This window comes from Myotis myotis, unplaced genomic scaffold (genome assembly GCF_014108235.1).
Source record: "Myotis myotis isolate mMyoMyo1 unplaced genomic scaffold, mMyoMyo1.p scaffold_m19_p_8, whole genome shotgun sequence".
In the NCBI taxonomy this organism is placed as follows: domain Eukaryota; kingdom Metazoa; phylum Chordata; class Mammalia; order Chiroptera; family Vespertilionidae; genus Myotis; species Myotis myotis.
Genome location: NW_023416390.1, coordinates 36976060 through 37230694, shown reverse-complemented (window position 1 = coordinate 37230694; position 254635 = coordinate 36976060). Strand labels below are relative to the sequence as shown.

The window sequence follows — 254635 nt, the reverse complement described above, 5'->3', positions numbered from 1 at the left end:
CAGATTGCGTTTTTCTGTTTCTTTATAAATGAATTTTGTCCCCAAATGAAAGAGCATATTCATTTTCAGGTTGCGTGCAGTGAAATATAAGCTGCATCTGGGATCACTTTTTTCATGCGCTCAGTGGAGGACTAAGCCTTTCATAGAATTAAGTATGGAAAACTGACTAAAAAAACTGCTTGGACGAGATTTGTGTGTTTGTTTGTTTCAAAAAAACAATTTTAGATAATAACTGTTTAGAAAATTCTGCATTATATCTACAGAACAGAATATGTGCAAAACTACACAACTTTCCTCTGTAAAAACTAATGGAATATATGCTGCAATTACATAAATTAATCCATCTATAGGAACTAAAAGAAATTAAGACTGAAGAAAATGCCCTAACCGGATTGGCTCAGTGGATAGAGCATTGGCCTGCGGACCCAAGGGTCCCGGGTTCGATTCCGGTCAAGGGCATGTACCTTGGTTGCGGGCACATCCCCAGTGGGGGGTGTGCAGGAGGCAGCTGATCAATGTTTCTAACTCTCTAACCCTCTCCCTTCCTCTCTGTGAAAAATCAATAAAATATATTTACAAAAAAAAAAAAAAAAGACTGAAGAAAATAAGACAGAGGATTTAATAAAAAATAAAAAGGTCTTTAAATAGAAAATAGTTGTTTGCCAAAACTTGAGGAAATTTTCCATCTTAGGCTAGACCTTCATTTGATTTTTTTTTAAACAACCCCAATAAATTTAACTTAAAAAATAAAAAGACAGTCCTAACCTGTTTGGCTCAATGATAGAGCATTGGCCTGTGGACTCAGGGGTCCCAGGTTCAATTCCGGTCAAGGGCATGTACCTTGGCTGCGGGCACATACCCAGTGGGGAATGTGCAGGAGGCAGCTAGTCGATGTTTCTCTCTCATCGATGTTTCTAACTCTCTATCCCTCTCCCTTCCTCTCTGTAAAGAATCAATAAAATATATTTTTAAAAAAATAAAAAAACAAAACACCCACACACAAAAACAATGAGATGGAAGTTTAGGAAGACTTTTATGTACCCTTTATTCTCTATCAAATGCAATGTTCCCAATAATTTTCAGATACTAATCATATGCTTTCATCCCTCTACCTGAAGGTCAGAGTCTTTGTCCCCAAAGTCCTGCACCCCAAAGCTCTTCCTTGGATATTGTGTGCAGATAACAGAGACTATTGTTGAAACAGAATGGGGTGTTTCTGACCCTTTTTATTGCTCTCCTTTGGTGGGGAAGGGGAGAGATAAAGTGTGTGATGAAATTCAGTTACGAAGAGTCACTCTCCAGGTCTCTTTTCAGATCACTGGAGAAACTTCCCTACTTCTCTTGCCCAAAGTCCTTGAAACAAAATGCTGCGCAAGTTGTGTGTTTTGTTGTTCACATGGAAAAGGAAGAGCAGAGGAAGCACTTAGGTGAGAGTGACAAATTAACATATCAAATCCTTCCCGTCAGACGGCGTGAATGCAGTAGATGCCCGCAGTGTCCCGTCATTTTCTTGTTACACTGTGTGTTCTCCTGTGTGGTTGTGGAGGTCCTCACTTTTTAGTGAAGTGCTCTCGAAGGTTACACATGCAGGAGTGAGCATTCATTTTATTCTTAAATTTATATGTATTTATGTTTGGATATGATATTCATGTTCAGTAAGTATGATATCACTAGATGGCTTAAAGGTTGAAATTGGGGATGGTGTTATTTTTCTAACGTATTTAATATTAAATTAAAAAAAATTAAAAGAATTTTTATTCAGAATTGATTCCACTAATAATTATGTCTCAATTTTAAGAAATTGTTTTGAATATTTTAAGAGAAAAAATATTTGAAAATATATGAGGAATAATTTTTCAATTTTTGAACATTTTTAACTCACATTTTTTATAGAAATATATCGATATTTGAACACTTTGAAAACAATGACATTTACTTCTTAATTCTTTAAATCATTCGGGATGAGTATGTCAAAACAGTGATAAAAATAGATAGGATAAAAATAAGAAAAATTAGAGTGTTGCTTTATAAGTACTTCCCTCAGGAAAGATGAAAATTGGGGGGAAAAGCATAGAAAATTTGCAAAAGGCAGTCTATTTACATTTTTAAAAGCTAGAAACAAAGCAAAAGTTTCTTTTGAGCAGGACCCACATAGAAATCATAAATAGGACATTATAAATTTTTATTTAATGATTAATTATTGATCAAAACAAAATAAGCAAGAAAATTATTCTCATCAAACCTACAACTTGAATAGATGATGGGAATTCCTGAAACTTCATTTTCTTTACTAAAGACTTAACTACTAGTTGAAATTATAAGAATGTGTATTAGCCTCCCTTTGTACTGGTTTCTCAAATGTTAGGGATAGACCTTCCTTCCTCTTCTGTTCTCTGTAAGCTCACCCTTCTTCTCAGGCTTTGGTCTCCAGAGCCCATGAAGCGACATGGACCAGGTTACTAATGCACCTTCCTAATTCCATGGTCCATTCTCAGTCCTCATTTTACCTGACTTAGCTGCAGTCCAAGATATAGTTGATGAATCACTCCTTCCCTTTAATACACATTTTTATTTCTCCTAGGACAGCATACTTTTTATTTTATCTCACCGTTATTCCTTCTCAGTCTCTTTTGCTAGTTTCCCTTTTCTCTCTGTCTTCTCAATGTTGGAGCTCCCCAGGGCTCAGTCCAAAACCATTGCCTCTTATATCTTTACTCATTCCTTGGGTGATTTCATTTATTCTCATACTTTTAAACAAATTTATATTTCCTCCCCAGCTGTTCTCCTGAACTTTATATTCAGATATTCGAATCCTTAATTGACATTTCTCTGGGTCATAGAAGACATTACAACTTTGGCTTCTTTCTCTTGGCCCACTTGTTCTGGGGGAAACCAGCTGCTGTGCTTTGGGACACTTGGCAACCCTACGGAGAGGCCCCATGGCAAAGACCTGAGGCCTCTTGCCAGCAACTGTGTGGGTCAGGCGTCTTGGAAATGAACCCCCTGACTCCAGGAGAGCCTGGTGATGCCCACAGCCCCAGCTGACTTCTCCACTGTAACTTCAGGAAGGAGAGACCCTTGGATTTAGTAGGTTATACAATGTGAAAAGAACATAGTCCCTTTCAAATGGTTAACAATCAAATTTTAAAAATACAAATAGTTCTGGGTTGAAGCAAAAGTGAGGCTCTTGCTGTTGCCATTTCTTCTCCTTACACTTACTTTGCAATTGGCTTCTCATCCCACCAATTTCTCCCTTCCCTTTGAACTTATGTACCTCCTTCCCTCCCTCCCTTTATCCCTCCCTTCCATTCTCCCTTCCGTCCTCCCCGACCCCTTCTTGTCTCTGCAGGCTTCCTTTAGATTCTAGCACAGCTTCCTCCACTCTCTCTCAGTGGTACTTGGTAAAAGAGAAGCATATAATTTCAGTGTGCACATCTTTACTTCTTCAGCCTACTGCAAATTGACTTTTGACTTCATTAATCTACTGAAATGGTTCATGCTAAGGAGACTTCATAAAAACCACATAAAATTAGTATTTAGGGTTGTTGTTTTTTTACTTCCTACATAAATATCTTTAATTTTATACTAAAATTAAATCACCCATATAATGCATGATGATTTGCTGAGTAGCTCACTGTGTATTAGCCAAAAGGAAATTTGAACCTGTCAGTCAAATTGCATTGTGTAAGAAATAATATGTTTTTAAAAATCAACATGCAAAATGTAAATCTTTGGTCATCTTTATTCTCACTTTTGGAATGGTAAATAAAAGTTTTACATCCAGAACCTAAATTAGTAGGTTGTTCCTTATTTTATTGATAAAATCATTCAGCCCCAAACATGTTACTTTTTTAGATAAATTATTAAATTTTACTTCAGAACAGGGTGTAGATGTACTTCCAAAATTCATATTCTATAAAATATATGATTACTTGCTTATGTGGGGGAGAAACAAACTTCCCTTTAAACTCAAGGTTCTTTTCTGGTCTAATCAAGTAATATGACACAGATTAGCAACAGAAATTAACCAATTTAAGGCATACATATGTATGGGAATCTCACATACATAAGAGAATCAGAGACCCCCCCCCCCCCATTCAGGAGAGGTTCAAAGACAGAAAGAAAACATGGGTATACAACCATTCTGAACTAGGAATGATATTAGGTGCCCTGGGGCCTTCAAGGATCCTTGCAAAGTGATATGAGCAGATATACTAGTAGCTTTGTAGGTGCTATTCCTTAGATGTACACTAGATGGCAACAGAGAAGAGTATTTGGGCAGGAAGGAAATGGGGAGGAGTCAAAGGTTCTTTCTGAGTCTTTTTTCTTGATAAATAGCTTAAAATCAATATTCCAAAAATTGGCGTCAGGGTGGCAGAATTTTGATGTCTTCATAAGGAATTGCGAATTGTCTGTGATACCAGTATTTTTTAGATTGGTAAATTTATTAACCAATTAATTTCTAGAAATATACTTTCTCATAGTACAATTTTTTTAATGTTCCACAGAGCACAATTGCTAATAGTCACAAATGTCAAAGCATAAGTAAACCTATGTTCAGTAACCCTAATCCTCACCCCAACTCTCATTATATTAACACACAATAAACTTTTAAAAAACCCACAGTTTTCCACACCAAGCCATTCCGCTGCTGGTCCTCTGTGGACTAACACTCTTTCTGCCTCATCTTTTCCTCAAGGTTTGTGTAGGCACCTCCCGGCACTGTGGAGTCACCTCCTGAGTGTCTGCTGAAGTAAATTGAACCATCTCAGCAACATGGTGCCACCTGAAGCAGGCAAAAGTGTCTCTGGCTCGCTTCCTGGCAAGGCTAAGCTATTGGAGGCATTCACTGGACACCAACACCACAGACTCAAGACACAAGCACCACGTGGGTCAGAGAAGAAACTCCGGCGCTCCTGCAAAGAGTATCTGACACCTTAGGAGACCGAATCACGTGCTGAACCAATGTAGCTATCTGAATATCATTACTTTTCTTTTCATTGCTCATAAATTACTCTTTAAAAGCTGTTCTAGCCCTAGCTGGTTAGGCTCAGTGGATAGAGCCCACAGACTGAAGGGTCCTGGGTTCAATTCTGGTCAAGGGCACATATCTCAGTTGCAGGCTCGATCTCTAGCTCCAGTCCGGGCATATGCAGTAGGCAATCCATCGATGCAAAGTTTCTTTCTCTCCCTCCCTTCCACTCTCTCTAAAAATCTATGAAATATATCCTCTGGTGAGGAATAACAACAACAACAGCAACTATTCTAAACTGTATCTAAGAATCAATAATCTTGGTCTTTTAGTTTCCAGAATTCACCAGCTGAAGGTTCCTCCTTTGAAAGTGTAACATTTGTAATAGTGTGAGTTTCTCAAATCACCTACAGGGACACAATTTCATTTACATAATATTTATGATTTCTAGAACGCCATGAATCCAGACCCTGAGCTCATTTTAAATGCTAAGAACACCATTACTATTTCATTCAATCATTAGTACATTTAAAACTAACAAAATGAATTTTTCTACCTCCTCACATTACATTTCTTCATGGTTTTTCTAAGCTTAAACTATATAATTTTTTCCCTTTAATCTTCACTGATTTTAGAAAGAGGGAGGGAGGAGAGAGAGAAACATTGATGTGACAGAGAAACATTGGTTGGTTGTCTCACCATAAGCACCCTGACTGGGGATCGAAATTGCAACCTTTTTTGGGTAAAGGAGAGTGCTCTAACCCAGCGGTCGCCAACCGGTGGTCTGTGAGGCCCAAAAGGTTGGCAACCACTGCTCTAACCAACCAGGCCACATGGCCAGGTTCTATACATCCTATCTAATAAAAGACAAAAAGGGTAATTAACCATACCTTTGCTATGCTCCCCATTGGCTAATCAGGGTGATATGCAAATTAACCACCAACAAAGATGGCTAATTTGCATATGTAGGCACCAAGCGACAGAGCGAAGCCCACTGGCCCTGGGCAGGTGCAGCAAGCAAAGGCCGGTGTGGCAAGCAAAGCCCACAAAGAGCTAAGCCCCTTGTCCGCCGTGCCGGCCCTGCCCCCTGGGCCCGCTTGGCCAGTGCAGAGCTAAGTGCTGAGCCTGCCGTGCCAGCTCCACCCCCGGGGACCGCACAGCGGGTGCAGAGCTAAGCGCGGAACTTGCCGGGCAGGCCCCGCCCCTCATGCCCATGCGGCCGGCGCAGAGCTAAGCGCTGAGCCCACCGCACCGGCTCTGCCCCCAGGGCCCCAGCGGCCAGCGCAGATCAGAGCCCGCTGCGCCGGCTCCTCCCAGGCGAAGAGCGAAGGCCTGGGTTCCGGGCACCGGAGGAAAACGTGCCAGCAGCCAGTGGAAGGGGCCCCCAAGGGGCCCCAGACTGTGAGAAGGCACAGGCCGGGCTGAGGGACCCACCCGAGTGCACAAATTTTTGTGCACCAGGCCTCTAGTCTATCTAATAAAGAGGTAGTATGCTAGTTGGTTGGGATGCCATCACAGTAACGACCGATCAGCAGGCTGCGTGTGCAATGGGTGTGCTGGGACTTGCAGTGTTGGGGACGCGATGATGGCTGCCGCTTGCCCAGGGCTGGCCCAGGGCTCCAGCAAGCCACCGATGGCCGCTGCCACTTGCCCAGTGCCGGCCCCAGGCAAGTGGGGATGGGGCAGGGGAGGTGGAGCCCGTCAGAGGGCGGCCTGTACTCCCCACAGGGCAGCGGCAGCTGTGAGCACTTCTGATGGCCACTGCCGCTTGCCCAGGGCCAGTCCAGGGCTCCAGCAAGTCGCTGATGGCCACTGCCGCTTTGAGGTCCCGAGGCTCAGGCAAACTACAGTGGCTGCGATGGCCGAGGCTCAGGAAGCCTCGCAGCCGGCAGTGGCAGCAGCAGAGGCATGATGGTGTCGCCTTCCCCTGATCGCAGAGTCGCCTCCCACAGAGGGAGGCCAGACTGTGGCTTAGGCCCGCTCCCCACAGTGACATCCCCTGAGGGCTCCGGGACTGTGAGAAGGGGCAGGCTGGGCTGAGGGACCTCCCTCCAGTGCACGAGTTTCATGCACTGGGCCTGTAGTTTATATCCTATCTAATAATAGACAAACATGGTAATTGATTGTACCATCACTACGCCTCCCATTAGCTAATCAGCGCGATATGCAAATTAACTGCCAACAAAGATGGCGGCTAATATGCATACTGCAGACAGGGTGGGACAGCATCATCCCCCCTGCCCGCCACCATCTGGGCCTGCTATCTGCAACCCTGGGCAGCGGGCGTCCCGTGTGTGCCCCAACCAGGGGTGGCTGGGCGGTGCAGCAGCGATCGGCTGGCCCGCCTAGCCACCATTCAGGTGTCCCGTGTGCAACCCAGCCCAGGGCGGCCGGGCGGGGCAGCGAAGGCTTGAAGGTGGCTCTGGCTAGAGCGAAGGCCTGGGTCCCGGGTGCTGGAGGAAAACTGGTGCCGGGAGCCAGGGGAAGGTAAAGCCTATTGCATGAATCTTTCGTGCAACAGGCCTCTAGTCCTATCTAATAATAGACAAACATAGTAATTAACCGTATCTTTGTTACCCTTCCCATTGGCTAATCAGGGTGATATGCAAATTAACTGCCAACTAAGATGGCGGTTAACCGCCAACAAAGATGGTGGCTAATTTGCATACTGCAGGCAGGATGGGACAGCACCATCCTGCCTGCCCCACCGCCATCCGGGCCTGCTATCTGTGACCCGGGTGGTGGGCGACCCAACCCAGGGCTGGCAGGCATGACTGCAGCGATCCACCAGCACTCACGCCCCCAACCGGCTCTCCCGCCGGGAGATCGGAGCTGGTGGGGCGACTGCAATGGTCTGCCAGCACTCACGCCCCCAACCGTCTCTCCTGCCGGGAGATCGGGGCTGGCGGGGCGACCGCAGCAGTCCGCCAGCAGTCAAGCCCCCAACCGGCTCTCCTGCCGGGAGATGGGGCCTGGTGGGGTGACCACAGCGGTCTGCCAGCAGTCACGCCCCCAACCGGCCCTCCCACGGGAGATCCGGCACTGGCGGGTGCCACCGCAGCGGTCCGCCAGCACTCACGCCCACAACCGGCTCATGCCAGTGATCACCATCGGAAAGCCGGGCAGCAGGTAAGGTGACACCCCCTGGCCGGCTGCCTGCGGCCCGTGATCCCCATGGCGATAGGAGAGAGAGAGAGCCAGGGTGCAGGCCAGCCGGAAAACCCAGGCCGCCTTTGCCGTGCACGAACTAGGCAGCTGGGATAGGGGCGTGGGGATGCTGTGAGCAGGACGGGAACTTCAGGCAGCCGAGAGCAAGTTGGTCCTATGCAGCCAGGAGAGGGGCACCTGGCCACTGGGAATAGGGTGGGAACTTCCCGGGGTGGGTGTCAGTCAGCCAAGTGTGGGGCTGGAACTTCTGCCGCGTTGCTATGTTGCCATGGTGGAAGTTCCAGCCCTGTAGCTGTTTGCTCATTCACTTAATCGTTCGTTCATTCACACACTCATTATTCACTCACTCATTCATTCACTCACTCACTCAGCAAACCCTCTCAGGTCCCTGGCACCAGGGCAGGCACTGAAGTTGAAGAAGGATAAGACAGAGCTATGTCCTCAAGATATTAGTAATTCAGTAGGCGAAGCAGGCACATGAACGAGGCAGTTGTACATGCAGATGCACTGTACTGGGTTCAGTGAGGGCTGTAACTAAGGCCGACTTTGTTCTCCTGATAAAATGGGGCCTTGGGAGCCAGGCTGCCCCAAGCCTGTAAGCCTGTGCCTAGGCCAGGAGTGGCCAGGGTCCCAGAACATAACAGAGGGTGCAGGTTGGGCTGTGGGGTCTGGCCCCACCCCTAACCCCCACCCCCGAGTGCACAAATTTTTGTGCACCGGGTTACTAGCCTACGCTAATAAAAGAGAGTGCGGGTGCTGGCAGAGGTTCTCACTTGTGGCCGCTTGCGTGCACACCGGCACCAAAAGGCCTGTGTCCCCGGGACAGGCATCCTCAGGAGCCAGGCCGCCCTGAGCCTGTAGGCCCGCGCCCAGGCCCGGAGCGGCCAGGGTCCCGGAACATGACCGAGGGTGCACGTTGGGCTGAGGGGACTCCACACCCCGGTGCACAAATTTCGTGCACCAGGCCCCTAGTCCTATCTAATAAAAGAGTAGTATGGAAATTAACCGTCACTTCGTCACAAAGATGGCAGCGCCCATAGCCACAAGATGGTGGCGCCCAGTCCCCTCAGCCCTGTCGCTAAAGTGTCAAGCCCTGTTACCACTCCGGTAGGCCGATTGCGGCAGTGTCTGGGCCTGTGGACCTGGCTGGGGGCCGCGGGGGCTGGCAGGAAGGCATGACCCAGATGGGGGCCGCGGGGCTGAGCAGCGAGGCACAACCCACCCACTCCCACGGGCCAATGCAGCCTTGCCGCTCTGCTGCCGCCACCACTGCCACTGCAGTGTCCGGGCCTGTCAGCCCCTCCATGAGGCTGAATGCTGCATTCAGGGGGCACACGCAAGTGGGTGGGGACTTGACTCTGGGTCTCCTGGCGAAGGGGGGCTTGATGCTATGTTCCCGTTTGTGCTGGCCAGCAGGTGGACATCCCCTGAGGGGTCCCAGACTGCGAGAGGGCACAGGCCAGCACAGCCCATAGGCAGCACCCAGTAGGGCCTGCTTGGCCATCGCCGTGGTGTGGAGCAGGCAGGCCCCGCAGAGAGCAGAGAACCATGGGGAGTGGGCCCAAGCTGTCAGTAGGACATCCCCTGAGGGCTCCCGGATTGGAGAGGGTGCAGGTCGGGCTGAGGGACCGCCCCCTGCACAAATTTTGTGCACCGGGCCTCTAGTCTATTATATAAAAAGCCTGTGGTCATGATGCCATCACACTGTAATGACTGATCAGCAGGAGGCTGCATGTGCCGGGTGGGCGGGGCTGCGTGGGTGGTGAGGCGCACACAGGTTGGCGGAGACTTGACTCTGAAGGACTTGACGGGAGGCGTGGGTGGGTTTCTGGATCCCTCCAGGACGGCAGCCGAGTTTCTGGGTCCCGCCTCCCGTGGTGGCGGCAGTGTCCACGGGACTCTTTCTGGGTTCCGCTGAGCCGCAGGACTCTGGGTCCTGGGTCTCACGCAATTTCATGTGCTGGGCCCCTAGTGTTTTTATATAGCTAAAACAAATTATCTTTTTTTTAAGAGTGGATTCATTAAAACAGAGGGCAGTGAAACAAAAAGGGCTTGGTGTAGAAGAAGCAATGGGAGAGCCTGGGATAGGACTGCTTTGGCTTACTGAGAAATAAAAGTTGCAGTGATGAAACTTAGCTGAGATAGGGCTGCCTTCAGACCTTGGGTCCCCACCTGTCACCTCAGTCCTCCCACTGCTCACCTCACACCTCAGAACCCGGCAGCGCTGCTCCCAGGCTCCTACTCACCTCAGATCTGCCAGCTGCCTGCCTCATATCCACAACACCCCCCCTGGCTCAGGTTGGGCCACCTGCCTTCTCGTGTCCATACCTCCGCTCCCCTCAGGTTAAACCCGCCTCTCCCCGAAATCCTCACTGTGTCACACACATCATGGCTGGTCTTTCTGCTTCTGGGGCACATCACTTCCTGTTTGCAAGGTCACTTGCCTAACTTCCCCAGCACTAGCCTCAAATCTGGACCCTGGCTTTCACTCCAACCTAGCCCCGCCTCCCCATTCAGGAAAGGGCCCTGCTGGTAGACTTTTATCTGTGACCTGCTCCTTCATGACCTAATGCCACATACTATATAACTAGTGACCCAGTGCACGAAATAGTGCAAAACCCAGGGCCCCGAACCCTGGGGCTCCTCAATGGATTGCCCCAAAGAGGTAGGCCAGAGCCGTGGGCTCCTCCATGCTGCATGGAGCCGAGGGCCCCCCAGGCCTCTTCCTCTGCTTCCTCCTCTTCTTCCTCACATTCTCCACCTTCTCGTCATCTTCCACTATGATAAATGGCCTCTTCCTTCCCCTGTTGACCGGTTAACACCTGGTACTCCCATCCCCCTATGCTACAGGTATCTAAGGCCCCTCCACCAAAGCCCCTCAGCTCCATAACCTGAATGTCGATCTCCAGGCTTCCCTTGCCACCTCCTCAGGAGAGAATGCTTCCAGGCTTTCCGTGGGAGGGGCGCCTCCCCATACCCAGACTCGAAATCAGGATCCAGTAGGAACACCTGGCACCCAGGGTGAAGTTCACAAGCACTGCCCCCTCTTCCAGAATGACATAGGGGGTTGGCGGGGGCAGAGTGGGGCCCAGTCCCACCCCCCTCATGTCAGCCAGCACCTGTGCCACCTCCATTTCCTCCCAGGGCCTCAGGCACTGCTCCGGTGGAGGCAGGCCAGTTGCAAGAGCACTGGTGGTGGCGGAGGTGGCGGCGGCAGCGGCGTGTTGTCTTGAAAGGGCTCCAACTGCTCAGGCAGCAGGCCTTGGCAGGAGTCCCCTCATCCGGGCAGTCCATGGTGATTGCACTCAGAGCACTGCGCTTGCCCCTTCCCCCTCAGCCAAGCCAGGCCGCTGCAGCCTGTCACACCTGAAGAGGAGCCACCTCTCTGAATGCGACCAGCTCCACTCACAGCTCTGCTCTGTGTTCCCTCCCACGGAGCCTGTCCTATTCCCTCCACACCAAGTGCACAGGTCCGGCCCCTCCCTGACTTCAAGGGCCTATTCTGCCTCGTCATTGGCTGCCAGCTGCAGGGGCGGCACTTGCGTTCTCAAGACCACTGTCCCCACACACACACACACTCCCAGGCCTCGCCATGCAGAGTGGCCGCTGGGCCTCGCGTACCCGCTGCGCATGCAGCCTCCTTGTGACGGCATGAGGGCATCATGGTGTGAGGGCATGACGACCACCTAGGCCAGTGGTCGGCAAACTGCGGCCCCTTGAGTATGGTTCTTCCACAAAATACCACATGTGGGTGTGCACTCACAGTGTGATTGAAACTTCGTGGCCACACTCAAGGGGCCAAAGAGCTGCATGTGGCTCGCAAGCTGCAGTTTGCCGACCACTGACATAGGCTATTGTATAGACTAGAAGCCCGATGCATGAAATTTGTGCAAGGGTAGGTCTTCCTCCCCCCGGCTGCCAGCTTTGCGGCCCTGGCTTCGCAGCCCCAGCCCTGCCTCCCACCCACACCCTCTTTGGCCTGGTGCTACCAGCGTCCATTACCACACATCCCTGGTTCCGCGGAGCCCCCCAATCGATCGCCCTGCAGAGGGTGGCCTGGGCCTTCCCCTGCGGCGATAATGAGACAATAGTGGGGCCCCCCAACCAATCGCATCACACCCGCCTTGGCTGGCCTGGCGCCAGTGTCTGTCATAGTGTGGCCGACCAAACGGTTGTTGTGCTCTTTGGCCGTTCGGTTGATTTGCATATTGTGCTTTTATTATTATAAACTAGAGGCCTGTTGCACAAAGAGATTTGTGCAATAGGCCTTCCCTTCCCCTGGCCACCGGCACCAGTTTTCCTCCGGCACCTGGGACCCAGGCCTTCGCTCTGGGCAGAGCCTTCAGTCTTCACTCTGCCACTTCGTGCCTATGTATGCAAATTAACTGCCATCTTTGTTGGGTTAATTTGCATACTCTCCTGGTTGGCTGATGAGTGTAGCAGAGGGATGGTCAATTTACATATTTGTCTATTATGAGGTAAGATGCACATTTCTTCTAATGATCTGAGGAGACAGAAAATTTACCTATAGATTTATGTCTATAACTGCACCTCTTCTGTTCCATTAATGTGTCTCTTTGAAAGTAGTGAACTCCCAAATCCTGTCCAGAAGAGGTGATCACAAAAAGTGGTCCCACTGGAACACAGAGGACTCTCCCCAGGAAAACAGCCCTGAGGGAGTGCGGACTTGAAAATAGCCTGGAGAAAGTGCTCACGGAACTCCAGTGGCTGAAGTGCGCCCTTAGGCCAGGCAGGCACCCCCTCCACCTCTCACGCACTGCCTACACCAGGATGGAGAAATGCAGCCAGGTCTCGCCTCCCTGTTTCTGTGGGTGCCAGCTGCCCATTAGCTGCTGGGCTAGAATCAGGATAAACAATTCGTCTCAAGGTCTCTACTGGCCCTTCTGTCCCTGGGCCTCTTTCCTCATACTCTCTTGCTCATCAAATCTGGACTAAAGCAGGGATGGGAAATTCAGCTGCAGGTCTTTCTCCTTTTGTCAGGCAACTGCTTTAACTGCACAAGGCGGCTAGAGCTAGGATGCAGAATTCTGCTCAAGGTCTTTCCTGGCCAGTTGCCCAAGAACCACTGTGCTCTTCACGCCCTGCCTGAAGCAGGGAGGGAGAATTTGCCCACAGGTCTTTCCTTGCCCGTTTACCCACGACCCCATCCAAAGCTGTGTGGAGCCCTGGCCAGTTTGGCTCAGTGGATAGAGTGTCGGCCTGTGAACTGAAGGGTCCTGGGTTCGATTCTGGTCAAGGGCACATGCCCAGGTTGTAGGCTCGATCCTCAGTAGGGGGTGTGCAGGAGGAAGCTGATCAATGATTCTCTCTCATCATTGATGTTTCTATCTCTCTCTCCCTCTTCCTTCCTCTCTGAAATCAATAAACATATATATATATATATATATTTTTTTTTTAAAAAGCTGTGTTGTGCCCACATAGCTCAGTGGTTAGACCAGGGGTGGGCAAACTTTTTGACTGGAGGGCCACAATGGGTTCTTAAACTGGACCAGAGGGCTGGAACAAAAGCATGGATGGAGTGTTTGTGTGAACTAATATAAATCCAAAGTAAATATCATTACATAAAAGGGTACGGTCTTTTTTTTTTTTTTTTTAGTTTTATTCATTTCAAATGGGCCGGATCCAGCCCGGGGGCCGTAGTTTGCCCACGGCTGGGTTAGACCATCGGCCTGAAGGTCTAATCAGGGGCACGGGCCTGGGTTGCAGGTTTGATCCCTGAACCCGGTCTTGGCACATGCAGGAGGCAACCAATCTATGTGTTTCTCTCACATGGATGTTTCCCTCTCTCTCACTCCTCCCCCTCCCCCACAAGAGAGAAATTGAGAACGTATCCTCAGGTGAGGATTAACAAGGTCAACAAAAACCTGTGAGGAGAGGAGATAAATAATTTGTCTCCAGTTCCCTCCTTGCCCCTTAGCCCAGCACCTGCTCTGCCCCTTACATACTGGCTCAAGTCAATGGATATTTGCCCCAGATCTGTGTTCTCCAGACAACTCTCTTCTCCTCTGGTTGGAATCAGGATAGAAAATCCGCCTCCAGCTCTCTCCTCATCGCTTACTCCAGGGCCCCTGTGCAGCTCACATAGCAGACAACAGATATGTGGATGCTAAGAAAAAAGATACCTACTATGAAGGGCTCCTGGTGGATAATTGGGCTCAGATTTTTTAAAAAACAGAGCCTCATGTTCATTTCTACACGGGGACTTCTCATACAAACCTCAGTTCAGGGAGTGGCCTGCCAACTTCCACACTGAACTGACTGATAAAGACCTCTAGACCAAGCAAAGAAGAAATGGCAGGACTGGACTGGAGCACATGGATTAGAGCATATATTTTCACTCAACATTCTTCTACGAGAGAAAGTACCGTCTCCCTTCCTCCTCACTCTCTCTCTCATTTTTATTTTTTGGATTCCTAGAAATTTTTTGTTCTTCAGTGTGTTCAAATCCATTGTAATCCATTGTAACTTTGATATTTAAATTCCTCAAAGTGGGAGCCCCTCAGTGCCTCCATCAGTCTTTATGCACCTTGTTTTCTGGTATGTTAACTCTCCTTGTACCTTCTCTCACCCAAATCTTCATCAGTTCTTTCTCCAAAGAGACTAGTTGTTCCTTCTACTGGGAAATTACATTCGGAACCAAGAATTGTCCAGTTCTCTGGAATGGGGGAGAAATCATTCTACTTATATGTATTCTTCATTTGTCATTTCCTTGCCAGCCTTCTTTTCTGATGCTTTGTAGTATCCAAGGAAAAGTCACATGCCAGGCCTTTCTGAATGTCATGTTTTTAATAAGGCTGTTATACTATTTGGGTATGCAGTTAGCCCAAGAGTATTGTGGGACAGGGCTGGGGCTAGTAAATACAGCTTTAAACAAATTATATGTGTTTGTTGTTTATTTCACCGTATTTCTGTGGGTTGGGACCTGGGTGTCTCTGGTTCAGGGTTTCTTCAGAGGCCGCAGCCCAGCTGTGTGCCCGCCTGAGGTCACTTCTGAAGGCTCACTGTTCCCTTCAGAACTCACCGTGTGGTTGCTGGAAGCTCGGTCCCTCACCACGTGGGACTCGGACTTGACAGGCTGCTTGAACGTCCCAGTGACAAGACAGCTTGCCATCCCAGAGGCAGTGCCACAGGGAACCCAGGACAGAAGTCTCGGCTTTTTAACTTCAGAAGTGGCATCCATCACTTTGCCACATTCCATTCATCAGGCGTGAATCACGGGACGGCCCACACGTAAGGGAGGGTCACACAGGACCTGGGCAGCAGGAGGTGGTCACCTCTGAGATGACTGATTGCCACACGTTTTAAAAGAAGCTTGTTCATTTCCAAGAAAATAACTTTCTGGCATAGTAATTCAGATTGCATGGAATTTATAGTCGAGATTTTTTAAATGTTCAGTTTGTATTTTTTGTTTTGTTTGTTTTTAATCCTCACCTGAGGATATGTTAGAGAGAGAGAGAGAGAAGGAGAGAGAAAGAGAGAGAGAGAGAGAGAGAGAGAGAGAGAGAGAGAGAGAGAGAGAGAAACATCAATCGGTTGCCTCCCATACGTGCCCCAACTGGGATGGAACCCACAACCTTTTGGTGTATGGGATGATGCTCCAACCAACTGAGCCACCCAGCCAGGGCCAATTGGTTTTCATAATAATGATCTGTATCCTTATTAATTTTAAGAATTTTTAATGAATTATATTTTCTATGTACACAATCACATCAGTGAGAAATGCTGTGTTTCTTTTCAAATCCTCATGCATTTTTTCTTACCTATGACACCATTAATAAACATGCATTAACTAATTTACCATTAAAATGATGTTTGCTGCAGGAATTCACATACATTCTATCAAGTTACAAAAGTTCCCTTTTCTTCCCACAGTTTGCTAAAAGTTTTTACAATAAATGGAGTTTTCTTAATGTCAGTGCCTTTTCCGCGTCTATTGACATGATGGATTTTCTCCTTTGTGCTGTTAAACCACCTTCTATCCCTGGAAACACCCCTCTGGGACATGATGCATTACCTTTGTATATAATTTGGCCAATTTCTTGTTTAGAATTTTTTTATTGCTATCATCAGAGGGAAAGGACTGCAGTTTTCCTTTATTTAAAAGCCTTTGTCAAGTTTTGATTTCAAAGTTATGCCAGACTCAAGTTGTTTGAAATAATATAATTAACAGTAGAAATCACTGAACTAGAAAATTGATATGCCAGAGGTTAAAAAGAAGTTCTTATAATTATTATTTCTTCCTTTCTTCTTTTTCTGGGTCTATTTCCTGTTCTTTTTCTAGATTCTTGAGACGAAAACGTAGATTATTGCTTTTCAGTCTTCTCACCTAATGCATTTACCTAAGGCCGTGGTCGGCAAACCGGGGCTCGCCAGCCACATGCGGCTCTTTGGCCCCTTGAGTGTGGCTCTTCCACAAAATACCACGCGTGGGTGCGCACATACAGTGCGATTGAAACTTCATGGCCCATGCACAGAAGTCAGTATTTTGTGGAAGAGCCGGTATTTTGTGGAAGAGCCACAGTCAAGGGGCTAAAGAGCCGCATGTGGCTCGCGAGCCGCGGTTTGCCGAGCCGCAGTTTGCCGACCACTGACCTAAGGAATAAATTTCCCTGTAAGCAATCATTTAGCTGCATCCCACGAGTTTTGATATGTCTTGTGTAATTCCTCTGAAGTAGTTACCATGACAAAGCTTAATAGGATTATTTAAAAACATTTAAGTTGTGATGCTAATTTGTCCATGGTCAGGGCTTAGGAGTGTTGAAAGGGCACAGGAGCTACCCTGGGTTGGCCAAACCTGGGACAATTTAAGCAAAAAAGAATAACTGTATTGGACTATAACCCTAGGATAAACATCCATGAGTCCATATTGATATAAAAATTTTTGAACAAATAAGTAAATGGGAGAGAAGGGACGGCCTGTTCCAACAAAACAATTCCAATTAAATATAAAAGGGGGTGAGGAAGGGTGGAGAGGGTAAAGGGGTCAAATGCATGGTGATGGATGGAGATGGGACTGTGGGAGTGAGCACACAGTGCAATATTTAGGTGATGTGTTTAGAATTGTACCCTGACACTTGACACGAAACAATGTCATCCCAATAAGTTTAACTTAAAAATAACTGTTAAAAGAAGAGAGTCATAGAAAATCAACATGCCACAGTAATTATTCTTGCAGGAAGAGCTCTGTACGGATGCTAAACGTCAGGAGAAATGGTATTTGCATCACCACCAGGGGAAATAGTAGTTATAGTGGAGCCCAAAGGTAGTCAAGGTCAACATCACTGTCAGGGAGATGGACTGACCTTCGGTAGCCCTAACGTTATGACCTGAGAAGGACGAACATCAAGTCTAGGTTCTTGGGAGGGGAAGCACAGCACCCATCTAATCTTGAGAAAACATCACACAAACCCAGGTAACAAACATTCTTCAAGGTGCCTGACCCGTACCCCCCAAAGCATCCAAGTCGTAAGGCCCGGAAAGGACCGGAGGGTCCCAGATGGCACGGACTGAGGAGACGGGCCTGGGCAGTGTGGGACCCGGTTGGATCCTGGACAGAGAGCGGGACAGAGAGAGGGTGTCAGTGAGAACCTGGTGAAGCTGAATAAAGACTGTGGCTGAGTTGAGAGCATTAAGCAGTGTTAGCTCTTCAGCTTTGATACGCTGGTGACACGAGATGCCAGAAGTGGGGGTGCTGGTGACGGGAGACGTTGGCACTGAGGTTCCTGGTGAAAAGCTGTGAGAACCTCTCCTCTCTTTGGCTTATCTGATGTAAATCTAAAATCACTTCAGCCGAAACCGGTTTGGCTCAGTGGATAGAGCGTCGGCCTGCGGACTGAAAGGTCCCAGGTTCGATTCCGGTCAAGGGCATGTACCTGGGTTGCGGGCATATCCCCAGTGGGAGATGTGCAGGAGGCAGCTGATCGATGTTTCTCTCTCATCGATGTTTCTAACTCTCTATCTCTCTCCCTTCCTCTCTGTAAAAAATCAATAAAATATATTAAAAAAAAAAATTCTTTAAAAAAAAAAAATTATTTTAAAATCACTTCAGCAGAACACGGTGGCCGATCCCAAGGCGGCTCCTTGGAGCTGGCGGCGAGCAGTGCCCGGCAGGGCAGAACAGGGGCAGGCACCATGGATGCCTTCAAGGTGGTGCCGGAGGGACCAGCCCCTTGGGGCTTTCGGCTGCAAGGGGCAAGGACTTCAATGTGCCCCTCTCCATCTCCCTTTGCCTCATGCCTGGAGGCAAAGCTGCACAGCCTGGGGTAGCTGTTGGCGACTGGGTGCCGAGTATCGATGGCTAGAAGGCTGGAGGCCTTACGCACATGGAAGCCCAAAAACTGTGGGGAGCGCCTCAGCCTGGGTCTCGGCAGGGCCCAGCCGGCTCAGAGCAAACGTCCGAAGGCCCTGGCCCCTGCCTCGGACCCCCGGGTACACCTTTGCAACCAGCACTTCCCTCAACAAGACAGCGTGGCCCTCCTGGGCGCCCCGGCTGGCTGACAGCCCCCCACAGCAGAATGGACAGCCGACCCGACTGCTGGTCCTAGACGCCAGCAAGCAGCAGCTGATGGAAGACACGAAGACTGGCGGCCACGGCCCGGAACAGGCCAATCCCGTTCCTTCCACATCCTTGCCCACCTCACGGGCACCAAGTTCATGCAAGACCCGGATGAGGAGCACCTGAAGAAGTCAAGGGAAAAGTGTGTCCTGGAGCTGCAGAGCCCATGCTACACCCGCCTCCAGGACTGGCACCCCCAGCGCTCTGCCCACGTGCTCCCCGTGCAGTCTAGTCTGGCGCTGGCTGGCCAGCTGGCCTCTCTGCCTCTCTCTCTCTTTCTCCTGCCCAGGGCACCTCTGGTGCCTCCAGCTTTTGCCTGCCTGGCCCACCTCTTGTCTGCTCCTGTCCTGAGCCTCCTGCTGGCCTGGCCCTGGCTGCCCGCCTGGCACAGGCCCGGCTTCATCTGCCACTGCCTTCCCTCTTGGCCCTCTGGTACTACTGCCTACCAGGTCTGTGCTGACTCGGGCATGGAAATAAACACCCAGTCCTCCTTTCAAAAAACAAAACAAAAAAAATAATAAAATCACTTCAAATAGCGAGTTTACAAAGTATCACAATATAATGGAACATGGGTTATAAAATACCAAAATGTTCACAAAATTTTTTTAAAAATAGCTTAAGTAGTAGGAATTAAATAATACATCGTCTCAAATACATGTCACACTTTCACAAACTGGGGAATTCAGGAAAATCTGTTTGGCTCTACAGACTATTTCAGGCACCTCCTGAGCTAGAACACACTGGTGGTGGGTCCTGCTGCGCCCTCCACACCCCTTTACAATCTGAACCCGGAACTGAGACCAGGGGGGTCCTCACATTCCAGACCAGGGACGCGGGGGAGCCCTGGAGGAGGCGTCACTGGGCCTCCGGGCTTTGGCTTGGTTGTTGCTTTTCGGATCCGTCAGGAGAGCCCGTGGATGCCCGGGCCCACGCACAGCCTCCTTGGCCCACAGACAGGCTGAAGGGCTGCTCCCAGAATCTCGTCTTCAGCGTCACATTCGGAGACCAAGACATTGTGCACACCGGACTCAAATGAAGAGGAGGAAACAAGGGCTCGTTGCTGAGAAGCTGGGCCGGGAGACTCCGCAGAATTCCGGGGAGGATTTCACAGAGAGCTGTCCACCCCGGCTCGCGGAGCCAGGCTCGGGGAATCACCTACCCAAAACAGCTCTCAGTGTCCAAAAACTTAGAGTTTCCGTGACAAAAAACACACAAAATAATCGGCTCAACCAGGCACCTGTTACATTTCAGCTCACTAGGTTCTTTGAGAATGAAAGGAATTTAAAAACATGAACAGCAGTTTATTAGTGTTTGTGTCTTACCCTCTCTGCGTGCATATAACATGTCAGAATAAACACTAAAAGGAAGGTTCATCTATTTTTTAACACAGGTGTCTGTGGTTTCGACACTCGCTGTGGGGACGTGAAGCAGGGCAGCTTCACGGGAGTCTCTCTCTCTCTCTCTGAAAGAACTTCAACCCAAACATTGGTTTCTGCCACTAAATGTAAACCGTTCTGCTCCTTCGGACGGAAGCTGCAGTCATTGACTTGACCGAGACCTTAGGTGCGTATTTACAAGTCAGTGTGCAGAGGCGCAGGCCAGCGATAAAAGAGACGAACAACAGGTGGCAGCTGTCTGAACAGTCAGATGTCAAGCTGTGAAGGCCTTGGCGCCCACCGGTGTGACTCAGTGGCTGAGCATCGACCTGTGAACCAGGAGGTCATGGCTTCGATTCCTGGTCAGGGCACATGCCCGGGTTGTGGGCTCGATCCCCACAATGATTCTCTCCCATCATTGATGTTTCTATCTCTCCCTTTCCCTTCCTCTCTGAAATCAATAATATATATATATATTTAAAAAGACCTTGGTGACAAGCAGGTTACAGCAGCTATGAGAAAATTAAGATGAAATGAGCAAAGGGAGACGATGCCTGTGCTCTGCTGCCGGCAGGAACGCGGCACCTCGGGGAGGGAGGGTCGCTTTTTGAGCCAATGACTCTGCCTCGGCCACGAAGCCCGTCCAGCCTGCAGCACTCGCCTGGGGGCCCTCGGCACGGGAGCCCCGCCTGTGGTCTGGGGTCAGACAGATGAGGGATGCAGCTCCTCAGAGGCCCGGGTCAGTGAGCCCCCAGGGGGGCCCGTGGACGAGACTAGTGACACATCAGAACGGGACCCCGGGCTTTAACAATAGTCCTGCATCCTGCAGCGGTCCTTGCAGCCAGACACACACGCCAGGCCCAGGACCTAAAGCCAGGGGCCCGCTGCCTCCTCATCACCCTGTCCCTTTAAATCAAGCAAACCATATTTTTGTTACTCTGTTTTTAAAAAATCTTCAGGTGGGCAGAAGATAATAGTCAATGCCTCAACAACTTATCCCAACTTATTCCTCTCGGGTTAAAGCACGGCCACCCCCTCTGGCCCCTCCTCCCCGCTGGCGTCCCCACAGGGACTAATAGAGCAACTGGCACTGTGCACAGAGCCTTAAAAATATCTCCACCAGCTGAGCTGAATTCCACCTGTAGGACGCGCCACCAGATAAGTCAATAGCCTGGAATACAAGAAGAGGACTGAGTACAAATTCACTGCAGAGTTAAAAATAGGGGCGAGAAATTGGAATCAGTCTAAATACCCAATCACGTGAGGTGAACCCTAAGACGTGCACACGTCAGACACGGTGCAGGTTTGAGTGTCTAGGTCTGGGAAGAGTTAAGAGTAGCAGGGCAGACAGGCCGAGTTGCTGGGAAATAAGATGGAAACAACGTGTCTTTTCTCCTGGGCGGGGAGGGTGGCGAATGGAAGGAGAGAGACCCAGAGAGAAATGAGGACGCCCACATTTGGTGGCTGAATGTCAAGATGAGCTGTGGATACGTTCTCCTTATGCTTCTTAGCATATTCTAAAACTCACATAGTATAGTCCCATTCCCAAAGGCATCATTTTGTTCAGGGATTCCCCAGCTCTCAGGTTATTCTTATCACAAGAAAATAACGCATATACCCGTTTAAACAAGTTTGTGCCAATACGTGTACAATGAAAGTCTCCTGCCCCCCACCCGCCCCGACTCCTGGCCTCCACTCCCCGGAGGTGACTGCCGTCCAAAGTTTTAGGAAGTCGGTCACAGAATTCTCGATGCAAATGTACAAATAGCTATGTGCTATACATTCCAGACCTGCTCCTCAGCCAGGCTCCTCACCTGTCACCCGGGAAGGACCCGGAGGCTCCCCCTGTAAACCAGGGCTGGGCTCAGGGTGAGCCTGTGGGTGACAGTGGCCAGTGCAGGCCCGGGAAGGGCTCGCCCGAGCACACAGCACACAAGAGCATGACTGCGCAGAAAACAGACATCCTGCCAGGCCCCGTGGTGGCCACTGGGCAGGGACGTGGGTGCAGAAGTCCCACCCGTCTGTGCAGCTGGCGAGAGCCGCCTCCGCGGCCTCTGTGGTGGCCTCGTGGGCTCTGCAGGCTGTGCCCAGCCCCTGTGCTCCCCTCCCAGAGGGTCCTCAGGGGCTAAAGGTCCGGAGCGTTGCCCCGAGGGGGATGGGAGCTCCACTCTAAGATGCTGCAGGTCGCCATCCTTTCCCAGAGAGGGCAGAGGAGATGGTGGGGACCACACCGTAGCCCCCTCCATGGTGGGCTGGCCGGCCCACAGGTGGAGGGAAGAGGGGACAGGGTGCTCCCGGGGCTCCCAGGGGACACTGCAGCCCAGCCAAGCTCCAGGAGGTCACCCCTAAGCTCTCTAAAACACACAAAGGGCCCGCGGGTGTGGCTCAGTGGTTGAGTAGTGACCTATGAACCAGGAGGTCACGGTTTGATTCCTGGTCAGAGCACATGCCCAGGTTGCCGGCTCAATCCCCGTGGGGGGTGTGCAGGAGGCAGCCGATGGATGATTCTCTCTCATCATTGATGTTTCTCTCTCTCTCTCCCTCTCCCCTCCGCTCTGAAATCAATAAGAATATATTTATAAAACAACAACAACAAACGCACAAAGGTGCAAGGGAGGCGGGCACCGCCTGGGGGGCCACATGCTCCTGCTCACTCCTGCTACTGCCCTGGGGGGGCCCTGCTCTGCCACAGGATCTGAGGGGACACATGGGTACTGTCATCACACGCCACAGGCTCCCATGGCTGCCTGGAGCTGAGAGACCTGCACCCGCCAGCCCGACACCCCGTATCTGGGCACAGCCCCACCCCAGTTCCTGTGAACAGGTGAGGGCCTCCTCCCCATGGGACAGTCAGCCAGTCACACCGGGACCAGACGGGAGGGACGGGGAGGGACTGAAGGCGGTGATAGCAGAAGTCCAGTCACACGCTGGCTCCTGCCACAGAGGGTTGCAGCCCAAGGCCCACAGTAGTGACCCCCTGCCCCGGGAGCGGCATTCCAGTGGGACAAGTTCTGGGCTGGGGTCTGAGAAAGGGACAGGGATGGCCAAGCAGGACCTCGCCGAGCATGTCGGGAAGACCTGAGCAGGGCCCAGGTCCCTGCAGGAAACCACAGACTTCCTGCAGTAGCGGCACCTCCAGGGCAGACAGTCTGTTCATGACACCCCTGCCGCCCACCCCCACCCCCCGCCCACTGTCCAAGGCGCTGTTCTTTGAGACTCCGTTTTCGCTGGTTTCTCTGAATTGTGTCAGCAAGAACCAGAGTGCTTCACCCAGGGAGGCTCTGACGGTGACAGGGGCGGCCAGCGCACTGTGCAGGGCAATGTGCTCGGGGAGGTACCATGATGGAGCTGAGAAGCCGCAGCCTCCTGCACACAGACCACAGGTCCCCAGGAGACAGGCCACGGAAACCCGGGGCCCCGCCGGGGAGCCCCTGAGCACAGCATGGGGAGGAGGGGGAGCCTGGCCCACAGCCTCAGGGGCCACTCGGGCCTCCCCACACCTGAAGGCCAGTTAGCGTCCTGGGTCCCCTGTGGGGGGGGTTAATGCCCAGGGGCTGTGGAGGTGCCGGTTCTCTGGTTTAAAGGGGAACCAGCGGATCTTGAGGGGACCTGAGCACAGAGCAGCTTCCTGGTCTCCCACCAGCACCTGCTGGCGAGGTGGATCCCAGCCATCCTTGCTCAGAAAGCTGCCGGCCACCCACAGGGCCACACGCTCCTCAAGGCTGCTCCCCACAGAGCACCCTCCAACCTCGAGGTGTGGGAACATGTGTTAGGGACCCTTCTAAACAAAACAGTCATTGTCTGTATCACCTCGTTTACAAATACATTAGCACGCGATTGCCTGCCCCTCCCAGATGCCAAGGTGCGGGGGGGTCCGGTCCCCAGGGAAGGCAGCAACCCTGGGCTGTGGGCCAGCCCGCAGAGACCAGCGCCAACGCCCTCCTCAGGATGCGGGCTGTGCGTCTGCAGGTGCGGGAGAAGCGCTGTGCTGGCTTCTGCGTCTTGTTTGCCAGATGGGTGGGGATCTACCCACGTTCTGTGCGTCTCCATCTCCTGGACGAGCCCCCGGTGGCCTCCATCCCTGGTCCAGACCACACTGCCCCCACCCTGATGGCGGGATTGGCAGGTGTGCGCCCTGTCCCAGGATTCTGTGCTGCACATGCGGCTGCAGCGACTGTCGGGGCACTGTCTCCCCTGAACATCAGGACCACGTCCGAGGGGACCAGGAAGACACCGAGGTAGGAGGGCCGGGTGCGCCGTGTGTGGGTGGCAGGAGGCGGGCACGTGGCAGACAGAGGACAGGAGCCGGTCAGGATCCCAGGTGCGACCCTGGGAGCCTGGGTAGAGGAGGTGAGGGGTCCAGTTTTCAGCTCTGCAGACACTCGACCTTGGCTGCCTTATTCGATTTGGGGGGTTGGAGGGAGAAGTCTATTCAGAGTGTGACAGGCTAGGTTTCTTTGGTGCCGGTGGTGCTCCTGATCCGTTCGCGGGAATTGGGAAGCTCGGGGGACATGCACAGTTAAAACGTCGACTGTGGGGCCAAAGGCGTTCTCCCAGACTCCCTCTTTAGCTCTGGTTTTCAGGTTCTACAAGTAGCACACACTCAGCATAACACTTCACAATAGGCTAAAAAGATAAGAAAACAGCTACTTGCAGTTGCGCTGCCTTCCCAGAAGCATAACCAATGTATTCTTTGCAGACCATCCCTTCAGACAACCCTCCGCTACATACTACCATCAAGGGGGTCGGACACCAGCTGCTTTTTTAAAAACCTCAACCTATGAGGCTTCTTGGGATTCGCCATCGAGAGAAGGCGTTCTTGCCCAACCGGTGTGGCTCAGTGGTTCGAACCAAGAGTTCGAGGTTCGATTCCCATGGGGCACATGTCCGGGCTGTGGGCTCGAGCCCCAGAAGGAGGCAGCCGACCAATGATGTTTCCCTCATCACTGATGTTTCTATCTCTCTATACCTCTCCCTTCCTCTCTCTAAAGCATCAATAAAAACCTATTTTTAAAAGAGAGAGAGAGAGAGAGAGAGAGAGAGAGAGAGAGAGAGAGAGAGAGGGGGCGCTCTTGTCCCTGCTGGCAATCTGGCAGAGACGGTCGCCGAGCTGCCCTCGGGCTCCCGGCGAGGAGCTGAGGACGCGTGCCCACCAGTGAGTGCGTGCGGGAGCCAGATGGTCTCCAGGGGCCGTGGCCAGACTGAAGGCAGGTCGCCTTTCCGGCACCGAGCTGACGCCAAGACCAGCCACCAAACTCATATAAGAGGAAGTGCCCGGAGGCACCGAGGCACGCGCCGGGGACGGGACGGAGACGGCACGAGCGCGCCCGCTGCCCAGGAGGTCGGAGGTCTCCGGTTTGGGTGAGAAGCGACTGAAACGTAAGCTCTGTCTGAGGGGAATTCCACTTTGCTTATAGCTTTTCCCTCTCGGGTTTGTGATGCGAATGCTCCGGCGGAGAAGCCGCTGGTGCTCACCTGTCCACGGCTCACCTGCCTTCAGGTGTCTCCTCGCTGTGCCCTCCTGGCTCTCCGGGTCCCTGACCTGTGGTTTCTCGCCCGAGAAGGTCTGGGGCTGCTCAGGGGCTGAGCCAGGAGCAGCTGGTCTCGGCTTCGTTTCCACTCGGTTTCAATGAACCCATTTCCCTAGGGGCGCGGGAGGGGGGCGCGGTTCCTGCCCAGACTCTTGAGTGGGCCCGAGAGACCCCCCCCCCCCCCACCCCCCCGCCTGCCACCGCAGAGCAAAGCCCACGGGCAGCACCATCTCAGCCGGTTTCCTTCCTTTAATTCGCCGGCAGCTTCATTCAGCACAGATGTGTGTGCTCAGCGCCTCCTGGGAAAGAGCAGGTCTGGGAGGGCCTGGGAGGAGGGGGGCCCACACCTGGCCACGCGCCTGCGTCCAGGGCTGACCATCACACGGCCACCGCACACCGGCCTGACATCACCCAGCGTGGGCTGAGCCGGTCTGAACCTTCCCGTGCCTCCCTCAGAGGGTGACGGCCCCAGCTGGGAAACGGCCGCCGCGCTTCCCATTGGCCAGCAGGCAGCGGTAAAGGGCAGGCCCGAGAGCAGCAGGGAAGGCGCCCTGTCTGCCCCCTGAGCCCTGAGGTCGGAGCTCACGCCCAGGGCAGGGCTCAGGCAGCTGCAGACAGCAGGCACCCCCTTCCCTCGGACAACCAGGGCCTCCCTCCCGTCACCTCCTCCAGGAGCACGGGGTGGGTGCCCACAAGGCCTGGGGCCAGGCTGGGCAGGTGCACAACGGGCAGGTGACGGGGACAGCCTGCCCACGGGCTCCCGATGCGGCGTTCACGGGTGCGCTCTCTGCAGAGCAGCTGTCAGAGCAGTTCCTGCGGTACAGACGGTCTTGCAGGTTCCGGGTTTGTGTTCTGAGACCACTGACGTCCTCATCTCAGGTCATTTCAGTGCAAAAGAACGGGGGGGACGTCAACGTCAGTCGGCCTCGCTTGGCCATGTTCTATCAAATGTACAACTGAGGGGCCAGCGTGCCAGGCACAGGCCGACGTGTGGGGCCGAGTCTGCATCCTTGTTGTTCACCTGCTGGCTCTCCTGGCTCCCCTGCGCTCTCAGAACACAGCACAAAACTGCTGAGTCTTGTAAATGGTCCCTCTTCCAGGAAATGAGTAAAAGCTACACTTCAAAGCACCCAGGACGGGTGGTCTCCGACGCAGAGGAGCTGAAGGTGTTCTGGGAGAAGAAAATCCAGCATCACGCACGGCAGCTGCAGAGAGAGGGCGAGCGGATCCGCAGGAGCGCCCTGGACAGGTAGGTGGGGGGCGGCGCTGGGTGGTCTACAGCAGAGCAGACCCCGTGGGCTCAGGCACTCAGCCCCCTGCCTCCCAGCAACAGCATTGCACTCCCAGATCTCATGTCATACATTACCTCAGCTTCTAATCACAACACTGGACAAGGGGAGAGAGGAACACCTCACCGTGCCATCACCCATCCCTCCATCTCACACTCCATCACCCATCCCTCCATCCCCCACTCCATCACCCATCCCTCCATCCCCGACTCCATCCCACACTCCGTCACCCCATCCCCCCATCCCTACACTCCATCACCCATCCTTCCATCCCACACTCCGTCACCCATCCCTCCATCTCACACTCCATCACCCATCCCTCCATCCCCGACTCCATCACCCATCCCTCCATCCCCCACTCCATCACCCATCCTTCCATCCCACACTCCGTCACCCCATCCTTCCATCCCACACTCCGTCACCCCATCCCTCCATCCCACACTCCATCACCCATCCCTCCATCCCCCACTCCATCACCCCATCCCTCCATCCCCGACTCCATCTCCCATTCCTCCATCCCACACTCCATCACCCCATCCTTCCATCCCACACTCCATCACCCCTTCCATCCATCCCACACTCCATCACCCATCCCTCCCTCCCACCCCACTCCATCACCCATCCTTCCATCCCACACTCCGTCACCCCATCCCTCCATCCACACTCCATCACCCCATCCTCCATCTCACACTCCATCACCCATCCCTCCATCCCCGACTCCATCACCCCATCCCTCCATCCACATCCATCCCCCATCCTCCTCCCCCACTCCAATCACCCCATCCCTCCATCCCCCCCACTCCATCACCCACCCCTCCATCCACACTCCATCACACCCATCCCTCCATCCCACACTCCATCACCCCATCCCTCCATCCCCCACTCCATCACCCCATCCCTCCATCCCCACTCCATCACCCATCCCTCCATCCCCCACTCCATCACCCATCTCTCCATCCCACACTCCATCACCCCATCCCTCCATCCCCACACTCCATCACCCCATCCCTCCATCCCACACTCATCCACCCCATCCCTCCATCCCACACTCCATCACCCATCCCTCCATCTCCACCCACTCCATCACCCATCCCTCCATCCCACACTCCATCACCCCATCCCTCCATCCCCCACACTCCATCACCCCATCCCTCCATCCCACACTCCATCACCCCATCCCTCCATCCCACACTCCATCACCCCATCCCTCCATCCCACACTCCATCACCCCATCCCTCCATCCCACACTCCATCACCCCATCCCTCCATCCCACACTCCATCACCCCATCCCTCCATCCCCCACTCCATCACCCATCCCTCCATCCCACACTCCATCACCCCATCCCTCCATCCCACACTCCATCACCCCATCCCTCCATCCCACACTCCATCACCCATCCCTCCATCCCACACTCCATCACCCCATCCCTCCATCCCACACTCCATCACCCATCCCTCCATCCCACACTCCATCACCCCATCCCTCCATCCCACACTCCATCACCCCATCCCTCCATCCCACCACTCCATCACCCCATCCCTCCATCCCCACACTCCATCACCCATCCCTCCATCCCACACTCCATCACCCCATCCCTCCATCCCACACTCCATCACCCATCCCTCCTCCCCATCCCACACTCCATCACCCCATCCCTCCATCCCACACTCCATCACCCCATCCCTCCATCCCACACTCCATCACCCCATCCCTCCATCCCACACTCCATCACCCCATCCCTCCATCCCACACTCCCTCACCCCATCCCTCCATCCCACACTCCATCACCCCATCCCTCCATCCCCACTCCATCACCCCATCCCTCCATCCCCACTCCATCACCCCATCCCTCCATCCCCCACTCCATCACCCCATCCCTCCATCCCCCACTCCATCACCCATCCCTCCATCCACACTCCATCACCCCATCCCTCCATCCCCACACTCCATCACCCCATCCCTCCATCCCACACTCCATCACCCCATCCCTCCATCCCACACTCCATCACCCCATCTCCATCCCACACTCCATCACTCCATCACCCCATCCTTCCATCCCACACTCCATCACCCATCCCTCCATCCCACACTCCATCACCCCCATCCCTCAATCCCACCACTCCATCACCCATCCCTCCATCCCACACTCCATCACCCCATCCCTCCATCCCACACTCCATCACCCCATCCCTCCATCCCACACTCCATCACCCCATCCCTCCATCCCACACTCCATCACCCCATCCCTCCATCCCACACTCCATCACCCATCCCTCCATCCCCACACTCCATCACCCCATCCCTCCATCCCACACTCCATCACCCCATCCCTCCATCCCCACACTCCATCACCCCATCCCTCCATCCTCCACATCCTCCATCACCCCATCACCTCATCCCTCATCCCACACTCCGATCACCCCATCCCATCCATCCACCACTCCATCACCCCATCCCTTCCATCCCAACTCCATCACCCCATCCCTCCATCCCACAACCCCTCCCCCCATCCCTCCATCCCACACTCCATCACCCCATCCCTCCATCCACACTCCATCACCCCATCCCTCCATCCTCCACACTCCGTCACCCATCCCTCCATCCCACACTCCATCACCCCATCCCTCCATCCACACTCCATACCCCATCCCTCCATCCCACACTCCATCCCCCCATCCCTTCCATCCCACACTCCATCACCCCATCCCTCCATCCCACACTCCATCACCCCATCCCTCCATCCCACACTCCATCACCCCATCCCTCCATCCCACACTCCATCACCATCCCTCCATCCCCCACTCCATCACCCATCCCTCCATCCCACACTCCATCACCCCATCCCTCCATCCCACACTCCATCACCCCATCCCTCCATCCTCCACACTCCATCACCCCATCCCTCCATCCCACACTCCATCACCCATCCCTCCATCCCCCACACTCCAGCACCCCATCCTTTTATTCCACACTTCATCACCCCATCCCTTATACTCTCACACTCCATCACCCCATCCCTCCATCCTCCACACTCCATCACCCCATCCCTCCATCCCACACTCCATCACCCATCCCTCCATCCCCCACACTCCAGCACCCCATCCTTTTATTCCACACTTCATCACCCCATCCCTTATACTCTCACACTCCATCACCCCATCCCTTATATTCTCACACTCCTGAGCATGTGTGGAACTTGTTATGGAGGCATGTCCTGCTTTATCTGATATTCTTACAATTGCTCCCCCTGAGTGTGTTCGTTCTACTCCTTCCCACACATTTGCAGGACTGTAGATCCAAAGCAATCCCTCTCTTTCTGCAGCCAAGTCCCGCGACCTTGCTGCTGAGGGGGGCCTCACAGGCAGAGCCAGGGTGTCTGATCGCAGGGACAGCTAAGAGGGCAGATTAGCACATAATTCACACCTAGACCAGGCCTCCAATGGCCAGGATACCAAAGTGGCCACAGCCTCTTCCTCAAATAGCACCAGTGCTGCCCTTGGAGCAGGTTGGGAAGGAGGATCCTGGTGGCGCCGGGACAGAGCTGGACTGACCTTCCAGCTGCCAGAGGTCTGGCTGCTGCACTGGCCCACCCTCCCCCGCCTGTGGTCCCCTGGCTGTGGGGTGGGCTCTGCCACTCAGGACATCTGCCCTGGTTAGGCATAGGTGGGGGCCGTGGTGCCTCCCCTCCACATGGCGTGGCCCCCACCCCAGCTCTCAGAGGGTCCTCACCCTGACGCTCCTCCCAGCTGCAGGTCTCAGGGCCTTGTCCCCGGCCTCTTCTGCCATCAGGCCCTGGAAACTTTGGGTCTTCTGCCCAAGGGTGCAGGCCCAGGAGTGGGCGCTGGGTCCAACAGTGAGGGTGCATCAGCACCAGCCGGTATGTCACCAAGGTCCTGGGCTAATGGGGATGGGACTGTGGGCGGGACGTCTGTGCCTCTTGGGAAAGATGTGGCTAGTTATCAGGACCACAGACCGCAGCCAGGACACGCCCTGTCCCCTGGACCACAGCAGCCCCTGAGACGTCCTCACAGGCACCCAGCGGCTCCCAGGAGCCAGTCAGCAGCCAGGGCCTGGTGCAGGGGCAGGAGCGTGACAGTCGTGTGTGGGGCCATCACTTGCGGGCCCGTCACACATGGGCACTGCTGTCCTGGTCTAACCACCTGCTGCTCGGAGGTGCCTTCCTCATTGAGGCCCTTGGGTGCCGGGACAAGGGTCTGAGTGCATGCCCTTTCCCCAGAGTTCAGCAGGAGCCAAGCGCCCATCTCTCCACCCACTAAAGCCAAACCACACCCTACCTCGGGCGAAGGCACCAGGTGGTCATTGTCTGTGGGCCGACACCCAGGGCTGGGGGAGCCTGGCCCCCTGAACCTGGACGTCCCCGCAGCCGGGTCACCCTGTGCTCTGTGCTGTGGTGGCCACAGTGTGTGCCTCCGGAGGTGGCCGGGCTGGGACAGGTGGGTGCAATGCGAGGGCGCTGGGGAGGGAGGCGGGTGGGAGCAGGCCCATCCTCATCCGCCATGAACCAGGCCTCACCAAGCAGAGAGTCCAGGATGTGGCTCAGCCTCTCTGGGACTCGGAAGTTTCCAGAAGCTACTTCCTGGGGCAAAGTGCTTTCCCTCTGGGCCTAGGGTCCGAGACAGACCCTCCGTGACAGGCATGGCCCTGACCTTGAAGTGGCCGCCCGAGGTTGCAGGGTTCTCTGCGACCTCACACGGTCACAGCTGCCGGCTGGGTGGGGACACAGCCCAGGTGCTGTGTCGACAGACGAAGCCTGGCTGTCAGGGTCCTGGGAAGGTGACTCACAGTGAAATTCCGCATCCCAGGCTCCGTGGAGAATGGGCTCAGAAGCTGGAGTTGAGGCACAGGGCGCTGCAGGCTCCCCTGGAGGCCGCCCCGCGGGCCTCCGGAGACAAGACGGCAGCCTGAGTCCTGCGTGGAACGGAGGCACACAGCCAGTCACGTGAGTTCCCCCGAGAAGGGACCCCCGTGAGGGGCTGTGTGTGGGCACCGCCGCAGAGCCACGGCACACAACCAAGCTTCACGGGCGCGCCCTGCTCCGCTCGGCTGCCATTGGTTTTGCCTTTGAAGCACATAGAAGGTGCCCAATAAAACCTACAATAATTGGAACAAGGGTTTGTGCAAAATTTCCTCTGTCTTTAAAATCCACACATCTTAAAAGCCGACCAACATGTTGTCAACTTGCAACAGCCGTAGAAAGAAACTCAGCCACCCCACCAGGCTTTCTGACTCCGAGGCTGCAAATTTTATTTCCCCTTCGGTCAAAACATGCCCATAGATCTCAGCCCCACGATCATGGCCGATGGGAGGTCATATAAGGCTCTGCTTTTCCAGAATCCCCCATGTGCACAGGTGGGAAAGCTCAGGTTTGCAGAGCACGCGTCCCTGAGGCCATGCGGCCCGGAGGTCAGGATTCCGTCCCCGCTGGACGGGCAGGAGGCAGGGCGCCCAGCGGAGGCCGGGCGCCACAGGACCTGGCCCCTCTCATCTCCCGACAGGGACCCAGGCTCCAGCAGCGACCACCCTCACGTGGTCACCCAAACCCCAGAGCCTGTGCTCTCACTGGCCCAGACCCAGCTGTGGTCCTGGGTCCGCTCTGAAGATGCGGAAGCTCTGGCCTGGGGCTGGAGTCCAGCTGTGGCTCCCTCTGGTCTCCCGTCGTCTCTCCAGGGTTAGCTGCTTGTTGGTTTGGGTTCTGTTTTGTGTGACCCTCCATCAGGTTGACAAAGGGCAGGGAAGGCGCACGGCTTTGCCTGCCCTGGGGACTCTCCAGGGAGTTACTCAGAGAAAAGGCTCTGAGAGCAGCCGCCAGGGACCTTCTGTGCCCAACAGATTCCTCGGAGGACATTTCCAGAGCTGACCTCACAGTTGAAAGTTTAGAAAAAACAAGTGGCCCTGGCCGGTTGCTCAGTGGTTAGAGCACCGGCCCACAGCCCGAAAGGTGGCAGGTTCCATTCCCAGTCAAGGGCACATACCTCGGTTGCAGGTTTGATCCCCTATCCTGGACAGGGCACATGTGAGAGCCAACTAGTCCATGTTTCTTTCTCTCTCTCTCTCTCTCTCTCTCTCTCTCTCTCTCTCTCCCACTCCTCCCCCCCTTTCACTCTCTCTCTAAGGATCAATGGAAAAAATATCCTCGGGTGAGGATTAAAAAAAGAAAGAACGAGTGGAGAAAGTTAGGAGGCAGACCTACCAGCATGCTCCTCAGTCATCACCGGGCCATCTGTCACATTCGTGACTCAGGAGATTCCCTGGACACACAGCCTGGGGACCTGGCGATCCCTGGACATAGCCTGGAATAGGAGCCGCTCACGGACACTGGTGAAGGCCCGGGCTGCTGGCGGTGGTTTTATGTGAGGATACACTTAGATCATCGGTGCTGTCAACACCAATGAACAGAGGCGTAGACGAGCCCCTCTTGGCCGGAAGGGCACAGTCACGTCCCCGTGAGGCTGTGCAGAACCCTCAGGAACAGCCACCCCCTCCTTGCCATCTGTTACCACCCCAGTGACCCATCACACCCCAATAACGGCAGGAGCCCAAACCCAGGAGCGCAGACAACTGACCAGCCTTGTCTTCTGTGTCACTGAGCTTGTCCTCGGGCAAAGCTGAGCCAGACTCAGAGGCTGGGGGGCACTAGGTGAGGAGGGACGGGGAAGAAAGAGAGGATGGGAGGTGAGCGGGCGGGCCTGGGCGCGAGGTGAGCGGGACTCCATCCTAAGGGACCCCGTGGGGGCTCAGCTGGGAGCTCCCTCCTCGCTTGGGCCCTTTGTGACTCGCCACGGGCTGGGTTGTGGAGGGTGTCTCTGAAACCTAGCTCCAGGGGCTGAGTTCTGCAGAACACATATGCTTTCTCTTAGGGAGGAGGAAAGAGAGAGAGAGAGAGAGAGAGAGAGAGAGAGAGAGAGAGAGAGAGAGAGAGACCTGAGGACGGGCTCAGCCACACAGCTTGGAGAAAAGGGAATCATTTACAGAACATTTCCCCCCCGAACTGCAGGACACACACTTTTTAAGCAAACAACGAACATTTCCCAAGACTAAAAACATTTCAAAAAGGAAGGTGCTCAAATGGCCAATGAGCCCATGAAAGGATTTTGCTGTCATTAGTCATTAAGGAAATTAATGCAGACACGGCACATGCCCGAGTTGCGGGCTCCGTCTCCATGGAGTGTGTGTGTGTGTGTGTGTGTGTGTGTGTGTGTGTGTTGCGGGATTGGGGGGGGGGGGTTGCGGGGCAGCTGATCAATGATTCTCTCTCATCATTGATGTTTCTATCTCTCCTTTCCTCTCTGAAATAAATAAAAATTATTTTTTAAAAATGGAATTGCCGAAACCGGTTTGGCTCAGTGGATAGAGCGTTGGCCTGCGGACTGAAAGGTCCCAGGTTCGATCCCGGTCAAGGGCATGTACCTGGGTTGCGGGCACTTCCCCATTGGGGGATGTGCAAGAGGCAGCTGATCGATGTTTCTCTCTCATTGATGTTTCTAACTCTATATATCTCTCTCTTCCTCTCTGTAAAAAATCAATAAAATATATTAAAAAAATAAAAAATAAAAAAAAATAAAAATGGAATTAAGCAACAAGAGCCGCCCTGTTGTCAGGGCGGTGGCGACATGCCGAGTGTCTGACACAGAGCAGCCTCTGTGTGTTTACTAAAGAACCTTTCAAATGCAACACATTTGAAAATAACACAGCTTCTCTTGATTAAGCTACGATGGTGTCCTGGCTGGATCAGGCTCCTTTCAAAACTCAGCAGACATGAGCGAAATGAGGAGCCTCAGCTGCCATCAACGCCCCGGAGATCCCCGGGTAGAGGAGAGAGGATCCGGGTCTGGGGGCAGGACAGTGAGCAGGAGGCGAAGCTCAGTCAAGGGCCAGGGGGGCGAAGTCCCAGCCATGGGGACCGGCGGCCCAAAGTCACTGTCTGGTTGCCGTCCCAGACCCTGGGGAGAGCCAAGAGGTGGACAGGAGCCCCGCCCCCCACGTGGGGCACCCCAGGCCCTGACTATCTGGAATGGGAGCCACGGTCCGTCCCCCCATCATCTCAGCTGTGTGCCTGGAGGGTGAGACCAGTGTCCAAGGGTCGAGCAGCCCGAAAGGACAGAGACCTGGACGGGGCACCTGCTTCCAGCCCGGGAGGGGGGCACGGACGTCATACAGCGGTGAAGGGGGCAGGTCTGCCCTCCGCCCAGCCCACCTGGATACCAACGTGCGCCGTGGGACCAGGGCGCCACCTGGCGGCCCCGCGAGCACGAAGCCCGAGGCCGGGCCCAGAAGCCGCCGGAGTCGGTGCACTTGGGGGCCTTTGCCCTCCCAGGAGTCGCTGACGGCGCGCCGGGAGCTGCGCCTCCATCGCCTGGCCCTTCCCGGGCTCGCAGCGCCCTCCGCGGGTGGTCGGCGGGGCTGGCAGGGTGTGTGCTGAGGGCAGGTGGGCCGGGGCCCCACACATCCCGCCCGCGAGACCCTCCAGGAGGGAATGTGCTCACAGAAGGGCGAAGGCGGCGGAGCAGAGAGAACAGGGGCCCCACCGCTGCTCCTACTGAAAGCAGCGTCGCCAAGACCCCCGACACCTCGTGCGCCGGCCCTTGGCCTCTCGGGCCCTCGTGGGGCAGGAGGTCCCAGCTGGGCCTCAGACAGTCGTCCTCCTGGACTCGAGGTTGGGCAGCAGTAGAGCCTGGCACTGACCCGGGGCCCCGCTTGCCTGTCGGCCTGGGCCACCCCTCCCGCAGAGCCACCCCAGGGGCCCACCCCTACACACCCCGAGAGGAAATGAGCCTGCCGCTGGAGCCGTCACACACACACACACAGACACACACACACAGACACACACAGACACACACACAGACACACACACACAGAGACACACACACACAGACACACACACAGACACACACACAGACACACACACACACAGAGACACACACACAGACACACACACACAGACACACACACACAGACACACACACACAGACACACACACAGACACACACACACACAGACACACACACAGACACACACAGACACACACACACACAGACACACACAGACACACACACAGACACAACACACACAGACACACACACAGACACACACAGACACAGACACACACAGACACACACACACACAGACAACACACACAGACACACACAGACACACACAGACACACACACAGACACACACACAGACACACACACACAGACACACACACACACACAGACACACACACACAGACACACACACAGACACACACACAGACACACACACACAGAGACACACACAGAGACACACACACAGAGACACACACACACAGACACACACACAGACACACACACAGATACACACACACACACAGAGAGACACACACACAGACACACACACACAGACACACACACACACACACAGAGAGACACACACACAGACACACACACAGACACACACAGACACACACACACAGACACACACACACAGACACACACACAGACACACACACAGACACACACACACACAGACACACACACAGACACACACACACAGAGAGACACACACAGACACACACACACAGACACACACACACACACACACAGAGACACACACACACACACACACACACACACACACACACACACACTGCCCCGCTCCTTTCCCAGGCCCCAGGCCAGGACTAACACCTCGCACCCGCACCCGCACCCGGGCAGGCTCCGAGGGAGGGTCTGCTCCACCTGGGCGGCCCCATCCCCGAGGCTACGGCAGGAAGGTGAGCCACACGGTGAATAGGCAGTCTTGTGGCAGCCTCTAATCCAGTGGTTCTCAACCTTCCTAATGCCGCGACCCTTTAATACGGTTCCTCATGTTGTGGTGACCCCCAATTTCATTGTTACAAATTGAACATAATCAAAGCATAGCGATTAATCACAAAACAATATGTAATTATATATGTGTTTTCCGATGGTCTTAGGCGACCCTGTGAAAGGGTCGTTCGACCTCCAAAGGGGTCGCGACCCACAGGTTGAGAACCGCTGCTCTAATCCCTCCATCTGCCTCTGCTCTCTATTTCTACAATAAGCGTGTGTCCTTTTCATGAGTTTCTTGTGTTTAAAGGACACACAATGCGGTCCTTTTGTCCCGCCCTCCGCCACCCACCCCCGCTGCCAGACAGGTGGGTCCTGGCTGTCATGGGCCGGTAGGTTGCAGCCGGTTGGTCACAGCAGGGCAGACCCACGGTTGGTTGAATGAATATGTGATGTAGACAATTATTTTAGCTTCTAAAGACCCCACGCAAAACCCACGCTGCCATATAGGGGCCCTAAGTCCCTGGACAATGCAGAGAGGACGCCCCAGTGCCTCCACTCCCGGGAGCTGAATTTTTTGTGGCACTTTCATGATCAGTTGGCGCCACCAGCAGTACCAAGTGTGAGGTTCCCCACCCAGGGAGCAGCAGCCCGTTCGGACTCCAGCCACCCCAGTGCCTGGGAAAGGACACAGCACAGCCACTGTCCCGCCCAGGCCGCCAAGGGCAGCGGGGGCAGGGACCTGCCTCGACCACTGAGGGACTCAGGGATCTGCACCGGCCCACCCTGACCCAGCCCCTTTCTGATGTGAGCTGTGGAATTTCCTAGAACTTTCTAGACGGCAACACCAGATCACCCTTACTGACTGTGGGAGTGCGGTCAACAGGTTGTCCCTTGACTTCAACTAAGAGAAAAGCAACAGAGAAGCTTTCTGGGGGGGTGGTTACACAAGGTGGGTTCCCAGCACCCGCTGAGGGGCCTCCGGCAAGGGCCCCTCGTACTTGCAGGACTCCGGCCACGACAGGGGTGTGCTCTCAGCCAGGTCAAGCTCCCTCCCCCCTCTCCTCCCCCCCCCCCCCCCCCGCCCTTGGGTCTTCTGGAAGTCTGCCCTGCAGACAGGTCAGGGGGCCCCCCATTGGAGGAGAGGAGGGTGCAGCTGCTCATGTCTGCCGTGGCCACTCCCTGGGGTGCAAGACATTGGGTTCTCTTCCCTCCACTAGGAAGTTTACTGAAAAGCAGCAAACTGTTCACATGTTAGTCCGCCCCACTTTGACTGAACTAACAATAATTGCATCTAAAATGCGTCTGCCTTCAGTCCTCTTTGAGACCTTTTAGACATTCAATATCTCATATTTAATAAGGCCCAGCCTGGTCATTCAGGCTGCGCAGGGGCTCACGTACGGCTCAGGTCAGGTGTGGATTCAGGCCTGGATTCAGGTGCAGGCTCTGGTGCTGGCTCAGGCGTGGGCTCTGCTGTGGCTGTCCTGGGCTTCAGTCCCAGGCTGCCCTCTGCGCTGTAAGGAGTGTCCCTGCGCCTGAAGAGTCATGGTTATGCAGGTGGGTACAGATCAGAATAGCTGATGTGCCTAAGGATGGGTCCGCCACAGATCCAATGGGCATATCGCATGCACTCTCATTTTTATTAGTGAATTTTAATTCTAGTAAATTAGTTATTAATGAATTAAACAAAATTTCATTATTCATTAAGACGAATGTTAGAGATACTGATAACGAGTCCGGTTGGTTGGGTTTTAACTAAGCCAGCCGATTAGACAGTTTAACAGCAGTAACTACCACCCCGCTCCCCCAATGAAGGGCTGCGATGCGGCCGGCGGCCACACGGGGGCGCCGCAGGACAGCACGGGCGGCCGGCCGGCGGGGGGAGGCGGGGCTGGAGGAGGGGCGAATGGGGGTCGGGGAAGGGCCGTCTCCGCCCATTCGACTTGCGGGTGGCGAGACCTGAAATCCCCGCTCCTTCTCCTCAACCCTCACCCCATTCCGGGGGCCTTCGGGTGGGCGGCAGGGCGGGGTGGGGGCAGACTGGCCTCGAGGGGGCCCCCTAATCCGAGGAGCCCTCAGGCTGGTGATCCCCCCACAAGCTGTTCCAGGTGTTAACCCTTCTAGGGCGTCCTGACAGGGCAGGGTCCCTACGCAGGGGGGTGCAATGACTGTAGGGCGGACGGGGCTCCGACCTGCCACCTGTCCCCCACGGGGTTCGACCTGGCCCCGGGGCAGGAGCGTGGCAATTGGGCCGTGCGTGCGTGCACAGCAAAGGCGAGCGGACACGAGCTCTGTGCCTGAGGCCCAGTCCCATCACGCCCTGGGGAAGCGCCAGGGGCCCCTGGCCACCGCTCTCCCACTTCACCACCTTCTCTTAGGCGCTGGCTGTCATCCGCCCAAGTGTGCTGTATGGTCTTCTCTTTTTGACTTTTATTTTAACGGAGTGTAACACACACAAGTGAACACACAGGGGCAGCTGGGGGTCACACCGGGGAATGATCACACGTGGACATCACACGTGGACATCATGGGACCACTGCTTGAGTCACGTCAAGAGAGAGAACACAGAAGCAAGAGGTCCAGGGAGCAGCTGTGCGCACTGGGAGGCCCCAGCTCAGGGGGGCTGGCAGAATGGGGGCGGGGCTGGTGGGGAGCGGTGGGGGCTGGGGGGCCAGCAGCACTTGGCTTTGTGTCTGGGCAGCCCTGCGGAGGGAGAGACGCGGTGGGGGACCCGGGAGGGAGGTGGCACGCTCAGACACGTGTCTGGGAGCCATCAAGAAGTGCACAGGTACAGTGTCCAGAGGACGAAGAAGATCATGCACATCCAGACCCAGACCTCTTCGTAGGGGTCGAAACTCGGCCAGCACCAGCCGTCCTCCTCCTCCAAGAAGTCCTCCTCCCTGCGGGCCCGAGGCCTCCGGGCCCGGCGGCGCCTGTGCCTGTCGCAGTGCCCGCTCCTGTGGTGGCTGCTGCCCTGCAGGCCCCCGAGCTTTATGGGACTAAAGGCTGAGAAGGGGATGATAAGGGAACCCCTGCTCCCCGAGGAGGCGGGGCTGAGGGCAGGGTCATGGCCACACTCTGCCCCACCCTTGCACTGGTCGGTGATGATGAAAGGGAAGGTCAGGGAGCCGTTGAGGTCAGGGAGGGAGTCCGGGCCCTGGATGATGTTGGCCAAGGACAAGGGAAAGGTGATGGAGCCCTCGCCCTTCTCTGTGAGGCCCAAGACATAGGACACGGGCAGGGTGGCATCTCCAGTGGGTCCACTGTTGCTGCTGGGATCGGCGCCCGGGCCCTTGTCTTGGCCCAAAAGGGAGCCAAAGCCCTTGAAGATGAAGCCTTTGACCTGGAAGGACTTGATGCTCCTGAGCAGGTGGTCTCTGCCGTGGAGGATGGGGGCCTTGATGTTGACCAGGATGCTCATGCTGGTGGGCAAGGCCCTGAGACTGGCAGGCTGGTCGGTGGAGCCCCTGTCGATGATCATCAGCCCCTGGAGACCAGCCTCGCTGGGGGTGCCCTCTCCAGGGCCAACAGAGCCCTTGTCCCTGCCCATGCTCACCAGGGTGAAGGGCACGGTGATGATGTCCATGTCCTCGCTAAAGAAGTGGCTGCTCTCAGAGAGGGGGTCGGACACAGAGGGGAGGACGAAGCCCCAGGCGCAATTGGCCACAGGGCCGCTGCCCAGGGCTGGCATGGCCTGGACGGTGCTGGGGCTCCTGGTCTCGGGCCCCCAGGCGGGGTCTGGGGGCTTCTGGAAGAAGCAGACACCCAGGTCGCAGGCTTCACAGTGGTCCCCAAAGCAGACCTCGGGGCACTCGTCGGAGCTGATGCTCTCCTGGTAGCACTGCTGCAGGACGAACAGAACCAGCTTGTTGAGGAAGAGCCGCACGTTCAGCAGGCTCACCTGGCAGTCTCCCCGGGCGTCCGGCGGGCACAGCTGGCACGCCTGGGCCCAGATACGCATCTTCACCAGCCCCAGGTGGCGGTCCTTGTCCCATCGCACATGGAATAGGATGTGCACGTGGGCAGAGGACCAGCCCCACTGGCAGCGGTTGCACTGGAGCCTGGGGGGGGGGGGAGGGGAGGAAGAAGTGAGTGGAGGGGATGGGGACCTGCCCCTGCGCCCCACAGCCCTCAGCCCTGTTGGCCCAGAGAGGGTCCCAGCATGAGCTCCATGAACCTGAGCCCCTGTCTGTACAGGGACAGGATGCAGGTGCCTGGCCCCTGCCTGCAACCCACAGTCTGAAAAGCGAACACCTTTCATCAGATTTGCACCAAACACCTTTCTGTCAGATTGGCACCAAGCCTGGCCTGACCTATGAGGGGTCACCCTGCTGCTTTTCTGTCACTGTTCATCACCCTGAAGAAATGTTACCAAAAGCTAAAGACAGCCCTGTGGGTCCTGGTGAGGGCAGGAAAAGAAGGCATCTGCGGTGTCTGGGCAGTGGGTCCGTGGAGGGAGGAGCCCACCCTGGGAAGGAAGGTAAGGGGGAAGTAAAGTTGGGGGCTGTGTGGGTGGTGGGGGCAGTGCCGGAGGCAGAGAAGTGTGGGGAGAGGGGGAAGCAGAGGTTCTGGATGGCAGGGTGCACCCTGCACCCGTGTGACACTGGCTTTGAGCATGTGAGTAGGGGACCCGGCCCCACCCCCGGCATGGAAGAGAAGCAGCTGCTTGGCTCCCTGGATGGTGAAGGGGCCGGTGCCACAGGCCCGTGTGTCCCTGGGGCCAGGCAGGCGGGCCCTCGGGTCCCAGACAGGTGACCCCGGTGAGGCACATGCACGCAGGTGTGGGAACCTGCTCTCGTGTGAGGTCTCCCTGCATGTTTGCCTCGGGGCATCGGTGGAACTTTCCGTGATGGGGCATTGCTCTGCATCTGCGTCACAGTGGCCAGGGACGCCCGCACATGGAGCGTGAGCTGAGGAGCTGAGCGTCCTTTACGTAAATTAGTTAATGAGCACTTCACAGGCTGCAGGTGGCCGTGACCCTGTTGCAGGGCGCAGGTCTATATGTGTGGCCGCCCCACCACCTGCCTCCTTAAAGCGGTTCTTCACTTAGGCTGCGGGAGTAGCACGTGTTTAAAGGTGTTTCTTAGACCTGAGAAAGCCAGCATTCCACCACCCGCTGGGCCTGAGGGTCCCTAGGGGGCCCCCTCCCAGCCCACCTCAGGGTGCCTGGCTAGGTGGGACCCTGAAGGTCTGGGTCGTCCACTGGACTGACATAGCTGTCGTCATGACAATGAAGATGGAGGTTCGCGTAGTGATCCACGACCATCAGTGCTCCCACCCGCCCACAGCCCAGGCCGGGCACATGTGCTCCTTGTCTTGGGCTGCGCTGTTTCCGTGCACTCCTCAGCTTCCTGGTCCCTCCAGCCTGGATCATTGCGGAGCTGGGCGGTGACCATGGCCCTGCCCATCCCCTGCTCCTGTCAGTGCTGCCATGGAAACCAGGAGAGGCCTCGGGAAGCAGACAAAGCCCTCCTTGCCTGGGCGGCTGCGTCATCCCACAGGCCCGCATCTGGACGGGGCACCCACTGGGCTCCAGGGGTCCTCTACTGCCAGGCAGGGTCTGAGATTGCCACTGAAACAGACTGGGCAGGCATTGTCCCTCACGTTCCAGAAGGGAGAATGAGCACCCAGCCCACCCACCTATTGGGGGACTGGACCAGGCCAGACATATGCCCCTGTGTCCACCCCTCAGAAGCCAGGTCACGCCCAGCCTGGCTCAGGACTCAGGGCCAGCCTAGGGCCCGTGGCCCAGCCGCCTTCAGCCCCCTCCCCTCCCGGGAGCCGGCAGGAGACCCCTTCCCTCCACCAAACCTGGAAAGCCCCCTCAGCCGGTACTCGTAACTGCCACTGTCCAGATGCCCCGAGGACAGGTTCTCCTCAAGGACCAGCTCCCAGGTGTCCTCTGGCTTCCTCTTGGCCATCAGCTGGGCTAAGGTGCTGACCCACACGTCCATTCCGTCCATGCTGGCGCCGGCCCCGCAGTGCAGACTGCGGGCTGTGCCAGCTCGGCTCCCAGGAAGCACCCGCAGCCCCCCCTGCCCATCCAATAGCTGCCTTGACAACCATCCAGTCTCCATGGCAACCGGCTCGGCTCAGACACACAAGAGACAGGCCGTTTTCTTATCCTTTTGAATATTTTTCATGACGCAAGCAAGCAATACATTTTCATTTTTAGAAAAAAATAGAAACAAAAAGGAAAAACAACCCAATGTGATGAAATCGCCCATCCCCCATCGCCAGAGCTCATCTGTGCTGACGTCCATGCGTGCTCCCATGCATATGTACATGTAAATATTTGTATGTATTCCTCACAGATGGGAAAACATACTAAGCAGATCATGCTGTGCCTGGTGTTTCACGCACCCTGGACGGCGGCCCATGCTCACAGCCCGGCTCTGCCATAACCTGCCCTGCCCCCGCCTCTACACCGGCGGGTGGCTCTTTGTCATTACAGACAAAGCTGCCAAGAACTTTCTTGAATATGTATCATTGCCAATTTTTTCAAGCTTTTTATTGGCTGGAAATGTGCATCATTTACGTAAAAATGCCTAAAGCATAACTGCACAGCTTCAGGAACTTGTATAAAGTGTTGGTGAGCACCTAGGAGAAGCCAGCCCCCTGCCGCTGGGACCCCCTGGCATCCCCATCCCCCCTCTGTTGTCCCCAAGCACACCCTCTGTGCTTTCTGTGCATGCGTGTCTGGCCTTGCCCGCCTTTTCGGTTTTCGGTGTGAGCTTCAGGAGCATGGTGGTGTGTCAGGTACAATGAGGAAAAGTGAGTTGAGGTCAGGCAGAGCGGGGAGGGGCTGGAAGACGCAAATGAGAGGCAAAGTGCTCATTAACCTTTGGGGGCCCATGGCTGAGGACAAGGGCCATGTGGAGGCGGGGCTGACACACTCCTATTAAAGCCCCCTCGGTGCTGGAGGAGCTGCCAGGGCAGCCTTTCCCCCGGGCAGCAGGCCAGAGACGCAGAGCTCGCCAGCCAGCACGCCAGGGAGCAGGTTTCTTCTGTGGCTGTCGAGAGGTAGTCAGGTGGGACCAAAGCCATGAAACGCCCTCAGTGTTGGGGAGATAAAGGGTTTGACCAGGGGGACTGAGAGCCGACTTTGGTTCCCAACACCCACTGCAAGCTCAGCGGCCAGCAGGCCTCGTCCCCAGCACCCACGGCCCCCGTCTTCTGTGCAGTGGTGTGGAGGTGATGGCCGGCGCCCAGCAGCCACCTTAGACCATGAGTTCACCCTGTGGATGGAGGCCATGTGCTGAGGAAGCAGAAAGCAAGACCCTGGATCCTTGATGACAGTCGGAGTCACCGTACTTTCTCCAGGTTGCCTACCTCTGACTTAATGTACAAGAGAGAACCTTGGTATAAAAAAGAGAGGAATAAACTTCTAGCTCCCGTTTTTTAAGCACTGATTTCGGAGGGTTGGGGAGGCATTACCCAACCAAATCAGAGCAATGTTAACTGATACCCTACAGTCCTGGATTTCTGTACGCACATGCACAGACTTACACATTAATACACACACGCAGCACCTACATGCCTGCACACAAACACATATACACGTATACTCACAAACACACACATTTGGAGATTTAAACTGTGAATTCAGATTTAAACTACTCACAGCGTTCTAGAAGGTTTAGAAAATGAGGGGGATGAGAATCTCTTGTGACACCCTCCACCTCAACAAACAGGCAAGTGGCTATCTTTATTCTTGTGCATAGTAGATGGTGAAAGTATTTTGTTTAATTTTTTAAAAATTTGGTTCTTGCCTTGGCTGGTGTGGCTCAGTTGGTTAGGGCATCATCCCATGTACTTAAGGGTTGCCAGTTGGATCCCCGGTCGGGACACAAACAGAATGCAACCAATTGATGTTCTCTCTCACATCAATGTTTCTCTCTCTCTCTCTCTCTCTCTCTCTCTCTCAAAAGAAAAAATCAATAAGCATATCCTCAGGCGAGGATTTTTAAAAATTAAAATTAAATTTGGTTCTTGCTCATCTGGGTTGAAACTCAGGGGCCACCAAGATGCTGGCTTACCACTCTTCTCTCATGGACCCCAACCCCAAACTCATTGGAAACACCGCACTGTCACCATCAGAGGTCAGTTCAAAGGACCTGCCCCCAGAAAGACAAAAGAGACAGACAGATATTGTGGATGAAGCCATCTATTACTTCAAGGCCAGTGTCTTCTTCAAAAACTGTGAAATTAAGAATGAAGCTGATATGCCCTGGCTGGTTTGGCTCAGTGGATAGAGTGTCAGCCTGTGAACTGAAGGGTCCTAGGTTTGATTCCGGTCAAGGGCAGGTGCCCGAGTTGCGGGCTCGATCCCCAGTGCGGGGGATGGGGGGGGCGTGCAGGAGGCAGCTGATCAATGATTCTCTCCTGTCATTGATGTTTCTATCTCGCTCCCCTCTCCCTTACTCTCTGAAATCAATAAAAATTAAAAACAAAACAAAACAAAGAATGAAGCTAATAGAACCTTGGTATAAAAAACTCTCTACATTTCTGAGTATTTACAGAAACTCCAAAAGTGCAATTCCAAAAGCCAAGGTGAGCAAAAAATGTCTAGTCCCTGGGCATCAGTAATTTCCTGTTTCCTGTAGAACCTGGTTTTCCACTTAACAGGATGTAGGCCCGTCCTGCAAACACACAGGAAGATGAAGGGCAGAGGGCCGGTTGGCAGCAGCTGTGGCAAGAGGCTGGCCTGAGACTCAGTGAGGAAGTTTTTGATCCTCAGAACGATGAACCCAGCGAGTGGCCGAGTGGCTTTGTGAAGAGACAGTTAATGAACAAGAGTCCTTCGGGACCCGGACGGTGAAGGGAGCCAGGCAGACAATGTTCCCCTGGCCGTGGGCAGCATTTCACAGCAAACGCCTTGACTTCATAAAGTTTTATACAGAGGAGAGACGCGAACATGTCTTTATTTGAAAAGTTCACTATCAAGAATTTGGGGGGGAGGGAAGAATGAGTTGTCAGAGGATGATCTGAAATGTTCTGCGGTATTAAGCTGTTACTTAATAAGCAGTGATAAAGAATTTCTAACACTTACAAGTTGGTTCTTGAATTTTGCCGACAAATTAGGCAACCTCTCTTAACTTCTGGGAAATGCTTCAAAAACAGGATAGAACAGAAAGTTTTTATTTGCAAACATTATTAACCATTTCCTGTTCCGACCTCAGAAGTACCTGTGACTCTGCCGGCCAGTGGCAGGTCCCACCCTACCCGATGGGAACAGCTCGGGGACAGGGTCACTGACATCACCCCACCAGCTTCTTCAGAACCAGTTTCGGGATGATCCTCCTGCTTCCTGTGTTTCTCTGTGAATGGAAACTGCCTCCGGAGAGCTCGGGGGATCCCCTCTCCCCCACTTTCCATCTGTGCTGGCTCATGTTCCCCTCCGCCTGCTGCCACCGTGTGTGTGTGTGTGTGTGTGTGTGTGTGTGTGTGTGTGTGTGACCTTGGGGCTGGCGCCTTGGAAACTCTAAAGCACCTATGCCCAGAGCAGGAGGCTGGGAGTCCCGCGGGCACTTCTCCAGCCCCCAGGACCCTCCTGATAGAAAGAGGGGGTGCCACCCTGCAGAGAGCCTCGGGAGGGGGCCCTGCTTCCTGAGCTTTATCATTAGGCCCCGCAGATGGCAGCCCGCCACCGGATAAAGGGGTTATACCACAGGGACAGGAACATGCACACCGCAGCCCCAGCGCCCGCGGGGACCACTCCTGTGGTCAAGGCTGACAGTAACACTGACACCACACACCCCTGTGCCCACAGCACCATCACCAAAACTCAACAGAAAGGGCCAGGCAGCCGCTCAGCTCCCACCACCCCCAGCTCTGCTCTCCGGGGAGGAGCCCATGGGAGACACGTGCTCGTGGGTGAAGAGCTCGAGGCCGCGTGGCCCAGCCCGACAGCCACGCTCAGTCATCCATTCACATGCGTCACAGAAACACGCAGTCCCCGGGCGGAGGACAGGGAGGCGGGCGAGGGACCAGCAGGGGCCCGTGGTGATGGAACGGCACAGGGTGACGTGCACAGCAAACACACACACAAATTAAGTCCCTAAAACGGGCTCTGAGCAGATGAGTGGTTGTGCCCAGGCCAGCGTCCTGGCTGCGAGATGGACGGGGCTCGTACACAGGGACCATTGGGGAACCTGGGCCGAGTGCGCAGGGTCCACTCTGTCAGCTCTCACACTCTCCACAGCCCAAGACGACCGGAGAGCAGCACCCCCCTTCTCCGGGGGACACCACACAGAGCTGGGGTGTGGGCTGTCTGTACCTGACGACCCCGCCCGGACCTGCTTATTGGAGAGGGTGCGAGGTGAGGGAAAGAGGCGGGCCAGCCGGCTGTGACCCCAGATGCAACCCGCCACACCTGAGGGTGAAGCCAGGACACGGAGCAGGGAGGAGAGGGCCAGCAAGCCAGGGACACAGGACCGGGGAGATGGCGCCCCTGACCTTCCCACCTTTCTCCAACCAGGACCCCTGTCCTGTTCCTAAGGAGAAGGTGAGGGAGGCAGTGTGATGGGGACCACGTGTGTGCATGGGGTTTGCGTGTCTGGGGGGACAGGGTGCTGATAAGCGGTGGGGATGCATCACCCCAAGATGCCCAGGCCTCCTGCCCCTGTCCTGCCTGTGCCACACCCTCCCCAGTCATCCTGCTGGTCCTGCCCACCCCAGGCAGGTGGGGGCTCTTCTAGGTCCCCACCTCCTTTCACAGGAGGGTCCTCCCCCTCCTCCCTTGTACCCCCCCCTGCCAACCCAGAACCTCCCAGTGCCCAGTGCCCCATTCAACCTCCTGTCTATGTCCCCTCCAGCCCACTGTTCCTGAGGGAGGAGTTATAGGGGAGAGGGAGGGATAAATCAGGAGGAAGGACTGGGAGGGGAAGGGGTCAGCAGGAGGGAGCAGAATAAAGGGAGGGGACAAGAGGGAGGGGGAGGGGAAACAAAGCAGACCAGGGAGGCGGACAGGAGGGACTCAATCACCCTGGCTTTTGGCCCCCTGTGGGCACATGCCCAAGCTCTTGCAGATAAGCCACAGGAAGGAGGCTGCTGGGATGGTGAGGAGACCCCTCCCAGGGATCTGACAGCCTCTCACACCCAGAGCACAGTGCCCCCCCCCCCCCCCCCCAGTCCCCTCAGCCCCTGGGGACAAACTGCAATGCCCTGGACAGAGCCTGGCCGGAGCTGAAGCAGCTGGTTCCCTGCGTTGGATGCCTGGTGACCCTTAGCCTGACCCGGCCCCACCCCCAGCCCTCCATGGAGCCCCTCCCACCCCAGTGCCAGTCCTCTGGGCCCTGGGCCCTCCAGCCACCCACACGGGGAGTGGCCCTTTGTTCTAAACTGAAGCCGCCTGCTCACTCGCTCTGCCTGCAGACACCAGCGTCTTTGATGCTGTTTCCACCGTTTCTGTTCTTTAATGTTTTCCCTTCACAACTAACGCTGAGCGGTGCCCTGGGAGCCCAGCCGGCTGTGGCGCCAGCTGTCAGGCGGTTTCTGGGTTTCTGTCTGGTTATTTTAAGCTGGTGAGACCTACGCATTGCATCACTAATATCAGCAGTTTCTTTTCTCCTTGTTTTCCATTCATTATCATAAAAGGCTTAGAGCAAAACTATCTCACAAACATATGGCTGGGCAGCCAGGCCACAGCCCCCTGCCGACCGGAACCCCGTCTCCCACCTGAACGAGTCCCGAGGGGCCCTGCGGGGGTTGTGGCACGGGCAGGCCCGGAAGGCAGGTCTGCCTCAGAGGCTGAGCCCTGGACACTGTGCGCTGTCAGGAGGCTGCTGACAGTGGAAAGATCTGGAGATGGGGCCTCCCCAGCCTGCTTGGGGCCTTCTGAAACCCCAAGCTAGGCAGCCGACGGCCTTCAGTAGGGCCGGCAGCAAGGCCACCATGCAGGTGGGGAGGAAAAGGGGGAGGACATGGATAAGGGCCTCAGGGGGGCCTGACAGAAATGTCCCTGACCTAAGCCATGGGTCAGGCAGGCCCTCAGCTGCCCCTGCAGGGGGCCTGGCAGTCCGGGGAGGGACGTTGGCTCTCCGGGATCAGGAGGGCCAGACAGGACCTTGGCTGCCCACTGCCCACTGCCCAGAGGGGTGGCTGGGTGGGGCAGCAGAGGTCTGGCCAGGCCCTGGGCCTTGGCCCCCAGTAGTGGCAGAGTTGATGGGTTCAAACACAAGGCCACAGAGGAGGCAGAGTGGGCTGTGGGCAAGGGGTGGGGCCCACCTTCACTGCTACCTGGGGGACCTCTGCCCTGAGAGGGTGGCCCACCTTCCCATTGTCAGAAGGATGGCTGGGGAGGGAGGACAGTCACCCCCTATCATATGGAAAGGGAAAGAGGCAACCCCAGATAAAGAAACAAAATCTGCCCTCAATAGAGATCCCTGATGGGGAGAGGTACCCAGACACCCCCGCCCCCCACCTGTCTGTATTTCTTTCTCCCTGCCACCTCCTTCCCCTGTCCTCTACTCTCTCACATCCCCCATCTCTCTCTCTCTCTCCACCCCCTAACCCTCCTCCTACCCATGTGGAGGAGGAGGAAGAAGGGGCGGGGCGTGTGCCTTCAAGCCCAGGGAAACAGTTTCCTTTCTTCACGCACTTCTGCCGGAGCAGAGGAGAGGACGTTGTGGTCGGCAGGCGCTTGGGGCATGGGGACCCCGGGGGTGCCCTGGCCGCTCCTCTGGGCGGTGCTGCAGCTGGGTTGGCGGCCAGGCTGGCTCCTAGGTATGTGGATCACAGCTGGCTGGTGGGTCGGGGTGGGAACAGCCTCTGGCGCTGTCTCTGGCAGGTGGGGAGGAGACTGTGTGGCGGAGTGCTGTGTGGCTTTGGGCGAGGGAAGTGCCCTCTCTGGGCTCACCTGGTGGTGAGACCCCTGAGCGGGCAGGAGTATCCCAGGTCTTCCTCTGTGGCCAGTGGGATGGTGAGCCTGTGCCCCTTGCTGTAGAATGACCAGGCCGGGCTGGCCAGAGCCCAAACCTACGCCCAGCTGCCCAACTTGGGTTTTCCTGGGATGGACCAGCCTCGCGGGGCTGACTGGCTCTTGAGGTGACAGGCTGGGTGGCCCGGAGACTTACTCTGCTATATCCAAAGTAACTGTGCAAGTAAAGATCGTTCCCCCAACCCCACTCCGGGCCTGGGGTGCGCCGCCTGCGGCCTCTGGAGGAGAATCCCGGGTGTAGAGCCTGGGCACGACCCTCAGCGTCCACGGCAGGTTCTGGTGAGGGGGCCCCGGTATGAGCCGTGCACTGGACAGGCCCTGCAGGCCCAAGGTCGGGGAGCGGGGCTCCTCCTGGCTGTCCCCATCCTCAGCCAGCACTGCACAGGTGGGGACCGGGGAAGGTGGACCCCCACGTCCGGCCCAGGGCCTTTCCTCTGGACCTCGCTGGGATGGGGACCGAGGGGCCCTGGGAGGACCAAGATGGGGTGGGGGTTTCCGGACCTTGGAGTCCTGGGTCCAAGGGCTCTCGGTCACTCTGGCCCTCCAGGGTCTACTTGATGGTGATGGGGGCAGGCCTTTTCCTGGGCAGGGCCTCACTCTCCAGGAAGACCTCAGGGTCAGTGAAGACACTCAAAGTGGTCCCAGGGCCTGTGGCCGAAAGGCGCCTGGTGGAGGGCCTTGGGGGGAGTCCAGGCATGGGGGCAGAAGGCGTGTGCGCCACCTGGGAGGAGGACCTAGGGCAGTGATGGCGAACCTTTGACACGCGTGTCAGAGGTGACACGCAAACTCATTTTTTTGGTTGATTTTTCTATGTTAAATGGCATTTAAATATATAAAATAAATATCAAAAATATAAATCTTTGTTTTACTATGGTTGCAAAGATCAAAAAATTTCTATATGTGACACGGCACCAGAGTTAAGTTAGGGTTTTCCAAAATGCTGACACGCCGAGCTCAAAAGGTTGGCCATCACTGGGCTAGGGCGTCAAGGGGGCTGGGACCTCCCATGGCCCGATCCTCACCACGACCCCTTCCCAAAGCAGGGAAAGGTGAGCATAAGGCTCTGCAGCCAGACCCTCCAGCTTCAGATGTGTCAGCCTGGGCGAGATGTTCAAATGCAGAGAGCCTCAGTTTCCCCATGTGTGGCCCCGGCTCAGCACAGAGCACAGCACTGCCCTGTCACACGCCTGTGGTGTCCTCCTCCTGCTCTGGCCCAGAATCGGGCGCTCCAGGCCACGGGGACTTTCTCTCCCATGTCATCATCTTCCTTCCTAATTCATTCACTAGATTTATTGTTTAAGTCCTTCCCATGGAAGTCCCCTCCTGAGGTACATGTTTTTCTCGCATTTTACGAACTATCCCAAGCCCAGCAGTGGCCGCCCCCACCCACCCACCCCCGTGCGAGTGAAGGAGAGAAAACGAGAGGAAACGACAGCCTGGAGTCAAGCAAGAGCCCTCATCGACAGCTTCCTCACCTCCGCGAGTCACGTAACCTCAGAGCCACGGTGTTAACCTGCACTTTGGGGACAGCAGTGCCTGCCCTCTGAGGGCCATGGGGGTTAAATCAGATCACTTATAAACACCGTCTGGCACAGACCGTGGCACAGGTCATTAAGTCAGATTATTGTATTTATTTTTTTCAAATTACAGTTCTGAAAGATATTTAAAACAGACAGAATAGTTTCAGAAAACAGCAGTGAACACCCTGCACCCAGAGCTGCCAATTGATAACACTGGCACATTCGCCGTGTGTATCAGCGGCCGGGACCAACGCCACAGACCAGGCGGCTTCTCAACAGAAGTCCCTGGTCCCACAACTCAGAGGCTGGAAGCCGGCAGCCAGGTCTTGGCCGGCGGAGGGCCGAGAGGCCAGGCCTCTCCAGCTCCTGGTGGTGGCCGCCAATCCTTCTCGTCCTCTGGCTCGGACATCACCCCATCTCTGCCTCTGTCTTCACGTGGTCTCTCCTGTCTGCGTCTGTCCAGATGTCCCTCTTCTTGTAAGGTCAGGGTCTTGTGGGATGAGGGCCACCTCTGGACCTCATTGTGAACAAGTACAAGTAAGGCCACACTGAGGTGCTGGGTGTGGTCTCAGCGTGTCCATCTGGGCCCCGTCCCATCTGTGCATGTCACCGCGATTTGGGCTGGGCCATGGAGGTTGGTCGTTCGGATCGCCCCGCAGACCTCCCCTCCTCCCGGCTCGGTAGCTTCGCGAGTCCCGAGTTCAGATGTCCCCAAGTCCAGCGCTGACTGCTTGTTTGGCAGTGGCAGTCCTCAGCTCCCTCTGTCTCTGCAGGCCCTGGAGTTCTTTTTCTTTTAAAATCCAAATCTCCATTTTATTTCACACATGGGAAGCCTTAGAACTAGGAATATTTTGTTGAGGTATAATGGGCACAGTGTTGCATTACTTCCAGGTGCATAATGTAATGATTCCGTATTTGTCCACATTGCGAAGTCATGAGCCTGCTTAACAGCCCCCACCAAACATCGTTACAGAATTCTTTCTTCTTATCATGAAAACCTTTGACTCCACTCTCTTAGCTGCTTTCAAACGTGCAGTGGGATGCCTCAGTGTCCACGGGGATGGGTTCCAGTACGTCTGGGAATTCTGGAAAAGCCCCTTATATTGCACAGATGTACTACAGTCTCGTTAGTAAAGGTGTTTCCCACCAAGACGTGAGGTAGCAATCCTGAACTTGTGTGTACTGAGATTGAACAAGAAAGTAATATATTGTAAGCTCTGAGATCCAGGTTTCTGTCAACCCTGTGGTGTCGGGCAGGAATTGGGTCGGAACTTAAACTCGTGGTCCTTAGCCGGCTCTCACAGCAGCCATGCCTGCCTGCTCCCCTGGGACATCATCGCTCCCCTGGCCACTTAGGGTCACACCGCTATTCCTACTCCGCCGAAAGGAGTGTCCCTAAATCTTTTTTTGAAAATAATTTTTATTTTTAAATTATAGTTGACACACAATATTATATCAGTTGCAGGTGTATAACATAGTGATTAGGCATTTATATCATTTACTAAGTGATCACCCATTGTGTCCCTAAATCTTGAACATCCTCTCTTGTGTTCTCTCCTCTTCTCTCAGCCACCACCTGGAGCACCCTAACTGACTCACACCTAATACACACACAATCATATTTTCCTAACTAGTCTCAAGGTTTCCAGGGGCAGAAACAGGCGTCAGAGATGGGCAAACTGTTGAGTGTTGGGTGTCTGGGCCAGTGCCTGCTCTCATGGCAGGGGCAGCCCCGACTTGGCCCCAGAGGCGGGACCTTGCACCAGGTGTTGAAGATTTTCTGACATTTAAGGAGAGGTCAGACATTCCAATTTTTATGTGACATCTCGTACGTCTCATGTGCTAATTCTAGGCTGTTTTGTTTTTTAAAAATTCTTTGTGAGGGAAAAGATAAGCAACAACAACATATCTGTGGTCAAATGTATCTGCCACAACCATTTTGCAAGTTCTGGCCGTGAGAAGAGATGACATTTAAATAAATGACTATAGCTGGCCCTCGGGGTCCGGGGGTCTGTGTACTGAAACCCAAGGATGCGCAGGGCCCTTATATAAAACGATGTGGTGTTTGCATATAACATCGGCGGGTGCGCCCGCACATCCCTTGTTTTGCGTGGATTCAGCCAGTGCTCCACACAAATTAGCACGTGGAAAAATCAAATTTTGCATTTTGGGATGTTCTGGGATTTTTGGTTCTGTGTTTAACTTTTTACGGTAACTCTATCCTGATTTCCACAGTGGCTGCACCAGTTTACATTCCCACCAGCAGGGCTCGAGGGGCTCCTTTCTCCGCGTCCTCACCAGCACCCACTTGTTGATTCGCTGGAAACAGCCATTCTAAGAGCATGAGGTGATGGCTGGCGGTGGTTTTGACTTGCATTGCCCTGATGATTAATGAGGACGAGCATCTCTCCATCTGTCTGTTGGCCATCTGTATGTCCTCCTTGAAAAATGCCTGTTCAGGGGCTTTGTCCATTTTGTAATCAGATTGTTTATGGGGGTATTTTTGCTTTTGAGGTTTATGGGTTTTTTATATATTTTGTATATTAACCCCTTATCCAATATATGATTTACAAATATTTCAAATCTTTTTTCCACTCTGTAGGCTGTCTTTTCATTTTGTTTGATGGCTTCTTTGCTGTGCAGCAGCTCTGTAGTTTGCTGTCGTCCCACTCGTCTATTTTTGCTTTTGTTGGCAGCCCTGGCATTCTCGAAGGCTCCACCTGGGCGTGTCTGATGATTGGTCATGGAAGACCACAAATGTGTCCTTCTTAGGGCATCCGCCAGGGACCCCACCAGGGTCCCATTCTCTCTGGGCCCCCAGCAAAAGAGGGGAAGGCTCTTTTGCCTTCCCTGTGTGATGAATAAAGACGCACGGGGGCAGCTGAACGGGGACCCGCCTCGTCCAGTTCCGATTCCGTGAGAGGCACCACAAATGGCCAACAGACAAGTGACTCATTTGGTAACAAATTAAGGTCAGGGGTGGGGCAGATGAGATCCAAAACCGCAGAGAAACAGGGCTCCCCGCTCCACACAGAGCGAGGACAGGGTCCCGGGACCGGTCAGCAGTGCCCTCACCAGGGCGCCCTGGGAAAGCCTGCTGGAGGGGCCTGGGCAGGAGGGGAGGTGGCTCCGTGCACTGCGTGGCTCTCAGGGGAGCTTCTTGGGTGGCCCCGGCCGTGAGAGGGGGGCCTGCTTGGAGGCCCTGGCAAGTTGGACCCAGGTGGAGGCATGGATTTGGGAAAGGGGTGGGACAGTGACTTGGGATGGTGCCATCCAGACGGGCCTTCCTGGGCGTTTGTGAAGGGAGACACGGGCTGGCTCAGTGGACAGTGGCGGGGGACACACGAGCAGGGTGGGTGCTGTGTGCTGCAGTGTCACCAATGACTTCGCCAAGTCTTTGTCCACCTTGAACTGTCACTCCCATGGCGCTTCCTTTAAAGCAGCGGTTCTCAACCTGTGGGTCGCGACCCCTTTGGGATGGAACGACCCTTTCACAGGGGTCGCCTAAGACCATCGGAAAACACATATATAATTACATATTGTTTTTGTGATTAATCACTATGCTTTAATTATGTTCAATTTGTAACAATGAAAATACATCCTGCATATCAGATATTTACATTACGATTCATAACAGTAGCAAAATTACAGTTATGAAGTAGCAACAAAAATAATTTTATGGATGGGGGGTCACCACAACATGAGGAACTGGATTAAAGGGTCACGGCATTAGGAAGGTTGAGAACCACTGCTTTAAAGAGACTTGCTTCCCGGCACAACACAGAGAACGCTGCCTTTTGTCGCCACCACACCCCAGCAGTTACTCTTTAGATAACTGTCATGACTAATGTGCAACATTCAGACTTTGAATTTCTTGCTCATCTAACAGAGCTGAGCGGTTTGGGGTTAGCAGGGTGGCTCTGCTCCGTACATCTATTTAGAAACCCAAGCTGATGGGGCTTCCTTTCTTCACTTGGGCCTTCCACTCAGAGTCATCTTCATTGGTCGGCCAAGAGGAGAGAACCTGGGAGGGCCAGGGAAGAGCGATGGACCAGGTCCAAAGTGCCATTCACGCCGCATCCCACCGTGAGAACGTATGCGCTAATTGTGCATTCGTGTAGGAAAGGAGAATGCGGACTTTCCTGAGCAGCTGGAAACTTTTGCCCCACCAATGGGAGGAAATCAAACTACTGTTAATCTTAACCTCTCTGACACCAGATTGGTGTGCCCTTCCAGCCTTTCCTGGAACCGTTGCTGTTCTTTGCCACCACACTGCTTCTATCAGGTCATTTATTCAGCCTAATAGCTCCAAGTCACTTTCTTTCACACCAAAACTCTTCAAAGCAAAGCACAGTATTATCTCTTTCACTAAGTCTTTTCTCATTTTTTTCTCTCCCGAAAAAGAAACCAAAGGTAGGCAGTAAACGTATTCAACTTTAAATCATCTAAGATCAAATCATAATTAGTGTAGAAAAATGCCCAGTAATGAGAGAGACAGAGAGAGACTTGCTTCCCAAATAAATTTGTGAAGAAGATGGGCGTTAGTGCTGCCAATGGGAACGGGGCTGGCATGCAGGAGGGTAGGACACAATCAAGAATGAGGGAAGGGCTGTGTCCCCATCAGTGTTTGTGTCGCCCCCTAGAGGACCCCACCTGCCACAGCCATCCCCAGTCCAGAACTGATCTTCTCCAGGCCCCCTGGCCTCCCTGACACCCCATGCCCTCCCTCGAGCTGCCTTTCCACAAGGCCCAGAGGACCCCAGCCCCCTGAACAAGAATGTGCAGGCGGTCTGGGACGCCCACACAGGAGGGGGCTAGAGGCTCTCCGACACGATAATGAGCACACATGCTAGGTTATGCTCTCCCTCCGTCACATGCATTCACACTCTCGGCCACATGCTCCCACGGCTCATGTCCAGCTGGCACTTGACAGGATCATAGGGACAGTACCTGCAGCCCCAGAACTGGCCATGTGCCCCCCTTGACCATGCACTGATGGCCAGGAGAGGTGCCCGGGAAAGGCCGTGGTGGGAGGTACAGGCTGGCGGGGCCCTGGCCTCTCCACGCCAGTGTCCTCAGTGTAAACCGGTGGGAGGGGGAGAAGGGCCTCTGTGTCCCCGAGCAAGGCCACAGAAATGGAGGACACTGGGACATCTCAGGACCCACCTGGTCTCTGAATATCTGTGATTTTGACCCTTGTGAGGTGCCCAGTGGGGATGGGCAGACGGTGTCCTGGTCACACATGCCCTGAAGTGGCCCAGGTTGAAGGGGAGCTGGGTCCCAGCACCATCCCATCCTCCTCCGAGCCGCTGGGCAGGCTCCCTGGGCAGGCCTGGCACGGGACAGGGTGGGCCTGAAGCAGCCAGCCTGGGGCAAGGTCGTGGAGTGTGGGGAGCCACACCCATCAAGTGCAGGATGGAGCCGGGTAGAGCAGATGCACAGCCAGGGAAAGCAGACGTGTGGCCGTGAGCGTGACTGCATGTGAGGGAGGGTGAGCACAACCTAGCATGTGTGCTCATTCTCGCATCGGAGAGTCTCGCGCCCTCTCCTGTGTGGGCGGCCCCAGGCCGCCGGCACATCCTTGTTGGGGGAGAGAGGGGGTGGGGAGGGGAGCGTGGGCTGGAGCCCAGGGTGTGGGGGACTCTATTTCCGTCCATCTCAGGGGCGATGGCCCAGTTGAACTGCAGTCCCCAGAGCCTTGGAAGAGGACCTGGGGGGCCCCACACTACCCAGGTCAGCAGTGCCCATGTGGGGTCCGGCTCTGAGCTTGTCCTGAAATGGGGGAAAGGCTGGCCCCTGGGCCCACTGGAGCGGGGCTTCCCACGGCAGCCCCGGCAGCCCAGCCCAGCGCCCAGGCCACCCTCCCCACCCCCCAGCACAGTGCAGACGGCTCAGAGACCTGGGAGGCAGAGCTGGGGGCCTGAGTCAAGGAGGGAGGGGTGAAGGCCCTAAGCCACTACTTGGGAAAGAAATGGGGTGGGGGGCCTGGGGCTGGAGCCAGAGGCAGCCCAGCCCAGATCTCTGGATGCCATCAGTGGACAAGATCCCACCACGGGGTTCCCTGGTGAGAGGTGAGCACCTGTCCCCAGGAGGCGTGCAAGAAGCTACAAGGCTCTTGGCAGAGGGGACTCCAGCGTGGCTGGGCTTCCCAGGACCTTCCTGTCTGACGGGATGTGGGAAAGCGGGAGGGGGGTCTCAGTGGGCTGTCCCACAGGCCTTCCTCAAGGCCCGCTGGTTCTCTCTCCACCCCACAGAGACTCCCAACAGGCCCTGGAGTCCCCTCACCTTCCACCCGCCTCAGCTCACGGTGGCCGAGGGGGAGACCGCCACCTTCACCTGCAGCTTCTCCAACACGTCTGAGGGCTTCGTGCTCAACTGGTACCGCATGAGCCCCAGCAACCAGACGGACAAGCTGGCCGCCTTCCCTGAGGACAGCGGGCAGGAAGTCCGCAGGGACCAGCGCTTCCGCATGACCCAGCTGCCCAACGGACAGGACTTCAAAATGAGTGTCCTCACTGCCCGGCGCAATGACAGCGGCATCTACTTCTGTGGGGCCATCTACCTGCACCCCAAGATGCAGATCCAAGAGAGCCTCCGGGCAGAGCTCACGGTGACAGGTGCAGGGCGGGACCCCAGGGTGGGAGTGAGGATGCGGACAGGGCTGTCCCACACCCAGGGCCACAGTGACCAACGGCTTTGGGCCTCTGTGCTTGGAAGCACCTCAGACCCCATTTGTCCTGAGGGAGGGGCAGGTGGTAGGTGCGCCTCAGAGTGAGGTTGTGCAGGCCTGGGTGAGACTGGTCAGTGCGAGCCTAGGACTGAGTCCCCTCAGACTTGAAGGGGGCAGGGTAGGACCCGAAGTCCCTGTCCTGTGTCCCCACGCCTGAGTATCTGTCCTCTGTGTCTCCAGAGAGAGTCCCGGAACAGCCCACGGAGGGCCCCAGCCCCCCACCCAGGCCCGCAGGTCAGCTACAGGGCCTGGTCATCGGTGTCACAAGCGTCCTGGTGGGCGTCCTGCTGCTTCTGCTGCTGACCTGGGTCCTGGCCACTCGAGGTAAGGCCCCAGCCAGCCCCGCTCCCGTCCCGCCATGTGGAGCCCGAGGCACTGCCAAGGCCTCTCCTCGGAGACCCCGGCCATGCTCTCAGGAGGGGCCTGAGGGGAAGGCAGCTGCCCAGGTCACACAGGAGGCTAGGAGAGGCCCCCAGGCTGAGCCCCTGTGTAGCTGCCCAAGGCTGCCCTCAAGCCTCAGGCCACATCTCAGACCACAAGCCACTGTGACGGTGCTTCTAACAGCTGCTGGGGGCCTGTGGTGACAGCCACAGCCGCTCCGCCCCCCAGGATGGTGGTGGTCACGGGCAGCTGACCTCACTCAGTCACTGCTGTCCTGAACTGTGGCTCTGTGCCTCCTGCACGCCCGCCCTGGGTGTCAGAGGGGCTTCAGGAGTCACTGTGCCCCCCCCACCTCTTAGGGGGGCCTGGTGCCTGGACAGGAGGCACGGGGGGTCCTGGTTGGACACTGTCTTGGGCAGCCAGTAAGGTGCCTGCAGAGTGAGGAAAAAGGGGCCGGAAAAAGGGGCCACTTCCTAAAGGGGGCCCAGCCCAGGGTAGGTCAGCCCCTCCGAGGCCCTGCCCGCCAGAGGCTCCGGTCACGCTCTCCCAGGACAGGCACCATGTGTGGCAACAGCAGGAGTTCTCACTCGAGACGGACACTGCTCTTGACCCCTCTGACGGCTCCTCGCCGGCCATGGCCTTCAGACCCTGCGATAACTGGGTGGCCGCCCAGGGTGACAAGGGCAGCCACGGCCTCCATGCCCTCCTCCTGGGTGGTTAGGGACAGCGGCCATGCTGCCCTGCCATTCCAGGCCCTGCGGGGTTCATTTCTCCAGGGATCACATTTTTCCTCCTTCAGATATTTTTTTAAATATGTTTTTATTGATTTTTTTAGAGAGAGAGGAAGGGAGAGGGAGAGAAGATAGCAACATCGATGACAGAGAAACAGAGCTGCCTCCTGCATGCCCCCTGCTGGGGATTGAGCAAACAACCCAAGCATATGTTCTGATGGGGATGGAACCAGGGACCTCTGGGTTCATGGGTCAACGCTCATCCACTGAGCCGTGCCCACCAGGCCCCTTCAGATCATTTTGAGATGTGCTGTATGCACATCTGGGCGCTGGTCCCTGGTGGGGACGCACGTGGTGCTCCTGTGCACGTCGATCAGGGAGATGCTGCCATAGCACCGCTGACTATGTGTCTGCTGTGTGCTTTACGGCGCCAGCCCGCGACCCAAGGTGGGTTTGGTGCCCTGCAGTGGACACCAGGCTCGGCCAGGTTTGCGACCAGCAGGAGCACTAAGCCCGGAAGACAGGCGGTCCTATGTGGCCTCACACCCAGCAACTCACTTCCAGACGGACCCTCGGAGATGAGCAGGCACTCGGGTGGTTGCATGGGGGGGTGGGAGCAGGCAGGGAGGCAGCTTGGCCACCCAAGCCTGGAGGTTTGGGCTTTTCCCGTGGCCAGAGGTCTTCCCACCCCACCGCCTGCTGAGACCCAGCCTGCCTGGGCCTCCTGGACCTGACTCCCTGTGTTTCTCTGCAGGGGGCTGTGCCTGCCGGAGTGAGGACCAGCCTCCGGTGAGTTCCCTTCCCCTTCTGGTGACTCTGGTACATTTCAGGGAAGGGGTGCGAGGGACAGGCAACCCCAGGGGTGAGTGGCCTCAGGAGCAGCCACACCCATCCCCAACCATGTCACCTTGTTCGAACGTGGGCACCCGAGCCCAAGGACGGGCTGTGGGGCTCAGGCCCTGCCCCGCTGTGTATGTGTGCATACGCATGTGTGGGTCTGTGTTCACACTTGTGTGTACGTGTGTGTTCACCAGCCACTGAGAGAGCGCTGACTCCTCTCTCCCTCTCCCCTAAGAAGGAGGGCCCCTCTGTGGCATCTGTGGACTACGGGGAGCTGGACTTCCAGAGGCGGGAGAAGACCCCGGAGCCCCCCGCCCCCTGTGTGCCGGAACAGACCGAGTACGCCACCATCGTCTTCCCCGGCAGGCCCGGCTCTCCCCGCAGGGCCTCTGCCGACAGCCCGCAGGGGCCCCAGCCCCTGAGACTTGAAGACGGACACTGCTCTTGGCCGCTCTGACGGCTCCTCGCCGGCCCATGGCCTTCAGACCCTGCGATAACTGGGTGGCCGCCCAGGGCTGAGCCTAGTGGGGTCACACCCCTGCACCATGTCAGCCCTGCCTGGCTCTCCTCTGAAACCCTGAGGGACCTGGACGCAGGAGAGACCACTGTCCCTTCTGGGCGAGGAGAGGAGACTGGCCCAGGGCTCCAGACGCAGACCTGCTGTCCTGAACTGCGGCTCTGTGCCTCCTGCACACCCACCCTGGGTGTCAGAGGGGCTTCGGGAGTCACTGTGTCCCTCTTCCCCCTGCCTCTCAGGGGAGACTGGTGCCTGGACAAGAGGCACAGTGGGTCCTGGTTGGAGACTGTCTTGGGCGGCCAGTAAGGTGCCTCCAGAGCGAGGAAATCCAGCACACACCTCGAAGGACACAGAGGGACGTGCAAGAGCCTGGCTCTCCCCAGGCCTGGAGAAGAGACTTGGCCGCCCAGGTGGGCAGCACCCCGAGTGGCCTCCTCCATGGCGCCCATTTACGGTGCTATTTAAAGGTGCCTCGGAGGCTCCTGCTTGGGGTGCTGAGTGGGCACCCTCCAGCCAGACTACCACTCCTTACCCAGCACACACAGGGCATCAGCTGTCCTGCAGGATGGCCCGTGGGCACCCAGTGTGGGGGCTCAGAAGCAGGTGTCCTTCGTGGGCTCCACAAACACACTGAGCAGCCCTTTCCCTTTCTATTATATTATCTATACTAATAAAAGGGTAATATGCTAATTAGACCGGACATCTTCTGGACATCCTTCCAGACGTCCTTCCGGAAAAAAGCGGGGCCCAAGACAGAGGCAGTTGGGGGTGATCAGGCCAGCAGGCAGAATGGTTAGCAGCAATCAGGCAGGCAGGCAGGTGAGCAGTTAGGAGCCAGCAGTCCCGGATTGCGAGATGGTGCAGGCCGGGCTGAGGGTCCCCCCTCACCCCTGCAGGAATTTCTTGCACCGGGCCTCTAGTAATTAAATAATGACAGAAGCTCAAAGAAAGGCCCCCAGTTCTGTCCTAGTCACAAGGTCATGAGGGGAGGGGGAGACCCTGCTGGTTCCAGGCAGATGGAGGGCTCCGGCCTCGATGTCACTATTCAAGAAACACACAGCCCCCTGAGGCCCTCATCTCCACTCCTTTGGCTCCTCCCACACTCACACAGCCTCTGACTTTAGGGGGCTGCTGGACCCACCCCCCAGGAGCCCTTTCTGGGCTTCATGCCCCAGGGTCCTACGGCACCCTTCCCCCAGACCACCTCAATCTGGCACAGGACATCCCTGAGCGATTGTGCCTATATCTGCCCTGCTGCAGCCCTCATGAGTCCCCTACACCTTGGGGTCCCTCCTGGGCAGGGTCTGTGCTCCAGGCTGGGGCCAGGCCAGGCAGTGGGTGGGCTGCACCAGGCTACCAGCAAGCAGGCTCAGGGGTGCAGCCTGCAAAGAGAATGCCTGGTCCGTCCTCCAGAGGAGACAGGACATCCCCGTGCCAGTTCCCTGACTGCAATGACAGATACCCCCAACCTGTCCCCTCCCATGAGCCCCATCCAAGGCCCCGCCACTCCCCAACCCTCTGAGCTCACAGCCTGTGCCTGGCACCCTGGGGTCCTGTCCTGGGTGGGGCGGGAGGTGGAGCCACCCATCCAGGAAGACGCAAGGATGCCAGACCAGGCCACACGTTCGAGGAACACAGCCTGGGAAGTCTGCAGTGAGCATGAGCCTGAAAAACACAGTAGGTTCCATGGGAAAATACTACAACAACATGAAAATCCAGGCAAGGAGCAGATATAAAATTAACATCCCGAAATAGAGGGCTGTCACATATTCAAACACTGACCAGTGAGCAGAAAATGTGATAGTGTTCCGAGAACAGAGAAGGTAAAATGCCTGTGGCATAAATTTATCGAGAACGTGCAAACCTGCAGGAGAGCTGGGTGTGGGCCTGATTGACGGGAATACACACCCTGGTTAGGATGACAAGACATCACTGAGGCGTCAGCTCTTCCTGGGTTCATTTATAAATTTAATAGGATCCCAACAGAAACCCGCATGTCTGACCTGTAAAGTTCATGTGGAAAAATGAACGAGTAACAGCCAAGAAAGCCATGAAGAGAAAGTGAAAGACTAGCTTTGTCAGATCTAAACTCACCCAGTTAAAGCAGTGGGATTAGCTCATGAAGAGACAAGAGTGAATGGGACCAGGGCAGAAGGTAGACTTTTTGATGCATAGTGTAGGGACCACACTGCAAGCTGGAAACGCATGCAGGTAGACTCACCGTATGCCACTCACTTGCAGAAATCGCCCGGCAGCAGGGGCGTGAGTGTGAGAGAGAAACCCTACAAGACAAGAGAACACGTGATGAACTATTCCTCACACTGGCTCAGAATCAAGGCGCCAGGAAAGAGAAGACGGAGCACATTAGCATGGCAGAACTATCACAGGCCAACTGGAGAGGAGTGTGCAATGTCAGAGACCTAGAAATACAGCGAGAGCAGCTCACAGGTGCAACGGGAAGGTGAGCAGGAAGTGTGACCAGACAGTACATACATGCACACAACTTATGTACACATGCACGTAACACATATGTGCACACGGCACGCGGAGCATACACACATGCATGAGCATACACACCACATGCACACACATGCGCACACTGTATTATATGTACATTGCTTAAACAATGAAAGCATGTTCAATTTTGCTCATAATAAGTGCAGGTTACATTGCACCTGTCACCTGGCAAACTGAAAGCTGGGACCAGGCTGCTGGCGAGGACGCAGGAGGCTCTTCAGGCACGGCCCTGGCCATGGAAGCGCAAACTGGAGGAGCATCAGGTGACATCCAGTCGTTAGTGAAGCATTTGCCCATGGAACCCACCTGGAATACCTCCCGGGGCGACTGGCTGGCAAAAAAATATGAACCTCACTTGGGGTCACTGCGCTGGGTCTGGGGTCACAGACTACTGGGTGGGGGGCAGGAGGGCAGCGGAAGCAGCTGGGTCTGGCTGGGACACTGGGAGACCACGGCTCTTTGGGCCAATGACAGTGCGGGTCCGTGGGGGGCGCGTGCAGGAGGGAGCCAAAGGCAAGGCGCCCAGCTGGGGTCCTGGCAAAAGACCAGACAGACCGTTTGAGCATCCAAACAGCCAGAAGTAAAACTAAACACCTAATTGATTACCACATTTTGAAAGTGTTTAAGATTGCCTGAGATCATATTGATACAAAAGAAGACAAAAGCGCGCGCAGGAAGAGGGAGGAAGGGGCGGCCCCAGCAGCGGCGTCCTGGCCGCGGCGCGCAGATAAGTGGAAGCGGACACTCAGCACTTTGCGCGTCGCCTTCCCGTAAAGCGCCTGCCGCCCGCCGCCGCCGCCCGCCGCCTGCCGCCACTCACTTTTTCCATTCCTCGCTCTGCCCCAGCCTCGTGTGTCACGGCCGGGCTGGGGCACCTCGCCCACCCCCACCCACGCGCTCGGGCGGGTCTGTCCCTGCCTCTCCGCAGCGGCTTCGGTGGGGAGCCGGGCGTGGCCGGCCTCGGTCCCGCCCCAGGCCTGGGCTTCCTGAGTGAGGCCCGCGGATCCTGGCGGGCAGGGGGCCCAGAGCCGGAGGCGAGTGGCAGCCACGACACCCTGGGCCCCACCAGGCTCCGGGGCTGTGCCCCGCCCTGGAGCCCCACCCTGCAACCCCTCGGCCGGGAGGACACGCCCACCAGCCCCTGGGCGCTCCCAGTCCCAGGTCTGCAGCGCAGGGAGAGGGGCTGACACCTGGGCCTAGGAGTCCCGCGGGACAGAAAAGACAGGTTAGGCCTGTAGGACTCTGGCCAAGGTCTCCTGGAAGGAGGAAGGCACCGATCTCAAAGGGAGCTCCGCCTCCGGGTCATGCAGGCAGGGCTGCCCCAGCGTGGGGGGCGGGGGGGCGGCGGGGGGCGGGGGGTGGCACAGCCCTTGTGGGTCAGCGGTCCAGTGGGAATGGATCCATCCCCTTTGCAGGTAGATGAGGCTCCGAGTTTTGAAGACTTCAGGATGTGAGGAGTCCTCCTGAGGGTGATCAAGGCCAGCACAGAGTTCACCCCAATCACTGGAGCCCCCTAACTGGGTTCAATCGAACCCTTCCTGGGAGTCCTGTACCCTCTGACCTCAGTCAGGCTGCCCTACCTGCCTGCGGAACCCCGTGTTTGTGACTCCTGAGCCCACTGACTCACTGTGGACAGGGGTATAGGGCTCCCTTCAGCCTTCAGCTCCCACATCTTGGAGTCCCCTGAGCTCACCACATGTCAGGGGCACCTCCAAGGGCCACTGGAGCAGAAGAAAGAGTGGCCGAGCTGTCCACCCTCAGGCAGGAAGAGACTCTGGACAGAGGCGGCCACTTGTCCAGGATATGGCCCTGAAGCTTCATGTCTGCCATGGGGTGGCCGCTCAGTCCACCCCAGGAGCCACTTCCCAACCTCCCCCACCCTTTGGCTCCTCCCAGCCAGAGGTCCTGGCCAGGCACACAGATCCCCAGGACTCAGCTCCCGTTGGTTTTCAGGCAAAATGAAGCCAGCCTGGGGGTGCGGCCTGGATGGCGGGAGCTGCCTGGGGCTCAGGTTCCCTGGACCCCTGCCTTGGGCACAAAGTAATGGTTGGTTTTTTGTTATGTTTTTATCTCATTTGAATTCCAAAAATAAATTATTATATGGAATATTATTCAACTGTTAAAATAATTACTTTTTAAAGTTTGTACATCAATGCACAATAGCCAACAGTTGACAGCAGCCCCACTGTCCGTGGAGGGATGAAAGGTCCCTCCGCACAGCCCAGTATGATTGAGTCTGAAAAGGGAGCACAGTCTGACACCTGCTCCAACATGACAGGACCTTGAGGGCTGACGGTCAGTGCAAGAAGCCAGACACAGAAGGACAAACACTATGTGATTCCACTGATTTGAGGTTCCTGGAGGAGTCAGGTCCACAGAGACAGAGAGTAGACTGTGGGGGACTGGGGTGGGGAGAGGGGAGAATGAGTGTTTAATAGAGACAGGGGGTCAGTTTGGGAAGATGACAATGTCTGGGCTAGGAGGTCAGCCCCTGAGCCACAGGGACTGGTCAGGGCACCTGGACTAGATGCAGTGGTGGGATGACGCATGGACGGCCTGCAGTTCAGAAAGGGACTGATGTACAGAAGGGAACACAGGTGGGGGGGCGGGGGGAGAGGTCCCTGAGTCAGTCAAGGTTTTCCAGAGGAACAGAAACTGTAGGATGTGTGTATAGAGATTTATGTTAAGGAACTGGCTCATTGGCTCATGTGATTGTGGCAAGTCAGCAGCTGGACACCCAGGAAAGAGCTGATGTTGCAGCTTGAGACCAAAGGCTGTCAGGAGGCAGAAGTCCCTCTTCCTCAGGGGACCTGAGTCTCTTCTCCTAAGTCTCACATGATTGGATAAGGCCCACCACAACACGAAGGGTATTTGCTTTCCTCAAAGTCTGCTGATTTAAATGCTAATCTCATCATTTAAAAAAAAAAAAAAAAAGGAAAGAAAACCTTCACAGAAACATCTAGACTGGCATTTGACCAAATATCTGGGTACTGTGGCCTAGCCAAGTTGACACATAAAATTAACCACAGCATCTACAAGCCAAGATAAGAGTGGGAAGACAAGAATGAAACCCAGGCTGCCATCTATCCCCAAATCTGCAGGCTTATGGGGGCAGCTGGGCCTCCCCACAGCCAGAGCAGGGCCCTGTGGCTCCCTCCAGGGCCCAGAGGGCCAGCGGGGCGGTCGATTGCAGGGCCACAGACTGAAGGATGTGACATCTTGGTTTCTTCCAAGTTTTGGCAATTACGAACAAGCTGCTATAAACATCCGTGGGCAGGTTTCCACGTGAACATACGTCTTCAGTTTCTTTGGGTAAATGCCAAGGAGCACAGTGCTGGATCATATGGTAGGAGTCTGTTTAGTTTTATAAGAAACCACCAAACTGTCCCCCAAGTGGTGGCACCATTGTGCATTCCCGCCCAGCATGAGTGAGATTCCTGCTGCTCCCGGCATTTGATGCTGTCAGTGTTCCGGCAAAATGTTGGCCATTCTGATAGATGTGCAGTGGCATCTCACTGCTGTTCTATTTTGCATTTCCCAGGTGACATGCTGTGCAGCATCTTTTGCTATACTTACTTGTCAGAATATGCAAACAATTTTTAAAACTCAACACTATGAAAACAAGCCACCCAGCTGAAAACTAGGCAAAGACCTGGACATCTCACCAAAGAAGATACACAGATGGTAAAGCCACTGTGGAAGACAGTTTGGCAACTTCGTACAAAGTGAAACTATCAGATACGAGCCTTGCAGCAATTTTCCTACAGCCTGTGGCTTGTCTTTTCATTCTCTTAACGTGTTGTGTCAACTGTTCTCATCAAATTGCCCTTTCATGGATTGTGCTTTAGGTGTTGTGTTAGTATACTTTTTGAACTTTACTTCTTAAAATGTACCTAATTCCTTGGCTCTTCGATGGTTTCTCCTCCCAGGAGCAGCGCCCAGAGTGTCAGCCCCGAGCTCTCCCCAGGGACACACGACATGTGCTGGTCCATTCTTAGGGTTTGACAGGATTTGCTAGGAAAGCCACAGACACCTGGAGTGTTCCTAGTGTGCAGATTTTAAATTATGGATTCCATTTCTTTACCAAGATTCTCCAGATTTCCCCTTTCAGCTTGTGTCAGTTCTAATGTCATATTTTTCCAAAACGTGTCCATTTTATCTAAATTTTCAAATTTATTAGCATAAAGTTGCTTCTCAAGTCCCCTTGAAATCTTTGAGTGTCTGTAGGGTCCCGCGTGTCCTTTCTCATTCCTGGCATTGGTTATTTGTGGGCATTTTGAGAGAGAGAGAGAGAGAGAGAGAGAGAGAGAGAGAGAGAGAGAGAGAGAGATATCAGTTGCCTTCTGTACCTTCCCTGATGGGGATCAAACCCGAAACCCAGGTATGTGCCCTGACTGGGAATCGAACCAGCAACCTTTGGGTGCATGGGATAATGGTCAACCAACTAAGCCACTTCAGCTGGACTATTTTCTTCCTTTCTTCATGACCAGCCTTATCAGGGGTTTGTCGATTTTATTAGTTTTTTTCAAAACCCAGCCTTTGGCTTTCTTTGCTCTCTTGTGGGATTTTCCTATCCCACTGCTCTGCTCTTTATCATTTCTTCCTTCTGCTTTGTCTGGACCGAATTTGCTGGCCTTTTTCTCGAGAGAGCAGGACAGTCACCTTTCTTCCGTTCTAACACGTGCATTTCCCTCTAATCCTGGTTTCAGCATCATCCCACAGTTTTATGTAGTGTTTGCATGATTAATTTCAAAATCTCTTCTAACTTCCACTATGGCTTCTTTGAACTGTGAGTTATTTAGAATACTGTTTCTAAATTCTTGAACATATGAAGATGTTTAATTATCCTTTGTTTAATTTCTGGCTCAATTTCACTGTGGTTTTTCAAGTCTTTGAAGTCTGTAGGGATTTGATTTTGTATCTTGGTGTGTTTGGAAAGATGGCACCTCCTGCAGGTGTTTTGTGCCCTGTCTGCAGGTGTCAATATAGTTTGGCTTGTTAGGCAAGTTGGCCACACCTGCCCTGTCCCTACTGATCTTATTTTTGTCTGCTAGCTCTGTCAGTTACTGACTCGTGTCTAAAACTTGCTATTATAATTGTGGGTCTATTTTCCCCAATAGATCTGTCCATTTTTGTTTCACTTTTTGAGGCATAATATTGGGTACAAACAAACGTAATACTGCTAGAATGTTCTCTAGAGTCAAACGTTTGTAATTTTGAAACGTGTCCCTTTATATAACTAGTCATGGTTTGGCTGCAAGGTCCTTGCCTGATAGAAACACAGCGCCACCAGCTGTTCATCTGCGTGTTTCCTGGGCTGTTTTTTCTTTCAGGCGCCAACCTTTCTCTTTACATCTTCTGTCCGCTGTCAGGGGGATATTGCTGGGTTTGGGGTGGGGTTTACCATTGTTGTTTTGCTTTCAGCCATGACCATTTTGTCTGTTAATAGGAATGTGAGTCAATTTACATTAATGTAATTCTGATATGCTTGTATTTCGATTGGCTTCTTAATATTTTTTTTCTCTTTATCTTACCAGTTCGGTATGTATTTTCTCTCATTCCTTGCCTTTTTGAAATTGATCCCTTTCTATCTTATTTTCCCGTTTGTCACCTCTATTAATTTGGTGATTATCCAGTTTTGCTGTTCTTTCAGCATTTGCCCTAGAGACCCAGAACCCGGCCTTGGCCAACACGCATGGTGCATTCCCCTCTCCTTGGGCAGGACAAGGATCTCTTTTTTTTTTTATTTTTTTTTATTTATTGCTTAAAGTATTACAAAGGGTATTACATATGTGTCCATTTTATCCCCCCGCCCTAGACAGTCCCCTAGCCTCCCCTATCCCCCAGTGTCTTATGTCCATTGGTTATGCTTATATGCATGCATACAAGTCCTTTAGTTGATCTCTTACCCCGCTACCTCCTGCCCCCCAACCCTCCCCGGCCTTCCCGCTGCAGTTTGACAATCTGTTTGAGGCAGCTCTGCCTCTGTATCTATTATTGTTCAAAAGTTTATAATGGTCTCTATTATCCATGAATGAGTGAGATCATGTGGTATTTTTCCTTCATTGACTGGCTTATTTCACTTAGCATAATGCTCTCCAGTTCCATCCATGACGGTGCAAATGGTAAGAGTTCCTTCCAGGACAAGGATCTCTGAGCGCTTCCGTCCCATTTGCTGCCCACTCAGCTTAATGCTGCTCTGATTCCATATTTAAGTCTATACACATTGCAACCTCCTGAGGAATCACTGTCGGTTCACACAGTCAGGTTCATCCAGATTTATCAACTGTGTGCACTGCCGCGGCTGTCCCGTGACGTTCCATCTGGAGTCACCATCCCCCCCCCCCCCCCCCCCCCCCCGCTGAAACAACGAGCTTTCACGCTTTCTTTAGTGAGTCTGCTGGTGACAAACTAACGCTTTTTTACTGATGTGAGAACGTCCCTATTTTTCCTTCGTTCTTGAAGAATACTTCTTCTAGGCATAGAATTCTAGGTTGGTGGCTATTTCCTCTCAGCACTTTTGAAGGGACCACCCCATTGTTTCCCATTTTCCATGGTTTCTGGTGAGAAGTCAAATTCCAACTAAAAGTTGTCACAAACCGGGCACTTAAACAACAGGTGGGCGTTCTCTCCCAGTTCTGGAGGCCAGAATCCGACACCAAGGTGTGGCCAGGCGTGCTCCCAGAGGATGGTCCTTCCTGCAGCCTCAAATTCCGGGGCCCCAGGTGCTCCTCCCAGTCTCTGCCTCCATCTTCAGTGCCTTCCTCTGAGTGTCCTTTTCTGTCTAAGGACACTCCCATCTGACTTAGGACCTCATTCAGGGTGATCTCATCTCAACCCTTATCTTAATCACACCTGTAAAGAATTTATTTCCAAATAAGTCACAATCTGAGGTTCTGGGTGGACATGAATTTGGGAGGCATTACTCACCCAGTCCAGCACTGAATGGCAGGACATGGGCCACACACACCTGTAAGTTCTATAGCTCCAGACTGGCTGTCCCCCTGGGATGCACAGAAGGGGTGGTTGGCCTGAGTTGGGGTCCCTGGGTGAGTGCAGGCAGGCTCAGGCCACTGACAGGCCCTGGATCCAAGCTCCTGTCCTGCCGCTGCCTGGAGCCCAGAGGTGACTCCAGAAAGGTAGCCATGCTTATAGGGGACTGAGAATGAAGGTAAGTGATGAGGGGCCACCTTGCTCCCATGGGGACTGGCTGCCTGAGTTCCCTAGGCAGCATCCAAAGCTCCCTGGATGCCCCCACCTTTTGGGCAAGTTACCCAGCAGAGGCCTTGTAAAGAAATTATGTCCAGGCTGGGGGGCGGGCACAAAAGATAGATGACTGGAGTGTGACAGGAAAGCTAAAACACAGTCAATCTTTTTAAAAGAAGAAAAAGTCAGAAACACCAAAAGGAACATCATGGTTATGGCTTGGCATGGGGGCGGGGGGAGTGTCATATGGGATCATTTTTTTTTAAATTTTTATTGATTTGAGAGAAAGAGAGAGAGAGAGAGAGAGAGAGAGAGAGAGAGATTTGTTGTTCTACTTATTTATGCACTCATTGGTTAATTCTTGTATGTGCCAGGACCAGGGATCAAGCCCACACCTGTGGCATATGGGGACAATACTCTGGCCAACTGAGCTACCCTGCCAGGGCACATTTTTATTTTGTCTTTATAGTTTCCTACATATCCAAAATTTTCTACAGTTAACATATTTTTTGTTGTTGTTGTTAATCCTCACCCGAGGATATTTTTCCATTGATTTTTAGAGAGAGTGGAAGAGAGGGGAAGAGACAGAGAGAGAAACATTGATGTGAGAGAGACATATGGATTGGTTGCCTCCCACATATGCCCCGGGGTGGGGATTGAGCCTGCAACCGAGGTACGTGCCCTTAACCGGAATTGAATCTGGGACCCTTCAGTCCGCAGGCCGATGCTCTATCCACTGAGCCAAACAGTCTAGGACAAGCATATTTTATTTTTATAACCAAAAATGAAGAAGAAATAAAAAGGTGCTTCCATGAGGAAACAGGGGGCAGGTCCTGGGAGATGACCCTGCAGGCTACACTCCAATGGGAAATGCAGACACGCAGGGACATTTGCAGACCAGACAGCCCTGGGGGCTGCCCTACTGAGACCTGCTTTTCCTGCCCTCACCCTGCCCCCACCTCTGACGCCCCAGGGTTTGGAGAGTTTGGCCAGTGGGGTGGGGATAGGGAGCAGACGATGCAACAAGATTGGGGACTGGTGTCAGAGAAGTGAGCTAGAGAACTGGGTGCCCTCATCAGGGCTTTGGTAGGGAAAGAACTCAAGAGAAACGTCTCTGGACGTGAATGCACAACCCCTTTATTTCCCATCCAGAAACCAGAAAGCAGAGTGAGATTAAAGAGCCAAACACCAGGACAGTGCAGCACCTTGCTCGAGTCCAAGCATCCGAGTCACCCTTGCCCACGGCCCATCGCCTGCCCCTACAAGGCTGAGAGCCCACCTCCCTTGGCTTCCAGCTGTGAGCTCTTCTCAATGCCTGCTTATCTGACAGTATTAAAACTGAACTTCGCCGAAACCGGTTTGGCTCAGTGGATAGAGCGTCGGCCTGCGGACTGAAAGGTCCCAGGTTCGATTCCGGTCAAGGGCATGTGCATGGGTTGCGGGCACATCCCCAGTAGGAGGTGTGCAGGAGGCAGCTGGTCGATGTTTCTCTCTCATCGATGTTTCTGACTCTCTATCCCTCTCCCTTCCTCTCTGTAAAAAATCAATAAAATATATTTAAAAAAAAAAAAAAAAAAACTGAACTTCTGTGTCCTTATACAGGGTCCTTCATGAAGACCTACCCTCAGGGCTCTCCATGAAGAAGTCAAAGGTCAAAGGTGCTTCTTGCGGGATCACCCAGAGCTCCACCCAGGCCCTTGCCCTCCCCCTCCTCCTGGGTGCACCTGGCCAGGCCTGGTCAGAGGGCCCTTCAGGAGGGCCAGCACTGCTCCCGAGGCTTGCTCCCCAGGCCGGTTGGCTCGGGGCCCGGAAGCACATTCTCTAGGACCTCGCGCAGGGAGAACACGCAGAAGGAGATCTCCTCGTAGGACACCCTGGCTCCACTCTCATATAGACACGCGAAGGTCAGGGCGCCCTCAGGGGTGGGCCCGATGGATGCCAGGTCAGAGTAGCCGCTGGGGCCCTGGTAGATCACCCAAGGCTCCGTCCAGCTGTGGGGGTCCAGGGGGGACCTGTTCAGGTGGACACCCATGTGGAGCCGAGCCCTGCGTCCCGCTGGGTGGGAATACAGCAGCCACGTGGGGCTCTGAGGCAGGGCAGCAGGGAGCCTAGGGAGCTGCAGGGGCCAGGCGCTCCTGTCCTCACTGAGCTCAGGCCCTGGGCTAGGGTCCCCTGATCCCTCTGCCCCGTCCCCATGTCCCTTAGTCCCACCAACCCCCCCACCCCTTTGGGTGTCTCCAGCCCCCTCCTTCGGGGATTCATGGGCTCCAGGACAGAGATTTGGAGGAAAGGGAGTCTTCCTGGAGCCCACTGACCATCCCTCATCGCCAGGCCTATTAGAGGGTGGGGCTGGGAAGCCCAGGATGCTGCCCTGACAACCCCGGGCCGTCTCGGCTAGGGTGGGCACCAGCTCTCCCGGCAGGAAGGAGGTGCCCTCATCTGTGCTGAGGGCCTGCACACGGCTGCCCAGGGGGCTCCGGGCATTGCAGTAGAGGACACTGCCCGCCTGCCCTCCGTCCACCACAGCCAGCTGACACTCGCCCGAGCGCAGGTTCGACAGGAGGCCGCCATGGTGCCACGTCTGGCCATGGTCATCGCTGTAGAAGGTGAAGGCGTGCGGGCTGGTCCTGCAGATCTTGCCGAAGCACTCCCGCCGGTCCACGTGGTAGGTGTAGGCCGGCACCAGCAGGCGGCCCGAGCGCAGCTGGATGCCATGGCCTGGGCCCACGGCAAACGTGGCCCAGTCTGCAGACGGGAGGGGCTGCTGGTTACCTCAGGAGCGGACAGCCACAGCCGCAGCCGCAGGTGGTGGGGAGGATGGGTGCAGTGCCGGATCAGGGAGCAGTTTGTGAGGGAGCCACCCCTTGACCCGGCCTCTGCCCTCCACTCCTTCAAGCCACCGTGAGTCCTCTGGGGCTGGACAAGCCTCCTGAGAACATTAGCAGGAGTGGGAGCCCGGGCGGCCACTTGGCCAGGTTCTCGGCATGTGAGCAGGTGGCCACGGGGGAGGTGGAGTGTGTGCAGCTTCGGGACTGGGTAGCCCCTCCAGGCTGGGCCAGTCCCCGGGGTTGGGTCCACACCCACCCGGTAGCTCGTTGAGTAGCTCCAGGTCTCAGAGCCGCCCCCTGACAGGGTGGGGTGGCCCCTGAGGCAGTGGTAAGGTCACCCTGCCTGCAACCGCTGCTGAGGAGGCGGAGGAGGAAGTGGTTAAGCAGGGAGGCCTTGGGGGTTTGGGGGCTCAGATGAAGACACAGCTCAGGAAGACGAACAGACTGCTCCTTCTGGCCTGACCAACACCCGTTTGCGGACTCAGGGGTCGAGGATGGTACAGCCTCCATGGTCCTTAGGCTGCGGGGGGGGGGGGGGGGGGCGGGGGGGGGCCACAGCCAAGGGACCCCTAGCCCGCACCAGCCATGAGGATCCACCCCACCCCGTGCAGACCCGCCCCCAGGTGTCTACCGGCGCGCCCGGTGCCCACCTACCCCGCTCCGTGGCGCCCACCGCCTCCGCCGTGAGGTCCCGCGCGCTGCCCCACGTGCGCCCCGCGTCCCGGCTGGTCACGCAGCAGAGGCGCGCGGCGTTCCTGCCCGTGGCGATCTGCGCCAGCTCGGGGGTTTGGCCGCGTATGGCCACGAAGAAGAGGAAGACGGTGCCGGTGCGTGCATCGTGCACGGGGCAGGGGTTCATGGACCGGTGCTCCTCCAGGGCCGCGGTGCCCAGCACTTGGGCGGCGCCCCACTGCCGGGAAGGGGGAGGGGTGGGGGAGGGGGGCCGCCTCAGTTTCCCGTCCGCACGGGGCACCCCCCCCCCCCGCCCCGGCAAGGCCACTCACCCGCACGGAGCCCCCCGCCAGCGTGCCGCACCTCTGCACCAGGCGGTGGGCGTGCGCGTCGTTGGGGCTGAGCCGCTGCTCCGCGAAGGCCAGCAGGGTGGGCCCGGGGCTCACGGGCAGCAGCGCGGGCACGCGGTAGGTCAGGCCGCTCCTCTCGCTCTGGAAGAGCGCGGTCCGCGTGGGGACTCGGGGCGCCCCCATGCCCTGCGGGCCCAAGGCCAGCGGATCAGCGGTCAGGGTCAGGCACACTCCCCTCTCTCCGACTGATGGTGGAGAGGCTCTGTAGGTGCAGACGCGCGGAACCACGCCAGGCGCCTCCCTGTACCCACCTCCAACCGCCCCGGCCCAGGCTCCCTGCCCACCTCTTCTTCACGGCCACCGCACCCCCAAATTGGCCCCTTCCTGCTGTCAACAGAGCCCACAGAGGGAAAGCAGGGCGCCTGGCCCGAGCCCCTTCACCCTACACGCCTGTGCGCCTGGGGCAGGTCAGCACCACCTGCCCAGGAGGCCAGCCAGGTGGACAATCAGGACCCAACGCTTTGGACAAGGAGGGGTTTACTGTCCTCAAACAGGGGCCCCACCACCTCGGGGGCCAGCCTCACAAACACAGAGAAGCACAGAAACAGATACACCATCAAAAACGAACAACAACAACACAGGGAGAGACTCACACACGAAACAGACACATGCAGATGCACACACATCCCCACAGATACCCACAGATACACACTTGGGAGGCAAACACACAGTCACATTTCACACACGGGAGGAAGGCACCCTAGCTGCTGCCACCACTCTTCTCAGACCTGCAGGGTCACCAGATTCAGGAGGTTCTGGGGAGTAGCCCAGAGAGGTGGGGATCACCTGCTGACCAAGGTGGCCCCAGCAGGTCTGCAGAGAAGGGGCCTGGAGGGACATCTGGGGGGCAGGTGACCCGCCACCCTGTCCCTTGGGCTCCTGAGAGAGGCTGGGGGTCCTGGGAGGTCCAACAGAGCCATTGCCACCCACAGGGGCCCCCAATAGCTCCCTCACGTGCCTCAGAGACCTAGGAATGATGTAGGCCAGAGGAGCAGTGAGAGGGACCCCACGGTGGCCAGAGAGGCCACCATCCTACGGTCCTGCCCCTGCCCCTGCCCCATCCCAGCAGAGAGGAGCCACAGGAGATGGGGGCGGGGGGGGGGGGGGGCAGGGGGCGGGCAGCTCTAGTCTGTGCACTGAGGCCCAGTGTATTGAACTTGAAAGCAGGAAGCAGGTGTGGGTGTCACATGTCCCTCTGGGTTGAATGGACACAGCAGGACATTCTCTCCACTTGGCTCCCTCCCCAGGGCCTGGGACCACCCGAGCTGGTATCAGCATAGCAGGCAGCCCAGGCTCACGCCTGGCCTGAGGACAGAGCGGCAGAGGGAGGCTCCCGAGACCAGCTGGTACGTCTGCTTGCTGCACAGAGCAGGGCAGGCCTGCCCAGTACTTGGAGTGTCCTTGCCCCGACCAGAGCCCCAAAGTTCTGGGGAGGCCCCCATTGTAGGAGGAAGTACCATGTCTCCCAGGCAGCTGGCCCTTCCCAGTGTGGCCAGTTCAGCAGATTCTGGGGCTTTGACTTGACTAGATGGCTACATCTGAACATTAACTGGAACCAGAAACTTTTTAAAGTCTGGGTGCCCATCTACCCCCACAGGGGGGCCTTTCTCGGGGGCAGCACATTGCAGAAGGGAAGCTGAGGCCCAGGGCGGCCATGGGACCTCCAAGAGAACCTGGTCCCCTGACCCTGGATCCCGGGCAAGTTGTCGGGGCTTATTCTGCCTCCAAGAGGCTTACCCTAGACCTGCCTGCAGCCGGTCCTGTCTGGGCTCGCCCTGGAGCACTGGGCTAGGGCAGGTCATCCGGCCCACACCTCCCTTCTGAGTCAGCACCTCTCTTATCCTTTGGACCTATCCTGCTGGGCCACTCACCTGCTGAAATGCCGCACAGGAGGAGCCAAGGCTCTTTGCGTAGAAACCAGGCAGAGGGGCCCTGGCTCTGTCACCCCTGCGGGGGCTCCAGTCTAACCTGCTTGCCCTGTGCTCTGTCCGGACAATGACTCAGTTACACACCCCTCTGCCTGGTAGAGCAACACTCACAGGCCCACCTGGTCCTGGGGACTGGACACCCCGTCTGCATCCATCCCATCCTCTGAATCTACCTCTAGGCCCTTCAGTGTCACACCTGCCCCGTGAGCCAGGAAACTGCCCACTGGGGATCCGCGTGCCCATGGCCCTCAGCCCAAAGAGGGGCATCCAGGGAGGATGGAAGGAGCGGGGTCCCGGACCTGGGAGGCTGGGAAGCAGGGAAGGGACTCACCGGGCACCGCAGGGAAGCCGCACAGCGGGCTGTGGTGCGGCCACAGGACTGCCTGCCTGCCTTCGGACCCAGCGAGCTGAGTGGAGACAAGGGCCTACTGTGTGGGTGGGAGGCAGGAGGCGGGAGCTGGCCTGATCCAAGCGCTGCGTCAGAACCCAGGACCCTCCCGCCAGCTGTGGTGCAGCAGAGCAGCCAGGGGGTGCAGAAGGGCACTCAGGGTGGGGGCCAGGGTCAGGACGGGGCCACACAGGGCTCCTCTCTTCTGGCTGACCCGCTCCACCCTGGGGTGCTGGGGACTTGGGGTTGGGGGGTTACAGTTGCCCTCAGGCCTCCTGCAGAGATGCCTCAAACTACATAACACTCCGTGACCCTTCCCTTGGCCTCCAGGATGTAACCACTTGGGCCCTCGCTGGGCTCCAGCCCATGTCTGTTGCTCGGGGCCTGGCTCCCAGCAGGCAGGCCCGCATCCCACCTCTCCCACCCCCGCCCCAGTACCAGCCTCCTCCCAGGGCCTCCTCCTGCCAGCTGGCCCCATTCACCCTCACCACTCCCCCACTGCTATCTCCAAGGTGGCTTCATGGATGGCCACTGCATGGGTGACCGCTGCCCAGGTGACTGCTGCCTGGGCCAGAACTCAGGGAGAGTGCTATCAGGGTCCTGAGGGGCCAGCCTCCTCAGGGCCCCGCCCCCTCCTTTTCCTGCCCCTCCCTCCATTTGAGGGACAAATGGGCTCTGGGAAAATTAAGACATCCGGTGATGTCCACATGGAGATGACAACCCTGCTGTGTCCCTTCAGGTCCTCAGGGCCGGAGGGGATTTACAAGGCCACAAGGTGGAGAGGAGCGGGTGGGCCACCATCCTACTTGATGGCCGACAGCCCCTCACCACCCAGCACAGGCACGGCCCCAGGAAGACTGCCGCCCATTCTGTGAGGCTTCTGGGACGGGCACCTGTTACCTCTGCCCACTCCCGTGAGCCCCAGGGCCATCCCCCAGTCCCCGTAAGACAAGCACATGCCCTCTGGCCGCAGGCAGCCCCTCACCTGCCCCCAAAAGGAGGTTTAGGCAGAGGTTTGCTCTGAGCTCACTAGCTGCACAGGATGCCAACATATTCGGCCTTTTGGGTGGGTGGACTGGTCATTTCTGAGTTCTTATTACAGACCACAAGCACTTTACATGGTAATAAATACCCCAAAGTTTCCCTCCAAAAACCGTACCGGTTCATATTCCTGCCAACCCCAAAGGCACAAGCAAACACCATGGAATTTCTATGGTGACTCAGTGGTCTCGGTTCTGTGCCACTGAGGATGGAACGTGTCTGTGCCGAGGTGGAGGCTTCCCTCCCCCACCCCCATTACAACACAACCTACAACCTGCTCTGGGTTCAGAAGCAGCAGCTTCCCTCCTTATCCGGGGTTCACACTGGCCCAGGCTGGCCCGGTTTGGGTCTTGCTTCCTTTGGGTTTTGGCGGAGCCTGCCTGATGCTCGGGGCACTGGATTTTTTCTGAGTCTTTTCTCATTTGACTATTGTTTCTCATCCATGGCTCTTGCTGGCCTTCTGAGCCGCCTGTCATCCCCTTGCCGTTCGTCGAGCGTCTGGTTCCCTTTCTCTGCGTTCCCGAGGGATTCCTTCTGCCTTGTCCCTGGGTTAGGGAGAGGGGCCCCAGCTCACCCTGGCTCTGTAGTGTCCTGTTCTTCACCATCTCTGTTCAGTTTTTTGGAAGTCACTTTTTCCGTTTCCAAGTGTTGTCTTTTCTTTTCATATTCACTGCAATATGTCTTCGAATCTCACTAAAAACTCATTCTTTTTACTTTTTATTTTGAGAGGACGTTCATTAAAGCTGGGGACAGTGAAACAGGAGAGGGCTTAGGGTAGAAGCAGCAGCAGGAGAGAGACGAGGCGGGGCTGCTTTGGCTCTCTAGGAACTTTAGGGGAAACAAGCGAGCCCAGGCCGGCTGTCAGCTCACTGGAGAGTCAGAGACAAGGAGGCCTCGGGTTCAGGTTCAGGGTGAGCCCTGGATGAGCTGCCACTGCCCATTGCTCCCTGGCTGCACGTCGCATGGCACCCTTAGAGGTTAGGAGGTGCATGCCTGTGGGGGAAGAAGAGGAGGAAGGATGAGGCTTGGCATGCTCCAGGAAGAAAAGTTCACACCGGGTCCTGTGTTTTAAGGGTTTTAAAGGCTGGGAGTTTAGGAGAAGTCTTAGGGGAGGATCTCTATTATTATTATTATTATTATTATTATTATTATTAATTTGAAAGAGAGGAAGATAGAGAGAAAGAGAAAGAGAGAGAGAGAGAAACATAGATTTGTTGTTCCACTTATTTATGCCTCCACTGGTTGATTCTTGTATGTGCCCTGGCTGGGAACCGAACCCGAAACTTTGGCATATTGAGAAGACACTCTAACTAAATGAGCAACCCGGCCAGGGCATAGGAGAGGATTTCAACAGAATATTCATCAGATTTATGGTGATGTACCAAAATGAGATTAATTTCTTTTTTTTTTTTTTTTTAAATATATTTTATTGATTTTTTACAGAGAGGAAGGGAGAGGGATAGAGAGTTAGAAACATCGATGAGAGAGAAACATCGATCAGCTGCCTCCTGCACACTCCCCACTGGGGATGTGCCCGCAACCCAGGTACATGCCCTTGACCGGAATCGAACCTGGGACCTTTCAGTCCGCAGGCCGACGCTCTATCCACTGAGCCAAACCGGTTTCGGCGAGATTAATTTCTTTTTATTTTTTTATTTCAGAGAGGAGGGGAGAGGGAAAGAGAGATAGAAACATCAATGATGAGAGAGAATCATTGATCTGCTACCTCCTGCACAACCCCCACTGGGAAGCGAGCCTGCAACCTGGGCATCTAACCACAATCTCCTGGTTTATAGGTCAGTGTTCAACCACTGAACCACGCCAGGCCGGGCAAATTCATATCCTTGGGTGTGGTTGGTACGAACTGTACTAACTGGGTTTCTGTTATCTACCTCTCTGAGGAGTCATTTAAGCTGTATACCCTCTGATTACGAAGAAGGGTAAACCATTTACTCTTAGGTGTCGTTGGTTACGGAATATAGGATTTTGCGATTTACTAGCTGGCTAAACTGCTAGGTCATTTAAATATTTGTCTCAATTTTCCTCTCCTACTTCCCCTGGCTTACTGACCTGTCTTAACTGGACCAGGTTTTCCTAACGAGCTGAAGTCACCTGGTGGTAGTGCCGTGAGGAGTGTCCTCCTAACAAGCCATGGTACTAGGAAAGCTTGTTTTGTACCCTGCTCTGTGGCTGAAAAATCACTTTGGAAAAGTTTGCCCCTCCTGGGAGAAGACAAGGGCCACGTCCTCAGTTCCCAGTGTTCCAGGGAGCGGCTGCCTCCTGTTCTGATCATTTGGGGGGCTCCCCTTCTTTGAAATGCTGATTCACCTGAAAAGTGTGGACATACCTACACACAGGAGCACCCGCTGCAGGTGCCCAGCCCAGCTGCCAGGTCCTCTGAGCTGGAGGTCCTGAGGGGAAAGGAAGGGCCCCCAGCACCGGGCAGGCAGGCCAGGCTGAGCCTCCAGGCTGAGCTGTGAGAGCAGCTATTCCTCCAGCGCTCCGGGCACCACGTGTTTTGAAGGGCATAAGACACTGACTGTGTGCATCCCACTCTCACCGCTGGGCCCCCAAGCAGCCAGGAATCATGTCCTGCCAGGCAGGGCGCCCTCAGTCCCTCCCCACGAACAACAAACAGGCTCTCTTCCGGGACTGCGTCCAACATGAGCTCCCCCTGCAGGCGTTTTCCTCACTGGACACTGGGAGTGGGCAGCTGTAATCCCAGGAGCCCAGCTAGGAGCCTGAGGCCGTGCCCAGGGCCTCCCAGCGTGACAGCAGAGGGACGGGCATCAAACGGAGGGGCTATGCCTTCAGGAAGGGGATGTCCTTGGGGGGCTTTTCGGGGAACTGCAGGGTGTACAAGTGGGCCATGTACTGGAGCTCGGGCATGACCATCCGCTGACACATGCGCAGCGTCTCGTTGTCCAAGCCCTGCCTGAGGTTGTAGCCCAGGATGCTGGCCTCCCCGGACTGGAACGGCTGCAGCCTGCGGTCGGTGATCTGCGTCTTGTTCTTGGGCGCGCGGTCCTGCAGGCACAGGGCTTCCAGCTCACGCCGCCGCGCCCGAAGCCTCGCCACCTCGGAGCGCAGTCGCCGTGGGCCCAGCTCGGCGCGCACTGAGGCCCAGAAGGTGCGGTTGAAGTGCTGGTAGAGGTGCCAGTCCAGGGCGCACCAGCGCTTGGCGCGCTCCTGGCCCTCGGGCGTCAGGCGGGTGACGGTGCGCTGGCTGCGCGAGTTGAGCTTGAAGGAGACCACGTCGTCCAGCCGCCAGCGAAGCCGGCGCCGCAGCAGCACCATGGACTCGTCGAAGTGCTCGGCGATGAGCACCAGCTGGAAGCGCTGCTCCACCTCGGCCAGGCGCGCGCGGACGTAGCTCTCCTCCACCGGCGCGTTGGGGTCGAAGCCCAGGTCGAACCACATGTGGTTCCGGGCGTAAGCGTTGCTCAGGTTCTGGTTGTAGTAGGTGTGCGGGGCCGCCAGGAAGGCGTCCAGGCTCGGGGCGGCCCTGAAGGCGGGCGCGTCGCGTCTGTAGTAGGTGAAGGAGGACTCCAGCTGGAAGATGGGGTTTCTGAGGATGGAAAAGTATAGAGTGTCGTTGGGCATCACTTTCTGCACCTGTGAGGAGACAGAATGAGGGCTGGTGACGCCCCGGGCTTCTTCCAGAAGCTCAGGGGGCAGGTGTCCTCACCCCCCCCCCCCACACACACACACACACCACCCATCCCCCACTGCACACCTGATCCTGCCCACCACCTCTCCCACTGGCTTCCCTGCATCTCGTCCACGCTACCTTGCTCCCCTGACTGCCACTTTCCACGAGTGTCCAGAATGATCCTAAAACACTTGAACTTGGCCCTGCCCTTCCCCCAAACTCCCTCCACTTCCCCGCCTCTCTCCTGGAAGGGAAGTCAGGGAAGCCCCCAGGAGGAGGTGATCTCTAAGAATCTGAGACCCAAATGACCCACAAGAGGAGGTGTGAAGAGCATCACACTGAAGGGGATGATAGCACATGCAAAGGTCCTGGGGTGGGAAGACTGTGCGGGTTGGCAACAAGAGGAATCTGGAGAAGGAGGAGATGGCGGCAGGCTGTGAGGGCACCCTATCTGATTCCAAGAGCAGTTGCAGGCCACTAGAAGTGGAGGTTGGAGTGGCAGGGTCTTCCAATGGACAGCTACCAGCCCCCTCTAGCCACGTCCCTGTACACACCCCACAGTCTCTCCAGTGGCCAGGCCTGACCCCTCGCCGCATGGTCATGCCACAAAGTGCCTTCAAGGCCTGCGGCTGAGTCCTGCCCCTCCATCACGCCCCATCTCCCACCTGCAGAGGGCACGCCCCCAGCCACACCTCGGGCAGGTTAAACCTCAGGTGGTTGCACATGATGTTGAAGTGCCGCTGTGGGCCATCCTGCCCCATGCCCTCCACGTAGCGCGCCAGGAAGAGCCAGGGGTAGCCCAGGTGGAAGCGCGAGCCGACTGGCAGCGCCACCGACAGGTTGTGCCTCTCAGCAAAACGGAAGAGGATGTTGAGCACCGTGCTGCTGGCGGTCTTGTGCGTCTTGAGAAACATGATGTTGGTGACGGGCAGCCCCTCAGTCTGGCCCCGGAGTAGGCTGGGAGGACAGCATGCTGCCATCAGTGAGGGACACCGCCTCCCCTTCACCCCCAACCGGAAATCCCCACTGGGAGAGACCCCAACCTAGCAAACCTCCCAGCTGCATGACCCAGCGACCCCCAACCTGCTCCCCCAACTACATGACCTCAACCCAGCAGCCCCCCAATCCGCACTTCCCATAGTGGTGACATCCCAACCCTCCCAGCCTCATCTCTGTGGTCCCTCTAACCTAGAGACCCCCCCACCCTGCAGCCCCCAAGGACCCACTGGCACAAACATGATTCTCCCTAAGTGGCTGCATCATCTGCCCCTCATGTACTGCAGGCTGGACCCCTAGACGCTGGCACCCCTCTTGGGCCCCCAACTTCTTGTCTGGCACCTGGGGCACCTAACATGGTGCTGGCCCTGTGGTCTGAGCCATGTGTCTGGCATTTCTTGGCTGATCCGTCATATCAGGATGGGCCAACCTGACCGCAGGGCAAGAGTGGAGGCTGGTGCCCCCAGCGGTGGATTCCAGCCTGGAGCAGCAAGGCCCCAAAGCAGGGCCAGTAAGAGGGACCCAGGATGGGGGAGGAAGGCAGGGTCCAGAGGCCTGCACTGGCCCTGGGGACAGTGAGGAGGTGGGGGTAGCAAAGAGACCCAGGGACTTTGGCATTCCCCCATATCCCAAGGAGATCCAACCAACATTGGCGGTAAGGGCAGGAGGAGAAGGCCTGGGGCCACAAAACCCTCCCAGCAGCCAGGCTAAAGTGCTGGGCCTGTGTGGCCATTCCCATGGGCCCTGGGCTTCACAGAGGACATACCACTGGCAGGCAGGGAGCAGGGGTCTTGATCTCCCCGAACCTAGGCCCTTACCCTGCCTCCCACCACCTGGTCACCCTCTGCACACAGCAGCTCTTCCCAAGATACCCGCAGCCCAGGCCCAGGCCCCCCCCTCCCAGAGTCCTCCTCACTGCCCAGAGGACTCATTGGGAGGGCCTCAGTAAGCTAATGGGTCCCCAAAAGGAAGGGCCCACCCCATCTAGGAGATGTGACCTGCCCCGGTCACTGGCCAATGCTTGGAGATAGGCAGGCTGGGGCCCTGTACTTGTCTGGGAGGGAGCGTGCCCAGACCACAGAGCACCCAATGCAGCACTCACGGTGTGAGCATTTCCACATCCACATGCAGGAGGCCAACCAGCAGGAGCAGGAGCAGGGTCAGGAGGAGGAGGGTCCAGAAGCGCCTGTGGGCAGGGGAACCAGTGAGCCCCCCCGTCAGGGGCACAGGAGGGACCGATGCCACCCACCCCACCCACCTCAGCTCAGCATCATCCATGTAACAGCTCCTATTGAACCGAAGTGGCTATACCCTCTGCCCCTCATGTGCCACAGGCTGGGCCCTGTGCTGTGTGCCGGCCCGTGCAGGCCCTGGGTGGGTGGATCATCAGACTCTACTCCCCGCTGGCCCCCTGCCACACTACCCACTGCCCAAAGCCAGGGGAAGCCAAGAGGCAGAGCCCTTCTCTGGGAAGTGGGCAGGGATCTGACAGGTGGAGGTGAGAGCAGGTCAGGGGTCCCTGGAGACTGGCCTGACTGAGACCCCTGAACTCACACCCCAGGGACACATCCTGGGTGGGGGCCGAGAGGTAGTACATCCTGGCACTCCGCCCCCACAGAAGGGGAGGAGCCCCACGAAAGAGGACACTTAGAGGGCCCGCCTGGGTTCCAGGAACTCGGCAGGGGGTTCAGGCCATAGTCCCTGGGCTGGGACACCCGAGGGAGACACGGTGACCAGATCAGGGAAGGGACAGGCTGGGACGGGGCGCCCCATAGTGTAGGGCTGTCCCTCACTGTCGTGATTGGCACCACCTCTCAGGACCTCTGAGTTAAAGGGCACAGAGCCTTTGTCCAGAGAGGACATGTGCAAGGATTTGTCCTGGAGTCACCACGTACCCCTTGACACCTGACCTGCTCTACCCCATGGAGTCCCAGGGGGTCACTGATCCTCACTGGGCTCAGGAAGATCACATGTCTCGCCTGAGGCCGCTCGCTAGGGAAGAGGCTTGTGGCCCAGAGACACAGTAATCCGCAGGCCACACTGTCCCCGCCGCACAGCACCGGTGCCCTTCCACACGGCAGGTGGGGAAGCCTCCTGGGGCGCTGGAAGAGCCAAGGCACACCAGCAAAGCATGTCCAGTGGAAAGAACCCGGTCAGGACACAGCGGCACCATTGTGGGGAGGGACACGCTCAGGTGGATGCCAGAGACCCTGAGGGTTTGCCCAGGAAGGGAAATGTGCACCCTGCAGACACTTAACACTCTGCATGCACTGAGCGCACTGCACACCCTGCACACACTGTGGCCACTGCACACACAAAGCACACACAATACACACTGAGGACACTGCACACACAATGCACACACACTGAGGACACTGCACACGCAATGCACACACTGTGGCCACTGCACACACAAAGCACACACCATGCACACACTGTGGACACTGCACACACAAAGCACACACCATGCACACACTGAGGACACAGCACACACAAAGCACACACCATGCACACACTGTGGACACTGCACACACAAAGCACACACCATGCACACACTGTGGCCACTGCACACACAAAGCACACACCATGCACACACTGTGGCCACTGCACACACAAAGCACACACCATGCACACACTGTGGCCACTGCACACACAAAGCACACACCATGCACACACTGTGGACACTGCACACACAAAGCACACACCATGCACACACTGTGGACACTGCACACACAAAGCATACACCATGCACACACTGTGGACACTGCACACACAAAGCACACACCATGCACACACTGTGGCCACTGCACACACAAAGCACACACCATGCACACACTGAGGACACTGCACACACAAAGCACACACCATGCACACACTGTCGACACTGCACACACCAAGCACACACCATGCACACACTGTGGACACTGCACACACAAAGCACACACCATGCACACACTGTGGACACTGCACACACAAAGCACACACCATGCACACACTGTGGACACTGCACACACAAAGCACACACCATGCACACACTGTGGACACTGCACACACAAAGCACACACACTGTGGACACTGCACACACAATACACACACTGAGAACACAGCACACACAAAGCACACACCCTGCACACACTGAGGACACTGCACACACAAAGCACACACCATGCACACACTGTGGCCACTGCACACACAAAGCACACACACTGTGGACACTGCACACACAATACACACACTGAGGACACAGCACACACAAAGCACACACCCTGCACACACTGAGGACACTGCACACACAAAGCACACACCATGCACACACTGTGGACACTGCACACACAAAGCACACACCATGCACACACTGTGGACACTGCACACACAAAGCACACACCATGCACACACTGTGGCCACTGCACACACAAAGCACACACCATGCACACACTGTGGACACTGCACACACAAAGCACACACCATGCACACACTGTGGACACTGCACACACAAAGCACACACCATGCACACACTGTGGACACTGCACAAACAAAGCACACACCATGCACACACTGTGGCCACTGCACACACAAAGCACACACCATGCACACACTGTGGACACTGCACACACAAAGCACACACCATGCACACACTGTCGACACTGCACACACAAAGCACACACCATGCACACACTGTGGCCACTGCACACACAAAGCGCACACCATGCACACACTGTGGACACTGCACACACAAAGCACACACCATGCACACACTGAGGACACTGCACACACAAAGCACACACCATGCACACACTGTCGACACTGCACACACAAAGCACACACCATGCACACACTGTGGACACTGCACACACCATGCACACACCATGCACACATTGTGGCCACTGCACACACAAAGCACACACCATGCACACACTGTGGACACTGCACACACAAAGCACACACCATGCACACACTGTGGACACTGCACACACAAAGCACACACCATGCACACACTGTGGACACTGCACACACAAAGCACACACCATGCACACACTGTGGACACTGCACACACAAAGCACACACCATGCACACACTGATGCCACTGCACACACAAAGCACACACCATGCACACACTGTGGACACTGCACACACACGGACACTAGATAAGCTTTTCCCCCACTCACTTCACCCTTGTTCTTCAAGTAATTCTCTCCCGGATGCTCCCCCCGTCCTGTGACAGGTGGGAATAGCTGATCCTTAAGAAGTGATAGAACAGCCCAGCTGACGTGGCTCAGTGGTTGAGTGTCAACTTGTGAACCAGGAGGTCACAGTTCGATTCCCAGTCAGGACAAATGCCTGGGTTGCGGGCTCAATCCCCAATGTGGGGTGTGCAGGAGGCAGCCAATCAATGATTCTCTCTCATCATTGGTGTTTCTATCTCTCTTCCCTTCCTGTCAGAAATCAATAAAAATATTTTTTTAAAAATAAGTGATATAATATTATTATATTTAAAATAATTTTTCTTGAAATATTAATGTTTATTGCATGTAAATAGCTAATTATATTGTATCTACAACCTGGTAATAGATTTAGTTTGCATATTGTACGGTTAAGTGCAAAATAACTAACTAAATAAATAAATGTGGGGGGAAAAAAGTGATAGCCCTAGCTGGTTTGACTCAATGGATAGAGAGCATCGGCCTGTGGACTGAAGGGTCCCGGGTTCGATTCCAGTCAATGGTAGATGCCCAGGTTGAGGGCTCCATCCCCAGTAGGTGGCATGCAGGAGGCAGCCAATCAATGATTCTCATTATTGATGTTTCTATCTCTCCCTCTCCCTTCCTCTCTGAAATCAATTATATATATATATATATTTTTTTTTATTTTTATTTTTTTTTTTTAAATAAGTGATACAACAGCAGTGAGTGAGGCCCAAGGCCCAATAGGGAAGGATGTCCAAGTCAGCAGTGGCCTGTGGGCAGCAGCACAGGGACCCCATGAGATGCAGAAAGGGGAGTGACCAGGAGAAGCAGGTGGAAGACTTCGGAGAAGCGGGCCCCAGTGAGGTGCACGGATATGGGGGAACCAGTAGTCTACACCAGAGTGAAAAGGGACAAGTTTCCAAACCCCAAAGGATTGCCCTTCTAGAAGGCCATACTATGGTCACAGAGCCACGGGGTTACTGTGCTACAGTCCTTTCCACTGAACTCATGAGACCCTCCCAGGGAAGCGGTGTGCTGTCCCCTGACACCTGCTGGGTTGAACCCCTGCTGGGACGTCTGCCAGGCTGGTCTCCCTTATGATACTCTCCAGTCAACATTTTGTTCCACCATAAAACTCCCTCCCACAAATACTGCAGTTTACCGACTCCTTGCAGAGGCTTTAATAAGATTCTGCCCACGCTGACCATCTGTTGAAACTTACAATAACCTCTTTGGCCTTGAGGCAGCATGAATGTGTCTCAGTTCTTCGCAGCTGCCCAGTGAGAACCAGGAAGTCTGTAGAGAACTCCCCGTTTCTAAAGAGAGGCTCTTCTGGCTCTAGTCCCAATGCCCGCCGTGGGGTCAGTAGGGCCGTGGGGGTTGAAGTGACCTGGGAAGGCAGTGGCCACGGGGGGGACCGGTGGTCAGCCCAGAGAGGCCACCAACCCTCAGGGCCGAGTAGGGAGTCCCTCTCCTGCCTGTCCTGACACCACGAGTTGCTCACAGATGGTTAGTCTTTAACGAGAGCCCAGTGGTTGCACAAGGCTAAATGGATGAATTGCTTGGTATGTGAATTACATGTCAATAAAGCTGTTTAAAAAAGCAAAATTTTAACATTTTTTAAATGACTCCAGCTGCTAAAAAAATTTAAAGCCAATAATTGTGAGAAAAATAGTTGAAAAGCATAAACCATGTGACCATGCTTCCAAATGCCTTTAGCTGGAAGGGGCCACCTCAATCCCTGAGAACTTCACCCCTCAAACAAACACTTGTCTGTGGCACCCGCTTCCCTTTGGGGGTGGCCGCGTTGCTCAGGAGCCTCACACTTCCTGCATTTGGAACTGAGAACAGGATGTGGCATTGGTCCAGTTCCACTGGGGCCAGTGGGGAGAGCGTAAGGCCCCGCAGGCCCATGCCCACGCCCCACTGAGCCGAGGGCTGACCAGTGAGTGCCCCAGGTGAGGCCATTCCCAGATTGCTCAGGAAGAATTCCTGGCATCTGGTAACAACCAATAAAAGATATAAAATTGTGAGCAGTAAACAGTCAAGACAGCCAGCATATCAGCAAGATTCACAATGGTTTTATATCCAGGATTCCACACACCCCTGCAGGCCCATCTGGCCAGCTCGTGGGAAATGGACAAACAGTTGCCTCTGCGGAGTTACAAAAGGACATGGAACCAAATGTCTGCCATCGTTCAGTGGTCAGCCAATTTTAGCTGGAATCTAGAAAAACAACACCCAGCCTAATCTCTAATTTTGGAGGGTGCTCTTACAAATCACCCCCAAAATCCCGCACTACAGGTAGAAGAATCACACACATACACATACACACACACACACACTCACACATGCACACACACACACGCACGCACATATACACATACACACACATACACATACACACACACTCACACACACATACACACACACTCACACACCTACACACACTCACACATACACACTCACAAACATACACACACTCACACACACACACACACATACACACTCACAAACATACACACACACTCACACACACTCACACACACAAACATACACACACACACACACTCACACACACACTCACAAACATACACACACTCACACTCACACACACATACACACTCACACACACACTCACAAACACACACACTCACACACACACTCACAAACACACACACACACATACACACTCACACACACACAAACATACACACACTCACACACACATACACACACACTCACAAACATACACACACTCACATACACACACGCTCACACACATACACACACACACTCACAAACATACGCACACACACACACATACACACTCACAAACATACACACACTCACATACACACACACTCACACACACTCGCACACACATACACACATACACACACTCACATACACACACACTCACACACCTACACACACACACACACACAAACAAGCACTTGGCAGCAAAAGCTGCATCCTCAGGGGAACGGGCGGCCTAGACCCCTTCCCGACTCAGTGGGCTGAGGAAAGCACTGAGGAGCTAGGCTCCAGGACGCCCCCTCCACCGCGTGAGGCCAGGCACAGGTCTCCCGCAGGCCAGGGGCAGCTCCCAGTGCTGGGGACCTGGTCGGTGCAGAGTGGAGCCCAGGGCCACAAGTCCAGAGCACAGAGCCATCCATATAAAGGCCAAATCAAAAAGAAACAGGGCCCCCCGGCCAGCATGGCTAGGTGGTTGAGTGTCGACCTATGAACCAGGAGGTCACAGTTCAGTTCCCGGTAAGGGCACATGCCCAGGTTGCGGGGGATGCAGGAGGCAGCCAATCAATGATTCTCTCTCATCAGTGATATTTCTATTTCTCTGTCCCTCTCCCTTCCTCTCTGAAATCAATAAAAATATTTTTTTTAAAAGAAAGTGATGGGGTGCCAGACATCCAAACTGAACATCCCCCAAATCACAGAGGGGAGGAGTGTGGTCACCCTGCACCCGGAGACTTCATCTAGAAAAAGAAAAAAGGCCACGTTGTCGCCACCTGCAGGATGTGGCAGGGGAGACATATGGCCATAGATGCCTGTCCTGCCACACCCAACACCCACCTGCTATCCTCCCGTCAAGATGCCGCCCATTTCACTGCCACTGAATTGGGAATGACAGGGTGTCCTTTGACCTGTAGAATGTGCCCTAAGTGATGCTGTGCGATTCTGAGCTCAGCATGAATAATGCAGCATCTGCTTCTGCTGCCCTGAGACCCTGTTCAAGACAGCTACCCAAGGAAGTTGTTATACCACTGGAAAGCCATGTGGGGAAAACTGAGGCACCCCCGCCAAGAGCCAGTGAGCACAAAGCTGTCCAGGGCCTTCCAGCCCCTCAACTGTCGGGCTGAATGCAGCCACTGGGGGGGTGCCAAGTGTGGGTGCGGAGGGGCCACTGTCCCTGAGAAACACCATGCCCTCTCTTCCAGCGGCTGGGTCCCAGGGGCTTGTTAACAGATTGTTGGTACAAGGAGAGCCCAGTACAGCCCATGCACCATTACCCCACAGGACACCGATCCTTCTCCCAATCACTGCTTCACCCTCAAGAGCCTAGGATGGTGTTCTCTCAACTGTGGGCTGCGCGCCGGTTGCTAAGAAGTCAATTCAGTGGGTCTCACTATCAATGTATGGGGGTGCAGCCAGCACTTTTGCAGAACAGAGTAGAATAAAATGGAAGGGAGAGGAGTGGCAAGGAATAGAATAGAGTGGAATAGAGTAGAATAGAGTGGAATAGGATAGAGTAAAATAAAAATGGAAAACAGTAAAATATTATATGCCGGGAGCCGGTCCATGCTTGCTGTTTCAAGGGACCTGGCATATATGGCATACTGTTCTTAATATGTTTGCTCACCTTCTTGGCACTATGTGTTTTAACCAAGGTCTCTGAGAAAGGTTGTTTCCCCAGGTAGGGATTTTCCCCTGAAGTTAGGGAGGGAATAAAACCTCTTAACTAGTGCCAGGCGGGTAATTAATCACTTTAACTACGAACAATCATGCTTAAGCTACATAATCTTTACTCCCTGGAATGGAGATAAGAAACGCCCTAGCCTTTGTAATAGAGATTGATAGGATTGAATCAACTGGTATAAATACAGATGTAATAAGACAGCAAGACACAGAACTTAGAATACGGAACCGAGAGAGACAGAACCTAGGCACAGAACCTACAGAGAACGTTCTCTAGAGACAGAAGAACTTCGCTGGAGAGAACATGGCAAAAGTTCCTGGACAGAAACTGGCCTCAGAACCTAGAGACAGAACCTAGCGAGAGAACATGGCAAAAGATCCTGGACTGAACCTGACTACAGAAATTGGCAAGAGAACCTGACTAGAACCTGGTGACTGAACCTGGCTGGAGAACCTGGACAGAACCTGGCTGGAGAACCTAGCGAGGGAACATGGCTACAGAACCTGGCTGGAGAACCTGGAGAACCTAGCAAGAGAACATGGACACAGAACCTGGCTGGAGATCTGAAGCAGAACTTCGCTGGAGATCCAGACCAGAACTTGGCTGGAGATCCTGGCTGGAGATCCTGGCTAGGCTGCTGATCAACTGAACACTGTCTCCGTGTCCTTCCTTCTTCGCCGACTCCATCCACACCTTTGGGGACCCCTGGACCTGCTGGGGTTGGACCCCGGCAATTATAGAGTAGGATGAGATGGAACAGAATAAATATATTCTAGATGTAGAATCCATATATATAAAAAGCCAGGGGCCATCACAACCGAAACAACCAAATGGACGACCAAACAGGATGCAGGGGGGTTAGTGAGGGATGACCAAACAACTGAACAGCAGGCTGCATGGGGCGGCCAGGCTGACGGAGGGGGGCAGTTGGGGGCGACCAGGCCAGTGTAACCAGGCCAGCGGGGGGGGGGGGGGGCAGTTAGAGGTGACCAGGCTGGCAGGGGAGGGCAGTGAGAGATGATCAGGCTGGCAGTCAGAGGCAGTTAGGGGTGATCAGGCTGGCAGGGGGGGCAGTTAGGGGCAATCAGGCAGGCAGGCAGGTGAGCAGTTAGGAGCCAGCAGTCCAGGATTTTGAGAGGAATGTCTGACTGCCGGTTTAGGCCCAGTCCCGGAGATTGGGCCTAAACTGGCAGTCAGACATCCCCCGAGGAGTCCTGGATTGGAGCGGGTGCTTGCTGAGCTGAGGGGACCCTCCCCACCCCCCTGCATGAATTTCGTGCACCAGGCCTTTAGTATAAAATTATAAGCATAGAATAGATAAAAATAATTATAGGACAGAACAGGAAGTTTCAGGGCTGTGGGCCTGTAGTGGCCCCTCCTTCCGCCCCACAGGACACCCAGAAGCCCAGAGCTCCTGTTGCCTAGGTCCCCCAGGGAGGCAGCACCATCCCCACCAAAGTTCTGCTGCCTAATCAGCAAGTGGGGTCCTGTCAGGGTTGGTTGGAAGCCCCCCTACAGCTGGCCTCCCTCAACCTCAGTGCCCGAGACGCTACCTCCTCTGCTTATAAAGGGGAGCAGCCGCGTGTCACCAAGAGCTGCAGGGAGTTGCTCTCAGGAACTCAGGCCCTCAACGAGCCTCCTAAAATGCATGGAGCCCCCACAGGCCACACAGCCCCCACAAGCACAGCTCCTCAGGGCTCAGCACTCTTAGGGTTCTTTGCTCCCACAGAACTGAGTCCCAAACAAACAGAAATGCATGTCTTTAGAGGCCCAGGCAAATATCCCAAAGCCATCCAACAACTGCCATACAGCCAACGAGGCCACAGTCTTGGGCTGGGGTCCCCAGCAGCCATAAGAGCCTGGGGAGATGCCCCCCAAATCAGGGTCACCCAAAACCTTGAAGTCACTGAGGAGGGTTTGTGCCTAAGTCCATCACAGGCAAGGGGACTCACTGAGATGCCACAGCCCATCTGGCCAGAAAGTGTCAACTCTGCTCACAGCTCCACGGACTGCCCAGGGCCATGGGGTCGCCCCACTTGGCTGCCCTGCCCACGGTTGTCCTCTCTCTGACCCACAACAGACAAGCGAGCTGGGCCAAGCGAGAGAAGCCTACAAAAGTTCGCACCATTAAAGGGAAATAAACAGGCTCTGGGTGGCCCAGGCCAGGGTTGTGGGGACAGGGACTCGGTGGCTGCAGCCCCTTCCTCCAAGTGCTTTGACTGAACCCATGAGCCTGGGACACTCACAGCCACCAGACAGCCCATGCCCTGGGGCTCCCCAGACTGCCTTACCTGCCATGTGCACAGGATGCTGGGCAGCCAGAGAAACCCAGCTTGGCCCCAGCTAGAGTGACCCTGCCCCCAGCCTTCATGCCTCCTCCTCACAGAGTGGTGACAAGGCCCACAGGAAGAGAGACACTGGGACCTTCCCCCATCTCTGCTAGCCCCCAGGGCCTACAGGGAGGGATGGGCACAGGTGGAGAGGAGGGCATCAGAGGTGCTGGAATCCCGAAAAGCCTGTGGGATGAGGCAGAGAAGTAAAACGCAAAGCATCTGCAGACCAGGCCCGCCTCCCTCCAACCTGTGTGTGTGGGAGACTCTACCTCCTCAGCTTAAAAAGGGGAGCAGCCTCGTGTCACCTGGAGCTGGCAGGGACTCCCTCTCACACATTCAGGCCTCCAGCAAGCGTCCTAAAATGCAAATGCAGGTAACTGCCAATGCCATGAAGGAGGATGGAAGGTCACTACAAACTCAGGGGCCCAGCCACAGGAAGGTGACCCTAGACTGGGGCCAGGAGGTCCCAGGGCCCTAGCAGTCCCCCACCGAGGCCTTCAGCCCAAACCTCAAATCCTCATTTTCTCCTCAGCCCTGGGCTCTTGTCCCCCAGAGGCCCAGGCCTGGGGGTGAATTCAGGGGAGTGTTAGAGCCCCCAACCCCGTGACTTCCTTTATAAGACAAACACAGAATGACTCCTTTCCGCCAGGTTCTCAGCACATCCGAGGATAAAAGAAGTGCCCTATCTCCCCTGGAGGACCCAGTCCCCAAACCCCCGCCTTACCTCTGCATGCGGCCCAGCGGGGACAGCAGCATGCTGGTGGGTCCTAGGAGCTGGCACAGCAGGGCAGGTGGGTTCAGGCTCCCTGCTGGCTCCTGCCCCAGCCACAGGCTGCATGTGGCCCCTTGCAGAGTATGAATTTGATTCCCAGAGAAGCTCACTTGCCAGCTCAGGTGTGAGGCCACACCCTCCCCCCCACCCCAATGGGAGGGATTAATACTGGGCCAAAGGAAGAACCAGCCCTTCCCTGGGCACAGGTGTGAGCTGGTTTCTTCCTCAGCTTCTCCTCCAGGCTCCCCCCCCCAACCCCACCCCCACCCCCGGCCGCTGTCCACACCTGCTCTCCCTGCCCACCCCAGAACTCAGGAGGTGCAAATACTTGAGTGTGAAGCAAAGACAGTCAACATCTTTGAGGAGGAAAAGGAAAATATGAGACCAAGCTCAGAAGCTTTCCTCCCTATCCTTTTCTTCTGAAAAGTGTGCTTTACGCCAGGAGGAAATTTACTATTTCTTACATCTTGGGCTGAAAAAAACTTTTCTTTTTTTAAAAATATATTTTATTGATTTTTTACAGAGAGGAAGGGAGAGGGATAGTTAGAAACATTGATGAGAGAGAAACATCGATGAGAAAGAAACATCAATCAGTTGCCTCCTGCACACCCCTTATTGGGGATGTGCCCACAACCAAGGTACATGCCCTTGACCAGAATCAAACCTGGGACCTTCAGTCCACAGGCCGACACTCTATCCACTGAGCCAAACCGGTTAGGGCTGAAAAAATACTTTTCAATGAGGATACCATCATAGGAACTCAACAAAAATACTAGTAGATTTTACTGCATAAAAGCTCATTTCTGACTGTCAAGGGTGGGGGGGAAAAAAAGGACACATATGTAATACCCTTTGTAATACTTTAAGCAATAAAAAAAAAAAAAAAAAAGCTCATTTCTTTCTTCAGGAAATAAATGAATCTCATTCAAAAACAAACAACAGACAACAGACTGGGGAAATGTTTGCAGCCCTTGACCACATGCAAAGTCCATAAAAAAATTTTTTAAAAAAGCCCCATGGCCCATTGAGGGGCTTGGACAGGACAGACAGCCATGTGGAGGAGGCCAGGCTCTGGGGGAAGGGGGGAGGGCACCACACACCTGGTGGGACAGGCCACCACGGTGGGGCCTCCTTCTCCACCCTGGCATCCACACACACACAGAGCTCCGGGGCCGTGGCTCAGAGGGCAGGGGGTCTGCACCCCAGGACAGCCCTCGAGGGGAAGAGGATGAGGAGAAGCATGAGGCCCTGCCTCCATCCTCAGAGAGGAGCTGGAGCCAAGCACCCGGGCCTCACTTCTGAAATGGGTGGGAGTTGAAAGGAGAAAAAGCGTTTTCCACCAAGGAAAGACAGGCAGTGCGTGGACAGCACCTGCCCGGCCAGGAATCCACGCAGTACAAACCAAAGGACATCCCACTTGACCAGCAGGTTAGGGTACTGGTGTATTAGTCAGTGAGCCCCACACTCATGCTTCGTGACAAACCACCCAGAACCTCGGAGGCCCAGCGGCAGGCGTGGCTCCTCAAGCTCACGGTCTCTAGAGGTTCTGTTTCAGGCGGGGTTTGCCCTGGGCTGGAGCAGCCACCAGGACACGCTCTTTACATTGAGGATAGTGGGGAGGCCACGTGCTCATCTCATGCCCGGCAGCACCACAGTCCTCACATCTCACAGGCCAGCGAAGCCACACGGCCAAGCCCGAGGTCCCAGGGAAAGCCGTGAAGCCAGGGTCAGCAATGCTACAGGGCGCCTCTCAGGGGAGCGCCAAGTCCTAAGAAGCTGCTGGGTCAGGTGAGAGACAGGGAAGTGCTCACTGATGGGCAGGAGGGGGCCAGGCCCAGGGCAGTCAGTGGGTGGTGCTCCCCTCCTCCAGTCCCCGCCATGGTGCCCACCTCTGTCTCCTTCCCGAGGCAGGAGCCCCAGGGTGCAGGGCACAGGGTTTCCACGGCTTTCTCAGGGCCAGCCCTCCCTGGGCCCGATGTAGGCATCAGCCTAGCTCCTCGGGGAGCCCCAGTGGGGCAAAAGAGCCAGGGGAAACTGCCGTGGTTATGCTTCGAAATGCCATTCCTCTGATTCATTGGGGCTCACTCAGGGCACTGGGCTGGGGAAAAGGACAATCATTCTAACAGCCAGACAGACCCAGGGCAGCCAACTGTTCACCCGTTTACAACTGGGAAGGAGTTCCGGGGGGGGGGGGGGGGGGGGGGGGCGGGCACAAGTGCCACAGGTGGGAACATCTTGGGACCCAAATGCTGAGGCCCCATCTCCACCTGCTGGGGCCTCAGACTTTGTTGATGTTGTTACAATTGTGTACTTTCCTCCAAATTTGTTGTGTGTTTTTGTAACCCCAACCCTAACCCAACGCCTTGGTGTAGACAGTGACCACACGTCACAAGGTCAAATTCTCAGGACACTTGGTGAGGGAACCCCAGAGAAAGGGCAGCTGTGTGAACACCTGTGAGAAGCGCCCCAGGGCCCCATCCTGAGGGAACAGGGGAACCCCAGAACCACCAGCCCTCAGGTAGTGCAGGTCCTGGGGTGTTGGCACAGTTGGTGATGGGCTGGGCCCAGGGCGTGGAGCCTGTGGAGAGAGACCGCAGCTGCATGCCGGGTCAAGGGCGAGGCCTGGATGGAGGCCGCTGCCTCGCACCTGGTGTCCAAAGCCAAAGGCCCCCAGGAGGACCCTTGGGAGCAGCCAGCAGGGGAGAGATGGGGTTAGGGGCTCAGCCTCAGCTGCCGGAGGCTTGGAGGCTGGAGAGGAGGAGGCAGCAGCTAAGGACGCCGAGGCGGACGATTTGGGGGTCAGCTATCAGGTGGGTGAGGACCCAAGACTGACCACAGGGTCAGTGGGGGAAGGGGAGCTGGTGAAGGGTGATGGGGACCCAACCAGCAGCTGCTTGGTGCAGTAGGGGCTAGGGCTCCAGGAGAGGAACAGACTTCAAACCTGGCAGGCAGGGAGGGGAGCTGGGTGCCAGGGGTGGGTGGCAGGGACTTTGCCCTCCTCTGTCCTGAGCAAAGGGTGCCCCATGGAGACCAGGACTGGGAAGCAGCCACGTGCAGCCTGATTTGTACCAACGAGAACACACACCTCTCCTGGCCAGTCCATCTCCTGCTGCCTACCAAGGGAGACAGTGCACCCAGGAGGCCTGGCTCACTGACTCTGAAGTACCAGCAAGCTGCGTCCTTCACCTGAGCCCCCCTCCTCACTCACACCCCACAGAGTTGAGGCAGGGGATGGAGGACCAGGAGCCATGCCATCCCCTTCCCGTCCTGCTATCCCCATCAAGAGCCCACCTTGGACCCCCTGAACACCACGACCTCCCCTCCCACCCCAAACTGAGAGGTCTTGTTGGCTGTCAATGCCCCTCCTCTGACCGTCCAAGTCTGGAGGGGGGGAGGATAGGGAGAGGAGGGGACAGGAGGGGGCCCTTGGGTGGCCTGAGCCCCCTGAGACCCCTGCAGAGGTGGGTGGGCTTGGTGATAGAATGGAGGAGGAGCTTTCTGTGTAGCCAGCACAGAGGTACCATGTGAGGCTGATGTCTCCCTGTGCCTTCTGCCCTGGGGGGAGGGGGTCAACCCTGCATGTAGGGCGGAGACAGCCACTCACCTTCGATGCATCCGGACCTGGGTGTCATACAGAGGAGGGGTCTGGATGGAGGACAGCCGTGTTGCTCACCACAGGGGGTCCAGAGGGCCATGTGGACGCAGGCTCCAGGAGATGCTCAGGCCTGGCCTCCCTGGCCTCAGAAACCCTTGGTGGGTGCACAGCTCCACTTCCCTTGCCCAGAGCATCCGACTGTGGTGGGAGGCCCATCGTCCCTGCTTTCCTCCGCCTATACCAGCTGAGGTCATGGTGCGGGTACCAGCTTGGGCAGCTCTCCACCTCGACACTCCCTGCACCCTCCGCATTCCTCTCTCCATGAAGGTCCGGGGGCTGCCTTGCTCTTCCTTTAAAGGGAACGTTCTCTTTCCACCCAGCCACCCACACCTCAGGAGTCAATACCACTCCGATCCCTTGCAGGTGCTAGGGCCCAGGGACACTCCACTCCAGTTGGGTCCCAACTCCGACATCTAGGCAGGAAGAGTGAGCTGAGGCCAGAGGCCCAGAGCCCTTGGCTGCCACCCAGCTCAGACAAAGCCCATGACATGGATTTTTGAGGTCAGCCACCCAGGTGACCTGGGGAAGGAGAGGGAGGCCCCCTGTGACCTGTGGGTCCTGGCTGGAGCCCCTATGAGAGCAGGTCAGAGGTGCAGGAGCACAGAGAAACCACCATGAAGTCTGGGGGCAGGTGGCGCCCCTGCTGCAAGAGCCAGATCAGAGGACACAGGGTCACCTCCAAGCCCACTCTGCCACCTGCTTCCTGCACAGGGCTGCCTCCAGCCGCTCATGCTCACACCTCTGTGCCAGGTGTGTGGCCTGGATCCTGTGTGAATGGATGCCCTTTGGGGCAGACCCAAGGCGTGAGGGGAGGCCAGCCAGGCCACTGTTTCCTCCTCCCCCGGGTGGGGGTGGCCAGAGGCAAGGGGCTGGCAGGACCCACGGGTGGGAGGGGCTCCCACCCACAGAATCAGGAGTGCACCCTCTTTTCCAGGGGAGTGAGCACCAGGACTGCCAGCTGGCCACATGCCACAGAGGACCCCTCAGGCAGCAGCCCCTCTGGGCCCTGGCTTTGACCGGAGCACATGAACTGACCCCAAGGCCGAGTCAGGAGTAGGACCAGAGCCCAGCCCTCTGCCTCAGACCAGTAAGCTGGTCACCCTCAGACCCACTATGCCCCATCCCCCTCTCAGAGGGCTAATGGCTGCTGCAAACTCCGCCCAGAAACAGGGCACATCATCCGACTTCCAGTCACGTCCCACAGAACACCTATTTACACATGTCTGGACCAGGGCCAGTGGGGAGGGGAGCCAGGAGACAGGCCTTACAGGGCCCATCCAGGAAGTCCCCTTTTCATGCACCCCTACACCAGGAGCTGTTCCAGAAACTTCCATGACTCATTTGTTCCCACCACGTGTCCTTAAGGAAGAGCCTGTTCTCCCCTAGGCCCTTGAGCCCCCTAAGGCTGAGTGACCTCCAGCTGAGGATGGTGGATGGTGTACTGGGTGGGGGTGGGGGTGAAGCCAGTCCTCATGGGGGTCAGAGAGGAGATGGTGAGGTAGCCTGGGGCTGCGTCCACTGTGAGGTCTGTCACCTGTCAGTGGGCTTGAGGTCAGGGGTCAGGTACATTGCGCTGTGACCTGTCACCCCCCCCCATTCCATAGAGCAGCACCCTGGTGGCTGTCCCCAGGTGCCCTGCGGGCCACAAGACCCCAAATTCTTCCCGAGCCCTCTAGGCCCACAATCATGGGACACCCCGAGTCCTGAGCGAACAGGAAGCCTGTCCTCAGAGGCTGCTCCCTGCAGACCTGTGTGGGGCTGCCCATCCCCAGTCACATCCTGAGGTTGAGGGGCAGACTCCTTGCCCCCCACACTCCCCCACCCTGCTCCTGGGGCTGAGACCACTGACTCACCCTCTCCACCCCTCACCCTCTGGCTGGGGCTTCCTCACCAGTCCTGGGCCCCTCCAGGTGGATGCCTCTACGGGGGCCCTCTTACATAACCTCTTCTCACATTGCAGTTCAGAGGTTTTAAAGCAAAAATCATAAGCTTTTCCTTATCCAAACACAATGGCCCCCCCTCCACACTTCCGGCACATTCGAGATTATTGAGATTGTCATCAGCGGAAGCCCCACCTGGTGGGAGCAGCTTCCAGTTTCCGGAGGGGAGTTATCTCTCCACGCCCATAGGCTCAGGGTCCAGGTTCAAGGTTCGGGGCTCGAGGACTGGAAGGCAGGTTTTGCTGTGCAGACATTCCTGACTGCTCGGCATTCCTTCCCTGTGATGCTTTGTGTGCGGTGTGCCCTGGACGGTGCGCTCTGCTCTGATGGGCACTCCACCAGCTTTGGTGACATTCGGGGCCACAGGGAGCGAGTTCCCCGAGGGCACATGGGCCCAGGGGGTCTGCAGTGGCATCCAGCCGTTTAGTCAGACTTTCCAGTTGGTTCCAACAGGATTTTCTGGGTGTGTGAAAATGATAGTGGGGAGGGCACGCATTAAGAACATAGCCACAGTTGTTTCACAATTATTCACCCTACTAAGCATAGATAAGTTTCCTTACAGCCCTGGGGAAACTGGAGAATGAAACAAGGCTGTAAAAAGATAAGATGCCTCTGCCCCGCCGCTCAGATTCCTGGTCAAGGCACATGCCTGGGCCCAGGTTTCAGGCTTGATCCACAGGGGGCGGGGGGCGGGGGGGAGGTGCGTGCAGGAGGCAGCTGGCGCCCCCCCACCCCACCCGGATCTCTGAATCAGCTTGTCACCTGGTTTGTCCTGTTTTGTTTCTAAAGTGTACATGCACTTAGCCAAAAAAAAGTGCAAGGCATCCAAAAATTATAAAAAATAAATCTCCTACCCCGACAGCCAGGCGCCCTCCCCAAAGTGAGCCCAGCTACAGCCTCAACACACCGGAAGGTTCTGTGTGCAACCAGCTTACTCAAGCTGATGTTCTCTCTTGGGAGCAGGTGGCTGCCCCCTTCTCCCCCTTCTTGCTGTCCCTCTGTCTCGGGGTCTCAGAGGCACACGTCACCTCCTTTTCTAAAAGGCCAGCCCCCACCTGTCCAGCAACGGATGCCAGGTGCAGACAGTGCTCTGTGCTTGTTCTGGGGACAAGCCTGTGTGCGTGTAATATGTGTACGTTATGTGGGCCTGTGTGAACCATGTCTGTGTACACTGTGTCTGTGCATGTGTACAAGTATGTACTGCATACATGTATAGACCTGTGCACAAGTGGATTCTGTAGTGCAACCCCAGGAGTGAAATGCAGGGCACTTCACATTTTGACATTTTGGGGAGCAGCTTGTGTCCCAGGGAAATGGAGGATCCTCCAACACTTGTTCCCAGAACCCCTGGGCCACCTTTGCAAAGACTTCCTGCTACTCTAGCAGAAAATGCCTCAAAATTCTTAGCCTTTTAATATTTCATGCATTATTTGAATTCTCCAAAATAAACTTGCTTAGTCATAAAACTATTATTGAGAAATCACTGCAAACCTGAACTGACGGTGGGAAAACCACCTGAACCTCAGCCTCAGGGGCCCCATGAGGCAGGGCTCTAAGCCTCAGGTGGGACAGGGGTGGAGATGTGGACAGGACAGGGTCTAGGGAGGGGGCAGCCACTCTCAGAGGTAGCCAGGCCCGGTCTCTCTGGCAGCCCCCAGTATTCGATGCTTAGGGAACATGGCACACGGGCACTTCACCACGGGCTTTTAGGAGATTATTTCTCTAATAACAAAAGCAAGGAAAGTGTCCTGAATAATTCCGTTTTTACTGGGAGTTCACGACAGCCAGAAAGAGAAAACGTGCCCTACTTCCCAGGCTGTCTCCACAGCCCTAGCAGCTGTCCGGAGCCACCGGTCAGCAGAGACAGCCGCGTTAGGGTCACTGAAGAAACAGGAACACAGGAGGGCTGTGTGCAGTGAGGCTGTACTAGTACGTGTGCCTGCGGGGGCTTCATCGCGGCACAGCCCACCTGCGTGGACTCATCACAGTAGACTGCCAAGTGTGAGAAATGAACGCCTGAGCTCTGACAACTGTTGAGGGAAAGGATACATTCCCGGGCCCAGCAGTCACCCATTCCACGTCCCGGTAAAGCACCTGGTGAGCCAGGCTCTGGTGGTCAGAGCCCTGGTGGGACGGGTGCTCTGGGCTATTGACGGAGTTGATCACCGCTGGCCTGACCGAGTGGCTTGCACAGCCTGGGCTGGGGGTGGGGGAAGAAGGGGAAGCAGGACCATAATGCTCCTCCCAGGATTTCGGCTCTCAAGCAAGGCTGGTGCCACCTGGTCTATTTCTGAGTGGGCAGAACCGTTCATACACCGGCCCACCCAGGACATGCCGGCAGGAGACCCCACTCCCTACCTGTGCAGGGACATGAGGTGTCTCCTTATAGGCCAGGCAGCGTGGCCAGGGCAGCACATAGCCGCTCTCTCCTCTCTGCTCACACTATGTAACCTGCGGAGCCACCAGAGGAATCCTGCCCTAGAGTGAGTCCCAGCTCCTCGGAGCCAGCTCCCAACCCTCCAACCAGGGGGCTCTATGGGATGGAGGCCTGAGCCCACGCCCGCCCTGTGCACCCATCCCAATGAGCAAACCAGGACTGGACGAAGGCCACTCCTGCTGACCCCAATGCCTTGTCAGGCCCGGGTGGGCAACGTCTTGTAGGGGTTCAGGATGCCCTTGGGGTCCAGGAGGGTCTTGAGCTGCTGCATGAGCCGCAGGGCTTCAGGCGGTTTGCTGTAACCAAGGACGCTCTGCTTCTTGAAGCCGACACCATGCTCCGCGCTGACGCTGCCCCGCTGCCCCGCTGTCCACTCGTACACGTAGGGCTCCAGGTCACCCAGCAGCGACGGGCTGAAGGCCTCTGCTGTTACATTGAGGTGCAGGTTGCCATCCCCTGGAGGGACAGGGAACCATGGGTCAGGCTGGGCAGGGCCCCCAAGAGCCCTGTCCTCTCCACCTCTTAAGCCCCCTCCCAGAGAGCCCCTTCCCGCCCTCTGTCTGGTTCCAGCCCTTCAAGCCACCAGCCACTGACCTGCAGTGACAGAGCAGCCTCTTCAGGGGGCCCAGCTCCCTTGGCTTTTGCTCATTTCTCTCGCCAGTTCTCCCCGACCTGGTCTTCCCTCCATCAGCTCAACATCTTCCAAGGGCTCCCAACGGAGAGCCCTGGAATCTGATCACACTGATGGCTGTCACCAGATTCACATCTCCAACAATGCCCAGTATGACCCCATCCCCACCAGACACCTCCACGGACACCATGGGAGCCTGCCCCACCCCCAGGGTGCCCCCTCTGAGGCTGCCCAGCCAACACCCACCACAAACAAAGTCCTGGATCCCCACCTGCCTCCTCTCAGGTACACCTGGCCCCCTGTTGCTCTCAATGAGACCCTCTGGGCCCTGGCTTTCCAGAACTGACCGAACACATGCTGACTCTGGCCCTGGGGATAGCCGGGCTCGCCGTCTACATGCACCCTCTCGGGGTCCCACAGCAACGACAAGAGACATGAGAGTAACCCAGGCGCTGGCTGGGGCTGTGAGCTGGCTGGAGGGAGCCTAGGGTGTGCCTGCACCCAGTGGGGTCATGAGAGCAGATAGTGGAGTTACCACTGAGGAGGGGCCTGCAGGGAGTCTGGGGGGCAGGAATTGTGCTGGCCCTGGGAGACCTGGGAGGCAACACCCAGGAAGCATTGGATGTGACCAGCATGCCCTGGAGCCAGTGCAAACATACAGAGAAGAGGCCCCATGACCAAGACAGTGGTCAGGAAAGTAGAGGGGTTGAGCAGACAGTGGGCCAGGCCCAGTGAGGGTTGCTATCCATCCTGAGGGGCAGGGAGATTTGGAGGCCAGAGGAAGGGGCTCCCAGAGGCAGGAAAAAGCACAGCAAACCGAGGGCAACAGAGGAGGCAATGAGGGCAGGCATGTGGCCTCTGACCCAGTGACCTTGAGCTTCTTACACCCACTCCCTCCATGAGGGTGTTTCAAATGTAGGGTGCATAGCAGGGACCCCCTCCAACCAAAAATGGTCCTCACTGACACACTCAGGGCAAAGGCAACTGAAAATGCCACCACAGGCTTTCCTTGCTCAGGGAACTGTGTGTGGAGGAGACGCACCTCCACTGACACCTGGATATTCACAACCATCAACCAGCACAGAGTTTACAGCCCAAGTTCACACTACCTGGTGGTCCACAGACACTGAGCTCAGAAGGTGAATAATTGGGAGGTTCCAGGCTGGGCGGCCTAGATCTGCACCCACCCCCTGCACAAACTCCAACCCTGGCCTCAACATTTCCACAGGCAAAGAACTAAGACATACGAGCCCAGGCCACAAACTACAGCCCAGGCCACACAAAACAAAGCCACCAAGAACCAGGGCAGCAGAATCCGGCCACAGAGACTCGCCATCCAGCCATTTCCAGAAACAGAACGTAAATGTTTCATATGTTTAAAGAAATAAGAGATTGCCCTAGCTGGTTTGGCTCAGTGGCTAGCTAGAGTGTCGGCCTGCGACTGAAGGGTCCCAGGTTCGATTCCAGTCAAGGGCACATGCCCAGGTCGTGGGCTCGATCCCCAGTGTGGGGCATGCAGGAGGCAACTGATCGGTGGGTCTCTCTCATCATTGATGTTTCTATCTCTCGCTACCTCTCCCTTCCTCTCTGAAATCAATAAAAAAAATTTTTTTTAAAGAAATAAGAAATTAAAAAATACAAAACACTGCTGGCTGGTGTGGCTCAGTTGGTTGAGCATCATCTCATGCACCAAGAGGTCAAGGTTTGATTACTGGTCAGGACACATGCCTGGGTGGTGGGCTCAACCCCCCAGTGTGGGTGTGTGGAAGGTGGCCAATTGATATTTCTCTCTCACTGATGTTTCTATTTCTCTATCCCTCTCCCTTCCTTTCATTCTAAAAAAAAAAAAAAAAAAAATCAATAAAAACATATTAGAAAAAATAGTGTAATGGCTGAAGCATACGACTCAGTGAACAGGTTTAACAGGACACAGCACATAGCAAAGCAAGACTCGTGACCTGGAAGACGGCAAAATGCTCTGAATGTAGCAAGAACCGAGGCCCACATCACAGGAACTTGCGATCAGTGATGGGGCAGGAGACCTCGAGCACTGGGCTGCAGTTCTAGAAACAGAGCTGGGGAAGCAGGATGAGGGAGAACAGCGTTTGAAGACACAAGGGCAGACCCGGCAGGACACAGCTGTCACCCAGATGAACCAGAGGGACACAAGGTCATAGAAGCAGCAAGAAAGGAAAAACGGATTCCTTTCCATGGGACATGTGCCCTGGCGGCTAAATTCCCAGTGATACAGTTGGAAGACGGCAGAGTGACACCTCATGCTGCAGAGAGAAAAGAACTTGTCAAACCCAAATTGCTGAAATCCGTTTCAGAACAAAATCAATAGCTTTTCAGGCAAATAAAGTCTAAGATATTCTGTCACCTACGTCCCTAGTAGGAAATTCTAAAAGATGAGGCCCAGACGGGGGCTATGAAAGCAGACAGAGCAGGACTAGAGGTTTACCCAGGTCTGGACCAACACTGACCACACGAATACCAGCAACAGCATGACCACTTGGGCTGAAACACAGACTAGACTGAGATCTACTCCAGAAACAGTGTAGGAACAGGCGGGTGATAATCGGGCCGGCCTTTCACCTAGAGCAGGACATCATGCAAACGTGTCCCCGCTGTCCCCACCCCGACTCCCACCCCCGCACCAGGAAGGACAGAAATCATTGTCAGAAATGCTGGGCCCTGATCAGCCTGAGACGCAGGAGAGGAATTCACGTAACAGCTGGCGGTCCATTTCCCCAGGTCATTATTGACCTTCCCACGGTTGCTGCCTGAGAAGCTACATGTCCTCATCCTTCCTCTGTGACTTCTCTGATGAGATGCCTGTGTCCTGAGTGCCTTTGAGCTCCTCATCGCTGAGCCCTGTGTGTGTGTGAGATGCACCTGTTGGTGAACTTGTTTGTTTCTTGTACTCTGTGTCTTATGGGTCTTGCTTCCAGGGCCCCAGACAAAGACTCTAGGAGGGCAGGGGGAGAAGTTGAGCCTTCCCCCCCCAACACAAATAAACCAAACGCTTCAGTTTAAAGACAATGAGTGGCCAATGATGAAGAAGAAACCCCAGCTCCATGCTGTCTTCAAGACACCTATGTAAGTCATGGACAGAAAACAGCTAAAAGTCACAGGAGGAAAACCAGTATGTCAGACAAACACCAAATAGAGGAAAGCTAATACTCCTGTAGAACATCAAACAAAGGAGGCTCCATGACAAACGAAACTGTGAAGATAAAAAGACTCATTTAGCAGAATGAAAGGACAGTTCTCATCTCCTATCTTCCAAACTGACAGCTAGAAAGAGAGACAGATTATCCTGTCACCTGGAGACTGATGCTCTGACAACCAGCAGGATGTGGAGGATTAAACTCCACGTGAGCACTTCTCTGTGGATCTGTGCAAACACGGCTCCAGGACTTCAGAGGGCAGCTCTCTCCAAATAGTCATCACAGTCGTGGAATCAGACCACACACTGGGCCCACTGGGCCGCTGACTGGTTTCAGTGTGACACAGGCCCAGTTCTCTGGCTCCAGTGCAATTAAAAGCAAGTCAACAATTTTTAAAATAGCTAGAAAATTCCCATATGTTTGTGAATTTAAAAACATTTCTGAAAAAAGAAAACACACACATAAATCTGCCTAACCCATGGGTCAAAGCAGAAATGACAATGAAGATGAAAAAATATTTAGAACTAAAGATAATGTACCATCAAAACTGTGGGGCAGCCCTAACCAGTTTGGCTCAGTGGATAGAGCATCAGCCTGAGGATTGAAGGGTCCCGGGTTCGATTCCGGTAAAGGGCACATGCCCGGGTTTGTGGGCTTGATCCCCAGTAGGGGGCGTACAGGAGGCAGCTGATCAATGATTCTCTCATCACTGATGTTTCTATCTCTTTCTCCCTCTACCTTCCTCTCTGAAATCAATAAAAATATATAAAAATAAAAAAAAATAAAAAAATAAACTGTGGGACTTCTGCACAAATGCTGGGGCACCTCTAGCTGCTGAGGCGGACCAGTCCCGGAGTCGCCCCCCACCAGGCCTTCTGGGAGCCTGGGGCTGAGGTCAGGGCTGTGGAAGGGCAGGGCAGGGGCATGCCAGCAGCAGAGAGGCCAGGAAACAGAGTCCCAGCAAGTGGGCTCCAAACATCACACACACGGACATTCCACCCTCCCACTGAAGTCCGAAGGGAAGTCACGCTTTGCTTACGATGACACATGGACTCGGAGTCACTGTGGCTGAGTGACAGCTACTGTCCTGGCTGAGTACTTCCCCGGCCATGCTGATACCATGCAAGGAAACATGCGAATATCATGAACACTGTTATGCCAATACATCTGAAATTCTAGAAGAAATGGACAAATTCTCAGAAAGAAAAATTGTCAGGACCAGTTCAGAAGAAAAGGCAAGCTGGAATAACCTGCAGACATTCAGGAAACTGGTCTGCAGTTGCCCCCCAAACACACAAACTTCCAGCCACTTATCTTCATTGGCAAGTTCTCCAAACACTCGAGGAGAAAACTCCACGGTACACAGACTTCCAGAGATTGTGGGGAAGGGACCACCACCCCAACATTAACCCAGACAGAACCAAGGATCCTGACAGGGCAACAGCACCATAAAAATACCCATGTAGAATTAAGTAAGTGGGGTCGAGATACAGGAAGGACCATAGCCAAGCAGGCCCATCCTAGGAATATGGCCCCATCAGCCAGGAGGGCCCAATGTCCTTTGATCGCTGACTATTACAGAAGCACCAACAAACCCAACATTCGCTCCTGATTTCAGAGGGAGAGCCCCTCAGTCCACTGTGACCACGACAGGTTCACCCACTCTGGAGTCCAAATTCTCAGGGAAAACAGCCTCCCTCAACGTTACCCCAGTGACCCTGTGCCCGCTCCCTGCCCCTCCCCAAACACTAGAGTTGTGAGACCCAAGCTTCGCCAGCCATCATTCCCCTGAAGGTTGTTTGAGGAACAGGATCATTCACTTTCCATGCAGCCGAAGTTACCAATCCTTCCTGATGCTTCACACCGACTCGAGTCCCACAGACTGTCCTGTGCTGTCCCCTAACCAGAGTCACTGCTGCCCTCGCTGGGGACCTCCAGCCCACGTGGGACAGTGTGATGTGGTGTGGTCAGGTATCTCAGACCTGCTCAGACTCTGGGGTCAGGGCCCATGCCCTACAGCGCTCCACGGAGCTCCCACAGCCGGTGTCACTGCCCCCCCACCCCCCCAAACACCTAAAAGACTCAGAAAAACGGTTAGGAATCTCTCAACCCCAGGCTTTCTCCATCACTGTTCAGAGCATGGACGTGGCGCTGAGCTAGCCCATGGTTAACCACGGTCCACCCGCCCAGCTCTGCTCACCCAGGTGGCCATAGCCCACCACGTGCTTGGCCTGGGGGCCAAGGCGGGCGCGCAGGTCGGTCACAAGGTCATAGAGCCTGTCCACGGGCAAAGAGATGTCGTACTTGTACACATAACCATCCCGGGTCAGCGCCTCCGTGATCCTCTCCCGCAGGGCCCACAGCATCTGGGGGACAGGAAGAAACAGGCAAAGTCAACACCTGACTGCACTGGGTGTCCACAGTGATGGGCATGACAACGGCGGCTGCTTTGGGGGTGACACTGCTGTTGTGGCAGGCATGGGGCTTCCATCCAAGAGCCCATACTCAACAAGGTCCCAGATGCAGCCCGACAGCACCAGTGCCAGCGACTGAGGCTCTGAGAGCCCCCTTCTGGAAGGGGATGGGCAATGACACTATGTCTTGTAGGTCTGGGTGATAGGGTGGGCATGGCTGGTCGGGGCTGCCTGGGGACGAGGGGCTGGGAAGGCCCCCAAGGATGGGCCCTGGGCTGCCCGGGGACACATGGGGCATGGGTGGGATGGGGATGCTGGTGGCTGGAGCAGGGACAGTCGGGGGTGCAGGGCCTGGGGATGGGGTCGAGGGAGCTTGTTGCGGCAGTGCTGCCCTTCCACACAAACCCAGCTGTGGTTTACTTGTTCAGTTAATTTGTCACTGTGGGCATTTGAGGCCGTCGTGAGGGAGCAGAGACAATGTGCTGTGCCACCACTGGGCCCTACTGTCCCACCTGGGCCTTGCCCCGACTCCTGCCCCACACACCCCACCATCTCAGGAAACGTCACCGAGAAATGTCTACTAGGTAAGGACGCTCCTTTTGTTTTTAACATAAGCACAGTACCATGAGCACCTCTAAAAATTCCCTCATCGATTGTGATAGCCCCACAGGTCATCGGTGCCCCGACTATCAGTAGGTCCTACTGGCCTGGCCCCTCACACACCCAGAGCCCAGGGATGTCCCTGCAGAGATGCTGGAGCCACGGGGACCCTAGAGGATATTTTTTGGTTGCCTCCCACACACACTCTGACCAGGGCCGGGATCAAACCTCACTTGCTGCTCAGCTGTCATGCCCACTGCTGCCTGCAGGCCCCGCTCACCTCCATCACATTCATTGCCAGTGCACGGCCACAAGATTGCTCCCCCTGCCCACCTGTTCTGTCCCACCAGCTCAGGGATGTTCTGCACAGGCCTCCTGGGGCACTCCCCTCCATCCCACCTTTGCTCAGTGCCCCTTCCCAGCCCCCACACCTAGCCATCTCCCTGTCTGGATGCCCCCGCAATTCCTGCCCACCTGGGAGGGAAGCCGGCCCAGCCCACCCCCATCACCTCTGGGTACCACCATCTGAGAACAGGGCTGTGGAGCCAGCAGTCTGGACGGGCCAGGACCAGCGTATTCTTGCCTCCCCCCAATGGGATAGCAGTCACCCTCTGAGGCAGTGGTTCTCAACCTTCTGGCCCTTTAAATATAGTTCCTCATGTTGTGACCCAACCATAACATTATTTTCGTTGCTACTTCATAACTGTAATATTGCTACTGTTAGGAATCGTAATGTAAATATCTCATATGCGGGATGGTCTTAGGCGACTCCTGTGAAAGGGTCGTTCGACCGCCAAAGGGGTCGCAACCCACAGGTTGAGAACCACTGCTCTGAAGGGTCACCCTCTGAGGAAGGGTCCCCACCCAGGCTCATGTAACCTGCTCCCCCAGGAGCTCCAAGCAGACGCCTGCAGCACAGTGGTGTCTGTCCTGTCTTCTGCAGCAAAACCAATAGAGGCGGCTCTGCCTGGGCCGGGGGACAGGGAGGGAGGGCACTTGTGGGCAGAGCGGCAGCTCAGGCTGCCTAGCCACCGCGCTCAACAGGGGCCTGGGTCAGATATTGCTGTAACTCCTTACATATAATATCTAACTACCATAAAAGTAACTGTAGAGAAAAGGGTTTAATTAGAAAGTAGAGGAATAAAGTCAGTAACCAACCACTAAGAGACAATGAGCCCTGGCCAGTGTGGCTCCGTGGATAGAGCATCAGCCTGAGGACCAGAGGGTCTCAGGTTTGATTCCCGGTCAAGGGCATGTACCTGGGTTGCAGGTTTGATCCCCAGCCCTGGTCAGAGTGTGTGCGGGAGGCAACCAATTCACGTGTCTCTCTCACACACATCTCTCTCCTCTCTTTCTCTCTCTTGCCCTATCCCCTCCTTTCCACTCTCTCTTACAATCAATGGAAAAAATATCCTCTGATGAGGATCAACAAAAAAAAAAGAAAGAAAGAAAAGAAAACAAGATCCCACTCTCCACTCAGCCAAATCAGACCCACCCAGGTCCCATTCCTACCACTGTCCTGTGGACTTCCTGCCCCCTGCTGGCCACTCTCCACACTGCAGCTCAGGGGACCATGTGGGGAGGAGGAGGAGGGGACAAAGGCCCTGTGCTGTTGAGGATGGCTCCCCTGCTCCGGCCCTCACCTTCCCCCATGGTGACGATGGCTCCCCTGCCCTAGGCCCCCCATGGTGATAATGGCTCCCATATGCCAGGCCCCCCCCTTCCTTCCTTTGGCCACAGAGGCCAAGTCACTCTTGGTGCCGAGTCATCCTCAGGGAAACGTCTCACCCCCACAACTGGCTCAGCATCACACTAACGCTCCCACAGCCCGCACAGTCCTCTCTGCCTCTGTTTAAAACACCGCTGAAAATACCTAGACACCGCCAAAACCGGTTTGGCTCAGTGGATAGAGTGTCGGCCTGCGGACTGAAAGGTCCCAGGTTCAATTCCGGTCAAGGGCATGTACCTGGGTTGCGGGCACATCCGATGTGCAGGAGGCAGCTGATCGATGTTTCTCTTTCATCGATGTTTCTGACTCTCTATCTCTCTCCCTTCCTCTCTGTAAAAAATCAATAAAATATATTTTTAAAAAAAAGAAAAAAGAAAATACCTAGACACCAAGAGTGCGCTTCCAAAGAGGTTCTTCTACCAAAGCTGAGACAGCCACTCAGGTCCAGCCACCAGCCACACTCCCAGTGGACACGGGGCCTTCCACACGGCTCAGCTGAGCCAGGCTGGGCAGAGGACGAGGGCCGCTAGCACACACACACCTTGATTTTCCCCTGGTCGGTGGCCAGGGTCCCGTCGGTCACCAGGCCGGAGGCCAGGGCATGTTCCAGGAAGCTGCTCAGCTTCTCGGCATCGTGCTCCACTCTGGAGCCTGAGGTCTCGACCAAGACATAGAACTGACTTTCTGGAGAGGGCAGAAGGCAAGATGGGCAGAGGCAGGGCCGTCAGGCTGAGTCAGGAAGCTCCGGGGCCAGGAGCCTGCAGAGCAGGGGCTGAGGCTGAAATTCAGACAGTTTAAAAACAGATCTTTCACTGTAACAAACCACATTCACTGGAAACACAGGAACAACCCAGGTGACACTGTGAAGCTCGCATTGCAGGAGGCGCTCTTGCCAACCGAGGGAGACGCACCGTCCACCCAGGGGCCCACCATCTTTCCAAAGGTTGTATATGTCTTATTTCTTTACCACTGGGCATTTATGTTGTTTCCTACTTTATACTAAGAGTAGCATCTCATTCAAAATTGGGGTCTTTCCATATTTATAATTGTTATGACTAAACTGTGTTGTCGCCCCCCCCCACCCCAAATTCCCATGGTGAAGTCCTAACCCAACCCCCATGTGACCATTTGAAGATCAAGCCTTTAAGAAAGTTAAATGAGGTCAGAGGGTGGAGCTCTGATCCTGCAGAGCACGCGCCCTCCTAAGAGGAGGAGGAGGCACCAGAGCTCTCTCTGGCCTCCATCTGAGGACACAGTGAGAAGGTGGCCACCTGCACGCCAGGAAGTGGGGCTCACCGGGAATCAACCCTAATGGAACTCAGCCTCCAGAACCGTGAGAAATAAATTTCTTTTGTTTAAGCCACCCAGTCTGTGGGGTTCTATTAGGGCAGCTAAGACAATAACGATTTCTTTAGGATAGACCTCAGAAGTAACATCACCAAGACCTCCAGCTGAATATTTTTCGGGTCATAATGCAAACTGCCTTCCAAAACCCTATCTGAGTCACACCCAGCACCTGTGACTTGCTCGCTGAGGTCGGAGGGTGAGCGTGTCATGGAGGTACCTCTCCTGGTTCTGGAGACGGGGCATTTCCGACAAGCGCGCTTGGTTGTTTTGAAGATCCCAGAGCTATGCCCCAATGGGCTGCATTCACTGAACTAACCGAGGGCACATTTAAAACAAAAGTAAATGAGACTCCTGTGCTCATCCAATAGTGGTGACACCACAGCTGCAGAGGGGCCAGTATCCTCCTTCCTGCCCCCTCCCGCACAGAATGGCCTGACAGCTTGAGCCATCCGTGCAGACAGCCTAAAAGGAGTGGCAGGTGGGTGGGTCAGTACCTTGCACTGGGCTGGTGAGGTGGAGGTGGTGCCTGACCAGCTGCATGCACTCAGCATCCATGAACTCGTATGCTGACAGGATCTCCCCCAGCATCCTCTTGCAAGTGCTGAAAGTCTGCAAAACCTCAGCAAAGCCTGGGCAACCTGCACGGGACACAGCACCTCAGGAACACGCCAGCCCTGAGCCTCGCCCAGGCCCACCCAGGTCCCCTGTAAAGCAGCCTGCCAACCCGACTCCCAGCTGGCGTGCGAGGCAGCCTCTCGGAGCTGCAGAAGCACTGCCGAGGGAAATGCCACCTGTCAGCCAACAAGCACATCACAGGTTCTGAAGATGATGAAGACAGAAGGCTCGCCAAGGATGCCCACGGTTTCCTCACGACTCGCTCAAGACATATTCACGGAACACTGAGAGGTCACAGTGGTGCCAGGACAGGGGGGGCTGACCCTCCAGCTGGAGGGCAGAAGAGACCGAGTGTACTGCTGTAGGCGGAAAGGGCTGGGATGGCAGTGGGGAGGGGTCAGGGGTCAGAGGTCACAGAGATGTCAGGAAGAGTGTCCCAGAGAGAAGAGCCTGGGACTGCAGAGGCCTGCGGAAGCTGCACCAAGGGTGCGGCTGCATGGGGACACACGCAAAAGGACACATTAGCGAACTGAACAAATCGAAGAAGCAGTTAGAATGCAACACAGGCGGTGAACGGGAAGGAAAGAATGGAAGAGGGTGAGAGACGGGAGGGCAGACAAACGATGCCACATGTGTAATCACAGGTTGAGGAAAGGAAATGGGCAATACTGCAACTGACAAGACACCAGACCAGGGAGACCTAGAGAAACGTACTGAAAACCACGAAGGACCAAGGATCCAGAGGAAGAAAGAGACAGACCTCTTCAGAGCAGCCGTGGAGGCCGCCCAGAGTGGAGCATTTTCAGTGGAAGAAGGAAACGAGTGCCCACCTGAACCTGCACGCCTAGTGATGGCGCCTCTCGAGAATGAGTGTCAATTAAGGCATTTTCAGACAAACTGACAGTGGGAACTCATCGCCAGCGGGTGTTCCCCAAAGGATGCTCGAGGATGTGTTTACAAGGAGATGAGCCCAGCAGGAAGTCTGACGAAGAAGGAATGAGGAGGGGAAGGAAAATGGCACATTGATCAAATAAGGGTAATTATGATCTGAGAGATTAAGACAAATGGGATCAAGAATTCAGACAAGAGGGGACATTTAAAGTCAGGAGGGGAAGAAACAACTAATGTCCCCACAATCATGACTGTCCCAGTGGGAAGACACTGATGGCACGGACTGACCGCATTGGTACGTTAGGAGCCCGTGGAATCCTCTAGAAGACTGGTGGTTGGCATCCCTCCTGAACAAGCACAGGAGACGGACCACACACCTACCCAATGGAATGAAGGCAAGAAAAGAGGTGGGAGCAGATGAAGGACAGGGACTGAGGGAAGCAGATGTAAGGTTGTGGTTCAAGTCCGCTGGGAAGGGAGGCAGGTGGTGATGGTTCCTCTATGGTGGAAACGGCACGTGTGCGTTTGCTGAAGAGCCAGGGAGGGCCTCCATCTGATCACCCCACATAATGAAGATCGGTGTCCTTGGCCTTATGCCCAATGACAATACTTCCCACAGAATCTTAGGTATATGCTCCATAAATGACAAGTGGGTGAGAGGGCTGAGGAAGCTCGACTTTGTTACAAAGTGAGGTTAGTCTGCCCAGAACCCGCAAGCATGACTCCAGACCTGACTGGACACCAAAGCCAGATCCTGGATCCCTTTGGAAAGAGCGAGAAGCTAGGAGAAATGGGGAGTCCTACAAGGGCCCTGTCCATCCGCTCTCTCAAACCATGGGGGCGGAAGGCACTCCACCTACCGAGGAAAGCCACGTTCACAGCCCTGGGCTTGGGTGGACACAAGATGGACACGGCGGTAATGACCCCCAGGGTGCCCTCTGACCCAATGAAGAGCTGCTTCAGGTCATAGCCCGTGTTGTCCTTCCGCAGGGAGGTGAGGCAGTTCAGGACGGTGCCGTCGGCAAGCACCTGGCAAGGGAGAAGAGAAACAGGTGTCTAGGAAAGCAGGGGCCCCAGAGTGGGGACAATCAGGCTGAAGGAAGGACTTTTCTTCCCGGGCTGCAGTGAAATCCCGCCCCCCAACCAAGAGGCTCAGGGCCCAGTTCTCAAAGGAAGCTGGCCCGAAGCAGAGCCACACCGGGAGATGGAGCAGGGCCCAACCTGTTGCTACAACAGGACCCACACCTGGGGGTACAACAGGGCCTACACCTGAGGGTGGAGCAGGACACACCTCATAAACATGGCAAAGTGAGTTACAATAAAAATAATGTGCAGCCCAGCCAGCGTGGTTCAGTGGTTGAACATCGACCTATGAACCAGAAGGTCATGGTTCGATTCCCAGTCAGAGCACATGCCCAGGTTGCGGGCTCGATCCCCAGTGTGGGGAGTGCAGGAGGCAGCTGATCAATGATTCTCTCTCATCACTGATGTTTCTCTCTCTCTCCCCTTCTTCCTTCCTCTCTGAAATCAATAAAAATATATTTTAAAAAAATAAAAATGTGCAGCTGGCTAGAAAACAAAGCTATTAAAATGTTGTGAATTAGCAGATGAAAGTCCAGCGTGTATTTATGTTCAGTCCACCCTTGGGTAACAGGACAGAAGGTTCCAGGCTTTAAAAAACCATGAGGTGTGTCCTAGCTGGTTTGGCTCAGTGGCTAGAGTGTCGGCCTGCAGACTGAAAGCTCCCTGGTTCGATTCTGGTCAAGGGCACATGCCCGGGTTGTGAGCTCGATCCCCAGAAGGGGGTGTGCTGGAGGCAGCCAATCAATGATTCTCTCTCATCATTGATGTTTCTATCTCTTTCTCCCTCTCTCTCTGAAATCAATAAAAAGTATATTTAAAAAAACAAAACCATGAGGTGTCTAAGCAGGAGCCAGTGAGGGTTCAGGGAAAGGGACTCCAATACCCCTGGAGGGGCAGCCAGCGATGGTGTGAGTAAAGGCCAACAGAACCTTGCTCCTTCTCTGCACACAGCCCACCTGGAAGCTGACTGGTGGAACGTCGCTGGGTTGTGGGAACCTGCTCACGGTGAATGCTGCCTAGAGCGCCTCACGTGGACCCAGAAGCCACAGACCCAGCAGCAGTGCCTCGGGAAGCCAGAGCAGGGCCTCCTGAGCAGGTGCTATGTGGAACCCACAGGTCCCGGCCTGGGCTGGATGACTGGGGCCTGAGGGCAGCCTGGGCACAACCCCGGTGTCCACACAGTTGTGGGCCTTCGAAAGAGGAATGAACGCTAACCCGAAGGCACAGGGTGTGGAGCTGACAGGCCTTGTGAGCTCAGTAACAGCTGGGAAAAGGCTGAAAGAGCCCTGAAACTGGCACCTGGACACAGGGAGCCAGGCCAGGGGTTCCTGGGAGCAGGGCCGCACTTGCACGCACAGCAATGGCTCCGGCTCACCACTTCCAGGCCCAGGACAGTCCCACGCAGTGAACCATATCTCAGAAACCGCAGACCACCTGCGTTGGTCGCCAGGTTCCCCCCGATGTGGCAGCTGCCCTTCGCTCCCAAATCCAGGGGCATGATGAAGTCCCGCTCCTCCACATACTGGCTCAGCTCCTCCAAAATGCACCCCGCCTGGCAAACCAGGATCCCTGCGGAGCAAGCAGAGCTGTCACGGTGCTCTCAGCACAGGGTGACTCAGGCAGAGCCTGCAGTGCGAACTCCCCCCGCCCCCAAGGAACTGCCACCTCAGGATCCAACCCAGAACTCAGAAAAGGAGCTTGTGCCCCATCCCTCCCCAAGAAGTTATCTCTGTGAGTACTGTGAAAAAGAGGAAAAACCCATAAGGCAAAAATAAGAAACACACATGCACACGTATACACCTGCACACATTCACATGTATGTGCTCATATGTGCATATGCACACCCATGTGCCCCTGTACACATGCATGCACATGTATTCACACACGCATGCGTACATGCATATACGCAGGCCTATGGAAGAGAGCAGAAAAGAGAGGGTTGTTATAAGGCAGTGGTCCTCAACTAGGGGTGATTTGCCCCCCAGGGCACATGTGACAACACATTTTTGGTTGGCGGTGCTGTGTCAAGTGGGTAGAAGCCAGGGATGCTGCTCAACACCCTATGGTGCCCAGGTGCCCCCACCATAGAGAATGATCCAGCCCACACATCCCACTCAAGAAGCCTACACCATGATGCTGCTGCATCCTGAGCAGGAAGCCCCTTCACGCGATGTGACTCACACTCCCAAAAGGTGGTTCTGGCCGGAAAATGTCAGAGTCCAAAGGGGCAGCCCATCCCCTTCACCTCAAGCCCACAATAGTCACTAAGTGACCAACTAAGTAACAGCCCCGTGAGGAACGGGCATGGACAGACCTGGTCCTTTCCTTCCGGGGCCCAGGTCCCCTACTGCCCAGCCCCAGCAGCTGACAAGGATGAGGATGGCACCAACAGGCAGCCAGGCTCACCAGATATGTCCTGAAAGCTGACGACCTGGTTCATGAGGGCAGTAGACAGGATGATCTCATCAAAAACGGGGACACTGCCCCCCACCAGGCCCGTGTTGCCCCCCTGGGTGTTCACGGCCAGGTTCCTCTCATGACAGTACCTAGGACAAGCACAGGGGGGGCATCAGGTCCCTCTTCCCCACACCCACACCACCATCCTGTGGGACACGCTCTGGGCCAACATCTGAGAGCAGAGAAGGCAACTGGATGGAAAAGGATTTGGAGAAACAAGTGTGCCCATCTCTGGGAGGCAGTGTGCCCACGTGCATCAAGTAAACCCACCCCGTGAGGTGCCAGCCTCTAGCGATGGGTTCTGAGAGCAGGCACACATGGACAATGACATATATTAATGTGAAATTCAAGAACACCTTGATGTGATCTGGCAACTTTGGGGGACTGTAAAACGTAGGGCACTTGTGAGGTGGGTCGAAAATGGCACGGAGGAATAATTTGCACCAAGAAATGGTCATGGATTTGCCAAATGAGGAGGGAAAAAAGATGACAATGTCTTAGATACAATGTGACATTTGCCTGGGGATCTTTCTCTGTGGCCTCAGCCAGGCACAGGAAGATCCACGGAGACTAGAGAGAGCTAGAGAGTTCTGAACGCTGTCTCCGTGTAAAACATTCTTCGCCGACTCCGTCCACACCTTTGGGAACCCCTGGACCCCCGGGGCTGGACCCCGGCAGCAACCCAACCACCGACCACCAGGATTGAACCTGAAAACCAGGTACATGCCCTTGACCAACAATCGGACCCTCGACATTTCAATGCACGGGGAAACATTCTTAACCACTGAGCAACACCAACCAGAGCTGCAATTTTTTCTTTTCTTTTTTTTAATTCTGAGAATATTATTTCCACTGATTTCTAGAGAGTGGAGGGAAATAAGGAGGGGGAGAGAGACACATCGATTGGTTGCCTCCTGCACACACCTCTACCAGAGCTGGGGAACCTGCAACCAAGATACATGCCCTTGACCGGGAATCGAACAGGCAACCCTTTGGTCCAAGGGCCGATGCTCTAACCACTGAGAAAAACTGGCCACAGCTGCACTTTTTTCTTTATGATTTTCTATGTTTCCAATTTTCCTATCTATATAATAAAAACCCAGTGGTTGTAACGCCGAACGACCAAAGACCGGTCACCAGGAGGTGCATTGATGGGTCCCGCAGCGCCAGCAGGACTTGACGCAGCATGCTGGGTCTGGGTTTCACACAATTTCATACACTGGGCCTCTAGTCATGAACATAATAGCTTATTGATATAGAAAATAAAAAGGTTTATTTCAAGAAAAGGTTACTTTCCTTGGAGTCTGCAGCCACTCCCATGCCGTGCCCAGTCCAGCACCCAAGGTTCTGAGGTTTGAGGCCTGGCTCTGCACAGGCTGCCAGCTTCCTGGGGTCTGTGTTTGTGTGTCTTCAGGAGGCGTCTACTCACATACCACAGGGAGGGCTTCTTACCTGAGGATGTGAGACACCTCCTCCGATGTCCGGGGCTTCAGCAGTACCTTGCTACAACCTGAGACAGAAAAGAGCGTTAGACACGGGAAGGGGATCTCCCTGGAAAAGGGAGGTTCTTCAAAAGCACTTTCTCCTTCCTTAGTGAGATGACCCACACAACCACGGTCACCCACAAACCTCAAGGACAAGAGCAGTCAGTCTGCTCACTGAGAGGAGGTGGGAGGCCGGTAGACGGTACAGACTTAAGTAATGGTGAAGGTTGTCAGATGTGAGGGGAGGGGTGCTTGCCTGGCTTCTCCACTGCAACTTACTAAGGATATTGTGGGCAGACACTTGACACTATGTAGACACCCTGTTGCTCCTCCAAGTTCACCCCAGGAATTTAGCATCTATTGATTTTCCTGCCTGAAGCAGTTCTTAGGATAGTTGCCAAATGGGGATTTCCACCTATCCTGCACTGAACAGCTGACCTTATACTGTAAGGAGGGGCCTTCCTTCTCTCTCGTGTATTTATTTAGCTATTCAATCATATCCATATGGACTCATGGGTTCATTTTTCTTTTATTCACTGGTTAAAATTCTTTGCTGTCATGATTTGAGGCCCAGATGTGGCTGGTGGGAGCCCCCTGAACTAGTTCGTCGGCATCCCTAACCACTGCCCCCCTTCTGCACCTTTGTTTTGTTGAAAGAACTCTGACTAGATGAGTGGAGGCTGCAGACGCAGGAGGAGCACCAAGCATGTTCCTCTTACATCATTAACTCTTCACGAAGCCATGAGATCAGGCTAGTGGGTGTGGCTCAGAGCTTGAGTTTCGACCTATGAACCAGGAGGTCATGGTTTGATTCTCTGTCAGCACAAGCCCGGGTTGTGGGCTCTATCCCCAGTGTGGACATGCAGGGAGCAGCCAATCAATGACTCTCTCTTCACTGATGTTTCTCTCTATCTCTCTCTCTCCATTCCTCTCTGAAATCAATAAAAATGTTTAGAAAAAAAAAAAATTCCTAACTGGGAAGTCACGCCCCATGCAGGTAACTTTTTAGTAAAAGGTTTACCTTTGCCTTAAGCAAGCCCTGTCAATTGTTTTTGTGCATCTACATCAACACTTTTTTTTTTATCAACACACTTTTTTTTATAATATTCAAGTAATTTTATTTTATTTTTTAAATACATTTTATTGATTTTTTACAGAGAGGAAGAGAGACGGATAGAGAGTTAGAAACATCGATGAGAGAGAAACATTGATCAGCTGCCTCCTGCACACCTACTGGGGATGTGCCCGCAACCAAGGTACATGCCCTTGACCGGAATCGAACCTGGGACCTCTCAGTTCGCAGGCCAATGCTCTACCCACTGAGCCAAACCAGTCAGGGCATCAACACACTTTTGAAATAAGCATAGCCACCCTCAAGTGAGCACTAATCTTAATTATCTTGTAATGCAATCCCTACCTTGCTTTCTCCCACCCTCATCTAATCTTCATTATGATCCCTCCTTAATTTCAAATGCACGAAGGCTGCAAAACTGTTATTTTCTGGAACATTTGAGATCTTGCTCCCCGGTATATGTCATCAGTTTGGCTCAAATAAGCTCTTATAAAAATTCTCTACAGGCCCTAGCTGGTTTGGCTCAGTGGATAGAGCATCGGTCTGCAGACTGAAGGGTCCCAGGTTTGAGTCCAGTCAAGGGCACATGCCCAGGTTGCAGGCTTGATCCCCAGTAGGGGGCATGCAGGAGGCAGCCGATCAATGATCCTCTCTCATCACTGATGTTTCTATCTCTCTCTCTCCCTTCCTCTCTGAAATCAATTTTAAAAAATAAAATTTAAAAAATTCTCTACAAGTTTGGCCGTTTCTTAGGTCCCATGTAATGAAAGAGGCAGAGACTAGACTGATGCTGTCACAAGCCAAGGACGTCCCCTAGAAGTTGGGGGAGAAAGAAAGGACCCTCCCTGGAGTCTCGGGAGGAAGTGCAGTCCTGCAGAAACCTGGTCTCGGCCTTGCTGCCTCCAGAATTGGCAGGATCCATCTCTGCTCTCTTAAGCCCCGTCTGTAGTTCTTTGTCACAGTGACTCCAGGAGCCTATCACAGGAGCTGAGAGGAAGCAAGCAGTAAACACACAGACCGCCTCAGAGCAGCCAGGGGACTGTCTGGTCCTTTAATGTGAAGGTGTCATGTACCACTGTGGAGAGCAGAGTTAATAACTAACTCCAACTTGTGTCTGAACTTTATCATCTGGACACAAAGCCTAGGCCAACAGCCAAGTCCTGGGCTGCCAGCAAAAGGGAGGCAACCCACATGTATAAGGTATAACGATGACCAAGCATCTTCGTGGACGGTGCCAAATATTTTTATTTGGATTTTGAGGGCTAATCTCAGAGACCACAAGATAATCAAACAAGTGCAGATGAAGGGAGACACCTCGAGAAGAAGAATAGAAGTGAAACTAAGAACAGTTGACACTTGCTATTCACCCTCCTGTGAGTGAACCGTGCTGACAGCTCATGTGTCTCTGTCTTGGTGACTGTTGATTATTTCGGGGCCTTGCTGTCTCAAGGTAGTTCAGCAGTCTTCCTTGCAAAACATACCTCACCCCCACCTTCCCCCACCAGACACCGAGGCCTCTGTGACTCCGAATGACCAGTAAACACTGCTCTGTGAATAGCCTGGACTGGAGAACAGTTTGTTAACCCCCAATACTTGTGTGTATGTGTTCTGATGTGTTTGTAATTTGGATTAAAACTGCAAGTAATAAAAGCTAAATGGACAGCATAGTCACCGTGTTGGTGTTGGAAACCTAGAGGGCCAAGTGGCCTCGATCAAGCACCCCTGATATTATCTGGGGGTCAGGACATCGAGTGACTTATAGGAAAGACTATACTCACAGCCAGAGTGCTCATGACAACCACCAATAAACTTCTATCAATTCTGTCCTCAGAGCATCTTAGAGTCACCTCTTAGCAGCTTTCTGCAGCCTAAGAAAGGTGTGGGGGTCCTTGCTCACCTCTCATGGTTCTCAGCCAGTCCACATTCGAAGCCTCCAGCTCCTCTGGGTCTGTGATGACCCTCCTGGGGATGATGCGCTCAAAGGTGGCCAGGTCTTCCTCAGACACTGTGGAGAAGGGCAGCCGCCGCACCGGGTAGCGCTCGCAGGTCAGCACCACCTCGGGGGCCTGGGAGGACGTGGAGGAGCTGCCTGTGCGAACAAGGGGGCTAACGCCCGCGACTCCATGAAGTCTGCCCCACGAGGGGGTTCTGGTTGCCCCTGCCCAGGTCCTCTGCTGCACGAAGGCTCCAGGAGTGCAGGCTGCCCGCCACGGGAGGAGCCACACAGGCCACCTGGGGACCAGACGCCGCACCATAGCTCTTGCCCTAAAAAGCAAGCGATGGGACCTGTAACCCTGGACTACTAGGAGCCATGAAAAGGAAATGATTGCCCCAGCTGGTCTGGCTCAGTGAACAAAGCATCGGCCTGCGGACTGAAGGGGCCCGGGTTCGATTCTGGTCAAGGGCACATGCCCAGGTGAGGGCTCGATCCCCAGTAGAGGGTGTGCAGGAGGCAGCCGATCAATGATTCTCTCTCATCATTGATGTTTCTCTCTCCTCCCTTCCTCTCTGAAATCAATAAAAATATTTTTTTAAAAAAAGAAAGAAATTGCCCAGGGAAGGGTGTAAGTTGGGAAAGTGAGGACAGGACGCGGGCAGAGGCGGGCTGGAGGGGACAGGGGGCAGGAGGCCAGCGGGCGGCTCTGCCCTTGCTCTTGCCCGGGTGTGGTCCCCTGCACCTCCTGAGGACTCCCTGGGCTGTCCGTCCCTAGGCGGCTGACCTCTGTCTCCGTTCGGCCCTCTTCCTTCAGAACAAAACCAGGACTCGAGGCGTTCAAAGGAAGGGACAGATGGCACGAAACTGTACACTTAAAACTGGCTCAATGGCAAACTTTATGTTTTATGTATGTTACCACGAGTTTAAAAAGTGCAGAATCAAGAAAAGGACAGATGAGGGAGCTTCTCAGGCTGCCCACGTGGTGGAGGCGGTTCGCACACAGACCCCGCACCAGTGAGAGGTGACAGGTGGAGACCGGCCCTCACCTGGCGCTCAGACAACCTGGACGGCACCTGGGGCAGCGCTCTCGCCCGCTGCGTGGCTCGGGGAAGTGAACCGGCGCTCGGTTCCCTGCGACCGCACCCCCGTGCCGCCCCGCCCCGGGCCCTCGCGCTCGGAAGGACGCGGAGCGAGCTCAGGCTCTTCCCGCGAGAACCGACGGGCGCGCGCAGCCTGCGTGGTCACGTGGTGGCCGCAGCCCGCACGGGGTCGACCCCGCGGACGGACGGCGCCTGCGCTCCTTGTCGTCCTAGCCATCAGCGACCATGGTCGCCGCTAGGCTCCGCTCCGCCCCGCAGCCCGCGGCCCCTCCGCTCAGACCCCTGGCGGCCGCGCGCGCGCACTCACGTCCGCGTCCCCGTCCCGGCCGCAGCGGCCGTCGCCGTCCTCCAGCAACCAGAGCCAGTGGACGGAGCCGGCAGGACTGAGCCTGCGCACTGCCGCCCTCCCAGCCCGCCCCGCCCCCTCAAGCCCCGCCTCCAAGCCCCGCCTCTCCCATAAGTCCCTCCCCCAGGGCGAGGGTGGCCCCTGGCGACCAGGCGCGCGGCGCTGCCCACACCCGTCACTGCGGGGACCGCCAGTCTCGACCCGCGTCCCGCACTGCCCGGCGGGGTCTCGGCACACGCCCACCCCCTCCCCGAGGCCGGCCCCCCCGCCGTCCGCCGGAAGGGCCCCCCAGGGAAACTGCCCACTCCCCCCTCCTACTGCGGGCCCTCAGGGGACTCTCCAGGAGCCCGAGCCCTGGCCCGCTCCGGCCAAAGGGCGGGCAGAGCCCGAGCTGGTTCCCAAAGCTGCCCGCCAAGCAGCGGGAACATTTTCTCGGACAGAGGCCCTGGCCTGGGACTCGAGGGAGGGGACCGCAGAGGGGCGGGGGCCGGGCCGGGCTGCGAGAGGCCACAGCGGGACCGCAGCCTCCTCCAGCCCCTCCGGGTCCCACCTGCCCTGCCGGCCGCCGCCCGCAGCTCTCCGTGGGCCCTGCTAGCTACACGCCGCCCACCGCAGCTCGGAGACGGGGCCGCAGCTTGGTGGACGCTCCTGTCATCCCAGCAACGGCCCTCACCCCAGCGGCACCCGTGCCAGTTCCCATCCTCACCCCATGGCCTCAGGGGTGCCGCCCTCACCCCAGACGTCCGAGTCCCAGATCCACGGACACCCCCCGCCTAAGCTCCTGCTCCACCAGCCTGGTAGCACCCACTCCCCGGGTGGCTGACTCCCGCCCAAGGGCACTCACTTCCCCATCAGTTGTGAGGCCAGCCCCGCTCAGAGCAGAGTCCTCATCAGCCGCCTCCCTGACGCCTCCTCCCTTGGCCGCCCCGGATTAGCGGTAGAGCTGCTTCCTGCAGTTACTGTTCCCTGAGCCCTCCAGTACCCTGAATTAAACCGTCAGTCACACGTGGCTCCTGCTTTCCTGACAATACAGTCCTGGTGCGGAATAGGGTTCTCTCCCACCCTCTGGCTCCCAGGGGTCCTACTGAGGCATCTCCAGTTCCCTGTGTGGTCAGTGATGCCCACGGGAGGGATACTCTTCTATGTCCCAAGGATGAGGGTCTGTGACCAGACGACAGACAGCAAGAGTTCATGTAATCCTGATTCCAGAGTTGCACTGATGGCTTTGCCAAGGATAGCCAGGTCCTCGCCAGACCACTGGCCACATGCCCGGTGCCAAGAGTGCGCGGATGTGTCTTGGCAACAATGCTGCAGTGGAGTCATCACCTATGTCTTCGTAAACTGTATTCCCACAGGTAAATTGGGGGGTGAGTACATCCCACTGCACCTTCCTGCCAGGAATGTGTTTGCCTCTGCACCACTGTCTTGGCAGGAAGAGGACAGGCCAACCCAGAAACTTCTACCTGGCCCTTCCTGCCTTAATGGCCCTTGCTTCCCAGGTCAGTTACTGTGGGAATCCTGCCAGCTGTCAGGTCTGTTTCAGTGACATGGGTGGGCCCTGGGGCGACAACCACTCAAACGTGACTTGCCACGACAGCCGTAGGCCCCACTCTTTTTAGACCAGCATCTGGGACCTCTGGGGACTGGTGACAGTTCAGAACTAGTGCGGATGACCAGCCCCATCCCCAAGGGGCTGGTGTTTCCTTTTCCCAGGGAGCCACCCAAAGAAATGGCTACAAGTGCCCTTGGAGTGCTCAGAGGCGGACAGCCTGTGGTACACTCCAGGTCTGTGAATGATTTTCATCTGGAAAGTGAGGCTGTGCCCCTCCATCATGGTGACCACGTTGGGTTTCTGGACGTCGGCCATTAACTCTCAAGGAATGTCCTAAGAATTAGTTAGTCCTCAAAGGGATCTTGACACCCTGCAGGTCTTGATGGCAAACCTGTTCCAGACAAAGCACTTTTAAATCTCCATACAGCAACTCATGGCACTCTCATCCACACACTTCTTTCTTGTAAGCCTGGGAACCAACTTCTGACGCTCCAACACAGCTGGGGCCAGAGCTGGTCAGTAACACGGTGAGGCCAGGGTCTTACTCAAGCCCATGGCCAGCAAACAACTCTCTCCAGTTCACCTCACATCTCCTTCAAAATTCAACATAGGCCGAAACCGGTTTGGCTCAGTGGATAGAGCGTCGGCCTGCGGACTGAGGGGTCCCGGGTTCGGTTCCGGTCGGGGGCATGTGCCTGGGTTGCGGGCATATCCCTAGTGGGAGGTGTGCGGGAGGCGGCTGATCGGTGTTTCTCTCTCATCGATGTTTCTGGCTCTCTATCTCTCTCCCTTCCTCTCTGTAAAAAATCAATAAAATATATTAAAAAAAAAAAAAAAATTCAACATAGGATATACTCACCACCTCTGGACACAATGCTGAAGTTTTATCATTTCCCAAAATGATGCATTCTCTAATGTTTGTTCAAAAAAATACTTTATTTATTAAACAATATATCCATAATCTATAACATGATCAAAAAATACAGATATACATCTTTACATTATTTAATAAAAAGATTTACAATATTATATTTCCTTTACAAAGGGAATATAGGTAATAATTCCTTGAAAATAAAATGTAACATTCATGTTAAAGCTGCATCATCTTTTTGGATGAATGTGGTAAAAGTGAACACCACAAAACACATACGAAGGAAGAAACTTCATAGGACTGTCTCCTGAATGAGAACATTTCTTAGACTTCCCATCTTAAATGCCTCTCAGCACAGGTAATGACAACTCATCGCTGTTCGCTAAAAATGGAGGAAAACCTTAACTCAAATGCCCATGCGAAGTGTCCGAATCCTGTGATGGGGCAGGCCTTGGCTGTGGCATGTGGACAGTTATTGCTTGAAGCAGCCTCTGCCAAGGGCTGCCAGGGACAGGGCAGGAGGCAAGTACAGTGTGGCTCCCTGGAACAGCACTGACACACAGCTGGCCGGTGTCCCCATGCATCCCACCACACACATGGCTCTACACCCAGCTTCCAGGGCCCTGGCTAGTCCAGTCTCACGTCCACCTGCCTGGGGCCCAGCCTGCATGTGGGGATAGTCACTCAGGCCTCAGCCCAGCCAACAGCTCCATTAGCACAGCCAGAGATGCAGAGCTCAGCTTAAAAAACTTTTTGTTAGTGTAGATGTGTCCTGTTGGAGAACAAGGTTTCTCAAATGGTAGGTGAAAACATAGCACTGAGAATAAGAAAAATGGTTCTGCTTCTCCTCTGAACAAGATACTTCTTCACTTACCAGTAAACCCCAGCCATGGAGGCCGCACCCTCACCTGCTGGGCCCAGCCCAGGTCCTGCAACCTGAGGGATGGGGTTGGCTCCACAGCTGTCCTCAGGATCAGACATGGGACCTGGCAGGCACAGACAGAGTTCCAGCCTGAATCACCCCCAGGACGAGGGCAGCCAAGCTGTGGGGAGCAAATCACTGTGGTGCTCCAGCCGTCCAGGGCCAGAGCCAGCCAGGTGGCCCGACATTCTTTCTCAACCAAAAAGCCACTCTTTTGTCTTTCTGACTCCGATGGTATTAATGGTCAGGAATGGCGTTCAGGCATTCTCCAAACATCCCAGGGGACCTTCCTATCATGCTCATGATTTCCATTTTTTTCAAAGCTGTCTGCATATTTTTTGGTGATATTACTGTAACTGGCAAAAGTAAACACTAGAAACAGGTAAGCACAGAAACTTACAAAAAGCCGACACATGGGATGCTGCACAGTGACAGGCAGAATGACATCGAACTTTAAACAAAAGCTTAAGACAGAAGTTGGTCTCATTCTCAGGAAATGAGCATGGCCTCAGGAAACCAGGTGACAACTGAAACTAGCCAGCCATTAACCTGCATCCACAAACACACTATGTTCCAGTGGCAAGTGAGTGTGTTCAAAGATGAAGTGCAAATATTAAATTCGTTTCCAAAGAATCATCACAAACTTAATGTACTTACCTATCCTCTCCACAAAAACTGGTAAAAGAATGAAGAAAAAAAATTTCCACAACCGATTCCTCACAATCTTTAAACACCTGCAATGTAAAACTAAGTTGCGAAATACAAGCGGGCTTCTTGTTCCAACGCAGCTGAGTTACAGGTGCGCCCCCAACTTCTTCCTGAGCAGCAAGAAGACATCGGTTCTGAGACAGTGCATCAGGCCTGGAACCTACCAGGGACAGGCTGTGGCAGCTGCTGACCCCTACCCTAACCACCAGCCCGAGACTGGAAGGGGCACACAAGCGGAAGTGGCCCGCCTGCAGTCATTTGGAAGCAAGTCCTGCTCCCTCAGGTAGCTCTAGAAAGGACAGCAGTCTGGACACGTTCCATGCAGGGTAAGACCCACTAAGGGCCACAGATTCCAGCTGGACCCCAGCTGCCCGCTGATATCTGCTCCCAACTGCCACATATTAACTCATTTGCAGGGAGGGGCTGGTCTAGGACGCAGCTTCACCAGTTCCTCTGCTCTATGTCCTCTCCGTGGTGAAACACTGGAAGCTAGGAGAGGATGTGGTACAGGCGGCCATTGGAAGGAAGCAGGTGGACCACTCCAGAGGACACTCTTCACAAAGAGAACGAGATTCTTCTGAAGCTGGGCATTTCACACCTTGATTCTATCTCTTGGGTCTTTTTTTTTCCTGGTAAAAGGAACCCTGACTTGTCTGAATCACGCAGGGTGGGTCTTGGAGAGTCCAGGACACTCCCAGAAGCCCCACTCTAGGTACCATCACAAGTGGATCTCAACATACCAAATGTATGCGATGTCCCCAACTAGTACCAAAGAGACGGTTCAAAATCAGTTTGGTGAATGCTGATTAAACAGAAAGTACACTCTAGTTTCCTAGCTTCATTCCAGAACTGCTATTGTGGCACAAGAAATTCACAAATCACATAATTGTAGTCCTCTGGGAGACAAAGTGCTGACCCAGTGTGTAACAGAAACAGGTTCAAAATCGGCTCTTAGTAGACTGGATTCACTTCACAAACAGACTTCATGCGATTACAATAATTTCATCTTCACAGTAAAAACATCCGGAATTCCCAGAGAAATGGAACATCTGCCAGCCTGTTATGCTGCTTCTCATTGGTGCTGGTCGTGGTAACCTACGGCCCATCTGCCAATCCAGAGCCGTTTACTCCAGACAGTGAGACCGCAGGGAGTCCAGACTAAAAGGCAGTGCACAGCCAGCAGAGCCCCTTCTGGGAGAGCGCAGCCCTTCCTGTGCAGCTGCCAGCTCCGAGTGCACGAGTCGCGAGGGCGCCTTCCGGCAACGCCCACCAGACTACACACCCGTGCACTCAGCGTGGCCAATGTGCATACAGTGGTGTGGGCTCTCAGGGGAAGCCCAGGAAACTGCAGACCACATAAGGCTCACACCTCTAGCTGCAAAGCGATGGCAGTATCTGCTCCCAGCTGGCACGTCCCACCGCACCCAGCACACTGCACGCATACATCCACGGAGTCATTCGGGCTCGTGGGGCTGCTGTGCTCAGTGCTGGGTCTGTACAAAAAGTCATGAGAACAAAGTCACTGTGGCAAGTCCCCATAAGATCCCTCCTCTGTGCAAACAGGGCTCAGGTGGGTTCTTGTTGATTTTAGGAAATATCCAGAATTACAACTGGCCACTGAATTATTAAATATCATTCACAACAAGGTAGCTTTAAGATGAAGGTAAAATATTGCAACGTGAATAAAGGAGTGTATCAACTTGCTCTTCTGGCCCCGTGTCAGCTCTTCCTTACTTCTTCTTCCTCCTCTCCTGGACACACCGAGGACAGAACCTGTGATGAGAGAGACAGTGTTAGCCCTTTGCAGATTTCTGCCAGCACTCAGGAGGCCCAGACCCTGACTCTCGGTAAAACAGCACCAGAACCAGAATAGAGACCCACAAACACAGTGCACAGCTCTCCCACCAGGAAAAATCTAAGCAAGTCGCTCTATCTAGCCTGGCTGTTTTCAAATAGATACAAATCAATCAGCAAAACTGCTTTCAGACATGAGCGTTCCTCTTGACCAAAACAGAGACAACACCTGCTGTCGAGCTGGTGGCCTAGTGTGGGTGCAGGATGACGTGCACGCCGACCAGGCAGGCCACAGGCTCCCAGCCCATCCTGCAGACTGTGGTCAGGTGACCCTGCGCAAGCAAGTTCCAGAGTCTCAAACACAGAGCACTTTCTCAGTCACTCCTAGACCATGGCAGCACACAGGGACACAAGGGACAGTCCAAACTGCTGTCCACCTCAGCCCTCCTGAGCCCCCTATGAGAAGGCAGCTGATTACCATGTAGCTGAGCTCAACCAGGCCAGGTCTACTCTAGTGAATGGGCCCTGAGGAAGCCTCGGTTCCTGCTCTTGCCCCTGTCCCTGCCCTCTGGCCCCTGCCCTAGTACAGAGCCTGCCCCAACCCTACCCCTGCCCCTGGCCCTGCCCGCCCCCTGACCCTACCCTACCCTCTGGCCCCTTGCCCTGCCTGCCCCCTGACCCTAACCCTGCCCCTGGCTGCCAACTGCCCATGCCCTAGCTGAGCCCTGAAGAAGCAGCGCCCAGCATCATGCTCACACACGGCACACACAGCACAAGCACAGCTATCAGCTCACATCTCACCAACCAAGAAGCCTGCACACTCAGTGATCTCTAAAAAGACCACAAAGATGTACAGCCAGCGTGGCTCAGTGGTTGAACATTGACTTATGAACCAGGAGGTCCTGGTTCGATTCCCGGTCAGGGCACAAGCCCAGGTTATGGGCTCAATTCCCAGTAGGAGGGGCATGCAGGAGGCAGCCAATCAATGATTTTCTCTCATCATTGATGTTTCTATCTCTCTTTCTCCCTCTCCATTCCTCTCTGAAATCAATAAAAATATATAAAAATAAAAAGGCCCCAAAGAAATCAGGAGGAGGATAGCTGGGTTGGGTCCCCAACATGCCTCAGGCTCTGCCTGTTCTCCCAGAGGCAAAACTGTTTTCCAAGGCCTGGTAGGAAACTTCCACCAGGAGCTCCACAAACAACTCAAATACAGCATGTCCAGAATCAAACTCTAATCAAACCCCTCCTGCCTCATGCCCCTTCCATCAGCTCAGGAGCTCCCCATCATCACTGGCCAAGCCTGCCCCATGGGTTGGCCTCCTCAAGCCCAAAGGGTCACCCTGATCAGCCACGGCCCTGACCACAGTCCCATCACATTCCCATCACCCCCGCTAAAGGGCACTGTCAGGGCTGCTGCATCACATCTCAGACTTGCTGGTGCATCCCGGTGCCCAGGGAGCCCCTGCCGGGACAAGACCGCACAGGCTGAGACACTGAGCACTGCACCCGGCCCTGCTGTCATCCACCGAGGACCCAGGATAAGGCAGACTGTCCTCAGGGCATCTAGTTCCCGTCTGATACAGCAATGTGTCATACACAACCAGGGAGGGTGACATCTCCACAACTGAATACCAGGATGAAGAACAGGAGGGGCTCAGTCCAGAGCATGTAAGTCCCTGACCAGGCATAGCACCCGCCTGCCTGGTCCCATCCGTTTAATACTGTGTTCCTCATCTTCTCTGAAAGCTTCCCCAGCAGAAAAGAACCCCTCATTTCTCATTTTATTTAGGACTATCTCTACCTCACTCGAAAGAGTCAGAATGGCCATTACATAGAGCAACAGAAATGTAGGTGTTTTGCAAATATAATAGAAGATGCCCCAGGTGAGGTGGGCAGCAAATGACCCTCATCAACTTGGCCAGGGACACAGGACCAGTGTGTGACACAGCCAGATCCCCAAACCCACACCCAGAGCACAGGGGGCCAGAGCAGGGAAGGTTACTAGGCCCAGCCACCCCCACCTCATTCTCGGGAAGGAGATAGAGCAGCATACTGACCATTTTCCTTTGGGCTTCGTGGTCAGGTCTACACAGGCAAAGTGAAACCACTCGATCGGACACTGCAAGGCAGCAGGGGAGAGGGGGAGAGCTGCAGTGAGCATGTAACTTGCTGTGTGCCAGAAACAGAGAGTCTGTCACCTCCCCATCCCACCCACCATCCCCTCACCCCTCCTCACCCCAGCCCACCTGGTACAGGACCCTGCCCATGGTCCCACAGGGGGATGCCGCAGTGTCCGGCTTCCCATCTCAAGGCCCCACATCTTGCAGCAGAACCCACTGCAGCATGCCCAACACTCACATCTGGATTGTCACAGCCAATCATCTCCCCGTAGGACACCTGGTGGCAGAGGCAGTAGGTGGGCTCGTTGGGGTCCACGGGCATGTCCAGCACATCAGAGGGATGCACAGACAGGATAGTGTCAGTGAACTCCGACCTACATGGACACAACAGTGTTGAGCAGCAGTTAGATGGGACCACATTGCCCCTGTGATACCTGACTGGTAGTGGGGGCAAAGGCGCATTCACATTCTGGCTTCGGGGTCCAGCCCACTTGGGCACATGAAGCCATCCTGCCTTAGTCCCTCCACCTGGATAGGACCTGCTCCCAGGACTCACCTCCACCCCGGGTCGACCCAGGGCTCACCTCCACCCCGGGAGGCCTGCCCCCACCAGTTCTCTCTCCATCCCTCCCATGACAATGGCTTGTGAGTTCCCACTCACATCCCCACGTATCTTCCTCACCCCAAAACCCATGAAGCCCACCAGCTCCCCTTCACCCTCCAAGATCTAAATCTCAGGAGTCCCCCTCTGCCCACCCATCAGCAGGGATACTTCTGACCACAGCCGCCCTCCCCACCCACCTGGGAGGCAGGCCTGTTGCCACTCCCCCTCAGTTCCCCTCAGGGTGTCTAACCCATGGCCCAGCCAGGATACCACCGTGCCCACACCTCCCTCCAATCCCACAGCTCTGCAGCGGGTGATGGGACAGACGTCCACCTGTTACAGGGAAGGGACTAGGGCAGTGGTCGGCAAACCGCGGCTCACAAGCCACATGCGGCTCTTTGGCCCCTTGAGTGTCGTTCTTCCACAAAATACCGACTTCTGCGCATGAGCCATGAAGTTTCAATCGCACTGTACGTGCGCACCTGCACGTGGTATTTTGTGGAAGAGCCACACTCAAGGGGCCAAAGAGCCGCATGTGGCTCGTGAGCCGCGGTTTGCCGACCATGGGACTAGGGCATTTACTCTTAATGTGTTTCAGTATTTTTTAAATAAAGCTGCAAGCTGCAAGTTACACAGACAGTACATTCCCATCAGTACAGAGACCTGCCCCCAGAGAGAGGACACACATGTTCACTGAACACACACGTGCTATGTACACTAATTCACAGGGCAACAGGGCAGAGGGGAAGCTGAGCAAGTGGCAGGCCAGGACAACTGACATCATGACATGGGTGACGTGAGAAGTCTGCTTCCCAAAGGGAACCCCCCCTTACCTGTTCCGGTCTAGGAAGGTTTTGTGCCTTTGTGGTCACATACCAAGCTCCATAATGCCCCCAGCGTGCCACATGATGCCCCGTATGTGCTGCCCACCCCCAGCATGAGTGCCACCCATGCAGGCTCCAGGCACATCTGAGTCTCCTCCCTCTACTCTGTCTCTGGGAATAGACAGGATTTTTTCTTTAGATCTGAAAATCATAAATGTCACAAGAACCTGCCCCATCCATGTGCTTTAACACTGCTTCAGGCAACAGTCACAGCAGTCTTCAGGCTACGACACTGGCTCCTTGCTACACTGAAACCTAGGTTTGTCACCATGGCCCATGACACTGTCTCACCCACCTGCTGGCTCTGTCCTGTCTCCCAGGTGCTCACCCTGAATAACCACACGTACTCGGCACACTCTCTCTCTGTGGCACTCTCCACACTTCTGCAGACTATGTTTCAGCTGCTCCCTGACCCTCACCTGTCACTCTGTGTTCAAGGGCACCGGCCAGATGTGGGTGGCAGCAAGAGAAGCTGGAGGGACTTAGGGCACCACCTGGCAAGGTCACCACCTCGCCAGCAATCAGACCTGGGGATTGGTCCTGAGCCACCCCCTCTCCAGTCTCACCAGAGGGGGCTCCAGGGTGGTGGGTGCTCACACTACCCCTGGAGGGAAGCACACAGGAAGTTGCCAAGCCTGTCCCTCGAGCAGACCAGGCAACCCCACTGCCTGAGGTGCTCGCTCTGGCCTGACTGGACACCAGAACTGTCCTCCAAGCTAATTCCCGTGGACATAGGGGACATCCCTCCTCAGGTAGTGACAGGGCCCCCTCCCAAACACTGCAAGCAGCCCTCCAGCAGGGGTGGCTACTCATCCAAGCTTTGGGGCTGGGGGCTACAGGAGGAACTGTCCCCAGTCCACACACAGCTCCTGCCTTGCCAGAGACAGCACGGCCAGGCAAGGAAACAGCCTAACCAGTATGGCTCAGTGGTTGAGCACCGACCCATGAACCAAGAGATCCCAGTCAGGGCACATGCCCGTGATGTGGGCTCCATTCCCACCAGGGGGCATCCAGTCCCTATTTCTCTCTCATCGATGTTTCTATTTCTCTCTCCCTCTTCTTTCCTCTCTCTCTAAAAAGCAATAAAAACATTTTAAAAATAACTAATAGCCCAGCCAGCATGGCTCAGTGGCTGAGCATCAACCTATGAACCCGGAGGTCACGGTTTGATTCCATCAGAGCACATGCCCGGGTTGCGGGCTTGATCCCCAGTGTGGAGTGTGCAGGAGGCAGCCAATCGATGGTTCCCTCTCATCATTGATGTTTCTATCTCTCTCTCCCTCTCCCCTCCTCTCTGAAATCAATAAAGATATATATATTTTTAAAAATAACTAAATGAAAATAAAAAAGAAACAAATAGAACTTCTTGAGAAGAAAATATATTAAATGAATGATTCACTAAAGGAGACTAATATTCAATTAGATACCAAGAGAAAAGAACTTGAAGACAAAGAAATAGAAATTGTCTAAACTGAGCACAGAAAGAAAAACACAGGTAAGAAAATAAGCAGAGCCTCCGTCATCTGTGGGAAAATGTCAAGCTAAATAACATACATGTAATTGGAGTCCCCTAAAAAGGACGCTTATGGCATACAATGGATTAAAATCTATTTAAGATAATCGCCGAAACCGGTTTGGCTCGGTGGATAGAGCGTCGGCCTGCGGACTGAAAGGTCCCAGGTTCGATTCCGGTCAAGGGCATGTACCTGGGTTGCGGGCACATCCCCAGTAGGAGATGTGCAGGAGGCAGCTGATCGATGTTTCTCTCTCATCAATGTTTTTAACTCTCTCTCTCCCTTCTTCTCTGTAAAAAATCAATAAAATATATACATATATATATATATATATATATATATATATGTTTTATATAAAGGTGACCTTTTTTTTAATATATTTTATTGATTTTCTACAGAGAGGAAGGGAGAGAGATAGAGAGCTAGAAACATCGATGAAAGATCCATCAGCTGCCCCCTGCATATCTCCCACTGGGGATGTGCCCGCAACCCAAGTACATGCCCTTGACCGGAATCGAACCTGGGACCTTTCAGTCCGCAGGCCGACGCTCTATCCACCGAGCCAAACCGGTTTCGGCAAAAATCAGTAAAATATATTTTGGAAAAAATAAATAAATAAATAAAATCTATTTAAGATAATCAATGGTTTTTGTTTTTGTTTTGTTTTTTCTTACTACCTTTTTTTTTTTTTAATATATTTTATTGATTTTTTACAGAGAGGAAGGGAGAGAGATAAAGAGTCAGAGACATGGATGAGAGAGAAACATCGATCAGCCGCCTCCTGCACATCTCCCACCGGGGAGGTGCCCGCAACCCAGGTACATGCCCTTGACCAGAATCGAACCCGGGACCCCTCAGTCCGCAAGCCAACGCTCTATCCACTGGGCCAAACCGGTCTCGGCGATAATCAATGGTTTGACCTGAAATAATAACACTGATATATTGTGAGGCTTGTCACATGTAGAAGTAAAAATTCTGACAATAACACCAAGAACAGGAGCAGGAAGGAAGAATATGTGTGTAGGTTCTTATATTAAACGTCTGTTAAAAAAACAACAACATCTGAACAATCTAAATATTGCACAAAAAGGCGGAGATTATCAGATTAGATGAAAAAGCAAGATGCAACTACTCGCTGCCTTCAAGAAACCCACTCTAAATACGAAAACATACACATGATGGAAGTAAAAGGATGAAAAAGGAAACATACACCATCAAAAACTCACCATCAGACAGTGGGAGGGGCTGTAGTAATATCAGACAGAGCAGACTTCAAAACAAAGAACATTACAAGGAATAAACAAATAAATTTCATAATGATAAAGAAGTCAATTACTTAAAAAAAAAAAAAACTAAATGCTCATGTAGAACCAAATAACAGAGCTTCAAAATACATGAAGCAAAAACTGACAGACCAGAAAGGAGAAACAGATAAATCCATAATTAGAGTTGGAGATTTCAACAATCCTCTCTCAATAGTTCATAAACTAAACAGAACACCAGTAAGAATACAAAAAACTGAACAACACTATTAACCTAGCCATTGAATTCACATTTATAGAACACTCCACCCAACGACAGTAAAATACATATTCTTTTCAAGTGGATATGGAATGTTCAGCAAGACAAACCATAACCCATAACACAAGTCTTAATCAACTGTAGAAGATTTCAATTATAGAATGTTCTCTGATCATAACAAAAATAAAAATTGAAATCAGAAAGTTATATGGAAAACCCCAAATTACTTGGAAACTTAGAAATCTACTCACACATAAGCTATGGGTCAAAGAAAAACCACCAAGGAAAATTTTAAATATTTTTAATGGAATTAAAAAATATATATATCAAAATTTGTGAGATGTAGCTAAAACCGAAATTAGAAGAAAACTTACAGCTTTAAATACTTGTTAGAAAAGAAAGATATAAAAATCAAAGATCTAAGCTACTTCTATCTTAAAAAGCTAGAAAAAGTAAAGGAAAGCCATGGCCGATTTGGCTCAGTGGATCGAGTGTCAGCCTGTGGACCAAAGGGTCCCAGGTTCGATTCTGGTCAGGGGCACATGCCTGGGTTGAAGGCTCAGTCCAACATGCAGGAGGCAGCCAATCAATGGTTCCCTCTCATCACTGATGTTTCTCTCACTCTCTTCCTCTCCCTTCCTCTCTGAAATCAATAAAAATATATATTTTTTAAAAAGCAAAGTAAATTTAAGTAGCTTAGTAGGAAGGAAATAATAAGAGCAGAAATAAATGCAATAGAAAACAGAGGGGTGCCATGGCCAGTGTTGCTCAGCGGTTCGAGTATCAGCCCGCACACTGATGGGTCTCGGGTTAGATTCCTGGTCAAGGGCACATACCTGGGTTCCAGGTTTAATCCCCAGCCCCAAAGTCAGGGAGCATGCAGGAGGCAACCAATTGATGTGCCACTCTCACATCCATGTTTCTCTCTCTCTCTCTTTCTCTCCCTCCTTCTCTCCCTCCCTCCCTCCTTTCTACTCTCTCTAAATACAAAAGAAAACAGGAGGGGGGGGTAGGGATCAATGAAACCAAAAGCTAGTTCTCAATCAAGACAAAATGAGAGAAGACATAAATTACCACTGTCAGGTCTGAAAGAGCAGTCATCTACACAAATCCTACATCAGAAGAATCACAATATTATAAACAACCTGATGTCAGTAAGTCTGACAACTTACAAGAAACAACAAATCTTTGTAGACACATTACCAAAACTGGCTCAAAAAGATACAAAAAGCCCAAATAATTCTCATAATTTAAAAAAAAATCAAACTGTATACTTAAAATGAGAACATCTTACTGTATGTAAATTATCTATAATAATAAAAGCGTAATGTGCAAATCAACTGAACGGCCAAACAGCACAACAACCTTCAGGACAAAGCCGGGGCTGTAGCCGTGGGATCAATGTAACCACCGCGGCTGCGAAGGCTAATCTCATGTATAGGGCCTCTAGTTCCTTAATCAAGTCCATCTCAAAGTTTAGTGACCAGGAGTGTACTCGTGGGGGAAAAAACTACAAAGAACAAGTAGGGCACATACTATATATATATGTGGGTTATGTTGGTTTGGGGCAGAGTGAGGAGGTTATGGTCCCGACAGGCATGTCAAAGGACACGCCTCTCACAGCAACTCATTACACTACATTTGCTCTGTGTCGTGTTCTGCATCCCTGTAGTGCTTTACAATACAAAGGCTGGCATCGGGTGTTTTTAAAAGATGAAAGTTTAAACACCAGGTTTAATAACCAAAAATTTTCCTTTTTCTTTCAAGATCTAACTCTTCAGACCTCTCCCCATAACTGCCAGAATCAAATCCACAGAAGCCAGCTGGCATTTTACCAGATTCTCTTTAGTCCAAATACTTCTGAGAAGCAACACTACAGTACAGGGGAGGGCACCAGGTGGGAGGCTTTAAATGAAGCATCTTCAAGGTCAAGTTAAATGACATGTGTGTTTAATAAATGCAATCACAATAATGAATATATACAAAATATATTTATATATGAAATGATCAACTGATACATAGGCAGCTACTAAACAGTGGCTTAGCCCCAACTGTGAATACACACTGTTACGTCACTCGAGAGGCAGGCATACGCTCAGAGAAGGGGCTGTGTATCCAGCCTGATGCTCTTGCACATGGGCCACCAGGCAGGGGCAGGTGCACTCCCTGGGAATCACTGCCTACCACGCTGCTCACCTTGGCTGCTTAAGGGACTGACAGACTGACACACGAAAAGTCCACAGAACTATAGCCATGCTGGGCATGGTAAGCACTTTCTCAAGGGTGGCTGTCACTGGTATTTAGATCTAGCAAATACTAATGGTGTGCTTTGGGGAAAAATAGAAAAGAAAAAAGGCCTCACCCTCCTTTATGCTTCTTTTTCTTTGGAGTGTCTTCTTCTGAGGTCCTTCTGCCTCGCCCCCGGGAACTTCTCTTTTCTTTCTGGCTTCGACCTTCTGAAAGACAATGAAGATTCAATTACTGTCACAGAATTCATTAAAGCAGGACAAGGTTTACCCAAATATGATATTTACTGACAGGTTCCTAACATATTTATCAGACAATTCTTCAAAACTCCATAGTTAAAAGTAACAGAATAAAGAAAAATGGATAGACTTGCTTTTTAACCCTCGTCCTCCAGAGCTCTCAAAGTCGCTACCCTCCAGCTTGTCTTTCAGGTCTGCTTCAAAGCGTGCCAGGTCTGCATCAAGCCTCCGAATGTGTTTATCCACCTGCACAGAAGATCAAGTCACATTTAACATGAAAGCAAACAGCCCGGAATCATAGCCCAGCACCAGCCAACCACTCCGCACTAAGCCTCTACCTGAGCCTTCCATTGACAACGTTCTGCTAAGGTGAGGCCACCATGTCAAAGCGTGTAAGAGGGTCCTTTTTGACATCTCAACCAACTAAATCCTGCTCAGGAAATACCATGAGTCGGCAATATGACAGAGAGAGCTGTGAAACACAATGGACTAGGGGTGAGGATGTTTGAGATCGAGTCCTAACTTAAAAACCCCGAAGAACAGCCGAAACCGGTTTGGCTCAGTGGATAGAGCGTCGGCTTGCGGACTGAAAGGTCCCAGGTTCGATTCCGGTCAAGGGCATGTACCTGGGTTGCGGGCACATCCCCAGTAGGAGATGTGCAGGAGGCAGCTGATCGATGTTTCTCTCTCATCGATGTTTCTAACTATCTCTCTCCCTTCCTCTCTGTAAAAAATCAATAAAATATATTTTTAAAAAAAAAACAACAAAAAAAACCCCAAACAAACCTGAAGAACATTAGGCTCTTAAACAGAGTAACAAAAAAAAACACAAAAAAAAGGAAAACAAAATTCCTCCAGTGCTTTGGCTTTGGATGAGCTGGAAGGGAGAGAAGGCATTGCAAGCAGGGCAGCAAGATGAGCTGACCGAGCCTGTTCCCACCCTGAAGTCACACCCACCAGGGAAGAGTGACAGTACCTTCCACGTGTGAAAATGAATTATAATCTTAAGTTCATTTTGCATCATAGTACAAATCTGACTCAATGACAAGTGATCAAAGTTAACATTTCAGAAAGCAGGCCGCGTACTCCAAAGATGCAGCACTTGGGGCATCAAAATCCCAAATACAAGCATTAAAGTCTCCTTCTAGAGTATTCTTTCTCAAACACAAGTTACTTCAGGTTTTTAAGAAATCACTGTTGCTTGATTGGGGAGGTGGGGAAGGGCATTCGTCAGGTGACGGCCTGCAGGGATGACAGAGATCTGCCACACGACATGTGCCTCATGGAAAAAGGACTCCAGGTACCACGTGAGCTCTTAGTGAAGCTTACTTGAGAGGAAACAGGACACAAATTCTAGAACTGTTCCTAAAGATGACCAAAACATTGATTAAAAAATCTATATATAACAATGGACTACTTTCCCAGCTAAGTAAATAAGCAAAAGAGCAGAGGAAACAAGACACAGTCATGGTCTGGGATGAATGACACCCCCCATTTGTACTCCTCTGGAAGCATCACTCTGCCAGAGCCTGAACTGTCCCCAGCCCCCAGCTGTCCCTGGCCTTGGGGTCCTGAGCAGCTCATCCCCACCCCCCTGGCCCCCATCCCCCATTCCACCCCCTCGCCTCTCACCATCTCATAGGTTTGCATGGCCAGCTGCACCTTGTCGTCGCTATACTCCTTGCACTTGCTGTAGGCACTCTGGATCTTCTGCAGATGCTCTACCCGCTGCTCTGGGGACAGAGTCTTCACTGTGGAGATGTACTCTGCAGCCAGGATGTCAATCTCCGCTTTCTTATCTGGTAGAGAAATGGCTGAAAGCTAGTCCCTGCTTGAGATGCCAGAACAGGCTCACCAGACGGGCAACAATGAAGCCTGACAACACCAAGTGTCGGCAAGTGACTGACAAGCACCCCGAAGCACTGTAGGTGGGGACACGGGGGCACAGCACTCCACAGGCAACGTGTCTAAGGCAGTGTGTCTACAGACAGTGTGGCATCTCGGAGCTGAGCAGAGGCTCCGGCCAGGGCAAGGTGCCCAGGACAGTTCTGCATATGACTGCTGTCCCAGGAGCATGCATCATGCCTGTTCTGAGTCGTAAAAGTCCCTATCTGAACAATGAAGTGTGTGCTCACCTTACCTAAGACCTGGCATACTACTCTTAGGTACCCACCCTAAAGATTTAGATGCCTGCCCTGGCTTGTTTGGCTCAGTGGATAGAGCATCGGCATGCGGACTGAAGGGACCCAGGTTCGATTCTGGTCAAGGGCATGTGCTTTGGTTGTGGGCACATCCCCAGTGGGGGGTGTGCAGGAGGCAGCTGATCGATGTTTCTCTCTCATCGATGTTTCTAGCTCTCTATCCCTCTCCCTTCCTCTCTGTAAAAAATCAATAAAATATATTTAAAAATAAAAGATTTAGATGCCAGAATACACATGGGAAAACATTCATAACTTCAGGAAACAAGAAACAACCCAAATGTCCAGTCCTCACTCAAACAGACAAATAGCTGTGCTCCAGCAACAAAAAGAACCAGCTGCTGCTACACAGAACACCACCGATTAATCCACAGAAGGTGACCATGAGCGAGAAAAGGGACAAAGGACACGCTGTGTGGCTCATAAACATCCAGGTGGGACAGACATAACTCTTAACTCCAGTTTAGAGGTGGGAAAACACCTGTTGCAGGTGGGACTCAGGGTGGTGGCCCCAGAGGGGGGTCACACAGGTCCCCAGGAGCCAGAAGCTCCACCTTACCTGGAGACAGTTTCACCGGGTGACACATTGTAAATGTTTATGGTTATTTCTGAATGCAAATCTGTATTTCATAATAAAAGAAGTTTCTGTATTTGCTAGTCAGGATGCTGTATCTTAGTGAAAAACCACAATAAAATATATTTTTTTTAAAAAAAGAAAGAAAATGTAACAGATATTTTGACGGTACAGAAAGGATGATCCTTACAGATCTGATTTGAAGAGGTGTAAGAATCCAAGGAGCCCTAACCGGTTTGGCTCAGTGGATAGAGTGTCGGCCTGCGGACTCAAGGGTCCCGGCTTCGATTCCAGTCAAGGGCATGTACCTTGGCTGCGGGCACATCCCCAGTAGGGGGCGTGCAGGAGGCAGCTGATCGATGTTTCTCGCTTATCGATGTTTCTAACTATCCCTCTCCCTTCCTCTCTGTAAAAACTCAATAAAGTATATTTAAAAAAATTTTTTAAAAAAAGAATCCAAGGAACTAAGTTTAGTTTAAAGTATCAGCAACTCTATCTAGACACCATCCGAAGACATAGCCTAGGGCTAGGCCACACAACCCCACTGCATAGGCTGGTCACCCAGTGCCACCCCAGGATCCTGGTGCCTCCTCTCCCCAGATGTACTGAAGGCCTGAGCCCACCTTCTGTCCTCTGGTCCAGCTCACGCATCAGCTGGAAGTTCCTCTGAAGTTCACAAGGAAGGTTCTCGATACCTGAAACACAAGGACATGGACTTCTCAGGAGAGGCACACAAATCTACCTGCTGGGCTTTAACCCTGAAGTCGACAGATAATAAGCCCACTTTGTCTTCTCTTTCTGCTAGGGTTTGAAGAGGAAAAGGATTAAGATACCCAGACCCTCCAGTCTAGATTACCCCACCACAGCCACCCAGTCCAACCCTGGGGTCCTCTTTGATCTTTCCCCACCTTACTCTGAAATCTGCACTGGGTAGTGCAAACCAGTACTATTGGTAGAACTTTTTATCCAAGGATGAAAGCATTCTCTAAGCTGTCCAAAAATGTGGGCACTGGCCACACTGGGCTACGGAGCATGTGAAATGGGCGAGTACCCCGAGGGACTGAACTAATTTCACTCGTTTACTCACTTAAGGTTAAACAGGCCATGCTGAACCTCACAGGTGGAGAATCCCACGCAACGCTGCTAACCTGTTAGTGCTGCCATCCTTACAGGTCAGGCAAACGTCCCCACACACCTGCACAGCCACAACAGGCCCTGACTGGACTCCTCTGTCCAGTCTTGGCCACCCTCCACTCTCCCCATGTGCCAGTGATCATTTAAGAGCTCAATCTAATCTTTAGAAGCTGCTGCTTAAAGCCCAGTGCTCCTCAGCTCCCCCAGAGAGCCATGAAAACTCCCCACACAGCCTTCTCAGACCTCCCTGCTCTGTCCTACTACCCAGGATTCTGCAGGACAGGTCACTCCCTGCTCTCAAGACTTATGAGCTCCTTCATGACTTTTAATTTTCTATACACTTTAAAAATAATCTGTCTGCCCATTTGATAGTAAGTTCCAGGAAAACAGGGATCATGTCTGCTTTCCTGGAACAAAGGACATGCTCAAGAAGCAAGCAGGTCGCCCTAACCAGTTTGGCTCAGTGGATAGAGCATTGGCCTACAGACTGAAGGGTCCCAGGTTCAATTCCGGTCAAGGGCATGTACCTTGGTTGCAGGCACATCCCCAGTAGGAGGTGTGCAGGAGGCAGCTGATTCATGTTTCTCTCTCACTGATGTTTCTAACTCTCTATCCCTCTCCCTTCCTCTCTGTAAAAAAAATCAATAAAATATATCTTTTAAAAATTTTAAAAAAGCAGGTGCCCTAGCCAGTTTGGATCAGTGGATAGAGTGTCTGCCTGCGGGTCCCAGGTTCAATTCCAGTCAAGGGCACATACCTTGGTTGCAGGCTCAATCCCCAGCCCTGGTTGGGGCATGTGCAGGAGGCAACCAATCAATGTGTCTCTCACATCGCTGTTTCTGTGTCTCTGTCTCTCTCCCTAAAAATCAATGAAAAAAAGTATCCTCGGGTGAGGATTAACAAAACAAAGAAAGAAGCAAGTAGGTGCCTCCTTTCCCAGCCTTCATGTTCAGGCTCCTCAGACCCTCCCATAGGGGCCACTGGACAGGTGGTGGGACAGAAAGGGCAAGCCCCAGTGCTCCCAAGCAGGCACCTGAGTGCAGACCTCTCTAGTGACAATGAAGGGCGGGCTCCCCTCCAGTGCTCTCCCACCTGACCTGTGCTCAGGATGGGCCAGGAGAGAACAAATGACCAGGATTGGGTAACCCCTCCTTGGGGAGAGCTGATCCCCACTGTCTCCTTCAGAGCAGGGGCTCACTCCTACTCAGCAGCCCCAGGTGGGGCGCCCAGACCGAGTGACCATGAATATCCCCAGTGCAGCAAGGTGCCCCATGCTCCGCCAGAGCCAGACACTCCCAATATGTATGTGACCTTGACAAGCTACTCGGCCTCCGTGAAATGCGGGAATAACCATCTGGTCAGGAGTGGTCAGGAGGGTCCACCCTGAGCTACAGGTAGATAGGATGCCTGCTGGAGGAGCCTCATGGACGTCAGCCCGGAACACATAATCAGTCCCGGAAGTACCCCGGGGAAAAGGCAGACACTCTGGGAGACCCTCCAGGCCAGCATCGCCTCCCATCTTCCAGATGCACAAGCTGAGGCTCGGTGCCCGGAAGCGACTCCGTGGACCCCAGGCCCGGAGACCCGCAGGCACGGCTCAGCATTCAAGGGGGTTGGAGCTCACCACCACCTTGGGCCTGAGTGGTGGGAGGCAGGCCCTAATCAAGTAAGCGCAAGGCCCAAGACCAAGACAACACTGTGGAGGGCGGGGCCTACTCGGGGAGGCTGGGACTTGGCTGGGCGTGGTTTATATGGGGCGTGGCGATGGGGGCGTGGCCTACCAGGAGAGCGGGGCCCAGCCGAGGGGTGGAACCGCACACTGGCCCCGCCCCGCCGTGACGCACCTAGAATTGGCGCGGCAGTGTCGGTGGACCCGGCGCCGCACCCCCCGCGCGCTTCCCACCCTTGTACCCGCCCGTTCCGCGTCCGCCTCCGCCGCCGCTGGGCCGTCCCCCAGACCCCACGAGCCTGGGATCCGCACGCGGATGTTAGCGTGCGGGGGAAAATGGCGGAGCGGGCCCTGCACGGGCGACGGCCCGGGGGACATGGGGGGGGAGGGCGCTTACTGTCCAGGTAGTGCTCCAAGTACATGGCAGTCGCCATCTTCGTCCGCGGCCGCGCTCTGGCTCTGCGCAGGCAGGCGGAGCCGCGAGAAGTAGAGGGCGGGGCCGGCGCGTTCACTATTAATGAGCTGCGCGTGAGGATTGGTCAGCAGGCGGGGCGGCCGCCAGCGGGGTCCGCCCCCTGGCTTCCGGCCGACGGGGTGCTTGCACCACCTCGGGGGAAGCGAGGTCGGGGGCCGAGGGCGTTCCCCATAGGAGCGTTGCGGGAGGGGAGGCTCCTAATCCCCGGGTCGCCCTTTTGGCGGGGTCAGGTCTGGCGGAAGCCTGGGAGGAGTGAAGAACATGGTGCAGCGGGCGAGAGGGTCCCCCCGGAGTGCACCGGATGCGCGCTGCAAAACGGGGGGTCACGGCGTCAGCACGTGTCGTTGGGTGTCAGGGAAACGCTAGCCGCCCGAGGCTCTCCACGGGGATGGAGGCGAGGGGCTCTGCGCGACCCCCGCGTGCGGGAGGGACCACTGGTCTCTGGATGGAAGGAGCCAGGTCCCGGAGCCGCACACCCCCATCCTCCTCCCTTGGGTTTCAGGTAGCCCTAATCAATGAGTTTTCTTATGGAAAATGCATGCATAAAGATGTACCCCCAGCCCCCTCGCAGCAGTGTGGCTCAGTTGGTTGAACATCCTCCCATGCGCTAAGAGCTCACCAGTTGATTCCACCTCAGGACACTTGCCAGGGTTTAGGGCTCATCCCCAGGGGGGCCATATAGGAGACAGCCAGCCCAATGATGTTTCTCATAATCTATCCCTTTCAAAAGTTAAAAAAATAAAAAAGTACCCCCTTCTCTATGTGGACGAAAAGGGGCCACATACTAAATCTGAAAAGCTCAGGGAAGACCTGCATGCTGGCCTTACAAACTCGGAGACCTAACATAACCAGAAAGGATGGTCTGAGATTAAAACTTTTAACTAAAATCAGTTTACGGTGGGTAGTCATGTCCTAGGCTAGACTCTTCCCTGACAAAGGTAAGTTTTCACCGTAAGCCTGTGGTCTTTTTGCATCTAGGATAACCTACGTTTGGAATGTCAAAGTGATTTCCCTTTTCCGGACCCCTCAAGACATAGGTACTGCAACAGAGCAAGACCACAAATCCTCTCCTTATTGAGTTAATTGTTGACTATCCTGCACCCACCTATTTAAAAAATGTTTATGTCAGTCATTTTACTTTTTATCCAATCCCAGAGGTTTCTCCTGCTTTGCTTTCTCTTGCCTCCCTAATCTATTACCAATGGATTTCCTGTGACCCACTTTTGTCTCCTCTTTTCATTGTAATATATAACATAAGGTGCAAAACTGTCATTCTCTGGAGCATTTTCTCAATCCGTTGAGATTTTGCTTCCCAGCAATTGTGGACATTTTGGCTCAAATAAACTCACAAAAATTCATGTTTCTTACATCAACACCTAAACCCGAAATTTTAAAAAATTGAAACGTTTTTGCCAACTTTACTTTCATTTTAAAAATTCAAACTATCCAGGAACTTATAAAGGAATTTTCCCACCTCTGGAAGGTACAGGACTGGGATTATCTTGTTCACCTTTGAATCCACATGGTAGCAGTTTGGCCCCATTTAATGCTTGATGAGAAGACGCCCACGCACATGCATACATAACTAAATACTACCCATATTTTTTTATTGTTTTAAGTGACTACGTGTGTTTTTTTTAATTAATGGGCTTTATTTTTTTAGAGTAGTTTTGGGCTCACAGAAAATTTTAGAATAGAGTTCCTGTATAGCCAACCCTTCCACAGAAACATGAACAGGGTTTTCCCCAATATAAACATTTTGTATTGGCATGGTTCATTATTAGGATTAATTAAACAATATTGATACATTATTATTAACTAAAGTCCATAGTTTACATTAAGGTTCACTTTGTTGTACAATTTTGTTAAGTACCCACCATTACAGTATCATACGGAAGTTTCTCTGCCCTAAAAATTCCATGCTCTGCCTATTCATCCCTCCTCCCCCCACAACCCCTGATCTGTCTACTATCTCTATAGTTTTGCCTTTTCCAGAGTATCATATATTTGGAATTATACAGTATGTAACCTTTCAGGTTAGCTTCTTTCACTTAGTAATATGCATTTAAGTTTGTTTCCTCCATGTCCTTTCCTGGCTTTATAGATTCTTTCTTCTTAATAGCCAAATATTTCATTTTCTGTATGTACCACAGTTTATCCATTCACCTATTGAAGAACATCTGGGTTGCTTCCAAGTTTTGTCAATTAAGAATAACGCTGCTTTACTCATGGGCAGGGTTTCTGTTTATATTTTAAATAGATTTTTATTCATTTCAGAGAGGAAAGGAGAGGGAGAGTTAGAAACATCAATGATGAGAGAGAATCATTAATGGGCTGCCTCCTGTACACTCCCTACTGGGGATTGAGCCCACACCCCAGGCATGTACCTTGACCAGGAATCCAACCTTGACCTCCTGGTTCATAGGTCGACCCTCAACCCCTGGGCCACACTTCCAGGCCATGCATAGGTTTTCTTATATTTGTATTGATTTTTAGAAAGAGAGAAATATTAATGTGAGAGAAACATCGATCAGCTGCCTCCTGCACACACCCTACTGGGGATCAAGCCCGAAACCCAGTGCATGGAATGATGTTCAACCAACTGAGCAACAGTGGCCAGGGCTCAGAGTATTGTATTTTCTTTTTTTTAATGTATAAATTTATTGATTTCAGAGAGGAAGGGAGAAGGAGAGAGAGATAGAAAAATCAATGGTGGGGGGGAATCATTGATTGGCTGCCTCCTGTATGCCCCCCACTGGGGACCAAGCCTGCAACCCAGGCATGTGCCCTTGGCCGGAATCGAACCTGGGACCCTTCAATCCGCAGGCCGACGCTCTATCCACTGAGCCAAACCGGCCAGGCTAGAGTACTGTATTTTCTAAGTGCTGATACTTTTAAACGAACTGACACTCCACTAAGGATATTTCCACACTTTTGTTAACCTTAGATTTCATCAGGCTTTATCTTTGCTAACATGATAGAAAAAGAGATAATCAAAAATCCACCTCAGTGTTTTAATTTGTATTTCTTTGATTTTAAGTGAGGCTAAACATATTTTTACATATTTTTTGGCTATTTGTTGTTCTCATCTACAAATATTATTATTATTATTATTATTATAGAGAATAACTCACATATTGTGCCCTTCATATATCAGATACTGAAAATAACTCTTCCCAGGTAGCAGTTTGTTAGAAGCTGCCAAATTAGAGCCGACTCCCTTACTTTCTTCTCATTGCTCTATACTCTGGAGCAGGGTTGCTCAATCTTAACACTATGACACTTAACATATGCCTGATACTCTGCTGTGGGGCTGTCCTGTGTCTTGTAGGCTGTTTAGCGGCATCCTCTACCCACCTTACACACTCTCTAAAAAAATCAATGGAGCCGGGACCGGTTTGGCTCAGTGGATAGAGCGTCGGCCTATGGACTGAAGGGTCCTAGGTTCGATTCCGGTCAGGGGCATGTGCCTGGGTTGCGGGCACATCCCCAGTAGGAGATGTGCGGGAGGCGGCTGATCGATGTTTCTCTCTCATCGATGTTTCTGACTATCTCTCTCCCTTCCTCTCTGTAAAAAATCAATAAAATATATTTTTTAAAAAAAATCAATGGAAAAAATATCCTCAGGTGAGGATTAATAAGAAAAAAAAAAGTGCCCAGTTGAGAACCAGAGCTTTAGGAGAAGGCTAAGCTACTCTAAGCAAGAAACCCAACCATATCCAGTGGCTTAGAAAAAAAGTTTTATTTCTTATGTAATTGTCCAGGGGCAGACAGCCATGCCCATGGGGTCACAGGACCCCAGATTCCTTCCAAGTGGTGTCTGCTCCTAAAGGGCCCCACCATTACCTTCATGGTCAAGGCTGGGTTGCAAGGAGGGCAGGGCAGGGAATAGGGACAGCATTCAGTTTGCTACTTGAAGGAGCACATGCCACTTCTCACATTTCATTGGCGGTAACTTCGACACCTAGACACATCTAACTGCAATGGAGGCTGGGAAATGGATTCTGGTAGGGCAGTGACGTGCCCAGCACAATCTATTCTGGAAGTAGGTGAGTGCTATGATCTGAATATCCCCCCTCCCCCCGCAAAGAAATTCTTAGGCTGAATCCCAAACCCTTAATGGGACTGTAGAGAATTAAAAGGAAGACACCAGAGCTCTCTCTCCCCAACACCTTACAGTGGAAAGTCAGGTGAGCACACAGCCATCTGCAACCCAAAGGGAGAACTCTGACCAACATCAACCTTCCTGCTGCCTTGATCTTGGATTTGCAGCCTCCAGAACTGTGAGAAAATAGATCTGCTGTCCATTAAGCTGCCCATTTGTGGTGTTTGTTATGAGCCTAGCTAAGAGAGAGACTTTGGTGGATGTCTGATAGCTCCTATGAGATGGAAGGTAGAGCTGAGAAACAGAACAGTATAAGGGTTTGAGTCCTTTTTTTAAAATAGAAAATCTCAAATACAAAAGTAGAGAAAACCTAATGAATCCCAGGCACCTGCCAGTTTCAGCAACTTAGGACCAATTTTGTTTCACCTATCTCCAAAAACATTCAAACACGGCATCCCATCATGTCCTCCATAGAGTGGACAGCCTTGTGCCCACCTGACTATCAGAAGGCAGGGTGAAGAGATCCTACTTGCACTGCTCCAGGCAGACTATGCTACATCAGGTCTGAGTGTCAGGGCAGCAGGGCACAAAGGAGACTGCATGTTCAGGTGCAAGGGCTTGTGTATGCCCATGTCAGGGCTACGAGGTCAGGACCTGAGGCCTGGAGCAGTCACAGTGACCAGGAAGGAAAAGCTAAAAGAACTGCTAAGGTGCTGACATTGTTTGACAACATTTGACATCACTGAGCAGCAAAAGTTCTTGGCTGCCTCATCTAGGTTTTGTGTTATTTGAGATAATTAAATACCATAGTCAGGCTAATACTCTGGTCTGTGCAGTTAAAGGCATCCTGATAAAAGAGAGGCATGGCAGACAGCCCAGCGGGTGTGGTTCAGCAGTTGAGTGTTCACCTACGAACCAGGAGGTCCTGGTCAGGGCACATGCCAGGGTTGCAGGCTTAATCCCCAGTGGGGAGGGCGGGGGTGCTGGATGATTCTCATTATTGATGTTTCTATCTCCCTTCCTCTCTGAAATCAACAAAAATATATATTCTTTAAAAAGGCATGACACAAATTTTTTTTATTTTTTAAAATATATTTTATTGATTTCTTACAGAGAGGGAGAGGGATAGAGAGTCAGAAACATCGATGAGAAACATCGATCAGCTGCCTCCTGCACGCTCCCAACTGGGGATGTGTCCACAACCAAGGTACATGCCCTTGACCAGAACTGAACCCGGGACCCCCCAGTCCACAGGCCGACACTCTGTCCACTGAGCCAAACCGGCCAGAGCACACACATTTTTTTAAAAAGGCATGACATGTTGGAAGAGGTGGAAGCAAAGTTGAAGGAGTACATGCCACTTCTCATGCTGTGCTCCTTCACCTGTAGCTTAGTAACAAACTACTTGTGCTGGCTTAGCAATTTCTGCAATGAAAAGGGCACCCCATCCCTACTCAGTATGCAAGGCCTCATCAGCCAAGTCCTCCTCTATTTTCATGGGTGACCAGGACAGCTGTGCATTCACAAAAGTTCCCATCTGCCTGGTGAGCTGGTCCTACAGATGTGGTACAAGGCTGTCCAGGTGTAGTAGGTGGTGGGAATAGCACCAGGTGTCTGACCAGTGGGGTCAGACCAAACCTGGGTTCAGCAGCCTTGGTACTTGGGTTCTGGCAAGGAAAGAATTCAGAGCAAGACCCAAACTGTAAGAGAACATTTATTTGGTAAATTACAGAGGTAGAAAAAGTCAGTCCTAGAAGAAATAGGCTTAGGAAACAACTTAATGGAGGTAAAGGAAGGGCCCTTGGAGCTTGGAAGTGAGGAATGGTAATGTGAGATTTTAGGGGAGGTCCCAGGGAAAGATCTTAATAGAATATTCAGCAGTTTTCCAGGTGCATCATTTCAGGGTTGTGGTCTCCACTGATTGGTTGGCACCAGGGCAGGGGGTCTTTATTCCATGCCTGGCTGGTTTTACTGCTTACCTGGGCCTGGAGCTGAAATACAACAGGCCTAGATGTTATCTCTAGAGAGGAAAGGTCAGGGGGCCCAAACCTCTTGACCAATGATGTGCTAGGGAAGGAAAAGTCACCCTGGGGGCAAGGTCCCACCCTACAATTGATTGTCCATTGCTGGGCACCTGGGGCTTTCCACCCTGATGACCTATACCTGGCCCATCTTCCTTGCTGTCATGTCTAACTGCCTACAGCACTGAGACTTAGCCAATGCCAGGAGGGTTCTCTTCTGTACTATACTCGAATCCCTTCCTCTTTTGAAGGCAAGGAGATGGACATTTTATTTTTTTTAAGGGATATTTTATTTATTTATTTTTATTTTTTGTTAATCCTCACCCAAGGATATTTTTCCATTGATTTTTTTTTTTTAAGAGAGAGTGGGAGAGGGAAAGACAGAAATATCGATATGAGAGAAACACATCGATTGGTTGGCTCCTGCAGGACTGACCAGGGCCTGGGTGGGGGAGGAGCCTGTAATTGAGGTACATGCCCTTGACCTTGACCTGGAATCTTATCTGGGACCCTTTGGTCCCCAGGCTGAGGCTCTATCCACTGAGCCAAACCTGCTAGGGCAGGAGATGGACATTTTAGAAGACATCAATGAGACAGCAGGATACTGCTTACCTAAGTAAGGCGGTATTAAGCAACAGTCATTCTGTCATGAGCTTTCATTGGGTCCTGCTACAGTAATAACCCCAAAGTCTCAGTTGTATGGCAGTAGAAAATTACCAGCCCTACACGGGGAAGTGCAGAACTCGAAGCAGTCACCAGGGATTTATAGCCCCGGACGCTGAGAACCAGCTGAGGGAGTTAGGCTCTGATTAATTGTTAGGATAAGCTGGATGTGTGAGAGTACCAGGCAGGAGTGATAAACTCCCATGCCGTTAGGACACAGCACAGACCCCTTTGGAATTTCTTTGTTCCCCCTTTTACTCCCTCCTGAGTGAGAAAATTTATAGTCTGGCCATCTGGCCCGGGGTCTTGGCTGGCAGGTCAAACTGACCTAACGAGCAGGATGTCTTATCAGGTAATAACAAATGTCCCAGGAAGCCCCTGGCTGATGCGTGAACCCTCTTTGTCCTCCTTACCCCCACCCCTATTTTGAGTTGTGTATAAAAAGCTGTAACTGTAACCGCTCGCTGCTGCTTCCTGCGCGTGTCCTGCCGCGGCGGCAGCCCGGATTCGAATCTGTTAATAAAGAAACTCCCTCTCCAGATTGGCAAGGGAGAGGATCTGTTTCACCAAATTCTTGGTTTGCCGTGGTTTCCTGTCTCGCGGGTACTTTCTCCTTATAACATCAGTGACTTGAGTTACCTCAGTTTTTCTTACTGGAGCTACCTATCAGCTGCAGTGGCTGTAGCTTGGCTGTGGCCATGTCTTATTCCAGGAATCAAAGTGAAAAAGCAGCCCTAGTTGCACGCAAGCTGCTCTCATCTGGGGGTCAAGAGGGGGATGGGTGAGCCAAACTGCTTTCAAAGCTTCTGCCTGTGCTGTCAGCTGTGATTACTTTACAGCAGTGTTTGGAAGTCACGTGGCCAAGCTCAACATCAAGGAAGGAAGCAAATAATTGGAAACAATATAATCTATCACCCTTCCAAAACTCACTGTAGGCATCTTGGGTAATATTATCATTGGGCTTCCGCAACCACCGAGAGAAGGGGGGAGGGGGAGAGGGAGGGAGAGGAAAGGTCGGAAATGGCCCCAAGGGCCTCAGCCCAGGCACTGCTCAACCCTAAGGGCCCTGACTCACCGACCTCTGGGTCTACAGCAGCGAGGCAGGTGATTCCCAACAGCTCGCTAGAGAGCAGCCCGGAATTCCACATCTGCATTTCTGCTGCATCCACCTCCCCAAAACAGTGGCCTCCAAAGTTTGTACCAGTGCCTCTAAGGGCAACCTAAGCCAGCACGACACAGAAATTCTGGAAAACAGAAATTCCTGGCTTGCTCCGGTCTCAATGTCTGTGTCCCCACAACGTGATGGATTCGGGGACGGGCCTTCGGGGTGATAGGGTTTAGACAGGTCAGAGGGCGGACCCACTCATGTGGGGAAAGTGCGCGTGTGAGGAGAGGAAGGCGGCACCCCCAAGTGCGCAGTGTCACCTGGCAGATGCCGCCGCAGCTCGATGTCCCTGAGACAAGAGCAGCAAACATCACTGGACGCTCTCTAGATGCCGGGGCTGCTCTCAGACCAGACGTGTCGCCTCCCCACGACAGGGACCTCTCCTGGTCGGTGGCCACATGTCACAGACGAAACGACCGCCCTGCTCTCCTTTCTGCCTGTGGGTGTGCACACGCAGTCTTTGCAAATGGAAGTCTCGGAGCTTGGCAGGCCCGTTTACTAGGCTGTCGCGTGGGCCCTGTGCAAACAGCCCCTCCCCGCGCTGCTGGACACCGACGGGGCGAGCGTTACAATCTCCGGTCTGCTCGCGAGACCTGCCTGCGGGCCGTGCCGCCCTACCGCCGCACCTCGTCGCGGACGCGCCACTAGCCCTCCCGGGCTTAGGCCTCCAGCCTCCAGCCACGCGCCACAGCCAAGCTCCAGGCGCAACCGAGAACTAAGTCCCGCCCTCGGCTTCCGGCTTAGAAGGCGGGGACTCCTCCGGAAGAGGCGGTGCGAACAGCCGTTCTCGCGCCGCTCCCCTTGTCAGTTCTAGCCAATCCGACCAACGATAGAAAATAGCAGCCAATCCTAGCGCGCGCGGCTGACGTCAGCCAATGGAAGCTCCGGACGACGCGCGGCATTTTGGAGCCCTGGCGGGCGGCGACAACGTGGCGATGGCGGGCCGGCGCGGGGCGCTCATCGTGCTGGAAGGCGTGGACCGCGCCGGGAAGAGCACGCAGAGCCGCAAGCTGGTGGCCGCGCTCTGCGCCGCCGGCCATCCCGCCGAGCTGCTACGCTTCCCGGGTGGGTGGAGCCCTCGGGCGGGCCTGGCAGGCGGTGGGGAGCTGCGGGCGGAAAAGGTCGGGCGGCGGGAGCCCGGGGGCCGGAGCACCGCGAGGAGCAGGGGGAACCCAGATCCGGGGACCGAATGTGCCCGCCGTGCTCGCCCCTCCCGGTTCTCCCCCCAATCTGCCGCGTTTGTGGTTGAGGGCGGGTTTGGTGTGGTCTCATCCAAAGGTGTCTGAGAATGAAGAAACCGAGCCTCATGCCGACCTTACCCTAATTGACCTGTGCAAAGATGGTTTACCTGGAGCTCCGTGGTTGCCGTCTGTGGCCATCAATTGGCTTTCTCACTTGTTAGTCCTGTGGTCGCTGTGTCCTGTCCGTCGGTATTGGATGCATCCGTGCTTTTATTTTTGCAGTTATATTGATCTGTAATTGATGTACAGTAACGTGCATATGTGGGAAGTGTGCGACGAGCTTCGACATAATTATACACCCGTGAAACGAAATCAAGACTGTATCTGTCGTCCCCAAAAGTTTGCTAGTGCTGTTTTGTTTTTGCTTGTTTTATTTTTTACTCTTGATAGTATTACAGTTATCTTCCATTGCCACCCCCCCCCCCCTCTCAGTCCCTCCCTCCTTCCTGGTGCTGTTTTGTAATCCATGTCTCAGATTTCTGTTTGTTTTTTAAAAATATACTATCATTATTATTATTCTTTTAAACTCATCTTTATTGATTTCAGAGAAGAAGGGAGAGGGAAAGAGAAACATCAGTGATGAGAGAATCATTGATTGGCTGCTCCTGCAGGCCCCCTACTGGGGATTGAGCCGCAACCCAGGCATGTGCCTTTGCCTGGAATCCAACAGGAAACCTTCCGTCCGCAGGCTGACGCGCTATCCACTGAGCAAACCAGCTAGGGCCAGGTTTCTGTTTTGTTTTTTGTTTTGCTGTTTGCCCTCTCAGGGGTTTTGTGGCATATTTTTTAATTTTTAAAGTAAAATATTGATCTTGAAAGTGCTTTTAAAAATATCAGTATTCAGATAACCAGGAGACAGTGTAACGCTTACAAAACAAGGAGAAGGAAATGGGGGAAATGCTATTTTGAATATTGTCCTAATCTTTAAGCCAGCCATTCTACAAATGTTAGAGATACTTCCTTTGAGGTAACTGCTCCCCAGTGTGCCTGCATACTGCTGCATTTTCTCAGGGAAGCGCCTGTAGCTTCAGGGGAAGGTCTGAACCTGTGTAGTGATGTAGTAAAATAAAACTCAAACTTAGACTTGAGTCAGGACCAGAAGTTTAGTTCAAACTATTCTAATGTAGATGGAAAGCCTCATTTTTGTGTGTTTCTCTCTTTTTTTAGAAAGATCAACTGAAATTGGCAAACTTCTGAGTTCTTATTTGGAAAAGAAGAGTGAGGTGGAGGATCACTCAGTGCACCTACTTTTCTCTGCAAACCGCTGGGAACAAGTGTAATACCATTGCCCTCCATCTCTCCCCCAATGCTTTTCTCCCTCTTGAGATTCAGGGGGGGAGTGGATAGTGATGCCAGAGGCTGTGCCTTTACAAGGTTCTTTTATTCACCAGTCCTGTGACCAGATCTAATCGCTGTGTACTCCCAAAGAGCACTGATTGATGCTTTTTCTGCCTCCTGTCCACCACCTCTTTGTAATTAATTAATTTTCTTTAGGTAGCTTTAGGTTTACAGAAAGGGTTATCAGGAAGTACTAAATTGTCCCATACCCCTGTCCCTTCCTCCTGCTCCCCCAGTTTTCTTTCTTTTTTTAGATCTATTTTTATTGAGTTTTTACAGAGAGGAAGGGAGAGGAATAGAGAGTTAGAAACATCGATGAGAGAGAAACATCGATCAGCTGCCTCCTGCACACCTCCTACTGGGATGTGCCCAAAACCAAGATACATGCCCTTGACCAGAATCGAATCTGGGACCCTTCAGTCCGCAGGCTGATGCTCTATCCACTGAGCCAAACCGGTTAGGGCCCCCCACAGTTTTCTTGATTATATATTTGTTTAACTGAAGTTCACAGTTTAGGTTGGTATCTCATCCTCTCTCCCAACCCTTTTTTGTTTTACATCTTAGTAGAGTCCTCTCAACATTTAACTGTTTACTGAGCGATATGGTGTGTGCTTTCAGAGGCTCTTGTTTCCATTTACACGTATATAGATAACACAGCATTGGAGTTGTTTCATTATAAATAAATGGGAACCTACCATACAAATAATTTTGCAGCTGCTTTCTAACTGCCTTACAAACCTTTGATATCTGAAGGAGGCCTCTCTTCTCACTCTTTCCTAGTGCTGTAGCCTGCTCTCCAGAAGGGCGTTCACAGCAGATGTTGATGGACATTCAGGGGTTTTGCATTGTCCCTCTTACAAGCAGGGACAATGCTCTACTCTCTGCTTAGCTTGCTGTCTTGCTTGGAAAGGCCTTCCCCACTATAATACCACTCTAAGGACACCAAGACCATTTTTATAATCTCACATCTGCAATTTATGGATGTAATTGTTCTGATTTTGTTTTGTCTTTGTGGTTTGTAGAAAAGTAATGTAGGCCCAAATCAAAATGAGAAATAATGCTAACTATTTCCTAAATAGTGGTCTTGTCCCTGGTGTGGAAAAGACCTGTCGGTTGTCCCTCTGTTCTGACACAACACATAGTCCCCTTTGCAGATCATTCCAGCCACTACTGTCAGATTAGTGTTCCTAAGACCTGAAAGTCCTTGGGTGATAGGTCAGGTGCTGAGTTCACAGGTGGTACCATTGTCCACCATCTCTGTGACCTTGGTGTCTTGCTCAGCCCTCAACCACAGCTTCATCATTGGCAAAACAGTGCCCCTTGTAGGTCTGGTGTGACAGTCACCTGAAGTCGGCCAGGCAGGGTGGGAGCAAGTGCTTGGTAAGCCTCAGCTGTTTTGATTTCTCCCTTGTACTTGAAGCACTTTGTGCGGAAACTGATTATTTCCTCCAGCCATTTAATCTTTCACCCTTGGTTTTGCTTCATCTGAACTGGGTTGATGGTGGTCCCTGAAAATACCTCAAAACAATGGGGGTAACACCCTCCAGATCCCTCCCTATCTCCTTTTACCAAAACCTGCCTGCCCTCTATGGCCTTAAATATCTCCATGCAGGAACGTATCCCTAGAAATAAGTGATTTCTCTTACTTCCCATGCAATTTGCTACTCTGCCTGTTTTTAAACTTATTATGAAATAATTTCAGTCAGCTGAAAAGGTTGTAAGACTAGAACCCAGAATTCCCATAAGCCTTTCACCAATCTTCACCTATGATTAATATTTGCCACATTATCATCTGCTCACTCTCTAAAAAGTTACAAACCATTTATAAAGTGCTGCATTTGTCTGATGTTTCCCCACAAGTAGACTTAGGTATGCAATTTTGGTTTTGGGTCCTCGGTGCATTGGGCAAGAGGGAGGTGAGGCATTTAGCCGTCATTTGCAGGTTCCCTGGGTCTCTGGAGGCTGCTGGCTAGGCCCTTCCGCTAAGTGACTGTCTTTCCTGTTGTAAATAGTCAGAAGGGAAGCCCGCCCGTGTGACTCAGCGGTTGAGCATCGATTCGGTTTGATTCTGGTCAGGGCACATGCTGGGGTTGCAAGCTTGATCCCCAGTAGAGGGTGTGCAAGAGGCAGCTGATCAATGATTCTTACCATTGATGTTTCTTTCCCCCTCCCTCTCTGAAATCAATAAAAATGTTAAAAAATACTTAAAAGGGGAAATACTACAAAACTATATAAACATCCCCTTCCTTAGCAAACTCTGACCCTCTGCTGTAGCATTCATGAATAATTCTGCCCGAGGCAGTCATTGTGATTTCAAAGGGCGACTTTATAATTCCATTTTTTCTATTTTTGTTAGTTGGCATTCTATGTAAGGAAGGGCTTTCCTGCCTCCCCCATCCATTCGTCATCAGTGTGGACTCAGATTCTTTAGTCAGTTGGTCACAAGCTACTCCTGTTTTTTGATGTTCAGGTTGTTCCAAATTTGGCTGGTGGGAGGCTTTTCAAGCTGGTCCATTGGTTGTGTTCCCAGGCCTTTTTTTTTTTCTTAAATATATTCTATTGATTTTTTTTACAGAGAGAAAGGAAGAGGGAGAGTTAGAAACATCGATGAGAGAGAAACATCAATCAGCTGCCTCCTGCACACACCCCCCATTGGGGATGTGCCCACAACCAAGGTATATGCCCTTGACCAGAATCGAATACGGACCCTCCAGTCCGCAGGCTGATGCTCTATCCACTGAGCCAAACCAGTCAGGGTCCAGGCCTTGTTTTTAAGAGCTTGCTTTTTGGTATAACAAGATGTTTAGGCTTCTCATGTTTTCTGCTTCAGCCTGGGAACCAGCTGTTTTTCTCTTGTGGGGAATGGTGTTTAGAAACCAACATCTGGGTGCTAGGTGTGGTCACTGCTAGTGGGGTGTCCCTTCTGGGGACAGACCTACACGTTTGTCTGCTCTGCCTCTGTATCTGTTTATCGACTTTCGTTTCCCTTACCCGTGGTTTCACTTTTCATGTTTCAGTTACCCACTGTCAACCAAGGTCTGAAAATATTAAATGGAAAATTCCAGAAATAAACAATTCAGAAATTTCAAATTGTGCACAATTCTGAGTCACAGGATGAAATCTTGAAATGTCCTCTGTCCCTCCCAGGATGTGACTCACCTCTTTGGTCCAGTATCTCCACACTGTAGATCAGCGGTTCTGAACCTGTGGGTCACGATCCCTTTGGGGGTCAAACGACCCTTTCACAGGGGTCGCCTAAGACCATTGGAAAACACATATATAATTACATAATGTTTTTGTGATTAATCACTATGCTCTAATTATGTTCAATTTGTAACAATGAAATTGGGGGTCACCACAACATGAGGAACTGTATTAAAGGGTCGCGGCATTAGGAAGGTTGAGAACCACTGCTGTAGATGCTACCTGTTCGTTAGTCAACATCAGTTTGTGTTCAAGTCACTCTTATTTTACTTAATGATGGCCCCAAAGCTCAAAAGTAGTTATGCTGGGGAAAAAAAAGAGTAGTTATGCTGGCAATTTGCATATGCCAAAAGAAAAAGTATTGGCTTCCTTTAAATGAAAGGTGAAAGTTTTTCACTCAAGGAAAGAAAAACATATGGTGAGGTATCACTACAGTAGGAACAAGTCTACTTATGAAATTGCCCAATTTATAAATTCAACTTTATTTTATATATATAAAATATATATGTGTATATGAAAAAACAGAGTATATAGGGTTTGGTACTATCTGTGGCTTCAGGCATCCCCTGGGGGTCCTAGAATGTATCTCCTGCAGATACGGGAGATGACTACACATATCTACACTGAAACTCAGTTCATGCTGACACCTGTTGCAGTCCAGCATCACAGGCTCCCCCACAGTTTTCTTGTTTATATCTTTGATTAACTTAAATTCACAGTGAAACAAGTTCCCTATTGAACCACAGACATCACTGAGAGTGATTCATTAGGGGACCTGCCCGCCCGCGGTCCACACCTCTGTAAGAGCCTGCGTAGGGGTCAAGGTGGTAGGCAGCTCTGTCCTTAGCACATGGGTACAGAGAGTGCTGTGTTCAAGTCTCTGGGGCAGGTTTTCCTGTGTGTTCATGTGGGATATGGTTATGTTCATTCAACTATACAATTTTAGGGTTTTTTTCCATCTTTGTTGATTTAATTTTCATTTTTTAATTCATAAAACTATATGGTTCTAAAAGTTAAAACCATACAAAATATGTCACTGCCCTTCCCATTTCCCATCTGTCCGACACCTGTCCTCCGCTGTGGGGAATAGTGTCCCCTCAAGTATTTATTTATTTATAAAATGAGCAAGTAGGTATGTGTCGTCCTGATAACCTTTTTTTTGTGTGTGTGATATACCTTATTGAAAAGGTAGTCAGCCATATGTACTTGTTTGTACTTTGCTTTATTAGTGACACATTAGGAGACTGGTTTATATCTCCTTATGGACGTCTTTCTCATTTTTTAAAAAAAATATTTTTATTGATTTCAGAGAGGAAAGGAAGGAGAATGAGAGAAACATCAGTGATGAGAAAATCATTGATAGGCTGCCTCCTGCACGCCCCCTACTGGGGGATCAAGCCCGCAACCCGGAATGTGCCCTTGACCGGAATCAAACCTGGGACACTTCAGTCCACAGGCTGACTCTCCATCCACTGAGCCAAACCGATTAGGGCTTTCTCATTCTTTATACAGTTGCACCTTCTCAGTTGTGCATGTGACATACTTTCTGTTTGCAGGTTAGGTAGTGTTTTTAATGGCTTGGAATCACAAATGAAGCTGTGATGAGAACTGCATCTCGCTGTTGCAAGTGTGATCTCCCATCCCTACTCTTCTGTGGGCTTATCCAGGTCACAGGTGGCAAAAATCCTTTTGTTCCCCAAAGTGCAAGCGATGCTTCTTGCTGATGTCAAACCTTTGTCTTTGCACATCTTCCTAAGCTACTGTCACCTGTGAGAATGTTTTCAGCATCATCTTCTGGCCGAGTGCACTGCTCCACTCTTGCCCACAGGCTTCCCTGCCATCTTTGTCAGTGATGTCTGTGGTTCCTTAGGGGACTTGTGTTTCACATTGGGCTTTGCTGGGAGTGCCTGTGTGGCATCTTCTAGGAGGAGATCCAGAGCTCTTTTTTTTTTTTTTTAAATCTTTCAATAAGAATAAGGTTACAAGTCACTGGCCCGTAATCCGTCAGGTTACTGAATTACTGAATTGTTATCAGGATGATTGTAACATGACGGTTCTGGGGATGTGGAGTTGGGTCCATGGCTCAGAAGCATTTTCTGTTTTTTTAGGCCATTGATTAAGGAAAGGTTGAGCCAGGGCATCACCCTCATCGTGGACAGATATGCGTTTTCTGGTGTTGCCTTTACCAATGCCAAGGAGGTGAGTGCTGCCCAGCCCGGTGGGATGCCGCTAGTGTGACTGTCTAGAGCAGGGCCATGACATCACACAGCAAGTTGTGTGGTCCTTATGTCCATCCGCTGGAATCTGGTCTTATCTAAGGGAAAGGCAAACACTGGTGTAGATGCAGCTTGTTTTCACATCACACATTTCCAGAGGTGGTCTGTCAGCAGGGCTTTCCATCCCAGCCTTGTGTCCAGACCAGATGGTGAGAGCATCTGGTGCTTTGTTTATATTTTCCTGACTTCCTGTCCCAGGTAGAATGGCAGTGACTGTACTGCCCCTTATTTCTGCTTTTTATTTAGAAAGTTTCAAATATGTACCAGCAGAGAAAATGATAAATCACCCAGTACTGTGACCACCAGACACATCATTTGCTTCATAAATGTTTCAGTATGCATCCCCCAAATACCTTTTTAAAAAAATCTTCACTAGAGGATATTTTATTGATTTTTAGAGAAAGAGGGAGAGGGGAGAGAAAGAGAAACATTGATGTGAGTAGAACATTGATTGGCTGCCTCCTAGACACCCCCTACCTGGTATTGAGCCAACAGCCTAGGCATGTGCCCTGACTGGGAATTGAACCAGCAATAGTTCTGTGCAAGGGACCATGCCCAACCAAGTGGGCCACACTGGCCAGAGCTCTATCCACTTGAATGTGCTCACAAAATTAAACCAGAAGGAGGTGCCATGGGAAATAGTAAAACATTCATGATCTAAAAAATCAAGTCACTACTGGGATCCTCACTTCTTGCTGTCTCAAGAAATGGTAGCTCATTTCCCCTCCTTTTTTATGGATTTTAAAACAACACATTAGACCCCATTCAGCTTCTTTCTCTGATCATCAGTTTCTTTGCTGCAGAGCTTCTCTTTGCATTGGTGCAAGCAGCCAGACGTGGGCCTTCCCAAACCAGACCTGGTCGTGTTTCTTCAGCTGAGGTTGGCAGAGGTTGTGGAGCGGGGCGGGTTCGGCCAAGAACGCTATGAGGATGGGGCCTTCCAGGAACGGGTACTGCAATGCTACTACCAGCTCATGGAGGACAGGACCGTAAATTGGAAGGTGAGTCACCCTAGTGCCAGAGCTGCACCCAGGAGCGTGCGCACCCTCAGGGTCCCGGTGCCAGCTTCTCAAAGTGTGGAAATTGGGTGTCTTGTAGGTGGGTTGGAGGACAGTTTGACAGGCACTAGCCCCACAGCAGCAATCCTACCTGGTGGGTCCTTTCCAGAGCTGACTGCTCAGCAGGTTCCTGTCCTCTGCTGAGCATTAGCCATGTGACCTTGTCATCCAGAACATAAAATCCCTGAGTTACTCCTCACATCACCTGCCATGCTTATTGGAAGAGTAATACTTTATCTTGCAGTCTGTGCTTAGGTCCTTGCATCAGAAGTCTGAACTTGTCCATTTTGGGGGCCAGCCCTCAGTCCACCCCCTTTCAGCTGCTGGGTCAGAGACTGCTCCCTTACGCCCCTTGTCCTGCACAGTGCCAGCTCCTGGGTGTTCCTGCACCACTTGTGGGGGGCATGCCTGTCTCCTTACTAGCTCCTGGGCAGGAGATGGCTCCTGACTCTGCTGGCCTGGCCTGGGGTGCTTGAGCCCCGACACCACCCCCATGGCCCACTCAGCCATCTCCCTGTGCTGGGGCTCTCCTTCATCTCAGCGCCCATCATCCGGTGCCCTGGCCTCAGTCCCAGGCATCAGCCTTACTCCTCCCTCCCTGCAGATGAGCTACTGTTCCTGCCAGCAGTGCCAAAGCAGATCCCACCACTGCCTTCTCTCGGGCACATCTGAGTGCCTGGGCTCTAGGGGTCAGGCGGTGCTGCAGGTGCCACCCCAGGCTCGAGAGAGCCACTTTTATCCTCTGTTGACCAGGTCCACTGCCGGTCACACGCTGCAACCATGTGACTCTGAAAGGTTAAGCTATTGACCCTGTCATCTGGCGTGTGCTTCCCCACCTCCGTCCTAGGAGCTGAGCCTGCTGCTGGGGTGGGCTGGTTTCTCTTCTCTTTCATGTGTGCTCAGGTCAATGCGGAGCCGCATGGCCTGTCGGGTGACCACGAGCCCTTCCTCCCTATGAGGGAGTAGCAACATAGAGCCTCACATGGCTTTCACATGTACTGGTGGAATGTCTCACACTGAACCCTGGATTTAAATGATTCACATAACACATTTCAACATCTGCAAGGATCAAGCCAAGAATGTAGAGTGCTAGGAATATGAATCAGAAAACTTTATTTCCCACTGGCCCACACTGGTGCTCATCTCTCCTTCCACGCTTCCAGTCATGTTTTGTTTCCCTCAGCCTGAAGAACTGCCTTTTCTTGTAGGGCAGGTCTCCTAGCATAGAATTCTCAGCTTTTGTTTATCTGAAAGTTTTTTGTCTTTTTTTAGCATTCTTTTTCAAAGTTTTTAAGCAATAAGATACTTCCAGAAAAGTTGCAGGTATAGTACAAAAACTTCCCGAGGACCATTTGAAAATTAATTGGTGGCTAACGCCCCTCACACCATCCAGTGTTGCTGTCCGGGAAGGTCTGTGTAAGAGCTGTGCTGCTGGAGCAGTGGCTGGCGAGGTGACCTTCGGGGTGTACTTGTGTGGGGTCTCAGGAGTCATTCTCATTTCTGCCTAGTCAGACCTCATATTGCATTTTTCTGAGTTCGTCTACACCCCCCAGGAGCTTTTCCAGAATTGGCTGTTCTTGGCCTAGACCAGTGATGGTGAACCTTTTGAGCTCGGCGTGTCAGCATTTTGAAAAACCCTAACTTAACTCTGGTGCCGTATCACATACAGAATTTTTTTGATATTTGCAACCATAGTAAAACAAAGACTTATATTTTTGATATTTATTTTATATATTTAAATGCCATTTAACAAAGAAAAATCAACCAAAAAAATGAGTTCGCCATCACTGGCCTAGACCTAGATCGATGGTAGGAGGACTTGAATCCCCAGTCTCCCACATCCTGGTGGAGATGTTTTCTCGTGGGCTGGCTCCCTTGGTACCAGAGGTCCTCATGCTTTCCATGAGAACACAGCATTTAATGAGTGAATTTTGTGGCCGAGGATGTGTGGGAATATAGCCTAGCACAGGCATTGCCCTTTCTCTGCCTCCTCAGCCAGACCTGAGGAGAGCTGATGTGTGGTTACCTGGGGGAGTCACGGGGAGGAGGAAGACGATCAGGAGGATGGGGTGTTTATTCTGCTTCTGGGATGCAGCAGGTATGTGGGTTAGCTTCGCCCCAAGGATACAAGCAAAGCCCTCCTGGCCCAGCTGGGGCTGAGGGTCAGAAATGTTTGAAGGACTCCAAGGGGCCTGTACTGTGCTCTTCCCAGACCCAGCCCTGTCTGAAATCCACATGTTCACCGACAAAGGTGAAGAGCATTAACCATCCTTTTTCTCCTGACATCCCATGGGAATAGGTGGTTGATGCTTCCAAAAGCATTGAAGACGTCCACAAGGAGATCCGCACACTCTCTGAGGATATCATCCAGGCCGCAGCGCAGAGGCCGCTGGGGAAGCTGTGGACATAAATGTGGAGGGACTGTCCCCTTCCCTGGGTCCTGCGAGGCCGGAGCCTTATGAAAGGCTTGATGTGCAGTGTTCACATTGCACAACATGGGGGCTGTGCACAAGTCAACAACAAGCAGAGCTACGATGAGCCTCTCGAGTGGCCGGGGCACAGGGACTTCGTGGTATGTCACTCAGCCTTCCTCTGCCCTCTTTCACCCTGAGGATGTTGATAAATCATTGCGCCTTTTATTGAAACTTAATGATAACCATATCCAAGCAGGTTCAAGATAATTGATGTGGCAATCAGTTTAAAATCTGAATTTCTTACAGGCATGAATAAAAGTTACTTTGAAAGTACGTTGTCGAAAGCCTCCTCTCCTTAGAGTCCTTCTGGGTGGGAGGGCCCTACGCTGGCCCAGTAGGGCTTCTCTGGACCATCCCCATTGGACTGGCCTCACTGGGTCTGGCTGGCTGTGTCTTGAGGTATGATGTCCCATTTCATCTAAACATAGTTAGTACCTTTTTAAAAAAAATCTATTTTTATTGATTCAGAGAAGGGAGAGGGAATCATTGACTGGCTGCCTCCTACATGCCCCCTACTGGGGATTGGACCTACAACTGGGCATGTGACCTTGACTGGACTCAAACCCGAGACCTTTCAGTCCATAGGCCTATTCTCTATCCACTGAGCAAAACCAGCTAGGGCCAGCTGGTACCTTTGTTCTTTCTGCTGTGGTCCTAAATGCCAGGAATATGATTTCATTCCGTTCTATCTTGAACTGCTCTAACGTATACAGCATGGTCTGGTAGATGTGCTGATGCCCAAAGGTGACCTGCCCCCGTCAGCAGGGCTACAGTGAGCAACTCGAACCCCATGTGAGCAGATACCAGAACTACACCCCCAGGACCGAGTGTGCAGACACCAGCCATCCTCATCTGTCGTGCCTTGTGTCCTCAAGGTGATATGGAGGGGCCAGGCAGCCTGGTTACATCCTGCCCCCATCCACGTGGGCATGAAGGGCAGCCTTATCTGTGGAACCCAGATAAGCGTGGACCCTGCCTAGTCCACCCTTCCTAGGAGAATCCACCAGGTGCTGCACAGGGATCCCCTCTGTTCAGACAGTACTGTGGGGCTCAGTGCCCTTCTGAAGCCAGGACACTGGATTCTAGGCAGAAAATAAAAGATGTGGTATTTGCTTAACCCCCGAGTTGTAAGTGGTCAACTGACAGTTCAGACCAGACTGAGGTAGAACCTACATTTGGCTGGGAGGTCCTGCACAGCAGTGGCAGCCAGACCCAAGCTACCCAAACTGCCTGGCCCTCTGTCCTGGTCCCTCCATATCACCTTGAGGACACAAGGCATGAAAGATGAGGACGGCTGGTGTTGGCACACTTGGTCCTGGGGGCGTGGTTCTTGTATCTACTCATGGGGTTCAAGTTGCTCACTGTAGCCCTGCTGATGGGAGGTCGTCCGTGGGCGTCAGCACATCCACCAGACCACACTATACACCTGTGAGGTCAGAATTCCAGGAGTCACACAGAGTCAATTGTTTTCATTAAGACAGTCCCTGGGTCCCCTACTGGGACACGCCTATCACTCACCTGCCTGGTTGACTTCTTACATAACCAGGTCCCATCTAGAATGAAAAGGAAACTGGGTTGATTTCTTGAGATCTGAACCAGTAGCTCCCCTGCCTTTGTGGACACATCAGGACCAGGCTGGCATTCACGGAGAGGTCGTGGCTGTCAGGGAGGGTTGGTGTTGGCAGTGGGCATGGGTGAGATGACCAGAGGGAGGTGGGTGGGTCCAGGCTGTGCCCTAAGCACCCAGCACAGGCTGGGATGAGGGCTGAGTGTGGACCCCTCAGCTGAAGCTGGGAAGGGCTGGAAACTGGACTAGGAACTTTCTCTGCCAAGGATCAGGATGTTGGGATGAGGTGGAGGTTTCAGTAGAGACCATCATCTCAGAGCTGTGGGGTCAGAGATGAGCAGGCTCAGAGGCCGGAGCTGAACAGAGTCCCACAGGTGGTAGGCAGTGGAGCTGGGCGAAGGTAGAAATGGGCTGACTTTCAAATCAACAAGGCCACTTAAACTTTCTTCAATAAATACAGCACTCGTTGTCAAACAGCCTGGCCAGAGTTGTGGCAGCAGGTTTAGCTGAGGGGCTGTTTGCCTCCCAGCACCCTAAAGAAGCCTTTGAGGCATTGACAGAAAAAAGGCCTCCAAAGACACCTGCATTCTCAACCCTACAACCTGTGAAGAGCACCTCTGTCTCAAGGTCCCTAAAGGCAGAGGGACCTTGAAACAGGGCCATCCTAGACTGTCCAGGAAGAGCCTCCAACAGAGAGAAGCAGGAGAGGCCGAGCCAGAGGGAGGGTGCAAAGGCATCTTCACTGAGGGTGGAGGGCAGCTTCCAGAAGCTGGACAAGGCGAGGAAACGTCCCAGGTGCCACAGGAGGAGCGTGCCCTGCTAACATCTTGTTTGACCACTGCCTCAGGACCTAAATGTCTGTTGTTTGAAGCCACTGGGCAAGATCTGTTACAGCAGATGCTAACAGAGGCCATGACTCGGGTTCTTGGGCCACACTCACCTGGGGACCAGCACAATGTTTCTTGCTTTCTTTTCTGGCATTGGTCCCCTTGCACCTAAACAGAGGATGGGTGGCAGGAAGCAGGGAGCCAAGTAGGCTAGCCACCCCCTGCATTGTCCGGCTAGGACATCTCGGGCACAGGGAAGGAACTGGCTGAGGCACCAGCAACTGCCTTCGGCCAGTAGTCTCGGCTCACCAGAGGGACAACGAACTAGGCTAACCACTCCTGCTGAAGAATGGGTTATTGTGTTTTCCTAAACCAAGTTTCCTCGTCCTCTTTGCTTTAGGACCACAGGAAGCATGTCGCAGCTAGCAGAGCCTTGTCAGGTGAGGTCCGTCTGCCTAGTATGGGGGAGATGAGCTTGCCATGAGTCCACAAATCCTCACTGAGATCCATGGACATGAGCTTAGAAAATGTTCATTCTTGTTCCATCACTACAACTCTAATGAGGAAAGGTCAAGACAGAGACAATAGACTTTGTTTTCTACTGAAACTGTTATTTGCGATGAAGAACTGCATACTACTAAGAATGGACAACACTCTCTTCAGTAATCCTTTCAAATCACTAAGACAAAGCTCCCCTTTGGCCAGGCTGTCACCCACTTCCACCGTCTGCACCACACGGGGGCTGCAGTAAGACTCCCTGGCCCAGCAGGCAGGGTGGCACATTTCCAAGATGCAGCAGAAGGAATGGAGACCGCCCAGCCTTCCTCCTTCCCTGGAGGAGGGAGAGACAAGAGCAAATTAACTTATGTTGGCGACACTCAGGGGCTGGGTGCTCTCTGCCATCAGGTGGGCCCCCGCCCGTGGTCCCAACTGCAGATGCCGAGGGAGGAGGGGCTCTGCAAGGAAGACCCCCGGGAAGAAGGCGCCACCTCCCTGAGCTCCCCAGGTGCCTGTTCGAAGGTCTCACGGAGGCTACTCTTCAGGACTCGAAGCCTGCATGGAAGCCATGCTCTCTGGGCCCAACCAGGGTTCAGGGCTGCAGGTGCTGTCAGTCAGTGCTGAGAAGGACCTGGAAATGTCTCCAAGTGACGTGATGAGCGATGGGGTGCCTATCTTGCACCATGAGCAGGGTTTCACCCTTTGGCCCCAAACCATCTGAAGCTTCGGTACCAAGAGGGCAGTTTTGTGGTGCCCTTAGCCTCTGCCTGCCAGGCTTGCCATGCTCCCATGTCCCGCATGGGCCCAAGGATCACAGACCAAGGTAGCTCCCCACTCACCCACCACCCACGGCCCACCCAGGGAAAGCCAGTGCAACAAGTAAGCAGCAGCACGTGGGCGTCTCAAAATGCTGGAACCTAAAGGTGAGGAAAGTGAGTCCACTTGGGCTCTGCTTGTAACTCTTTCCTGGCAAGTCACACGCATGGTGGTCTCTGGTTTGCACCATGCCCCACCTCTCGGCTATTTCTCTCTCCAAAGCCAAGAGATGCCAGGTGGTCACTCCTTCCTGTCTCCCACTAGGCAGCCTGGTAGAGCCATGGGAGGGCTGCAGGTGGAGGGCTTGCAGGCTTAGTCCCAGGGCCACTTCTCATTTGGTCTCCAGTCTTCTTGGACTCAGAACAGGCCCAACAGAAATGCATGTCTGTGTCGAGTAACTTCAAACAGGACTTTAATTCCAAAGAAAACCTAGAACTGAGAGCCTGAAGGAAGCAGGACGAAGGTGACGTGAACATTCAAGCCCCGCCGCTGCTCTGCTCCCTGCGATTCCTGGTTCTCTCCAGCAGCCCGAAGTGTCTGGGCCGAGCAGTCCCATTCCTACAGTGAGGCCTTGAGCATAATGCAGTCCCCCGTCGAGGGCAGAGGCGGCCAGGACATGGGCGGTGGGCAGGTGGGCAGGATGGATGAATGCGGTGGCACCAAGCGCCCTGAGGCCAAGCTGGGCTCTCAAAGGCACCCCAGCAAGGGCCAGTCGAGATATTCCCCGACTTCAGGATTTTCAAAGGGACAAGATTTCGAAGTCCTCATCTTCTGAGTCAAAGAATCTTTCCAGTCGCTCTACATCAGAAGAATCTAGAAGAAATAAGACAAAACCCCATCAGACACCTGCATGGGTTACTCTGAATGTGGGGATGAGACAAGTAGCTAGGTGTGCATCAACCACACCTGCTGGCTTGCTTGTGCTGGAGCTAGCCCTGGCCCTGTGGCCAACAGGCAAGGGTGCTTGCTCAGGGTGGTAGGCGGCAGGAGGACATCAGGACTCTTGCCAGCAGAGGTGCAGCCTTCAGGTCTGAGTTGGCCAGGGGCCTCACTGGCAGGGATGGAAGCAGGAAAGAGATGCCAGAAACTTACCAAGAGGAGGAGCAGACACATCGCTCACCAGAGCCTAGGGGCACATGACGGGGCTGAGGGCGAGGGCCACCAGTCCCAAGAGGAGTGCCAACCCTATACCATCTGGGACAGACGGGGCACCTGTCCTGAGTCTCAATGCCAGCACCCTGACCCCACTGTGGTTTCTGTCAGGCAGCAGGCTCCATCCTCCTCCTCAGTGATCTTCACAGAGACAGGGGACAGCTGGCTCCATCCTCCTCCTCAATGATCTTCACGGAATGGGACAGCTGGCTCCATCATCATCCTCAATGATCTTCACAGAAATGGGACAGTGGGCTCCATCATCTTTGTCCTCAGTGACTTTCAATACACAGTTCCACAGGCTCATCATGGTCCTCACATTGGTCTTCCCGGGTACAGATGGAGGTGTGAACTGGATGTGCTCACAGCCTCAATGCCAAGTCTCCGTTTTCTGTGTGCCATATGCTCAGTACACTTGGAGGGAGTTGAGGGTCTGTTCGAGGGAGAAGGCCCCGGGGCACAGAATTATGGAGTAGTGGGATGCAAAGCCTGCCAGAGCAGGACTGACTCACACAGTGGATTGCATGGAGAGCTCATGACATTACAAAAAGCCCAGCATATTTTGGATCGTACAGAACCCAGAACCTGTGAGGAACACTCCCAGATCCATGTGCACAGGGCTATATGACTGCACGTGGGGTGAAGATGAGAGTCAGACTGCTGCTGCTACACTCAGGGCGAGAGGAGGGGGATACTCAGCAGTGTCCCTGATCCCTTGTTGCACATATAAATCACCAACTGACTGCATCTGGGGTTCATACAAATCTTTTTTTAATTAAATCTTTATTGTTCAAATTATTACAGTTGTTCCTCTTTTTTCCCCCCATAGCTCCCCTCCACCCGGTTCCCACCCCACCCTCTGCCCTTACCCACCCCCTCTACTGTTCATACAAATCTTATTGATTTTTTTAAAAGATAGATTGATTGATTTGTTGTTCCACTTATTTATGCATTCATTGGTTGATTCTTATATGTGCCCTGACTGGGGAGGATCAAACTCGCAACCATGAACAACGATGCTCTAACCAACTGAACTGCCTGGCCAGGGCCCACACAAATCTTGAAGGTCAAAAGTAATGGGATTTGGGGAAAAGCTAGGAAGGGAAGACAGAAGCATCACACAGAACACACCTGAGCAACAAAATAGGCAGCACCCACTTCCACCTGAGATGTGGCCCTGCGGTCTCGGACTCACCTAAGGACAGGTTCAGGACATCAGGGCAGGCCAGGTGGGAAGGCTGCTGCTCCACCAGCTCAAACATGGGCAGGGCACCTCCAAGCAGTGACAGCTGTTAGCAAGACACAGCCATTAGAGGCAGCCTACAGGGGCACAGTATCTCCCCAATCACTACTGTGATCAGGGAAACACTGACAAGAGCAGACTGAGGCTCTTAACCCTGGATTGAGATGGGAATCCAACAAGGTGCTTGCCTACCCATCCTATGGAAACAGCCCTGGAGACAAAAACCGTATCTCCCACCACCCTGTCAGCACGAGGCTGAGAACTAGAAACTCCATTCTAAAGTTCCTGAACAATCTTAAGTCCCCACATCCTCTAATCACAATGAGACGATGCCAGAAGCAGCAACCATACAAGGGCCACAGGACGTTTCACAGTGGTGCCCATGTGGAGGAACGAGTGGGGAAGCAGGTGCCGAGCCAGAGACCCATCCACTCAGATAGCAGAGTTGCTACCAATCCCCTTTAAAAATGTATGCCCTAACCGGTTTGGCTCAGTGGATAGAACGTCGGCTTGCGGACTGAAAGGTCCCAGGTTCGATTCTGGACAAGGGCATGTACCTTGGTTGCGGGCACATCCCCAGTAGGAGGTGTGCAGGAGGCAGCTGATCGATGTTTCTAACTCTCTATCCCTCTCTCTTCCTCTCTGTAAGAAATCAATAAAATATATTTAAAAAAAAAATAAAAATGTACACACACACACGTTTATTTATTTCAGAGAGGAAGGGAGAGGGAGAGAAATATCAATGATGAGAGAAAATCATTGATCAGCTGCCTCCTGCACGCCCCCACTGGGGACTGAGTCCAAAACCCAGGCATGTATCCTGACCAGGAATTAAACTGTGACCTCCTAGTTCACAGGATGACGCTTAACCACTGAGCCACACCCGCCATGCGCTACCAACCTTTTTTACTTGCTGGCACCAGTCATTAAAGTCATCCTCAGTCTTACAGAAAAAACCCTGAAAGGAAAAACAGTGGTAAGCAGAAAGCACCACAAGTGGGCACCATGTTGAACTTGGCCACAGAGTGACCTAAGAGGCCAGATTTCCATTCCCAGTGCCACTGCAGGGACCTTGGGGCACCTCCCACCATCCTCATTTCTCCAGCCTCTGCCCCTCTCCATAGTCTCCGTCCTCGGCTCGACCCTTTGCCCTCTGCCCTGACTGTCCCAGATCATGGTGTTTTTTAAGGCCTTAGAATGAAGCAGGTATAATTACATGGCAGAGCACACAGGTCTCTTCCCCTGTGCCCCTGAACAGGGGCTAGGTTGGTGGGTTTGAGACTTGGCCTCAACCTGCATCTCCTAAGTAGCTCAGCAGCAAAGGCCATGCAGGACCCAAGTGCCCATAAGCTCCCACATTCACAGGGGACAATGGGATAGAGTGGGGAACATACCACAGCAATGGACGGGTCTAGCTCCCCGATGCTCATCCTGCTCGGGGGGTGCTGGCAGTGGAAACTTTCATCTGGGATCAAGAAGCTGTCAGTAAACTCCACAGCTGGCTGTGTCGTGTGGGGGTCCAAGTAGATGAGCTCCTCACCTGGGGAAGACGACATGAAAGTCAGCAGAGGGGGTGTCAACGGGGGTCTTATTTCAGACCTGCCACACCACAACCGTCACCTCGACAAGCCAGGTTGGGAAAGACAGCAGACAGATGGGGTGGGGACATGCTGCTTTTCTACTGGTGGCCCTGGGTCAAGCCACCTCTAGGTGTGGGGGGCCAGCATTGTTCCACAGGGCTGCCCTGAAGATCACTCCCCCTCATCTTCCGGCCAACTGGGGCATCACACGGGACTCCCCACTCACCCACATAGCCGATGAAGTAGTGGGCACTGTTGGGCTTCCCTCCAATCACTCCCAGGGATTGAGGCATCATGAAACAGCCCTGCAGGAGGGAGGAAAGGTAGACTGCTGAGCAGGTGCAAGCAGGAGGCCTGCACCCCTGAACAAGAGGCCCAAGGAGAATGAACCCCCAAGAGCTTAGGAAACAGTTGAAGAAACACGTGCTGTGGGGCTCAGGGGCTCTGTGCAGGGGATGGGCTTGAGGAAGGTGGACGTGCGGGCCGTGGGAGGAGGGTAGGCAAGAGTCAGCGGGTGTCAAAAAGGGCACACAGACACGTAGAGGAGGCCTGCATACCAAGGCTGGGTGGAGACAGGAGGCCACTGGAACCACCTAGTCAGCAGGAGGAGCAAGGCTAGGGAAGAGCGCAGGGGCCAGTGGGAAGGGCAGCCAGGACTGCCCAGGTAGAGGCCAGGAGTCCACAGGGTGGTCAGAGGGCTGGAGGATGGGGCCAAGATGGTGACACGGAAGGGTTTTAATGCAAAACAGTATTTCAATTCTCCCACTGGCCAGTGAGAGGACAGACTCAGCACAGACCCACCTTCAGTGTCTCCACGTAGGCCTCATTGATGTCCGTGAGCCCCAGGCGCAGGGGGATGAGAAGCACCAGGGGTCGCCACAAGGATGGCCTGTTGGTGACCTCGGCTCCCGCAGGGAGTCCATTACAGTGCCCTTCAGAGTCTGCAGGAAACGCAGTGGCCTCCGCACATGGAAGGCTGCTCCTGCATAATCTTCCTGAAAAATGGAGATGTGCTCTTACGGGCTAAGTAGGTACAACTTCACTCAAAAGAAACAGGTACATAAATGGTATATGAAACACAACTCAAACTTGAGAAATAAAGCGTAAGACCAACCCTGCTGCACACAGAGAAAAAAGAACCAAACATTTTCTATGTGTTCAATTAAACATTTTTATTGTGAAATAAAGCATGCACAGAAAATAGTGCAGGAACACGTGTGTGCACCTTTGAGAGCCACCCTTAAACAGGCACCATGTAGCCACCAGCCTGGCCAATGGAGCACTGACCAAGTCCCCAAACACCTGTGACCCCACCCCCAGCAAGAACACCAAGGAACTGCTCTCCTTTTAAATGTTTAGGCAACTTTTAAGTGCACTGGGCGATTTTCAACATGAACTAGGGCAGTGGTCGGCAAACCACGGCTCGCGAGCCACATGCGGCTCTTTGGCCCCTTGGGTGTGGCTCTTCCACAAAACACCGACTTCTGCACATGGGCCACGAAGTTTCAATTGCACTGTACGTGCGCGCCCGCACGTGGTATTTTGTGGAAGACCCGCATGTGGCTCACGAGCCGCGGTTTGCCAACCAACAGAACTAGGGGGTTTGGTGTCAAGAAGAGACAGAAACTCCAGCCTGCAGGCACAGAGCTCCAATTTTTGGAATTTCCTAGCCAGTTTGGCTCAGCAGATAGAGCACTGGCCCACAGACTGAAGGGTCCTGGTTTCGATTCCTGGTCAAAGACATGTACCTCAGTTGTAGGCTCAAACCCCAACACCCTGTCACGCTGCGGGAGGCAATCAATTGACGTGTCTCTCTAACATTGATGTTTCTCTCTGTCTCTCCTGCTCCCTTCCACTCTCTAAGAAGTCAATGAAAATATATCGAGTATTAACAACAAAAAGAAACAGACACTCCAGTGGCCTTGAGCACACCCAGCACTCAGTCTAGTTTTTAAATATCTTTCCTGCTGAAAGGAACCAGGATCTGGTTAATGCCAGAAAGGGGATGCTGAACAATGAAAATGACAGGAACCAACAGAAGACAGAACCACCTGCACGGATGCCCACCAGCCAAATCTGGGACAATGACTAATATCCAAAATGGACAACACATTGAATTAAAAAACAATCCATGAATGTACTGACCCTAAAAAAGTTTTTCAAATGTAAATAAGGAGATGGTGGAGGAAAGAAAAGAGGGCTCTTCACAAGAATGCCAACCAACTTGGGAGGAAGGGTTGCCTTAGAGAGATCCCCATGCAGACACCATGAATTATTCCTCAAACCACCCATTAGTCACAGGGAAAGAGATTGCCCTCACCAGGTGACCCAGGAAGCATCACTGACCAGGAGCAACCTCCAGCTGTGATGCTGGGACACAGCCATCAGGTAGTGCTCTTGGTCTAGATCAATGGTGGGCAACCCCTGGCACGCGTGCCAAACATGGCACACCAGTAACTTTTGCTGGCACGCGAAACCCTCTCTTATAATCTTCCATTTACAACTTTTTTCTTAATATTGACTTTTTTATTTTTCAGATAAATTCAGTGTAGGTGCATCTTAGATAAATAATTTTACATAACAAGTTATCTTAAAGACCATAGACATGGATTGATGAGAGAGGGGAAGAGCAATTTCAATAGTGTCGAAAACGAACTATTGAGGACTTGGAATGCCATTCCAGAAAATTTTTTGTTTAAAAAACTTTGCAACAGCGTTACTCTCCATGTTTTCATCCACATACGCTTGTGAATCTTTGTTCTCAGTGATGAATTTTGTTAAGTCTCATAATAGGAGTAGCCTGACAGATGAAAGTAGTAGCTCGTGCATATCTCTGAAGGTCACGAAATATAAACCTGATGTAAAATCTGTCATCAGTGATGCAGCAGCAAAAGTCCCACTGATAATATCAGAGTCATAAAGTTTTCTGTCGGACTATCAGTGTACATGTATACATTAAAAAATAAATGTATTTTTCATCATCATATACTGTGTTTTTGTCGCTCAAATGAAATTTATTATTTCTTCAAGGTTCTTCACATATGTACACCTTAAGAGATATCAAGTAGGCATAACATGTTCTCAAAAAATTAGGGTTAGCACGCAGAATTTTAAGTCAGAGATTTTGCTGGTTTTGGCACGCACTCACAAAAAGGTTGCCCATCCCTGGTAGATGTTTAGTCCAAATGTAACAGTGAGAAAACAATAGATGGAGTGAGGGACATTCTACTGAGCTGACCTGGGTTCTTCAAAAACATCAATGCTGTGAAGAACCAGGAAAAACCAAAAAAGAGGACTTTCTGGATTAAAGGAAAATGAAACGGCCTGGCTCCTGGATCACAGGTTCCAGAGGGTGACAGTGGGGCCAGCAGTTGGGAAGCGGCAGCTCATCTGTGAAGTACCTACTAGCAGAGGGCTGGAATCTCAAAGTGAATGGTTGGAAAAAGACTGGGAGTGCGATTTTATCTTCTTTATCTCTGGCTAATCTTTCTGTGATACTGTGATTTATAAGAAATATATACTAGGTCTACATCTTACTGCAGGAAAAGAGCTCTGACCTGAGGAATTTCCTAAGTGACTAGAACTAAAGGTGTTTTGTTATGTTAACAAGACTTGTGAAGTTCCAAGGGTGGGGGCTGCCACAGGAACCAACCCAGATTAAAGGCTGAACTTTCCAGAGGAGCCAAGGGAGCTCCATCAGCAATGGGCAGACTTCATCCATCTCATCTGTGTAATGCAGCCTCCATAAATCCCAGGACGGGGTTCAGAGAGGTTCTGGGTTGGTGGACCGGTAGAGATGGTGGGAGTGGCACCTGGAGAGGGCAGGGAAGCTCCTCCATCTTGCTGTTCTTGATTCATATCCTTTAGAATAAACTCGTGATCTGTAACATCTTGAGTTTTGTGAGCTGCTGCAACAAATAATCCAACCCGAGGGGGTGGTGGGAACCTCCAATCTATAGCATTGGTCAGAAGCACAGGTGACACCTGGACTTGATATTGGCATCTGAAGTGAGGGAGGAGGGCGGACAGGATGCAATCTTGTAGGACTGAGGCCTTAACTCATGGGGTCTGACACCATCTCCAGGTAGATGGTGTCAGAACTGGGATGAATTGTAGGACACCCAGTTGGTATCAAATTGCTTGGTGGGTAGGTGAAAACCCACACAGCAGAACCAGTGTATCTTACCTTCTAATTTCTAAGCAGAGATCTCCTGATTTCTTCCCCTCCCCCTTGCAGTCGTTGTCTGGTGATCTGCATGTTTTTGAAAGGGCCAGTTCAGGAAGTTATTAGTTCTATCATTTCTCCCTTAAAATCATCAATCTCTGTATTTGGTGTCATCATACCACTCTTTGGGGGTTTCTTCTGACAGTTTTGTTCTTTTCCAACTTCATTTTCACTTTTTACTCTCTGATCACCAGTATGAAGGTGCAGAATTCCGTAAAAGTCAAATTCTGCTATGTAGTCTGTTAACTTGACTTCCTTTGACCCAAAAGCTAAGACAGAGGTTTAAACTTCGAGGTAGCAGAGTTCTGTCTTTTTTCTTATTTATTCTGCATTAGTTTATACAAACGTTTAAAAGAGGTACACTCTGCCAAAGAACCTAGTCTTTGGCACACATCTATTATACTCTGTGTTATGCTGGTTTTTTGTAACTTAGTTTTAACTTATTTGACCTGTCATGGTCTCTTTGTTGACGTAAGTTTTGCTTCCCTGCGTTCGAGACTATACTTTGTGATGAGAACATTCTCTTGTTGACTTGATTTCTATTACCAGAACACCAGAAACATGAATTGGCTCAGGATGGGGCAGGACCTGTCACAGGTGCACCCTGGGACTCGAGAGCCTGCCTGTGGCCTGTTACGTCACAAGTGTCCTGTTAATAAATGGGTTTTCCTTTGTCCCAGCAACCCATTTGTAATTTTCTAGAGCTCTCATAACATTTTTTAAAGCTTTTTATGTCCTGTTTTTTGTCTTTTGATCAATGACAACTACTAAACAATATATTTGCCTTCCCGACCTCCTGAACCCAGGTCTTTCAGAATTCTGAACATTTTCTGGTATTTGGTGGCAGGAAGATGAGGCTGTAGTACCAGTGAACAGCCTTTCTTCTCAGTATTATTATTATTATTATTATTATTATTATTATTTGGATGCTTATAAAAGTTTCTCTTCATTTTTGCAATTTGGAAATGTCACCAGACACATGCATATTTTATACATTCTTGATTTTAAAAATTTAAGGTTAACTCTAAAGGCTCAACTCTTTCTTTAAAAATATGTATTGATGTTTAGAGAGAAGAAGGGAGAGGGATAGAGAAATAGAAACATCGATGAGAGAGGAATATCATCAACTGGCTGCCTCCTGCACACCCCTTACAAGGGATCAAGCCTGCAACCCGGGCAATAGCCATGACAGGGAATCAAACCAGCAACTTCTTGATTCCTGGGTCAACACTCAACTGCTGAGCCACACCAGCCAGGCTAAAGGCTCAACTCTTCTTCCAGCTCCAATTCCTTTATTCTCACCCTGTCCTTCTCTCCTGCCATTCCAACCCACACGATTATTTCTATTTTGCTCTATTTCTACTTCTGCCATCGGATTATTTGCCCCACAGCTTTTCTGATTATTCTTGTATTCATCGGTTTTCATCCATGTCACCTGTACTTACTGCCAGATTATCTTTTCCAATCTATTTCTCCCTCGGTTCCATGACTTCCCACAGTCCACTGTGCTTACAAAGGTGTGACTCTTATCAACATTAAACACGGTCAGGGCCTGTTCTGGACGTCCTAGCGGGCCCTTAGGGGGTGGGTGGGTGGATGGGCAGGGAAATCTAAGGAATGAAGTGTCCCCTAACCTGGCACATTTCCCATAAAATCTGAGCAGGAACGTTGTAAGCAACCTCTATCACCGGAAAGGGACTTATGAGATTTCTGACATCAACAGGCTTTTCTTAGAAACTGGGCACTGTTTCTCCACTTTCTGCTTTGCTGAACCCAAGCCTCCCTCCCCAGCCTGCTGCCCTAGGTAACTCAGCAGCACACCAGGAAAGCAGCTGACCTGTCTTCATGAAGCCTAGGCTCTCAAAGCTCAAAGGAATCAGGATGAGCCATTTAGAATCACATCACCTCCCCTCACTCCTCACCCCACACCTCACTACACTGTGTTCAGTCCCAGTGTTGTTGTTGGTTGTGTTCTGGTGCTCTTCTTCCTAAATATGGGCACACCTCCTCCACTTGTTCCTGTGATGTGCACCCATAACTCCTGATCCGAGGAAGGGAAGGACGATGCAGTGAGACTAGGCCCTGATCTTGGCCAGGTGGCCACACACATCCCACTTGAGAGCCTGTTAACAATGCAGGTCAGACCATCCTCAGAACCAGATCCACAAGCTCCTGGGATAAGCCCGGGTTCACGTCTCATCTCAGTTCCAGCTTGGCTGCTCTGAATGACCAAGACTCCCAGAAGAGACTGGAGAGGGCCCTCACCAGCATCACCCCCACTCAAGATAGATGGAGGTTCTGGAAAGCCACTTGCCCCCTATCTCTTCCTGGCCACTGCCCTGGAGCAACCAGTCTGTAGTCTGAAGCCAGGGGTTGGACCAGTGACTGGGCTAGACCCTGAGGAGGGTAAAGAACAATCCCCCCAAAAAGAAATTAAGGTGTAACGAAGAACTGAGCAGCCAGACAGTAAGAATTATAACTGGGCACTGTTTCTCCACTTTCTGCTTTGCTGAAAAAATGCTTAAGATCCTATGTATTTTCTTTTGGAAAAACAAAAAACAAAAAAACCCACACTGGAACCAACTATGTTTACATGTCAACATGAGCTATTTCTGAAAGGTAAAATCAAGTGATTTTCCCCCTTCTTTGCACATTTCCTAAGTTTTCTATGTACCATAAAAATTTCAGGAAATGGAATATGGAGAAAAGGCAAGAGGAAGAACTATACACCCTTCTGCTGTGGTTCCAAGTTAATCCCCTCTCAGAGGAACAGAACTGTTAAGGGATGAGGTATCTACCAGAGGGTTCAGAGCTGCAGAAACCAGTGTTACTTTTTTTAAAAGAATATATTTTATTGATTTTAGAGAGGAAGGGAGAAGGAAGGAGAGAGAGAGAAACATCAATGATGAGAGAGAATCATTGATTGGCTGCCTCCTGCACGCTCCCCACTGGGAATCAAGCCTGCAACCCAGGCATGTGCCCTTGGCTGGAATCGAACCTGGGACCCTTCAGTCCCCAGGCCGATGCTCTATCCGTTGAACCAAACCAGCTAGGGCCCAGTGTTGCTTTTTACTAATAAGTCACATCCCCGGCTTCCCAATCCTATGTTGACAGTGTCCCCGAATGGACCCACTGCCTGGCGGGGAAGCAATACCCCTGTGAGCCGACAGGGACACTTGTGGCCATGCTTTAGACCGGCAGTCATGTGTACAAGACCTGCTTCTAAACATCCACGTCGACCTGCAAATCTGCACACTTGCAAGGATGTAGCTCAAAGTGCTCTCTCTTCCATAAAATTGGATTCAAGGCAACAATCTACATGTGGAACTTCAATAAAATTGGGGTTGAGGCTGCTTTGGGAAATTCATTGGGGAATCAGTGCTGCTGAGTAAAAACTTAAGTAGGCACTAAATAAAACAGCTCTATCAGCTTGGGTGCATAATAAAATGTAAACCGCGAAGTCAAAACTCGCTCATGACAGGCTATTTGCCAAACTGAGACCTCATTCTACTCTAGACCAAACTTGTGCGTGCTCAATTCCGGAGGATCCTTCCAGAAAGGGGCAGAGCTATGTCTCTGCTTTGTGTTACATCTCGGCCTGAGAGGGTGGGGTTAGAAAATCAGTTGTTCCTGCCTTCCTTGGCAGTGCATTATGCACATGAACACCTGCACAAATGCAGCTCAACCCAGCACGCCTCAATGGCACAAAAACCATGGGGTTCCTAAGTAACCCAGCTCTGGAGAGAATCCAGACCCTACCCCTTAGCCTGGTCTTCTCTGTATGGAAACCTGTGGTCCCCGGCCTCTGTTTAGGGTGTCCATCTGCTGTGCAGGGCTCATAGTCACTGCCCTCAGGCGAGGCCCGTGAGCCCGGGAGGAATAAGTGCTCAGCTGCTGCTCCCCGAGTCCCGTCAGTCCCAACCCTGCTTTGTTGTCACTTACTGATGTCCTCCATCACCACCGTGTTGTCCATTGCTATGTGGACAGCCAGGGCGCTCCATGTGTCGAAGATAGCAAGTTTCCTATCAGAAAGGGGGAGGACACGCCAATAAGCTTTCACAATTCAAAGATGGTTCAGCCCTGCAGGATACCAAGGGAACAGCGTTTCTCACAGGAGAAAAACCAAGGCTCAGAGATGTCAGTGCCACAGGTGGGAATAAAGCTGAAGCTGGAACCTGTTTCTTCCTCCCAGGATCCAGTGCTCCCTCCATGACCCCCAGCTGCCCTTTGCACAGAGGAAGTTCCTGCACAGGAGCCTCTTGGTGATGTCATGTCCTGGCCTAGTTGGCATGTGGAGGTGGGAACCAGATCATGAGCCAGGAGTCAGATACCACAGGCTTTGCCAGCCCCACTTCACTCTGCTCCCTTCAATTCCACCCCAGATGTGCTGAGCTGAGATTCCCGGTTGTAAAAGACTGAGGAGTGGTGGCCACAGGATTCTGGCTCTGGAAGAAAGGCACAATGCCACCAGAAGTATATGGGGGTGTGGAGGCATCTGACTTACTCTCAAGTGCAGTGGAGGTGGGCTCCCATGTGAGAGGACCTAATGGGTCTGGGGACACGAATGGAGGGTTGGGGCACTGGGCTGTCCACACGGAGCCCCTCTTGGGGGAAAGGCCAGATAGGATTCCAACAGAGCACCTGCAGTGCTGCACCAGCCACCTCGCTCCTGTGCTGAGGGCCAGGAGCTGTGCTGAGGATGCCATGACATGTGACAGACAAAGCCCCTAGAGAGGCTGACACGGGGGGAGGGAGCAGCAAGAAATACGTAATCCTATGAGGTAGTAAGTGCCCTAAAGAACAAAGCAGGGGCAGGAGGGGCATAACCAGTGTAGTGCAGGAAGGCCCTGATGCAAAGGGCACAGCACATGCAAAGAGCCTGAGGTGATGTGTCCCTCTGAGAAGCAAAAGGTGCCATGTGCCAGGGAGGAGCACAGGGCAGCCAGGCCTGCACCTGCAGCCTTCCTGCATTCACTGGGAAGCCCGGGGTGTGCTGAGCAGAAGAGGGATGGGTGGCTGACTTATAAATGTGAAGATGACTTCTGCTGTTATTTGAAAAGAGACTCCAGAATGGCAAAGAGAAGACAGACTAACAAGGAGGCAAGAGCCGGGGCTTGGACCCAGAGTGAGGACAGTGAAGCGAGACACACTGGTCAGTTAGGACACACTGGATGGGTGTCTTGAGAAAGAAGAGCCAAGTATAATCCCAGTGTTTGGCCTGAGTGCCAGGAAGGAGGGGCTGCCCTCAGTGAAGGAGAAGCAGGCAAGGTAGGGGAAGGTTCAGCTTAGGGTTCAACATGCCACTTGGAGATCTACGATGCTGAGTGAAAATCCTGATAGGACAGATTAGCACTGGGGGATGTGACTCTGGGAGTTGAGTATGAGCAGACAACAGCTAAAGCTGGGCATGGACAGTACAGAGAAGCAGCCACAGTCCTGAGACAAGGCCCGCAGGGCTTACAGGTGGGGAGGGCCAGCAACAGATTCTGAGGCGGCAGAGGAACAGAAGGACCAGAGAAAATGGCTCTGTGGCCTGGATTTCCAAAGACAGCAAGTGCCTGAGCCAAGGGTTGCTTGCTGATGGCTGAGTAGGAGCAGAAACTCAGCCTTCAGACATGACAGGTTGATGGTGACCTCAACTGGGGTGTTTCAAGGCAGCAGTGGGGAGGAAAGTGTCAGTGAGTAGTACAAGACAGGAAGAGCTCACACAGACCACGCAGGCCAACCATGCAAACAAACTACACTTTCAAGGCATGCAGCACTGGGCCCGGGACTTTAAAGGACATGTGGGAGGGCTAAGTAATCCAGGGGCCTGGATAAGGAGATGGAGAGACAGTATCAGGCTTAGGGACCAGCTGGAAGTGGAAATGTAAGAGAAGAAAGTGTCCTGGAGGATCCCAAGAAACCTGCCGAGGACAGCTGGGTTGAGACGGCAGTCATCCACCACGTGGAGGGAAGAGAAGGGCAATTCCAGGAAGTCACATGGGGGCGCCTGTGGGAGCCTCCCATGGGGGTAGGGAGCAGAGGGGCAGACAGCGAGGCCAAGGCTGGAAACAGGTTTCAGAGAAGGGGGGAGACAGTCAGAACAGAGGCAGAGCCCCACAGAGCCTGTATGGAGGGCCGCCTTCTCACCACAGTGTTGTCATTCCCGATCAGTTCCAACTTCCCTGACCATCAGACCACTGTGATGGATGGATCCACCACTAGACACACAAAAAGGCCCACACTAATGGGTGCAACCTGGATGAAGGTATTCATTCCATTAGAAAACAAAATTCCAATTCAAGACCACGTGGATGGTCACCTCTGAGGACCCTCCTTAAGGCTTTGAAGAGTAAGAGACCCCTTATGTCCTTTAGCAACAGGCCTCAGGAGAGTCTGAACACCCCAGGTACATCTATGCATGCCATGTTCCCCAAAGATATGGGAGGGATGGAGCTTGGTACATACTTGAGAACCTGGGCGACTGTGTTGGGCCCGTACCACTGGCCAATAGACTTGCCCTCGCCAACTCCCATTTGCGCTGCAGGAAACAGATCTGATTAGTGACACACACGTATCAACCATCAATATCCCTTCCCCCCCCCCCCCCCCCTTAGAAGAGGCTGGTCCTGGAGGCATGTGGCTGAGGAACACTTTACAGGAAGCCTGGACAGGCACACCCAAACCTGCCTCCAGCATGAGCTGACGGACACCAGGGCGCTTCATCCAAAACGGATAAACGCTGTCTCAAGGTTTGTCCTTCACTATGAGCCAGGATTCCAGTCCTTCAATGAGGAGTAGGATTAAGAAGTGAAATGACCCACTGAATTCAGAGCTGTATTTTTACTTCCTTCTACACTGAGAACATGATGCTCAGAAGTTGGACTTACTCAAAACACAGGAGCATTCAGACTCCCTCACTGAATCTAATTTTCAGAGATGCTGTGACGAGCAGCCTAGCCCAGGAGCCCACAGTGGTGACAAGCCTCATGCCATACACATCACAATACAACAAAGCTCTTGAGAACCCCGAGACTCACTGCTTAGCTAAACAGCCAAGACATGGGCACCCTGCTCCCACCCACCTATCTGGTGGATAGAGTAGTAACTGTCTTTCCTGTCGATGAATGCGTTGAGGACGTGGAAGTAGCTGTCCGGCTGCCTCTTCCGCTGTGTCCACCTCCAATCTAGTGGAGACAGGTGCAGAAGTGCAGTTTTACCAAATGTGAGAAAGAAGCCTTTACTTTATGCAACAGTGAAGACACAGATGGTATCCAAACTGCTTTGAACTGTGATCAAGTTAAAAGCCCTTTCCAAGATTCCAAAAATGCCAACCCATCAACACAAATCCATACAGAAAACAATGGTTTCAGGGGTTTAAAGAGAATTTCTGAAGACAAACATTTATCAGCATTCTTTAAAGTCACTTTTAAAAAATCAATGAAAGCCAGTGGATCATTACTGAAGAAGCCCCTGAATCCTCATCTGTGTTTACACAACTGCACCCATAGTCCTTGCTTCCTGAGAACATCACTGTCCCCAGCGTGACTCACCTCGGCCTAAGTGCCGGCACAGCAGGGCCTGGGCGAAGATCATCTGTCCACAGCGGAGCATGCAGCCCCAGCCCGTGTCCGAGGTGGGGCCGGTCCCCCCTGTGGTGGCGCAGAGAGAGCAGACTCCAGTCAGGTCACTCTACACTGCAGGTGTCAGCACCATCTCGGCAACACACAACCTAGAAGGTGGTCATGCCGAGGACCCACTGCTGAGGAGTGAAATGTCCTAACAACCCTCTCAAAGGGGCAAAATATGTGAAAAGTCACAGAGGACAAATGTCTGGAAAACATGGAGACACTGTGCCCATGAGTCATCAGTACCCAGACAGTAGACAGCGGAATAGGAAGGTGGTCGGTGCTGGGAGGGGACAGGTTTCAGAGTCAGCCCTGAAGATGCGTGTGCCTTGGGCCCATCCACGTCCCGTCTGTGCAGATTCTGGTGCGCAGATTCTGACATTGGGCATGTGGTATCACGTACAGTGAGACAGACCTGGACATACAGGAAATGCCCTGGTGTCCTAACCATCAGCAAGACCATGTGGGCTGCAGTCTCACCTCTGAGCCTCATGAACCCTGCCCAGGCACACAGGGACAAAGCCCACCTCTTGGTGCGACCAGAGAAGGTACTCAGCATGGTACCTGTCACTCCCCACTCCACCTCCCATACCAACAAGCTATGTCCAAGGGGCAAAGGGAGGAAACACCACACTGGCCTTTAGAACCTGGACAGTCCACCTCCTCCTCAATGACTGTGTCAAACAGCACAAGGCTCCTCTCTAGCCTGTCCTCTTTCCCTGTGTTCAGACATCTGATCTGCAGAACAGCACTCTCCATACAGCATGCCTCAATTGGCAAGTGGGCAACTGCGCCTCCTGCAACCAGGGCTGAGCAAAACAGCCTCAGAGCAGGTGTGCAACCAGAACAGAGTGCACCTGACAAATCACATCATTCAGTATTAACCTATGGGGACAATGGTTTCATTTCCCCACATTTCAGTGTCCCAATGTCAAGCATTGTGGCTATTTTACGCCCACCTCACTTCTGAAGAACAGAAGAAACCACCTCTTGGAGAGGAACCAAATCAAGACTAGGCATTGAGGAGGTGTAGCCTCCTGGCCCCAAACCTCTGGTCTCAGGTCTTCTGACTGGCAAAAGCCAGGCCAAGCTGGTTCCCAACTTTTGTCCGCCTCCAGGGCACAATGATGAAGAATCATTTTTTTTAAAAAATATATTTTATTGATTTTTTACAGAGAAGAAGGGAGAGAGATAGAGAGTCAGAAACATCGATGAGAGAGAAACATCGATCAGTTGCCTCCTGCACATCCCCCACTGGGGATGTGCCCGCAACCCAGGTACATGCCCCTGCTGGAATTGAACCTGGGACCTTTCAGTCCGCAGGCCGACGCTCTATCCACTGAGCCAAACCGGTTTTGGCTGAAGAATCATTTTTAATGAAACATACTTTTGCGTCATGGGAAAACATGTCCCATCCACCCTGCCCTTCAGCTCTCCCACAACTACGTGTGGAACGTACTAGAGAAGATGATGGGTATAGAACAACGGCCTCCAGCCACCCTGGACCTACAGCTCTGACCCAGGACAAGACTCAAATATATAATCTGACCACAGCCTCTGCAGAATTCACTCCTTCACAGTGCACTGTCTTCTCCATTTTCATTGCTGATTGGGACTCCTTATCCTGACTTTAAGCCCCAGTAACAAATGGTGACTTACGTTTGGAAACCACCGTCAGAAGCCCTAGGTTTGGAATCTAGCTCTGCCACAACTTGGGGCAAGACTCACCAGCTCACTAACCTGGGGTTGCCATAAGGATTAACACAAAGTGACAAGTACTAGGATATCCAAGTCAACCTACTTATCAATCTGTTTTCCTCCTTCTAAAACATGCACATTGCATCACCACACATTGTGACAGGCAGTACTTACCAATGGCTGGGAAGTTCTTCCTGTATGTAAACCAGAGTCTGGACGCCACATCAGATAAGATCTCGTCCTTTTCTAAAGAATGTTTAAAAGAAGAAAACACACGCACACACAGAGGTGTAAGTACTAAGACAGGTTAGAGAGTTAGCAGATAACTATTATTATCACAAAAAGGACTTGGAGACTGTGCATTAAAAGCACAGTGGGCTCCAACACAGCACATACCTGTGAAGACGCTGTATTTTCTACCCAATATCCAAACAGGCTCCGAGGTCTCCGGGAAATCTTCAAACTCAGCAAATCGGAGAGTGTCATAGGTCAGAGTAGCTATTGAAACCAAAGATACACAATGATCAGATGTGCAGGGACATGTAGGGATGAGGCAGTGGGACCTGCCACCCCACTTCCTGAGCCTTTCAGATTCAAAGCCAGAGTCAGTGCCTGCAGAAACGAGGGTGAGAGATCAACTGGGGCCAGATCCAGGGGAGAGAAAGTAAAAACAAAACAAAACAAAACAAAACAAAGCCTCCTGATTTAAACACTTGTTTTAGACTCAAAATGTTTAAAACCTAAAGGACAAAAGTAAAATGAAACCACACATTTATCTTTGTGTGCAAGGGAGGCCAGAAGGTAGAGTAAGCTTTCATAGCCGTCCCAGGCTCAGCAGACGTCACCTGGGAGCACGTGCCAAGGAGCCATGCTAAAGGCAGATGCGTCAGGGGCAAGAAACCAGACCCAGACGTCCCAGACGACTGGAAGTTCCAGTCCACCGCAGATTTCTTGGTGAGAAGCAGTTAGCTGTAGAGGAGCAGGCTGCAAACTCCTGGGTAGGACACTAGGCTCCAGAGAAGTGGAGAGAAGTCCCCTAAAGCCCTAGGTGCCGAGAGGCCTGGAGATCAAGGCCTGGAGCCTGCTTTCACTTTGATGATGATACCAGATGGGCACAACCACCAGCTTCCACTGGCAATGCCCCACTTCCTAAGGAGGTCACTGTGTGCAGAGCATGGTTCTACCTACTGAGCTAACAAGACCTGAACCCCTTCTTATTCTGTGTTGCTTCCATAAGAAACAAGACAGGCCCAGGGTCCCTCCTGTCCACAGAACCACGGCTGACCTGCTTCCGCACAGGTCCCCATACCTGCAATGCCAGGTGTGCGCAGTGTATTCCGGGTGTCCCATCTTTGCAGCTGCTTTGCAGAGAACCCTGAACACACAACTCTCACCTGCTGCCTCTCAAGCTCTCACAGGACCCAGTCATCACATCCTTCACCTGCAACTTCACAGAAGTCTTTGGGAAATCAATGATATTATGTGAGTTTTTCCTATATCTTTATTTTTTGACAATAGCTCCACTTTTTGGTAAAAATAACATATGCTATTTATTTAAAAAAAAAAAAGACTACAAAAATGTTATAAGAAATCATCTGCAGCCATAGCCAGTGTGACTCAGTTGGTTGGAGGGTCATTCCATACACCAGAAGGTGACAGGCTCAATTCCCAGTCAGGGCACATGCCTAGGTTGCAGGTTCGATCCCAGGTTGGGTGTGTGTGGGAGGCAACAGATGGATGTTTTTCTCTCACACCGATGTTTCTCTTACCCCCTCCTTTCCTCGCTCTAAAATCAATTTTTTAAATATTGAAAAAAATCATCTGTAGCCTCACACCCAGAAATGACTGTCCTTCCAGAAGTCTTTCTGCACAGACCCTTGAATGAGGCCACAGCACACCTGTGGCTTCCTCATCTTATTCTTCTCAACAAGATGGTCAGTCCCCTAAGTCACAACTCCACCAGTGTCTTGTGTCTCACTGTTCTGAGGCATGCCATAATGAACTCACAGCCCTACTGAGTATGCCTTTTCACACCAGCACCCCGGCCATCTTTCTCTATTGCACACCACCCCCAGAGTGCTGGCTCTGGTGTCTAGTGCCAGACAATCACAGGCTGCAGGTTCCTGGGGCACTTATGTGACCTCTCAGGGTGGAAATTTCCTCACCATAAAATGAGGAAGGGACCCTTCCCAGGAGGTGCTCAGGAGGCTTCAGACAGAAGGGCTCCAAGGTCAGCAGTGTCAACAAGAACAAGAACTGCAAGCTTGCTCAAGCGGTGTGGCTCAATGGTTAAGCATTGACCTATGAACCAGGAGGTCACAGTTCGATCCCCAGTCAGGGCACATGCCTGGGTTACAGGGTCAATCCCCAGTAGGGGGCATGCGGGATGAGTCTCTCCCATCATTGATGTTTCTCTCCCTTTCTCTCTCTAAAATCAATTAAAAAAAAAAAAGAACTGCAGGCTCAAAGGCAAGCACTTTGCTATACCAGAACCTAAACCGATGAGCAGCTAAGTCCCCGTCACAGGGCCAGGAAAGCAGCACACTGAGCCATCAGATCCACAGCCACAGAAGGCCAATGTGCGTGACATAAAGAGTTCTCGGGCCCTAGCCAGTTTGGCTCAGTGGATAGAGCGTCGGTCTGCAGACTGAAGGGTCCTGGGTTCCATTCCAGTCAAGGGCAGGTACTTAGGTTGCAGGCTCCTCCCTGACCCTGGCCGGGGCTCGTACAGGAGGCAACCAATTGTGTGTTTCTCTCACATTGATATTTCTCTCTGTCTTTCCCTCTCTCCAAAAATCAATGGAAAAATATCCGTGGGTGAGGAGTAAAAAAAAAGAAGAGAGTTCCCAGACTGTCACAACTCCAGACCCAGTTCTGTCTTTTCAGAGTCCCAGGAATCCTGTGCTTTCAGAGCCAACCCTGCTGCCCAGAGGGCCACAGTGCGAAGGTAGGTGCTGGGGCCTCATTCCTCTGCTCTCACATATCTCCTGTGTCCATGCATCCAGTCAATGTCAACCAGGCTGCTTAGTAATGGGAATGCATAATGTAATGTCAAGTTTATTTCTCCTTTTTTTTTTTGCATAAGATTATTTGTATCTGTATGTAATTATAAAAACTGAGTTGGGATAAATGAAAAGTCTATCTTCTCAAGGAGCTGAACACATCATGTCTCTGCTCTCTAACCCACCTTTGTATCTTTAGTCACTGTCTTCTGTGACCTCCAGGCCTTTACTGATATGTACACTCAAAGCCACAGTTTACTCTCAAGGAAAAAGGATGCCAATGACACCTGTCTGATTTCCATAGACTGTAATTCTCATCCTGTTGGAGCTGGAACATTCTACTGATGTTTGAGGCCTACCAGGGCAGCAGCTGTGAACTAAAGATGCTTTCATCTCCTAAAATGCATCTCCTAAACTTTGGGCAAGTAGCTCCACTGTGGATGGTGGCACATGTGCAAGAACCATGATACTATCGCTGAGTCTGTAGTATCACTCTAGACCAGTGATGGCGAACCTTTTGAGCTCGGCGTGTCAGCATTTTGGAAAACCCTAACTTAACTCTGGTGCCGTGTCACATATAGAAATTTTTTGATATTTGCAACCATAGTAAAACAAAGACTTATATTTTTGATATTTATTTTATATATTTAAATGCCATTTAACAAAGAAAAATCAACCAAAAAAATGAGTTCGCGTGTCACCTCTGACACGCGTATCATAGGTTCGCCATCACTGCTCTAGACAGAGACACTCCTCAGATACCTAGCTTCCCATATGAAGAAAGTGATGATAAGGAAGGAAAAGGCTCCTTCTGAAAGGGGGTTGACAAGGCCTGGGGCAGCTCTAAAGTTGAAGGGTTTCATCACTGTAGGAGCAAAATGCAAAGCAGGCACATTTCTTAGGTTTATGAGCAACTTTATAGGCAACGAAGCCAACTTCAGAGGGAGGGTAGTGAGAGGTGTTTTATTAAAACACATCATCGAGTTTCCTACCATAATTATGGGTTGTGTAGCCTCACATTTTTTACTGCCAAATGTCAGTGAGGAGACAAGACCCTTGCAGGAAATGAACTACCAGGAGGCAGCCCCAGCTCCCGCCAGCTAAGCAGGAGCCACTCAGCAACAGCACCCATATCTGTGGGGTCCCTAAAGAGGGTCCCATCCCCGTCCCCTTGCAATTCACTGCTCTTCCTGTCTATGCAAACACCCAGGCCTCTGACCCTCCCCCAGTTGAACATGTGTGTCACATCTGCCTCTAGAGTTAGATGTTCACGTGTCTCACTGCATGTACCTTCCTCACGACGGGGACCATCAGGGCTCTGTGCCCTGGAGGACAAAACCTGCTGAACATGGTCCCCCAGTGCAGACAGGAGCATGGACACCTTAACCAGTCAGTGACCTTCCTGTGCCTCGATGGTTTTTCTCCCTGGTAAAATGGAACAGCTTGCCGAAACCGGTTTGGCTCAGTGGATAGAGCGTCGGCCTGCGGACTGAAAGGTCCCAGGTTCGATTCCGGTCAAGGGCATGTACCTGGGTTGCGGGCATATCCCCAGTAGGAGATGTGCAGGAGGCAGCTGATTGATGTTTCTCTCTCATCGATGTTTCTAACTCTCTATCTCTCTCCCTTCCTCTCTGTAAAAAATCAATAAAATATATTTTTTAAATGGAACAGCTGAGTTTTCCTCAAGGCTCGTGCGAGGAAAAACAAGTGAATAAGAGTGAAAGCTATGGCCTGTGCTGGGCAACCGTAAGCACGTCTCCATGTGGGCCCTCTGGGACTCCCAGAAATGGATGAGACAAAGATAACAGCCTGTGGCCAAACTGAGCTGCAACACCTCATACAATGTAAACAGGAAACCCACCAAACAGGTGAATTACTTCATTACCACTGAATCCAGATAATACACTATCCTCACAGACAGGACAGGAGCAGAAGCCAGCTGTCTGTGCCACTGCACAAACTCGTTCCACTATCTGCAAGCTTTCACCCTGGAAAATGAGTGTGAAGAGCCCCAGGATCTGCAGCAATTTCACCCAGAAAAGCAAGTGAAGCACTACTCATCCTTGAGCAGCCACCAGAAAGTCTTAACTGGCGTTGATGGTGGCTCTGCCTCTCTCACTTGCACTGGAGGACAGGACCAGCCTGTCCTGCCTGACGCCTGAAATGCCACAGGTCGGGCACTCTAGAGCACAACAGAGGCACCTAGACCCCCAAGTTCCTGGACCTTCTGAATCAGACTTTCTAATGGAGAAAGGAGAAATTTTCCAAGTAACATTTACTCCTAATGCTCAACTTCCTAATTTATATGGATATTTGTCTTGTTTTTTGATTTTTAATACATTTTTATTGATTTCAGAGAGGAAGGGAGAGGGAGAGAGAGATAGAAACATCAATGATGAAAGAGAATCATTGATTGGCTGCCTCCTGCACGCCCCCTACTGGGGTTTGAGCCTGCAACCCAGGCATGTGCCCTTGACCGGAATCGAACCCGGGATTCTTCAGTCCATAGGCCAACGCTCTATTCACTGAGTCAAACCCACTAGGGCTAAACATTTGTTTTTTAAGAGAGACCACTTGCTAGCTATGAGACACATGACTTAAATTCTCTAAGCCTCAGTCTCCTTGGCCATGAAATGGGGCAAAGCCATAAACTCAGTGGGGACAACACAGACAGGTGCACAGCACCCAGCAGTGGTTTTGAGCACCTCCATTTCTATTGTATTATTTCAGGTCTCATGATGACTCTGCTCTCAGACACGCCAGCAGCCACCTGCCTCCCTGAGATGGCCCCCTCATCTCAGTTCTCAGCGGCATTATAGTGTCACCTGTCTTTCTACACAATGTCATATTATTTATGAAGCAGTCCCATACCTCCCAAGTGTAAAGGACTCCAACCTTGAAAAGAAAAGCCAGTCTCCAGACTTCCCCGTTTTGACTTTAATTTGAAATAAGATGGCACGCAGGAGAAGCCAGATGGAGAAGCATCGTCCATCTTATGAAAGAGGCCCTTTGAGAAGTACTTTCCCCATGTGGTCACCTGGGTCCCAGACGCCTGATTTTCCACATCTTTCCTGGGATATCCCTGAGCACACCTGGAACAGGATGCAGAAAGCCCTTTAACAGCATGGTAGCTCCATTAGAAAAAAGTTTCAATTTAATATGATTAATATAATAGAAAACTAGGGAATTGTGCTCAAGGAATATAACTAACTTCTCTGCACTTAGACCAATCATATTGTCATTCAGATTCAATCAGAGAAAACCACAAAACATTTCACCATTAGATTTCTTTGAGAGCTTATCATGTTTCCATGATATTTCCCCCAAATACTGCTGTATTCTGAAAGATTCTCCGTTATAAATAAAATCAAGTGAAGGGGTCTCCCCTTCCTTTAGAAACAAATTAAGAAAACATGTTTGCAAGTAGTTTTTTTTTTTTTAATCTCAAATACTTTATATGAAGATGCTGGTGGTTCAGTTCTGAATGAAATGAGGGAGGGAGGGAGGGAGGGAGGGAGGGAGGGAGGGAGGGAGGGAACAGAAGAAATGGAAGGGAAGGGATGGGACAGAAACAGGAACTTTAGCACCACCAGGAAACTGGAAAGCACTGCCTCAGTGAACACAGGGGACAGAATGTCCACATTAACCTCACTGTTCTGCCGTGAGCAGCCCTTCTCACTCACAGACACCTTACACCAACAGACCGGATCTGTACTATACACAAGCTCTACAACTGAAATTCTTAAAGCACAGGAATGTGCAAGTTATTAATTCAAGTTGTTCTTCTTCAATTACCAGTCATGTACATGCCAGACACAATATAAAGTCCTGGAGATGCAAGTATAAGATACTGCTCTGTCTTCATAGAATGGACAGTGCAGCCATTTATGTTTTTGTTTTTTTAAATTGATTTCAGAGAGAGGAAGGGAGAGAGGGAGAGACAGAGACGGAAACATCAATGATAAGAATCAATGATCAGCTTCCTCCTGCACGCCCCCTATTGGGGATGGAGCCCGCAACCCTGGCATGTGCCCTGACCAGGAATCGAACTGTGACCTCTTAGCTCATGGGTTGACACTCAACTACTGAGCCACACCAGTCAGGCCAGTGTGGCCATTTAAATGCTGGGCCTGGCATTCCCTGAACCAGGAGTGCGTTTTGATGGACAGTGCTGGAGGCTCAGTGAAGAAGACAGCCAGCCTGGTACCTTCTGGACCTCTAAGCACCTGCAGCCCTGGGCCATCCCCTCCCTGGCTCCTCCTCTTTTCTCCCACACTCAAACCCTCAGTGACCTCACTCAAAGTGGCCTTCCACACATGTGTCCCTCTAGACCAGGTCTACTCCCTCAGCTCCAGGCCCATGGATCCAATGTTCCCCAGACATCACAATATAAATGTCTGATGGTACCCCGTGTACATATCAACATGTACAAAACTGACTCCCAAGAGTTCCCCACCAGGCAGGATATCCCCAAGTGTTCCCCATCTAGTTTCTGAGCTCAGGCCATACATACACTTCGTCACCATCTTAACTCCTTCCTCTCCATCGCCACCCCTCACCACTGCCCATCTGTACACAGCAGTATCATCTCCACCTTCATCTCCACACCAAAATTCAGCCTCCTCTCCCGACCCTGACCCAGACTCCCAGACCTCTTGCCTGGCCCACTGCAAGAGCCTCCTAACTTGTCTGCTGCTGCTCTATCCCTCTGCAGCACAGTCTCAACAGAGCAGCCAGAGTGAGTCTGCTCCAGTCTGGTTACTCCTCAAACCTTCCAGAGCGTCACCATATCCTTCAGGATAAGCATATGCCCAAGTCCTTACCATGACTCAGCGAGGCCCCATGCTGGAGCCCAAGTCGCCTCTCTGCCTCCAGCTTCTGTTTCTCTTAGCCCACTCACTGTGCCCTGGGCACACTGGCCTACTTGCTGCTCCTTGCATGCCACCTGCCCCTCCTTCTCCACTGCTTCTGGGTCTTGGTCAAACTTACCTCTGCCGTGAGACCTTCCCTGGCCATCCTGGCTCCAACTCCAACCCCCCTGCTTGGCCCACATCACTCTTCCACATGACCCATGCCACTGGTGTCACGTCTGGAATGTGAGGAGAGCATGGTTATCATCTATTTTTTTTCACTTCTCTAACCCCAGGGTCTACAGGGGTGGGCAAACTTTTTGACTCGAGGGCCACAATGGGTTCTTAAACTGGACCGGAGGGCCGGAACAAAAGCATGGATGGAGTGTTTGTGTGAACTAATATAAATTCAAAGTAAACATCATTACATAAAAGGGTACGGTCTTTTTTTTTTTTTTAGTTTTATTCATTTCAAACGGGCGGATCTGGCCCGCGGGCCGTAGTTTGCCCATGGCTGGCTAGAACAATGCCCAACACAAACCTTCTGCACAATAATAAACGTGGTTTACTGAATGTATGACTGTGAAAACAAGTAGGAATCTCAGAACACTTGATCAAGGAAGGCAGACTCTGTAAGGACAGAGGGATCAGAGGAAGGTGGGCCATTAATTACCCCTAAAAGGATGTAAGCGTCAGGTCAGAAGAAAGCTCCCCACCACACCCTACAACCGCCACATACGTTTTTATCAGCATCAACACAGGCCTTCAAAGGCAAACACTTTTCCTGCTTTGAAGCAGCCTTGAGTGTCTCATTAGGGTATCATCACATGGCTACTCCTAAGTTTATAATTAAAAAAACAAATCCTCACTAGAGGATATGTTTATTGATTTCAGAGAGACAGGAAGGGAGGGAGAGAGAGAAACATTGATGCGAGAGAGAAACACTGACAGCTTGCCCTCCCTCCCCGGCACTTGCCCTAGTGGAGATTGAAACCTTTTTTTTTTTGTATATGGGACAATGCTCCAACCAACTGATACACCCAGCCAGGGTGGTTACTCCCAACTTTAACATGATGACTTCCACATTTCAGGTAACGTGACCATTAAACTGTTTTCCACCTAAACCAACTCTCTCATATGACTGACTTTACGTATTGAGCAGTAGTAACTTAAAGTGGACAAGTAATTCTATTCCTTCTCTACCCTTTGCCCCAGCTAATAGTACAACAGTGTCCGGTACCTTTTCCTTTGTAATGAACTGGACAAAAAATGTGTGGCTAACAGGATCCTTTGGGAGTCGGGGCTACTGTTTCCTCCAGCCACCCACCATTTAAGTGAGGAAATGCCACAAATCATTGAAAGTAATACTGGCAATACACGTCTATTTTACAGTTTCCAAACGGAGATTTCAGTAAATATATGTTACAGCTGCCAGGAAAAGAAAAACGAAGCAGAGACCATGGGATAGGAGGAATTAACCCAGATGAAAGTCTTCCTTTATTGGGGGTGAGGGGTGAAAGAATTAAAACTATGGAATGGAGAAGAGCGTCCAGGTAAAAACGCTTTCAAGGCTCCTGGACAAAGATACAAAATGCCTTGCCAGCAAAATTTAAGCTGCAGAAGCACAGCAGGCTAGGCGGGAACACCCCACACACAGACGTGTGCGCATACACCCTCCCACCCGACTTGGCATTAGGACCCCGAGAAGTTATGATATAAAAGATGGCTCCAGTTTCTATTTTAAATCACAGAAAAAGTAGTGTATTGGTTACTTTAAAAATTAAAAACCCAAACACGGTGCGTGTGCTGAGAGTGCTGAGCATATTTCTTGCCTCCGGCCCACCGACATAACTTTACAGAAGTTAAAGTGTTTCCACTTCGTAACTCCCAGCGGGGCAGAGGCAACAGCTTCCCACGACCGCCGCTTCAGGACCTACCACCGCCCGCGCCCCTAGCGATGCCCGACCCCGCCCTCCCGCCCCGGGCGCCCCACTGCCCCTTCTCGGCCGAGCCGGCCCTGGGCCTGCCAGGCCGGTCACCGGGCGCTGCAGGCAGGCTGGAGAAGCGCCGAGACCCGCAAACACGGGGCTGTCAGATCCCAGCCGGCCTCCCCACCGACGACGCCCCGCCCGCTCCTCCCGGGGCCGCACCCCGCCCACCCAACTCCGCGCGCCCAGGCCGCGCCGGGAGACTCCCCAGCAGCCGAGGAGCCAGGAGAACGCCGTCCGCGGGTCCCCAACGTCCCAGCAGGTCCTTACCTGCGTCCATCTTCCTTCTCCGGCCGCCGACTGAACACCGCGTCGGTCCTACGGGTCCGCAGCGCGACGCGACGGGCCGCCGCCAGGGCCAATCCGGGGCGCGGGCGGGGCCGGAAGTGCGCGCGGCTGTGCGCCGGTTGCCATCTTGACGTACGGAGGAGTCCGGCACGGAGCGTCCTCCTCGTGCGCTCGGCACCCCGACGGCCTCCGGCGCGCTCTCCGAGGAGCCCAGCAACGACCCACCGGGGCGGTGGAAGCAGGCGCAGGCGGGCAGAGAGGCCTCGGGGCGAGCTTGTCATCCCGCCGTGCGCCCGCACCCGCAGGCGCGGCCATCTTGCCGTACGGCCGGGTCGGCGCGTCATGTCGCTGTACGGACCGCCGGCCCGGGTGCCCCTGCTCACCCCCAGAGCCTCGAAGCGCGGGCAGAGCCCCTTTGGGTGCCTGAGACTCTGGGTGCCTGAGACCCTGGGCGCGCCGACGGCCGGCGACCGGCGGCGGGGAGGCGGGCGCCGCCATCTTGCCGTACGGCGCCGCGGGGGCTGGCTCCCACGTCCCGCAGCCGTGTCGCCGCGCGCCTCCCCTCGGGGCGGTCCCGCTCCGGGCTCGGCGCGACGAGGCGAGGGCCGGAGCCTGGTGGCGGCGCGGCGGCCCGAGGCCCGAGATGGTGATCTGCTGCGCGGCCGCGAACTGCTCCAACCGGCAGGGCAAAGGGGAGAAGCGCGCCGTCTCCTTCCACAGGTAACCGGGCCCGGCCCACCGCCCGCTCGGCCTGACCACGCCCCCGCCGGGCCCGGCTCGGCACCGGGGAAACTGAGGCCGCGCGGCCCGGCGCGAGGGGCACTTTGCGCGCCAGGCCTTGGGGCCGCTCCTGCGAGTGAGTCAGCGCCGGGCGCTGTGTGACCTTGGCCGGGGCCGCCGTCTCTGGGCCGGGCACCGCGGCTAGCGGCGCCCATCCCGCGGCCAGCGGCGCCCTCCGGGAACCACCCCGCGGCCAGTGGCGCCCACCCCTCGCGTACCCTAGGGCCACTTGAAGGCCATCCCACGACCACCTGGCGACCACTCGCGTCCTCACCTCCCTCGCCCCCACCCCTGCGGCCGCCGCGCTCCATTGATTCGAGTTGGCGCCGCGGGTTTCCAGAAGCAGTGTATTCTGGCAGCCTCTTCCTAGGTCAGTTGTCCTCTCCATTGGCTGTGACTTGTCCCTGTTGTATCGCGGGGGAGGCTGCCTTGATCTCTGCCATCAGGAGTGTGGCGGAGCAAATGCGTCTCATGCATCGGGTGTTAACACGCGCTCCAGGCGCTCAGTGGCTGGAAGGGCCCCCAGTCCTGGGTGCAGAAAGGTAGCTGTGCCCCAGCGGTAAGGTGAGTCCCTGGAGGGGCCCGATAGCCTCCTGTCCTGGAGTGGGTGGCACTTCCCTGCCGGCTTCCCCCTGGAGGCTGCAAGGGGCCATGGGCCCTGGACCCCTGCTGTGGGCCCTGCTGGGCGAGGGTCTTGCCTTCTTCCCTTCAGGAGGCCTCTGAAGCCGGCCTAGGCACAGCAGGCCCCCCACAGTGAGCTGGAGGGGTGTACCTGTATGTTGCAGGACATTAGTATTTAATTTTTAAAGCCGGAGTGACACTTGTTACTTATGGTCTTAAGGAAAGCTTGCTGTGGTGCACTAAGTTTTAAGTGGTTACACTTTATCAAAAGTAACATTAGACTATTTAGAGCAGCCACCCTGCTTTCCTCAGTTTCCTTGGGAGCCTCTGGTCCCAAAAGTTTTGTTACCATTTTGAAAATGAGATAGAGTCCTTGCAGAGCAGACCCACCTTGGCATTCACGGTGGTCTAACGTGTGGGGGCAAAGGGCATGGGAATTGAGGATCGTTGGGAAGTTTAGGAGGTCATGTCGAGGAGAACTTCCTGAAGTTGGAGATTCTACCCTGTCCTTGTCCACAGCGGCCTCGGGTGTGTTACGTGACCTTAGAGGGAGCAAATGGTCAGCGTTTTCTAAGTAGATCTTGTCTTAATGAGAAGTGGTCATTCAGTGTCTTATTCAGCATCTTCCAGGGATGGGAGTGTAGTAGGAACACAGAACTACACCTTTGAGTCTGACGTTCTCGGAGAGCTGATCTCCCATCCTCAGCTGCTTGAATCACAGTGCTGGGCTTCTGGGATGCTCTGCTGGCCCACACCTGGTCTGGCTTCTAAGTGGGCGACCAACCATCCCACTTTTAGCACCCGAAGTCCTGCATCCTAGGCACACTGGCAGGGTTGCTGAGCCATGACTTTCTAGGAATTATTTCCAGGGCTTCCTGGAGCTTTTCCTGATGTCTGTATGCTATCCTATACTTCTCCTAACATTCTGGTAGGAGTTATCTGCCTTCATTCCTATCTGCCCTGCAACTGTAAGCTCCTTCAGAGTAAACAACGGGTCTTCCATCTTCCCATTCCAGTAGTAATGTGTAAGTAGAATGCGTTCCTTAAGTATTTATCAAATTTTTAAATGGGTAAAGTCCATATAGGTTTGGGTGTTTTCAAAAATAGTTGTTTTGCTTTTATAGTTGATCATTTTAGGTGGAGACATGTAATTATTTCTTTCTAATTCCTTTGCCATTTGTCCTGTAGGTTCCCTCTGAAGGACTCAAAGCGTCTGATCCAGTGGTTAAAAGCTGTTCAGAGGGACAACTGGACCCCTACTAAGTATTCTTTCCTCTGTAGTGAGCATTTCACCAAAGACAGCTTCTCCAAAAGGCTGGAGGATCAACACCGCCTGCTCAAGCCCACAGCGGTGCCCTCCATCTTCCACCTGACGGAGAAGAAGAGGGGGTCTGGAGGCCATGGCCGCAGCAGGAGAAAGGACACCAAAAAGGCCTCAGGGGGCCTGAGGGGACGTGCAAGTGAAGCTGATGGGAAAGGAGATGCAGGTTCACCATCGCCCTCAAGTGAGAACCTGAAGACTAAGCCAGAGTCCCGCAAGTTGAAGCGGGCTTCCCTGCAGAGTGAAGCCCCCAGTCAGGAGCAGGCTACACAGGGACCCCCGGGTGATGCTCTGGCCACGAAAGCCTCAGGCAGCCAGGCCGAAGCAGATGGGCCTGCATGCGATGCTGGTGATGAGAGCAGCATCACCCCCGACAAGGACCTGGTGGATAAGAGTGGCATCTCCATGGATGACTTTACCCCCCCAGGATCTGGGGCCTGCAAATTTATTGGCTCACTTCATTCTTACAGTTTCTCCTCCAGGCACACCCGAGAGAGGCCATACGTCCCCCGGGAACCTGTGGACCGGAAGAGGCCGAAGAGAGACACGGAGCCTGGCTGCAGTGGGACCAGCCTGGGGCAGAGCCCCCCAAGTTCATCTCTGACTGCGACACCACAGAAGTCCTCCCAAAGTCCCTCTGCCCCTCCGACAGACGTCACCCCAAAGCCAGCCGCTGAGGCTGTGCAGAGTGAGCACAGCGACGCCAGCCCCATGTCCATCAACGAGGTCATTCTGTCAGCTTCAGGTGCCTGCAAGCTCATCGACTCGCTGCACTCCTACTGCTTCTCTGCGCGGCAGAACCGGAGCCGGGCTTGCTGCCTTTGGAAGCAGGTGGAAAAGAAGAATGGTGAGCTCAGGAGCCTACGCCAGCGTGTCAGCCGCTCCGACAGCCAGGTGCGCAAGCTGCAGGAGAAGCTGGACAAACTGCAGAGAGGAAGCATGCTGAGCCTGAGCAGCCTGCCAGCACCCGGCCGCGGTCAGTACCCACCTCAGGCTTCCACTGCCTGTCCCTTAGTGGGTCTTGCTCCGATGAGGCTCTGGTAGTAGCTGGACCCGGTAGACAGGGACTCAGGTGGGAAAGCTTACCTCCAGCAGCCGGGAGGCGTCTAGTTATGAGGTCAGCTACTCAGTGAATGGGGTCCCAACACTTGGTTTCCCCTTGCCTGGGGTAAGGTGAACATCTATGGCATACCTCACACAAATTGCAAATGGGTTAGGATCTAAATGTAAAATCAAATAGATGTAGAAAACTTATTAGAGAGCTTCTTTTCAATCACATTTCCATGAATATCCTTAAGGTTAAATAATTTTGAACATTAATAATAATAAGATTTTAAACATCTCTTCAAGTAGAATACATTGTCTTCTGTAGAAATTAAAACACTACAGAAAAATACAGGCTAAGAAATGGTGAAAATTCCTTCTCCCCCACCTCCCAGCTTTTCTCCCTGTTGCTGTTAACATTTGTTGTGTGATCTTTTAGATTACTTTCTATGCTTATCCTACATATCTTGGTACCTATACAAAAAGGTTGAGTTTATTTTTTACTTGTTTATTGGCTATGTTTCTGTTTCCCCCCCCTATTTTACTGATTAGTACTTATAAAAGTTGGTTTGTAGCTATTCTTTACATATTGGAGATAGGATCTTTTGCCTGTTATAGATACATGAAAACATCCTGCGACATTGTTCATTTAATTTGGATCAGAGTTTGTCTTCGGAGATGTAATTAACACTTCAGGAGATTCTTGTGTGACAGGCTGTTCAGAACTTCCTGGACCCCCCAGGACATCAACCACTATCAAACAAAACAGAAGCAAAAGCTAAAATCTGTCCTTTGTGTTTCCAAATGCACCTGGGGGAGGAGCAGCTCATGTGAGGACCACGATGTCCTGGTCAGAGTGACACTGTATTCTCTTGTCATTTTTAAGCTGTTTTTTATTGTTTCTCGATGTTGCTTTTTGGTTACTTTTTCTGTTCATCTTGGTCAAATGTCCCAAAGTTTGTCAGTAGGTCTTTCCAAACAGCCAACCCTCAACTCCATTGTTCAAGTCTGCCTTCGTGTTTCTGCCTCATTAATCCTCACTTTTTCTACTTTCTTCAGTTTCATTTTGTCTTCAGTTTCATTTTGTGGTGGTTCTGACTCCTGGACTGAGGACTGAGCTTATTCTTGTACATGTATATTTCCTCATACCTCCAGTTGAGGCTAAGCCAGGGGTGGGCAAACTTTTTGACTCAAGGGCCACAATGGGTTCTTAAACTGGACCGGAGGGCCGGAACAAAAGCATGTATGGAGTGTTTGTCTGAACTAATATAAATTCAAAGTAAACATCATTACATAAAAGGGTACGGTCTTTTTTTTTTTTTTAGTTTTATTCATTTCAAACGGGCCAGATCCGGCACGCGGGCCGTAGTTTGCCCATGGCTGGGCTAAGCCCTTCTTTGGTCCCTTTGGCCTCAGTGTGGATTTGCCTCATGTTGCTCTCATTGCTACTCGTTTCTAAGTCGTTTCTAACTTCATTCCTGATACCCTTTTTAACCCAGGTTATGTAGAAGGAAGTTTATAGTTTTTCAAGTGGGTAGATTGGAGGAGGGGAGCTAATTTATTTGTAATTATGCTTAAATTTTATTGCTTTAAGTTCCAGTTATATAGTCACTTAATGAGACCTACTTTTTTTGGAATCTTGATATTTCAATGTGGCTTAATCTAGCCTGTTTTTGTGTTTCATTGTGGTTTGAGAAAAATGTGTCCTCTCCACCAGTCGGTTACTGGCAGAATAAGCTGGATCTAGCTTATTTGTAATAGTCAACAGGTCTGTTTCTTTCTCTGCCTAATTTTGCTTTTTATTTGGAGATCATGTTGTTATAGATATGTGTCCCTGATTCTTACAGGAAACCCCCTTTTGTCTCATTTAAAGTCTTCTTTATCTCCTTATTTTCAACTCTTTTATATCCTCTTTTTTTAATTAAAGAAAAAAATTTTTTAGGGAGAGAGGAAGGGTGATTTAAAGAGAGAGAAACATCAATCAATTGCCTCCCGCATGCATCCTAACCAGAGACTGAACCTGCAACCTGGGCCTGTGTCCTTATTGGGAATCAAACCTGACATCTTCTAATGCACAGGACAACGCTCCAACCACTGAGCACATTAGCCAGGGCTCCCTTTATTTTACAGTTACATTTAACTCAGTCTGAGAGCTTTTGTCTTTTTATGGAGAATTTAACCCATTTACAATTCTGATTATTGGTAAGTTGAAATTTGGGCCTGATGTTCTGTTTTATTTTTTAATTTGGTAAGCTTTCTTGTTTTCTTCCCTGTTCTTCTAGTGGATGTCTTTCAGCTTTTAAAAATCATTGAAGCCTATCTTTCAGTAACTACTTTGAATTGATCAGTCCCTGTGTTCTACTCTCCTAGCTCCTTACTTTCTGCTCCCCAGGGCCAGACCCTCTGTGGTCTTGGTTCTGTATTCTCATTTTCCCCTCCAAACAACCATATTTAGTTGTAAGTATACATTTTACTGGTTATTCACCACTATTTATTGTATCCAGATTTTTTTCTTCTTTTTGGAGATATTTTCTGATATTTTTGGAACTCATATGACAGTAAAATTTTGCGAGGAATTGAGTATGAGATACTTAGTATGAGTATGATTGAGTATGAGGTATTAGGTGATGGTGCCAGTTTTGTATGTGTGTCCACAGTGTGTGTGTGGGGGGGGGGGGGCGGTGTCTGCTGTGTCGGATGAGGTCAGAGGTGTTTAAAGCCATGGAATTGAATAAGGTTACCTGGAGAAACTGTGTAGCTAGAGAAGGGGCTCAGGTCTAGCCCAGGAGCAGGCTGTGTTTATAGAGGTGCAGCTGCAGAGGATCTGGGAAGGGAGGAGCATGGGGCCATGGGGTGCTCGGAGTCATGGGAGCAAGGGGTGCTCGGAGTCATGCTAGCCAGCAAGGATAAGAGCATTCAGACAGCAGGGGTGCTTGGCTGAGTTGGATACAGCTCTGATTAGAATGGAGGAAAGATGGCTAAACTCAGCCACATGGGGTCACTGGTGACCACAATCTCCTTGGAGTGGCGAGAATGGAGCTGGATGGGGGTGGGGGGCAGCAATAAGGCATTTTAAGAGGTTTAGCCTTATTTAAGAGGGGAGTTGCAAAAGTGGATAGCTGCCAAAAGGGAGCATGGCTTCAATGGGGTTTTATGTGTGGAGACAAGCCAGCAGGTATCTTTGCTGAGGGGAGTGTGGGCCAGGATGAAAAGGCCAGGGAGGAGCATGCTGGGCCCTGAGGCGGTGCTGGGCTGGGCTGGGCTCCAGGGCCTGGGGAGGGGTGGAGAGCAAGGGGACAGAGGTTGTACGGAGAATAAGAGCCTGTCTGAGCTTCTGCTGTGTTCACTAGGGTACGAGGCTGGTCGCTGGCTGGAGTGGAGGGGAGGATGCAGGATTCCAGCGGCAGTGGGAAGAGTGGGAGGGAGAGAAGGTGCCTGGCTTGGTCTCCAAGGCCTGCCCAGAGCTCCAACTGGATCTGTGGTCACCACCTGCTGTCTCTCTTTGTCTTCCTCAAAATGTCTGCTCTCTTGTTGGTTCCCAGTGCTATTAGGAATTTGTTCATCACCCTGGCTGGTGTTCCTAAACTGTTAGGGTCAGCCCTCGAACCAAAGGGTCTCAGGTTCAATTCCCGGTGAAAGGCACATACCTGGGTTCCAGATTTGTTCCCTTGCCTGGTCCAGGGAGCATGTGGGAGGCAACAAATCAATCTCTCTCTCCCTCCCTCCCTTCTTCGACTGTCTAAAAGTAATATAAAGATATCCTCCGGTGAGGATTAACAAAAAAAAAGAATTTGTTCATCAATGAGGGAGTCTTTTGATCATTGTGTATAGGTTTCATATTGAAGGGGCTATCCCTGTGTTTATTCAGTCCATTATCTTTAGCCAAACCCTTTATTTTTGGACAGAGCAGTTAGGCCAGTGGGCAATGGGTTCTAGGATTTAGGGTTTGGTCCCAGTTACCCTCTGGAAAGCTGGTGCTGATTGTTCTTCTCACAGGATGTAGTGATCTGTCCTTAAATCTGTTCTAACTCCAGGTGTTTACAGCGTTTTAAAACCTGAAATAGTTGTATCAGGGTACGTTGGCATTTCTGAACCAGTGAGGGTGAACATATTTCCCTACCAATATTTCTTTGTCACTTTCCTACCTGTGCCAGTGCCCACCTTGCTCACGGAGGGATGGATGTTTCTGAGATAACAAGGGTATTCACTCTCTGTCAAGTATTAATCAACCATTCCCTCTGATTAATAATCTAATACTTATTTAAAAAAAAAACCTGTTTAGCCCTGAATGGTGGGATCACTGGTTAGAGCATTGGCCCTTGCACCAAAGGGTCACTGGTTCAATTCCCGGTCAAGGGCAAATACCTGGGTCTTAGATTCGATCCCCAGCCTCAGTCAAGGCCTGTACAGGAGGCAACCAATCAATGTCTCTCACATCAACGTTTGTGTTTTTTTTTTCTCTTTCTCTCTTTCTCCTTCTCCCCCCTCCCTCCCTTCCACTCTCTATAAATCAATGGAAAAAATACCCTCAGGTGAGGATTTAAAAAAAAAAGCCTGTTTATTTCTTTTGTTTTATATATATAATTTTTTGATCTGGAGTTTTAAAACTTTATTGTGGAAAGTCTTAAACAGAAAAGTATAATAAACTGATGAACCTATCCCCTATTTTCAACATTTATCAATATTGTATATTCTTATTTCATCTATATTTCTACTTATTCTCTACTTCCCGTTTATTATTTTATAATTAATAGATTGTTTTCATAGGAAAATTTTATATTTCCAGAAATATTCAGCAAACAGTGCAGAGAACACCCCCATACGCTTTACCCCCAGTTTCCTCTATTCATATCTTGCCTTACCAAAACCTGTGTTGTGTGTTGGCCGGGTTCACATTCATTACAAGTGGTGAACCAATATGGATAAATCGTTTTTAACTGAGTCCATAGTTTACATTAAGGTTCGCTGTCTTGTACTTGAATTTTGACAAATGCATATATATATATATATATATATATTTTTTTTTTTTTAATTGATTTCAGAGAGGAAGGGAGCAGGGCAGAGAGATAGAAACATCAATGATGAGAGAGAATCGTTGATCGGCTGTCTCCTGCAGGCCCCACATTGGGGATTGAGCCACAGCCCAGGCATGTGCCCTGATCAGGAATAGAACTGTAACCTCCTGGTTCATAGGTGGACACTCAACCACTAAGCCACGCCTGCCAGGTGACAAATGCATAATCTTATCTATCCACCATTCCAGTACTGGATCATACAGTATAGTTAGATTGCCCCCGAATCCTTGTACTCTACCCATTTATCCCTCCCTCCCAACCCTAGCAATCACAGATTTTTTTTTACTCTTTCTATGGTTGTACCTTTTCTCAAATGTCATGTAATTGAAGTATATAGGTACTATGGACTAGAATCTATAGCTTTTTCAGGTTGGCTTTTTTCACTTGGCAATATGTCTTCAAAGTTCCTCTCTGTCTTATTGTGGTGTGATAGCTCATTTCATTTTTTTCTTTTTTTTATATTGAGTTAAAATACACATAACAAATTTATCATCTTAACCATTTTCAAGTGTCCACTTCAGTGGCTTTTACATTCAGCCTTCACCACCATCCATCCCCATAGCTCTTGTAAATCTGAAACTCTATCTATGAAACCATAACTTGTCCTTCTCCCCTCCCCCAGCCCCTGGCAGCCACCGTCTAATTTCTGTCTGTGATTTTGATGACTCTAAGTACCTCATGTAAGTGGAATCATACAATATTTGTCTTTTTATGACTGGCTTATTTTATCAACATAATGTCCTCATTTTGTACCTTGGTTGTGGGCACATCCCCAGTGGGAGGTGTGCAGGAGGCAGCTGATCAATATTTCTCTCCCATCGATATTTCTAATTCTCTGTCCCTCTCCCTTCCTCTCTGTAAAAAATCAATAAAATATATTTTAAAAAGGATTTCCTTCCTTTTTAAGGCTAATATTCCCTTGTGTGAATGGACCACATTTTGTTTATCCTTTCATCCGTCCATGAACACGGGTTGCTCCCACGTTTTAGCTATTGTGAGTGATGCTGCTGTGAACATGGGTGTGAAAAATATCTCTTTAAGACCCTGCTTTATTCTTTTGGGTGTATACCTAGAAGTGGAATTGCTGGATCATATTGGAAATCTACGTTTAATTTTTTGAGGAACCATCATACTGTTTTTCAGTGGCTGTACCATTTTCCATTCCCATCTCTAGTGCACACGGTTCCAGTTCTTCTGCATTCTTATCAACACTTGTTTTCCTGTTTTGATAAGCCATCCTAATAAGTGTGAGGTGGTATCTCATTGTGATTTTGTTTTGCATTTTCCTAATGTTTAATAATGTTGAACATCTTTTCATGTGCTTTTTGGCCATTCCTATATCTTCTTTTTTTTTTTTTTAATTTATTTTTTTTAGAGAGAGAAGAAAGGTGAGAAACATTGATTTGTTGTTCTACTTATTTATGCATTCATTGGTTGATTCTATTCCTATATCTTCTTTGGGGATTGTCTGTTTATTTATTTTTAATATATTTCGTTATTGATTTTAGAGAGGAAGGGAGAGGGAGAGAGGCAGAAACATCAATGATGAGAAAGAATCACCAATCGGCTGCCTCCTGCACACCCCCCACTGGGGATCAAGCCCACAACCCAGGCATGTGCCCTCTATTGGAATCAAACCTGGGACCCTTCTCTGTAGGCCGACGCTCTATCCACTGAGCCAAACCTGCCAGAGCAGATAGTGCCTTTTTATATTTATTTATTTATTTAAAATATATTTTATTGATTTTTTACAGAGAGGAAGGGAGAGGGACAGAGAGTTAGAAACATCGATGGGAGAGAAATATCGATCAGCTGCCTCCTGCACACTTCCCACTGGGGATGTGCCCGCAACCAAGGAACATGCCCTTGACCGGAATCGAACCTGGGACCTTTAGTCCGCAGGCCAACGCTCTATCCACTGAGCCAAACCGGTTAGGGCAGATAGTGCCTTTAAAAATAATAATAATTATATATATATACATATATATGTATGTGTATGTATGTATGTGTGTGTGTGTGTGTATATATGTATATATGTATATATACATGTATGTCTTTATTGATCTTTTGTGGAGAGAGAGGAAGGGAAAGGGAAAGAGAGATAGAAACATCGAAGAGAGAAAAACATCAGTTGATGATGCCCCCTACTGGGAATGGAGCGGAGCCTGCAACCCAGGCATGTGCCCTCACCAGGCAAGAATCAACCAGCAACCTCTAGGTGCATTGGAAGATGCTCAATCCACTGAGTCACACTAACCAGGCTGGATAGTGCCTTTTGATGTAAGAAAACTTTCATGAAGTCTAATTTGTCTTTTTCTTTTGTTATCTGTGTTTTGGTGTCTTATCCAAGAAATCATTGCCAAGTTCAGTGTTATGAAGCTTTTGTCCTGTGTCCTATGTTTTTGTCTGAATTTTATTTTTTTGGGTCTTTAGGTCTTTGATCCATTTTTGAGTTAATTTTTGTATACATTGTTAGGTAAGTGTCCCACCTCATTGCTTTGCCTATGAATCTCCTGTTTTCCCAGGACCGTTTGTTGAAAAGACTGTCTTTTATCCACTGAATGGTCTTGGAACCCTGGTCAAAAATCTAATGACCAGTCCTGGTCAGGTACTCAGTGGTTAGAGCATCGTCCCCATATGCCAAGATTGCAGGTTTGATCCCTAGTCAGGGCACATACAAGGATCAACCAATGAATGCATAAGTGGAACAACAAATTGATGTTTCTTTCTTTCTCTCTCTCTTCCCCCATCCTTTTTCTCTCTCTAAAATCAATAAATAAAAATAATGATAATTTGACCAACAAAAAAATAAAATAATAATTTGACCACATGTGCAAGGCTTTATTTCTGGGCTCTCTATTCTGTGTCTTCAATTTCTTTGTGAAATGTTTTATAGTTTTCATTGTACAAGTCTTTCACTTCCTTAGTTAATTCCTAAGTAATTATGCTTTTTAAAAAAAAAAAAATGTTTTTATTGATTTCAGAGAGGAAGGGAGAGGGAGCGAGAGAGAGAAACATCAATGACCAGAGAGAATCATAGATTGGTTGCCTCCTGCACACCCCTTACTGGGGATCGAGCCCACAACCTAGGCATGTGCCCTTGACAGGAATCGAACCTGGGACCCTTCAGTCCACAGACCAACGCTCTATCCACTTAGCCAAACCAGCTAGGGCAGTAATTATGCTTTTTGATGCTATTATAAACAGAATTGTTTTTGTAATCTCTTTTTCAGGTTAGTGTATAGAAATGCAATTGATTTTTGTGTGTTGACTTTGTATCCTGCTATTTTTGCTGAGTTTATTTATTAGATCTAATAATTTTTTTGTGGAGTTTCTAGTAGGATTTTCTATATATGAGATCATCTCACTTGTAAACAGAAATAATTTTACTTCTTTCTAATGGATGTCTTTTATTTCTTTATCCTGTCTAATTGCTCTGGCTGAACTTCCAGGATCATATTGAATGGAAGTGGTGAGAGTGGGCATCCTTGTCTTGTTCCTGATCTTAGAGGAAAAGCTTTCAGTGTTTTACCATTAATTTTGATTTGCACTGTGGGTTTTTCATACATGGCTTTTATTATGTTGAGGTTGTTCCCGTCTGTTCCTATTTTGTTGAGTGTTTGTATCATGAAGGCATTGAATTTTGTCAAATGATTCTTCTACATCAATTGAGATGACCTTGTAGTTTTTCCCTTTATTTTGTTGATGTGGCATATTACATTGATCCATATGCGTATGTTGAACAGATTCCTTGCATGCCAGGAATAAATTCCACTTAGTCATGGTGTATAATCCCTTTAATACACTGCTGAATTCATTTTGCTAGTATTTTGTTAAGTATTTTCACATCAGTGTTCATAGGGGATATTAGTCTGTAGCTTTCTTTTCTTGTAGTGTCTTTGCTGGTCTCATAGAATGAGTTAGGAGTGTTTCCTCCTATATTTTGGAAAGATTTGAGAAGGATTGGTATTAGTTTAATTCCATTGTGGTCTGAGAGCATACTTTATGTGATTTCTATTCTGTTAAATTGGTGAAGGTGTTTTGTAGGACCCAGAATGTAGTCTGTCTGGGTGAATGTTCCATGTGAGCTTAAGAAGAATGTGCCTTCTGTTGTTGGAATGAAGTAGCTCTTAAGGGTCTCCAGAGAAACAACCAATAGGGTGTGTGTGTGTGTGTGTGTGTGTATAGAGAGAGATACATAAGAAGAGAGATTTCTTAGGAATTGGCTCCCGAGATTATGGATGACAAGCTAGAGAGCCAGGAGAACTGGTAGGTCAGTTTAGTCCCTGTCCAAAGGCCTGAGAATTGGAGGGTGTAGGAGATAAATCCTGGTCTGAGTCCAAAGGCCCAAGTGCCAGGAGTATAGATGTCCAAACAGAGAGCAGATTCTCCCTTCCTTCGTTTTGTTCAGGCCCTCGGTGCGCTTATAGGAGGGCCTCTGCTTTATGCAGTTCTCCAAGTCTGATGCTAATCCCTCTAGAAGTATCATCACAGACACACACACAGAAAGAATGTTTTACCAGCTCTCTGGGCATCTTCTTCACCCAGTCAGGTTGACACATAAAATTAACTATAGTACCTACAGATGTCAGATATGTCCAGTTGATTGATAGTGCCATTGAGTTCAGTTGTGTCCTAAATGCTTTCCTGCCTGCTGGACCTGTCCATTCTGTAGAGTGTGTTGATGTCCCCACCTTTGACAGTGGATTTGTCTGTCGCTACTTGAATTCTGTCAGTTTTGTCTCACGTGTGTTTGATGCCCTGTGTTAGTACATAGACATCAAGGATTAGTGTGTCTTCTTCAAGAATTGACACCTTTGTTGTTATGTAATTCCCCTCTTTACCCCATAACTTTCTTCTCATGAAGTCTGCTTCACCTGAGACTAATTTGTTTACTCCAGCTTTCTTTTGATTCAAGTTCTCATGATACATCTTTCTCTGTATCTACTTTAATCTGTGTTTTTATAAAGTGGGTTTCTTGTAGACAACAGGGTGATGGGTCTTTTTAATCTATTCTGACAGTCTCCTTTTTGTTTGTTTGTTTTGTTGTTGTTAATCCTCACCCGGGGATGTTTTTTCCATTATTTAAAGAGAGTGGAAGGGAGGGAGAAGCGGAGAGAGAGAAAGAAAACATGGATGTGAGACACATCGATCGGTTGCCTACCATATGCACCCCAACTGGGGGCTGGGGATCGAGCCTGGAATCGAGGTATGTGCCCTTGGCCTGAATCGAATTGAGACCCTTCAGTCCCCAGGCTGATGCTCTAACCCAGTGTTGGTGAACCTATGACACGCAAACTCATTTTTTTGGTTGATTTTTCTTTGTTAAATGGCATTTAAATATATAAAATAAATATCAAAAATATACATCTTTGTTTTACTATGGCTGCAAATATCAAAAAATTTCTATATGTGACATGGCACCAGAGTTAAGTTAGGGTTTTTCAAAATGCTGACACGCCGAGCTCATAAGGTTCGCCATCACTGCCTAACTGCTGGTTTTGCTAAACCAACTAGGGCAGTCTTCGTCTTTTAATTGGCATACTTAGAGCTGGTATACTTAGACCATTCACTTTAAAGTGATTATTGCTGCAGTGGGATTAATATATGTTGTGTTTATAACTACTCTCTATTTGGTTTTGTTTTCTTTCTGTACTTTCTGCCTTCTCTGGTTTTAATTGAGCATTTTATTTTATTTTAATTTCTCCCCTTCCTTAGCATATCAGTTATTCTGGTGTGGCTCAGGAGTTGAGTGTCGACCTAAGAACTAGGAGGTCGCAGTTTGATTTCTGGTCAGGGCACATGCCTGGGTTGCGGGCTCTATCCCTGTCAGGGGGGCATGCAGGAGACAGCCGATCAATGTTTCTCTCTCATCTTATATAATCCTATATAATAAAAAGCTAATATGCAAATCGACCAGTAGAACAACCAGTCGCTATGATGTGCACTGACCACCAGGGGGCAGGTGCTCAATGCAGGAGCGGCCCCCTGGTGGTCAGTGCACTCCCAGAGGGGGAGTGCCGCTCAGCCAGAAGCCCTGAGCTGGGCTCACCACTGGTGAGCACAGCGGTAGCACTAAGGATGTCCTATTGACAGCTTGCAGGGAGCAGGCCTAAGCTGTCAGTCGGACATCCCCTGAGGGCTCCCATACTGTGAGAGGGCGCAGGCCAGGCTGAGGGACCCTCCCTACCACCCCCACCCCACCCCCACCAAGTGCACGAATGTCATGCACCGGGCCTCTAGTCATTGATGTTTCTGTCTCTCCCTTCCTCTCTCTGAAATCAGTGTTTTTTTAATATATATTTTATTGATTTTTTACAGAGGGAAAGAGAGAGGGATAGAGAGTTAGAAACATCGATGAGAGAGAAACATCGATCAGCCGCCTCCTGCACACTCCCCACTGGGGATGTGCCCGCAACCGAGGTACATGCCCTTGACCAGAATCAAACCTGGGACCCTTGAGTCCACAGGCTGACACTCTATCCACTGAGCCAAACCGGTCAGGGCTGAAATCAGTTTTTAAAAAAACACCACAAATGGCCATACTGTCTGTTCCTTAAAGACAGAACACTGTCTTATGCTGGCATCTCCAAGGTTTCACATTGTGTCTGGCATGTACATGGCTGGTAATTGAAGCAGCAGAACTTGAATTAATAACTTGCACATTCCTGTGCTATAAGAACTGTGGTGATACCTTTCCATCTAACGGGTGATAAAGCGAGGGCCTTGCTATTTCTTTACCTGTTGTGCCATGCCAGTGGGACCCAAACGGATCCCACTGGTAGTGTGCTAGGTAGTGTCCTCTCCACTGGGGATGGCTGTGCTAGGCAAGCAGCAGGCAGTCTTTGCTCTCCCTACCCTGCTATGCTTTGCAGTTAGTATCATTTCCAGTGTGCTGGGGTGGGAAACACTGTTGTCACAGAGCACTGTGAGGGTGGGAGGTGCCAGGAAGAAGTCTGTCTCTAGGTCTCAGTGAGTATTTCCTGTCATTGAGTCCAGGTCCCACATGCTGATACATTTGCCAAGAGACAGAGCAGTCTCTGAGTGTCCATTTTAAAAGACGGGAGGAGTGGGCAGCTAGCACTCTGGGAGACAGGCAGAAAGCGACATGTTTCCAGAGTTACTGTTCGGAAAGAAGCAGCTTTGCTATGTGCCTGGCTGCCTGACATTTTCCCTGTTGAAAAAGTCATTTCCCTCTGTCGTCAGTGGAAGTAGCTGAGGGTGGAGGTCCCCCTTTATCCTCCACACAAGACATGTGACCGCTCTGGCCTGACTGACCTTCGTAAAATTCAACTTGACATCTCCTCCCAGCTACTAGGACTGGGTCATCTCCTGGTCTGTCTTTGTCTTCCATTTTTTTCTGAGGAGTCATCTTTTTTCTTTTATTTATTTATTATTCAATCTTTATGGTTGAAAGTATTACATATGTCCCCTTTCCCCCCCACATTGACCCCTTCTAGCCTGCCCCACCCCAGACCTTCACCACCCTATTGTTTGTGTCCATTGGTTATGCATATATGTGTACAGGTTCTTCAAGTTCTTCAGTTGATCTCTTCCCGCCCACCTACCCTCCCCCCACCTTCCCTCTCAGATTTGAGGCGTCATCTTTTATAGGGAACTACAGTTCCCAGAATGCATTCTTTAGGTTTGGCATTCACTTCCTGCCGAGCTCTTTAACAGCCAGGTGCAAACATTTCCCGTCAATTGGAAGAAAACAACCTTGAAGAACCTTGCTGGTGTTCGGAGTTTAGAAAATTTAGGGATGGGTAAGCCTTCTTTCGCTGCCTCAGGCCAAAAAATGAAAATTTAAGTTTCTTGGAGAAAATGTACTGTTTTTTGCATATTGGTTGACTTTAATAAAAGAAAGATGAAATCCAGAAAAAAATGCATAGGAAAGCCTGTCAAAGTTACTTGAAGAAGTTGAAAGTGGCAAATAGATTTAGATCCTTTATTATTATACTTTTTATTTGTTTGACTTTAAAATTCATTTTATTTTTATAATGAAGTATAATTTATGTAGGTAAAATACACAGATCTTAAGGATATAGTTTAATGAAATAACAGGCTCATGTAACCTGACATTTGGATTTTAGAGTTATTTTGTTGGTGGTTCTCCTCCCTCAAAGCTTCAGTGAAAACAAGGAAAGATGCGGCCAGACAGGTTGGAGCAGTGGAGGAACCTGTGGGCACTGCTGGCGAGGGTCATGGAACCCACCTGCCTGCTGATTATTTACTGCCAGTCCTGGTGTCCTGTTCAGATTAAAATTCCTTACAGTTAAAAGCAAATAACAGCAAGCCAGGACCAAATGTGCAATGTTTCTCAAGAGTAATTAGATATCCTGGTGCAGACACCTCAGGGCACATGCCTGGGTTTTTGTCTGTCTCTCCTTCTCCCTTCCTCTCTAAAATCAACACAAATATATTTAAAAAAGAAAAGGAGTATCCTCTAGTTTTCAGCTACCAAGTTTGTGTATCCATCCAAAGTGCCTTATTTATCATGCTATGTAGGTATTTCATTTTTGTATTTTATTCACTTGGACATCGACATGAATTGATATTTCCTTTAACTCCTTTCTGTCAATGTGCATCTCTTCAGTAATTTCCACTACCTAAATGCTGCTGCTATGTCTGGTGCACGAGCATTCACATCGCAGTCCCTTCAGCCATTGTGTGGCTTAAACTTTGTTTTACCTGACAGGAGGGGCTTGACCCTGCTTTCTTCCCGATGTGTCTGCCCCACTTTCTGAAACACCTTTCTGAGTCACTTGATTTAGTGCTCTCTTGTTCATAGCACAGGAGTTGGTGTCTTGCTTTGTGATCCATCTGAAAAGCTTTTTCTTTATTATGTGAGTTCAGGTGTGGTTGCGCTTAGCTCTTATTATTTATATTGTGCCTGTGCTTTTCCTTTTTAAAATATTTTTATTGATTTCAGAGAGAAAGGGGGGGAGAGAGAGAGAGAGCGAGAGAGAGAGAGAGAGAGAGAGAGAGAGAGAGAAACAACAATGATGAGCCCAGCCATCATAGCTTAGTAGTTGAGCCTCCGGTGTGCAGGAGGCAGCCGATCAATGATTCTCTCTCATCATTGATGTTTCTATCTCTCTCTCCCTCTCCCTTCCTATCTGAAATCAGTGAAAATATATTTTTTAATAGAAAGAAAGAAAGATCAATGATGAGAGAGAATCATCAATCAGGTGCCTCCTGCAGGCCCCCTATTGGGTATCAAGCTGGCAACCTGGGCATGTACCCTGACTGGGAATCGAACCATGACCTGCTGGTTCATAGGTTGATGTTCAGCCACTGAGTCACACAACGTGTGTGTTTCTGTGGACTGTGTTCAGTACTTACTGTGTTTCCTTTTGCCATCATTTTTTGTTGTATCTTGGTGAAGTCTGCCTTCTAGTAACATCCTCAGGGACAATTCACAGGAGCCGTGTTCCCTGAATGTTGAGACTGTCCATAGCATGAGCTCATATGTAACTTAAATTTTTTTTTATCACTAGTCCACCCTACTCTTATTTTTATTGTGATAATAAAACACCTTTTTGCCCGGTCCCGAATGCCACAGACCAGCCCACGGCCACCCGACTTCGTACCGTTGGTGACTCAGGTCAGTCCATCATGGCTGTGGCCGCTTACCCTGCTTTTCAGTCCCTGAGCCTTGTGTAACTTAAAATTTTCTTAAGAGCCACATTAAAAAGGTAGAGAGAAGCATGTGAAATTAATGTTCATAATGTATTTTGTTTAACCCAATGTTATCTAAAACATCATTTTCACCTGTAACCCACCAATACTTAAAATTACTAAGGTATTTGTTTTGGAAACCCAGCATGCTGTACACTTAAAGCATACCTTAGTGGACCAGCCACACTTCCAGTGCTCACATGTGTCCCCCAGAGGCCCTGTTGGGCAGCACAGGTCTGTGGCCTGCCTGTAGAGGAAGTGGTGGCTGTAGAATCCGTGGCTCACTTTCTATCGCTGCATCTTGTAAGTGTGGTGATGATGTCTTCTGCCACTGAAGTTGCCGTGGAGAAACCACTGTCCTGCTTTCCTGCTCTGTGGCCTCTCCTGTTCTGATTTTCATATGAATGGAGTCAGGCCATACGAGGCTTCTAATGTCTGGTTTCTTTCCCTTCGCACAACGTTTTCAAGGCTTTGCTATGTCTTAGTGAGTGTCCGTGCTTCGTGCCTCTCTATGGCTGAGTAGCACTCTGTTGTCTGAATGGCCCCATTGTTTATCTGTCCAGTGAAGGGCTTTGGGTTGCTTCCGTGTTTTGTCTGCTGTGATGCTGCTGTGAACACTCATGCACAGTGTTGTGTGTGGATGTGTTTTTTCGGGTCTCAGTTGGGCTTACTGCAGAGTCCTGACTCCAGCTCAGCCTGGGGAACCAACCACCAAACTTTTCCCAGAAGTGGAGTGTGAGGGTCTCTAATCCTTATAATCTTATTTTCATTTCTTTTACCTTTTCCCTCCTCTTGAACTCATTTCTGCCCTGTGTCCCGTGCCATGTTTCCCAGCAGTGCCCTTCCCCTTTGGTTTCATTTGGTGGTGCTCTGATTAACACTTTTTCTTCTTCTTTGGGGATTCTTCAGCTTCTCCCACTTTCCCCGCTCATGTCTGGGATCTGCCAGTGCAGCTGTGTGGTTCCTACTAGGGACTGGCCCAGCTCAACCCAAGGTCTTGGGGCCTTGCCCAGGTGAAAGGATCAACACACTCAGAAAACCTAAGTTTGACATGGCATCATATTAACAAGATGATTTTTTAAAAAATATGTTTTATTGAGTTTTAGAGAAAGGGGAAGGGAGAGAGTATGTTACAGAGAAAACAGAAGAACCAAGCAACGCTTAGAGAGATGGAGTTACATTTATTATTATGCGCGGGCCCAGAGGAAAATGTCTCTCGAATTCTGGGCCAAATCACACAGGAAGTTTCCTGTATTTATACCATTTTACCTTCTTTGTCTCCCAAATATGGGGTTCTGTTCCGGTCCCCTTTGCAAGTTCTTAAAGAGCCTCTATGTGCTGGCACTTTCAGACCTCGACCAAAGGCTTGGCCTGATGCCAGCACTGATAACTTCGTCTGGAGAAGGTTTAATGACCTCTCTGAAATGGGAGTAGTCTTATTTTCCTTATTTAAGCCAGCAACCATTTACAGAAGCCAGAAATAGCAAGGTTAAAATTTCAAACAGCAGTTTTTATATAAGATGGATGTTTCAAGTAGAAAGATAGAAACATCAATGAGAGAGGACCTCATCCATCGATCGGCTGCCTCCTGGACGCCCCCAGTTGGGGGATTGAGCCTCCAACCCAGCCATGTGCCCTTGACCGGAATCGAACCTGGAGCCCTTCAATCCACAGGCCGATGCTCTATACACTGAACCAAACCACCTAGGGCCAGGACAATTTTTATATGAGAAGTCACGCAGACCCTCTGGGCCAGAATGACTGTCCACCGACTCTGAGATCCAGAAATGTGAAATCAGCCTGGCCTGTGTGGCCCAGTGGTTGAGCATCAACCTATGAACCAGGAGGTCATGGTTTGATTCCCCGTCAGGGCACATTCCTGGGTTGTGGGCTTGGGTTGTGGGCTTGATCCCCAGTGTGGGGCATGGAGGAGGCAGCTGATCAGTGATTTTCTCTCATGATTGATGTTTCTATTTTTCTCTCCCTTCCATTCCTCTTTGAAATCAATAAAAGTATATTAAAACAACAAAACACCCCTCCCCTTATTACACTAGTACCCAGGGTGGGTGGGGGGCCCCCAAGCCGCAGGGTTGGTATCTTAGGCTGCCCTGCACCTGGTTTCTGGCTTTCCTGGTCAGATAGGCCATGCTTCATGTGTGCTGACCAGGACCCAAGGTCAGGAGTGGAGCAGGCGGTGACCGCAGGCTCTGACCACTCTGTGCTGCACTTGCCTTAGGCCGCCTGACCTCCACAAAGCCTGAGGTCTATAAAAATGTGTTTTCAGTGCGGCACTGAGTCTGCCAGATTGGTAGATGCTCTAAGACCACAGCTGTCTGTCTGCAGCATACTGGTTTCTATTTATTCTGAGAGTTTGGGCTTGGACTGTCCTGCTCACTGATTGTTGCCATTAGTGTCAAGCTTCAAACCACCCAGCTCCTGTCTTACATGTCAGCCAGTGGCAACTTGTCTTCTCGGTTATTCAGGCTATAAACCTCCGACTCATCTCCCTCCCTCTCATGTCCTATGTCCGAGCCATCAGCAAGTCTAGCCAGCTGTGCCTTCAGATCAGATCCAGAACCTGGTCCTTTCCACCACCTCCATCACTGCCAACTGCCCAGGCCACCCTTCTCTGCCACCAGGTGCTTCTTGCAGCTGTACCCACTCTGCTCGACCAGCGATCTTGGCTCCATTGAGACCTCCAGGGCTCTGTCTGCTCAGAGTCAAGGCCAAAGCCCTCCCCAGCAAGGCCAGCCTGGGCAACCCAGGACCTTTGTGTCTGTGGCATGTCTGCCTAGTCCACTGTTCCCCCGAGTGGTCTCACACACTTCTCGGAGGCTGGCCTTGCCCCTCTTAAGTAAGATCTCAAAACCCTCACCAACCTTCATTTCCCTTTCCAGCTTGTCACCTAATGTACGGTAAATTCTTCCTTTTCCTTATTTCTTTGTGTATTGTCTTCCCTCACTGGAATGTAAGGCCACATGGTGGGCTGGGACATTTGTCTTTTATTAGCTTTTGTTAGCTGGCTGCTGTTTGCCTCCTGTGGAGATGAAGATAACAGGCAGCTCACAAACATCAGCAGCAGCTTCTTCTAGTCTAGAACTCTTGATTCTGAAGCTTTTATTCCTTAGCTGCATCAAAGACTGTAGCTCACATTCTGATTTTAAATTTTTATTGTCTATCTAGAAGCCCGGTGCACAAATTTGTGCAGGGGAGGGGCCTGCTGGCTTGGGGGAGGGACCGCAGGAGGTTGGCCAGCAGGCCCCAATCTCGTTGTGTAGATGTGCTGAGGTAGTGGCAGGCAGAGGCCACAGACAGAGTGCCCCAAAATGGCCTGAACACCAGCTAATCTCTGAGGTGGAAATACAGCTCTACTTCACTGCCCGCACTTGGGCCGCCTCACTCTCCCTGGGGCAGAGTTGCTGACAGACAGACAGATTGTCTCTCCTACCTCAGCCACACATTTTTTCAGAGCTCTGCCCCCAAGCATGATAGGTAGCTGACTTCAGCCAATGGTAGCACACCGCCATAGGAGCGCTAGCCAGTCAGCAGTTGGGAGCCCGGAAAGGCATGGAGCCAAACTAGAAGTGGCTGATGGGGGCAGAAGGTCAAGCGGTGCGCATGCGTGGTTCGGTGGCAGAGGTTAAGATGGTGGTGGGGCTTACTTTATGTTTTTGCGGTTAGGCTGCTGCCTTGCCCCTTCTGCCCCCTCCGAGCTGCTACTCTGTCTCGATCAGGGTTGCTCTTCTCCTACAGGCTTCCCAGACCCAGATTCTTCAGGGCCTGGAGCCTTAGTTGGGGGGAGGGATAGGCCAGGGAGAGGGACCACGAGAGGTTGGCCAGCACGGGAGGTTGACTGTGGGAGTGCACTGGCCACCAGGGGGCAGCTCCTGCATTGAGCATCTGCCCCCAGGTGGTCAGTGTGTGTCATAGTTATTGGTCAACCATCATTCCAGTCGTTTGGTTGTAACAATTGCTTAGGCTTTTATATATATAGGTGTTTGTTCAAAATCACCAATTAAAACATTTGAGCATATTTATTTCTTTATTGGAAGGGCTTGTATTAATAATTTGATTTATTTTTCAGAGATACAACTGTTATATAAATTTATGTAGTTTATGTTAATGGAATTTGGTCACTTCATCTACAATTGCACATTTGTGGGCATAGAGTTTTTTGTAGTGTTGCCTCTTATTTAATGTCTGAGATTATTGGCAGTTACACAGCTTTTTTAAAAATATATTTTATTGATTTTTTTACAGAGAGGAAGGGAGAGGGATAGAGAGTTAGAAACACCAATGAGAGAGACATTGATTAGCTGCCTCCTGCACACCCCCCACTGGGGATGTGCCCGCAACCAAGGTACAGGCCCTTGACCGGAATTGAACCTGGAACCCTTTAGTCCACAGGCTGACGCTCTATCCACTGAGCCAAACCAGTCAGGGCTACACAACTTTTCAAAAAAAAAATGTGTTAAAATATACAAAAATAGCCCTAACCGGTTTGGCTCAGTGAATAGAGCGTCAGCCTGAGGACTGAAGGGTCCCAGGTTCGATTCTGGTCAAGGGCATGTACCTTGGTTGCGAGCACATCCCCAGTAGGGGGTGTGCAGGAGGCAGCTGATTGATGTTTCTCTCTCATCGATGTTTCTAACTCTCTATCCCTCTCCCTTCTTCTCTGTAAAAAATCAATAAAATATATTTAAAAATATATATATATACAAAAATAGAATTTTCCATCTTTTATTTTTTATAAATATTTTTATTGTTGACTAGAGACCCAGTGCACAAATTTGTGCACCAGTGGGGCCCCTCAGTCTGTCTTGCAGGTTGGGCTGTAACCGGCTCTCCCACATTCCCCGAGGGGTCCCGGATTGCAAGAGGGTGCAGCCCAGGGTGAAAGACCCCACCGGTTCATGATCTGGGCTGGGAGGGACGCAGGAGGTTGGCCAACTGGGGAGGGGCTGCGGGAGGGCTCCAAGACGTGTCTAGCCCATCTCGCTCAGGCCAGACCCCAGCAGCAAGCTAACCTACCGGTTGGAGCGCCTACCCCTTGGTGGTCAGTGCATGTCATAGCAACCAGTCAACTTTCTGCCCCCTAGTGGTCAGTGCACGTTATAACGAGCGGTTGAGCATCATTAGCATATTATGCTTTGATTGGTGAAACAGACAACCAGACACTTAGCATATTGGGCTTTTATATAGGATTATGAAAGTTTTATTGGCCAAATCTCTACTGTTGTCATCCTCACTGTCAAACTTTCTGTAAGCAATTTGAAAAGGAAACACTGAAAGGGAGCTTGCTATATTGGAAAGGAATGGATTTTCACCCCATTCCTATTCAGGCTGTTACATTGCCCTCTATGGGCCCAGAAGTCTATGCGCCATTCCCCGTTCTGCCCATTATGTTCTTATCTCGGGCTGGGGCTGCCACCAGCAGGCCACACAGTCTCCTCTTCAGTTCCCAGTTGTCTCAGCTTTGGTGGGACACTTCTCCAGCTCCAGAGCCCTTCACTTCCCTTCCTCCTGGATATTATTCTCCTAGGCTGCTTCCAATTTATAGCCAAAGGTTGTATAATTTCAAAGACCAAGGAGCTTCTGGAACTCCTATCTCTTCAATGGATCTCCTGTTCTCCCTTCATGTAGGAGATACCACATTCTGACACTGATCTGCAAGATGACATTTACTCATTGTTTGGCCTTTTTCTCCCCCTCTTGACAGGTGGCTGGTAGCATGTTTAGAATCAGCAGGATCCGCTGTAAATTATGAGGCATGTGCTGACCGAGTGTGCTTCCACACAAAGCTCAGCAGGGCTCGGTCAGAAGGAGACCAGTGGACACGGAGCCATTGACCGTCTTTTCCATTTGTCCTCAGAGCCCCCCAAGATGAACCCAGTGGTGGAGCCGCTGTCCTGGATGCTGGGCACCTGGCTGTCAGACCCACCGGGAGCTGGGACCTTCCCAACACTGCAGCCCTTCCAGTACCTGGAGGAGGTGCACATCTCCCACGTGGGCCAGCCCATGCTCAACTTCTCGTAAGTGCACCTGAGTCTCTGGGAGAATGCCAGGTGGGAAGGGCATGTCCCAGAGAGGCTCCCTGCACTTGCAGCTGAAACATGGTAGGCAGAGACAGGACGTTGTGGCTCCTGTGTATGTGATGATGCTAGGCTGGCAAGATGTCAGATGTGTTACCCCAAACACAAATTAAGTGCTCGTGCTTAACTAAACCCTTCACCCAATATTACTGAAAAGGAGAGAGCTTGACTTTCTCTTAGACTTACCCCTGAGCTGATTGAGGTCTCAAAGGAGCTGTTAATATTTTGGTTCTCAGGTTCTTATTAGACAACAAAGCAGAGGTCCTTCAGCTGTGTGCGTTTCACCCTCGCCCCAACCACAGGAGGCAGGTCGTAGTGTCAGGTGGCTAAATAGAAGGGAACCAGGGGAGGTGGCTGAGAATATTTTGTTTTTAATTTCAGAGATAACACACAGTTTTTAAAGTTTAAGCAATGAAAAAATATTAAAAGTAAAAGTCTGCCCTTCCCCAATATCCGCTATACATTTAATTATATATTAAGAATCTTATTAAATTAACTTGATTCTATTTATGTCATGCCTAGAAACTTCAGAAGGATTTAGAAGACCTTGCTTTTAAAAATATTATCTCATACCTTTTTGTATTATTCTTGACTGAATGGATGAGGGCAGAATAATATTGTGTACATAACACCAAAGAGGAAATTCTGGAAAACACAAAATAACGGGCAGTATAAAACAGTCTTGTTAAACAGTGGGCTACAACCCAAAGATAATTTTGTGACTACAGTACAAAGTATCTATTTTGGTGAATAGAATTGTGAGTGTGTTAGACTATGATCTAGAGCAGTGATGGCGAACCTATGACACGCATGCCAGAGGTGACACGCGAACTCATTTTTTTGGTTGATTTTTCTTTGTTAAATGGCATTTAAATATATAAAATAAATATCAAAAACATAAATCTTTGTTTTACTATGGTTGCAAATATCAAAAAATTTCTATGTATGACACGGCACCAGAGTTAAGTTAGGGTTTTTCAAAATACTGACACGCCGAGCTCAAAAGGTTCGCCATCACTGATCTAGAGTGTATTTCTCATGAGGGTTGTGGAGAGAGGGCATGTGCTGTGGCTGCCAGTGCTGCCCTGTTCAGGGTTCGATTCCAGTGGCAGCTCGCAGTGCTGGCAAAGTGTGTTAAAGTCTAAGTGCAGAACTGTCAGTGCAGCTGTCTCTTCCATCACTGTGAACTTGCATCATGATGCAGGTTGATTGATAAGAAGTGGAGTCCTGACTCAGGGCCTGTTCTTTTCCCCACCGTGTAGATGAGTGGGTGTCCAAGGCAAGATGATAGCTCTGGGGAGGGCAGACCTGGTGTAAGGGTGGGATTTGGTGCTGAGGCCTGAAGCATGTCAGGTGTGGGCTAAAAGGGCTTTGGGAAAGGTAACCACAATTATAAAGAACATGTTGGCTGTCCTTGAGGTGGTGCCAAGCACAGTGGAGTGTTTGTGTGGGGAGGTTCCAGGGGGTGCTTTCAGGCTAGAGGTCGAACCCCTAATGCACCTGGTGGCCACAGCCCACGAATGTGGTTGCTCAAGTGTCTTTCCATGTGAGCGGGAAGTGTATTACCTTGTGCTCAGTGGGGGCCTTATAAAGTGGGGAGGGTGGTGGCAAAGCCTGCATTGAGGGCCCTGCATCCCTGCCCTCACCTATGCCCTGTCCTCACCCCCTGTTCCCTGTGCAGATTCAACGCTTTCCACCCGGACACTCGGAAGCCCATGCACAGAGAGTGCGGCTTCATCCGGCTACAACCCGACACCAACAAGGTGGCCTTCGTCAGCGCCCAGAACACAGGTACCTCTTGCCAGCCAGCCAGATGGCCCCTGGGTGAGATCGCGTCTGCCTCTGTTCTTTCAGTCGCTCCAGTGTCCCTGCTCACAGACATTTTGTGGGGGTCAGTTGGGAGGGGGACACAGACCTAATCCTGTGGGTCCCTTTCAGGGCAGGAAGCATCAGGACAAGTGCAGTGGGGCCTGCAGGTGGGGAGTCAGCAGGTGGAGTCCTGTCTGCAGTCTCTGAGGTCCACAGGAGGTGGTAAAGGAGTGTTTCTGTGAGAACGGGCTGATTTTTTCTTCCGCCTGAGAGGCTCACTGTCTGTCTGAAAGCTCTTGTCTGGAAGTCTGCTTTGCCCCTAGAATGAGGTCATTCTAAAATAGCTTACCAGGTTCATCAATTAGAAATGACGCAGAACCCAGCTGTTGACTTTTACCTGCTCACTGCCTCAGATGAGTCTCACTTCCTGGAAGCAGGTGTACAGTTAGGACCAGCCCAATCTGGAATGGAGCCCAGGACATTGGTGAACTGCAAGTCATTGGGCAGCCAGAGGGATGTCCATTTCCCTGGCCACCTTTCCCTCCTCTCAGATCCTAGGGGATCTATTTGAGGGGGGTGGGGAAGGCGGGTAGAAGTCAGGGCACCCCTGGAGAGGTCGACCCTCTGTAGATCACCTGCCCTGGCTGTACTAGTATGAGGAGCTGTGTTTTTCCCCTCTTGATATCAGGAGGTTCATTGCAGACAAGGGGCCTTGTGGCCTTGATGGCTGCAGAGTTCAGGTCTGTTGAATCTATGAATGCAAAGATGGACGCCAAGAGCCCATGGCAGGCTGTCATGGACTGATGGCCCTCTCTTGCAGGCATTGTGGAGGTGGAGGAGGGCGAGGTGAACGGGCAGGAGCTGTGCATCGCATCCCACTCCATCGCCAGGATCTCCTTTGCCAAGGAGCCCCACGTGGAGCAGGTGAGCCTGTCATCCCTCTCAGACATCACTTTGTGGTGTAGGCAGGATTGCACATTGCTCTGACTTCTCACTTTGTCTTGGGGACCTGTCTCTCTCCAGGGCACATCATTCTTCCTCACTTACATGTCCTGGCTGGTGGGCAGGGAGATTCTCAGGTTCCTTGTTTTTCTGTCACAAACTTCCTTTTCCATTTGTGTTGTCCACTTTTGCAGGTATATCCACATCTGTTGGATAAATTTCTCCCAGTTGAATTGTTGGATCAAAGGATAGGTACATTTAAAATTTTGATAAGATACAAGTAAATTCCTTTTATTAATGAATTCCTACCAGCATTGCATGAGTGCCTGGTTCCCTACTCCCTTATCAACATGCTAATCTGATAAAGAAGAGATTGCATCTCATTCGTGTTTTAAATTTAACATATGAGTGAAAGGGAGGACTCCCCACACTAATTCACCATTGGTATTTCTTGTTCTGTGTACTTGATGTTTAAAGTCATTGCCCGTTTTTCTGTGGGCTTTCATTTTTTTTTTATTGATTTATGGGGGCTTTTTATATACTATGGATATTAATCTATTGTCTGCATTTCCCCATTTGGTGGCTTGTGTGACTTTGGTTTATGATGTGTTCTACCCACAGGTTGTAAGCTTTACTGTGGTTGCCTCTGGGGGTCTTTTCCTTTGCGGTGTGTGGATTTGGATTCATGCTCAGAAAATTGTTTTCTCCAAAATGATAAAATTATTCTTCCATTTTTCTTGTACTCTTATAGCTTTCCTTCTTACACTCAGACCTTTAGTTTCTCTCAGATTTGTTTTTACAGGATGCAGTGTATAGTTCTACTTTCCTCAGATGGATGAACGGTGACCCTACAGATTTGAAATGTCATGCCTATCACAAGCACATCCCCCATAAATAGGGGGAGGGGCCTGTTTATTTCTTTTTGTCTTTTTTCAATAGTAATTTAAAATCATCTGATAATTTAAAGTTACCACACTTTGTTATATTTTAATGTCTAGGGAAAGTTCTTGATTTTTAAAATTTTCTTGATTAGCTCTGGCCAGTGTGGCTCAGTTGATTGGAGTGACATCCCATGAAACCAAAAGGTCTTGAGTTTGATTCACATACCTAGGTGGCAGGTTTGATCCCCGGTTCAGGAACATGTAGGAGGAACCAATAGATGTTTCTCTCTCCCTCTCTTGCTCTTCCTCTCTCAAAAAATCAACTTAAAAAAACAACACATCACCTGACCTGTGTGGCTCAGTTGGTTGAGTGTTGACCCATGCAACAGGAGGTCACCGGTTCAATTCCCTGTTAGGGTGCATGCCTGGGTTTCGGGCTCAATCCCCAGTACAGGACATACAGGAGGCAGCCAATTGGTGTTTCTTATCTCATCAGTGTTTCTCTCTCACTCTCCCTCTCCCTTCCTCTCTCTGAAGTCAATAAAAACATATTTTAAAAATACACATATCCTTAAGTGAGGATTTTTTTTAAATGCTAACTTTTCTTGGTTAATTCTTAAGCAGTTCCTCATTGAGATAACCTGTTCAATGAGCTTGTCCAGGTCCATAAAATATAAATCAAGATTGTGTAAATACACGAATTAAATGGGGGAGAACTGGAGTCTTTCCATGGGTAGTGCTACACAGCAGCGTGATGGTGTGCTGCAGTAATTTCAGGTCTAGTGTGGTGTGTTCAGTAGGTATCAAAAGTGTATTTCTTTATCACTTAAATCATATAGATTTGGCCACTTCGTGGTACGGTGAAGCCTTAAGTGCCATATAGTTTCTGTTGCTATGTGCATAGACTGTTGTCTCCATTTCATCTTCTAACTGGTTTTTGGTGGTTATAAGGGAACACATGGTTTCTGTCCATCTGAGTCACATCTGTCAGTCTCTGACCACCGGGTCTGGGCATGGCACTGCCGGGGTCACGGGGGAACCTGTTGACCTCAGGCCTGACTTCCTGAGGTACTGCTGTGTCACAGCCCTGTTGGATGCTTGCTGGAGGCTGTGACTGGGTCAAGAAGATCATCTTTCTAGTGTGCTAAGAATTGTTTTCAAGAAAGGGTTTTGAGTTTCTTCAAATGCTTTTGCAGCCTCTTTGGGGAAGATTCTGTGTTTTTTCCACTTGAAGCTGACAATGAAGTGAATTATGTTAATAACTCTAAATGTTGAGTCATGTTTGAAGATCATTTCTAGTTATAATGAATTAAATAATTTTTTCAGATGTTGTCCATTTTGGTATCAGTTATTCATAGAGCTCCTTAGCTGTTTCTGCCCCCTGGCAAGGGTGGCCCCCACAGGACTAAGTGGTGACCCCCTTGGGAACATGTCTTGGCCGGGCACTGGGGAGCAGAGAGACCCAGACCTGGATGCTGCTTCTGCCTCCACTGTTCATCTCCAGGCCCTACCTCACTTCATTTGTAAATTCACGGCTCCTTATATCAAGATTTTCAGAGTTTGGAGAAGTGACACATATGTCCCCTTGGATTTTCTGTGTCTTCTCTTTTTCTTGCCAGAGGCTTCCTATTTTATCAGGGTTTTCGCTAGAGAACTAACTTTGGGTTTTATTAATTAAACAAAAAGTGCTATTTTGCAAAAGGAGGGGGTAGGCAGAGGTGAGGCCTGTGGGAGGGAGGACAAGGGGAGGGCTCCACTCTGCAAAGTGACCTGGCTGACCAGAGGCTGGTCTCACATGCCTGGTTGACCTTCCCCCCTGGGTTGGCCTTTCCCTGTGAGTTTACCTTTCCCCTTGGCTTGACCCTTACTATGTTCTCTTGGGTTAAATATTCTTAGCATTCTGTTTTATTTCTTCTGTTAGTTTCTTAACTGTATCTTTTTTTAATGGCTGCTTTCAGGCTATCTGCATCTTAACTTAATAATCAGTGTTATACCATTGCATTCCCACTTCCCACCTAGTTTTGGATAATCCTGTGCTCTTTGCAGCTGAACTTTCCCCCTTTCCATTTCACGAGTCCTAACCTCACAGCTCTGTAACTCCATTTACTCTCCTGTGCTGCTGTCACCACACCTGGCCCATGTGGGGGATGGGCACACAAACACACTGCACTAGGAACCTTCATAGAATTGTTACTTTTGCTTTAAATAGTCAGTTGACTTCCAAACAAATTATAATGAGGGGAAGTAATCTCATACTTATCCGTTTATTTTCTTTCTGTGTTGCCCTTGCCTCCTTCCTGTCACTCTGAAATTCCAGTGGTACTATCTCCCTTCATCCTGAAGACCTGCATTAACAGTGTTTCTCATAACACAGATCTGCTGGCAACAATGCTCTTGAGTTTATTTCACACCCAACTTTTTTTTCTTTTTTAATGTTTTTATATTGAGTTGAAATACATATAAAAAAATTGATCATCTTAACCATTTTCAAGTGTCCACTTCAGTGATTTCTATAATTCACTTTGTTGTGCAGCCATCCCCACCATCCATCCCCATAGTTCTTGTATATTTGAAACACTGTCTATGAAACCATAACTCCCCTTCCTCTCCTCCCCCAGCCCCTGGCGGCGGCCACCATCTACTTTCTCTCTGTGATTTTAATGACTCTTAAGTACCTCATATAAGTGGAATCATATAATATTTGTCTTTTTATGACTGGCTTATTTTATCAGCATAATGTCCTCAGGGTTCATCCATGTTGTCGCACATGGCAGGATTTCCTTCCTTTTTATGGCTAATATTCCCTTGTGTGAATGGAACACATTTTGTTTAACCTTTCCTCTGTCCATGGACACTTGGATTGCTTCCGTGGGTGTGCAAATATCTCCGAGACCCTCATTTCAATTCTTTCAGTCTGTATTCAGGAGTGGAATTGCTGGATCATGTGGTAACTCTGTGTTTAATTGTTTGAGGAACCATTATACTGTTTTCCACAGAAGCTGCACCGTTTTCCATTCCCATCTCCTATGCACAGGGCTCCAGTTTCTCCACGTCCTCGTCAACACTTGATATTTTCTGGGGTTTTGATAGCAGCCATCTTGATGAGTGAGGAGGCATCACTGTGGTTTGATTTGTTTCCCATGATCAGTGCTGCTGAGCATCTTTTCATGGGCGTGTTAGCCATTCATGTATCTTTGCAGAAATGTCTATTCAAGTCCTTTGTCCATATTTGAACGGGGTTATTTGGGTTTTTTTGTTTGTTTGCTTGTTTTTTTACAATGAAATTCCAGCAATCTTTGTGATTGTTGGGAACTCTTCTTTTTTTAAAAAAAAGTTTTTAGAAAGAGAAGAAAGGGTGAGAGATATAGAAACATCAATGAGCTCTAGCAAGTTTGGCTCAGTGGATAGAGCATCGGCCTGCAGACTGAAGGATCCCGGGTTCGATTCTGGTCAAGGGCACATACCGGGTTGTAGGCTCGATCCCCAGTAGGGGTGTTCAAGAGGCAACCAATCAATTATTCTCTTTCATCATCAGTGTTTCTCTCTCTCTCTCCCTCTCCGTTCTTCTCTGAAATCAATAAAAGTATATTTTAAGAAAAGAAAAGACATCAGTGATGAGAGAAAAACATCTTTCGACCACTTCCCACACGCCCCCTACTAGGGGTCAAGCCCACGCTACCTCTACATAGGCCCTGGCCAGGAATCGGACCAGTGACTTCTTGGTTCATGGGTCTATGCTCAACCACTGAGCCACATTGGCCAGGCCAGGATTGTTTGTTTTTGGGTCAGAAGAGTTCTTAATGTATTTTGGATATTACCTCTAATATCAGGTATTTGACTGGCAAATATTTTCTTTCATTCTGTGGGATGCTGTTTACTCTATCGATAGTGCCTTTTGACATATAAATTTTTAAAATATTCATGATGTCCCGTTTGTCTGTTTTTTCTGTTGTTGACTGTGTTTGGTGTTACATACAAGAAATCCTTGCCCAGTCCAGTTTCATGAAGCTTTTGCTCATGTTTTCTTTTAAGAGGTTTATAAATTTAGCTTTTATATTCAAGTCTCTGATCTATTTTGAGTTATTGTTATTGTTTTTGTATATACTATTAGATAAGGGTCCAGCTTCATTCTTTTGTGTGTGAATATCCAGTTCTCCCAGCACCATTAGTTGAAAAGTCTTTTCCACATTGAATGGTCTTGACAACCTGTTGAAAACCAACTAGGAAAGCTAGGAATGTCTTTTTTTTTTTTTTTTTTTTAATATATTTTACTGATTTTTTACAGAGAAGAGGAAAGAGGGATAGAGAGTTAGAAACATCGATAAGAGAGACACATTGCCGAAACCGGTTTGGCTCAGTGGATAGAGCGTCGGCCTGCGGACTGAGGGGTCCCAGGTTCGATTCCGGTGAAGGGCATGTACCTGGGTTGCGGGCATATCCCCAGTGGGGGATGTGCAGGAGGCAGCTGATCGATGTTTCTCTCTCATCGATGTTTCTAACTCTCTATCTCTCTCCCTTCCTCTCTGTAAAAAATCAATAAAATATATTTAAAAAAAAAAAAAAAAAGAGAGACACATTGATCAGCTGCTTCCAGCACACCTCCTACTGGGGATGTGCCTGCAACCAAGGTACATGCCCTTGACCGGAATCGAACTTGGGACCTTTCAGTCCGCAGTCCAACGCTCTATCCACTGAGCCAAACCGGTTAGGAGAAATGTCTTAAAAATAAGGACCATCTCTGTTTAATTAAACAGCAAAGCCAGCCTGGGGTCTTGAACACAGAATTAGAGCTGAATGAACAAGGGCTCATAGCCTTGAATTGTTTTTTACCTCTTCCTCCCGGTTACCTCCCACATTCCATGATTCACAGAGAATTGCCCTTTCTTCCTCAGTGATAGCAGGCTACACCCACACTGCCCGGTCCCCGTGGCCACAACCTTTGATCTCTCCCCAGTGCAGTTTTTTAAGCACTGTGTTCATTACTCCACCCAGGAATCTTCAGAAATGCCCTTCTGCTTATATTGTGATGATAGCCACACTTTAAGCTTGTCATTCGCCGAAACCGGTTTGGCTCAGTGGATAGAGCTTCGGCCTGCGGACTGAAGGGTCCCGGGTTCGAGTCCGGTCAGGGGCATGTACCTGGGTTGCGCACATCCCCAGTGGGGGGTGTGCAGGAGGCAGCTGACCGATGTTTCTCTCATCGATGTTTCTGACTCTCTCTCTCTCTCTCCCTTCCTCTCTGTAAAAAAAAAAAAAAAAAAGCTTGTCATTCATACCAGTTCTCACACTTCAATGTACCAGTGAATCTGGGGTGTTAATGTAAAAAAAAAAAAAAAAAAAAAAAACCATTGAAACCTGTAAAGAACTTTTTTGAGTTTATTTGAGCCAAACTGTCGACAAATGCTGGGAAGCAGAACCTCAACGAATTGAGATAATGCTCTGCAGAATGGCGGGTTACATTTGTATTTATACATTGCAATCAAAGGAGGGACGTAGGTGGGTTACATGAAATTCATTGGTGATAAGATTAAGGAGGTGGGATACAGCAAAGCGGGGCGGGGGGGGGTGGGGGGGAGACTCTGGAATTGGATAAAAAGTAAAATGATGGACACTTAGGTGGATGCAGGAACAATTAACATGAAAATGAAGGAATTTGTGGTATCTGTCCTGGCGTCCAGCACATTTGGTTGTGCCCCAGGGGCTCCAGAAAAAGGGAAGTTTTAAAGTTACCCAGACATTTTAAGGGTATGTTATCATAGATGCAGAAAAGACAGATAGACTCAGTTAAGGTAAAGGTTGACCTTGTCAGTAAAGATACCAGCCTAGGACTGTAACTGCCCTCCGTAACTGCTTTTAGTTAGTTTAATTTCAGACCATCCTTTGTGGTTACTTTAGGTCTCTGAGTTTGCAAAACTGCCATGCAGGCCTCCCCTGAGCTTGTCAGGTCAGCATGTGGCCCCTTTCATCCACAAGGGGTTTCGTTGAAATGCAGGCTCTGATCCAGTGAGTCTGGGTGTGGCTTCCCCACCCCCAAAAAAGAGATGGACTGTCTTCCTGAAGTGTCAGAGGCTCAGAGTTGCCCTTGTCTGAGAAGTAGAGCCTCCCACTGTGGCAGCCTGTCCAGAATGTGGGCTTGCAGCAGCCTGCGCAAGCTCTGCTTTGTAGTCAGCAAGGCCAACAGTTGCTTCCATCCCCACTTTATTGAAATGAGGACCAGTCTGTGGCTCAGATGGACCCCTGGCAGCCTCGGAACACCCACAGTTATTGTTAGTGACCTCACTGGATTGATAGATGGAACCACGGGCACCAGAAGAGGTCTATTGAGCCTGAGCAATGCAGTGTACATCTGCCTCAACTTTAAATCTTTCCAAATAACTTTAGTTTGAAGAGGAAAATAGCACAAGAAAGTTCAAGGGAATACAAAGTCCCAAGGACCTAACAAGTGGCTTTTGGGGAGCCTGTGCAAGGCACTGCCATTGCCAGCTTTGGCACTGAGGCAGCCATTTGACAGCTGACTGTCATCCCTGAGATGGGGTGGCAGTGCTCAGGAGGCCACGCTCTGCAAGTGTGCACAGCTGGGGCATGGGGCAGCCCCTCACCTGCTTTTCCCCACACTGTCTCCTTCCTGGGACCCAGGGAGAGGTGGCCTCAGTGTCTCAGCCACAGTGACTGCTCCCAGGCTGTCTCCCCATCTCTTGCTCACCTGCTTCTTGCTGCCAAGTTACTTTTAGTGGAGCAAGGTGGCTGCTATGGGGTGTCCACAGATTTTGGCACAAACAGACAGAGCTGAAGGCTGAGGGACAGGCTCACTGGGTCCCTGAATAGTGAGATCGGTGTGATTGTATGGGGTGTGTCCAAAAGCCACTCCAGCAGTGCAGAGAGAGAACCGTGAAGTGTCAGGTAATGGAGCCACGCTGGGTCTCCCCTCTGCACTCCCTTCTCTCTGATTGGTCCTTGCAGCCTTGGTGACTCTTCAATTCCTTTAAATAGACTTTTTAAAATCTAGCTTTTTCTCTGCCAGAGGGTTGACCAATTACAGTACAGTTGTCTGCAGCTCAAAACAACACTCCTGTTTCATGTGCTTCTGGAGACCCCAGAATGTTCTGGAACAATAGAAAGGGTGACCATCCAAAGTATCTCTCAACAGTTGTCGTGGTTCCTCACTCTGCAGACATCCCAGGCAGAGAAGGTTTTCTCACAGGTTGCTTGCTACAGGCTTCCTTTTTGGAAACAGCCACCATAGTTTGTTCCTAAGTGCTGCTACTGAGTTTTCCTGGAACATGTGTGACATCAGTGCAAGCTGTAGAGTGAAGTGGGAAGGTTACCTTTTGCCAGATCAAGTGTATAATTTACTGACAGAAAAAGAAGGTGGCTTCTAAATACCCTAAGATGGGAGGGACCAAGTCATGGTCTTCTGGGGACAGAGAGAGGCGAGGACACCTGGATCTTGGCAGGTGCTGTAGCTCTGTGGGCAGAGTCTGTCATCTGACTCAAAACTAAGGTGACTTGTCGTAGCCCCTGCAGGAACACTTGGCCTGTGGTGGGACCTCAAGCATTTGTTGTATCTTTGGAAGATAAAACTAAGATATTTTGTATTTGTTTTGTTCTGCTCAGATTACCCGAAAATTCAGGCTGAATTCTGAAGGCAAACTTGAACAGACAGTCTCCATGGCAACCACTACCCAACCCATGACTCAGCATCTTCACATCACCTACAAGAAAGTGACCCCGTGACCCAGAGCAAAACTTCATCCTGGCCGTGTGCGTCAGGACGTGACACTAGGCTTCTCACAGACGCCGCAGCAGCAAGTGTGGGTGTGGCTGCAGCTCCCAGGGGGATCAAGGGCATTGCCCAGTGTTCCTGTAATGGCATAGAAAAACCAAATAAAAGGCCTTTATTTTTATGGCTGAGCATTGTGATATTATGTGTGTGGACTGTCCAGCTCCTCATCTGCTGGTGACTGTTTTCTAGAGTCTTTTCCCTAAAAAAAGACTGCATTTTTTACAAGATCTGAAATATGTATAAACCTTAAGTAGAGTGGTCAATCATAAGCTAGAGACAAAGATGGACAGAAAGAGTTGCTGTGATTTTTAATGAGCTAAAGGAGCCTGAGGACCCCATTTCCATAAGGACAAAAGGTGTTCCCAAGGCAAGAGGGTAGTTGTGAAATTAGCGTCATTATGTACGTCTTATTTTATTACTCTGTAATATATTATTACTTGGATTTCTTTCTTTGTTGACTATGAGTTTGCAGACATACACTGACCTATGTACCTGTCACCCAGTTTTAACACCTGCCAGCTTTTCCATCCCAGTGATTTCACCTGTTCTTCCGTCTTCTTTTTGCTAGTATTTTTAAGAAAATTCCACACATAATGTCACTGATCCCTAAATGCTTCAATATGCATTTAAAAACAAAGCCTTTTATTTTCTTAGCACACCAGGGTATCAGAAACCACACCAGGAGCGCAGATACATGTGGAAGGAGGTGCTCCAGCTGCAGAGAGATTAGCACCTGCAAGAGCAGCTGCATCCTACCCATCCCCCAGGGCTTGGGGACAAAAGACATTACCAGTTGGTGGCTTAAGGACAAAAGGCATTATCAGGTGGCACACCTGGAAGCTCAGAGGAGGAACCAGGGCTGGCGCTGAGCCATCATATGGGAGGAGCATGGCCAGTGTGTAAGGAACTCGGCTGGTTCCCCAAGTGCCAGGACACAGGGAGGCTGGGCACTCCAAGTCAAACTCAGGTACAATTCATCCTGAGGCACAGCCCTCGCCGGCCGTGAACCTGTGAAACCAGACAAGGAATGTGCCTCCAAAATAAGGTGTTGGGACAGTCATGGGCTGGACATTCCCATTCCAAGGGGGTGGGCAGGCAGTGACAGGTCCTGAGCAAAACCAAAACCTGAAGGACTCAGAATAATCCTCTGTCCTCATGTCTGCCTCTAGGCCCACTGGGGTAGAGGTCCCTCCTGGGCTGCAGTAACACACCAGTGGCTCTATCCACCTGGGGTCATCCTAATGGGGAGCTCTCTGCAGCGGCCTCACCTGTGTAGGGCCTAGCTCTCTGCCTGGGTCATGAGCCCCCGCACCACTGCAACTTCCAAACTCTTCAGTCATTCTTCCTGGTCTTGGACTAGAGGCCCTGACTTCTGTGTAGGGGGCTGGCTAATTTCCCCAGGGTTGTAGAAAATCACCCCTAACTTCTTTGAGATGGCCAATTAATACTAATTTCCTTATCAAATCTGGGCACACCAGTCATGCTTCCTCAGAGCAAGCTTTCTCATTATTTTCAATGTGGATAGGCTGAGAATTTCCAGATTTTTAAGGTCTGCTTCCTTTTTAAAATATATATACCTTGTTGGTTTCAGAGAGGAAGGGAGAGGGAGAGAGAGAGAAAAACATTAATGATGAGAGAGAATCATTGGTCTGCTGCCTCCTGCACGCCCCACACTGGGGATGGAACCATGACCTCCTGTTTCATAGGTCAACATTCAACCACTGAGCCACGCTGGCCAGGCAGTCTGCTTCCTTTTTGATGAACAACTCTGTAAGTCGTTTCTCTCTTCCTGCATTTTACTATAGTATTCAGGAGATATTAGGCGACTCCTTCAAAACTTCTACTTAGCTTAGAAATTTCCTGCCGAATAGCCAGTTTCATGACTCACACATTCTACCATCCACAGAACTCGGCCACAGACACAGTTCCCCCACGCACTCTGCCACTTTATAGCAACCATCACCCTCCAGCTTCTAAGAACTTGACCCTCATTTCCGTATGAGATGTCATCAGAATGGCCTTTACCATCCGTATTTCTACAACATTCTGTTGAGTGTTGAGTGGCTCAGATTTCTCTAAGATGATAGAGGCTTTCCCTCCACTCCCCACTTCTCTCTCTGAATCACTAGACTCACCCAAAACAGTCCATTCATGCAATGTAGCCTTTTCCTATCATAGACCTCTATCAATTGCCAGGAAGCAAAATTTCAATGAATTGAGATAATGCTCCAGAGAATGGCAGTTTTGCACCTTATTTTAATTTTTGTTATTATTTTTTTTAATCCTCACCTGAGGATATTTTTTCCATTGATTTCCAGAGAGAGTGGACAGAAGGGAGGAGAGGGGGGAGAGAGAGAAAGAGAAACATCGATGTGAGAGAGACATATCAATTGGTTGCCTCACACGTGCCCCCTGAACGGGAATCCAGCCACCGAGCCAGCCATCCAGGGCTGCACCTTATTTTATACATTACAATCAAAAGAGAAGGAGCAAGTGGGTTACATGAAATACATTGGTGATAGACTAGGGAGAGGAGAGAAAGCAAAGGGGAAACCTCTGGGATTGGATAAAAAGTAAAATGATAGACCTACTTCTTTTGCATAGGTGGGTATAGAATAGTTAACAGTCAACAATGAATAACAATGAGAGTGGTCTCTGCAGAGTGGTGCCTGTGCTTTGAGGGGTCCGGAAAAAGGAAACCTGCTCTGACATTCCAACAATGTATTACTGTAGATGCAAAAAGACAATAGGCTCAGGGTAAAGATTGACCTTAAATGCTGGCCTAGGACATGACTACCTGTCATAAACTGCTTTTAGTTTAAAAAGTTTTCATTTCAGACCAACCTTTGTGGTTACTCTAGATCTCTGAGTTTGCAAGGCCTCCACGCCAGGCCTTCCCTGAACTTACCAGGTTTAGTATGTGCCCCTTTCCATCCACACCTCAAAACTCTTACCTCAACCCATTACCAGTTCCAAAGCCACCTCCACGCTGTAGACATTGTTACAGCAGCACCCCACTTCTCAGTAACAATTTCTGTCATCCATTCCGGCTACTATAACAAAAATACCACAGACGGGTGGGGCTTATAAACAACAGAAATTTATTTCTTACAGTCTGGAGTCTGGAAGCCCAAGGTCATCCATTGGGTCCGATGAGGGCCCCTCCCTCGCAGCCACATCTCTACTGTAACTTCACGGGCAGTGGGATGGGGATCTCTCTGGGGTCTGTTGCAAGGGCACGAATTCCTCCTGAGGATGGAGCCATCATGTCTCAACCTCTTCCAAAAGCCCTACCTCCTCATACCATCACTGGGAGACTAGGATGTCAGCATGGATTTGGGGAAAACGAACATTCAGACCATAGCACCAGGGACCTTGAAAGCTGGTATCAGCTGTCTCCACTGCTGGCGAGAAGCCAACAGATGCTGGGAGCATCAAGGAAGTCCCGCCCCTGCATCCCACATCCCACCTCCACATCCTACCCTTGCATCCCACCCCAAAACCCACATGCTGCCCCTGCATCACACCCCACACCTGACCAAATCCTGCCCCAGCACCTGCCCCCTCTGTCCCACACCCTGTATCTCACCCCTGCACTGAGCTGGGAGGGCAGCACTCGGAGCAGAGCTGAGAAATGAGAAGCAAATAACTGACCAATCATCTTACCCCCAACTCCTGCCACTGCTAGTTGGGAAGCTGGTCACTACTCCTCAAGGCATCCCCAGGCTGCAGTCTGAGTTCACCTGAGCTTCTTACAGTGTCTGCCGTGTCCCTCTATCCCCTCTATTTCATGTAGTCTGGAAGCTGGATGGCAAGTTCTTGTTGGACACACTCCCTGCAGGGTGCCCAGTCCTCACAGTCAGCTGGTCTCACTTTGAGGATGGGGACAGCCTTTCACGTGAAAGGTTTGCCGCCAAGGACATCGCCTGATGCAGCCCTTTGATTAGAGTGGTGGCCCAGTTGTCATTACTTCTGCATTCGGGGCTGGGACTCCCTCAGAAGAACTTCCCCTGCTTCCACTAGGCTAAGTGTTGTTTCCCTGAAAATGTTCACACCAGAAAGCCAGCATAGAAGCATAACTCTTTCAATTATTGACAAAAGAAATACTCAAACTTGTAAAAACCCTTTAGTGAGAGTTTATTTGAGCCAGGACTTTGAGGACATGCCCAGAAGTAAGACCTCCATGGACTGACAGTGCTCCAGGGAAGGATGCTTTTGCAGTTCTTTTAGGATCAAAAGAGATGGCAGAAAGGTCACATGAAGTCCACTGGTGGCAGGGAAATCTCTAGGCGTGGCCAGAGAGGAAAGTAGAGATACACGCCTGCTTTACATTGGTGGGTGCAGGGTGGTTCCCACAATCACAGTGAGGAGAGACTACGCAGCAATGAGATGCGTTTCCACGCGGCCCTGCCCTGCCGCTAGTGGGCCGGTTTTGAGGGTCTGGAAGTGAAAATTACTCTGACAGTCCAAAGACATGTTATGCCAGATGCACAAGAACAGCGGACAGGCTCCCTCAAGGTGAAGACAAGCCTCTCACAAGGAAGCTGTGGGATGTGACCTTCCACCAGGACCTGCCCAGTCAGGGGCTGATGTTCAGACCCTCCTGTGTGGAGGTCTGGACAGCCACCTCTTCATTCTCACCTTTAACTGTGAATAGTTAGAGTAAGAATGTGCTAACCCCGGGTGATGCCCGAGGATCGCGCTCTTTTCACACCGCCACACCACCCCTCAGCTCCTCCTGCTCCTGCTCGAGCCGGTACTTCTGTACATTTGATGAAATTCTAGTCCACTGCAGCCTTTTTCTCTCTGACAGATGGGAGGTGCTCCAATGATCCCAGCACCACCACTGCCCCCCATATCTCCTGCCCCGGAGCCCATTCTTACTGGGGGTGGGGCATTGGAGAGGGTGGGACTCAGAGACCACAGGCAGCCGCTATGCTTCCAGGCCTGTTCCATGGGCAGAACCGGAAAATCATTTTATAATTGATTTATTTTCACTGAACTATGCGAGATGAAGGTGCTGCATGACCCTTCACCCTGAAATGCTTAGGCATGCGGCATACACATTTTTTAAGAAGGAAAAAAAAAAGTATGTGTCTACACTGTTTCCAATTCAAAATTTAAGATTTTAAATTTTTTTCCTTAAAATTTTTCATTTTACATTTTTTAAGATGAAAATCGTGGTTCTTCAAAACATTGAAATTATTTGCTTTATTCTACAGGACACAATTATTTTGGTATAATAATATTCTTATTAACAATAAGATTACTGATAAAAGTTTGATACATTTTTAAAAATATATTTTATTGATTTTTTACAGAGAGGAGGGGAGAGGGATAGAGTTAGAAACATCGATGAAAGAGAAACATCAATCAGCTGCCTCCTACACACCCCCTACTGGGGATGTGCCCACAACCAAGGCACATGTGCCTGACCAGAATCAAACCTGGGACCCTTCAGTCCACAGGCCAAGGCTCCATCCACTGAGCCAAACTGGTCAGGGCAAAGTTTGATATTTTTGTTACTGTTTTTATGCATTCCTCATTAAAGATATAGTTAAAATATAATTGGAGCCCTGGCCAGTGAGGCTCAACCCATGCATGGAAAGGTCACTGGTTCAATTCCTAGTCAGGGCACATACCCAGGTTGCGGGTTCGGTCCCGGTCAGGCTGCATCCGGGAGGCAACTGATCTGTGTTTCTCTCTCTTTCTCAAGTATATATAAATGGAATGAGCAATTTCTCTGGTTGCATATGTCATCAACTTGATACACAAACTAATTTAACTTCTACAAATTGAGTGTTCTCTTAGGTTAGCTTTGTGTAAAACATCCTATATTACTTTATTGTCAAAATCAAAACTGTAAGTTTGCCCTAGTTGGCTTGACTCAGTGGGTAGAGCATCGACTCTCGGACTGAAGGGTCCCAGGTTCGATTCCAGGCAAGGGCACATATCTTAGTTGCAGGCTTGATCCCCAGCCCGTTGGGGCACATGTGGGAGGCAACCAATCAATGTGTCTCTCTTACATCAATATTTCTATCTCTCCCCTTCTCTGCCACTCTCTCTAAAAATCAATGGAAAAATATCCACCGGTGAAGATTAACCAAAAACAAACAAACCAACAAAAATGGTAAGCTAAGGTACCTTTTGCCCCTCACAGAGCCCAGCCGCAGGGTGACCCTGAGAAGCCCTGTGCCAGTTTATCCAGCAGATCCCCTCATGCTGGGCATTTACTTTGTTGTCTTTTATTGTTCCTGGATTTTAAATCTCATTTGGGAGTGTTTTGCCCACTCCTCAGTTCCAGAAATTCACTTTTTTTTTCTAGTACTTGTTTCATTTTTTATATTTAGCTCTTTGGTCCATTTGGAGTTTGGTACAGTGGGATGTACGGTCTGGTTTAGTGTTTTTCCCAGTGGCTCGCTGTAAGTCGACAATCAGAGACAAACCCATCCTCCCTGCTGCCGCCGTTCCGGGGCTTGTCCTCGGGCTGGGCCTGAGTCTGGACGTCCCGAGTCTGCCCGTCTGCATCTGGTCTGGTGCCTGTAGACGGCCCAGTCCCTCCTCATTACTATTCTTTCTCAGGGTTTTTCTGGCTGTTTTTGCTTTTTGGTTTCTCTCATATGAACTTTATAACTAGCTTGTTTAAACTTAGGAAAAAAACATTCTGGTATTTTTTTGGTAAGGATTACATTAAGTTTATAAACGTGGAGAACTGTCTCCTCGCATGGGTTTCCTCTCCGGAAGCTGGTGTTTCTGTCTGCTCGTCTACTTGGGTGTCTTTAGGGTCCTGATTGTCCTCACAGAGGCTTCACGACCGTCTGGCTCACACCTAGAACGTGATCCTTTGCTGCTGTTGGAAATGGGGCACCTCTCCCAGTGTCTTCAACCTGCATATGCATAGACCACTGATGTGTCACTTCACCCCTGTGCTCCTGAGTGCTCTCAGCGTCTGAAACATTACCTTCTTATGCTGGAAATGCCAGCACATTTGGTCCAAGTGAATGACAGAAGGCGGGGGCAGGCAGGGTGGCCTTGTGCAGCACTGGTCTGAGGCTGTCCTCTTCCTCTCCACCCCCCATCCCTTTCTCCTGCCTGCTCCCTTCCTTCTCTCCACCTGCCAGACCTCACACTGCAAGGCCACTGGGGAAGGGGTGCTGAGCAGAAGCTGAGGGGACAGGCAGGGGGCTAGGGGGCCAGGAGGGGCAACGGGGGCAGTGAGGAAAGCTGCGCCATCGGGCCCCTTCTTCTTCCGAGGCTGCACGGGAAGCAGGGCTAGACCTTAGCAGTTGTCTGGCTCAACCTGCCTTGTACAGAAAGGGAAACTGAGACTGAGAAGCCACACTGCAGGCCTCCTGTGCCGTGTGCCTGTGGCTTGAGCGGGAGTCCGATGGGCTGCAGGGGACAGGCCCTGCTGGGGACAGACGGGAGCCAGGCTCAGGGCCATGGGGCAGGCTGCAGTGGGGAAAGGGCTGTGTGAGCCAAGCAAAGGGATGGGAATGGCAGGGACGGACGGGGTTTGTGGGGAGTAGGGCGACTGGGCACCCTGCTCTTGTTCCCCTGTGTGTGCGTGCTGGTGTGTGAGCTCCTGCTTGTGGCCCACAGGAGCAGAGGGCAGCCGATGAGGGAAGACGCGGCCTATCACGCAGGATTCACCTGCCTCCTGTCCGGTCCGGGCAGCCGCAGGATAGGCACACAGACGCAGGCAGGTCGCCTTCCACTGCTATGACACTTTATTGGAATCGAACACACACCCCGTCCTCGTAGGTCAAGAGTTGGTGCATTCACAGATCAGGGGTGCCGGCCTGGAGCCCAATCCCGGTCCCTGCCACAGGTGGGCGCGCTCTCTCGCTAGGGATGGATTAAGCAACAGCACATGAGCCTTATGCTCTGTGGGGTCGGTAAGATCCCACGGCTCCTCTAGCCTTGGCCAGGCCCAAGTCACCTTCAGGTCCAATGTCCTGACATGGTCACCCTTCGTGGATGGGACCCCGGTGTCAAGTGAGAGTTTGGTGTTCCCAGCTGCCTTCCTTTTGGGCCCGGGAGGTCACCCTGACCTTCTGGCTCCACAAGAGGCACAATGGAGCAGGGCCACAGGTGGGCACTGAAGGCCAGCTCCAGGCCCAGGGGAGCCTGCGTTCCCACTTCCCGAGGGTCTGGGTGACAGAGAAGGGGCTCGCGGGAGGAGGGGCTCTGCGGGAGGAGGGCAGTGCCTCGGCCCAGAGCCTCCTGGTTCCAGGGCCAGGTTCATCTTTCTGGCAACAGCACAAAGAAGGCAGCCTTCAGGAAGCGGCCGAAGCTGCAGAGTGCAGTCACAAGCCAATGGGAGTGGAAGCCAGGGTTGCTGCTGACCACACACTTGAGGACGTCGGTCTGCAGGGAGGAAGGGACAGTTGAGAACAGAGCTGGGGAGCGGAGGCCCCCGAGCCTTCCACCTGCGTCAGCCGAGCTGACAGGGAGCACTGAGCCATGGAGGGAAGGTCTGTGGTCTGGTGGGGACTGAAGGCTCCAGCAGGGACCAAACCCCTCCATGAGGATTCAGATGGTGAGAAGGGAAGGGAGCTCAGGTGGGAGAGGAGGCAGCTGGGCCCCATGCAAGGAAGCCACCATGTCCAGCCCCAGTGGGGCTCCAGTGGGAGAGGGCAGGGGAGGACAGAGGCCTCAGAGTCCCTGTGCTGGGGGTGCCACAGCTACGGGAGTCACCTGGAGGCAATACCTCCCCGCCCAATGCCCCCTTCAGATGAGACCACAGCCCTTGGCTGCAACCTCAACGGAGGGCTGAGATCGACCCTCCTGCCAGTGTGTCCCACCTATTTTACAGAGAAAACAGATCTATGGGTGAGGGTGCCCCGCCCCACGCCCAGGGCCCAGCAGCACCCACGGTCTGGCTGGGCCAGGTGAGTAGTTAGGGGCAGGGAGACCAATGCCATCGCTCACTAGGCACTGGAGCCCGGTGGGCAGGGCAGGGCAGGGCAGGGCAGGGCAGGGCAGTGCTGGCCTTTCCCTCTCAGGCCTGAAATCCCTCCCCAGGCCGCCTTCTGCAGTGCAGGGGCCAGGCAGCGGGTCTTTAGAACTGGAGTTGGGGGTGGAGGGGCAGGTCAACACTGAGGTGGGGCAGGAGGCCAGTCCTGGACCCAACAGCCCAACCCTTACTCGTCCTCCCACCTTTAGCACCACTCCCCTTCCCAGCACCCCTGCACCCCCAGACCCCACTCACCCATCCACCGCGTCTCCGCAGCCAGGTTGCCAGGGTCTTGCGCACAAATTCCCCGAGGCAATCGACGAGAGCATGAACCATGGCGGGCTGGGCCTGCCGCACACAGTCCACAGCCAGCCCTGCAGCCACCAAGTACAGGGACACCACCTTGCCCCACGTGATGCCTGCAGGGAGAAGATGCTGGTCAGCAGAAGGCCACCAAAACCCTGCTCCAGTCCAGCCCGCGGGGTCCCATGATGGCTGGGGGTGAAACTCAGGGGGCTAGCCCCTACCCACAGCGCCCCCTGAACAGGTGCCTGGCCATCATCTGCTGCAGGTCAGTCCTGCCCACCCTTTGGGTAGTTCTTAGGCAGAGATTTCTTTGGACTCCACTGCCTAACTGTGCACTTGTGCCAGAGCCCCAGACGACCCTGCTCAGCCTCCATCTCCTGGAGGAGGCAATGGGACGGCAAAGTATTCAGCGAGGAGGAAGCTGAGGGGATGGAGGGTGCTAACTGACTTGCAGCTGGACACAGTGGACAGTAAGAAGCTCTGAGGCACACCTGCCCACCTGTCTGTCCCCGAGCACCTTCTCTGCAGGGCAGCAGGGTGTTCCATGGGAGGAAGGGCCTTCCCAGACCACCAAGCTGTGTGTGTGTGGGGGGGGGGGGGGGGGGGAGGTAGAGCTGAGAAGAACCACCCAGAGAAGTATGCTTGCACATTATATGGTATGATTTCCCTTAATATATAAAAATATTTTATAAATTAATGAGAAAAAAGCGAAACCTTTCAAAAGAAATAAGCACAGAACATGAACAGCTGATTCACAAAAGGAGAAACAGAAATAATGCATTAGACATGAAAAATGCTCTTTAATAACCCGAGGGTGCATTACAATGGGATGCAGACTGTAGTCCACGAGATCATAACTCAGATGGCAACATGAGCCCCAGGCATCTGCAGCCTCGCAATGGACGCACAGCCACCTGCAGGCTGAGAGCACAGGCGGGCAGAGATGAAGCCCTTCCGTCTACCTACACAGCAGCACAGCTATCGATACGAATCAGAAATCAGCTTGAGCAGATACTTGTTCACGAAGTTCACAGCAGCCTTATTCCCAATCACCAAAAGCTGGAAATGACAAATGCACTAAGGTCATCCAGACAATGGTGTGTGACTCGGCCATAAGGAGTGAGGCGTGGACACTCACTGCAGCCTGGACACACCTCTGATGTCCACTCAGCAAGGGCAGTGACACCAAGGCCACCCGTATGAGCCCATCTACACGGTGTCCAGGAAGCAGGTCCGTGGTTACGGGGACAGGGGTGGGGGGAGGGACAGCTAATGAGCATGCGTATTCCTCCTGATGGTGAAAAACTCCGGGGTGGTGGTGCTCAGTGTGAACCCACTACATGCCACGGAATCGTACACTTTAAAATGGCTAGCTGTGTTATATGAATTTCACCTCAATAAAAACCTGATGAATCAAATCATGTCACTCCCTTGCTTAAAAACCTCCTGTCACTGTTACTTCCCTCTGTCAAAATAGGCCCAAGTCTGAAATGCCAGAGCCACGGTTCCCTCACCACCAGGTCTAATCAGGTCCCCCTCCTAGCGCCACTCAGGCCTCACACTATGCTCCCCATTTACCAGATGCCACAGGGCACCGGGCCAGGTCCTGTTCTGCTCACAGCTGGGCTTTGGGCACCCCTAAGCTCAGCACTCTCAGGTGCTCAACAGAGAGAGGGTCGGTGAAGGCTTGATGTGGGCAGTGGGGACGGAGCCCGCCGCCTGGCTACAGCCTGGAATCTGAGACCGTGACAGCAGGTTCTGTGGTGCGGTCTGCAGAGAGGTGCCTGCTGCGCCCTGAGAGGACAGTGAGTCCAGGGACATCCTGTTTCCTTTGTGCTTTACCATTTATGGAGATGTAATATCACTACCCTAAACGCGTCCTTCTAAAGTGAGATATCGTGTTTTAGTCCATCCACAAAGCTGCGCAACCATTCCAGAACATTCTCATCACCCCAAAAGCAACCTGCCCCCATGAGCAGTCACGCCCATCCGCTGGCCCAGGCACCCGTCCTGTGGACTCGCCTGTGGTGGACACGTCACCTACGGAATCACTGTGTGTCCCAGCGTGTCTGCCTCCTTTCACTCACCATGCTGCCCACGCTCATCCAGGTTGAGGTGCATCCTTTTGTAGCCAAATAACATTCCATCCCGTGGATGGACCACTCTCCACTCGTCTACCACTCCGGTGATGAACACTCGGGTCGCTGCACCTTCCTGACTCTCAGGAATCTGGCTGCTCTGAACATCCGTGCGCCAGTTTCTGTGTGATGTGTTCTCATTTCTCCGGCTCTCATGGCACCTGCCTTACAGACTCTGGCACTCATCCAAGCATCGGCCCTCTTCCCATTCCTGCCAGCAGCTTATGGGCCTTCCAACTCTTCCGATCCTCACCAACACATGTGCTACCTGATGCTCTTACCTGAGCCCTCCCAGGCGCCCAAGGGTCTCCCTAATGACTGACAACTACTGATCTTTTCGTGGGCTTACTGGCCATTTGTACATCTTCCCTGGAAAAATGTCTGTTCAGATCCTGTGTTCATTTTTAAACTGGGTTGTCTTTTTAGTATTATTTCCAAGAGTTTTTACTTTCTGATTCTTCTGTGGTAAAATAATTGCTCTTGTGATAAGGGAAAAAATGCAAACTCTTGCCAACTGTTAATCTGGGAGGAAAAATTAGTTTTTCCACGGAAGTGAATTGAGAAGCCCAAAGGTGCCTCTCCCTTGGAGGGGGCTTGACCACTGCAGGGGCCACCGTGGGAATCTGCCCTCCAGTCCTGGAGCTGCCCACAGCACCGGCACAGCCCCTGCCCCAGCCCCAGCCAGAGGCCAGTGGAGAAAGAAAGGGGTCAGCCTGTGCAAGGCCTGGCGGCAGCTTGGCAAGAACCAAAGGCAGAAAGGGACAAGGGCCAGCAACTGCCCGATGGCTGGGCTCACCCTGTGGTGAAAGGGTCCAAGGACCCCAAAAGGCAGGGATGGACGAGGGGTGACAAGGAGCCCACAGGCAACAAGCAGGAGGGCACCTCTCAGGCCTGTCCCCACACTGGGTGAGGCTAGGCAGGCTAAGGTAGGATGCCCTGGCCCCTCACACACCACAACCAACAGGGACCAGGCCCCCGCCTCCCTGCTCAGTCCCAACCACTAGCAGGCCAGAGCTGCCTTCTCACAGATGAACCTTCCTTTTAAAGCCAGCCTTGGGCTCGTAAACCAGCTGCCTGACAGCCTGGAGACAGACACAGGCGGCCACCCACGCGCCGGCGTCGGGCCAGGGATGTGGGAGTCCAGGAAGAGCCAAGGGCAGGCATCAGCCAGGACACCCACCTCGCCCTCCTGCTTTCTCCATGGCCCCACCCACCTCACCCTCCACAAGGTGCCTGACAGGTCACAGTCCCTCCATCCCCCAGGGCTTCCCAGGATCCGGGTCAGCACTGGGAGAACATTCTGGAGGAAGACATCCCCAGCCCACCCAAGCACCCCCTCATGCCATCTTCACCATGGTCACTTCTGCCCAGGGCGGTCAGCACTGACCCACTCAGTGGTGGCGCTGGAGGCTGGACTCTGCAGCTGGCAGCCCCCAGTCCGGGCCAGTCCTGTGTCCTGTGTCTCGCTGCCACACTTGCCACAACTGAGAGAGGCCTACGACTCAGGCCCTGCTCTGTCCCTGGTCGTCTGGCCGAGTGAAACCCAAGCCCCACAGGACATGTGCAGGACTCCCTGACCCCATCCAGCCCGGTCAGGACTTCAGGTCACTGTAGCCCCAGCTAACGTCCAACAAGAACCATGTGAGGCTCTGTGCCAGCTGCCTGGCAGGCCCCCCGTCTTTACCAAGAGAGCAGCACAGCCCCAGCTCCAGCCCCAGCCCTGACCCCAGGGCCACACTGGCATTGTTGGCTTCCTGGGCTGGATGCAGACGTACCTGCAGCAAAGATCTGGGCGGCCACAGCCAGGAAGGCGTCGGTCACCACGCTCTCGGAGTGCAGGGAGATGTTGAGCTGGCGCGCCACGTTGCGGTAGATGCTGGGCCGAATCAGCTCCAGCTCGTCCCCTGCAGTCACACGGGGGGTCAGAGGGTCCACACCTGCCTGACCCCAGCCCCCTGTCACAAGGGCCTGGGACCAGCCCACTCCTCAGCCCCATTGCCACAGCTGGCTTAGAAACCCTTCCTGCACTGACTGGCCTATATCTGACCCCCACTCAGCCCCCGGGCAGAGGAAGACCAGGGAGGTGGGGTGGGCACTCTCAGAACCTGCTCTGTGGGCCTCCCTTCTGACGAGCCAGCTCCCCCCACTCCTCCTCCCCCGCCACCCCCACCTAAGGCCAATCCGGCTGGGCTGGTGGGGTGGGAATCCCAGGAGGAGCATGGGCCGTGCCTGATGGGTGACTCATGGCCCACAGTGAGCTGCCCGGGCAGCAGGCAGACAGGGCAAGCAGCCAGATCCAACAAGGGCAGGGACTTGGACTCACACAGGTGGGCAGCCCTGGCCACTGCCTCAGAGGCCACTCTCACTCAGGCCCCAGCACCGCTTGGTGAATCAAGAAACTGAGCCACCATCCGGGGCCTCCAGCACTGCCCGAGCTCCAACTGTGCTTGTGCCAAGTGGGTGTGTGCATGGGCGGCCACACTCTGGAGGACAGGCCCTGTCACCAGCTCTGCCTGCCGCCTGCGCTCCCTGCGGCGCCCCTGGCAGAGGCGTGCCGGGAATTCCACAGACGCGCACTGGGTGTCTCTCAGCCCACCTCTCCAGCCAAAGCAAACAGGGAAACGCCGACTGGACAGTCCTGGTCGATAAGGACGCCAGAGTCATCCCCAGAGCCAGCTGCACACTATCTAATTAATTAAGATCTGGACCAAGCAGAACTGAGGCGGGATGATGAGGGGGCATGGAAATTCCCAGGGCTGGCCTGGCTGTTCCCACAGAGACCTTGGGGGCTGCTGGGGAATTATCCCAAGAGACTGAGCATGGGAAGTGACCCAGCTTCTTCCTGTGTGTGCTGTCCCCCGAGCTGGGCGTTTGCTGAGGAGGAGCTGGGGGCAGGGAGGCAGCAACAGGCCCAGGGCAGGATGCAGGGAATGAGACAGACACGCTCACTCTGGGGACCCAAGTCACCTCCCTCCAAGGGCCCCCTCAGCCATCTGGCAGGGGCTGTGCCCCAGGGACTGGACGTGGCCGGGCTGCACACTGGGAAAGGGCCTTGAAGGCCGAGTTTCTGAGAGGGCCAGTGCAATACCCAGGCTCAGGCCCAAGGGATGGGGCTCTCAGAGTGGAACAGAGGACTGAAGGGACAAAAATGAGCCCATCAGATCTGCAGTGCAAAGCAGGGCTTTTCAGACAAGCTTAAACAACAGGGACACCAGGCTTAGGGTAAGGGCAGCCCTACAAGGCCAGCGCCAGGTTGCAGAGCAAGCCAGGACAGACAGGACTTCTCCAAGCCCTGCCAGGGGTCCTCTAGAGTCTAGAAGGTGCCCCCTAGTGTCATCCCCACAGCCCAGCTAGAAGAAACAGCAGTGGGCAGCTGACCTCACGGAAGTCCAGGCGCTCCAGACCCCTGACTGATCCCCAAACCCACTTGCTCTCCACACCCACGGCCCAGGTGGAACACCACCCTTCTGGAGCCCTGCACAGGCCCCCACTGATTCTGTGTCTCTCACACACAGGACCTCAGTGCCCATGGTGAGGGGTCCAGACCCTGGAGAAGGTGGAGACAATTACTGGGTTGGGTGTGACCCCAGAAACAAATATGGGCCAGCCCCACGGTGGTGTCAGCTGTCCTGGGCACCCAGTTCTGCCGGGAGGGGGACCCTTGGTGGCCTCCAAATCAAGAGAAAAGAGCAGCAGACAGCAGGATGTCAGCCAGTAACTAAAAGGACCTATTTTCCAAAATAAACACCGGCATGTGGTCCGACCAAGGATATTTGTGCCCAGCTGAGTACAAGGGTCACTGGAAATGTAGCCACCAAAATGTTTTTCTTCCTACAGCTTTCTATCCTTTATGGCCAGGCTGTCTGAAATCTGGGCTGAGCAGACAAGTTGGGGGAGGTCTGTAGAGTGCAGGGAGCCCCTGAGAGGGGTAAATTCAGGACTGTGAGAGAGGGGGAGCATCGCCTGGGTAACCTGCCTCCACGCATGGCTATTCCATCCCCGTCCGTGTTCGCGTCCCCCCAGACCAGCCCCCTCTCTGCCCCAGAGGGAGATTGAGGCCCAGAAGTGGAGGGTACTGGTCAGGTCACCCCGTGGGCAGGTCACTGTGGAGACAGCTGTACCCTAAGGCGCAGTGGGCCCAACCCAGCGGACCAGCTCAGAAGGCGCAGTCTGGGGACCCATCCCGCCTGGTCCCACACTCACCCAGTCGCAGCAGCACCGTGCACACCTCTGCGAGGCGACCTCCCGGGGCGAGCGCGGCGCGCTCGGGCGCGCTCCAGGAGAGGCCGGCGCGCAGGAGCCGAGCGTGCACGAACTCCCGGCCGAGCGCCTTAGCTTGGGCCACCAGCTCCTTGTCGGTGGGCGAGCGGTCAAAGGCGTCCATGATCTCGGCGGCAAAAACCGAAGAGCGCCGCAGCACCTCCATGGCGGGGACGCGGGAGGGGGCCGCCGCACCTGCGGGCAGACAGCGCTCAGCCCGGCCCGCCCGGCCCAGCTGGCAGAGGGGAAAGCCGGCCGCGCGAGGAGGGCGGGAAGGGGCGCGGTGTGCACCTCGATCGAGTCCGCGCACCAGGCCGGGGCGCACGGAAAGACCTGGCCGGGTACAGCTCCAGGGAAGAGCTGCGGCCAGCAGGGGTATCCGTACGTTTCTCCGCCCCAAGTCTTTAAAAACACCGAGTCACATTCTTTTGGATCCCGGATTAAATAACAAAGACCCCCCGCGGCTGCCGGGGATAAAAAAAGGCTGAAGGGAAATGGCGATTTGCTCTGGGGCCGCCGTGCTCGCGCTCAAAGAGGAGTGCACGGTCGGCGGAGGCGCGGACGAGAGGCACAGCCCAACCTGCTCCGAGCTAGCCAGGACCCCAGCCCAGCCCTGCCACGACCTCCGCGCCCCGCCCCGCCGCGCCGTCCGCGGTGTTTGTCCCTGGCCTGGCCGTTCCCATGGCGCGTCTGCCAGGGGAGGGACGCCGCGCGCGCCCTGCTCACCTCTCCCGCCGCATGTCGCGGGCGCGGGGGCCCAGGAGGAGTTCTGGCTTCAGGATCTGCTCGCCGCCGTCGCCGGCGATCTGGATCCTAACATTCAAACCTTCGAGGACGCGGGCCCGCCCCGGCGCCCGCCCAGTCCGCGCCTGAGCCCGGCTGGAGCGCGGAGTGCGCGGGGCCTCGCGCGCTCCTAGGGCTCCGGCGGCGGCGTCGGAGGCTAGGGGAGCGCGGGGCGCACCGCGCGACTCTCCGCCAGCGAAAGGCGAGGCTTGGGGCTTCGCCTTCTAAGGAAAGGCAACCCCCGGGGCGGAGCCGCGCGGGAGCTTCCCCGCTTAAGGAGGCCTGAGTGAGTTCCCACTCAGGGCGGGCAGGAGCTGCCCCGCAAGGCCCAGTGATTAGGACCTAGCTGGGGCCTCAGACCATTTCCCCCACTGAGTTGGGAAAGAGTCCCCACCTGCGTTCACATCTGGCCACATTTTCTCATTGATTCCTAGAGCTCTTTATATATTCCGGATCACCCTGGCCACATGGGTTTGTGTTAGAGATGGATCCGGGGATTTTCATTGTATTGAAGAGACTGCAAATACTTTGTGCTATTCTGTGGTTGCTATTGATTATAACGAACAGGAGTTATTCTCAATGAAGTCCAATTTATCAGTCTTTTCTCTTATGCTTCATGCCTTCCCATAATGATATTGTATGTTTTCTTTTTGAAGTGTAATAGTTTTAGCGTTCACATAGTGATGGGCCACATTAATTCTTGTGAGTGGTGTGGTAAGGGGTCAGAGCTCATGTATTTTCCATGTGTGTATCCAGTTAACCCAGCATCATTTATTGAAAGACTATTTCCCCCACTGAACTGGGAAAGAGTCCCCATAATAAACAAGTGATGTACATGTGAAGATCTGTTCTGGACTCTTCTATCCCACTATTTATTTCTCTATCCTTGAACCAACACAGCCCAGTTCAAAGAACAGGATTGACCAACTTGCTCCAATTCACACCTAAACAGCCAATAGAATACATGTTCTTTCCCTGTGCACATAGGATATTAACCAAAATAAACCAAATCCTGAGCTATAAAGTTGTAACAAATTTCAAAGGATTGAAATCATACAATTGTGTTCTCTCAGCATTAATAATAATAAACTCAATAATAATAAAACTGCTAGAAAGCCTCCAAGTGGCAATTAAACATTACACTTGTAAATAATCAATGGGTCAAAGAGTAAATCACAAGGGAAGTTGCAAAATATTTTGAAGTGAACGGTAGTGAAAATATGGGATGGAGGTAAAGCAATGCTTAAAGGAAAATTTATAGCTTTAGAAGAATGACTAAAAATTAGTGCTCTAAGTTACAACTCAAGAAGCTAGAAAAAAAAATTAACAAATCCAAGCCAAAGGTGAAAAAAAATAAGACCAGAAATTAATAAAAGCAAAAATTAGAAAAAATATAACAAAGCCAAAAAATGTTATTTGAAAAGATTAATAGAAATGATAAACCCCTGGAAATGGGTAAGAACTCCCCCCCACCCACACACACGGACACACACACAAATTCTAATATCAGGAATGAAAAAGAGCACATCACCACAGGTATTACAAACATTATAAACATAGCAAAAGGTTAGTATGAGCAACTTGGACAGTAAATTTGAAATTTAAGTGAAATGCAATTTATCAAAACTGATACTAAATTAAATTTGTTTAATCCATAATTTAAAATTTTCTTACAAAGAAAATTCTAGGTTCAGATGGTTTCATTGACAAAGTCTTCTAAACAGTTGAAGAAATATCACCAACTGTATACAATCTGTCCAAAGAATCGAAAACGATGGAGCCTTTCCCAGCTTATTTTGTAAGGCCAACATAACATTGACCCCCCCAACCTGTCAAGAACATTAGACGATATTAGGAAAGCTACCAAACCTGCCTTGGTATCCCCCACCCATAGAACAGAACATAACAACACCTATCTCCTCAGGCTGTTGAGAAGACTGAATCAGTTAATATGTGTAAAAAAAAACCTGTGTAGTAAGTACTCAGTAATTTTTAGCTGTTTTTGCAGAGCAGCCACAGAACTCTAAAATATGAGTGTGCACTGTCCTGTTCTCTTTAATGCATAGAGCACCAGGGCAGTCTGCCTCTGATGTTTCTGAAGAGCACTCAGGCTTGGGGCTCCTTGTGTTTTGTAGATGGGAATATGGGACTTGTCCAAAGAGTGGGTGCAGGACGGGGCATAGCCCGATTGTGAACCCGAGTCTGACGCCAGGGCCCCTGGAAGGCAGCTCTGACATGAGAAGCATCTATGCCTGTGGATCCCTGTTAACACCCCCACCTCATATGTGGGAAGTGTGGCCTCAGGGAACTTCCGGTCCCATTCACAGCCTCAGTTTCCTCCCAGACAAAATGAGACCTGGCTCTCTGTTTCCTCTGCCCCAGGGTGTGGAAGGGTGTAGAAAGACTTCCTGGGCTCTGACCTGCAAGTGACAGATCACTGGGTGTAACCCATAGTGACAGGGCCCCTTCAGTCCCAGAGCTGCAGGCCAGAGACCAGCCATGCCTGACACAGGCGATGTCTTCCTGGACATTCCAGATCAGATAAAGCCGCGTCCCAGTATATTCAATACTGAATATTGACAGCAGTAAGGAACTGAACAGGCCCAAGTACTTATCAAGAGGGGGGCAGATAAACCCACCTGTAGTACCTGGACCACAGCCTTATTCAGACCTTTAAAAGCTTAGGCCCTGCTAGAATCACTTGAGGTCTACCTGTCCCTTGAGGCTGCAGGAGGCTGGCCTGACATGCCCAGCTCAATCCCAGCCCCCAAGGGTACTTGGACATTCTTCCAATTACCTTGGCCCTGATTTTCTGCCTCTTAGAATTCTTGCTCTCCACTCTTATCTTGCATCTGACCCTTCTGTCTGCTCCTGGTTGACGCAGTGTAGAACTTGGTCCCTGGTTGGTGAGGAGCCTTCTGAGTGCTCACAGCCCAAACTGACTTGAGCATAAGGAGGTCTGTGGAATTGTGTGACTGAAATGTCCAGGAGAAGTGCCCTGGTTTCAGGCATGGCTGGATCCAGGAGTCTCCCTTTCCATCTGGGGTCTGTCTGTGCTCCTTCCTGATGGCTTTGCTCTCAGGCTACTTGTCCCCAAGTGATTGCAAACTAATGCCTCTGGCTTCCTGAAATTCCCCCCCCCGCTACACACACATAATTCAGCCTTTCCCAGTGGAAAAAAAAGCCACTCTTTCTAGGTAGCTCCTGGGGGTGCCCTGCGACCAGCAGCCTCTGTCCTTTACCTGTCACTGAAGCAGCTGTGGCTGGAAGCGGGATAGGTGCCCCGTGGTCAGGCCTGGTCACAAACCTGGCCCTGGAGCGGGTACAGGGGCCCTTCAGTAGTCCCATCAGCATGGATGCGGGCGGGGCTACTGTGGGAGGTGACAGGAGAAGGGTCCTATCCTGGCTTTCTGTAGAGACCTGCTCAAGGCTATTGTATGGCTCCCAATTTGGGAAGCAGAAGGTCTATAACTCAGTGATAACAGGTTTGTAAAGTGAGTGGCAATACCTACCTCAGATGTGGTCACGGGTCCCTGCCGGGTCCCCCTACGGCCATTCAGGAGGACAGACACACGCAGGATGGTGTCCCCGACCCCAGAGCAAGTGCTCGGGCCCCAGAACACCCTGTCTGCACCACTGCTGCCTCTTCCTGGCCTGGCCCTAGAGGGAAGTGAGTGGCCGGAGTTTGCAGAGGTGTGGACTGGAGTGAAGGGGTGTGGAGAGGTGTGGACATGTGGGGTTCATGTAAGAAAGCTGAATGCAGGGCTTGCTGTGGGTGGAGGGGAAGGTTCGGGCCATATTCTTGGTGGGAATCTGGATTTCAGGCTGTGAACCTAGTCATGAAGTAATACATGCTCATGTGATAAATTCTGGAAAATATATAAAAAACATAAAGAATTTGCACAAAAGATTCATAATTGGGCTCACAGGCAATCATTATAAATGGTTTAATATATCTTTATCCAACCACAGGAGGAAAAAGATAAAGAGAAGGAGGGAGCTGGGTTGTAGCTGTTTCTGTTTTCCCCACTGTATTGTCGCCTGTGAGAACTTCCCCAGCTCCTTACGGTTCTGCACAAATGGTAGTTTGATGACTGCACACTGCTCCTCTGTGGCTGTGTCACTCAGTTATTTATAACACTGGGCATGTTTAACTTGTTTGTACTTTTCCACTATTGAACTAAATCATGTCCTCTGATCACTTTCTTAGCATTGCTGCCCAGAAGTGGTTTCCAGGTCAGTGGGAAGGGGTGTTTAAAAAAAATATATTGATTTCAGAGAAGAAGGGAGAGGGAGAGATATAGAAACATCAATGATGAGAGAGAATCATTGATCATCTGCCTCCTGCACATCCCACACGAGGGATCAAGCCCACAACCCAGACATGTACCCTGACTGGGAATCAAACCGTGACTTCCTGTTTCATAGGTCGACTCTCAACCGTTGAGCCACGCTGGCCAGCATGGGAAGGGGCATTTTTAAGACTCCGCATCATGACGTGTTTGGGCCCTGGTGGGGTAGCTCCGTTGGTTAGATGCAGCGGCCGACAACCTTTCGGACCTCACGGATCACCGGTTGGCGACTGCTGGGTTAGAGCATTGTCCCCATACACCAAGGTTGTGGGTTCAGTCTCCAATCAGGGCACATATAAGAAGCAACCAAGGAATGCATGAATGGGTGGATGGACAAATCGACGTCTCTCTCTTTCTCTCCAAGTTACCAAATAAAAAGAAATTTTTAAAGAAGTGTTTTGGGGACAGCGTGGTCCCTGTGGAACCCCATTGCAAGGGTTTGAACAGCAGAACAGGGAAAGGACTTTGAGCTCCGTGGGGTGGGCATGCAGCAAAGCGAGTGTCTGGTCTGCAGCCAGGGAGGTAGTACTGGCTGCCTGTCGGGGGGCTGGGGCCGGGCGGCACCTGAAAGCACCCACCCTTCACTAACCTGGGTTTGAATGTTTCCAAAACTTATATTCACTCTTAGAAGGTGAAGATTTGCTGTCTGTGAGGATAGAGAAGGTGACCGAGGCCTCGAGGTGTGTGACGTATGACAGGGTGTGACGATGGAGTGGCTTACCTTTTGACCACCTGGATGTGGGTGGGTCTGCCTGGGGCCAGTGCTCCCCTGGTTCTCTGAAGGACACATGAGCAAATCCTTGAGCACACACTTGGCAAACACTGCGTGACCCAGCATGGGCTGCCCTCAACGTGCCAGAATGGCACCCCAACCTGGGCTGTGAGGACCCTGACTCGGCCATCCCCATGGGATGTGACCTCCCCATGCACCCAGGGAGGCCTAGGCAGCCACACGGTCCCCTTCGCTGGGTCATTCATTCATCTCTTTGCTGAATGTTCATGAGGTGCCCACTCTGCAGGGCCTCACTGGACACTGGAGGCATGGTGGCCAGCACACTGGCAGGGGCACAGTGCCCTGGGACGAGGCAAACACTTCTCCCAGGATTACACAGCTCTCTAAGAAAGGGGCTGCGGTCTGCTGGGGGAAGGCAGCAGGGCCTGAGGCTGCTGTGAGCTCTGAGGCCCCAAGGGTGGGCACTGGGCACCATCCCCCACAGCTACCAAACCCTCCAGAGCAGCGCTGTCTCCTCAGCACCTGTGCTGGGGCAGCAGAGCCTGTGCTGGAGGGAGGCACTGAGGCTGGGACCCGAGGCGGGTGGCAAGCAGGGAGGGAGGATTCAGGGAGCAGGAGGAGGAGGAGGCATGGGCAGCAGGTGGGCCGGGAAGGCAGGCCTGGCCTGCGAGAGGGCAGCACTGACCCCCCCCCCTCGGGGCTGGAGACCTCTGGGCACCCACCTGCCCTCCTGCACTGGCTGCAGTGTGGAAAGGCCCCTGGTCTTGGCCCCGCGGCCTCAGGCTCCCCCTTTACAAGGCCCTAAAAACCATACAGGTTTTTCCTCTTGGCTGCAATCACAGACCCCGATGAACCCAGCACTCTCCAGTCTGTCACAAGGATGGACCTGCCAGCCAGGCACCCAAAGAGAGAGACACAGATTGGGGGCAGCTGTACATTCTGTGTCCCACACCCACAAAGCAGTGGTTCCTGTAGTGGAAGCCTGAGGGTCCCTCTGAGGCTGAACTGGGGACCCAAGGCTCCCCTTCCCAGGGGGCCTGCAGCCTGCGTGTGCATGAGGGACAGGAGCAGGCCCTGTTCAGACACCGGCAGGGACAATAGCCAGTGGGCCCTTTTCCTCCTGTCGGATGCTGGTTTTTCCCTGACGAGCTCTTTTTCTGTTGCCTTTTCCCCTTTCCTGAGATCTGGAGGCCTTTTCTGCACAAATATGTTGTTTTGAAACACTGTGTATTGTTCTGAGATTTCAAAGTCATGGCCAGCAGCCAAAGACAACATATTTTTGTGACTATAACAGTAAAACCTGGTCACTAAAGTATACTTGCAAAATCAGAAAAGCATATAAGAAGGAAAATTATAAAGTCATAGTGCTGTGTAGAGATAAGGAATGTGAATATTGTGGCCTGTTTCCTCTCGGTTCAAAATAATGTACACACATTTATACAGAATTCGTGTGCAGCTCTGAAACCAGGTTTTTACCTAACACTGGGTCCTGGGCGTGTTTCCATGCGCCCTGACACTTGCAGTGGCTGTGCTGTGTTCTGTCCCATAATGAGACCCCCTCCCCGCCCCCCCATCCTCATCCACAGACACATGCGTGGGACACTCCTGACCTCCTGACACACCCCGAGCACCCCTGCCCGGAGGGTCTCAGGGTCCTGGTTCAGGGATGTCCCTTGGGGACCCTCTCCCAGGGGGGAGGGGAGGCCCGAGGACTAGGCAGTCTCTCCCAGCCTGCCTCCCCCCACAGGCTGTGCTCCTGACTCCCCAGGGGGGACAGTTCAGCCCCAGTGTTGGTGGGAAGAGCCTTCTTCTGGGCAGAAACTTCCAGGATGCCTCATCCCAAATGCAGACCCCAAACCGAGGTTCCCAAAAGAGTTCTGACCCCAGGATCACCGAGCAATTGGGATCCTTAAAAGCCACAGAGAGCTGGACAGGCCTGGAGGGAGTGGCAGGGAGAGAAGACACTGTGTTTTACCTGGGGCCACTGGGCCTGGAGACCCCAGGGGAATCTGAACTCTGGTGGCAGAGAAGCCCCTCCAAGCGGGTCAGCAGTAAGCCTCCACCTCCTGCCCCCCCTCCCCCAAGCACGGCCAGGTGGTGGAGATGGGGGTGGGGAGGATGGGGGCGGGGGTGGGGTGGGGGAAGTGGGGGGGTGCCCAGCCTTTGAAATTCAGAAGGTGCCCCAGGCCCCCCTCAGGCATCTTTTCTTTCCCACCCAGGTGTTGAGAACCTGGTACCTTTGGCTCTACCCACCCCTCACCCTGCACCGAGGCAGCCTCCTCCAAGCTGCAGCCCCCATCCCCAACCTGGGCCTGCTGCCACCCCCCCATGAGGACCTGTGTCCCCCAACCCCTGGGTGCCACCTTGCCCGACTTTCTCCCCACCATTCTCTTCCCTGTAGGTGTTCCAAGCTAAAGGGGTCTGTTACCCTGTGCACTCAAAGCCCACGCACAGAACAGGAGTCTGTGGCCTCGGGAGTAAAGGTGCCACGCCCGGATCACAGGGG

The 254635-nt window shown here is 52.0% G+C and overlaps 11 protein-coding genes and 2 pseudogenes across 31 annotated transcripts; 6 read left to right on the top strand and 7 right to left on the bottom strand.

The window, feature by feature from the left end:
- Positions 1-18292: 18292 nt before the first annotated feature.
- Positions 18293-26583, top strand: LOC118661517 (annotated as a pseudogene).
- Positions 26584-26726: 143 nt separating this feature from the next.
- Positions 26727-31919, top strand: FAM240C (family with sequence similarity 240 member C). The gene is made up of 2 exons (XM_036319386.1): positions 26727-26872; positions 31738-31919. Exons 1-2 carry the CDS (start codon positions 26727-26729, stop codon positions 31838-31840), a joined length of 249 nt encoding a protein of 82 aa, XP_036175279.1. The 3' UTR covers positions 31841-31919.
- A 6438-nt stretch (positions 31920-38357) lies between these two features.
- Positions 38358-42728, bottom strand: RTP5 (receptor transporter protein 5 (putative)). Its single transcript, XM_036318559.1, has 2 exons — positions 42532-42728; positions 38358-40781 (listed from the first exon to the last, which is right to left on the bottom strand). Exons 1-2 carry the CDS (start codon positions 42681-42683, stop codon positions 39494-39496), a joined length of 1440 nt encoding a protein of 479 aa, XP_036174452.1. The 5' UTR covers positions 42684-42728; the 3' UTR covers positions 38358-39493.
- A 2019-nt stretch (positions 42729-44747) lies between these two features.
- Positions 44748-45688, top strand: LOC118662212 (annotated as a pseudogene).
- Positions 45689-49301: 3613 nt separating this feature from the next.
- On the top strand, positions 49302-61074 carry PDCD1 (programmed cell death 1). Of its 2 annotated transcripts, none has more exons than XM_036320457.1 (5): positions 49302-49446; positions 57435-57797; positions 58091-58234; positions 59777-59811; positions 60101-61074. In XM_036320457.1, exons 1-5 carry the CDS (start codon positions 49371-49373, stop codon positions 60317-60319), a joined length of 837 nt encoding a protein of 278 aa, XP_036176350.1. In that variant the 5' UTR covers positions 49302-49370; the 3' UTR covers positions 60320-61074. The 2 variants fall into 2 exon arrangements, with proteins under 2 accessions (XP_036176350.1, XP_036176349.1); XM_036320456.1 differs by having other exon boundaries at positions 60098-61074.
- Positions 61075-71667: 10593 nt separating this feature from the next.
- Positions 71668-76331, bottom strand: NEU4 (neuraminidase 4). Its single transcript, XM_036320514.1, has 4 exons — positions 76272-76331; positions 73935-74138; positions 73585-73840; positions 71668-72847 (listed from the first exon to the last, which is right to left on the bottom strand). The coding sequence occupies exons 2-4, from the start codon at positions 74133-74135 to the stop codon at positions 71853-71855; spliced, it is 1452 nt and encodes a 483-aa protein (XP_036176407.1). The 5' UTR covers positions 74136-74138; positions 76272-76331; the 3' UTR covers positions 71668-71852.
- Positions 76332-79101: 2770 nt separating this feature from the next.
- Positions 79102-93833, bottom strand: GAL3ST2 (galactose-3-O-sulfotransferase 2). Of its 3 annotated transcripts, XM_036319843.1 has the most exons (4): positions 93697-93833; positions 83120-83203; positions 81714-81978; positions 79102-80984 (listed from the first exon to the last, which is right to left on the bottom strand). In XM_036319843.1, exons 1-4 carry the CDS (start codon positions 93726-93728, stop codon positions 80172-80174), a joined length of 1194 nt encoding a protein of 397 aa, XP_036175736.1. In that variant the 5' UTR covers positions 93729-93833; the 3' UTR covers positions 79102-80171. The 3 variants fall into 3 exon arrangements, with proteins under 3 accessions (XP_036175736.1, XP_036175735.1, XP_036175737.1); XM_036319842.1 differs by lacking the exon at positions 93697-93833 and having other exon boundaries at positions 83120-83891; XM_036319844.1 differs by lacking the exon at positions 93697-93833 and having other exon boundaries at positions 80291-80937; positions 83120-83891.
- A 7250-nt stretch (positions 93834-101083) lies between these two features.
- On the bottom strand, positions 101084-122715 carry D2HGDH (D-2-hydroxyglutarate dehydrogenase). 4 transcript variants are annotated; one of them, XM_036319838.1, is made up of 10 exons: positions 122613-122715; positions 121167-121534; positions 118166-118223; positions 116663-116802; positions 115632-115825; positions 114034-114202; positions 112162-112305; positions 110862-111004; positions 107778-107943; positions 101084-102232 (listed from the first exon to the last, which is right to left on the bottom strand). In XM_036319838.1, the coding sequence occupies exons 2-10, from the start codon at positions 121522-121524 to the stop codon at positions 101973-101975; spliced, it is 1632 nt and encodes a 543-aa protein (XP_036175731.1). In that variant the 5' UTR covers positions 121525-121534; positions 122613-122715; the 3' UTR covers positions 101084-101972. The 4 variants fall into 4 exon arrangements, with proteins under 4 accessions (XP_036175731.1, XP_036175732.1, XP_036175734.1 ...); XM_036319839.1 differs by lacking the exon at positions 122613-122715 and adding an exon at positions 122252-122572; XM_036319840.1 differs by having other exon boundaries at positions 102024-102232; positions 107882-107943.
- A 2403-nt stretch (positions 122716-125118) lies between these two features.
- On the bottom strand, positions 125119-143711 carry ING5 (inhibitor of growth family member 5). Of its 4 annotated transcripts, none has more exons than XM_036319904.1 (8): positions 143603-143711; positions 141026-141097; positions 139263-139429; positions 137765-137876; positions 137507-137600; positions 130748-130995; positions 130559-130620; positions 125119-128477 (listed from the first exon to the last, which is right to left on the bottom strand). In XM_036319904.1, exons 1-8 carry the CDS (start codon positions 143637-143639, stop codon positions 128424-128426), a joined length of 846 nt encoding a protein of 281 aa, XP_036175797.1. In that variant the 5' UTR covers positions 143640-143711; the 3' UTR covers positions 125119-128423. The 4 variants fall into 4 exon arrangements, with proteins under 4 accessions (XP_036175797.1, XP_036175799.1, XP_036175798.1 ...); XM_036319906.1 differs by having other exon boundaries at positions 130559-130670; positions 130860-130995; XM_036319905.1 differs by having other exon boundaries at positions 130860-130995.
- An 8830-nt stretch (positions 143712-152541) lies between these two features.
- DTYMK (deoxythymidylate kinase) lies at positions 152542-163498 on the top strand. 2 transcript variants are annotated; one of them, XM_036320431.1, is made up of 5 exons: positions 152542-152699; positions 154043-154151; positions 159526-159616; positions 160497-160694; positions 163051-163498. In XM_036320431.1, the coding sequence occupies exons 1-5, from the start codon at positions 152570-152572 to the stop codon at positions 163159-163161; spliced, it is 639 nt and encodes a 212-aa protein (XP_036176324.1). In that variant the 5' UTR covers positions 152542-152569; the 3' UTR covers positions 163162-163498. The 2 variants fall into 2 exon arrangements, with proteins under 2 accessions (XP_036176324.1, XP_036176325.1); XM_036320432.1 differs by lacking the exon at positions 159526-159616 and having other exon boundaries at positions 154043-154149.
- ATG4B (autophagy related 4B cysteine peptidase) lies at positions 161848-194691 on the bottom strand. 6 transcript variants are annotated; one of them, XM_036320425.1, is made up of 15 exons: positions 194552-194645; positions 192433-192532; positions 190481-190535; positions 184838-184939; positions 184616-184687; positions 182669-182767; positions 182201-182302; positions 181584-181656; positions 179076-179155; positions 171710-171903; positions 171135-171213; positions 170723-170868; positions 170230-170286; positions 169281-169374; positions 161848-167746 (listed from the first exon to the last, which is right to left on the bottom strand). In XM_036320425.1, exons 2-15 carry the CDS (start codon positions 192457-192459, stop codon positions 167673-167675), a joined length of 1254 nt encoding a protein of 417 aa, XP_036176318.1. In that variant the 5' UTR covers positions 192460-192532; positions 194552-194645; the 3' UTR covers positions 161848-167672. The 6 variants fall into 6 exon arrangements, with proteins under 6 accessions (XP_036176318.1, XP_036176320.1, XP_036176322.1 ...); XM_036320427.1 differs by lacking the exon at positions 170230-170286 and having other exon boundaries at positions 166210-167746; XM_036320429.1 differs by lacking the exon at positions 182201-182302 and having other exon boundaries at positions 166210-167746.
- Positions 194692-195157: 466 nt separating this feature from the next.
- Positions 195158-230719, top strand: THAP4 (THAP domain containing 4). 3 transcript variants are annotated; one of them, XM_036320423.1, is made up of 6 exons: positions 195158-195289; positions 197159-198267; positions 218964-219123; positions 220865-220974; positions 221813-221916; positions 230430-230719. In XM_036320423.1, exons 1-6 carry the CDS (start codon positions 195213-195215, stop codon positions 230547-230549), a joined length of 1680 nt encoding a protein of 559 aa, XP_036176316.1. In that variant the 5' UTR covers positions 195158-195212; the 3' UTR covers positions 230550-230719. The 3 variants fall into 3 exon arrangements, with proteins under 3 accessions (XP_036176316.1, XP_036176315.1, XP_036176317.1); XM_036320422.1 differs by having other exon boundaries at positions 220865-221007; XM_036320424.1 differs by lacking the exon at positions 221813-221916.
- Positions 230720-238305: 7586 nt separating this feature from the next.
- Positions 238306-247259, bottom strand: BOK (BCL2 family apoptosis regulator BOK). Of its 4 annotated transcripts, none has more exons than XM_036319812.1 (6): positions 246988-247259; positions 246205-246456; positions 243777-243905; positions 240363-240438; positions 239813-239976; positions 238306-238446 (listed from the first exon to the last, which is right to left on the bottom strand). In XM_036319812.1, exons 2-6 carry the CDS (start codon positions 246425-246427, stop codon positions 238364-238366), a joined length of 675 nt encoding a protein of 224 aa, XP_036175705.1. In that variant the 5' UTR covers positions 246428-246456; positions 246988-247259; the 3' UTR covers positions 238306-238363. The 4 variants fall into 4 exon arrangements, with proteins under 4 accessions (XP_036175705.1, XP_036175704.1, XP_036175707.1 ...); XM_036319811.1 differs by having other exon boundaries at positions 238306-238968; positions 246988-247256; XM_036319814.1 differs by lacking the exon at positions 240363-240438 and having other exon boundaries at positions 246988-247257.
- Between the last annotated feature and the right edge of the window lie 7376 nt (positions 247260-254635).

What these genes read in the sequence shown, in the direction of transcription:
- BOK (XM_036319811.1), bottom strand. Translation starts at nt 246,427, where the DNA reads ATGGAGGTGCTGCGGCGCTCTTCGGTTTTTGCCGCCGAGATCATGGAC. An exon ending in CGCCCAGATCTTTGCTGCAG is followed by an intron (nt 240,439 to 243,776) that starts GTACGTCTGCAT and finishes ACACACACACAG; the next exon opens with CTTGGTGGTCTGGGAAGGCC. An exon ending in AGGTGCTCGGGGACAGACAG is followed by an intron (nt 239,977 to 240,362) that starts GTGGGCAGGTGT and finishes TTCTCCCTGCAG; the next exon opens with GCATCACGTGGGGCAAGGTG.
- ING5 (XM_036319904.1), bottom strand. Translation starts at nt 143,639, where the DNA reads ATGGCGACTGCCATGTACTTGGAGCACTACCTGGACA. An exon ending in TGGGCAGGGTCCTGTACCAG is followed by an intron (nt 130,621 to 130,747) that starts GTGGGCTGGGGT and finishes GCTGCCTTGCAG; the next exon opens with TGTCCGATCGAGTGGTTTCA. An exon ending in ACGAAGCCCAAAGGAAAATG is followed by an intron (nt 128,478 to 130,558) that starts GTCAGTATGCTG and finishes CTCTCATCACAG; the next exon opens with GTTCTGTCCTCGGTGTGTCC.
- ATG4B (XM_036320425.1), bottom strand. Translation starts at nt 192,459, where the DNA reads ATGGCCAGGGAAGGTCTCACGGCAGAG. An exon ending in GGTGGTGATGGAGGACATCA is followed by an intron (nt 171,904 to 179,075) that starts GTAAGTGACAAC and finishes TCCATTTTTCAG; the next exon opens with GAAGATTATGCAGGAGCAGC. An exon ending in CCTACGTGGAGACACTGAAG is followed by an intron (nt 171,214 to 171,709) that starts GTGGGTCTGTGC and finishes TCCCTCCTGCAG; the next exon opens with GGCTGTTTCATGATGCCTCA.
- D2HGDH (XM_036319838.1), bottom strand. Translation starts at nt 121,524, where the DNA reads ATGGTGCGGCGTCTGGTCCCCAGGTGGCCTGTGTGGCTCCTCCCGTGG. An exon ending in GAGGTGTCTCACATCCTCAG is followed by an intron (nt 116,803 to 118,165) that starts GTAAGAAGCCCT and finishes TGCTTGTCCTAG; the next exon opens with GTACTGTCATGAGAGGAACC. An exon ending in GGTGGGCTATGGCCACCTGG is followed by an intron (nt 102,233 to 107,777) that starts GTGAGCAGAGCT and finishes CTGTCCCTCCAG; the next exon opens with GGGATGGCAACCTGCACCTC.
- NEU4 (XM_036320514.1), bottom strand. Translation starts at nt 74,135, where the DNA reads ATGGGGGCGCCCCGAGTCCCCACGCGGACCGCGCTCTTCCAGAGCGAG. An exon ending in TGGCGGGGGGCTCCGTGCGG is followed by an intron (nt 73,841 to 73,934) that starts GTGAGTGGCCTT and finishes CCTTCCCGGCAG; the next exon opens with TGGGGCGCCGCCCAAGTGCT. An exon ending in GGTGGGCGCCACGGAGCGGG is followed by an intron (nt 72,848 to 73,584) that starts GTAGGTGGGCAC and finishes TCCCGTCTGCAG; the next exon opens with ACTGGGCCACGTTTGCCGTG.
- PDCD1 (XM_036320456.1), top strand. Translation starts at nt 49,371, where the DNA reads ATGGGGACCCCGGGGGTGCCCTGGCCGCTCCTCTGGGCGGTGCTGCAG. An exon ending in GCGGCCAGGCTGGCTCCTAG is followed by an intron (nt 49,447 to 57,434) that starts GTATGTGGATCA and finishes TCCACCCCACAG; the next exon opens with AGACTCCCAACAGGCCCTGG. An exon ending in GGAGTGAGGACCAGCCTCCG is followed by an intron (nt 59,812 to 60,097) that starts GTGAGTTCCCTT and finishes CTCTCCCCTAAG; the next exon opens with AAGGAGGGCCCCTCTGTGGC.
- GAL3ST2 (XM_036319842.1), bottom strand. Translation starts at nt 83,295, where the DNA reads ATGGATGATGCTGAGCTGAGGTGGGTGGGGTGGGTGGCATCGGTCCCT. An exon ending in GATGTGGAAATGCTCACACC is followed by an intron (nt 81,979 to 83,119) that starts GTGAGTGCTGCA and finishes CTGTCCTCCCAG; the next exon opens with CCTACTCCGGGGCCAGACTG. An exon ending in TGAGGTTTAACCTGCCCGAG is followed by an intron (nt 80,985 to 81,713) that starts GTGTGGCTGGGG and finishes GTCTCCTCACAG; the next exon opens with GTGCAGAAAGTGATGCCCAA.
- FAM240C (XM_036319386.1), top strand. Translation starts at nt 26,727, where the DNA reads ATGAGTAAAAGCTACACTTCAAAGCACCCAGGACGGGTGGTCTCCGAC. An exon ending in CGCAGGAGCGCCCTGGACAG is followed by an intron (nt 26,873 to 31,737) that starts GTAGGTGGGGGG and finishes TCCGCATCCCAG; the next exon opens with GCTCCGTGGAGAATGGGCTC.
- RTP5 (XM_036318559.1), bottom strand. Translation starts at nt 42,683, where the DNA reads ATGGACGGAATGGACGTGTGGGTCAGCACCTTAGCCCAGCTGATGGCC. An exon ending in CGGCTGAGGGGGCTTTCCAG is followed by an intron (nt 40,782 to 42,531) that starts GTTTGGTGGAGG and finishes CCCCCCCCCCAG; the next exon opens with GCTCCAGTGCAACCGCTGCC.
- DTYMK (XM_036320431.1), top strand. Translation starts at nt 152,570, where the DNA reads ATGGCGGGCCGGCGCGGGGCGCTCATCGTGCTGGAAGGCGTGGACCGC. An exon ending in GCAAACCGCTGGGAACAAGT is followed by an intron (nt 154,152 to 159,525) that starts GTAATACCATTG and finishes CTGTTTTTTTAG; the next exon opens with GCCATTGATTAAGGAAAGGT. An exon ending in ACAGGACCGTAAATTGGAAG is followed by an intron (nt 160,695 to 163,050) that starts GTGAGTCACCCT and finishes CCATGGGAATAG; the next exon opens with GTGGTTGATGCTTCCAAAAG.
- THAP4 (XM_036320422.1), top strand. Translation starts at nt 195,213, where the DNA reads ATGGTGATCTGCTGCGCGGCCGCGAACTGCTCCAACCGGCAGGGCAAA. An exon ending in CAGCCCATGCTCAACTTCTC is followed by an intron (nt 219,124 to 220,864) that starts GTAAGTGCACCT and finishes TTCCCTGTGCAG; the next exon opens with ATTCAACGCTTTCCACCCGG. An exon ending in AGGAGCCCCACGTGGAGCAG is followed by an intron (nt 221,917 to 230,429) that starts GTGAGCCTGTCA and finishes TGTTCTGCTCAG; the next exon opens with ATTACCCGAAAATTCAGGCT.